Genomic DNA, 248586 nt, shown 5'->3' on the forward strand with positions numbered 1-248586 from the left:
TTCACTTACGTTTTAACAGGTCTGACGCTACTATGCGCCCCGGCTGTATCTAGGCTAACGGCTAACATGCTAACTATTATTTTTATGTCACTAGTCACTTGAAACAAATTTAGGATGATAGGAGACAGGTTGAAATAAACCGAAATTTCCCTTTAAAGGAAAAATCATTAGGTGTTGGGCTACTCTTGTGTGTGTAGTTGCACAGTTATGCTGCAAGCTTAACTTTACAGCAAGATGGCCTTCGAAATAAACATATTATAACGATCTATTGTAAAAAATTAACTAGTATAAATTAGTAACATTAGCTCTCGTGCCAAGAAGAAACAAAGTGGTGACAGAAGTGTATGAACAGTGATACAGTGGAGAGTATACTGGCCATTTACAGTATACCACCTATCAGCCAAAAAGCCATTGGAATATATAGGAATTTACCCACTTCCTCCTTAGTAACCTTTCCCTCTACCCATGGGTGTATTACCGAACAGGCCTACCGGGCCCAGGCCCAGAGCCAGAGCCTTTGCTTTAAGTCACCATTATTAACTTTGACTTTCTTGTCAAAGAGCCTAGTCATTCATGTCAGTAACATAAGATGTGTCTCAATTCAGGGGCTGCAGCCTTGGAAAGCTGCATTTGAAGACCGATTTTGTCACAGCGGTGCAACCAAGGTTATCCCATTTTGAAGGCTCCTTCAAATGTAGCTGAGAAATGTTGCCTTCTTTCCCAGAATTTTGAGGATGCAATAGATGAATCCTTGGTGGTCCAACCTATCTGAAGATGCATTGTGCACCCGTGACGATTGGGTTGTTTTCATTATGGCTGTAAAAACAATGGACATAGCAACTGTGACGTCTCCCATTGGTTTGTGGACTCAAGTTTTAAAGCCTTGAGGCATTTCTGCGGGCACCATCTTGTTTTTTTGGAGCCATAAGTGTCCATATCTGGATGAGAGGCTGGCGCCGTGGAGCAGTGAGAGGTGGATCTGACTGAGAAGCCAAATATGCTATCAGCAGACAGTCTGTCACTCAAAGCGTCCCACCCCAAATCATATGTAACTTTAAGCTTTAATAAAATGTAAACAGTTGAGTTACCAAAAATATTCACCCACTGTACAGTTGTCATGAAAGGAGGAATTAGTTATAGAGACCAAATCCAGGGGGAATTTTATGTATCCAGGCCCAGGTGCCCATTTTGTCATAATCCACCTAGGCCTCTACCGGGTAGTACACCCACCTCATTAACTACCACAACACTAATCTAGTAAAATATATGCAGAGTCCTCAAAAGTAAAAATAATAAATTACATGAACAATAGCAACTTAAATGTTATCAGCAACACATTAGGCTCAGGCTCTCAACATCCCCTCCATATGGAATTTCAAATGCTTCCATCAGGGCGGAGGTTTTGCCTCCCTAAATGTAGCACTAAACATTACAGATCGTCCTTTGTCCCGTCTGCTATCGTTTATCTTAACCAGCAGTGACCACTAATTGTCCATGATTTACCTCTGACAGTGTGTGATAGTGGTTTCTGTGTGTTATGTGTTATACTGTCTGTTTTTCTGTACTAATGAGTACTGTCTGTATCTCAAATTGCCCCTCAGGGATATAAAATTTTTACCTTACCTTACATTACCTTACCTTACCTTACCTTACCTTACCTTACCTTACCGCTCTGTACTGTACCATACCGTACCGAACCATACTGTACCTTACCTTCACTTACCTTACCTTACCTCACCATACCGTACCGTACTGTACCTTCACTTACCTTCACTTACCTTACCTTACCTTAACTCATGGTACCGTACCTTACCTTACCTTATCATACTGTGCCGTATCTTACCTTACCTTACCTTAGCTTACCGTACCATACCTTACTTTACCTTACCTTATTGTACTGTATCATACTGTACCATACCTTACCGTACTGCACTGTATCATACCATACCGTACAGTACTCTATCATATTTTACCGTACCGCACTGTACCGCACTGTACCGTACCTTACCTTACCTTACCTTGCCTTACCAGGCCAGAGTGCTGGAATAATGGCCAGCATTGTTTATAGTAAATTGGTTGCAGAGAAATACAGCATCACAAATCAACAGTCACAGCTATAATAAAACCTTGAAGGTCAAGAACAAACTTTGAAACTCAACTTTTCAGCCAGTGTGGACAAGAAGTCCTTAAAGTGCTTAAGAAAAATTTAAAAAGAGAAGAAATTTGAACAATAACTGGATATCTGTCGATGAAGCTCATATGATATAAACGTCCACAGCAGATCAACTTCTTTTTGTAATTTCCGTTTTACTGAAAATGTCCAGTTCATTATGTGGCATTCACTCAGAGATTCCGGATTACTTTCTTCAGAACTTTTCCTGTGTTTATTCACTGCAAAACAAATGTGGTGCACTGAGACGTTGTTGTGTTATGAAAGCAGGGAGTGAAGGGTAAAAACCTCACCTTGCTGCCCTGTTGTTGTCTTCCATAAATTAGACAATGTAGGGTTTTATAGTCGCTCCTCTCCTGTATGCTCTCTGCCTCGATGTTTATTACCCCTCCGGTATTGATATTAAAATGCAGGAGGGGCCTGATGCATTTTTCTGTCATCTCTCTTTCTGACTTTAATAATACTATAAAGCTTCCTGCTGTGGACAGAGCGAGAGAGAAGGGAAGGAGAGTGAGGGGGGGTGAATAAATTATGAAAAGGAGGTTAATATATGGTGTTGGTATATATCACATCCAAACTAAGCCAGATCTCCTTTCAGTTTTAAACATTCAGCCTTTAAAAGGCAGGAGTCAAGTAGGGTCAGATCCATCTTATTTTACTGCTCTGTTCCCTCCCCCTTCATGTGGACGCTCATCTGCTGATCTCCCAAACGTCTCATCTCACCATCAGTGTGCTGGGATGCTGTTTGTCCCAATGAGGCTGTCACTTTGCTGCACTGCCAGTCGGACAGTAATCAACCAAAACAAACCGGGAGCGTGTATTTCTGTCTGTTTCCAACCTGTTTACAATCAATATCTGTCCAGCTGTGTGACTGCGTGTCCTCCCATGTTGGTTTGTGTACCTGTTGTGTGTGTTTTCAATGACTTCAAGGAGAAGTATCTTTGATTTTTAGCAAATTGGGAGTCCTTGCAGTTCATCTGTGCACGGCAGATAGTGCAGGAGTGTGGACAGGAGGGAGGGAGGATCAATAACCTCCTACTATCAACTGCATTTAGGGCTTGATAATATGCTCCACTGCACTATTTTAATTTCAACACAAATCTGACCTTTACTTCTTCTCTTCTCTTCTGTTTCTGGTCTTTTATGCTCCGGTCTCCCCCCCTCCTCCTTCAGTGTTAGCATATAGCTTACAGGAAGTGAAGGTAATGACGTTGGAGACGATCCAACACTTGTCAGTCACTTTGTTTTCATTCACTCAGCTGACTCTGCTCCTGTCATTGAAAGTGGGAAGATTCACTCCACTCTGCTCCTGTCATTGAAAGTGGGAAGATTCACTCCTCGCTTTCCACGAGAAATCTTGAGTTATAAATGGCTTTGATAAGACTTTGTTTAATTATTGTTTGTTTAATCTTTTTTTTTTTTTTTTTAATGTCAATGGTAAAATACAGCACTTCAGCATGTAGGACATAGGCTTTGTATATGAAACGAGGGCTTTGTGGTTCCTCTGCCAGATCATTTTAAGCATCAAACATTTAATGCCCTGCATTCTGGTGAATTTTCATGAACTTATTTGTGCCTTTTTGTTAATGATGTCAAAAAATAAAAATCCTCTGCTACTGTCATGTTACTGCCACTTCTTCCAAGGGGGCTCGGGGCACAGATGCACCTGTTCTAAATATTAAGGGGAGCATGTCTCCTCTGTCCCCCCCAAAAATCTACACCTATGTAAGCATCCAGTGTCTCAGGTAGACAAAAATTAGCTGGCGGTCAACTTTAAATTGAGATGTACTCATGAGACAATGGGCCCCTGGGCACAGATATGCAGACAGGAGGAAGACACAGATTTTATGGTGGTTTTGTGGCTTTGTAGTCGTTAAGCATTTTTCTTGTGTTTTTTTTTGTGATTTTGCTCTTTTGGTTTTGTGTCGCGTTGTATTAATTTCATGTATCCCTGTGGTTGTTTTGCCCATTTTTGTAGTGAGTTTGCATCTCTTTGTGGTCTTTTTGAGTCTCTTCCTGGTCAGTACATGTTACTTTAAGTGACATTTTGCAGGTGAAGACCCATTTAGTAATCTGTCCATGTGTGTACTGTTTGTTGTGTCTTGGTTAGTCCTCTGAGATTTGTAATCCAAATGGAATTAAGTACACCCTTGAAAAAAAGGTTACCTTTGGGAAACTGTCAGACCCTCACCTTGAGGGCTCTGAAGGAAATCCTCCTCAGATCAAACTCTGACAGTAGAACAAACAACTGTTAATGGAAGTCTTTGAGAACCATGGTGGTGAGAAATACAGAGCCTAGTACTAACATTTTGCACATATGTTTAATGTGGGGTTTTTCCTGTGATTTTTTGTGTCATAGTTCTTGTTGTGCACTCATCAGTCTCATTCAGGCATTATTGGTTACAAGTTTCAGATCAATAGGTCCCACATTTCTCACATTTCTCTGTCACAAAGGAATGAGTCAAACTTAACATGCAAGTTTTGTTGAGCTTGATTTAAAAAAAAACAAAAAACATTTGTGCTCACAGTTAATAACTGAAGAGATTCAGAATTTACATTAAAAGAGGAGAACTATTTATATATTTGATTTTTACATAAAAACTATGTACACACATGCACCCATACAGTCATACTCCTACACACCACACATCACTTATATACAATTATGTATATATTTTAAATACCAGAACAGCTTTCACCCTGTGTGTTCTGCACTGGATGTGTGTAAGATCGTTGCTGCTCCAAGGCAGTCTACTTTTTCAGGATTTCATTCATTAATTTACTCTCCAGGCTTATGTAGGCTCATGCAGTGGGCAGCATGCAGGGTAACATCTTGGGCAGGTGCCAGTGAATCACGGGACTAAAATTAAACTGGATAATATATCTGAATTATGTCTTTGCTGTCCAGAGAAATTAAAGGAAAAAAAACCCTCCAGAGTTTGTCAGTGCATTTGATTTAGTAATACCACTGAAAATAATATAATAATAATACTGATGATGATGAAACTGGGAATTTTCTGTAATGTTTGTGACAAGTGCAGACTTTATAAACCTGCAGGGTGTCTTGAAAATAATAAGACTCCTCTCTCAGGTTATTTTTAAAACCTCCATCAGGTCTTTCATCAGGCAGGCTTGGCTGGACTGTTGCACGAGTTATTTGAGTCAAATGAGCCTATTACCGCCTCGTCTTAGCACGACAGGGTCAGGTTCAATCAGGGAATTGGAAAATATCATTTCTGACGGGAATAGATTTCGTTTGTTCAACCAATCTCTTCTACTAATTACCCAAATGGACAGGAGCTGTCAGGAGACAATAACTATTCCCTAATAGAATTTGCCCCACAAGTGCAATTTAATTTTCTCCTCCGTGCTCTCTCCTAAGGTTTCCCCCCTCGCTTTCTGCCTCTCTCCCTCTCTCTGTTCCTCTCCTGCTTTCGGACCAAATGCTTAGGGACACGGTGCCATCGCTACCTAATGTTGTTTTGTCAGTGGAAGCCGGGGAGATTGTGGACTGTTTCTGTGCGAGCTGCGGCTCATCCTGCTGAGAAAAACCCCCCTTCAGCGGCGGCATGGAGGAGAAGAGGAAGAGGAGGAGGAGGAGGAGACAGTCTGCCTCAGAATCACCGGCGAGCTGCGGTGATTAGGTAGGTCTGCACGGTGGTGTTATATATTCATCCTGCAAGCATGGAGGGGATTTACAGTTCTCTAAAGTATGCATCTGCTCTGAAGTAAAGTCGTTGAGATGTGATGCATTTTGTTTTTTATTGATCAAAACCGTCACGGTGGATTGTAAGTGCTGTTTTGCAGTCATTTGCACACAAAGTGAGTGTGCGGTGTGGAGTTGTCACCATTTGTAATGTGCATGTGCTCTTGTGCTGTTTGATTTTGTTTGTGTGTGTGTGTGGGTGGCTTATTGACCTCTGTATAACTGGAAATAATATCCAACATATTAATACATAAATCCTGTATTTACACACATAAAAAATAATAAATTAAACCCATTAAATATGTGATGTTTTGGCTCGTGATAAACCAGGCCTGCTGCACAGGCACAGTTAGATATGACAGCACAGGGTGACACACACACCTGTGTTATCAGCTTGCTCTCCCTGCACAGATGGATGTGTTTCTGTATTTCTGACTCCCTGCTCAGTAAGATGGATCTGTGAATCTCACATGTCAATGAACTCGTCCACTGAAATATTAGATCTAATTAGAGGTGGCTGGGTCAACAGCGGTGGCAAAGGAGTCGCCCTCTGTGTGAATTATTGCCCGAGAGCTGCTTCCTCCACAGCTTTTTTCCTCTCTCTTACAGTAGCACCTACACATGGACAAAGATCCGTCATTTCTCCTATCTCAGAGAGTGCATTATTATTCTAATCATTTCATCATTATTCTTGCTCTGCTTTCTCGTGTTTGAGTGCATTGTTTAAGGATAAAAAATGATTTGGTGTTTTGTTAAATCTGATTTATGCGTGAGGGCCTAGCAGTAAACAACTGGTTGGATTTTGTCAATATTAAAATATAGATTTTGCAGCCTAATTATTCATATATCACCTCATCTTTTAAATATTTTCAGTCATCTTGTGCAGTGTATTTTTCTTGATGGATCCAGATGTGCATTGTTTTGCAATTCGTTTTGTCAATCCCACTTTTTTTTTTTTTTTTTGGTGCCATCTCATTTAACGATGCAAAAAACGCCATTTAGTGTCCCACCAAACCAGATGTGCGGGCTCACATCTTTTCTCTTTCTGCATTTTGCATCCGTCAATTATTCTAATTGTGTTGCCCTTTGCTGACAGGTTAAGAGCATTTTTATCTGCATTGTTTTCCAGGGCAGCTAAAGGGGTCTCGATACCAACAATCAGAGTAATTGAATAGTTGAATAAATTGAATGATCTTGAGGGGAAAAGTGTATAATGAAAATAAAGTAAGACCAGATGACTCCTTTGCTGCACATGCACGCCATAGATGGATGGATGGATGGATGGATGGATGGATGGACACCTGGCCTGAGAGACTGCAGCTTTGAATCGCTTTGATAGAAAAAAAATATTCCAGTATTATCCCATGCCTGCTTTTTTAATCAGCTTGATGTGCGTTTTCATTTTACTAAATTACATTTGAAACATTAACCACACAAGGCGCACGGCTTATGGGATTGAGGGTCCCTCCAGTATATAAACGGTGTGCGACAATGGAATAAACAGTCCGATGGAAATATACGGGAACAGATATGAGGATAAATCAGCATAGTGTAGCAGCAAAGACAATGTGTCTTGTTTGAAATGGACACACGCAAAATCTCATTTATTTCCCCCAAAGCTGGAGGACACTCATTTGTGTCATTTGTGCACACACTTTCTGCACACTGCAGATTGTTCATTGATAATTGAATTCCAATTTCTTTAAATATATTCTTTAGTGGAAATATTTTTCCACACACAAAAAAAATTCCATACATTTTCTGGGGTTAACAATAAATGTAGAGCATCTTTTTTAAAAAAAATAATTATTATCGTCATTTTAATTATAATTGTGGCACAGAAATGTGTTGAATTGATAACATGATAATAATTATTGTATCAAATAAATTATTTAAAATTTATATAAATAAAATATTGATTTGTAAAATTAAAAAAAAAATTAGAAACCTAATTTCTAGTTCAAAATTAACTCTGGTTGCAGTTAAGCGTGTATCCAGATGTGTCTGTGCAGATGTGGTGTGACCTGCAGACGGACTCCCTGTTGATGAAAACTACCTGCGCCGCGTTTGGAGGCGGACCGGCGGGGGGAAAGCACCACTGTGTGCTTTTCTTTCCACGCTTGAAGTAAATTGGAAGCGAAGATTGAGTTCATCTAGCTTGAACTAGCGGCCCTCCGGGGGGAATATCTTATCCGGGAGAGCAGTCTCAGACGATGGGGTTTGAAATGAACAGTGTCAGGAGGACTGCGCCCAGACTCCTAATCCTACCTGTCACTGAGAGCTGAGAGACATCCAGCTGGATGGGCGCTGCTGCCACGCTGCCGGGAGAGTGTACACGGCTCAGGCAGGTGAAGGTGCTGTGGATTTGACTCAGACATGTGTCCAATAATAACACTTCTGTGTGTGGTTTCACTGTTGCTCCGAGTGAAACCTTTTCACTGTGAAATGATATTTAAACTGAGACAAGAGGGGAAAACGTGTGCACGAATATCCTTCTATTTTGTGGGAGATATTATTTCATGTTGCCTAGCCTATACATGCACCTTTCATATTTGCAACCACGTGCAATGACAAAAACTTGCATCTTGTCTAAAGCATCTTGTGCATGGGGAAGATATGTGCAGCAGTGAAACCTTTAAGGACAGCTCCCCTTTCTTTATGAATGCTCTTATTGTTAATTCCCAAAACAAAAGTGAGCTGTTCCTCGTTTTCCTGGCTGCATGGATGTCACCCCCACCCTCCTCCTCCTCCTCCTTCTCCGCCTTCTTACCAGAAGGAGCCCTGCTGGCCCGGGGCCCCTCCAGGAGCCACTGCAGTGAGCTATTTATGGTCTCCACAGGAACAAGGTCCCGCCTCTCCGGAGACATTTTCATATACCATGTTAGACGCCTCTCCTCCTCTCGCTTTCTCCTCCTCTGCTTGTACACCTATGGAGGATGCTTTCCGCCCCCGGGGGCCTCCTCTTCCTGCGCTCCCATTGGCCCCCGGTGAGCCTCTGCCGCGGTGACGTCAGGCCCCGCCGCCCCTGCAGCGCTGAATGGACCGAGCAGCCTGTCTGATTCACTCCAAAACAGCTCGGCACGGCACGGCACGGACATCATCCCGGGAATAGAGGCATAACAGGGATAGAGGCTTGACGGGGGGACAGCGAGGACAGAGAGCCTGCAGAGAGGAAGGAGAGAGGCCTCATCATCAGCAGCATCATACTTTTGTTTCTCTCCAGAAGACAGGACGGGGGAGTGCGCCCACCGTGTTGCGGGTGTATGTGCGTGCGTTTGTCTCCCGGTTTGGATCACGATGATGCAAAGTGCGGCGGTCCTACCGACAGAGAGTCCTGTAAAGAGTTTACCGGAGATTCTCGGAGTGCCACTGCAACGTAAGACATTTTTTACCCTCCTTTTTTTTTGGTGTCGATTATCAGTGTGGAAAGCGGCTGGCGGGTGCAACCTGTCCTGCAGGGTTTGGCTGTAAGGGAGAGGGGGGTTCAGTTACAGTAACTCGGCCGAGGATGAGGATGAAGAGAGGAGGCTGAACCTCTCTGTCTTAGACTGTCACGTACAGGCCAATGATGTGTCATGCTGCTTATATTTCAACGAGCATAGACGTCTTAAATAATACTAATTATTGGCCTCAGAGCCAAGCAGAGACCATCCCGCATGTCCATGAATCTTTGCAGCCTCGCCGGGCTCTGCAATAGGCTGCAACACTCACAGTGCAAAGGATGGCACTTAGGATGAAATAATAATTCTCTTATTTAAAAAAACAGCTTTTAATATTCCAGTTTGGCCTCAAACTTTGCTGCATCCTCTGTCAGGTTGCTGGGCTCACAGTGAGCCTTCAGAGGCAGCTGTTAATTTGTAAACGAGCCTGCATGGTCAAGAGATCAGACGCAGTTGTCATCACCCATCAGACAAACACACACTGACTTTGATTGACACGCATTACTGGGTCAAATCAACGCCTCATACGTTTTATTTAGTCGATTTCGCCTCTGATACAAGGCCTATATTTCTGTTTTTATGTTTTGCAATTAAGAATGATATAAATAATTCGTTTTGGCCACTATTTAACAGATATTCATCACAGTTATTCTGCAGCATCCCATTGTAGTTTCTACCTTTAAGCATCAAAGGCGAGAATTACCTTACATCTGTTCGTCCCGGCGTGTTAATCTGTCCCAGGCCCTTCATAATCTGATCGTGCAATCAAGATAGAAGTGCAATGGGATACATCTCTGCTCTGACCTAATTATTCAGAGGCGAGGTGCTCAAATGTACAGATGGACCTACTCTAATAGGCTAAAAACAAAAACAAAATTTGATAACACAGGGAGATAATTAATAGAGTGCTCCCTGGTTTCAAAACACTCATAATAAAATGTGTTGTAGCTCTGAATATTTAAGTTAATGGCCTCTAAATTACCGCAAAAATACAGAATAATTGTTTTATTTGTGGCACATTACTGTTCAGTGTAACAAAAATACAGGTGGTGCCATTTGGAGTCCCTCGCAGCCTGTTCAGCAAAGTATTTAAATGAAAAAAGAGACTGTATGTGCTCGGCTTATGCTCTTTAATTTTATAAATCGAGGCAGATTAAAAGATTGGATAAGGATCCTGCCACTCAGCCCCCTGCGGTACCAGCATTCATCCTGGATTTAAACCTGGATTATTCCAGGAATAAAAGCAACAGCGAATTTATCTAAACATTTATTCTACACCGTGGACAGAGTGCTCTGCTGACTCAGGGCAATTACACCCAAACTTTAACCTGCAGGCTATTAGTCTGGGATATAAAGTGTTTACCTCACGTTTAATTACCACAAATCATTCGACAATTGAAAGTATGAGAGGCTGCCAGAGTGCACTTATTCTTATATAGGGGAGGGGAGAGGAAAAAAAAAACCCTGTTAAAGCAGTTTGGAGTTCTCTGAAAATGTGTTTCACTTCTTGTGTGTGGGATGATGGAGGCGATGAGACTGGATGGTCGGAGTGAATTGAAGGAGTGGAGTGGTGGCAACTGATACTGAGATATGAAGACCTCCTGGACACACGAGGTTTACTCTCTCTCTCTCTCTCTCTCTCTCATACACACACACACACACACACACACACACACACACACACACACACACACACACACACACACAGGAGCTGGACAGTGGACCCTCTGCCAAGATCGTGCTGCTGTCCTTTCAGCACCACTTCTCTCGGTTTCGCTCAGCTTCATCCACCCACCACTTATCTCCAGATATTTAAAACGACTCTAATTTCTCCTCACATAAAAAACAAGATCAGTGCACCTCTTTCCAAATATATTTTTCTATTATCCATGTGCGACTTGACTCACTATCAAGGTGGGAAAAGGCCAGTGCAGCCGATGATCCTGTGTCTGTGTCTGTGCAGGAATGTTGCTCTATTTACTGTGTGCATCGCTTGGGCCGGATATTTTCTGCAACATGCATCCCTCCCTCCTCCCTCAGAAAAACGACACCTAATCAAAAATATTAATATGCTTTTTCCACTGATTTAAACATATTTAATTTTAGCCACAAATGCCTCAAATTAAAGCTGCAAAAATGCAAAAACACACATTTTAAATATATAAAACGCGTGTCCACATCCTGTGCAGGCTGCTCAGACCTCCATGTTGCATTAACCGGGAGCTTTGTGTGTTTCTTTGCAGACTGTGTGCTGTGATGAGATTAAGGCGGTTATTGTTAGATGATGTTTTGTCTCGACAGTAAACAGCCTCGCCGCCGCAGCCAGTGTGTGTGAGTGTGTGTGTTTATAGCTGCTGGGTGTTTTCTGACGTTTGCTCTGTCCATTTCTCCTCCATATTGATTTTTCATTATCGGATATCATGTGGATGTTTGACTAAGTGAAGCCGCGAGAGACAATTTAGTAAATATAAATGCACTGCCATTTACAGAATAATTAAAGATGATTAAAGGTTGTTTTTTAGATGATGGGAGGAGGCCTTTTTCATGATATAAATCTCTGTTAAATAATTATCTGTTAAAGGATGCCTTTAATTATGTGTAAAGACACTTAAATGTCTTTAAAATGGTAGCAGTATATTAATAGACTAAATTAAGGTATCTGGTTGTGAGGGTTCAGCTTTGAGAGGAAATGTGTATTTTGTTATAGTTACATATTTGACTGGTTCATGAATTAAATTTCTTTTTTTGTAATTTACTGTAGTAGTTAATCGATGCCGCTGCAGAATTATGTGAAGGAAGGTTAGATATTGTATGGTCCCTGTTTCTGTAGATGTGCACATGTGGTCTGCTGCTGCATCCCAGATGTGTTTTTCTCGTCTCGTCTTTTTGTGAATCTCGCCTTGACCCCAACATATAGCTCCTATAAAACCATCTAGAAAAATAACCAGGCTTCAGAGGTACAGAATTGTGTAACAAAATCAATAATGATGAAAAATAAATTAAGAAAATATCATTAAAAATAAGTATCTCTGCACTGCTGGGAAACAGCTCCGAGTTCAGCACCTTGGACAGTGACGGACACTTTTTACAAAGCGCTTTAAATACAAAGGTTAGCAGACAATTTTATTTATTTTTTCAAATATCATTATTATTATTATTATTATTATTATATTATTATTAAAGACAAAAAAAAAACCTAATTAATAACACGATATATAAGGATTAAAAATAAGAAAGCAGCGAGACAAAAGCGGGTCAAAAATATAATAAAAATAACATTCAAAAAACAAATAGGACCAAGATTTAAAAAAAAAAAATGCATCACAAGGTTATATGATCAACCTTGTGATGCATTTATTTTAAATTCTTGGTCCTTTTATTAATTAAAATTAAAATTACATCATCTAAATTAAAATATTAGACTGATAAAAGCTTTTGAAAATGCATCTTGTATCTTTGAATATCATATAATTTAATACAACTAATAATATAAATGTATCACTTGACATATTGTGAGGACTGAGCTGCAGGTTGGGACATGATGGAGGGAAAACTCACTTGTTTTAATGCGCAAATTCAGATTTAAATTCATGTAAGCGTTAATGAAACTGTTGTTATTTTACTGTTTAATAACGCGTGCATTAAAGCATTTATTTCTGTGGATATCATGGGTTGCTCACCTCTGTCTTTATTCACTGTCTCTGTGTGTGTTTTGTTGTTTCCCCCGCAGAGATCCCTCAGTGTGCCGGCTGTAGTCAGCACATCCTGGACAAGTTCATCCTGAAGGTGCTGGACAGACACTGGCACTCCAAGTGCCTCAAGTGCGCCGACTGTCAGACTCCGCTGGCGGACAAATGTTTCTCCCGGGCAGGAAGCGTCTACTGCAAAGAGGATTTTTTCAAGTCAGTGTCTTTTATTATTTGGCTTTGTTATTCACGTTTATATGTCTTCATAATTAAGCTAACGTTCAGCTCTCTGAAATAATTAGCTGGTGTCTTGGCCTGAACTGTGACCGGAAATACGACTAACGTCAACAAGATGAAATTCAGACAAGCTAACGTTAGCTTAGTTGCACCAACGGAAAGTTACATTTTGGTCATTTTTACCACTAATTAATATGACTGTATACCATATAACTGATTCTGAGGGAATAAGTCTTTAATTAATTTGTCTATATTTGATATTTACTTTTATATGACTTCATAATTAAGCTAAATAATTAGCTGGTTTCTTGACCTGAACTGTGACCGGAAATACGACTAACATCAACAGGATGAAATTCAAACAAGCTAACATTAGCTTAGTTGCACCGACGGAAAGTTACATTTTGGTCATTTTTACCAGTAACTAATGTGACTGTATACTGTGTAACTGAGGGAGATAAGTCTTTAATTAATTTGTCTATATTCGATATCTACAAAATAACCTACTGGTTTATATTTTATCTGGTATAAAATGAAACTAGCAATATTAGCTTAAATCGTTAGCCTACTTACGTGCTATTAGCATGTTAGCATTACCCCTTTAGCTTACATCTTTTTTTCTTTTCTTTTTTAGGAATTTAAACAGTTACCTTTTAAAAATTTTTTTTTTTAGAAAAGCATGCTTTATTATAATGAAAGAAGATATATTTTTAAATTGTTTTTACAGTAAGGTTTTATCTTTAAGTACATTTTATTATTTATTATAAAATTATAAACCATAATATCCAGCATTTTTTTTCAATATTTTGATATGGTATGGCATTAATCATAATTTTTCAAATAGTATTTATTTTTCCCCTTTTTATTAAAAATTATTTTCTAATCGTTAAAATGATTTTGTATTAAACAGCTATCATTTTCTGATATAAAATGATACCATTAGTAAGCTCAAGGCAACTCAGTGGACTATTTGCTGATTTATTTCAGAACTGAAAAATATGTTGATGCAGATAATATTCATATGTATTCATAATTTCCATTTTTACTGACCGTTTCGTACTGCTGACATAATGAGAGAAACAAAAATATCAGTACAAGAACTCAAAAACTCCTTTTCTGTTTCCGTTTTCACTCTCTCCTTTCTTTCTTTCTTTCTTTCTTTCTTTCTTTCTTTCTTTCTTTCTTTCTTTCTAACGATTGGATTTCTGAGGCATTACAGAAGAAAATTGAGTTTGACTTTTATCCAAAACAGGATCAGCAGATCCAAGCTTTTTACTAAATCATGTTTGAAAGGTTTTAATGCTCAAAGCTTGAATGAGACCTAAAGAGCTCTGGAGTCTTAACTGAGAGCTAACTGTATTAGCCGACCCCGGGGGACGGCAGGGAGACGTTTGCATGTTCCAACTGTGGCGAGGGACACGTGTGACTGGAGAACATGTACATACATAAACACAGAGATACACACATGTGTAAACGCACAGATTCAGTGGTGTATGCTTCCCGGTAGTGATTTGGAGGCTTCACCTTGCTCTTTTTTATTTCTGTGGGTTGGTTGTGTGATTTAAAGCCTCTCCTGAGTCAGTGTTTTATTGGTTCTCCTCAGGGTGTGTTTACTGTGAGCACCCCTCCTCCTCCTCCTCTTCCTCTTTTTCCTCTTCTTCCTCTTCCTTCACCTCCTCCTCCTCCTTAGCTTTCAGGACTTCATCTGCAAACACATAAACATGCAAACATGCACACACACACTCACACAGGCGTGCACACGCCACACAGTGCATTGATCGTCTCCATCCATCAACCTGCGGACAGGTCTATCGTTAACAGAAATGCAGTCCAGTGCTGATTTTTCTCTCCACAACAGCTGGAGCTTCTATTAATACAGACACTGTGCCATCATTCTTGGCTGCAGTTGAAGAAATATCTGTCTGGCATGTGAAATTTTAATCTAGGTTGGTCTCGCTATCTCCACCAGCCTGTAAAGTGGGCATAAATAGGAGAGGGATGTCAGTCTACCCTGCTGGTGTTTTGCATTTAATGTTCTAATGGCAGCTCTCTTCTTCATGTTTTCCTGCAGGCGTTTTGGAACAAAATGTGCATCATGCCAACAGGGGATCCCTCCGACGCAGGTTGTGCGGAAGGCGCAGGACTTTGTGTATCACCTGCACTGCTTCGCCTGTATCATGTGCAGCCGGCAACTGGCCACCGGGGACGAGTTTTACCTCATGGAGGATGGGAGGCTGGTGTGCAAGGTGGATTATGAGACTGCAAAACAAAACGGTAGGTTGGGATGCATCCAAAATATTAACATCAGCTAAAATCCAGTCAATTGAAAGGAAAAATACAGGCTGAAACTTTACTTAAAAAGATTTGTTTAAACGATTATGACTCATTTATATCCATACAGTCAGACACGGCCTGTGTGAGTCAGCCTTTACTAAATCAGAATCACAGCAGAGGATGTGACAGATGAAGCTATGTACATTGTGTAATGCAATGAAATGACTACTGACTGTGGATCTATGTTGTTTGTCGTCTGGGTGTGTATGCTGTCTCTTTCCCTCCCTCTCCTCTGAGATTTCCATGCATCTCTGATTGATTATGTAAAGTGAAGCTATGCTCTTATATGGTGGGGCCCCAATAACTACATTCCTCTGGCACTCAGGCTGTGTAGATTTATGTCCTCTGCTGTGGGAGTGGGACAGATGCACAAGGACAATAATACACTTCCATACATGACCATTCACTTCATTTAACGCGCATACACTCCACGCAAAGGCCGAGGGGCACCGGCTGTTAAGGCAACGTGATGAATGTAAGAAGAAGTCACTCACACTTGTAATGATGTTTTCAGATGATTCAGAGGCGGGGACCAAGCGACCGAGGACCACCATCACGGCCAAGCAGCTAGAGACCCTCAAAAGTGCCTACAAAAACTCGCCGAAGCCGGCACGCCACGTCAGAGAGCAGCTGTCCTCGGAGACGGGGCTGGACATGAGAGTAGTGCAGGTAGAGGATTTTGTCTATTGTCCATATTCCTGCAAAAGGCTCTCTGTTATCTGCAACGTCGACAAAAAGCAGTAGCAAAAAGACAACATCATGTCACTCTGATTATTTTTAATAATTATCACAAATGTGTTTGCCCCATACGACCTGACTACAAGTTGAGCTCCTTAGGTTGCTACTTAATGTTCATTATAAAAACAGATCATGTAAAACCAGTATACAAGCCTTTATTATCAGACTTTGGAGCTAAAAAGACTTCATTTTATTTAAAAGATGAACAAAGACACGATAAAACACATCTTAATGATATCTCAAACTTAATATTTTTTACTTTACTCTATGGTCAGCTTTAACATTTCTTTCAACGATATTTTCTTTTTCTGTTTATTTAATATTCAGTTGTGAATCTTTTTGCACCACTATTTTGAACAGTGTTTTTTGAAGTTTATTTAGATGAGAATCAGGAAATTATTTTAGAGGTGGTTAGGTATTCCACCATGTATTCCAATGTGTTCACAACTATTTTGTGTCAAACTAAATAGTTTTAAGATTTGAAGATCATAAAAATGTTGAATAATTCCAATTTAATGACAAAAAAAAATAATTCATGATGATTTTATCAGTTTTTATTTTCACTTAATGATCCAAGGTCAAGGTCGAAGCACATGGGGAGTTTGCGCCTTTTAAGTTGCAGCACCCAAACATTTTAAGTGTTGCCTTTCTATATTATTGTCCTTTTGACTTTTAAACTGGCCTTTGTTTTTCTATTGTGATGTGTATATGTTTTTTGCTATTTATTGATGGTACAGCACTGTACAACTCTTGTTGTTTTTAAAAGTGTTTTATAACTAAATTGGGATTGGACTGGATTTTGGATAACGATAATTGTTATTATCTGTGTCAGGTGTGGTTCCAGAACCGACGAGCAAAGGAAAAGCGCCTGAAGAAAGATGCAGGTCGACATCGCTGGACTCAGTTTTACAAAAGTGTTAAACGCAGCAGAGGAGGAACTAAAGTAGAGAAGGAAAGCTCGGCCGACGACGCAGGACTCAGTGACAGTGAACTCAGCTTCAGAGGTACGTGTTGTGTGGAAAACTTTAACTGAGTCCATATCTGTAATTACTAAAGAGAGAGATTCCTGAAAGGGAGTTGTCAGTCATGCTGTCGTGTTAATGGGATCAAGGGAGCCTACAAGCTGCTAAATGATACGGTGCAGCAGCACATGAATGTGTCTTTATGGCAATTCATTTGTTTTCTTGCATTGTTCGGTGCACGGTGTCAGGAAAATCCAAAATGGCATTCTCATTTCGCATTCCCCTCACACGTCCCCGCAGCCGCTGACGCATCCTCCTGTTTCCGTTTGTCGCCATGATGGAGCTTATTGCAAAAGAGAGAGGCTTCTTAGTGGGATGCAAACGACATTTTAGACATCCCTGTGTTATTTAATGTCCGCAAAACCCGTTTTGGGTAGTCATAAAAGTCTTCAAGCCACTTTTAAAAAGAAGGCCATTTTTATGAGAAATGAAAACATGGTGACAGAAACTCTATAAAGCATGTGAAGCTTTTAGTCAATTAGAGAGAAAGCGCTCTGGGGCATTGTTGTTATTGAAGCGGCTCGGGGGAGGGATTGATATGGAAACAAATATTTTGTGCTGCAGTAATTGCACACATACAGACCTCCTTTGTTCAAGAAGAAAGTGAAGCACATCCTTTCTCACCAACAAAACTCAAACGCTTGTCAGATACTTAGCAGTGGCTCAGCAGTCCACTTACTGTACCTGTGAAATTCACATAATGTTGCCACAATAAATCTTACTCATAAAAGCACTTAACTGTATTGAAATATAACAACTATATAATGCTCTTGCAGTCGACAGCTCTGTTGAAATGTTAAAGTTTTTACGCCCCTCATGCTAAGTGATGGTATCTCCACTACAGACGACCAGGTCCTGTCAGATCTCGGCCACACCAACGGGCTTTACGGGAGTGTCGGTGATGTGACCAACAGTGCAGTTCTGAACGGCGGCTTCTCTGTCGACGCAGCAGGACAACCCTACCACGACATCCGAGCAGGAAGCCCCTACGGTCTCCCTCAGTCGCCCTCCTCCATCGCCTCTCTGCCCGGCCACACCCCTCTCCTCAACAATCTGGGCTTCAGCATGGACAGTCTGGTGGCGCAGGGCGGGCCGGGCGGCGTGGGACAGGCTCTGAGGGCCATGGCAGGGGGCCCCACCTCAGACCTCTCCACAGGCAGCAGTACGGGATACCCCGACTTCCCCACCAGCCCTGCGTCATGGCTGGACGAGATGGACCATTCCCAGTTTTGAATCTAGAACACGACAGAAGATCGCTGTGGGGATAAAACAGACTCACAAGGCTTTTTACATTTCTTTCTTTCACCCTCTAAGACTGGTACGTTTTGTGACTTTGGGTGAAGAGGAGAAGGAAGAGAAGAAATGTGTGACTCCCTCAGCAGTCGTGACGGTGAGAAAACAACCGGGTCCAGATGTGTAGTCCGGACAAAAGCAGTGAAGAACACCTCCACACCGCTGAATGTTCAAAATCAACCCTGTATCATACAATTTTTGGTATCATCTGACTTTATTTTGTTCTTTCACTTTGAGAATGAGACTCTGTGGATTAATGCTCACAGGGGAGGTGATACTGTCGCCCCCAAAATAAACCATCCCTGTCTAACAGCTACAACAATAGGGCTACAATCTAGGTCAAAGTCCCTATGAGACCCAGGAGGCACCTGCATGCTTCTGATTCATGATGAGTAGGACTGCTGTCTGGCCATATCAAAGCCTTTTACATTGGCGATGCACTTTACTCTCCTCTTCTTTTTCTACACACATGGACAGGAATGCAGAGAGAGGACGAGAGAGAAAAAGAGGAGAGACATATGCACAAGGCAAAAACACAGTGTTTCATTGGGAGAGAAATTTACAAGAACAGTGGCACAAGTGTGAATTTTGAACCATGCTGATGTTTTTTAAATGTATTGCTGAAGCTTACAAGTTATTAGGAAGTAGATGGCCGTTGGTCTGTCTGTCCGTCTGTCCGTAGAAACCGATGTCTCCTCTGTTTGAATGAGGGCGAACTCTGTTTGCTACACAGCAGGTCTCTCTTCTATATTTATAGGTGCTTGACTTGTTCTTGTCTGTGTAAAAGCTGCCTGAGAACGGACGTCCGTCAGTATTAAATGATCTGTTTCTAGACTCGCCAGGCATCAAAGCTCAAGTGTTGGAGAACAGTCAAGAAGTTTAGGGTTCTGGAAAAATTTGACTCAAGTTAATATATCACACGTCTAAATTATTATTAATTTATTTTTTTGAATGCACAGATGTAAGACGAGCGGATGTCCATTAATAAGACATGCAGATTCCTTTGCAGATGTTATAAATTAGATGGTTATGCAACATTAATTTGACATTCGAAACACCAACAAGTATTAGCAGGAGTAAAAAGTCCCTTTGTGTTGGCTCCCCCTGTTTCCTCAGTCTGCTCCAGGCTTCTCTTGGTAATCTACTCAGTCCAACAGAGCTCTAGCTTTGCCTGCTATCAACCTACTTACTGACCCCAGATGTGTTGTCAATCTGTTCTCCCTCTGCCTGGCCTCCATGTCAGAGGGATTACCACAGAGCCCCCCACTATCACCCTACTGTTGCTTCAGTGCTGGCATGACTGCTGGGCTGATATGTTTCTTACAGTTCAGGCCACATCAGCTCCATCTTAAACCCCCCTCACACACACACACACAACAACTGACACAGGAGACTGATTCACAAAAAAGTCTCATGAAATACAAACTTTCTCTGAGCTGTAACGGCAAAAAATAGTTTGACTGACCTGTTGAGCATGTCAGAACCAGTAGCTATTCTATTAAAAACATCCTCATTCTTATTTCTGAAGAAAAGAAATCTTATATATGTGGTCACCTTTTCATGAAGAATTGCCAAGTCCTTTTTTTTTAACCAGAGCATCCTATAGAGTGGCGCAGGAATGAAGCCTAAAACCCGGAAATGACTTAGCATTTTTGCACTCCTGCTTTCTTCTCTTCTGTCTCGAAGCCAGTGGTTTTTCAAATGGGTTTTTGGTTAGTTGCCTAAAATAAGGTCTGTGGTTACAACAAGCTTAAGAGACTTTCACGTTTTGTTCTACGACATAAAATGCATCAGTAAATATCCCACTCTTGAATTCTGAAGCCTTTAGGTGTCCTAAAAAAAGGTGGCTGAATGAGACTAGAAAACGTCATCATGCGAAATGTGGTTTTAGAGCCTCGTTGTGGTGGTGACCTTAAGTCATGTGTCTACAATAGCTTTTGACTTCTGGCGATCGCATTTATGCTTCAAAACTCATAAAAGTGGTGTTGATTTGTTAAGATTATCTTGCTGAACAAAACGTGTAAGTCTTAAACTTTTGTTTGCCATAGAGGTTATTTTTTGCAATGATCCTGAATCCATTGGAAAAATACCATAGGCATTTTGATGACGGAATTAGGGCGACACTAACTTTCGTGTCGGCCTACTAAAAAAACAAAACATCATCCCTGCAGCACTCTATTTAAGAGCCAGAAAAACCAACAAACAGAAAGTAACACCATTAAGAAAATCGGGGTAACACTTTGGACTACAGCCTGCAGACTGCAGCATAATGATCGAGGAAATACATGATATCAATGAAATACTTATTGTATAGCTATACTGGGATTAAAACAACGGTACAGGGCAAGATGACAATAGGTTTGGGGATTAAAGGGGTTTGGAAAAAAAGAAGGTAACAGTGTTGATAGTTCAGTGACATTATGTTGCGGTATATTAATTTATTTTAAAAGTTATTGCTGTTTCTTGGGAACCAAACAACAGTTTTTCATGACCAAGCTAAGTCCTTTCTATACTCCACCCTAACTGCAAATTATTCCCAGTATTCTCCCCTTCTACATACCAGTAGATACCCAGTAAGTGTTTCACTGGTAGCCTACTTCATATCTATAAACTGTGAGATTTGCGGGCTGTAATCTGAAGTGTTCAGTCAATCATCCACAAACACATTATACCACTACAGTTTTGTTACGTCTGTGTTGCCTCAGAAGTTTGCATCTTAATTGTTGTAAATTTTGTACAGTTTGAAAACGTGTTGATCGTCTTGTTTCATGAGCGCTATTTATTATTATTGCCATGTGTCTTTGAAAAAGATGTAAAAGAGAGCACTGAATTTATTCATTTATGCCTTCTGTGTAATGGTATGAACCGTGTACAGTCAAATCTATATGAGGAAAATAAAGCTGAATTGTCTTTGGGTTATCTGCGAGTGCGTTTCTCTTTAACCGACCGGGCGGGCCTGCGGTGATGAATGTGAGAGTTAAGATTTTCAGCTAAACTTTGTTTTCGATATATCAAAAGAAAAATATGTGCTGTAGGTGTTTTTATTATTTTTGCCTTATCTAAACGCTCTTAGGGCGAGTTAACCCGCAAATTCATTTACCCATTGAGAGCATTTACCACACACTTAGGCCTCTATTCAATTGTGGAGATCCATTTAGTACCACCAGCAGACAGTGGTCAGTCAGTTAACAGTGATTGATGCTGCTTTCCTCTCTCGCTCTCGGGGTGGGGGGGGGTGACAAGAAAGATACATGAAGAGAGAGGGAGACTGAGAAAAAATAAAACAAGTGGGGAAACAGATGCCTCGCTGGCTTCACTGATCCTCTCAGTGCTAAAGAGACGCAGCAGCAGATTGCAGCGCTGCACTGTCAAATCTATCCTTAATCCCTGTGCTGTTAACTAATTGTAGAGTGCTTTGTGAAATATGGGAAAATACGCTTTGTGGTCAGGCAAAGAGGGAATATGGCCCATATGCCGGCAGTTAGCTTGTATGTCAATATGTCAAACTGCTAGAAAGACTCAGATGCAGGGCTGTAGCCAGGATTTTTAACCACTGAGGTCACAAGCACCATTTTCCTGAGGGCCATGATACACCAAGCCGACGGTCGGCCGTTAGTTGATGTCAGACTGACGGCATCTGTCACCCTAGTTTTTGTGTTCTGTCCAACACCATTGGCACTAGTCGGCCCTTGTTGGCTTTTTTTCGGCCGATTCAGCATGTTGAATCGGCGTCGGAGATGGTGGAGCCCGTCTGTGAATGAAATCACTCTGATTGGTTGTTCAGCTCAGCGCACAGAAGAGAAACAGAAGAGAAGCTAGCAAGCAACCACTAAAGTCAAGAGGGCGCGAGATCAAAACAAAATTGTTATATAAGGTACGACTCAGAAATGGTTTGTAACTGTTTGTGTTACTGTTCCCTGGTGCACAGTAAACATCCTTTATTCTTCCAACTGCAGGCTGTGTTGTTAATGTGCTAATTGGCTAACTAGCGTCTTGAATCCGAATCCTACCTAAAAGCAAACATTTCCTGCCTGGTAGCAGACATGGCCACAAGCAAAAACGAATAAAGTCGACGGTGAGGACCAGCTTTCGGGAGAGCGGTGGAAAGATGGATGGATGTATGTTGGATAAACTTTGTTCCTGGTCGTCAGGTATAACAAGTTGAAGGGATTAGTTCCTGAGGTTTGTGACGTATAAAACCCGACTATCTAATTCCGTGTTTTTGAGACTGTCATTGGTACTGCAGTTGCAAGGCGTAAATGCTCAGTCATGGTGTTGACGGCTTATTTCACTAATGTAATATGTTAATTTTCACGGGAGGGGCTCTTTCATATTTCACTTTAATTTGGGAAAAAAGTCAAACTGAGAGAATATTGAGTCTAAACAGAACTGAGAGTCTACAGGTGTGACTAAGAGCTCTGTGAGGCTGTACCTCCAGGCACAATGGTGCTTTGGGTTAAATGGAGATATGCTCACAATAACAATGGCAGCATGAAAATGTTAGTAGACATAGTTTACCATATTCACCATCAACTGGCAGATTTTAAAGCCAAAGTTTTGGACAAATCTAAATTCTAACCTGACGATGACACTAGATGAAAAGTTGAGAGATCACAAAGTTATTGCAGTTCATCCTGAGGGGAACATGAACATCTGTGCCAGATTTCACAGCAATCCATCAAATATAAAATCATTTAAAAAACACAATTGGCCAACTGGTGGAACAGGAGTTAAAACTATGAACTGCAATGTTACTGGTTTGCATCCAGCCGAGGGTCTTTGTAATGTATCATTCCCCGCCTTCTCTCCCCTCATTTCCTGCCATCTTTCTACTGTTGGCTTTTAAATAAAATATCCAACTAATAATTTAGTCATGTCATTAAAGCCCCTAAATTCCCCAAAACAATATGGATGACATGACTTAAGTGTTTCTGTTTGTAGCTTTGGCCCTGATCGTATATGTGCGTGTGACTGCTCGCTGTTTGCTATTGTTCTTAGTTGCTGCATTGCTAAAACCTCTCAGGTTACAGTGGATTTATTCCCTGTAACTACGGTGTTGGCTAACTATGTATAGAATTATAATGAAATTACACCACAGTGTACATCTGTATGAAGCTCATTTGTATGCAGCAATGTGCAGCACTTGTCTGAGAGCAGGCCAACCTAACCCAAACTTAAGTGTTATCGATTCCTTTGTGTTTTAGCTATTCCTGTTACATTATAAAAACAAAAAGCAAAGAGTCAGCCTGGTGGGAGTTTGCACGTTTGCATAAAACGCCACAAATTGAGCTGATTTTTATTTAAGCATTGATTGGCTGGGCTATGGGCATTAATGGATAGGCTCTAATAGTACGGCCTTACAAAGATAAAAAGCCACACAGACAGTTAGGATAATTTACACGCCACTTACAGCACTAGTATACAAATAAATCTGTGGAAACTCCACCACTGTTGCTTTTGCGAAGATGACAAACACAAGCACAAATGCCATTATCATCGATCGCAAGGCTTTTATTACAAACTTCCTGAAGGAAACAGTTTTTTTTCCGTCTGAAGCAAAAGGGAATAAATTAACATGCAAAATAGATAGGATTTGTTTTGGCCCGAAAGTCAATCTCGCAGCATCGAGACAGGGCATTTTTCTCCCCAAACGACTCCATCGGGCCCGCAGTGAACAATGATCCGCAGGATGACGGAGTGAGTCTTAAAGAGGGGCTGGAGTCAAACAGAGGCCTCTCAATGACACCCTCAAGGTTGTGAGCTCAATGCTGTTTTAATGTGAAACTGGGCCTTTTCCACTCAATGATTATCCTGCTGCACATATCAGATAGATGACAGGTAACCAAAGGAGGAAGGTTCACAACCCCGAGGAAACCATGATAAATACAGCAGTGATGATAATATGTCTGCTGTATTGAAGGCCGTGGTCTTTAGTGTAGTTCTCTAGTGGTTTTCATGTGTGTAAGTGACACAGAAGCTGTGAGAGAGTGTAACGAGACTCTTTACTGTTTGTCTGAAGGCTCCGGCCCTCGCTGTTGGTGGATACCAGAAACGCTTGTTCATCACCATAAACCATACACACACACACACACACACACACACACACACACACACACACACACACACACACACACACTCCTGGACACCAGTGAATGAGCCTCTGATATTAGTGGGAAGTGTTTCAGCAGCAGAGGGATTTCTGCTTACTGTTAGGTTCAAAGCAACGCTGTTCAGGGTGGGGGTGCTGCAGCGTGGAGAAGACGGGGGGGGGTAAAGAGTTGCATTAAGAGCTGGCCAAAGCAACGACATGGTATTGCTTTTACAGGAGAGAGGAAGGAGTGGAGAGGTAAAAGAAGAGAGAGAGAGAGCCTGCGTGCAGAATGACGGTGAGAGAAAGATGAAAAGGGGAGTGATGAGAGTGGTGAGGAGGAGAGATGGAGGAGTCCCTCTGGAGGAATTGTTTAAGAGGCGCACACACTTCCACAAATACATCACAGGTTCCTGACAATAAACACAGCCATTGAGAACAGGGCAAAAGTACTCTCACTCTGGTGTTTGAGTGAGTACGTCTACGTGCATATTAGCATCCTAGTAATGAGTCATATTCTGTTTTTTTAAATCATTTGCTGTTTACATGAAATGTGGTTATTCACATCCTGCACGCATCATTCTAACAGGTTTCTTATCATCCAATCTTGGAACCCATCAGCTATTGGTCTGACGATGATTTAGCCCCTGGGGGCAACAGGCAATATTTCAGGGGTTCCAGAGTAGCTAGTAGATATCCTGATAACGGATATCTGGGCCAAGACTTCATCTTTTGTGTGCTGGTCATTGTTTTCAGTCCAATTTGAGATGCAGGTGTTTTAGGTCCAGCCGACGGTTCAGCTAATCTCTATAAACAGATGTCTGCATATAAGTGCAGAGTCTGTGGGCAACGGGACAAGATTTTGGTATTTGAAGTGTAGTGTTTTATTTGTAGTCTGCTTGTAGTCGAAAAGCATTGACCAATCATGTTTGAATGAAGCAGCAACCTCCAGAGCTGAAAAATGAAGCCAATGCAAAGTGTCAAAAACTGCAGTTCCTTAAAAGGCCACTTGAGGCTGGCTCCCGAAGCCAGTAAATCTCCATAGACACAAATGTTAAAATGCCCAACTTTACAGCAGAAATAAACACCTTTAAAGCCTGGTACAAAAACAATTGTGGTCTTTAATAAATTCACCCATTCACAACAACTGTACGAGGGGGTGAGGCCCAAAGTTATGCATATTTATCAATGGGTGGGTTGCTTGAGTGATAGGCTGTCTGTGAGGAGTGGCTACAGTCTACAAGTAAGATCAACACCGTGCTCTTATGTCCATAAGAGTCCATTATTCTGTACAGTCTATGGTTTGAACGACAGGTAAACGGTCTGTGTGGAGAGGCAAATCACATTGGCAGATGCTACCGTCTGATGATGAGTTAGTTCTATATTAGCTTATTTTAAATTTGCATTCATATACAGATATCAGTTTATAGAGATTAGCCGAAATGACCAGTGCTCAGAAGGGGCTTGGCCTGGATATCCACTGGCTATGCTGGATTGGCCCCAGATATTGGCCCTAGCCCCCTGAGGCTTTACTGTCATCAGACTGATAGCTGATGGGTTCTGAGATTGCTCTCCATGCAACCAAAGCCTGCTCAAACGTGACTGGTCACTCGGAAAACACTTGGAATACAAACTGAACAAAATCTTGTCCCATTGCCTACAGATTCTGCACTCTCTGTTCAAAGAGATTACTTCATCTCCCTGCGTGTGTGTGTTGATTTCTTCACATCTTAACCACTCAAAGAGTTTACTCAACAGCTGAGAACAAACACATTTTGGTATCTGGGTGTCTCTTTTTTGATTTAGAGTCTCCATCCGATTACTAGTAGTGGACAACAAGAGTAACAAACAATTTATGATCTGCATCGCATTACTGAGGTCAGATTTCCCTTTATTTTAGCTTGTAGATCGTCATTACATTACATCATTTACCATCATATTTCTTCCTTTAATGACTAACTACTATGTAACTTGAGTTAAAACTAAACACCAGCTCCTCTTGTGTTTAATGCAGACGTAATTTGCTATGTTTGGACCATAAATAGGCTTTGTTAGATAAATGTGGCCCCACGTACAGACAGTAAGTGACAAAACATGTCAAGTCATCATCTCCGAATAAGACAATGAATTGAATATATACAAGAACACTATGCCTACTGTTCAACATGGACCTTGCACATTGGAAAGCTCCCCTGAATTTCCTTCAAAATTAACTGCATTAAAAAGTATAAAGTTGCACAAAATGAAAGCACTCAAGCAAAGTACCTGTACTTCAAAACTGTACTTCAGTTTACTACTTGAGAAAATGTAGTTTATTACTTTTCACCTCTGAAAAATGCATAAATATTCAGAGCGGCTGAGCATATTGGGCTGAGGGGGGGTGTGTGAGTCTGCGGTTTGGAGAGGGAGGAAGCTGCAGTGTCAAAAGTGAAAAGCTCAGAGGAAAATTGAAGCCCCATAATGGAAGCATAATGGGCTTAGTGTCAGAGTCTCGCAGACGAGCCGGGGGGGAAGCACGACTGCCGTCACCCTCTCTTACCTCTAGCCAGTATAACGGGGTTTAGGAAGCAACGAGGAGACAACAACGGGCCCCAAACAGGCTTTAGAGATACACCAACAGCCTAATGGCTGGATGTGGATGGAATTCATAACAACAAGATGGTCACTGTTCGTCTCTTTGTGGGATTGTAGCACATCGCATCTCAGACTCAGGCTGAATACTCAAAAGGTTTCCTCTCAAATCATGTAGGGTTCCTCCTCAAAATGCATGAGGGGAGAGGCAGAAAATTTCATTGAGGAAGGCTCTGTGGCTGGAGTTTGCAAAAGTGAATGATGATACTTTTGGGGGAAAAAAAAGTCCCGGCCCTCTTCTCCAGTGTGATTTGTGAAGTAGGGAAGGACAGGACATGGATGCAGATGCAAACATCACGTGGAAGCATTTTAATTCACCTCATGTAAAGCACGGCTCACTTGCATCTCAATTCACTACAGGCACTGTACAACAGCTGTCAAGACAAAAATTGAATTTGAAGTGGTGCCCCTGGTGATGACTACCAATGCCGTGTAGACCATCTACTGCTGTCATAGATCTGTGAGTGACGGACAGGCTGCAACCAGACATGTTGAGGCGGTTATCTAACGCCTTGTGTCGAGGCAGATTTCCACTTAAGTAAAACATTTGGGGGGGGTGAGGGCAGACGCCGAGGAAGGGAGTGTGTTAGAGAGTAAAGGATTAAGCTTTGTCCCCGCTGTTGTGTACAAAATATGCATTTGCGTCTTCGTGAAGCCGTAGTTAAGATCCAGGATCCAGATTTAGTGTATTCTTATCTGGTGGAGTGAGTGTGTGTGTGTTTGTGTTTGTGTGTGTGTGAGTGTGTGTGTGCTGAGGCAGAGAGAATGTGCTGATCGGAGGGGCTTGAGGATGAGTAAAGCAGATTTGGACTCAGACCATGTGTTGGTTATTTTTGGAGAACATCCAGATCTCTCCTATATGACATAATAGTACAAAGGCAGGTTGTAGAGTCCAGTGTTGTGTGTACAGTATGGTGTGTGTATGCTGTGTGGACGATGAAGACAGGCCAGTTGGGTGGGCTCTGGATTAAAGTTTCGGATTAAAACTTTAGTGTGCTGCGTGTCAGGACCGTTTGGAACAATAGTTCATTATACAGTAGTCAAAAATTTGACAACAAAATAAATGTGTGTATTGATGTATGTGCCGATGTACATGTACTTTAAAGATTATATCTACGCTTGTGTGCATTTGTCTGTATGTACTGTACATACAAACTTTTTTTCCATCACACTTTTTGGCTAGCCTAATCATGTTTTAAAGGTCTAGTGTGTAGGATTTAGTGGCATCTGGTGGCGAAGTAGCAGATTGCAGCCAACTGAAACTTCTCTGTCACGTGCCAAGCATGTAGGAGAATTATGCAAAAATGCAAATGGCCGTATCCAGAGCCAGTGGGTACATGTACATGCATGCTGATATTCTACTGGTATTCCAAATATGAAAATATTCTGAATTTGGTGTTATTCCGAAAGTAGCATTTTCCAATTAAGAATGTGGGATATTCTGGCATTATTTGGGTTTTAATAGCATTCTTTGGACATGTATAAAGTACATTCAGAATGTTTTTACCACAGTTTGCGACACACGTCATCATGCCTGTTTATGGTCAGCTCTGTGCATTGTCATGGATACACAAGCTGAGTTATCAACACTTTGCTGGGGTAGACATGTATGTCAAAAAGAAAATCCCACATTTCTGGTCAGAAGGAGAAACACACCTATTTTTAAACACTATGAAAGACTTTGATGTTGACAGGTTTATGTATATGTGAAAATATCGCAATACTGAACTTTTCAAGGAGGTGGTGGGAGGAATAAAAGTGGGAGGCTGTGTTCGTATGGTCAATCACGTCCACCAGTGATAGAAAACTTTAAAAAATCCTGGCACAAGTGACAGCTGTTCCACTTTTCCATATGTTGATGTGATAAAAAACAAGTCAGGGCATGATTATCAGGGTACACATGGCTGCAAGTAAACAGGAATATCAGTGGAATATTCATTTTCATGAGTCATGTAAATGGCAAGGCAGGAATATCGTCTTGAATATTGAATATTTTGTGTAAATGTAGTCAGTGTTTGGTTTGTTCGCCTGCTTTGTAGGGGATGTTTTATGTAATTTACCCATTTTGTAAAGCATTTAACCTCTAACACAAATGTTATTCTGATAAAAATTATCATAAAATATCTGTTCCCAAACTGTTTTTGCTTAAGAGGTACATCAATGATTGGCTCAGTTATTTTAATCTGTATGGATAATGTATGATTTAGGTTCACTGTGGTGCTCACTGAGGCGGGATGTGAGTTTAAGTTTTACTTGTAGGGAAATGTATTGTACCTAAAAATTAAGTGTGTTTTTTGCAAAGTTGACACATTTGTGAGTCACTTGTGGTCATTCAGAACGGACCAGCTATCCACTTTTGGACCGCGACCCACCAGTTGGGAACCACTGTGAGCATACCACACTATGACCTGATTATAAGTTATCTAATGAGCAGAGAACAAGTCAGAGGGAAAGTATTTGTTGAAGACTTTAATGAGATAAATGACAAATGTTTAAAGCATTCCTTGAATGTAGCAACTGAATCATGAACAGATGGTCAGAGAGAGCTGACCCAGACTAAAAGGCCTGGCTGATTGTCAGACCTGGGCAGTAGGAGTGGGTGATATGTATAAAATGTTCTATCACAGTATGTAGTTTCATATCGCTGTGACATGAATTTCGCAAATTTTATACCATTAGCAGATAAAATAAGTGAATGGGAATGTCTGTGTTTGGTTCCTCCAGTGACGTTAATACCTGACAGATCCAGATACTTCATCACAGTGATGCACAAATCCTGTTATTCCAGTATCACCAATAAGCTGATCTGCTCATTGATTTGCATCATTGCCTACAGTGTTGGAATACAACGAGAGATATTTAAAGGTAGAACTACCTCAGTACAGCACTCACAGTAACTGTCATATCACCCAACCCTACTGGGCTTATAAAGTCAATATACGGTATTTAATGATTTAAAATACATGCAGTGTGCTTCATTTCATGTGTCTCACCAAATGGAAGGGCTAACATTTACACCCTGTTGTTCCAAAGAGCTAAGCCAATGAAATTAAACTCACCTCATGTATTTGGAAACAATATCAAATAAAACTGTTGCAATCCTGGTCTACTAACTGCAGGGGATGAACACAGTCTCTTCAGGGATAAAGGAGGGATGATGAGGAGGATGGGCGAATAAGTGGAGCAGGGCTGAGACAAGGAAGGGGGGCGGGGACCGGGTGGTGTCAGGTGGACAATCTAGCCTTTCGGAGCCGTGTACTGACGCAGGAGAGAGGAGATGGCACTGGATTCAGTGACCTCCTCAGGGAGAGAGCCCTCCATGTCTTTGATGGACGGGTCGGCTCCGGCGTTCAGCAGGAGCTCCACGATGTCGGCAAACTCGCACGCCGATGCTACGGAAAGAAGAGTTCAAAATATAGGATGAGTGAGGGAGGAGAAAACTGAAAAGACAAGAAATAAAAGAAGTAAAGCACAAAAAGCAAACATTAATGCAAACATCCTGCAAGGCATTTAGCTTGTTAGCCGTGCTAGCAGCTATGTCGACCTCTCAGTGTGTTCGCCACTTTGGTCCAGACTGTATTTTGCGTCTATGATTGTTGCAGGTTTGAAAATAAATACCTCAACTGGTGTATATGAAGTTTACACACTTCAAAACGTTCGTCTGTCATTTAAGAGGTGTAACAGGTTTGATTGTCTCAGATTTTTTCACATCTGTCAGAAGTCTAGAGAGTTGTTTGACCAAGAAGCAGTGAAGAAAATGTGGCATAATCTGCAGGTCAGATAGCTACATCCACAACAATGGAGAGGAACAGGGCACACAGTATCATTTCATAACTCAGTTAGTCTACTTTCAACAGATCAGACAGTAATATTCAGATGGATGATGATGGGGAGGAGAATGTAAAAGAGAATGAGGACTGCACACAGACAGAGACAAAGAGAGAGCAACAGTGTGGAGATATGAGTTTCATAAATATTAATTGATTGATTGTGAACTATTAAATGAAGCGCCAACTACTTTGATAATCAATTAATTTGTTAAAATTTTTAAGAAAAAAAAAAGTTTAAATTCTCTGATTAGTCTCTGATTAGTATTTTCTGGGTTCTTTACTCGGTAAACTGAATATCTTTGGGTTGTGGACAAAACAAGATACTTGAGGGCATCGTCTTGGTTTTTGGGAACCACTGACTGACATTTTTCACCATTTTCCGACATTTTATAAACCAAACAACTAATCGATAACATAAGAAAAACAAAGAGAAAAAGGAGGAAATTAAACCAATAAATAAATTGTTAGTCGTAACCCTAATGGAGACCGAGAGGGAGGGCAGCCCAGCCCCCTCAGGTAGATGTGGTGCCAATTGCAAGATGTGGGCTGAAAGTGCTGACAGCCAGAGAGGTTTCTCCAGGGGAGAGAAGCAAGTGAGCAAATGTGTCGTTCCATGTTGTTTCGTATTGTAAATTTTGGCAAGGAATAATAAAACAAAAGTACAATGCATCAGACTCTGTGCAAGGTTTCTGAGCAAAACAATTTTTTGCAGAAAAAAAGAAAGAAAAAAGGCAGACAAAAAATACAGACTTATTAGAATGGCAAATCATCCCTTCAACATCCTAAAGAAAATAACAAACCTGCATCCACCACTTTGGTTGATGGCCAAATTACTACAAATCTAATGGTTTCCATCAGCCTCAGCTGTACTTTGATTTTAGTGCTAATTAGCAAATGTTAGCATGCTAACACCCTAAACCAACTGCTCTTCAATGATTTTCTGGCCAAGGACAAGTTAGCTTAAAGAGAGACAGAGCAGGGCCCCCCTACTACATATGTTGCACTAAACTCAGGTGCATATTAAACTGGGTGGATAGAGGCTGTCAGGCAGAGGGACATAAGTTGTAGTCTTGACCTGTAAATACCTACTAAACATCAGTATGTTAGCATTGTCATTGTGAGCATGTTATTATGCTGATGTTAGCATTTAGCTCAAAGCACCACAGTGCCTGTAAGAGCAGCCTCAAAGAGCTGTGAGTGTTCCTGTAGTCTTTGAGCCTCGAGGTGCAACCAGCAGAGGAGCTTTGTTATACTGTAATTAATTCTTATGTGGATAAATGTCATAATTGAGATCTGATTGATTTGATGGATCACTGCACCTCATGTCAGAGCGTTATGATGGCGTGAACCAGGTTTGAGTAAATATGGCTCATCCTTTTCCTCAGCGTACTGTAGTTTAGTCCAGTATGTACAGTAATGCAGTTAATGAAAAGCCCATCTGCAGGTCCAGCATTGACACTGGCCTGAACCTGTGGTTCTCTCAAACACTTCATTTCTGCCCCATTGGCAATTTGTGCCCCACTAAAAGGGTCTTCTCTCTCTGTTTAAGAGGGAGAGAGCGGGGGAGGCTTGCACTTTCTTAACCCAGTTAGCAGGTCCCTGCTTTCCCGATGCACCTCTGGCACCTCGCCCCCTCCCCATCCCCTCTCTCTTCCTCTCTTGTTCTGAGTGCTCTTCTCTGTCGGTGTCAATCGCCCGCTCCTCTTAAAGAGCAGACTCTGTGCTGCGCCATGATCGCTGATGTCAGCAGCCACAGTGATTGACAGCCAGGCCTTTTAACCTCCAGCACAGAGGTGGCTGGCGGGCTGGCTGGAGTGTGTGTGCATGAGATATGATGATACATCGGAATGCATGGGAGTGTGTAGGCAAGTGCGTGCTCAAGTTGTGTCTATGAATAGCATGAGGTGTGTGAGTATCAAACACTACAAGAATCACTTATCTTTAAGCCAAATCAGACTAACAAAGCTTGGCTTATTTTTCCAGCCATGCTTGCAGTCCTCCTCTTGTTGCTCTAAACAGTATTTTATTTAGCCAGAGGTGTGTGTGTGTGGCGCGTGGCGGGTGTCTCGCCTGGGCCTTGAGCTGTAAAAAGTGGCTGGCCCTCAGGGGAGCTGTAGAGGAGGAGAACAATTTATGGTGAGCAGTAAACCCTCAATTAATCACTTGCCAGCCACTGTGGCCCTGTGCAAAGAGAGGTGGGAATGAATTTTCATTCTCTGCTATTTGTCTCTTGGAGTTCATCGCTTATGTTTATTAGTCATCTTTTTATGCCCCATCCTCGGGGCTTCCTCTGCCGAGTGTGTTTGTGTGTGCAGGTCTCCGGTGGGTGATGCAACATGCCCACACCAACGCCACAAAGCTGGGGGACAGATGGTGCAGCCACACACACGCACACACTCAGAGGACAGGGGAAACGCCCCTCAGGGACATGTGTGTTGGGGCACGAGAGGGTCAGGGGAGTCTAAGGACCACTGCTGATTTCCTCTGGGAGGCTTGCTGATTATTACACACACACACACACACACACACACACACACACACACACACAACAAAACCAGACAGGCATCCACACATACATACCAAAGGATGCACACACATGCACCCACAGGATACAACCCAGAGGAATATAAGAAACTGGGTGAAAAACAACTGTGGAAAATAAAGATGAGGAATGGAGGCGAGAGCGTGGGAGGAAGAGGAGGGGAAAATGACAAATTTGAGACAAATGCTGGCAAAGTGCAAAAAACAAGCTGCTGTATATAAAGAGAGTGCGCACACACAAAACAAAATGATGTCAGTGTACAATAGATATGTAGAGTATCGTTCCAAAATGAGATGCTCACGATTTGCAAAACAGACACATAAACTCACAAAAAGCTTTATGGCAGAAAAATAAATTTAAAGTGCATATACAACATTTTGGACTGCATAGATTAACAAGAGAGAGGCCTTCTTACCATAATGTAGCGCTGTCTGTCCTTCATTATCCTGCAAGACAAAAACAACTCTTAATAATATCACACAGAACAAAATATACACTGCAAGCATTTGGTGTGAGATAAATTGTTTTGCTCAAACTACCCAAGAGTCAACAGGAAAACTTTGAGTTACCAGAATACCAATCACCTCCTACTTGTTGGCTGTCTGAGAACAAAAGGTGCCACGTTTTCATTGTACCAAAGGGGGATTATGAGACGATGAGATATTGATTTGAGAAACGCGTGACGTGACCTGCAAATCAAACTTTTCAACTTGCAGGTGACTTGTAGCACTAATCAACCAAAACCAATGAACTACTGAAACTCAGCATATTACAGTGGAAGTACCTTCAGCAGTTTGTATCCAAACACACACCGACCACCAATCCCAACTCTACATCTCAACCTATGTCAACAGCTCCCTGACATAGTCACAGCAGAAACTAGAGTCTTAGAGAGTCTTGAAGATTAAGGCTTTTATTACTCCATATTTTTGTTACTGTTAATAAACAAAAATGTACTACACTGTATTTGAGTAGTTTGGGCAGAATGGGAAAAACAGGAAAACCTGCCCTTACCTTGTGACTTTGGAGTGTTTATTCTTTATTAAATAACTACTTTTATTGTGCTACGCATTTGTAGCGGCCTTTCAACAAAAGAAAGTAAATATAGACAGTGTATAGCTTTATTTAAATGAACTGGAATGATTATAATTGTGTTAATATTGGACCTTAGACATAATTCCAGCAATTCCTGCAGCTGTTTCCAGCTGTTTATTCACACTTGTGTAGTTCTTTATGCCAAATGGGAGATAGTACAGTTGTCAGAGACCCCTGATGTGAGGGTTTAAGGTAAGGGGGTGTAGTATGTTGTAAAGCCCTCTGAGGCAAATTGTGATTTGTGATATTGGGCTGTATAAATAAAACTGAACTGAAACTAAATTAACTGAATATCTCAGACTCTAATAATAAAATCTAATAATAGTCTTAACAATATGATATGAATGCGGCATCTGTCTTTTTGACTTCCCTATAACTGAGTTCCAAGCACATGTGTTCCTACTGAGTGTGTACATCTTAAAAAAAGTCTCAAATATACAGTTTCATATCATTTTTTTTAAAAACACAGCTGTGCACTGTGGTTTTTTGCAAACGTTACTCAAATAGGAGAAAACTGCATTCATTAGGGATCATTTTTTTCGCTGTGGATTAATATACATTTGTAGCTCTAGTGAGCATTTACAGCAGCAGCACAGTGTTTGTGGGATTGACCCATTACACACTAACTACAGTGCTCATCGTAATGAAGAAAGATGCCACCCTGTGCAACAATGTTGCCCATTCAGCCTGTTTACACCTGGCATTGACACGTGTTTCTGTGATCTGATCGCAAGTGGAAAGCTGAGACACACTGCTGCTAAAACCTGCGCCTGTTATTCTTCTCCAGCTACCCACTTGTGCTCAGATTTTGTTACTGCTGTGTCACTTATGCTAGAAGGCAAAAGGACTCACAGTTAGTACACCCACACACTCACTAGCTTTGAACATGGGGCACCTGCTCTACTAGGGGAGCTACTGGGTGCCCCATTGATGTGTTTAATCATTTTTGGTCAACAATGGAGGTCTGTGGCACAGAGGAATAAGTGACGTCAGACTTTGGATAGACAGAAAATACTTGTTGGTAGAGAAAGTCATTGTGGTTTTGTTTTTTTCATGTGACTTGTAACAATAAGAAAAATAAAGAATATTTACAGCCTCATCTTTAAAATGAATTAACCATGGAGGCAGTGTGACCCTGACACACAACAGCTCAGGGAGTGTCAGAGGGTGACCAGAAAATCAGTGGTGGTGTCCTGCGCTCATGTGTGTGTGAGTGTGTGTGTCTTTTGAACAGTAAAAATGATACTTAGGATCAAGGGGTCAATGGTAGAGATATAATTCTTGTTAGAAGTGTGGATTGCGGACAGGGATGGGGAAATGTGTGTGTGTGTGTGTGTGTATATGTGTGCAGGTATAATAAGACACAATATATGACAGGCATCATCAACAGGAGATTCAGTTCTTAATCACTGTTCCAGCCTGCCTTTGCACCTCATAATGATGATGAATGGTCAAACTGTTGCCTCCAGTCTCAGAACAAGAGCAGTCGTTAAGTCAAGCACAATGGTCTCAAACGCTCAGAGACAGATTAAAAACCAGCAGATGCAGTGACATTTCCTTCTGCGCCGTAAAATGTCACTGCAGTGGAAATACCTCTAAATTACTAAAACTGTTATGGTGAAATTATTCATTAGTCTTTCCACCTTTGCCCTTCTCACAGCAGATCCTCTCGTGCACCTTCCCGTTTTTGGTTACTTCCATGTCCTTCCTCGACTCTCTTCCAATCCGTCCTCTTCTTCTTCTTCTTCTGACCCCTCTTCCTCCAAGCCACACCTCCCTCCTCGCTTTTCTTTCATTACCTCGCCCACCGTCACCTCTCTCATTCTCCAGTCACTCCTCTCTTTCCTCTTCTCTCCCCTTTCATTACCACTTCTACCTTTCTCTCTCCTCTCCGTTCAGTCTCCTCTTCAATCTTAATCCTTTTCCTTTCCTTCTTCGTCCCTTTCCTGTCTTCCCTCTCTAGCTGGGCCCAGTGCAGAGTGATCCTATTGTTGTGTGTCTCTCTCTCTCAGGGGCAGCACTTCGGGGACCTGCTGATTGGATTAGAGCTTTCTATTCCCTCTGGGTGGATCACAGAGCACAGATGCAAATCGCCACCAGCGTGGAAAGCGTGCCGTAGTTAACCCAAGACAACAATGCTGTCTGTCTGCGAGTCAAATCACAACCTGTGATGTATTGAGGACATTGTGTCTGTCTCTCCCAATGATAGTGATTCTTGAGAGAGAGACAGAGACAGAGAGAGAGAGAGGGCAGATTTGCATGTTACCATGTAGCAGATAACTTTATGTTTCAACAACACTGTGGTTAATGTGTGTTAGGTTTAGGCAGAAGAGGTTATGGTTGGGAAAAGATTATGTTTTGGCTTAAAGTACCCCATATATGGGACACAATCACGGCAGGAAAATCAGAGATGTCTAAGCAAAAAACAGATGCTTTTGGGCCACTATCCCCGCAGGAAAAACAGCTGTGTCCTAGTCCTAGCAGTGTCCCATTTTGGGCCACTATCCCCGCAGGAAAAGCAGTGATGTCTCTGTTAAAAAACCCCCCAAAGAACAACCACTTTTCATGTCACTATCTCAGGAGGAAAAGCAGCAATATCTCTGTAAAAAACAAACAAAAAAAACACAAACTGCTTTTCATGCCACTTTCTCAGGAGTAAAAGCAGCGATGTGTCTGTTAAAAAAACCAAACACTTTTCATGCCACTTTCTCAGGAGGAAAAGTAGTGATGTGTCTGTAAAAAACAACTGCTTTTCATGTCTAAGAGGCTACTGTAAAAATAGACACAAGTGGCTACAAAAAAACCATGTTTGGTGCCTAAAAAGCCGCTGGGGACACAGCAATGACTCCCTAAATCACAAAAAATGACTTGTATGAAACGTACAAATGTCACATATTTGTGGTCTGCAGTAAAGTACAATGGCAAAATTTTCCTCCGGCAACTGAGTTACATTTAGATATAGATGCATCAAAAAAAAAACACACTCAACTAGTTTTATTTTCATTTTACAGCATAGTGCACACACACACATACACACACACACACACACACACAAAAGGGGCACAACAGGGCAGTGACAGATGTTTAAAGCCGGGGCCAAGAGAAAGACCTTGATGCACATAAATACATACAGTTATAATTAAAGTGTAAGGGGTTTAAGCCCTAATCTGTAGCGAGCACTAATCTGCCATTCGGTGTTCAACAAGCACACACACACACACACCACACACACACACAAGTATGAATGACTATCTGAGAATTCACAAGCAAAAAATATGTCTTAAAGTGCAGTGAGACGGTACACTGAAAGAAATACAGATACACAGTGTGTTGCCTGTAGAAGTGCATGTTTGTGAGGAGATATTTTGCCAGTGTGTGTGTGGTGTACATGCTTCTTGCATGTTCATGTGAGGGGTCAGCGGCCTGTCCTCTCAGCGTTCCCTAATGCCCCTTCATCCAGGACGGAGGCTTGATGGAATCACAGGAAATTGGATTGTCTTCCATTTGCTTTGGAAGCAGCCTGGAAGAGACACTCCATCCCCTCTCCTCTCCATCCCACCACTCTCCCCCCAATACCTGCAGTTAGCTTCTGTAGCATTACCCCCCCTCACCACCACTGCTGCCCCATCTCTGGTGCACCCCTGTTCCCATCCCATTACAGAGGCATGTCGCACCGAACCCCTGCTTTTACATGTCATCCAAAGTTTCCCCTTGCGGTGCAGAAATGCTGGGCTGGATGTCAGCAGAGTGCTCAATAAAGCTCCTGCTTGCACAATACCAGCAGCAGCAGCAGCAGCAGCAGAGATCCAGCACTGTGTAGTGTATCACCCTAATGGGGTGGAGCAATATGCTTAGGAGCAGCATGTATAGGGATTGATCTATTAGTACAATTGCAGTTTTGCTGAATTTAAGTCACACCAATCTATCATTTCTACCACAAAAGCGATGTGAAGCAAGATGGATGAAAGATAAAGATAGCAAGTAAAGGATGTAGGAAGATACGCAGACATCAAAATAATACACTAACTAGTCCAAAATTGGTCCAATGAAAGATGATCCGTTTGTATACATTTGTGTCTTTTTCGGTCAGACTGTCCTGACAGAGCGTAGGACTGACCAGAGTCAGACTGAGGCCAACTGGGATCAAATAAAAAACGGTCTGTAACTCTGTTTATCTGCAGAGAACACACAAAGGGACTGTCACAGATGTTGTGTTCATTTCTGGAAAGTGGTTTAACTTGTTTTCCCCGTCAGTCTGCCTTCTCAGACGTTGGACGACGGGACGGGAATACTGCAAACGTTCATCCCAAGCTGTTTACACCAGCATTAAGTGGAGGGATCAAGGGCAAATCAGAGGCAGAAACTTAACTCAGTCAGGGATACAAGTAGGACACAGAGGTCCCTTGAGTCTATCTGTGCTTGGAAATAGGTTTCAGTCTGTCTGTGTTTCATTCTGTTTGTCTTTGTCCGAGTCAAAGGAGAGATTATGGGTAGAGGTTAAAGGTCTGTCAAATCCATCGCAATCTGTGGGGTCTGCTGCAGCATGTAAGACTGAAGAAAGCACGGTGTGTGTGTGTGTATGTGTGGTTTTCATGTTTCATACAATGCCAATCCAACTGCCAATGATCTTTGGTATGAGGTGGATGTGATCTGAAGGCCATGATTGGGGCCGCGTGACTGACAAGCCAACTGCAGGGGATGGCAAGCATGCCACTAGTGCTATGCGCAGAAGAAGAAGAAGGAGAAGAAGGAGAAGAAGGAGAAGAAGGAGAAGAAGGAGAAGAAGAAGAAGAAGAAGATGTACTTGGGGGTTCAGTGTCTTGCTCAAGGGCACCTCAACAGTGCTCAAGAGGTTAACTGGGCACCTCTCCACGCTCCATATGTGGTCCGTGTGGGGAACCTAAACTACCGACCCTCCGGTTCCCAAGTCAAGTCCCTATGGACTGAGCTACTGCTGCCCCTGAGCATCCCCTCTACGTTGAGCGCTTCATGGTTGCCATTTTTTTCCAGGTACCGAGAGTTGGAAACTACTCAACAGGTAAAATGCTGCTACCTCTTGTCACTGTAAATTTTTTACCTAGCCTTCCAGTCATAGTGGAGGGTCGGGACAAATACCATAAAGATCAACCATCACGTCGCTGAACAACAACAACAACAATGGAGGAGAAATTAATACCGAACCCACACAGACCGGTGGGTCCATTCTCTCTCCCTATGTGTTTCAGCCTTCCCTTCATCCAGAGCGAGGGTCACAGATACTTTACCATGTGTCAACAATTTTACTCTTGCAGACATTCTGTATCTTAGCACAGCAAATAAAGCATCTCGGCATATTGCAACTCCACCACCACAACAGCCCTAGCTACTGAAAGGATCTCTTTCCATAACACCATTTCCTTTTCTGCTGCAAAATCAAAGCCTGTTCTCGTTCTTATCTTTCCAATATCTATTAATAAGAACTGTGTCATTGTCAACAGTAACAATTATTTAAGTGGTATTCATTTTAAGATGGAGAACACATTATTGGCACACAATGACTTCAACACTGTCTTTCACTAACAAATGTTTTGTCTGGAAATAAAAATACAACTTAAAGGTGCTGGAATTTGCTATCAATAAATCATCGCCACAGTCATTTTGAGACATTAGTGTAATTACTGCAACCAAACAAAGACCTTAGCCAAGGTGACTGGCAGTCGTCTCGGCTTCGTCACAAAACAAGAGGGTTTTATTCTCCCAGAGTGAGCAGTGCAACACTTTCAGAGGCTGCGGAGTATCTGCAAAAGCTAAAGAAAATCACTTCCAATATGTTTCTCCAGAGGGGAAACCAAAGCTAATGCAGAGACGTCCTGAGCTGCAATTCCTCTAACGGCCACTAGCTGTAACTCACTACATCTATTTCTTTCTCACCATCATATCCTCTTTTTCCAGCTCTTCCTTCCTGTTTCTCTTTCAGCTCTTTTTCTCTGTCTCATCTTTCTGTGTCTCAGTAAACTTTCTCAGGGCTTTTCCTCCTCTCCTCCTTTCCCCCCCCCCCCCCCCCCCTACTGTCCCTGACAGCAACATTAAACAAGTGGGGAAAAATGGACAAGCAATTATGATTTATGATCAATGCATGCAGCAGCTGCTGACTTTTATAATGACAGTGGTTGGGAGGAGGGAGCGAGGGGATGAATGTGTGTGTGTGTGTGTGTGTGTGTGTGTGCCTTGATCAGTCTCCAGGGTGCGTGCGGGGAAGATGAGGGGTGAATCGATAGGCGACTGGGATCATTGGTATGCAGATTCCGGCAGATAGCATTATGATGAGCAGGTGCCATTAATCAGAAAGCAGAGCACAAATCTGAGTAAGATGGAGGAGAGGAAGACTTTCCCTCACCGGGTCCCATCTGTAACCAGAGCAGCTACTGTGGCACCAACATCACTGACCACACAGAACTTTAAGCAGTTTTTTAGAGGATTAATCACAGATTCTGTACACTTCTGCTATTTTACTAAACATACACTACCATGAGTTGTTTTAGTTTTGTTGCATGTAGTCATTTTGGATTTTCAGAATGGTACGAAAATCAGCTTGCAGTGACTTGTAACCTGCTTTACATAGGTATTCTATAACAGAGAACATTTACTGCAGCTTTATTTCAATGTTAAAGTTGTATTATTGTCACACAAATTTGGATTTGAAAATGTAAGGAAACAGCTATAGAACGGAGGCCTTACAATAAATGAGCTTTATACGACATTTAGAACATTAATCTCGCAGCAAACAACTATTTGCTATGCAGTGGAGTAACGGCGTCCTAAGCAGAGAATGAAATCACACTCCCTCTGTGTGTGTTGTAATCCAGGCCTCTCTGTTCGTTGTTGTGGTAGACGTGCAGGCATGTGAGTCCCTGCGTGTGTATTCCACTGGCTGGCTAATCGCTGCCGCTCTGCACTGTGTTCATCTAGCAGATACCGTTGATGTCCAGACCCATGGTGGCGGAGCAGCATTGTAGCTTAGGTGTCATGCCCATCCCATAGTTAACCCCTAATGTTAACACTTTAAGCTGTGTCAGCACTGTTGCTGCTGCTAGCAGCATTAGCTGCTAGCTACAGGCTGAGCCACCTTCATGTTGAGAGCCATGTGCAGACAATCCCAGCTCACTCTGAATCAGACATAACTCTGAATGTTGAGTACAGCTGATATTACTGACTTAAAATTATAAGGTATAAGAGGTATCTCTCAGTTGCCTTTGCCCAAGCTTGGAGCAGATTTTGCAGCTTTTGCAACATTACTGACTAGGCCTCCAATACTAATGAGATGGCAATCACCAACACCACCTTAACACACTTTGTAGATAAAAGAGATTCTCAGTTATTTACAGCTTGAAAAAAAATCCAATATACATTTAAAGGCTCTTCAAGAAAATTAGAAAAGATGTGGGGGGCTGTTCTTTGCCTATGTGGAGAAAATAACCTTTCCAGTTATCCCTAAATAATATCCTACTTAATTTTATCTACTTTTTAGCCATATCTTCACTCTTACCCTGACTTTAAGGGCGAGATTATTGTTTACTGTAATAAGTGATATATGATCAGGTTTCTCAGTACTGTATGTTTTTTTGTTTGTTTATTTGTGTTTTCCCTACTGTACTACTGTTACATTACACTGTCATTCACCTGTGCTTTAACATTACTACAGTTTGTCTGTAAAAAATTAATGAACAAAGTTTGTAAAAAAAAAAGAAAAATAATAATAATAATAAAGAAAACAAAAGCCAAATGCAAAAAAAATCACCAAATTCATGCAATACTTTTCATAATGTTGTTATGAATCTTGTTTTTCCCACCAAAAAAGCAGCTAATTCCCAAATCTCATTATATGCATCAGTAAGTTTACAAAGTTTGACTGAAACCTGCATTATGATAACATCATTTTGACAAAAGCAAAAGTAGGAAAAAATTCTATTGCGATATGCAACCCTGAAGATAGGGGATCAAGCTAAAAACATATGCTCTGCTATGCTTTGGAAAATACTAGCCGCTAATGTACATTGAATAATCATTGAAATTCCAAAATGCAGCATACTGTGTCTAAGTAAGTACTGTTTGTAAAGGCCGGTGAATGCAAGTAAGTTTGCCCTATGTTTGCTGTGTGTGTTCACTGTCAGATGTATGTTTGTGTGTGCACTGGGAAGGCCCCCAGTGTTAAAAGGATCTGCAGACCCGGGCCAGCCCTAATTGAATCTGGGTCTCCTCTCAGAGCAGGGAGAGGTAACCTTGCCACTCAGCGTGTGAGCACTGCCACCCACGGTCAAATTAGCCTGACGCCAAAACTCACTGCCCTTCACACCTCCTGGGAGTGTCCTTCAGGTGCCCGGGTGATCCCCCCCAGCCCCCTCTTCCCCCCTCACACCCATAGCTGCCATCAGCAACATCACAGTTTGGGGGGAAATCCTGAATGATTCACAGGTCCAGAGTTTGACAGGGGTCCCGCAGGATGCCAGGGATTATAGATATTTATTGTGTCACAGTTGTCAAGAGGCCTAAAAGTGTGACACACCTAATTTCAGCACAGGGTGTCCATCCTGAAACACCTCCTGTGGGTCTGGAGCAAAGGGAAATTAGAGTATCTGAGCTCGATCTGAGTGTAAAAGCTCCTTTAAAAGGCTGAACATACCTTTACCCACAATAGTCTGATTTTCTCTGCCACACCAGACAAAAGAAGGCTCTCTTTTTCTCCAAATCTCCATTCTCTCCAACCCCATTCTCTTCTTCCCCCTCTATACTACACCCCTCCCCATGTCGCTGGGCTTGCTTGTTCCCGTGGGACACCTTAGCCTCCATTAAAGCCATCAGAGAGGAGGATGAGGTTGAGACTGAGAATTAACATCGCCAGAGGCCCCGTCTGTCCTCCTGCGGCTCATCGATGATGTTTAAAAAGAAATATATGAAATAAATAAATACATAAAAGAGTGTAATATGAAAATCAATGGCCAGGCAGCGGGGGCTGCGGCTGAGGCATTTGGAGTGAGGGACTCATAAAGCTGAGTACTGCGGGAGACTGATGGAAGGCAAAACACTTACTTTGTTTATTCTCTCTCCTCACCCCCGTCCCCTCCCCTCGCTGTCTGTATCCAGCTCTCACTCTCTCACTCTCTCCCCCCCTCCTCTGTCTGAAATGGTCGAGGACAGCTTTAATGCTCCTGACAATTTATGTGGACGGTTAAGAACGATGGAAATCAAATAGTTGAGTGTAGGCAAGGCCCAGTGAGTGGCCAATAAGAAAGAAACAACAGCTGATGATGGCAAAGAGGACTGTTACCTGCTGGAATGGCTCTTTAGGCCGCACTATTACTGTCAAGTCGCTGGCTCTTTTCTGAGTGCTCATATTATAGATTCATAACTGTATCTATGTCCGATAGGCCCTTTTAACACAGCGCGGCAACAGCTTTCATTTCATCGAGTCGAGCTAATGTGCAGCAAGTACTAAATATGAATCCTATAAGAGCAGCTTACAGTGTGGCGTATAAAATGTCAAGTGGTGTGTGCGGTAGTTACGGTGCTTTTTATGCTGTGTGTTGTACGTTACCAAGGTGTGCTCTGATTCCTCTACTTTAACAGATGCGCACAGACACACACACACACACACACACACACACACACACACTTGAAAATGCAGGAGCAATAAATTACACTTGGTCCTATTATGAAGACGAAGCAAGGAATGGCTTTCTTAAATATCTGCATAATGTGTGCGCTAAGCTGTGGGAGTGTCTCAGAGTCCACTATTAATCTGTTGCAGAGACACAAGAGTGTGTGAAGGTGCTCACTGTAGCTCTGACACCCTGTCTGCATCTATGCTCAGCTCAATAGATACAATTTACATGCTCCAAGCTGTGGACACATGTAGATGAACATGCATGTACACATCCACACTGTAGTGTGTTGTTTTGCTTCTTCTCCGCTCGTCTCCAGGGTTGGGAAATACGGATAAAAATCCCTATCACAGTATTTTATGTTGTTGAGCAATCATGAATGGTAGATATATTCAATTTTTTTTGTTGAAAGATGTAAACTAATTGTTATCTGTAAATGTTTTTGTCTCTGAATTCAAAGGCATGTTTTTGCCCCATAAAGGTACAAGAGGGCATGTCACTCCAGCTGTATCTCATTAGATACCAATTCTGTACCTTTCTAGTTGGTACATTTTTGTCACTCAGGGTGCAGAAATGTTCTTTTAGAGGTAAAGAAAAGAAGGTATGAGAATGTACCAATTTTCAAGGGCTGGGTGATAAATGATAATGATAATTATCACAATAGAAGTTTCGATTGAATTTAAGAGACCAATGCAAATATGGTATGATACTGCCATAAAGTCGTCATGCTGATTGATTTGTAAGATGGTCAATAATGTCCTAATACACCCAGAGAGGTGAAAGGGACACATACCATGGTATAAACAGTACGAGTCCGTCTCATATCTTTGTTTACCTGCTCTATTTCTCCCTCCATCTTATTTTGTTCTCCATTTTTATCCCTTGAATACTCGATTTATTCCGTCTTCTTACTTTCCCACCTTGCTGCCTTCCCTTTCTTAAAGACCCTATATATTCTGGGGGATAGGTTGCACAATTACAAACACACGTACACACACAAACACACATGCGCACACACACAATTATGACGAATCTTGCTGGATATTTGTTATGACTGGCCTGACTGAGCCATTAGTTATAGGAGGCTGTGCTGGGAAAGGGGAGGGATACAAACGTGTAATAATGCCTCCACCATGGAATTTCAATCAACCCCCATGGTGTGTGTGTGTGTGTGTGTGTGTGTGTGTGTTTTGATCACACAAGTAGTTGACACCACAGTAGAGGACACAGATGAGACGGTTCAGTGTTCTTTGTTTGCTACAACAGCAGGCTGAGCTTGAATTCCCAAAGCCTTAAAATGCCAACAGTAGAGCTGCATAATATCCACAATAAAGACTGCAGTGTTTAATTTTTGCTGAATGTTGCAACTTCAATATGAGATGTCATAAATATTGATACAGGTTTACTATGCTTTTTCATGAAAAATGAGCATGAACAGATGCTAATGCTTACAATTTGTTCAGTTTGATTAAAATGGAATATTTTCTCTGACGTGCTACTTGATTTGTGAACCGCCGATTTGGCACAAACCAAGAATACCTTCTTTAGTGAAGCGGTCCGAAACACTTTTTCCTTTGAGAAAAAAGAACAGCCTTGTGCTATTTGGTAATTGCAGAGGTCCATATTTATACGGCAGTCTGATGATTTATACATTTTTTCCTTTCATTTAACATACAGTACATCTGCACTATTTTTATAGCAATGCTGGATTATCAAACAAGTTAGCGAGATACAATGGTTTTCATCAAGAGCAGGGCTAACCTGTGTACATGTTACCAAACTGTGAGTGATTTATGATGATTAATCTAACAGTGTACTGATGGAAAACAAATCTGCAAACTTTTTGATAACTAATTAATGGTTGAAATCTTAAATTAAAACAATGGTAGGTAATGGTAGCTAAGCAATAGGTAACTGGTAGGTAATTGGTAACTAACTGGCAGGTAATTGGTAACCAACTGGTAGGTAATCAGTAATTAACTGTAGGTAATTGACAACTTACTGGTGGGTAATTGGAAAGTAATTTGTAACTTACTAGTAGGTAACTGGTAGGTAATTGGTTACTAACTAGTAGGTTACTGATAGGTAATTTGTAACCAACTACTAGGTTACTGGTAGGTAATTTGTAACAAACTACTAGGTTACTGGTAGGTAACTGGTAACTTACTGGTAGGTAAGTGGTTACTAACTGCTAGGTTACTCATAGGTAATTTGTAACAAACTACTAGGTTACTGGTAGGTACCTGGTAATTTACTGGTAGGTAAGTGGTTACTAACTGCTAGGTTACTCATAGGTAATTTGTAACAAACTACTAGGTTACCGGTAGGTAACTGGTAACTTACCGGTAGGTAAGTGGTTACTAACTGCTAGGTTACTCATAGGTAATTTGTAACAAACTACTAGGTTACCGGTAGGTAACTGGTAACTTACTGGTAGGTAAGTGGTTACTAACTGCTAGGTTACTAATAGGTAATTTGTAACAAACTACTAGGTTACCGGTAGGTAACTGGTAACTTACTGGTAGGTAAGTGGTTACTAACTGCTAGGTTACTCATAGGTAATTTGTAACTAACTAGTAGGAAGGTAATTGGTGAGTAACTGGTAGGTAAATGGAAGGTATATGGCAACTAGTCCCTATATACAGACTCTACATTCAGTGAATGTAGAGTCTGTAGGCAAACCCCGGAGATCTTGCCTCCAGAAGAAGAGCGAAAGAGCCCTGGTTTCCAGTTGTAGGCTGTTTGTAGTCCGCGTGATATTGACCAATCACGTTTTAGCCGGCTGCAGTTGTTGCCAGGTTAAATGGTCCGTGCGGTGAACTAATGAGGCGGAACATAATTGGCGTCACTGCAAACTCTAAATCCATTGCAATGGTTCAGCATATTTACTTATATATAAACGGAAGTCGGAAACGGAAGTTCGCTTCCTCCGCCCAAATCAAACCGGAATGCCAAAAAATTGGGGGTCTGCCCCCAGAGGCTGTATCGCCGTCTGCCGGAAGTCAGATGCCGAATACAGCCAATGGGTTCCGAGAATGTATGGCAACTAACTGGTAAGTAATTGGTAAGTAACTGGTAGGTAATCCGTAATTGGTAGGTAACTGGAGGGTAATGGGAAACTAACTGGTGGGTTACTGGTAGGTAATTGGTAACTAACTGGTTGGTAATTAGTCATTAACTGGTGGGTAACTGGTAACTTACTGGTAGGTCACTGGTTGGTAATTGGTAACTAACTGGCAGGTAATTGGTAGGTCTGTCTGTATCAATGTCAATATCAGTATTTCAGAGTTTTGATCTTTTTTTCATATTTTAAACATAAACAAACATTGTGAGAAGGATCTTTTATATTTGGGTATTAAAGAACTGTGACTAAGATCTGTGTTGTGTGGGACGCTTTCACTTAAAAATTAAAAAATCAGAGCTCTCTAAGGAACAAACTATGTATTAAAGTCACTGTTCCTAGATTACCTTAAACAAACTATATCTGTGGCATTCTGTGCTGCAATGTCTTGTTACTTATCAGCCAAAATCTATGGCGATACTGACATTGCAATGACCTAATATCAGAGGATATATCAGTCTGGCCAATTTACTGGTCCAGCTTTAGAGAGTAACAACAGCTTATATGAAAATGTGACTGTTCACTAACATCGGAGGAAATATTCTTTTATATTATAAAGATTTCCCAAGTTCTGCACGGACGTCTCTCAGTATTATCAGTAAAGTTGAGGTGTTACATAATCATGAATTCACTGTTTTCCAATATGTAGATAGTCCAACAGTCTGAGTCCACCCAAACTACTCAAATCAGTATCAAATCAGTGGACCCATACCTTAAGATAGACTATCCCATTACGAATGAGTCACATACGTGCATGTGCAGAGCTCCCTCGCTGTATTTTACACAAAAGCAGACAAACACAAACTGTTGATTCCAGTAAAGAATACTTCTCTACCATCTGACTAAAATAATAAAACTGTGCATTTAAGAAACTTAAGAACATGTAAATTCAATAAGATAAGCCAGTCTGCCAGTCTTGAAGGCTCAACTCCTCCCACACACACATAAACAAACACACACACACAGATATCCCTGCAGGTTCTACATGCAGACTACGTGTATGGAACTTGTTGTGTGCTCTCTAGCCACCAATTGTAGGCCGCCCAGTCAGATATTTATTACTATTGATCTAGCTGGTCCTGGCTGGAGACTTTTGTTCTGCCGGCTCGAGGCTCTGACCTCAATTAAGTTATGAATTTCTATCTGATAGACTGGGAGCGCTTGGGGCCTGCCGTGGCCGTGCTACCACGCTGGATTAATTAGAATTAGCGGTGCTGCGAGTCGCCCTCCCCGCCTCATGGATCATGTTGTTTTAATACAAAGTAGAGGCGGAGGCGTGGGAGGGATGGAGTGAAGGGGACGGGAGCTTTGGGGGGAGGGGAGAGTGATGAGGAGAGGGGAAAGATGGAGACAGACGGAAAGGCAAAAAAAAAGCAAGCATGAGTTGAGTAAAAGGATGCGAGACACAGCCATGTCCTTAAAACCTGCGCTGCCTTTCCAACAATACTTTAGACTTTAACAATGTCTCCTTCCTGGCATTGTGTTTGTGTTGTGTTAACCTGCATCTCACCTGTCCTTCCTCTTTGTCCCCCTAATCCCACCTATGCTCCGTCACTTAACCTCCCAGTAATCTCCTCAAGTCAGACATTGTGTAAATCTACTCTGGACCATTCCTGACCTTTGTTGTAGGTCTGCAGCACCTCCGAACTAAAGCCCTGCCTTTCCGACTCCAGTTCACATGAATGGGCATATCCTCTCTATAAATGCATATTTCCATGGCAACCCTACAGCTTGTTGGGAGGGTAAGGGGAGGGTTTCAGGTGGGATTTCCACCTGTGGGTGTGGGATTACACCGTCTGGACAGAGAATGACCACAGGGAGAGTGGACACACACAAACACACGTCTAGACCAATGAAAGAACAAAATCCTCAAGTCTTAGTCACACAAAAGGAAACAATCACCAAATATCTGAGACTGCCCAAATTTGAATCAATTATCTTCACTGGAACAGTTCAGGATTTTGGGAAACACACTCATTTGCTTTCTTGTAGAAAATTAGATGAGAAGATCGATACCACTGTCACACCTGTATGGTAAATATGTAGCCGGTGCCAGCAGACAGTTAGCTTAGCTTAGCTTAGCACAAAGACTTGAAATGAAGGGAAACAGCTAGCCTACATCAACCAGCACCTCTAGAGATCCCTATACAGTATAACAATAATAATATGTTGTGTGTTTAATCCATATAAAAAAAACAAAGTGTAAAAATGATAATTCAGTGCTTTTTCTTGGCTGGGAGCCGAAACTTTGTGGAGTCTCTGCAGGTTGGCTGACACTTGGTTCCAGCCAAAAAATAGTCCGGCACAAAACCACCATTTGTCATTTTTACACTTTGGCTTGTCTATGGGTTGTGTTCGAATATAAGCTATATATTTTTAATCAATAAAATAGTTTATAGCCTTATTTTTTGAGGGTAGTAGAGAATCTTCCTGCAGGTGTAACTGTTTTCTGTTGATAGTGATCACATGAGGTATCCTTTCAAAAGAGAGCTTTCTGCTGTCACACGAGCACTGGTGCAATAACAGATCAACACAATTGTCAGTTTACTGAATGTAAAAAAATGTACCTGAGAAATCAGTTTGTTTTTAAGAAATCAGACGCTATTGTTTTTACTGCTTTTTTTTGCCATAATAGGAGAATTAATTTGATCTTAACACAAAGCAGCTGCTTTTGTTTAATCAAATGCAGTCTACTAAAGATTCAAAGTTTTTTCTTCTTATTGGAAATACCCTCACAAAAGTGCTCAAAAAATCTAAACATCTAAAATTGAATGAAAGCTGAAGAATCTGTAAAGAAGATCATGTGACCTGATTGAAAGCTCCAGAATAGCAAATAAATTGACATTGCAAATGGACTGCACTTGTATTGCGCCTTTCTTTCTAGTCTAGTCCGACCACTCAAAGCGCTTGTCACTCTACGAGTGACATTCACACAATGGTGACCAAGGCTACCACACAAGGTGCCACCTGCCACCTCAGTTTTTTTCTTTAACACACTCACACACCCATGGAACAGCCATCGGCTCGGCTTCAGTATTTTGCACAAGAAAGGGTAAGATTAGGTAAGATTATCCTAACAATAGGGCTGGGAAATATGTGGATACTATGATATGAGACTAGATATTGTCTCAGATTTGGATACAGTAACATTGTAATTCAATGCCAGCTTTCGCTACTCAGGAACAGACATATTTTGGTAATTACCAGTCTGATATCTCGCCTAATTTGTAATGACAATTATACTTCCCCTAGTTCAACAAAACCTTACCCTAATTAGTGATGAGTTTGTATTGTGGGATGTGTTTTCACTGCTGTTGTGATATGATGGAATGTCCTAAACTTAATCTGATGCCTCATTAATGCTCTTAAATACATTCTAGCACATATAATGTAAATCTAGGCCTTAATAATCTTAAACCTTAATTTCCATTATCACATTAAGTGAGGTTTTACTGTCATCTTTCCCACAGTTTGTGCTCCACTTTCTCTGGGTGTATTAGCTGAGGGAGCGGTGATACGGTGAGGGTGGGGAGGTGGAGGGGTGTTTAATGTACAGTACCAGCACCAAGGCCTGATCTACAACTGGCAGGTGGCAGAGCTGTGATCTGCGTATTCACACACACACACACACACACACACACACACACACACACACACACACACACAGCTACCTATTGTAGTCCCTTCCCGCCCTGATCCAGGATTAACTATCAAACGAGTCTTTAATGCAGGTTACCGGGGTTTGGGAACAATTCACTAAAACAATCAGTTGATTAATTTCAAACGATTTTCCTCCTCTGCCAAGCAAATAATAATACTTTTTGTTTGAACTCTGAAAGTCCCCCTCCCCTTTTTAATCAACAAATTAAGCATAAATCATGTTTGATCTTTATTTACTGGTTGCTCGGCAGTTGGTAGAGGTCAAGAGAGATTACTGGTTCGCTCTAATAGCCTGCAAACAACTCAAACATTCCTCTATTCCTCTCGTGCTCTTTGTTTCATGTGACAGGGGCTTTGGGCAAAAAGGACAGAAGCATAAAGCTGCTCTATCAAGTTTTTATCTTTCTCTAATGTAACAAACGTTCCTTTCCTGCCTTAATTCCTTTCCTCAATGACTTAACCCCAAGTGAAATAACAAAACAAAAGGATGTTCGAGCAAGTTCTAATGAGAGGCATATCGTTCTGTAAGCTTTACATAGTGAGATAATTTGGCATTGCGACAGAGTGGTATGATTTAGCTGACTATATTTTTCTCTCAGCCACCTCTTTGCCACCTCATAAATCTGCTACCAGTAACTCTGCTGCAGAGGTCCAGTGTCTTTAATATTCAGTCTTCTCCACGGCCGGCTCCGTCTAACACCTGGGAGACAGGCAGGTGAAAAGGTCCTGATGGCCTGAATGCATGAATCCAGGATATGTCTGCACTCTGACTGGCTAGAAAATGCACTCTTCTAAAACAATATTTCTGGTTTTCCTTCCTTTGCGTACATACTTGCTCAAAAAGGCACATTTATAAAGCAGAGCAGAACTTTGCAAAATTAAATACACCTCTAGATTGCCGTCATCCTCTCTCTGTTTGCTCCAATAATTCAGAATAATTAAGAAACATTGGATTATTTCCCTCTTTGTGTTTGTATACAAAAAGCAGTTTACTCAGACAAAAGTGCGAGGGACATAAATTAAAAGTCTACTGAAATTCAGCCATACATTATCACTACCTGGCTAAAGATTTATGTTTCCTACTTTGAGTGCTGAAAAATCTTGGCACATTGAGATATCAATTTATACTTCATTGATAGATACATGACTGTAAATACGCACCATCTTACAAAAGGACAAAAGCCTCCATCCATACATCAATCCTCCTCTGCTGTCATTATCTTGATATGGCTCTAAATCATTAGTGAAGTGTTTTCGTAGTTATCCCACTGTTAAGTCTTTTATGAACCATTCGCCACAAATCCACCCCCTCCCTGCGAGCATTCAAAACAAAAGGGGTCCACGCATGATCACAAAAGAGAAAGTCATTTGTGAAATGTCCTGATTATGTGGGGTTGTGCAACGTAAAACAATTTGCCTGATTACTTCCAATTGATTCGGCCTTACAGTTAAAGCCTCACTGTGCAGCCCGGTGAACTGCGCTGTGTCGTGCCGCTGGGCAGGGAAGAGGAGTAATTTCTCAGATGTGCAGCTGAGCCAGCTTACCGCCAAAGCTAAAGCCTCCTGGATGCTGCTAAAACCTCAGGGAGGCTAAACACTAGGCTAGCTACCAGCTAACTCTGTCTGTTAAAGCCCTGGGGGATTTGTCTGTGGCACAAAGTGAATTAAAGGTGACCTTCTGGAAGGGATGGAGAGAGAAAAGAGAAGGGCAATGGGGAAGCTGGAGATGTCACTATTTGCTTTGGGTTTGCATGTACATGTGTGCATGGCAGTATCACAAAGAATGAGAGGGCTTCTGTGACTTTCCTTTCATCCTCACCTTAAATCCATCTATGACACACTCAAACGCACATCTTCATATTCTGTAAATACAACATACAAGCCAAATGCTCCAAAATATCTTCATTAACTTCAAGGGCCACCTTAAAGAAAACAAGCAAAGCGAAGCATTTCAACTGAACGAATAAGTGCTATTAAAAAATACTTTGCACTGCATGAATAAACTTCTATTCTTCTACCACCTGTCCCTGATTCCTGCTCTCAGTTTCAGTAATTTATGCAATTACAGAGGTGGAATCTAATAACATAATAGAGATCCGCAGTCCCGCTCCTATTACAGGCATGTCGCTGTTCCACAAAGTATTTTCCCAAAGAGGGTGTCTATCATTGATCTTTTTGAGAAGCTGAATCACAGTACTGGTGTTTTCAATCCATATAAGGTCAAAACTCATGAGAGCTGTAGCTGTTAAACACTAAGAAAACAAATGCTTGTTAAAAATGGGAACAGAAATTGAAAAGTAAGACAGAAACTAGGATATAAAAGAGCCTGAACAGAAGTTGGGGTGGGACCACTGTGAGTCCCACACCGCATGACACACTTTCAATATAATGTGGAAGATGCTAACCTCCTGAAATTGATCTTAAAGATCCACATAAACACTCAGAGAAAGCTAATAAAGGTTCCTCATCATTCACCTCTTTTATTGCCATATGCTGCATAAAGGTGTGTATGTGTGAATCTACCATGAAAAACTGTCTTAACAAAATAGTCAGAGGGCACTGCAGTGGTGAATTTTATGCAGGGGAAGTGTCCTTTAATTTCTATGATCAAACAAAGGAGCTAAAATCAACTTAACTCTTTATTCAACTTTCAGGGTTCCTGCAGTCATGGAAAACCTGGAGAAGTCACATTTTCCAGGCCTGGAAAAATCATTCAAAGTTTTTAAAAAGTCATGGAATTGTGGTCGTGTGGAATTAAATTGTTACAGAAATCTTCAGTGATTATCTTCCACATAATGTAACATAACAGCTAATTTATTTTCTGAAACTTTCAATGTAACGTAGCTCTAATATGTGTTGATGTTAGACAACGTTTTGTCCATAATCACACACGTTTCTTTATTCTTTCCCCATGTTCTGGCTCTCCCTTAATGTATGCCAGCTCGATGAAATTATGTTTGAATAGAGTCTGAATCTGATATGTTGAACAAAGTTTTATAATTTTGTCCATGAAAATGTGTGGGAACCTTGAACACTCCTTTTTTGCGCAGGCAGTTAAGTGATGTGGTTTTGACCAACTTGAAATAAATCCTGAGTCTTCTTTGTTTGAGACAAGACCATCAAAAAGTGGTCTTGAGACAAAGTAGGCAGGACATTGGTTCAAAACACATATACCAGGTAAATAGTCGTAATACAGTTTGAAACAAGAGTGGCTCATTCGGCTTCCACTCATTTATTTACCAATTGATTATCACAGGAAACAGAGAGAAAAATTCTGCTCACCTGACAGTTGATGTCGGCTTTGTGCTGCAGTAGTACAGAAACTAGCTCCTTGTGTCCTCTGTCACAGGCCCAGTGCAGGAGAGCCCGACCCTGTGAACACAAACACACATTAGATGATTGACAGGAACCTGCACACTTTAAATGGCATGTACAAATGTTTGAGAGTGTGATGTAACATTTAACAATGCAGCAGTATTTAAATTACATTCATTGCAGGTAGTGTCATTTTGTCATTTGAGACGATGTGGATCAGCAAACCAACAAACAAAAGACAGATTCTCCTCCTCCTCTACCTCGTGCTCCTCAAAGTTAACTAAAAGTTCTTTGCTTTCAGACAAAATAAATTATGCACAAGCATTCAGAACTCAGAGCCTTTGGGTCCCAGTTCCATAATGACCTGCGGACAGGGTGACAAGATGTGTGTGTGTGTTTGTGTGTCCTTGCATGTGTGTGCAAAGAAGAGCAGTAAGGTGGTTCAAACACAGACCGAGGAGGGCTCACGGACAAATTGCAGTATCCTCCAAACAGTCTGTAAAGCTTGATTGATGGGACACTGTGCACAAAACAAGAGCAGCCCCTTGATCAGCAACCCCCTACTCTATCTGACACACACACACACACGCACACACACACGCACACACACACACGCACACGCACGCACGCACACACACACACACACACACACACACACACCACTCCTTAGGTCCAAGATCCTTGTTCTAATAAAACCATGCAAGCTCATTTTTCAGTGAGGCCAATTAGGCAAAGCAAACTCTCCAAGTTCAATTCTGTTGCTTAAATCATATTGATCACTGTGGCTGCATGTTAAAATGGATACTTATGAGCCAGGCCAGAATACCAATAAGTTTCTCTCTCTCCCTCTCCCTCCCTCACTGTCTCTTTTCTACTCTCTTCCAGGTGTTTGTGCTGCTGACTGCCGGCCACATTCTCACTGAAGACCTGAGTTTACTACCTCCAACGGGACACTGCACACATTAAGTGGGCTTTTTGGGGAGTTGCAGTGATTAATAAAACATTGAATGTGTCAAATAGAATAAGTGCGGCATTCAAAGTTGAGCACACACCATTAACAGAAACATTTAGAGTTTGGGCATTTAGAAGAGTCTCCTCTGATTAGGGCTGAAATAGTCTTATTTGGGAGGGTAAACCACAGGTAATAAATGTTAATCACGCTCTGCTCAAGTGGGCAGATCAGTAAAAAACACCATTCTCTTTGTCTGAAGAGGAGGACTAACTCCTGCTCACTGTGGAGGACAGAAGCACTGCTATATAAAAGGATTAGCAGTTGCTAGAAATGGTAAAATAGGAGACATCTCTAACCAGACACACACAGACATAACATGCACACTTGGTCATACATATGTCTTCTCCTATACCCTCTTCCAACTTAAATATGCTCTTTCCTCTGCCCTGATACACACTTTTTGTTCAGTTTTGCATGCTTACGGTGGCATGAAAACATTCGTATGCAGTGTAGGCAAGTATGAAAAAAAGTATGTATGTGTGTTGCACATCTGACAGATGAATAAATGCAGTAATATATTGATAAAACATTGTTAAAACAACATAAAACAAAGGAAAAAGTCATAATCTAATAAACATTTGCAATATCGAGATTACACTTAATCTTGAGAAGGGTCTTTACAGGTATGTAGATGTTGTCTGTTGGATTTTTACTAAAGACTACTCCACAATTCTGGTCAAAATAAACCTTTTCTAGACTCCTCTGTCTTGACCAAGAAAAATTTAGATACGGAACAGTCATGACGACATTGACAACATTCGAGGAGTCAGACTTTGATGTCAGTTCTGTTGGAGTTAATGGGGTGGGCACAGCAAATCACACTATAACTCATCGTATTTTTGTTGTTTCAAATTTGACTGAAAAATCCTTCCACCGCATTAAAAAACACACATTATGTGATGCTTACTGATGTTTTTTTTTTTAATCTAAATATGTACATTTGTTTTTCTTGCTAATGGTCTCCAAAGAGATCATGGCTCTGTCCAGCATTTACATTTCAGCCTCTGCTGGACAGAGACTAATAACAAGGAAAACAAACGTGCATATTTATAAGAAGACGTCAGTCGACATCACGTAATGCGTGATTTGTGAAGTAAAAACAACAAAGATATGATGGATTAAAGTATGATTTGCAGTGCCTGCCCCATTTGCTCCAACAGAACTGACACCAAAGTCTGGCCCCTTGAACGCTGTCACTGTCATTGTGACTGTTCCTTCTTTATATTTTCCTTGGTCTTGACTGCAGGTGAACTTGACCAACAAATGATGCACACTTATCCCGGCACTGCTTTGGAGTGGTATCCAATCTATGCTTAGTCTATGAGCTCGTAGGTGTAGTGTTATGTATGGTTTTTTTTTGCATATTTTTGTAATGCTGCTCATGACTATTTTATTGTATGTATTTTAGGTGTCAAATGTTCTGTTTGTAATGCTGTATATTACGTTTACCTCACTTGTATACGGTCTTGTGTTTTGCTAATGTTGCACACTGTGGTTTGTATTATTTCTACAGCCCTTAATGAACGATAATATAAATACCTCATCAATATTAGCCGATATTTGGCTTTAAAATGAACTATCTGAATCTGCCAACATGCTAATAATATTGGTCCATCATCCGAATTGGCTAATATCAGCTTTAAAATGAACCATCAGAATTGGCCAACATGCTTTTTCTTGTTTTGCACAATGAATGAATAGCACATACATTGAAAAGCACTGTGTTTCACGTCTCCATCTGCTGGTGGGCCATCATGATAAGAGTATGCATGCATTGTATGATGTTAACTCCACTACAGAAGAGACTTGATGATCACTTACATAAGTTGGGAAAAAGTGGATATCAATATCAATATTGGTTCCAAATAAGTTGTTACATATCGGCATATCGCTTATTGGCAAAAAATCCAATATCTTGCATCCTTTCTTTAAGGCATGCTTTGTGATATAGTGCAATAATAAACTTTGAATTGACCTGTCTTTAGAGGGTCACTGTATCCCACAGTTCAGGGATTTCTACCCTGCTACATTAGTTCATGTGGCAGTAAGGCACCTAGTTGTTGGTTTGTGGCAACAATGAACAAATAAAAAGTTAGATGTTTGAGAGTCAAATAATCTGGTGTCAGAGTAATTGTTCCTGATTTAAAAATGAACCGCATTCATATAAAAAGAGCAATCATAAATAGATAGGAATGGCTATAAAATGCATTTGAATGATTTTGGAAGAGTGATTATATGATATAACGTGATCAAAAAGAACCCAATAATGACAAATATGGTAAATAACTAAACTGACCAGCATCTCCTCAACTAAAGGAATGCAACACAAAACCACAAATGACATCTATCTTGCTTCAGAATTTTTAATCAACAGGTTTTACTTGAGGACAACACCTGTGCCTATGCTTATGGCAAGCAATAAACAAATAACGTATTCAATTTTTATCCTAACAATGCACGTCTTCCTGTCAGGTCTTTCAGCGGTGATTAAAACTCAAGTTAGAAACTGCATCCTTTTTAAGTCATCCTATATTTATATGAATTAAATGAAAGTATAATCATATAAGCATGTCCTAAACTGGTATCTGGCTTTGTTGGCATCTACTAGAAATACATAACACGGTGGATATTTGGCCACACACCTACAGAGTGAGTACCAGGACAGAGCCTCTTTCTGCCCCTCTCTCTCTGTCTTGAGGCTCGTCAGACTTCCTGCTGATGTGAAACTTCACCACTGCCCTCTGCTGTTCAGCCATCTGCGCTGCAGGAGTGCAAACAACAACAATGGCAATGGAGAGACAAAGCTTTCTTTGCCGAGGTCTCTCAACCATCTGGCCTCTGACTGGGAGCTCACCAGCCGACTGCCCGCTTATCTGAGAAGCGGCTGTGATGAAAGGGAGGCAGGGAGCGAGCCATTTGGCCGGGACGATAATGAATCGGGGACAGATGAATGGGTTTCAGGGTCAATCCAGAAAACAGCTATGGTAATAGCTGCTCGCACAATTTACTCATCTCCGCCTTAGGAGTGATTCCCATGTGTTTGTGGCTTCAGATCATTGAAACCATTATGTAACGATTGTAAAAAGAGCTGCATGAACCATCCCCCAGTGACCTGTATTTTCCATCATACACCGCTGATCATTTTCTCCTGCCCTCCTGCATAAAGGGTCAAAGCACAGGACGATAACCCCGCAACTGGTACAGTGCCTTGCTAAAGTGCACTTCAGCAGTGTGAATCCCTCCTGACATGGGGGTTTAACATGCCACATACCAATGCTATGTTATAAAGGTGTTGTCATGGTACAGTCATGTACAGTAGCGCTATTAATAGCAGCTCTCCTGTGCCATCAATACAGTTTCACTTGACATTGTTCCAGGTGCTGTGTTCTGCAGTTACCTCTTCATCTTTAATATTGACGTCCACTTTCTGGGAGATGATGGCCTTGCTGATGTGGTCGATGTTATTTTCTCTGCAGTAGTCAAAGATGTTTTTATCCTCTTCCCTGAGAGAGATACGGATACAGAAACAGAGAAAGAGAGAAAGGAGAAGACTCAGTCAACTTTAGTATTTTGAACCACCACTTTAGGATAAAGAATCAGATCCTTCACTTTGATTCCTGTGTTTTTACTTGTCCAGATTTTAAGATAAATGTCTAAGGTTTCATTTCAGGAGCCTCTGCACCAGGGATACTCAACTAGCTTAGCTCGGGGGGCCACTTTGCAAAATGACAAGAGACCAGGGGCCAGTTAATAAACAAATATTAACAATATGTATCAGAATATATAATAAATAAATTGCCTGTTTTTAAACCATTTGACATTTGTTGTCATTACTCATCTTTACCAAGAGACAACCCAGTCACAGGTCAGGTGTACGCAGGGGTGTTTCTAGAATTTGAGAATATTCAGGGCTTTGTCCAGACCTCTGTTTGGAGGGCAGAGGCATCATCCCATGGCACTTCTTTTGGGTACACAAGATGTGAATCAATAGAGCTTGTAAGTTGCGTGTTTCCGTTTCCGGTACATGGGCCTTAAAATTGATTTCTCATAATGTATTTCAATGGCTAGATGAAAATCATTTTCTGGTCCCGTTTGAATTGTGCCATGAATTTCACATATGTTGTTTGTTAATTTTTAATATATTTTTTCATGCAAAGAAGGCTACAATTTAACAGGAAGAAGTTTGATACTGTTAGGTTTTGTGTGAGAGCGCTTTGTGGACTACAGCTCGTCGCTGCTCTCGACGTGCATGATATACGTCACCATTCGCACTCGGAACATGGCTGTGTCTCTGGTACACTTCACCGCCTTCTTCTAAGGAGAGGACAAAAGCCTTAAGCGTGGCGAAAACCACTACAAGTCTGGACATGTGGAAACTTTCATCTACGTCAACATCTTGATCTGATGGCCCGGTAGATCGTGGGAGAAGACTCGGCAGCAGCACTGTGAGTTGAGAAGTGGAGGGAAAGTGTGATGACGTGACGTCACATAGGCGACATGTAGTCTTTCTCATTACGTTGTTTCCACAGCCTTTAACTGAGGAATCATACAATAAACTGTCAAACTCTTAACATGAAAAAATATTATTTAGACCCACACAAAACATTCGTGTAATCCAAGGCATTTAATGACTGGGACCAGAAAATAATAATTTTCTCTCCATTGACTCCCATTCATATTTTCCGAGCCTAGAGGTCCGATGGGGGTCTACCGGAAGGGGCGTGACTTACGAGCTCTATAGACTTTTATTGTGAATTAGAAAATGGTTGGCAGTTTAGCACTCAGGGAAAAAAATTGACACTGCATAGTATTTCGATATCTTACGTGACAATATTTTATCGATACATATATGCTATTAGAATTGATTGTTTTTATTATATAAATTATTAATATTTCAAATACAAATTAAACTTTTGGTAGCTTGCTAGAATAGCAAACTCAGTCCACTAGATACATTTTGCTGCAAGAAAAATGCTTGAAGTGACATGAACAGACTTAAAACTATCTTATTAGATAAAACAAATGTTTTCCTTTGCAGACTTAATTTGCAGTTGAAAAAGAGGTAATAAATCGCAATATATGTTATTGCAATACTCAGCATATCACGTGTAATGGTTAAAATTGTGATAATATTGTACCGTGATTTAAGGATCATGATAATATCGTATCATGATGCCTCTAATGATTCCCACTCCTGTTGACAGGCCACCTTACTGTGAACAGTTTTCATAGGAACTACTTTATGTGACAGTGTGTGTAGTCCATGAACCAGAATAACCGGGACACTGAGAGAATACGCCTTCTGTGATTTGTGTGAAGCGACTCTTTAACTGCCTTGTGTGTCAGTTTAAGTGCTTCATGTGTGAGGCGTGTGCACGTCCAGGAAAGCAAACACCACGCTACCACGCTACTAGATCATTTAGTCATCAAACACACAGATGTAACAGATAATACAAACACATAACTGCTCTCTGTCTCACACACAAGCAGCAGCCACACGTGCCACATCCCTCGGGAACACTGGCACACGCCACACACCCAGCCACACACACATCCTATCCCACCTCTGATTATATCTCTGTGTCTCTAATCACCTCCTGGCATTGGGGACAGGAGTGAGTGCTGGGGGGAGACAGGGTGCAGTGGTGGTGGTGGTGGTGGTGGGCTGTTGGGTGAAGGGGAGAGAAGGGGCGAAATCTCATTTAGAGCTTTACGCCTTCCCCTCCCCTCTTACCCAGTGCCGGCCATTCAGATTGATTGAATTTAGTGCTCTATTGTCTGACAGAAACCCCGCATGCCGGCCGCTTTACCACTCCCACGCAGTAAGTCAGTCATCCCCAAGGCCAAATCCCCCAGTTCCTGTCTCTGATGTCGGCTTGCTCTGCTGCACTGGGCCTCACAAATCCCACAGCACACACCTGGCTCCAGTCACACAGGAGACACCGCGGACTGTTGCCCCGTTAGGACTGAGGATGTTGTTCAGCTTTGTGTTGAGTGTCTGGCTTTGACACTGTCACAGTTAGATGTTGAGTTACTTACACAGCCAATCATGTGTAAGCATGAAGTTAGAGGTCTGGCTCTAGCCATGGGACGATACGAAAATTGAATGTCACGATTACCCTGGCCAAATAATTCTGATTCACGATATTATCCTGGTAATTATAAAAACGGGCTTGAAACTCTTAGAACAGCATTAAAACATACTAGAATCACTCTAAGAAAGAAATACTGTTATTGCATTAAACATGGAAAACATCTTTTTTTGTGAACATCCCTTTTAGTGAAAAACAAACAATCCAAAAAAGCCAGGCTTTCCAGCTATTTGAAATGACATCATATCTTTGTATATAAAATATGCAAATGCTTGATTAAGATCATTTGTATTTATTGAGGTTGGTGTGTATGCAGCCTATTTTTGCAGAGTTTCTGTCATTGTTGTTTGTCCAGCAGTCTCTTTGGGCGCTGCTGGACACGACTATCCAAACAATGGAAATTCATCACAATGAACTTATTGTGAGTGTGTTCTTTATTGCAATCCACGATCAAAAACACTCATTATATATTGTCCCTTTCCTATCTGGCAATGAACGTTCAAGCACAAAAGCACAAAACTGAAAAAGATAAACTTAGAACATAATCTCTCTTTGTTGTCCAAGATGGTATAAATTTGTCTACGGCTCACCAAAGACAAGAAACAACAACATAAAAAGCAGGCAAGCAGTAAAACAAACACATAGAAAGGGTTAATGTCAGTGTCTGTGGCTTAAATCTTATCAGCCCCTTGTGGAGAACTTCAGGGTTTTCCACAATGTTTTGCCTGAAATAAAAACCAGCCCCACTCACTATCATCAAACCATGTAATTAAAATTCTATGAAAAACAAACAAACAAAAAGTTTTAGGGAAAAAGAGTGGAGGGGCTACTGTACACAACATTGTGCTGGAATTTATTTAATGATTGAAGATTTTGTTTAGGTCATTGTGTACTAACTAAATTAATCACAAGCCAAGATGTGTAAGGACATGGGTTTAAAGCTGCAATGATTAATAAATTAATCAATTATCTGTCTATCGTCATATGAAAATGGCAATAACAATCAATCATTTCAAGCCCTTTTTTTAAAGAAAAGACATACACGTCAAAGGTTGCCTTCGTTCTACAATTGTAAACTGAATATCTTTGAGGTTTTGGACTGTTGGTCGGACAAAACAAGACATCATCTTGACTTTTGGAAAATTGTGATGGCCATCTTTCACCCTTTTCTTACATTGTAATCAAATTCATCAATTAACTGAGAAAAATTACTGAAACATTTATGAATTATTAAAATAAATGTTAATTGCAGCCCTCTCTGGACTCCTTGCCTCCTCCTTGTTTGTACACTCCCAAAAACCAATCAGAGACATTGTTGGACTTTGTTTTCTTTAAACTCTCAACTACAGCTGCAACGATAAGTCGATTAATCTTTAAGTTGACTGAAAGAAATATAATTGGCAACTATTTTTGCTAATTGCTTCAGTAATTTTTTAAGCAAAAATGTCAAACATTTGCTGGTTCCAGCTTCTTAAATGCTGATTTTCTTTGTCAGTTACGATATTAAATGGAGAGTCTTTAAGTTTTTGACTGCTGGCTGAACAAAAGAAGGAATCTGATGAGGTCACGTTGGGCTTTGGGAAATTGTGATGAGGATTTTTTCCACATTTTTTTTTGACATTTTAGAGGCGATTAATCGGCAGATTAATTCATACAAAAATAATTGTTAGCTGCAGCCCTACTCACAATCAATCAAATGGTTTTCTCAGGATTTCCAAAAGTCTTTATGCTGACTGACTTCTTTGAGGTTGAAGAGAAGGTGGTTGCATACTGTATAAAAAATGTGGTCATCTAACCTCCTTGCAGAAAATTGCAACGCAAATAGGAACAAAAAACTGTTGGCAGCATCACTAGCAGGCAATCTGTGATGTGGAAGTGCTCGATAGGCTTTGTATCTGTTTGATACAAAGAACAACTACTGAATCAGATCATTTTAGCATAGTTCCTCTGCCCCACTGCGACCCACTGCCCTCCAACATCCGCCCTCCCTCCATACACAGCTGGCTCAACTACAACTTCAAACTACCCCCAGAGCACGTAAACCATTCTGACTTCTAATCAACACACTTTATTGTTTACTGTGAGGATACACAAACAAAGTTTTGTCTGCCGTTTGTTCTTTAATGAACCTCTGCACTTCCCTTTCTTCAGCTTTTCATCTACACGCTTTATCTCTCCCGGCTCTCTCGTTCCTCCCCTCCCTCTTCCCGCCATCCCCTCATCAGCCCGTGATGAATTATGAATAACTCATTACACTTTTATCACTGCTGGGTTATGTATGAGCACATTCATTTACATACTCCTGATTACCGGAGCTATGTTTATTCATGAGTCTCCACACTGGGCCACACCCACTTCCTTGTCTGATGGCCATGGTGACCCCAAGTGTCCCTGATGTGTGGCCGCCATCCGTCTCCCCGGCAACTAATCAATAGGCCAGCTCATCAGTCTTTCGTCGATGGTCGGACAGGGCCGGCCTGACGGGCGCATGACACGTCCTCACACATATAAAGCACAAGCACACATCTAATGTAGTGCGAGGTTATATAATATGCACAATGAGCTCGCATGTGAACGTACACACACACAACCAACACCTGTGTTCAGTCCACACCACACTGAGAGCAACACACAAACACATACACACACAGGCTATAAACAAACAAATGATTAATGTGGGTCCTATAAACGACGTGACATCAGCAGCACCGCGCTGCATGCTGGGAAGGTCACGGGCTACTCTGTCATCACATAAGCTGGGAGTACCAGGGGTTTTGTGTGTGTTTGTGTACATCTGTGTGTGAGTGTGAGAGTGTTATGCACTCACATGTGTGTGTCCAGTCTGGTGTACTGGCAGATATGTCCTTCATCCATCAGGCTAAACTGGCCACAGTGGTGGAGAACACTCATCTACCTGGCCTGAGCTTCACTGATCAACACCACGGTCACACCATCCATCACACACACACGTGCAAACACACAGGCCTACACAAGCTGTCATCACAACCCTTATAGGACCCCGGTCGACGCTCTCAACATGGCTGAGCTCCACCCAAGTACGAGGAACAATGAAAACTCAGAAATAACTCAGCAGCGGCTTCCAGCAAAGTGTCCGGACAACAAAGCCTCCAGTGTTTATCAGAGTCCTTTTTCAAGGAGGGTGTGAGAATTACAAATGTAGCATTCAAAGCCTCTTCAATCACACACTGATCAGCTCAGTAGCCCAGGGATATTGCTAATCAATCCCGCTTTTGTCGATACACACTGCAACCACCTACACACACACACACACACACACACATATACACAGAGATCGAGATGAGCAATGCAATTAACTCTCTGTCTGGTTAACAGGTGCTTAGCTGTTTAATATGGAGTGTGTCTGCGTGTGTGTGTGAGGGAGAGGAAATTGAAATGCAGCAGAGCAGTGAGTGTGACAGTTCCAGCAGGTTATGCATGGATTCGGATGCAATCGCGTCGACGTATAGCGGTAAGTGTATGTTTGTGTGTGCACACGTGTGCATAGGTGTGTGTACGTGCCATGTTAATGACTTCCTCCATGCTGGTTTCCTCCTCCGAGCATCGTTGCTACTGGATATCACCGAGGGGAGCATCGTTCTGGGAAACCTGCTGTACCTGCCTCCCTCTCCTATACCCGGCACGTCTTCATCACCGCCCCCCCTCCCCCAAAGTACCCCCCGAATCGTAACGTAATTAAAAAGGGGAGACTCTGGCCGCCTCCTCCGAAGACCGTGCATACTAATCACATACAGCCATTTAGGAGGAAAACCTGCAGGATTCACACATCTCATTTTCATCTCCAAAAGAGCTCTTTTTTCATTGAAATGAAGATGAGGTTTTTAAGCTTGAGTAAGTCTGCCAGGCAGAAGTAAATGGAGAATATATTTCATTAACATAAATCAGAAGTGTATGACGTCTCCGGGCCCTGACTGCAGTTACGGTCTGTTGAATAGAATCAAATACAGCATCAGGACCACTGGTTAACAAAGCCAGACTTGGATCGCGTTGACCTAAGCATTAAATAAGTAGTGATTCACAACTGGAGGAAAAGGCTGAGTCTGTTCCAGCACTATCAAGAACTGGGAAATTGCATTTAGATGCTCTGGCCTCTGAGAACACAACCTACGAGAACACATACTTAAATAAAGAGTGCGTGTGATGTGTATGGAGAGAACAATGCACAATGTGTGTCAGTGAAATCCTATGAGATGCTTCCCTGCGTAATCAGTATAATAGGCAGTTTCTAATGTATGGTTGTCTGTGTGTGTGTGTGTGTGTGTTACTTCTGATACCTGATCATCTCTTCCTGGTATAGAGAGCTGACTGCTGCTCCTCCAAAGCCCGTTCGTCTTTCTGCTCCTCGTCTTTCCTGTCAAATAAAAGACAGCCACACATTAATGAACAACTTCACCTTAGATGCAGTTCAAACTAAAAATTACATTTTGAGCACTGTTAACAACTTACACCTTGTTCAGTGAAAGCTAGTATGAAACACCAGCCTAGTCTAGTTAGGCTTAGTTCTGCAGCCTATGTTTCTATACCATATGAACACAGGTAGTGACCTCATTGTTTTCTGTGCTCAGCGCAGTACAAAAGAGTTGGTTTCATCTATTCACTGAACCTACAGCTTTTCACCTATAGACTTTGCTAAGCTAAGCATAGACAAAGTTTAAAAGTCTCCAGGGCTTTAGACATGACCTCATAGGTAATAAATGTCCAACAATATGCACAAGACCAATATAAAATATATAGCGCCTTAATTTGTGACTCTTGTTAATCTTCTGTGTTTTACATTCAGTTCAGCCAAGGCTTTATTACCCGGCCTATTCTTCACTGACCAACCTCGGCTCACAAAAGAACCCGCACAAATCTGATTTCGGAAAATAGCGAGAGTGGGGGGAGAACATGACAAGCGAAGCAAAACAACTGTGCGTGCACTTTTGGGGACAACCTAATTCACTTCAGAAACTCAGAATATTCGCTGATGCACTGGCCCTGCTCCTCTGCAGTGTAATGTAATATAAAGCCAGTGTCTGCTCAACAATTGAGGCAGGAACAGAGGTCAAATTCTGGCTATTATTCTCTCCCTTGCTTCTCTGTCTATGCACTCCTACTTACACTATTTGACTGTGCTTCCAAAAGAATAGCAACTGCCACGCCGTGGTGCTTTGTTAACACTAATACAATCAGCTTCTTTTCAGAGGAGGGGGGCATTTGTGCGTTTGCTGGCCTGTCTGCTGGGCTCTCTCCTGGCATTGTGCAGATTTGGGGGCAGAGTCAGCGTGTATTGCCCCGCAGCACGGACGAGGAGAAAAGAATGTGTCAGGATTGGACGTGTGGTTGACAGTGATGCTATTAAAGGGACATAAATATGGACGGAGAGCAAAGAAAAGGGGGGTGAGGTAATAAAAGAGTGAGGAGGGTAAAGATTAATAGAGGAAAAGCAGGTAGCATAGAGGTGGAGAACAAAGGGAAAAGAGTAAAAAGGGCAGTAAGGAAGAGGTGAGGGTTATCAGAGGACGAGGAGGAAATGGAAAGAACAGTACAGTAGGTCATGTGACCGGCCTCTGAAGGCACACATAAATGTATTCTCTGGCTTTTCAATTCTCGAAAAAACAACCTAAATCCATCTCTCTGGGGCCGTGCTTGTAGAGCATTATGTGACTGTGAGTCATCCCCCTTGTTTGGAGAGTGTGCTACACTTCTAGAGGGAATCCACACACTGTTCAGATCTTTGCCTCTTGTGGACATGGCAGGCACATTCAGGTGTGACGCCTTCTGTTAAAGTGATGCCACACAAGCTATGGCATCATGTAGGCCCAAAACCATGGACAAGTTGGGTAACATTTTTTTCTGGTTAGTTTAAAAATACATCAATAGTAAACCATCAGAATCTCATATACTATCGCAGACTCTTCTTTGGATTCTTCTAGTGGCAGCCATTAAGGGAATCACTGTAACCTGCTTAAAGCCACCATCCCAACATGTCAGTCATGGGTAAAGTGTGGTGGTTACTCCATTTATTTATCTATTTATTTATTTTTTTTGAGGCAAAACCCCTTAATGTGTCAATGAACTACTAGACTAGACTAGACTACTTCCGCCTGTCTTGTTTAATTTTTACATTCACCTAACTCAGCACAAATTTATTTGTGAAAATCACGCCTGTTAAGTCTTTTTCCATGTTCAAAAAAATCATACTCTTCCTCACTAAGTAGACACTACAAAGTTGTTGTTGTAACTGAATGCTTCTGCTGGTGCCCCAAAGGACAGCCTGTCCATGGCAACACAACTCTCCTGACACAGTTGAGTGATATGACACAGGAGCGTGCACAGATGTAAACAGTCCTCCCTTATGTGACCAAACACGCAGGTACATCTTGACGACCATACTTTGACAGTTTCTTGAATTATTCATATCCCAAAATGTCAGCTATTGAGGAAGACAACATAACCTTCTCATGCATTTTTCATGCTACATGTGCAGAATAAAGAGCCACTGAAATGCCAGGGACAAAATGACACTGTGACACTGACCTCTACTGGCAACAAAACAGCACTACATCTGAAAAGGGCAGCGATGACATTGGATGTTTCTATATTTGTCATCATTTTCAGCTTACTGTGGAGCAGAGCCGAGTCAAAGACTTGTGTTTATCTGAAATGCCTCTAAAGGCTAATTTCAATAATGAAGGTAGGTGAATGCTGTTATCCAGTCATCAATGTATAATTTACTGAACAGTAGTAGGAGCGTTTCTCTGTTTGGATGAAATTGACCTTCAGCACAGTATCATCACAAGTGACAAATTCCACCAGCATCAACCTTTAAGCAGGACAAAATGTGCGCTGCAAACAAAATCTGTCTTTATTTCATCAAGTCTGCAACTAGTTCACCATCTGTGATGATTACATCATTCACTTCAGAAGGTTTTTATTAAACCTCCCTGCTCCTACCCCACTGAATCCACTATATAAGGATCAGAATGATGCAGTTGTATAGTACAGTACACTGTATACAGTATTCATAGTCAATATTGTTGTTGTGAATCAGCTTTGACCTCTCAGAAACGGTTCTTATTACCTTTGTACAGCCTTCAGGGTCTAACACATTGACACAGGAAATGTACTCCTGCATTGCCTGATCCGCGTCCATGTCTCCCAGCTGCTTCCAAGCTTGCCTGTAATGAGATCACATCTGTCACCACAATCATAAACTGACAGTTGTAAAAGGAAGGTGCGCCTTTGGCCTATAAAATGTAGTGTAATGTTTTATGAAGCTTTTCAGAGTGGGAATGAAATGCTTTAACAGAGAAGAAACTTTGATATGAACTGTCACTAAGGCAGAAAACAGATTTTAAGAATTAAAATGAACCCTTAACTGTTGATAGTTGTTCTATAATGTATATTACAGTGAATGTATATAGTGATTTTTTGGAGGGGGTGGTATGTGTGTGTGTGTGTGTGTGTGTGTGTGTGTGTGTGTGTGTGTCTGTGTGCGTGTGTCACTCTCACTGTCATACACACACACCCACACACTCTAAAATCCAGTGCCATTTCAACATCAATCAAAGGTCACTTATCATACATGTCTGTAGCATTTTAAATATGTTCAAACCATATTTTTTAGGCTACATACCATTTTCTCTGTCCTTCAAAGTCAAAGAAGCCAGGCTTTTGTGTATTGCACTTCCCCACTTTGGCCTGAAAAGAAAAAACAAGTCTGAGTTATTCAGCTGATCCAGTATCATCCAGATCTAAATACCTCAGATGCCAACAGGGAGGTGTCAGGGCCTACCTCGTCTGTCAACAATCAGTAATGACACAATGATGTGGGGAATTCAATGTATGTGGCTCTTATGTAAAACCACTTGGTTGTCAGTATGTGAGGGGTTAAATCTGGCCTACACGACCACAGTACCGTCTAATCCGACACTCACCTGTTTGTAGCGTGCATACAGGTACAGCAGCTGGTCCCTGCTGGCCGTCTGAACCAGATCCCGTACGCGGTCGGCTGCTGACTCAAACTCCCGCACCAGCTCATCTCCCTCCAGCCGGTCCCCCATTTCCATGGCGCTGCAGTCAAATTTACCCAAACCCAGGTCCGAGTCCGAGTCTGAGCCTGCTCCACCGAGAGGCTCCCCTGTGTCGGGCCGGGCTGGGTCTGTACCTGAGCCCGTCGCAGTGTCCGGAGAGGACGACGGCGACCCAGAAGCCATTGTTATTATTGTTTATAACGTTAGCGTACCGTCAGAGACGACGTGCGCCGTAGATCCGTGTGAAAATCGTTAAAGACGAACGGAGGGTAGCTGCCTTAAATATATTTGTTGCGTATTTCGGCGCTGATTTCGTTTTTTAATCCGTTATCGTTGAGAATCCATGACAGTCGGATTTGTTTCTACCGTTGGTCCGTCTCTGGTACGGTGACGTAAAAGCGTCGGCTAAACTCACTGCTAGCAAGAAAGGTTCCGGTTGCACACCTGTCAGTGCTCCGCCGCGGTGCTTATTTGGTAAGAGAAAACACGGTGGAAACAACGAAACAAACGACGAAAACACTTTAAAACTGTGGGTATATTTTTGTATATCTGTGTTTTTTATGGTAAGTAGCAAAGTTAACATGAAAAGAACATCTTTTGGGGCGTTTGTTGTGTATTGTGTGCATGGTAACCACTCGGTTAACCTGAAAACAACCACCGTTAATTAGCCAACCAACCGTTAAATTAAACCTAAAGTTAGCTTATTTAGCACCAATAGCTAACTATAGCTAATGTAGCTTGCAGTGGGAAAAGGGCAAAAGGGCTATTAAATTCTCCTCAAATATAGGACTATTTTTATTATACGTTAACACATACAGCTCAACTTTATTTATCAGGCACTTGTCATGCAAATAGCCCAGAGTGCTTCACATAGCAAAGTTGGAATGACAGACACACAATTAAAGGATAACACAACTTTTTATACTATAACTAAGTTTTGCAAGACTAGAAAATTACAAGAATAAGACACTAAAATATTAAAAAAGCAAACCAAACAATACAAAACAAACTAACAAAAAAAAGACAATTACAAGTCCATAGAATAAAAAGAAAGAAAATAAATCAAATAGAATAAAAATGAAGAGGAGGGAAAAAATAATGTAAAAACCAGAGGCTTAAACTTAAAAATCAAGACTGTAATGTTACTCCACATTAAAAAGCCAGATTAAATTGAATATCTAACATACAGATTTAAAAGTAAAATGAGTGACTTTTTAAAGACTTGGTCATCCTTTTTTAAATATACAGGGAAAAGAGTCAGACGTACTATATTAAAGGGATGGATGGACTGCAGTATTGAATATTTGGCAAAGCGACATTTTAGGATGATGAGGTTGGATATGTTATTATTACTAATTTATTTATTTGCCTACTTTCCTTCTCTTACTGATGTGTCCTGTTTTGTTCTTGTTTCACGCCTGTCTTCTACCCAGTTGTAATGCGTTTTCTTTTAATTGGTATTTATTTTCCTTTCTCTTATTCAGATGCATTCAGTGGGTATTGTGTGCTTTGGACATTTTCAAAATCAGACAGATTAAAAGATAGGTCTTTAATGTACTTTAAAAAATACCAGGAGACTTTGCCATTCTAATATCCAGAGGCAGTGAATTCCACAGTTTAGGGGCATTATAACAGAGAGCGCTCTTACCAGTAGGCTACTTTTTTGGGACACATGAGGAACATTTACAAGTAAAGTAGTGGAGGACCTTAGTGATCTGTCTGGAACATAAAGTCTCTGATGTATGGAGGGGCAAGGTCATTTAAAGCTTTCTAAACAAGTAAAAGAACTTTAAAATCACTTCTTAAAGATACAGGTAGCCAGTGTAGAGCCTTAAGCAGTGGGGCAATGTGATCTATTTTCTCTGTTTTAGTCAACACTGGCTGCTGCATTCTGGACTAACTATAGTTTTCATATTGACTTTTTGGCTAGTCCAGTGAAAAGGGAATTACAATAGTCTAAATGGCTGGTAATGTGAGTAAATTTGCATCTTTCTGGGTTAAAAAAAAGTCTGACTTTAGCAATGTTCCAAAGATGAATGGATGATTTGATGTAAGAATAAGTAAAGAAAGTAAATAAAATTTAAATCTGAGTCTAAAACCACTTCCAAGTTTGTAATATTAAAGGACTTAATGTCTTTTCTCCATCTAGAAAAAATCAAGTACACAGTCAGAGGATTTGTGAGAAGATTCCACAAAAGTTGGGACCCCTTCTCTCCTATATTAACTCTCTAACGTAAATAGACTATTACTTTATTCAGTACCTCTTTTTATCCCCTTGTCTTTATTTTTAGAATTTTATTTATTATTCATTCTCTTCTGTCAGTCAAGAAAGTGTGATTTGTGCCCACTAGGACACATGGGAAGGTGGGTGGGTGGGTGAGGGTAATTTCAGGGTGATTGGTGTGCAGTGTGTTTTCTGTTTCTATGTTTGTTTATGGGTTGAAATGATTAACATTCCAGAAATCTGTCAGACCTCTGTTTTGCAATCAATACCTGTACTGTCTAATACTTGCTGAGAAGTCTGTTTAATTAATGTACTTAAAAAAAGTTTGTAATAATAGTTTTAATATACTTGTTAAGCATGTACAGCTGACAACATGGTATTTTTTTGTTAGATAAAGTGTACGGCTTGGATTTTTACTTGTTAGTTATCAAAAGCTAAATGTTACTTGACAATCCCTCAATCTACAGCTTTATAAAATATGTAAAATTAATTTAAAATTTAATTGCCTCCGTTTTACGGCCAACTGCTCCTTAAATTACTTTTCTGTCAAGTTTTTCAAATTTCAGTCTTCAGGTCCTCTATTACAAGTAAGGCAACATGGAGTATTTTGTTGACACCTGTCATGATGCAAAAGCAGCAACTTCGACGCACTGATGCCAAAGTGCAATAGCACATTTTGTCCAGCAGATGCTGCTGTTGGCATAATGATGAAGTCTCACCTGCAACACACACTGAGCGCTTGTCCTAAACGCTTGTTGAAATTAACTGAAAAGTATATATTATATTTTAATAACACAAACACACAGAAAAGCCTATCAGACTTGTTCAGGATGCTTGTAATTTCATGCTCATTATCTCTTTCTTCTATTTGCCATAAATGTAGGGAACTTTGGAGCATGGACAGCATAATGAGATCCTTTTGAAGTGAGTAATGGTAGCCTATTATCTTCAAACTCTGCCTTCCAGAGAACAAAGGCTGCTGTGATAAACTGAGTTTAACGATAATTCACTGTCCCATCTCCAAATAAATTGCAGGAAAGCAGAAATAAGTAGAAGGAGAAAAAGTCTGCATACCCATAACTCTAATAGGGCTGTTAATCAAAACTGCTATCAGAAGAGAGACAAAGAGATGATGTCATGATTTTAAAAAACATTTTTGCTATCATTATGTCATCTCTAAGTGGAGTTTTTTTTTTTACTAGTGCTATAAGGTGGTTGGATGCAAAACACGGAAACTTCAGCGCATCACATCATATATTTCTGATATGAAGTTTAATTGTCTCCTCTCTTTCACAGCAGACACAACAATAGCAGCAACAAGCCTCTCAGAGAGGGGTCTGTGGTCTGGATTATCTGAGAGGTGAGGGCTTCCCCTGACCGCACTGCCAACTAGTTTTCACTGGAGGTCCCAACAACAGCCGGTGCCAGTGCGCGCTCTGCTGACGCAACCACGTCGCTGTGGCTCAACGCGATGGCGGACCGCAATGTCCCCAGACCTGCCCAGGGAGGGACGGAGCAAAGTCACTGACTGAGCCGCTCTCACCGGCTCCGCTACACTGACCACCTGTTAAAGAGAGGGCGCTGCCATTGCCGTCCCTCCCGTAAAATAGTATGTGGGACAAGATCTGCTCGGAGTGCACTGACCGGGACGACTCAGAAGTGGAGTGAAGAGGAGCGGAGTGCGCCGGGCTGACGCGCCGCATGTTGAGCCAGCAAGTTGACTGAAATAACAAAAGTCGCGTCGACGGGAGAGAAGGGGACAGCCGCTCTTGGATTTAACGGAGGTTTGAGGGGACAGTTGTTCCGGCAAAATGAAATTCGCGGAGCATCTTTCGTCCCACATCACTCCAGAGTGGAGGAAACAGTATCTCCAGTATGAGGTAAAGTGAAAATTCATCTTATATTAAATGCAAACACTTTGTAAATAAGGGCATAACCGAAACTCACAAAAATACATCCTTCTCTTTGAGGAAAGTGGAAGATAAGGGTCAATATTCACCATACAAAATGTAAAAGCTTTGTTAATAATTTGTTTTCAGTTTCAGTTTAGCTTGCTCCTGAGAGCAATAAACGACGGGAGAGATAAGGGATGTCCTATTGTTTATGGAGGGGAAAATTGACTGCGGGTGTTAAGAGCCTTCGGGAGCATTCATTGTTTATTATTGCTGTTTGCTGAGTTTAAACACCTAAAAATGAACAGAATTATCATTTTACTGAACACCTGAATGCCTCACAACAATCAACAAAACAATTTTTATTTATTTTAAGAAAACACAAGAGGAATATTTTGGAATATTCCATAAATAATTGATTTTTTAAGCTTTTTTGTAGGTTTATTTCTCACTTTTTTCTGCAAAACAAATAACCAATTATTTCAGTCACATATTTTTTGTGCCTTATCTTGATTTATTTTCTTAAAATTTGTTTATCAAATAACTGAAGGGTATAAATGAAAGTCGAAATGGCATTGATTGTCAATTACTTTGATTATTCTATACAATAAATGTACCTTCATTGTTCTTATTGTTCCTTTAATTAATTTATTTTTGCCACAATCTAAGTGAAGGCAAGAGAAATCTTCCCAGCATTAATTATGCATTGTCGTAAAATTGCAAATATTCTTCTTTAATTATTCCTTGTTTTTTGCCAGAGCTACATAGTATTTTCAATATATCACGATATTGTAACTATTAATGTTTTTGCACAATTAAACAGACGTCTCCATGAATCAACCTGCAGGACTTCATCTAACAGGATATTCTGTCTGCTTTCTGATGTCTGTGGATTTACAGAGACCTTTGTGTGCACATGTGGTCTTTGTTGGCTGGTGTACAGTACTTGAGAGTAGTATTTCATATTCACACCCCACTTCTTGCTGGCTTTACCTTAAGAGCTTTAGTGCAGACATGCAGTGACAGGACAGGCTGCTCAGTTCCATTTAGCTCTATGAATTATAGACAAAGACCCTGTTCTCTTCAACCTCAGCAGCCTTACATCCCAGACTCAACAGAAGCTCACTGCACTGGTTTATTTTGGGAACATGCCTTGAATGTAATAATTGAGTTGGATGATTGCTACAGCGAACATTTGGATCAGTCCAGCTGGACATGAGTGATATGGTGTCATCATCGTTTGATAAAAACATCTTCATATGTAGTAATTAAAGTGGAAGAAAATTAAAGAGATGTCAGATATGTAGTGGACACAATGAAAAGTGGACAACTGTGCTGTAGAATTTATTTTGGATTGATTATGAACATAGATGCACAGCCAATGTGGGGTCTTTGTACAGACTGACGCTCAGTGAGCCCAGATGCATGGCCATACCAGCCATTTTACACCTCCAGTCTTCAGCTCCGCACTCACTGACCTGAGATGGATGATGATAGATTTTCTCTGTCATCCACGCTTACTTTTGGTTTTAAGTTACATTAGATAAAATCATCTTGAATTGACATTAAGTTTTAATATTGTAGTAATATATCAGTCCAGTCCCAAAAAATGATTGCAGAGGATTGCGTGTTTTTTCACTGGAATTGTGCAAAGTCTTTTTTGATATACTGTATCAGAGGATATCTTCATCATTTTATTACTGCAGTACCTGATTTCCATGAGCATAAAAGATAGATTGACTTTATCAGTCTATATCTTGTACTTGTTATTCCTAATAGATTTAAATTGAAAGCAAATCAACAAATTTGGTGTGAAATCGACTGTAATCGACCGTTGGTATGTGATTCATATTGAGCTGAGATTTTTGTTTCTGTTTTCCTTTTTAAACGATTCCAAAAATCCAGATTGTACAAACATGTTGTTGTCACATGTGTTGCTATTGTTGAATTATGCAGAGCAACAAGGCCGGTCTACTATCCATACAGTTTGTATTCTTCCTCAAATCTGAATTATACATAGGGGTTTTCAGGCAGGATGGTTTTGCATGTGTTTGTGTTTCCGCGGCTGCCGTCAGTCTTTGTCTGACCTCTTTAAATGCCGCTACATCCTGAGTGGGTGGGATATGGAGAGATCAGGGAGAGAGCTCACACCAACAGATGATGGACATCTTATTCAAGGCTGTTATTCCTCCTGAAACAAGTCAAGTCAAGGACAAGCATGAAGTTATCTGCAGCAAGCAAAGTCAGTTGACTTTAGGGAAGTGGGTCACTGAGATAAAACAGACTATAAAATAAATCAATTTTAATGTCATTCTGAAAAATGCAAAGCTGCGATATGCTGCTGTGATGCAACAGAAGCAGTGTCAGTCCACGGGCTCAGTTCTGTGAAGGGAACATCACAGATACCTGGAGAAATTCAGATAAACGTTCAGGCATTACACACAGCAGGAGCCAGCAGTCCCTCGTGTATCTATTTGGCGTTATGAGTTGCAGTGGCCTCTGCAGCCAGCATAACTGCTGTATTCTTATACAGCTGTCCGTCTATTATATAAACATAGTGACACAATACAGGTCCTTTTTACCCTTGCAGTAAAATATGACACTGTCTGTGGCACATGCAGTATTCCAGCTGCCCACATCCAAATTGACTGTGGTCTGAAGTGATATTCTTGCCTTTGTGTGCTAGTTGGATTAATTAACCTGCTACCCAGTTTCCACTCTCCTCCTTTTTTTAGAGCGCGCTATTGTGTGGAAAGCTGTGTGCTGTCTATTTAGATTGGTCGGCCAGTTTCTATGCAGATGAGAAGGATGCGGCAAAGTGGCTGTTCCAGCAAATACAGGCTTTAGTTAGATGGACACTTCATTTTAACATGGAGGCATTGACAAGGCGACTGAGTGATAGAGTAATTAGGTGTCTGCTTCATCCTGTGGGATTGTAATTATAAACCTATATGCTAAACAGCTGTTTGGTATGGAGGTGTGCATGTCCAGCCAACTCAACAAAGGGCAGGGGATGTAGGTTGATAGATAGGGAGAGGATTTGCCGGTAAATGTAATAGTTATTAAGTGCAAACATTTTTAAAAAGCTGAGTTTACTTTCTGCTTTCAAGTTAATTTCTCTACATGCCCGAGGTTTTTTCCATGTAGAAGCAAACTTGCTTGTATTCAAGCGTGTAAAATGTGTGCAGACAATAATTAGGCGTGGCAACTGTTGAATTCAGATGTATGTTGTATAACTAATGTGTTTCGAACATTAGAGGTATAGGAGGAGTGAGAGCCAGAGATGCAGGTTTGTGAGTGGGCGAGAGAACAAGGCCACTTATGCATTTACCTCTGCAGTCTAATCACTTGTGTAAGCTTAGATGAGGAGGAGGAGGAGGAGGAGGAGGAGGAGGAGGAGAGTGCATGTGGAGACTCGCATTTACAATTCAAACTAGCAAAGTGACATTATGTTGACAAAAAGCAGGTGCTTGTCTGATTTCAGTGAGTGATTGCTGTTTGTTCAAAGGTGAAGCCTCGTCTCTAATTAATCGGCGTGATGTCGTTTAAACCAGCGCATTGAGCTCTGTGCTATGTGAGAGGTAATGGAAATGGTGCTTGAAATGTACGACATCACTCTCATCATCTGTATTTTGCGTAGTGAAGGTGTGATTTATCAGCATGTTCGACAATATGAACATTATGTATACAACAGGCATGGCATGGCAACTGCTGAGAGCCCCCCTTTCTATACCTCCCCTCCTTCCTTCCATCCTCACCTCATCGTTCCTCCCCCACTGGGAGGACATCTGGTCCCCGACCAGACCTGCCCTCTGCTCCCCCTCCTTCCACCCTCTCCTCCCATCCTCTCTACTCCTCCTTCTACATGCATGGATCCACTCAGACACAGAGCTAGGGATTCAAGTGATCCACCATTGGCTTTCTAGTTGAGGCTAAGATCTCTTCAGTCTAATAATGCACAGTGTGTGATCTCCTCAAGCACAGGGATGACAATCTAAAGCATCTTAGAGGAAGGATTTGACCGTGTGGCACTCAAAATATTTTGGTTAGTGTCCACTTAACGTGTCACTGCTATGACAGAATTGAACTCAGTTGACAGCAGCTTCAGTCGGACATGAAGTCTGGCACTTGTGTTATATGCACATTTGGTTACGTGAGTATGGATCATCATCACGTTAATGCATGGTCATTCAAACTGATGGTCCCATTAGGTTTGGCTTAGTTATTGTCCACAGGTTTCATTGCTGATTACTGCCAAGCCTGCAGGTTTATCCAGTTCCCTAAGGAGTCCTCCACCCCCTCTTCCCGTCACTGCCACATCACCATGGCAATGCCTCCCTGTCTGAATCTGAATGTCTATTTCCCACCTATTAGTCAGGGGGGCCCTTTTTGCTCACCAGAGATTAGCCAAGACCAGGCCCTGCTCCAATGGTGTGTGTGTGTGTGTATGTGTGTGTGCACAGTTGGTCTCCTGTGATCTTTATCAGACATAGCAGAGACAACATGCTACATACAAATGAAATGTTTACCCCTTTGATTAGACTCCAGTGTCGGAGTCTCATTGTGCATGTAATTCACAGAGGAACTTAACATCAACTATCCGGGTTGGTACTAATGCACAGCAGTTTCTGAGTGGTTTCCACCCACACACAGGATTACTCACACCAGTCTCTCCCTGTCATGTTGCAAAAGTAGAGGGTTGTATAGGAACCATGGACAGAGAGAGCCGCTTGATATGATCAGTAGATAAGACAGAAAAAAAACATGCAGGTTGTCAGATTTAAATGACAGAAGAGTTTTCTCCTTTAACTGTTGATTTCATTTACTGACAATGCTGAGTTCTACTATTACTTCATAAAACTTTATAAAGTTAAATAGATTTAACTTTTATTTTTGCTGGGGCAGTGCAGTTGTGAAGACAGTCAGGAAACAGGATTCAGTTCCAGTCTTTTGTCTGATTACCACTGATATGTTGAGATGAGCCAGCGTGCAATTATCTGTCAGTGTCCATTATCTTCAAGATCAATCGTATTGCAGAGAAACAGCCTCATTAACCACTGCAGCTATCACTCTTTCTCTCCTTCTCTCTCTCTCTTTCTCTCTTTCCCAATTTGATCTTTTAATTAGAGAAATGTACTCTGTCTATCAAACTTTGCACCGGTCAAATAACAATTTAATCCAATCTATAATGGTAGCTATCATCATTTTTTAGAATAATATGTTATTAACTTTTTAACACAAACTAAGAACCAGACAGCACAGCTATTTCCTAATCACGCAAGACATGCACAGGTTGTATTAATATACATGTAAATTACAATATATACATTTGTACATGCATTGATACCATGTTAAAGGAAAGGAAAAGCCATGACTCATTTGTGAAAACAAAGCGCCCTTTCTGCAGTAGGCCCACAAGATCACCAGGAAGATGATCAAGGAAGGGTTGCCAAATATTATAAAACAGGATGTCATTACCCTTTAACGTAGCACTCAGGTTTTCCATATGAAAAACCCTAAATGGGTTTCTGTACCATTGTGTGACTGAGGGAAGTTTCTCCTCGACCCACTGGAACAGAATGCATCACCTCGCTAGAAGCAGAAACTTACCCATTAAAGTCAGCTGTTCAGCAGATAGAGAGAAGCGCTCCGTAGGTAAATTCAGGAGAAACAAGCCTGCTTGTATGTTATTGTTTTATGGAAAATTGAGCTAAGCATTTTCCAGTACCTGGATATCAAGGCACATTGCCAGATACAACGATAATACGTTTCTACTTCTCTTTTTACCCATAACACAGAAGGTTAATGAGTTGTAAGCTGCACTCAAGTTTGTTAACCTTTTCTCTCCTTTCACGTGAAGCATCACCTACCATAGACACAGCTCTCCTGTTTACCTCTATTAATCTTAGTATCTCGATGTCAGTGAAATTTCCTTTTCTGTTTCTCTGATGCTCCATTATAACGTTGCCTCAAGTGATAAATGATTAGTAACCCAATAAAAAGGCAGCAGGAGAATTTAACAATGTATTCTGGCAACGCCTGCACTGCTGGGTAATAGCAATGCACGTATGAATGCCCAGAAACTAAAGCTAAGACTTGGCGTAGTTAAGACCAGGCTTAAGTTGGGTTGGTGCATCCAACGTGAAGTTCGTTCCAAGCTTAGTTTTAACAAAGACCAACTTAGCAGTTATGACCAGGCTTAGTTACCCAATTGGTGCAACCGGCTCCTGGGTATTAATTTTGTTTAGAAAGTGAAGTTTGTACTGTGGTCTGTGTAATTTTCGAAACTCTCTCTCTCTCTGAGTCTTGTCATGTAAATATTTTCTGAGCAGATTTAAAGGCATCTGACAGCACCATGGCATCAGGTTCCATCTCCAAAATCCTTTTCCCGTAACACCCGAGTTCATTGTGACATTACATTCTTTGTTGTTTATTGTAAAGTCATGTTGAGTCAGGCTTTCTTCTCTCCTTACTTGTCTCACTGTTTGCAGAGCAACAACACAACAGCACTCTCATTCACCCAAGCTAAACATCTTAAACTAAAAGGCACAACACAAAATGGGTGCAAATGGACAATTCTTTGTTGTTTACAGCAATCACACCAGATTTGGCAACCAAAATATTATCCTCTTGGGCCTATGTGTTCTCAGTTCTGTCAGATATTGCGAGCTCTATGTCTCAGTGTAACTGGAGTAACTTGGAGTAAATGAGACCATTCAAATGCCAGAGTCTGTCCGTTGTTCATTATGTTAACAGCTGTGTGGCGGCTGCTGTAATCTTCCCATATGGAGAGCAAGAGTTTAGTTAATGGCTCTCAAATGGCTTTAGAGGGTTTAAATGTGACTCTAAAAGCAGATGGCACTAATAATTGTGTAATACCTTATGGTGTATTGTAAGCTCTTTTTACTTGTGCTTGTGTATGTACTGTAAATACACTTTTTATTTGATCTGATGTGGAACAGACTCTAATCTTTTTAATGACTCCACAGTCACTCTCAATGTATACATTAATCCTCTGTATCTATGAATTCTATGGACTCTACTGACTTGACATATGCTAACATCCTGGCTGAAGTAAATCAGTGTACAAACCTGTATTTTGCGTTGCATGTGTCAGAGTCTGCAGACAGTGATTTTGTTTTCTTATTTCCAGGCGTTCAAGGATATGCTGTATGCTGCCCAGGACCAAGCCCCCTCCATAGAAGGTAAGGAGACCCCCTGTTTTGATAAACAAACACACACACAGCCACAGACATACACTTGTGTACCCACTGCCCCCTGTTAGGGGCCTGTTTGGGCATCCCCAGAATAACAGCCTTGCGTATGCTAAAAATAGGTGGAAATCATTGCTAATATGCTACCTCTCACTCCGCAGGGTATGACTCAACCAAACCAAGGCCAATTACTAAATCATCTTCCACCTTACTCACGTAGCTGTTTACCCTGCATGAAAAAGTGGACAGCACAAAAACATGCTGTGAAGTTGAGTTGAAAGTTTGCTTGAGTGAAAAGGTTTTTATGTTGCACACTTGCTTTGATTGAAAAGATGTTTCTTGATAAAGTAAACTCTCTGTGGATTAAAGCAGCAGTGTATTAGAAGTGGCAGACCAAAGCTGAGTTCAATGGCCAGTGCTGAGTGTTGCCACGCAGCAAAGATAAGGAAGGCCTCTGGCTATAATTAATCTTTGGCATTAGACTGCAAGTGATGAGTGATGAGGGAAAGAATGTGAACCATTTGCTTTTATTATAGATACCAGTTTGTGGAGGTAAACAACTTCCTTTGGTTGCAGGCTTGAGATGTACTTTATCACATTGTAACTTGCAGCTCTTTCTCTGTGACTGTTGGAGTGTGTCTGGGAAAAACGGACTTATCTTGAAATATGACTGCAAAAAAATGACCTCTGTGATGGGATGAGCTTGTGTGCTCATGGCCAAATTTGTGTATGTGTGTCTGTACTGATAGATTTTTCAGTGTTGTGCAACATGCCCGCTCACAGAGCTGCGACTCCCAGAGCTCAGTTCCAGCTGAGCGGTCTCGATATGGATTGGAGTATGATGTGATTCTGTCCATGAGCAACAAAGACGTAGCACACAGTCACAGTGTGTAGATGACAGAGCTCTGTGTGTGTGTGTGTGTGTGTGTGTGTGTGTGTGTGTGTGTGTGTGAGTTGGCTTCAGGCACAAAGACAGACATTTGTTGATTTTATTTTTGACAGCAGTAGGCGTGAAAGGAGACTCGAGGGATTTATTACGTAAAATATTCTATGAAATTTGATTTAAGTGAATATGTGTGCATGTTTGTGTTTTTGTTGGCATTGCTTGATTCTAGAAAGTACATTTAAAGGAACAGTGTGTACGGTTTTGAGGGGGATTAATGGCGTGTAGTGGTGAACATTGCAGATTGCAACCAGCTGAAACTTCTCCCGGGCAAATTTCCTTTAGTGTTTTTTAGGTTTTTACCAGGAGCCGACTTGTCCACAGAGTTCTCTTCCTCTTCAAGTCAAACAAATCAGGTGATTAAAACTGGTAAAAAAAAACACTAAATAAAGCAGTGTTTTTCTGATGTTGTCCGGCATGTTGGAGGAATCTTGGAATCTTGTCGCAGAGGGGCTGCTTACTACGGTAGCTGATGCAAAAACCCGATGGCCCCATCTAGAGCCAGTGTTTGGTTTGTCCATTCTGGTCTTCTTTAGAAACATGGTGCTGCGACATGGCGATCTCCGTGGATGAGGACCTGTTCCTTATGTAGATATAAACAGCTAAACACAAAGATTCTTATTTTTAGGTGATTATACACTGAAGAAAGATTTGATTTCTGCCAATATATCCCCTAAAATCAAGGGTGTCCAGACTTATTTTTATACATTACATTAGTTCCACCTGCGTAGTTCCTAGTTGGTTCATGTCTACAAACTGTATGATAGTTCTGCCATCGTGAAGTGATTTTGCTTGATTAACCAATATTGCGTGGTGGGCCACATATGGTTTGAACAACAAGCCACAGGCCGTTTAAATCTATCCGCAGGCCATGATCGGCCCCGGAGCTGCACTTTGGACATGCCTGCCTTAAATCCTGCACTCTAGACCTTTAACTCTACTATTGAAGACACATCTTGTTCGGTGATAACATATGAGCTGCGTTTCTCCTCTGAGCGCTGTCTCCAGAGGCTGTTAGCCATGCCAGGTGAGCTCAACGTAGATGATAAATGGTTTCCTGTCTCGGGTCTGAGCTGTACCCATGGGTCACTGCTCTGCCTCTGTCAGCTTGTCGCAAGATAGGTGCGGCTGTCTTATGAACAGAGACGGGATCAATCAATCAGTGGAAAATCCTTCTGTGTCATTCATCTGGTATCGTTGTGACGTTTCAACGGTCCCCACTCAATCAAATTGATTTGTTTGCTTTTCACACTTTTTTTTCCACACTCCAAAACACTGAAGCAGGCAAGTGCAAAGACAGGAGTACAAGCAGTGGCATTTGTTCTGTAAGAGGGAGCAGATCCTTGAATTCATCAGACAGTTATCTGTTCCTTTTGGTGTTTTTATGGCAAAGAGAAAGGCCGTAATGAAAACAGCAGTAGAAGCAGACAAACAGCTTTATTGAGCACTGTCCAGTCCTCTCCCCTGCGGCTGAGAATGTGTTGACTTTTCATATGAGAAATGAGATTAGCAGGTGTTATAAACTTCAAGCTTACTGCAGCATTTTCTCTTCACCTCCACCAAAGCCAATCTGTCAAATCTGATGGAATTTAAATTGGGGCAGAACGATATTGGAAAAATGGACTCCTCCTATATAGCTTTTTTTTTTTTTTACCTCCTACCTCAGTGGGCAAAGCGCTTTGCAATTTGCCTCTCATTCTCACACACTTGCAGACCAGTGGAGGCAGAGCTGCTGCACAAAGTGCTGAATCATCACAAGCAATTTTGGCTTGGTTTTGCTCAAGGACACTTTGAGATGTAGACACGAGGAGGAGCCGGGATTGAACCACCAACACTGAGATTAATGAACCACCGGATCATCTCCTGTTGTTTCACACCATCTATTTACAAAATCATACAAAGAGCAGCTTTGTTTACAGTTCGGTTTTTTGACCATTTTTTTTCTTGTATCAACAAAAACAAAAAGCTGATTTATTTTGGGCGGATGATGGTCAGAAGTTGGAGTGGTTATTTAAGACTGAGGTTTTTAAGACTGCAAATTTCATTTTCAAAGCCTGGAATAGAAGGCATTCCTTGCTCTTTAAGCAAGATATATCAATGGATAGGGATGTCCCGATCCAGCTTTTTCACTTCCGATCCGATACCGATATTACAGCCTTGAGTTTTGGCCGATATCGATACCGATCCGATCCAAGCACGTATTATACATATTCACTTAACACATTCACTTACTCTCAAGCAATATTACCCTAACAAGAACAACTACTTAATCGGGTTAGTTAGAATGATCCACAACAGCTGGTATGAGAAACTGACCTGTTTATTGTTAACAGGATTAAATAAATGAACTTTAAACTTGAACTTTAGCTGGTTTGCTCTGGCTGCTTTGGCCCCTTAATAAATAGAAAATAAATCAACACAAGAAATCTTTAAAATGTCTAACATTGAAATTAAAATAGCAGCAAGACTCCACACACTTGTGCTTTGGCCCCCTAATAAATAAAAAATAGATTACCACCACAAGACATTGTTGACATTTAACAAACAATGCAGCCTTTCCTTTTCAGTTATTTTAGTAGTGTCAGTGCCAGCCTGGTGCACAGGCACACAATATTGTACAACTGTTTAAACAAGCAATAGTCCATCCATGGCTCCAATTTCACTAATTGTGCCCAAAACAATGCCATCAGTGCTCTTTACTTAAACAGTGAGAGTGTAAACCAAATAAAAATATCACTCTCAAAAAACCAGAGCAGAAAAGAAATAGTCAGTTAACTAAGTTGACCACTACTCTTCCTACCCTCCCTGTGTGTCTGCCGTCTACATGCTGGCCTGGTGGATTAATAGTAAGAGCTGGAGCGGTTCACTGGAATAGACTGCTTGAATCGCGGAGCGCTGGGCTGGCCGGAAAACCTGGATCGGACTCTGTGAAAAACTGGATCTGAGTTCTTGGATCTGCATTTTTCCATGCAGTCCGATCCGATGCCAATGCACGTTTTTTGCTAATATCGGCGGCCGATACGGATCGGGACATCCCTATCAATGGATTAGATTAGGGTTCACTGTCCTAATCATGAGGACTGTTGTGTTTACGTTGTACTATTATACTAGCCTGGAAATCCAGACCCAAATCTAGAAAGATTTAGGGTCTGGCCATGAGTAATGAAAATGGCCCAACTCGAGGGGTGGCACCAAGAATGCATTTGTAAATATCACTGCATGCAATTGGATAAAACTACGACCAATCAGAACAATACACAGGGTGACGTATACGCTTAGCTACCAGTGCCGTCTATTCAAGGGCTCTGTTAGCTACCAGGCTGGTAGCTAACAGAGCCAGCGGAGCTGACTGGTAGATTAGACTCTTGCCATATCTGGTCGGCAAAACAGCAAAAACGTCCTTCTTGCAAAGGAAAGATTCAAGCGCCGTCTTCTGTTCCTCTTCTAGAGAAAAAGCCAAGTCTAATTTGTTCATTGTGGCGGCCAAAGCCGTTTCAAACAACTGGTGTTCATCCGTAGCCATCTTGCATTGTTTACTGACTGATTCCAGACTTCGTTGTCGCAGCATTGTCGTCATCTGTTTAGCTCGCCTATATCAGATACACCGATGTGATTGGTGCAGCTCGGTTTCGTGGGCATAGGTAATGAGCATCATTACTGATTGCCAGAGTGACTCGCTGAGCAAATTCAAATTGTGCTCTCGCAAGAACTCTGGATTTCCAGGGTACTATTGTACATTTGTATTATTGTACATCTGTATTAGTGTACATCTGTTTTGTATCTTGGTTGATTTTGAGATAATGTGTCTTATAAGCCCATAAGAGCTGGGCTTCTTTGAAGCATGACACTTAAATAAAGAAATCAAATCAAATCAAAATGTACACTCATTTTAAAGTTGAGTGCAGAAATCCATATTCAAAACTTGTTAGTTTGTTTCTTTCTTGTGTTGTATGGCATATCATATTCACTGTCACATAAGACAGCTTGAAAGCAGCAAAATGTTTTGCATTTTGCTAGATTCAGTTCTGCCCACAAAACTGGCTGTGCTCCTGAAAACGGTTGTGTACAAAGACAAAAAAGGGACTAATTTTCAGCAGAGGGGGTTTTCATTATTAAACAGACAACATTTTACTGAAGCAACAACATTGTTTATTTTTGCTGTTTTAATAAGCAATGGTGAATATTTTGCCTTAAGATAAAATTTGGTAATTGCTGGCCTCCATGCCCCACCCTCGCAGCTGGGCCCCAAAAAGCTTATCCCTTTTGCCTCCCTAATGGGCGACCCTTGCTAGATTATTTATGATAAAATAGTTTTCTGTGGATCGTCCAATTGATTAATGAATTGATTGTTTCAGCTCAGAAATCAGTAACCAAAGTTAATAAAATGCACTTCATTATCTTTTTGAAATCAAAAACAGACTATAAATAGACTAATCTTTAAAAAACACTCTCCTGTGAAGTTTATGTCACATGCACATGCATATATTGTGAAACAATATATTTATAAATCAGTTCGCTGAGTGGAAGTCTAATTATGAGGATTTGATTCAAGGGTGCTCCTCTCTCTCTCTCTCTGTCGCTCCCTCTGTCTGCTTCCTCATTCATTACAAAAAGCAGCAGTTTTGGTATTCAGAGGATGTTTCCCTTGCCTGAGGGAGACAGTTTACTGGGTTATAACTACTTGCTCTCCCACTCTGCTCTCTCATTCAACACCCTGCAGTACCTGATAGAGCTGTGCAGTAGACAGACATGACACTGAACAGGCAGCACTTAAAAGCCGCTGTCAGGGCCTCTGCGTATCGTTGTCAGGTTGTGAGACTGTCACTACACGTGGCCAACAACGTAAAAAAAACATGTTAAGTTTATGTTTTGATCTTTCCGTAAGTGCATGATTGTCTTTCATGTACTGTTATGCTCTGCAGTGTTTGTGTGTTTTTTGTTTAAACAGACTTATGCACATTAGCACCTCCTCTAGAGCCTCTGTAGGAACATAGTACCACAGAAAATGCAATTCGTTCAGCCCCATTTTACTCTAATTAATCAGTCAGTTTCAACAAGATGAATGTACAGTAATTAAGAGAGCTTGTTGCAAACAGACACAAAAACACACGCACATTATGGTGGCTCTGCTGCTGCATGTGACCCTTCACCCATCGTTAAGATCCTTTGTTCTCATCCCCTCTGTCCCTCCATTGGTTCCTGTATAATTGTAATTAAAACACGCCTGTCCCTGTACTGTGGAGAGAGCCAGTGGATAACAACAGAGAGAACAGCTGGTTGGATCTCTGGTTCCCCTTGTTCCAACCATTAAAATGAGTTATGCCACAATTTAATTCAATTAGTCTGCAGAATCTGAGAACAATGGCCCCGGATAATAAACACGCAGCTTAAACAGTAATCTCTCTGTGTTTGCTTGTTACACTATTTCCAGCAATGTTCATATGCTGCACAGGCCATACATGCCTGCACTTATATTATGAAGCATTTGTCTAACCCTGCAGAGAGGAGGAGGTTTCACACTGCTGGTCATTCAGTTGCTATCTCATTCATTCATTTATTCATTCATTCATTCATTCATTCATTGTGTCCTTCATTATGCTACTCTCTAAATGGGCAGTCTACTACTGTGATGGTATCTGTGCTGGGCTGGAATAAGGGGGAGGTGAGGGAAGATGGCAGTGATGGCACTGGGTGTAAGGGTGGGGCTCCTGCATAGTACTGTGAAAACACACACACACACACACACACACATACACACACAGACACACACACACACACACACACACACACACTGTCCAAGGAAGGGAATGGGGTGCTGCGTTATTGACTTACAGCTCAGGGGACCAGAGAATGGATTTTCCTCTGAGTCACAGGGTCTAGATGTCAGAGATGAATGAATCAGAAAAAAAAAAAAAAAAAAAGACAAAAAAACAACTATAATGAACAGATTATTTCTCATCCATTGCATTAATCATTTACTTTTCTATCTGATATAGTAAAGCTCCTTTAGTAAATGTGCACCTCATTTTCACTTCTGTCTTGTGGCTTGTCTGTCAGTTGCCTTATCCCTTTAGGGCTTTTCATGTTTTATGCAGTCAAATCAATAACGGTATAAAAGCAGCGGTGTGAAAAGAGGATGCTTGCAGTACTTCTTTGTGTGGCGATGATTTGGTCTACTATTTCCTTCAAAAAGAGATGTGATAGTATTCACCAAAAACTCCAGTAGCCTCCCAGTTATCTTTTTTATTGTATTAAATATGATGTCCACTTTTAATTAAGGGGTCCGAACCTATCCCTTTAAAGAGCAAGATAAGGATGTGAGTGAACATGTAAACTTTGAACCTTGTAAGATGTTTAAACGTGACTGATTCAGGGTCCTTGATTTCAGAATGTGTTTCGTCATGTGCCATCATCACAGCCATGTCTCATTCGTCTCAGAGACCGACAAACTCATTATACAGCACACTGAGGTTGGAAATATGTTGAAACTACTAAGAGGGGTGTTTAAGTATGAGTGCTTGAGTGTGTTTAAGTGCACATACGTGTACATGGCTGTATGCATGTGCATGTGTGCAAGTTTGTCTGTGTCTGGGCTGTTGAGGATGCAGACTTGACATTATACATACTGTTGATGTGCTTAAATGCATCCTGGTGTGTCTGGCTCGGGGCCTAGCCATTCGCAGGCCAGACCGTGTTTGTGTTTAAGTGGTGCAGGGTTGTTGGGCTACTATCAGAGTGGGAAGAGAGGACAGTGCATGTAAAATCTTCAAAGAGCAATATAAAACCACCACTCAAACTTTACAGCTATAAGATCGAGGCGAAACAAATACAGTAGAGTGAAATAAAATCGAACATGATGAATACCTCTCCACAGAGCCAGATGGATGTATGGATGGATGAAATTAATGTCTCACTCCATTTCTCATTGAATCAGAACAAGGCAACTACAAAGCCAGATGTTCATTTCTCCATCCCAGACACCTGCACCATCACAGCTGCCTGGTCTCTGCCATGCAGCCTGTGAGGCTTTTGTTCCCACGCTTCCTCCGGACATTGTCTGCCTCTCATTCGGCTCGTCACGGCTTGGAGTACTGGATAATAACCAGAACAGTAAACCTGCTCACTGTTGCACCACGTTTAAGCTCTGCACACCTCTTACCACTTCTAATGAACATTTTCGTGTCTGTGTGTGAGCCATCGTACCTGATCTGCTTAATGAAAGCAGAAACACAGCTACTGATCACCTCCATTACACCTTTTAGCCAGCACCTATTCTGCTATTTTCTATTGTTGTCCATGCTGCTTGCTCGCCTGCCATTTTGTCTGCAGTTGACGAACATGATGAGGGGTTAGTTGAAGGCTGCTAGCCTGTGTAATACACTGCTGATTATTATTCTGCTGGCGTATATGATGGAACAGCAGCTGTTATTACTGTTGTTGGTCCCCCTTGGAGTTTGTCCTCGCTCCCCGGCGTGGAATAGCATTCTGATTTCTGTAATTTTCTTGCTGTGGCATGTTGGCAATTGAAGTTTTTTTTTTTTTTTATTCATGCAGTCTTTCAAGAAACTTGTTTTTTTTCCTTTTCTGTATTCTAAATGTTGCTGTTTAACTTGCCTTTGGTCCAAGCCACTGGATTTGTTTGTTGCTTTCATGTGAATCCTGTCTGTGTGATTTCTTTGTGTTTCTTAACAAGTTTAAAGTCATTTATTGTCAAATGTAAAGCAATTACAAGAGTGGTCGTTGCCACTGAAAGACTTGGGTCATAGACTGCCTCCAACAATGCAATAAAACATGCGCTCTTAATCATAATCATAATTATAATACAATCACACAAGTAGAACAAATAGAGTATGTAGATATAATGATATAAAGTAGTACAAGTTAAAATAAAGGATAAAATATAACAAATAAAATATGAAGTTAAGTGATATAAATTGGTAGTTGCTTGAATAGACAGATTGTAACAGGAATTTAGTGTAGTAAAATGTATATGCATAAAAAGAGTGTAAATAACTGTACAAGCACTTTAGTTTTATAGTAAACAAGTGAATGATAAACAAGAATAAATATGCTGTCCACACTAGAATACTGTATCAATTATGATCAACCGTGGAAGCCTCTCTAGAGTAGATAAATAAATGAATACGTGCATGTATACACTGAGTCCCCCCGGCTACAGCAGCTCAAGGATACATGCATAACAGACCCCCGGGCAGCCACTCTAAGAAACATATATGACTCCATGTGTGGTTAGACGGACAGGCAGATGCTGGCAGCGTGGCAGGAGGTCAGGCATCCACTCAGAAGGTGAGAGATGGATGGAAGGGAGACAGATGGAAAAGCAGACAGACAGGTAGACATGCAGGAGGGTTCAGCAGGACAGTAGTGTGGCAGCCAGGGTCTCCCACCAGCCTGCATTATTGATGGGCTCTTTGACAAGCTGCTGCTGCTGCTCGCTTCCATGCGCTAATTGTGGGTTTGTGGGGGTTGGTTCTTTTTTTGTTCTTAATCTTGGTGCTACCTAGAAAGTAGACGTAGAAGGAATCCAAGCCAAACTAAATCAAATGGAGCAACAATAACTATGTTTACATGCACACTTATATTCCAGTATTATTCTTAATGTGACAATATTCCGAATTTGATATGAGTGATGTAACAGCAGTCCATTTGGATATTCTGAATTTTGCCTTTTGCACTTTGGGATATGCCGATATTATTCCTGTCAGGAACATTCTTTTCATTCTCTGAACTGGATTTTTTTTTTTTTACGCAGTTTGTGACACACGACCTCTTGTCATTTACGGTCAGCTCTGCAAGTTGTCATGGATGCACTGTACACAAACCTACTAGCCAACAGTCTGAGCAAGGCTGTGGTATGCAAGCCCAAAAGAAAAGCCCAAATTTCTGGTCGGAAGGAGAAACCCACCCACTTTTAAACATTATGAAACACTTGGATATCAACAAGTTTTTGGAAATGTACAAATATTGGAGCACTGACCTTTTCAGGAGGGTGGTTAAGGGAATGAAAGAGGGAGGCTGTGTTTGCACTGTTGATCGACTTTTCTCTTTATTAAAGTGATAAATTTCATGTTAGGACACATTAATCGAAATTTGCACAGTTTCATGTAAACTGGAGTGTAAGTGGAATATTCATTTGTATTATCCATGTAAAATGCTTAGAAGGAGTGTTGTCTTTTGTGGAACAAGGGCAAAAAATGGACTATTTTGAGCATGTAAACGTTGTGACTGAAACACAAAGCTGTCAGTGCGTATGAAGGATCTAATGACCCAGTCTTTCAGAGCTCTATGAACAAGACAAATTCTATTGATGCTGCTTTTAGACAAAACCTTATTTATCATCTATAAAAATTTTATGAGGCTGTTTCTCAGTGCCTGTTTCTCTGCTTCATTACATCAATATTTCCAGGCGAAATGAAGACACCTGAGGCTCTTTATCCAGTGTAGATTATTAGCCCACAATAGACTGCCATGACATCAAGGTCTTTTCACAATTATAAGAGTTATAAAACAGGACTTTTTACAGAATGGGTCTCTCTTCACCCAAGTAGATATAGCTTCCAGAGTGGATTCAAACCAGCCTTGATCCCACAGAGCAGTAGAAGAGGGAGGTGTCAGTGGATTGTGAGATTGGTCCTTTGATGGGGCTTCTAAGGGTATTAGTGCAGAGATGCAGGGGGGTCAGGGTCAATACAAACCTAGGATCGCTTTCCCAAGGTCAGGGACTAATCGAACTGAGGTAATGAACGATGGAAAAGGTGATAGGTAATTGGATGAAGACAGGGATGGAGAAAGATGGCCAGCACTCTTTGCTTTTATGTTTGGTGTGATAATTTTAAAAGACTAAAGTGAAGGAAAGAGGTTGGAAAACAATTATAAATGGATTGAATGGGATTGTCAATGACCAGTCTGGAACAGAAAGAAATAGAAACATAGAGCAAGAGTGATCCTTCAGGCAGCAGACAGACAAACAGACTGAGTGGGAGGTCCCTGGGCTCATCTCCAATGCATGTTGCCCTGCATTAGCACTACAGCCATCCCGCAAGAGAAAGACAGAGAGAGAAAGAGAACCTTGATAGATGAAAGTCTTCTATCCATCCATCTATCCATCCATTATTCATTGGTGAATTAGATCTCGCCTGAATGAAGTAGAGGAAAAAGGAGGAGGAGGAGGAGAGGGGGAGAGAGGAAAAGGTATAGGGCTGGTGTAGAGGAGGAGGCATCTGGATTGCAACTGTAGCAGTGTTAGGAAAGGGTGAGTAGTTCAGATGAGGATGTGGCTCCAGCAGGGATGGTATTTTTAGATTTGGGGCATTGTATAGTCTGAGTCTGAGAGGATAAAATTTCCACTGCTACAAATGTGGTTTTGGCAAAATGGGGTGAAGGGGTTTGAGGTGTAGCGTAAAGAAGGCAAAAAAAAAAGAGCAGAGTTTGTAGGGGCAGGGCTTCAAGTATTGGAGAACTGATGATGAGGTGTTTGTATGTTTTGGGAAGGGGATGGATCAGAATCTTTCAGGTTGTCGATTCTGAATCCCACTTGTCATGACTGTGCTTCTCTACCCCTGTGCACTAGGGATGAGCATTTTATGTCATTTCAATAGCTGAGTATTATTATTTGTGTATATCTGTGCTTTGCCTCTGTGTTTTGTTGTTTTATATGTCATATGTTATATGTCATGTCCACACTCCTGCAAATGAATTGCCCCACTGGGGACCAAAAATAAATAAAGTTCTAAAGTTCTTTGCATTACTTTGGAAAAAATTTAAACACTCTAACACACCAAGCTGGAGGTCAGTCGCTGGTCAGTGCTGGGCTGTTTTTTGGCTTATTTAGCTTGTTAATCTGATGTTGGAGATGGCGCAGCCCATTGATGAGGAAAGTGAGGAAAGTAAACAAACGGCTAAAGTCAAGAGGGTGTGAGATCAAAATAAAGTTTTTGTATTTGGTAAATTTATTTTTAGCCATTAAGCTCTTTATCAGAAATGGTTTGTAATTGTTATTGTTCAGTAGTGCACAGTAAATATTTGTTGTTTCAACATCAGGTTGTGTTGTTAATGTGCTAACTGGCTAACTAGCATCTTGAATCCATTCCGTCCGTCTTTCGGTTTCCCCTTCTTAATTATGGAAACAGACCACAGCCACCTGCTGCTATGAAAAGTTATTTCCTCTAACCCAGGTGCAGGACATACATGCTAACTGGTCGTTTGCTGTAGTCTTTGCTGTATTTGGGTGCAACTTTATAGCTGAGATACAAGAGACATAAGGCACTGAAAAAGTCGTTCTTTGATGTCAGTTTAGTATGTCTGAGTGTTAACGTAAGACTAGGATCCAAAATGAACACCCAGGCAATAAAGCATGTAGGGGTTAAAGTTAGCTTTCCTTTCTGCACTGCGCTTTAGACTGTATAGATTAGCTATGATATGCAAGTATAATGTTACATCACTTACAGTGCACATTCATTTTGTTATTTTTGTCGAAATATTTCCAAACATCACTCTCATGCCTGGTCCCCATCGTGTTTGTAACGTCAGTTCAAGTATCTGAGTGAAAACGTTGAATGTTATGTGAGGATCTATCATTTTTGCTATAGGGATGTGTGCTGATATTCAAAGATAACAGTTACATCACTGCATCCCGTCAAAAAATTGAAGCTTTTACATCAAACAGGGTCAATTTACGTTTATATTTATTACATATTACAAAGCAAAAAAAAAAAACTGTGATTACACATTGAACAAATACTGATGTCCAAACAGAATACTCAAGTATTCTGCCAATTCCTAAAGTGCAGGTCTGTTCCAGCCTTAGCAATGATCTCCTGATCTCTGTTCCTTATGAACATGCTGTCACTGGAATGGGGATGGCAGGAACATGCTGTGGTCGCTACATCTTCAAAGACAGACAGAAGCTTTACACTTACGTCGAAGATAAACACTAAGGAGTTTTCTCAGACGCCAAGCCTTCACTCCAATGACAATACAATCTTATAAAGGTTAAATAAACAGAAAACATAAATCATATGATCTGGCTGTTTGCCAGGTACACAACTGGAGATCATATACATAGAGCACCAGCAGTAATCTAAACAATCTCAAGCATGGGAGGCATGTGAATGTAATGAGCTCTGACTCTGTTGATTAGAAATCAGCTGTCGACGTCTCGGGGGTTTGGTATATTTGTCTAGCATAAGCAGGGCTTCCAAACCTTAATCTAACCTCTGTTATTAGACAAGTTATTGTTTTTAATCGACGACGAGAAGCCTAATCAACAGGTCTGGCTCTCTGCCAGCAGATCAGCCAGGCTCTGCTGTGTGTAACCAATCAGTCATAGCTGACCGCATGGCATTTATTTAGCAAGGATTCACATGAGGCTGCTGTGAGGGATTAATCTGAATAGTTTTCTGTATCGACTGCATTGCCTGGCTGAAATTGGGAAAAAAAAGTGAGCAGTGAATTGCAATTTGCAAATTTGGATGTCATGTGCACTCACACGGCATCTGTCCTGTATTCAAAGATATCAGCAGTCTGAGTAAGAGAAAACACGAAGCAGGGGGTGATGATGGATGGATAGAGAGAAGAATAGAGACATGTGACCTTGTCTCTGCTGTGTGTGTGTTTTAATGTTTTTATCTTCTCACACTGCTGCTCTCTGCTGCACTTGCATACTGTAGACACACATACACACACAACACATGGATGCATGCAGCGACAGTCACACACAGGCACACACAGGCACATAAGGAGCTGTGTGCTACAGGGGGTGTGGGTGTGATTGGGAGCTATAGGTGATGACAGCGTGGCCATATGCTGATTTATTTCTGTTTTTTTGGCACTGCATTTAGAGTGCAACCAATAAAATCACTACACAGTGTCCACATTCTGCTGCAACCTTTAGTTTTTATGTAAATGTTGTGGGGAAATGATAAAACCCTTCACACTCTACAAAAGCTTGATCACGTTAACACAATTAGTGTGTCACTTTCTGCTCTTAGATTTTCAATTGTGATACCAGAAGTAGTTCTCTTGTGTTTTTAACAAGTCAAATATTTGGTAAGAATTTGTGTGTACTTTTCAATGGGCATTTGCATGTTCGAGTGATACATGATGGCTGTATGTGGGTGGGTTTGTACTGTATGTGTTAATGGGCAGGCAGGACGTTGTAGAAGACACAGTGTCCTTCACTGTACCAGTGTGCTGCATCGTCTCTCTGGAGAACCGGCCAGAACCTGTCCCAGATTGGCTCAGAGGCATGAAAACGTGGTGAAGGGTACCGATCATATGAAGCTCATATGAGACTGTCTCCTCTTCTCTATATTGCTGTATTGACTCTCAGCTGATTGTCAACACAATCACAGGTTTCAGCACTACCGCTGGCAGCAGAGGGATCTATTACAGAACTGATATTTGATGGAAACATTTCTCCAGCAGCAGAGACTTTAAATTGAGTCTTGCCCCATGGGGGTCAGTGCCAGTGTGCATGATATGCATGCATATGTGTGTGTGTGTGTGTGTGTGTGTGTGTGTGTGTGTGTGTGTATAGGTGGTGGGTTACAGAAGTGGCAAATATTTTGTTTGCTGCAGTCTCCCTATATTTCATCCTCTACTGTTCTGCCCACGGGCAAAATCAGAGAGACACCCTCAGAGAAAGACAAAGAAGTGGACAGGCAGACAGAAGGGCATTGAGAACTGAGAATGACTGATAAAATGAGAGAGGAAGCATGAAGGAAAAAAAGAGAGGTGACATTGGTGGTAATTGGAGGAAAGGAAGCTAAAGCCTCAGGGGGCCTCCTTTTCCAAACGTTACTATTACGAATAAAAGATGTGTGAAAAGAAAAAAACTAGAGGCAGAACAGACACGAGAGACTGACTGAAGCTCTTTCATTTGCTTATTCAATAAATTTGGATTCAAAGCACATTTAAGAGCTTTTCAAAGACGGCAGTAATAACTCCTCGTAATCTAAATTTAATACATTTGAGGTCAGGGGTTTGTTCTTCAGGGGGTCCAGATATAATTTCTCCTCTTATTTACACTATATTCTTCCTTCTAATCCAGAGACAGGCGGAGCAAGAGACATCAATAATTCACAGCTATTGTTCCCTCCCGGTCAGCCCGTCTGTTTTTATATTAAATGATGAATTATTAAAAGTGTGTGCGATTGGAAATATGGCAAAGCTCCCTCCTGATGCTCATGAGCGCTCAAAAACTGTCCTGTCATGCAGTGGGAGCCACATGAGTGCCAAAAACAGGTAGATGCTTAAGTGGAAGATCGATTAAAGTGGCATGAGAGCATTTAAGGGTTGTATAGTACATTAAAAACAAGTTGGGAGATTAGATACTGAGAGACAACTCCCAACTCCAACTGTCTCTCTCACACACTCATTTAATGTCTTAAGGCCTCTACACATGATCAGCTGTAAAACCGCTTTGCGCTGGCTGTCCCATTGTTTGTCTATGGAGAGGGCGGCAACGCCTTACAAAGTGGCACCGCTACCCTTGGCGTCGCGCACCGCTCGGATTTTCCACCCGAGCGCTGCGCTCAGAGTTGAAATTATTTTAACTTTGACCGTGCCGCTGCGCCACACCTGGTGGTGAGTGAAGCACATTGTTCTTATCATGTGAAGGCTGCTTTAGGCTTTCTAGCACTGAGCTTAAAGTCCAGCAAAAGCAAAACTGGTGAAGTCTTTCTAAACACATTATTCTGCACATCTTTGGAAATATACAAAGTAATGTGAAAAGACTGGTACCAGACTTTTCTATTTGTTTTAACGCTTGTCTTAACCCACTTAATCATTATATCGACATTATTGATGATAATGGATCAAAAATCTCATTGTGTTAATATTTTCTGAAAAAACAGACAAACCAAAAAAAACCAAAACAAAATAATAGCCATCCCCACAACTTTGTCACATTAGAGCAGGTATTGGGTCAGAAATATTATATTTGATTTTGTCTCCCAGTCCTAGCATTGATGACTTGCTTGAGAAGATTCAACAATATCGAAATATATATTGTGTATCAAGATATAGCCTAAAAATATCATGATATTATTTTCAGGACATATCGCCCAGCCCTAACTGGAGCCATACTTATAACCCCTCCCATACACTACATAAAAACTAACAAGAGAAATCATAGCATCAGTGTTGTGTCGTTCACCCTGTGTGAGCGGCAAGTTTGCTATGTTCTACAAGCTCTCCTAGCTCTTTCAGTCTCATAAATACATAAAGAAACAACTCTCTTAAATGCCACAATCGTATAAACAAAAACAAAATAGCCAACACAAATGTACCAAATGTAGTCTTTCAGCTCAAATCAGCTACCCGGCCTGCAGGGAGTTACTGCTTACTGCTAAGGGTGTGTGCTTTGTGTTAGCTGCTGTTAGCTGCTGAACGAGAGTCTGTCACCGTGAAGCGGCACTCGTTCTTTGGCTCAGGGTGTGTGCTGTGCTACTGTAGACTGTGTGATACTGGATTAGCTGCTAACATAAGTCTGTCGCTTCATAGCAGCTCGTTCTTCAGCTCAGCACCTTCAACGGACTTTTATTTACTTGACAATTTTTAATTATTCAAATTTGGCTGTGTGGTTAATAAGACATTTTTCTGTGCTGTGACACAATCAAGACATATGTCTTTTGCCTTACCCGGACTCTAAAGTCACCATGTCAGGACTGTTAGTGTTTATCAGTCTTAACAAGTCCTCTTAACCATCCCTGCTACCACACACTGGCCTCAGGGAATATACATATTTCATATCCTCCTCAACATGTGACTTATGCATTCATGATGTACATTAATGATAACTCATGACCTCAGTGTGGCAGGATTGACTCAATGCTGGAGTATATTTACTGGATATTTGTGTGTGACGGTATGCTTTCTGACTTCCTGTCATGACTGCCATCTTAAGAAGTGTCCTCTTGACTTATAACCAGCTATACTATAGCAGAGAGACGCTCCATAGTGGCTGTTCAGCAGAAACAACAGTTTGTCTCTATTTTGCATTTCGTCCTCAGGGCAAACTGCACGGCTTCTTCTTGACAAGTGCCATCTGATAATTAGGCCTCATAATCACCCTATTAGTATGCAGCTCAATTGAGCAGAGAACAGCTTATTGTTCCCCTGGCATGAGCAGCAGCCAGTTGTAAGAGGATTATTGTAAATTTGTTGTTATGGGCTTTATGAGAATGAATCATATGTGTAATGACTTAAATTGCTGCACCGTTAATCTCAGAAGCATTTATTTTTAATGTAGCCAGGAATCTGGACTGCAACATTACAGCAGCTGTGATAAAGCCTCGATTAGGATGCAAGGTAATATTTTTGAAAGCAGGGAATCATTGGCAAGAAGGGAGTGGCACCACTTTAGGATTGTGACCTTATTTTCTGTACCTTTATGTGGACGCATAAAGCCAGGCTGAACTTTCTCCGTCACAGTTACCATGGCACTGAAGAAAGAGACCAGGGCCTTGTTTTGTTCCTGTGACTTTCAGGACCCAAACACAATAACCGTAGAACATGTAGAACTAAAGGCTGAGGGGCTAGGTTGAATTTTAAGACTGTCTTGGAAAGCACACTGATACCTCTTAAAAACACAAACAAACAGGGCAAAGGAACTAAAATTACCATGACCATTACCATGGTCAGAATGTACTTTCCAGGGCTCCTACCTGAGTCCCTGTACATCGTAGGATAATGTCATATACTATATTGTGTGTGCATTGTCTAGGCACTGGACAATATTGAAAAAAAATCATCAAAACTTTGCAATTTGTCGGTGGCTTAGTGGATAGCGCAGGTGCCCCATGTAATTTGGCTTCGTCCTTGCCCGCAGTGGCCTGGGTTCGATTCCAGGTGGTGGCCCTTTGCTGCATGTCGCTCCCTCTCTCTCTCTCTCTCTCTCTCTCTCTCTCTCTCTCTCTCTCTCTCTCTCTCTCTCTCTCTCTCTCCCTCCCTGTTTTGCACTTAGCTGTCCTATCAATTAAAGGCAAAACGCCCAAAAAATAATCTTAAAAAAAAATTGCAATTCATATTACTATCCCACAATCATCAAACTATTTTTTAACCTCTTAAAATAGCACTAAAACATACTGTATTCACTATAACTTACATTTTGTTAAGAAGCAAATATTATTATTGCATCACAGATAGGATACACTTTTTTTTTTAGTGAACATCCCTTTTAGTGAAAAGCAAACAAACAATCTTTCAAAGGCAGGTTTTTCAAATGGCGTTATGTCTTTAGATATGAAATATGCCAGTGCTTGATTCAGATGTTTTGCATTTTATTGTGGTTGGTGTGTATCTAGCCTGCTTTTGTAGAGTCTCTTTTGTTGTTGGTTGCCCCACAGTCTCTTTGGGTTAGGGTTTGGTATTGTTGTTTTTTTCCTTCAATACTGGTGCCAAAATGATACTTTTAAACTGTTACCTTCATGATTTAAATTTTGATGTTTTTCATTTTGATGAGTTATTTTAGGGGCTTGGAGTTAAAAAAGTCAAACTTTTGTGTACTTGACATGTTTTCAAAGCCTCATTGTAGTGGTGTTCATTTTCAAGTAACACTTGCACACTTTATCCCAGTCACAAAAGTTTGATGATGAGTTGGATGTTTCAGCCCTACTTGGTCAAAATGTTTTCATTTTGATGTGACGAACATCCAAAGAGGATTGAAATGTTGTCTTAGCTAAACTTTGGTGGCATAGAGTAAGTGTGCAGGCATTACTTTTTTCATTGACGCTGTTTTTTATAGCCTTGGACCTATGTGATGTGCATACAAGGCTATACATGACAATACAAGTAAAGCAAAACATTTTCTGTGAAAATAGAGTGGCAATCAGACTTTAAATGTCTATGTGCGTTTCTGTTGTGCTTTTCATTCTTAGTGTGAAGTTGTTTTGCTTTAGTCATACTTTCTTTGTGACTAGAAGTGTGTATAGTGTGTGTGTGTGTTTATGTTTGTGTGTACAACCCAGGACAAAAAGAAGCAGGTGAGATCTTCAAGGGTCGATTTGTCTGCCCTGAAAAATACCATCCAGATACTGTTTGCTGCAGGGCTTTAGGAGGCTCAGTCAGTATGGTTCATTCGCTGACACACACACACACACACACACACACACACTACTCTGAAACCACAGAGATCCCCGGCTCTGATTTGGTGGTCTGTTTGTACTGAGGCCAGATGAAGGGGATGGATGGGAATTCAGAGCCCCAGTGCTCGTTGGTGGTTGACAGACAGTGGCTGCCTCTCCTCTACATGCTGCTCTTTAAACTCAGCTGGTATCTACCCCATGCTGATGAGTGACACACAAAGACTCTCACACATACCCACACACACAAATGCCACTCACAACGGACGCTCTTCAGTTTGTATGTCACCGTAGATATTGTACCCAGCATGCTCGCAAACAAACAACATTCCCCATATGCTTCCTAAACACCCCCCAAAACAATCTATGTCTATACTTGTGAGGACCCTCATTGACATTATGCATCCCTCTAGATTCTTACTGTAACATTAACCATCTACTTCACATCTTTAACCATCTACTTCACAAAAATGTCCCACTCCCAACATCTGAGCTCCAATAACAAAACACACTTGTCAGCCTAAACTCTTTTCTAATAGCTTGATAACTGCAGCCAGTTAATTGTGGGAGAGTTCATCAATATCCAGATGATGCTTGTTACATCTCCATAGGTTGAAAGCAAGCCAGCTGAAATGAAAAACTGCAAATCCTCATCATTAATAATTAAGATTTATATTAAAGCAGGCAAAATTTAGCCCCGTGCTTTTTAATGGCTCATGATTGGTAACTGAAACAATGAATGAATGAATGAATTGGTACTTCCTGCCCATGTAAATCATTTTAATGATGCGACTTTCAAGCACCAAGGTCAGTGTGCTCCTAATCTGATTGAGTCAGGAAATTGCTCCTAATCTAATAATATCAAGTATTGGATTCCTTCCTCCCTGCCTGGATGGCAAAGGTAGAATGGGCAGTGTGATGGCTCATTCATAAGTTAGAGTTACAGTGTTACAATGAGGAAATGGACACAGGAGCACCAATGGGAAAGCTGAGCTGCAGAATTGCTTTCAACTTTAACCCATATTCGCTTTACCTGCGACAATATCATATTTTTTGTTGGTAGCTCTTCTGTGATACTGAATTTAATGCTCATTGAGAATATTCCCCAAGCTTAGTTTCAGATAATCATCACAATAGTAAGAAAACTAATGAGAGTTGTTCTAGAACCAATATTGGAAATGCTTCTGATACTGCCTAAAATGCTGGATCGGGTATCAGAGAGTATGTGAGTCTTTGCACTGATCTAATAACATGTAATTTACTGATAAACTTCGGAGCAGTTTCAGACCCAGATTAAACTGCAGTTTTCCCGGAAATCAATTAATCTTCACTACTCTAAAACAGCAACCTACACAGCAAGTTGCACAACCACTGGCAACTACTGTTTTAGAGTGGTTAAGAAATATTGATTCTTGGTTAATAGTGTTCGTCATTGGCAAACTGTTAAATTGGATAATAAAAAACAGGCATGTATTCTCTGTATGTGTTTGTTAATGTTTTAATGTGGCATACAAGGACAGCAATCATTTCACTTCCATACAGGGTTAGTAGTATGCAGCTGTTAACACATATTTTTTAATGCAGTGGTATTGATCGGTACTCAATATTGGCTGACACACGTTCAGGAATTGAAACATCTCTAAAACCAACCACTGCTCACTACTTAGCTAGGTTTGGATAAATATTAGGCTCATCTTAGGGTTGAATACAATATTGCCATGTCAGTGGTACTCTGAAGCTTTAGCGAACAGCTAAGATGTCAAGTACATGTGTGACACTAATGTGCTGATTCATAGGAATGTATGTGGAGTCTGGGTTTAACAAGACATAATTAAAAATCCAAGAATACTTTTTAATTATTCTTTAATCTTTCTTTTAATCCCTGCTTTCTTTTTCGTATTTTGATTTCATTTTTCATCCTCACTCTTTGATCCTACCTCTGATAGCGCCTTTTTACACTCTTTGAAACCTGAAGCTGAAATGGCTTTACCTCCTTTTTTATTCGCTTTCTTTTCCCCTGTCATGCTACCTTCTCACCTTTTTATTCCCTCTCTACCACCTAGTTGATCGTCTCTGCTTCTATTCCTACATCACTTCTCCCTCGTTTGTCCTTTTTCATCCGTCATCATCTCCCTCCTTTACATCCTTCCACATACTGTATAATGTACATGTTATGGAAAGTTATTATATTCAGAAAGATAGACTGAGTGGATCCCTGTAAATTCTGACATAATATTGGTCGGTGCTGTTTATAGGATGCCTTATAATGTCAGCTCTGCCTGACTGCAGAGCTTCCAGACACTGCAAAATGTATTCTCCCTCTCTGAGGAAAATGCCTTGTTTCATGTCTGCTAATCTGCCAGCATCTAAATATCTGCCACATTACAGAAATATGTGTGTGTGTTTGTGTGTGTGTGTGTGTGTGTGTGACTGTGGCAGTGTGTTCTTCTAAATGTTTTCCTCCTTACATTTCAGTTCATTTTGTCCTCAAAGTGAAGCTGTTTAGTGTGACTCTTATCGAGAGGTTGCAGCTGCTGTTGTGAGAATACCACGGCAGCCTGGAGGGACACCTTCACACAATGCACACACACACACACACACACACACCTTGGTTTACCCACACCAAGCTGACTAAGGCACACGCCCCCAAACAAGCATGGATAATAGCATGTTATATTTACCGGCAAGATGATATGGCTAAGGGATTCTCTTGAGAATGAAAGAGCATCTCACTAATTGTTCGCAAATTAGGTTACATACTGCTGAAGGCATATTTTGTGGGCATGTGCTATTCATACAGCTCTACCAACTATGCCACTTTTGTTTTTGTATCTATCATGAGATCAACAATGTTGTAGTAGTGATCAATATTGTCGTTCATGCAGGATAATGACTGCGTACAACTAACATTAACATAAGAAGGCAACACCTGACGTTTTAAAAGTCAGATGTTGCCTCTGCATTCGAGAAGGAGAGCTGTAGCATACTGCATACAATTAGCATGCAAAATAGCAGTATTGCACAAGTGTTGATATACAATGACGTATCTCAGGCAACATACTTATTCTCATGCGCGATGATGTATTTCCAGCTATGGCAACCTCCATGCTGTTGGTTTGCTGGGTATAACGTTACCTCTCTGACCCCCTCTGTTAATGGCGTGGCCACCCTGTAGGTTAATGGATGCTGAATCTCCTCCACGTCTACAGTGCGGCCTCACTGCGTCTGCCATGGGTACAGTAGTGGAGCCTTGGCTCTTATTCAGCTTAGATTAATGGCCCCAGCTTGGACTATTGACACAACACTTATCTTGTTTTTATGAGTGCAGCAGCTTCTATCTATAAACCTTAGAGCCACACGTGTGCGCAGACACACGCATGAGCACACACACAGACACTGACCTTGCTGTGGCTCTTACACGTACAGTTCAGTTACAGCTATAAATGCCGTTTACTATTTGTAACACAATTGATGTTTCTAGCTCAGTCCTAATGGCTCTGAGCTTAAGGTAATGTGAAGGGCTGAGCTGGCCTTTTAGACAGTGCACCCACAATACTATCTGAGGAGCAGACTGCAGAGAGACGGACAATGATATTTGATGCTCTGGAGATGGAAGGTTTACATCTACGTTCCTCCCTTTCTTTAAAACAGCCTAGCAATGTAGTTGATCTGTTGGTCGGACGGGTTGCATTTTTCAACTCACATTACACATGTACACATATTATCAGTTTTCTGTGTAAATAAAACAAGGGAATATGTGTACAACATTCATTTTCATTAGGTTTTCTAAGTCAAAGAGAAAATCTGCTAAGCCTGCCTGCGTGTCCCTAATGTTATTATAACAGGATATTTACCCTCGGTAACAGACGTGTTGCTCGGTTGGGAAGCAGTGGCACTCGTGGGTAGAGTGTCAGATACATGGCATTCCTAGAATTTCAGCCCATGTTGTGTAGAAAGATGTTCAGCATATTGTTGGTGTTTTAACCTTTACATGAAATGATAATTTTACAGACATTACAGCAGCACTGTTGTCACCTTTCTTCCTGAAACGAAGCCATGCTTTTGGCCGTTTCTTCCTCTCCACCATGACTCTTTCTTGTTGCAAGTTTCAGGCAGTGTAGATGCATGAGTTTGATGTTATTGAATATTTTGCATTGTGCAACTGTAAGACAGAAACATGCCAGCATCGATAATAGGAATTGCTAAGCCCGGAGGCAAATAATTCTAAAGGATCGGGCAATTTGGAAATGGTTCGCGACTAGAATTGCTTTTCGATTCCCATCCCTATTTATGCTCTCTAAATATAGGTCTCTAAGTAACTACTTTTCCTGAAAATGTAAATGTAAACTTATTCCCAAATGACCAATTACAATTATATGATTATTCATTACCAATGCACCATTTTCTTCAAGAACCATTGAACAACTCAATTATATCACCAATACAAAATACAGTTATACAGGCAGAACTTTTATTTTTTAATTAAAACCTTTTTTCCCTGTTTTTAGTTGTATGTGGACTCCTTTTCTTGCTTCTCCTTTTTACTCTTCCCCAAACCAAGGAAGTGGCTGGCCCCTTTCCAGACAGAAGACATCCTCTTTTTCTCTGGAGCCTTCTCCGTAGAAACTTTGACCTCTTTCAGGAGTTCAGGTGTCTGTAAAGCAGGGAGGGACTCCTCATAATGCTCCTGCATGTGGACCTCGCCCTTCGGCTTATCCATGAGTTGTGGTGTTTCTGTGTGGCATGCCTCTTCCTTAGCGTCTGTTGAGGTCTGTTTGTGGTGTTTGGCTTTCAGGTCCTCCGGCTCCCTGTGGAAGGACTTCTCCCTCTCAGAAGCATCTTGTTGCAGGAGCTTGATTTCCTGCTCCATTTTTGTTGGAGGGCATCTTTTTCAGCCCTCAGCCTCTGGATCTGCTCCTGGTACTCCGACACCCTTTCAACATGAGATTTGACAGTTGCTGCTGAGTGGTGTCAGAATGGTGTTGTTTTTGGTCCTTGAGCTCAGTTGCAAACCTTTGGTGAATCTCCCGACGTGAAACTCTCAGTGTCTCGAGCTCACTCCTAGTTTCCTTCACCAACAGCTCTTCCTGGCTCTTCTGATGAGCCAACTTCATTTTTGTTTTCCAGTTTTCCAGTTCTTGACCAAGTTTTATCCTCAGTGTTTGCTCTTTGAAAAACGTACTAGCTCCTTCTTCACAGAAAAGATCGCACTGTTGCTGTGACCAGGTCCTCACTCTGTAGAGCTCGTTGGTCAAATATTCCACCTGGTTCCAGAGAGTCTCATTTTGATTCACCTCCAACTCCAGCTGGGTGGCGAAGTCAGTGATTGTTTGCTCCAGAAAGATGAGCTGTGATGAGGTAGCTTCTTGCAACCTTTTGACTTCAGACTGCTGCTCCTCTATCATTGTGAGATCCTCATTCTCTGTCCAGCTGAAAATGCTGAAAAACAGCTGCCTGGCCCAGTTATAGGTGTCAAGGGTAGTTTGAGTCAGGCTCAAAGTCATATTGAGTGTGAAGAGAAAATCACAGTAGTATGTCGCCTGTTGAAAGGTCTAAAATGAAATGAACTGGCTTTGAATTATTTTTTTTGAGAATTGTTTGTGTGTTGACTTTCACAGTTGCTAAGTTCGGAAGTTCAGTTTTTTTTGCATGTTTACATTCAGTTTACATGGACCTTCTCTCAGGTCTCATTAGAGCTCAAATCTGGCAACCCCCACTGTCAGGCTTTTTTTTTTCAGGAAATAAACACGAGTGCAGTGAATCACTGTTTTTATTTGTAGTTATTACATTTCAGTCTCCAGATTGGGGTGCTGGATGGGTCAAACAATCAAAGGACTTTCCCCCAAGAGACTGGTAATTGGAGCTGTGTGACACAAAGTAAACTTTGAGTTATTTTAAGGCACATCATCACCATAGGTCTTTTCCTAGACCTAACCTACGTAACTTAACTTGCCTAAACAATGCTTTATCCAGTTCTCTTTAGGTGCTGTACGCATGCTCGGTGTTACTCTTGTGCCTTTTCTGTGTCAGCTTTCAAGAGCGTGGCGGCAGGTTGCGTCTGAGTTTCTTCTCCATATTTATCACAGACTGATATATTTATGAAAGAAGGGGAAAGATGTTTGTCAGCTGTGATTGGTGGGTCTGCGTCACATGACATGCAGTGCGCGCTGCTGCATTCCAAAAGTTGAACTCTGCTTATCTTAGGGCGCAGCCATCGCGACCTGAAAAAAAAGGCGCTCAGGAACAACAGCATTGCCCTGGGGTTTGAGCAGCACAAAAAAAACGCGGCATGTGTATGGTTCCGTATACATCCATGTTCCAAACCTAATCTATATAACTTATCTTACCTAAACCTAACCCATTTAACTTTACTTACCTACAATTACAAAAATCTAACCTACGTAACTTTACTTAACTAAACCTGAGGTAGGTAATTTTTATTATTTGATTATTACCTCAACTTACCTACATAACTTAATTTACCCAAACCTAACCTAACCTACGTAACTTTACTTCAGTACGTACTGACTGCCCCTGACTTTTCCGCTAGCACCACCGCGACTTTCACGTTTCAGGTTTTAGGTGAAATGCCTCAGCAACTATTGGATAGAGTGTCATTGATCATGTTTCCCTCAGGATGAGTTACAATAACTTAGGTGATCCCTTAGCAGTTCATCCAGCACCATCATGAAGTCAAAATTCAATGTCCAGTACTTAAGTTTATGACCAAAAACCTGCAGCACTAATGACATTCCCACCATCCATCAGCTACACTTTGTGTTTAGTGCTACACAGCAAATTTTAGCATGTTATGCCTGGGTCAGACGTCCTTTCAAGCGTGAGAAAGAAACAATTGTAGAGAAAGACACCAGCTTGTTAAATACAGTTACAGAGAAAGTTTACCGAGCACTGTGTATTGGTAATGTTTGTATTGTTATGCAGCTTTGCAGCAGATCAGAGGGAATGAGAATAAGCGGATGAGATGTCCCTGTAGGCTTCGCTTCCTCTGTACCTGGAGGATCAAACACAAAGAGTGAACCAAACATCACAGGAGCCGTCAGCCACAGTTAGGCTAACAGATTGCCTTGCCCAAACTTATGTCTGTCAAAGTAAGGTGGGTGATGTGTGTTTGTGTGTGTGTGTCTGTGTGTGTAAGAGAGAGACACAGTGAGAGAGGAGAAGAATTGGTGCGATACAAACTATCACACCTATACCACATGCAGCCATATCAGTCAGTGCTGAGGCGCCTCTGTTGGCTGGTGCATAGTAGGACGCACACACACACCCGCACTGGGTGCAACCAGCAAATATGCTGGGCAATAATATGCTCCAATAGAGCTGTGTTTTCATCTGTCAGATCCAGATAGCTTACGATGCAAGCTGCTGAGTCCCACCAGACCAAAGTGGAAATATTCCAATATCTTACTGTGTTTTTAAAAATTGAATATGTTCGATGTCATGCTGTTTTACACTTCACAGCTTAGAGATCATGTTTTTCCGCAGGGATAGGTTAGTTTAAATGATACCCGCCACAGTTTGAAGGAGAAATGGTGAAACGTAGATTGAGGCAGATATGAAGAGCAGAAAAAGTCCTTTGTATCCTCTAAGAAAATGAAGTTTGAAGGTTTAATATTACCTCTCAATATACTGTGGCAACAGAAATGATTGGATTTAGGAGAACAGTAACTGCTTTATGGAGTACCTTATTGAGAGCCAAATGAACAAACAGAAAACAAAGTTCACTAATTGAATTTCTGTGTAATGTAGTTAAGTTGTTAAATTAACTAGCCCAGAGCAGGTATTTATAACAGCAGTATTAAGAAACAAGTAAACACATACTTGCTGTAATTTCCTCTGTCGGCTCAGGTAGATAATGAAATGCAATGTGCTGAAGGCTATCAGGTGGGTTTTAAACTTCTACATCCACAGATGGTACCCGGACAATCGGGCATTTACTGAGCTGGTTGGCCGTGATAATAGCTCCCCGCTGAACAGCAGCTGCTTGACATCAGTCATGATTGGCTAAGGTGGGAGTTGATGCTCATGATTGGTTGATGGTGGTTAGATACAGGCTGCTGATGCTAACCGCCTGGTTGCCTGGATACAGCCATCCCTCACTGTGTTAGTGGCCTTGGCAAAGTGACGGACAGCATAAGTGCTCTGCAGAGGAATTTGTCAATCTGTTGATTCTGCTGAGAATCTCTTTATCTGTCTTTGTAATGGATCTGTATCGTTCTCTGGGCGACTGCATCTCTTCATCTCTCTTGTTCTCATTCTTTCTTTTTCTCTTTATCACTAAATGACTTTAATAACACCAGTTTCCTATAATACATATGTTTTTTTATGTGTTAGTGTTGAAACCTGAGGATTGTGGTGTGCTTCTGTCACTATCACTTTAATCCAGAGCAGGATATCTTGTGAAATAGAAGTCTGGTATGGATATTCATGGTTCTCAGAGCATGATTCCTAAACAGACAGTTCACCACCAAAATCAAAAATGCAGATCTTTCCTCTGAGCTGTAGTGCTATTTATCAGTCTAGACTGTTTTGGTGTGAGTTGCTCAGTGTTAGAGATATCAGCTGTAGAGATGTCTGCCTTCTCTCCAATATAATGGAACTGGATACCATTCAGCTTGTGACAGATGTAAACATTGATGGCGTCCTCCTCAGCTAAGCTGTAACGTTAGATTGCTTAGGTGAGCCGCAGTATCAAACTATAAGTTAGATTATTATTGTTGCTATTTGTCCTCTTGTGCTTTCATGAGCACGAGCCTGTTTTCTACGAGTGTAGTGTTGGGCACGTGTTATTAGTAACTAGTGTTATTGGTAACATGTTACAGTGATAATATTACTTTTTCAAATAATGAGTAGTGTAATGAAATTATAATAAAATTTCAGTAATAATATTAAATTACTCCATAACCAAATAACTCATTACCTAACCGTTGTAGTCACCCTACTACTGACTTGAAATACAACAAGTAATCACATCAGTGGATTAATTTTTGTAATCGTTGCATTGCGCATGCACGTCACAAAGAAGAAACCTAGCTTGGGAGAAGGAAATGCTTCAGTTGCTGTAAATATTTCTGTTACTTTGATTTTGTTGGGAGGAAAGATGATAAGCACATCATTGCTCCAGGTAGTGGTGCTAAGACTATTGCACTGCGAAAAACACAACACATAATAAACTGCATTTTTTTATTCAACAGCACTGGGGGTGATACGTTTGGCAGGTGTAGTTCGGTAGATAGTAAATAGTTCATACATGAAATTGCTCATAACAAGGTCTGTGGATTATCTTAAATAACTGAGACATGATTTCTAGAAAGAGACATTGCGGTTGAGTTTTTCAAATATATTTTTTTGGGTGTTGTGAGCCGAGCGCAATCTCACTCACACCAAACCACTCTAGAGTAATAAATAGCACTACAGGTAAAAGGAAAAAAATCTGTATTTTTGATTTTGGGGTTAGTCTTCCCTTTATGGTTTTGTCACCTCCATGACCTTTGGTGTGGTGCCACCATCATCCGAATTTCCAGTAAATGTGCTGTAAACATTCATGGTTCTCAGAGATGGGGCTTAATTTGCACCAATGACCAATATATAATATATAATCCCACATGCGTAATACATTACCATTTTATCTCTTCTGTTGGTTAAGACCAAAAGCAGTCAGGTAGAAAGAGTATACTCTCATTGGGCCGGCAGCCACTAACTGCACTATGTGGTTCCTCCGTCAGTACTGCATGCACTGGCCACACTCCAAACTCTTGGCCCAGCAGACCGCCTGCTAATTTGTTTCTCTTGGTGGACAGACACAAGACTGCAGAACTGCACATTCTCCTTGACACTTGTGGTCTGTTTGTGTGTGTGTCTGTGCATAATAGAAGTATTGACGGTTAGTTGGAGATGGCTCGCTTTGGTCTCCGTGGGAGCTTGGCCACTGACTGCTGCCATCCCCTGAGCGTTTCTGCTGTTGATTCATATTTCAGGCATGGTGCACACACATATGCACAAAACTACACACAGTATTTTGCTTTGAGAAACATAAGATAGCCTTTTAACCTTTGCAGCCATTTCTATTACTGAGAGAAGAGAACAGGCGGGAGGAGAATGTGAAAGCGAGATAAAGACATGAAAAGAGAGAATACAGAGAAGTAGGCATTTGAGAATAACGGTGGTAAACAGACAGAGAAGATGGAGATTTATGTCAGAGCTCTGCAGTCATTTATCTGTGGACACACAAAGTAGATTAACTCATTAAACTTAATGTGCTCAGTGGTCAGTTGAGTGGCCAGCGGAGCATAAACAGTCCTACAGATGCTGTCCACAACTGGACTGTAGTTAAATAGGACCATTACTATGTCCCCTAACCTACTTTATCACCTGCTGTGAGTTAGATGTGTGCAGTTCACATCAGCAGAAGCATTGAGGATCCATGTGTATTTCTATCTATGAGATTATTTGAAGTGACCTCGCCGACCTGCGCAGCAATGTACTCTTTACAGACATGACTAAATGACTTCCCGTCATCTCCCAGTGTCGACACCACCTCTGGTACCTCAGCCCCTCCCTCTGTGATTATCTCTCAAGGCCGGTGACATGCTCCCGTTGAACCCTTGCCTCAGTTGCCTTGACAACTGTTCTCACACTGGGCGGGGTACCTCTCACTTTCCCAGTGATGGTGCGATAAGTGCTACAATTATGTAAATTCTGTCCAACCAAAGTGTTTTTGCAGATTAAACATAGCTAGCTGAAAAGCTCTCGGCCCGGTGCTTTCAGCTCTTAAGTTTTGTAGTTAACAATCCAGCCTGCATTGTTGCATCACCGCACGCCTCTGAGTCTATCCTTTGTTCATCCTGTCTCTCTTTCGTATCATTTTTGGAGAAAGGAGAAAGATGGAAACAGGGAAACTCAATCTAAGCAGATAAATGGATAGATGGAGTATTAGATACAAAGTTAGATCAGCACTTTGATATGAAGAGACGTATCTGAATATACAGTTATATACAAAGGAATATATAAAGAGATGAAGACCATAGCCGTGTCCAGAATCATTCCTGTCATAATTTCCTGTCATCACTGACAGTTGTAAAGTTGTATCGATATTTTTCAAGGTGTTGTATCAAAGTTAGAAATTGCAGTATCATGATAACTGTACTATATAGTGACTGTATTTCTCACTGAGAATTGGGAGACTCAGATAAAATGACGAGGGGAAATGTGGTGCACAAGGTAGATCATAGTGAGTAATCTTGGAAACAGCCTATATTAGTTTTATTTAACTACAGTGGCTATTTTGAGGTGTACAGTCATAATTCTAGATGCTACTTCATGATATTAGTTATGTATTCTAGTGTAATCCAAGTTTTAGCTTGTAAAAATCTAAAACATTGGCTAAGAGCAGACAGCAGAACTATGTGACTGTTTAAAGGTAACACAGTAAGGTAGGCGCCCAATTTTACTACACTGATAATAGAAACTGTACTACCTCTTCAACCTCTGGAAATGAATGAGGTCTATCTTTTATATATTTTACTTTTTTTTCCCTGAACACTGACCTAATGAGTTCTGTTTTAATGTTTACTGTTGATGATGTTCTTTAAATCTGTATTGCTATGATGTCTTGTTATGTCTGCACAACAAATGTACCCCTGGGTACAAATAAAGAGACCTTGAACCTTGAACCTTAATCATGCCCCAGCCCATAAAGCTAATCTAGCTGCTACTGTATGCTAAGCAATTTGGGTTCATGTTTTGTTGTGCAGATTTATCTTAGATATGAGACATTTCTTCTGTCGACTTTCATTTGTCACGCAAAACTTTAGATGTACTTGCAGCATATTGCCTAATCCTTGTTGGAGCGACAAGTTTCTTGAAGTTATTCATGCGTGTATTTTATTCACCAGTCACCCTCTGCTCTTTAATATCATCTGTTTACAACCAAACTGTGTTGTTTCCACAATCCTGTTAGCGGCACTTTAGTTATGGCTGTCCGTGCATGTGTGCATTTTGAGAGGACTCTTGTTCTCGCTTTCAATAACAACCCCGTCCCTAAGAGACAGATTCTCAGGGGCTGCCACAGTTACTCCAGCACTGTTGCAGCAGAGTTTGTCTTTGGCACGAGCTCTCCTGCTGTTATGGGACTTAAAGTGTCTCCCTGGAGAGCTCAGGCTTGGATCCTGGCATGTCCGTGTGTTGCCATTTTTCTCCCTGTTGTCTCTGTAGCTTTACCACTTTCTGAATCAACTTTTAATGATCTTTACCGTTAGCTGTCTTCTGCAGTCTCCCCTCTTTGTAAAGGTAGTTAAGTGCAAAGGATAATATAGCTTTTTCAAAACACCTTTGATTCTCCTACAATATAAAGACAAAGGAGCTTACTCAAAATTACAAGTGATGCTCATGTGAAAATTTACCTTTCACTCCTCATCAAAAACAATCCCACTGTGGAAATTGTCCCACCATCTGCTGGTTCGACCGGCCTTATCCAAAACGGTCGCCTCTGTCAGACTTTAATTGCGTACACTGAGGTGGAGCAAATAACATTGCTTCAAGTGGAAAGTAGTCATTAGACCAAACAGTGCTAACAAAACATAAACAAACTACTAGTTTGCCATTGTTGTTATTGTTTCTGAAACATACTCATGACACAAGCAACAATGGCCATGTGGGAACTGAGGAGATGACATCATGTTTTCCCCAAATGCTCCATTTTACATGTCCACACTGGTACAAAGTAATCGGAAATTTGAAAAATCGGCACTTTAGAAGGCTTTTCAACTCTGTTTGTGCGTGGACGCGAGGCAAAAACAGAGAGAAAAATATCCTTTTCCATAAATCTTGGATGAAAACACATTATAAAACATGTTAGAGAACTTTGTTGTCATTGAAGGGTAATATATTAGAAATGGAATTGCTGACACAGTTGAGAGTTGGAGAGTTTCTGTCTTTGTATGTGTGTGAAGATGTGTATGTACTCCCAGAGGCAGATGTTGCTTGTGTAGATGAAATGAAATGGGGACTGAACATTAGAGATGATTGTTCTCCGCAGGGTGTGAAGCTGCAGCTAAGACCACAAAGCCGATGCCACCTGCGGAGCTCTGCTACCTCAGCAGTGGTGTTTTTAAAGACAGTCGATGCTTTAATATTGTTGAGTGTGAAAATGCCCCCACCCTCCCTCCCGTTTTATTGACTCAGCAGCTTTCTGGCAAACTGGTCTGAAGGTCACTCTCCAGTTTTGGTTGTTATTTTTCCTGATTGCTAACTCCCTTGTATTTAACATAACTACCATGTAGGCTGTGTGTGAACAACTGTTAGTAATTATTGGATGACAAATGCACTTTAAATATTGCAGTGACCCACATCTAAATTATAGAGTTGAAGAATACTCAAGTCTGACAAAGAGCAGGGAGGAAGAGATGGTGATATTTGCTTTTTCTGTTTGTGTTTGTGTCCTAGAACGCATGTCTCTCTGCATTAATGTGTGTATTTTTGTATGTGCGTGCCTTGTTTAGAAAATGTCTTTACATCCTCAAGAGCCCTTGGACAGATCGAGTTGGAGTGTCCCCTGATGACCCAGTACAGAGCAAAATGATTACAACCATTCATACACACACACACACACACACACACACACACACACATACACACACATACATTATTGCGGATATAAACTCACAAAAAATGTGTGAAAATTCAGCTCTACCAGTGCATAAAGGTTTCAGGAACCATGTTTGTTGTTGTATGCATGTGTTTGTATGCACATAGTAGATGCTTGGTTGAAAGCGCTCTTTTGAACTTCGGGGCAGCGTGTGTCTTTTGTTGTCCCTCTGTCTGTCGCCCACTCTCTCTAAACCCCCTCTCAATCACCCAGCACCCATCCTCTTCCACCTCATCTCCCATCCTCCAACCACAGCTACAGGCTCTTTCATCTACCCTCTGTTGGATGAGGAAGGAGTGTGTTTGTGTGTATTGTGTCTGTGTCTGTGTGTGTTTGTGTAGGTCCTCCCAGTAAGTGTACAACGGCACAAATACCAACATCCCATCAGTGGCAATTTGACCTTTCACCCTGTGTGTTGTTGCCATTCATTGTGTGACTGGCCCATCATGTTCACATTAGCAGTCTCAACACCGGAGACGAGTGCTGCTGTTGCTGCTGTTGCTGCTTATAAATAGGAGATGCACGCACACACACACACACACACACACACACACACACACACACACACACACACACACACACCGTGACGTGCTCTGTAATAGAGTAAGATCAATTTTGCTCCTGGTGTCCTTCTAACTGGCTTTGGAATGACATTAGAATACTAATAACCACGATATCAGCCGCAGAGGTCCAAGCTGGTAAAGGTCACTATAGACAGGGCACTGCGGGAGCTCGAGGTGTGTCACACAAAACACATTTGTTGTCATTCACTAATAAGTGCATAGAAATGTTCTTACTTACAAAGTAAGCACATAGAATAGAATTACCTTCAGATTCATGACATGTGCGCACTGGCTGATTTCGTTCCTACAACAGTGCACATGTTAGTGAATCAGAATCATTCTAAATTGACAGGCACTTGCCGTTATCTTTAACCAGCATGCTGTGATGCCCCCATTTCATTTGTGCGTAAAACATTTGTATGTACAGTTTACGCACAGATTTCATCACCTGCAGTTTGTGAATGAGGCCCAGTGTCCTGGAATACATATGAGGCCTTCCTGCAAGTTTCTATTTACAAAGTAAAGAAGGCAGATTTTGTGTTGAGAATGAATTTTTCATTGATTAATTGATTAGGTGAGCGACAGAAGAATGATTGCCAACTCCTCTGACGAATCGAATATTTGCTTAAGTAATTCATCAGGCAAAGAAATGCCAAACACTGGCTCGTTGTAACTTTTTGAAGAGAGGATTTGCTACTTTCCTCTGTTAAATATCACTGTGAATTGAATAAAATGCTATGAAACTATTGGTCAGACAAAAAGGTTTGGTGGACTTTTTCTTGGGCTCTTAATACCTTTGTTTGGCATTTTACCACTATTTTCTGATGTTATATGAACTAATCTATTTATAAAAATCACCAGATGACTTGATAATGAAAGTAATAATTTATAGCAGTCCAAGAATGCTTATGAGATGGGTCCAATGCTAAACATTTATAAATTATTGAGATGAACGAGAGGACTTTGCTTTTTTTCATCTTCTGGTCATGTGCATAATTAGACGTGAAATCAGCCTAAAGATTTCCTTGTTAAGGATTTTCCAGAGGGACAAACAGGACATAATAGGATTCTCTACATTGACATCTAACTGTATCCATGGTAATGCAATGAGGCACCCATTACAGGGCCAGTGCATTCAGTAATGTACACACGCATACGTACTGCACACAAAGCACACATACAACATACACACAGTGTCTCATTAGGACTTACAAAGGGAGGGGCTAAGCCCTTCTCCTCCATGAGCTGAGCGGAGGAAAAATGAGATGAGAGGTGGATGGAGACACAAGGAGAGCATGTCACTTCAAAAACAAAGCACTGTAGGGATTTGCTGTGATTGTACATAAAAGAGATGCTTTTAGTTGTAGATACACGGGAAAGTAGATTGTGCAGCTACTTCATTTGATAGTTAATAATGTATTCTGTGACTGTAGAATCTCAGAGGTCATTTAAAGGGGGATTTTCCTTCATCTTACCTTTTATTTGGTTGATAAATCTACTTCAATCTCCAGCTTTGTTTTGTGTATCTCATCATTGTATCGCCCTTCTCCCAGCAGGCGCCTTGTTTGTCACTTGTTCTGTTTTCTGGCCTCTATCCATCTCCCACTGGCCCCGAGACCAAAGTCCACTCAGCTGTAATCACTCCTCTTTAGCCTGCCAGCCCACACAGGACCTTTGCACTGTCACTGCTGCTGTTGATACAGGGGAAGGATCACATTAGTTTGGGCTCCTTTGCAGGACGGTTCATAGACAGACCAGACAGACAGCTGAGGGAAGTGTTATGTAGGAAACGTCTGGTAAGGAGACTAATATAATTCAGACTGAACTTACCCTCAGATAAAGTTACAAGTGCTTATTGCCTGAAGTCTGTGTTTGCCTGAAGCACCATACAGGCAAAGATGTTGAATTGGATTAAAGTTTCCTGGCTGTGACACAGGAGCTGGGTGTGTGAACATTTACACATTAACTGTGGTGTGTGTGTCTATGAGGACTGTGTCTTTTTGATAAAGCTGTGACGCTTTAGAGTTTACTACGAAGTCCTGTTCATCATGTTGGGACACTGGGAGAGCCTTCACAGAACTGCTGTTTGAATACATTCAGGAGCTGCGGGTACAAAGACACACTTGAAGCTTTTGACAGGCTCAGATGTGCACAACATGTTGCACAATCAGACACGCCTGATGAGTGGCTCAAAGCAAATGCAGTCACCACTGTAGCGTTTCTCTGTAAAATATTAACAGACATTTGCCCTGAAGCAGACTATTAACCTTCCTAATGGCACTGAAGTAAAGAATAATGTTAGATAATGTAATATAAACTTTATTAACCCCACACTGGGTAATTCACTTGTTACAGCAGCACAAAGGTCTAGAACAAAAGAAAAAAGTGATTGAGCATTAAATGAAAATGTAACGAGATAAAAAACGTGACAAAAATACAAATCAGATCAAATAAAAATACAGTAATATAAAAGCTGCACATTCTACTGTATTCACCTTTCACTTAAACAGATTTATACATCCAGAAGAACATACTGTCTGCTCCAGTGCTCCAGTAAATTTCTATCCATTAATCGTCAAAACGGTTTCTTAGCATGTCTAAAAAAATGAATAAAATACTTTGATGATACTGATTTTACATGTAAAGCTGTTGCTTGTAGATTTGCCACCTTATATCACCTCTTTATTGGACTGGGACCTTATCATAATCTCTCCAGTGATTCTCTCCAGCCCTCTGAGATAGCACTGAACTTGGAAGATCAGGTTTTCATTTTTATGATCTCTACACATGGAACGCCCTACAGAGTACTTCAAAAATCAGATCATTAGTATCCATTGGACAGTTGAAATCCCCAATAACCAACCATTTCAATCCAATCTGCAGTTGCTTTTAAATTCATTCTTTCATTCATTTCCTGTAAATGCTTATCCTGTTAGGGGTAAGGGGTGTGCTGGAGCCTATCCCAGCAGAAACAAGGCGGGAGGCGGGATACACCGTGGGCAGGCTATCACAGGGCTGACACACAGAGACAAACAACCATTCACACTCACATTCATGGTTGTCACAGTGGTGCAGTGGTTAGCATTATCGCCTCACAGCAAGAGGGTTCCTGGTTCCAACCCAGGGTGAGGGGGTTTGAACCTTGGTGTGGGGGAGCCCTTCTGTGTGGAGTTTGTATGTTCTCCCTGTGTCAGCGTGGGTTTTCTCCAGGTACTCCAGCTTCCTCCCACAATCCAAAGACATGCAGGTTAATTGGTGACCCTGAATTGTCCGTAGGTGTGCTTTCTCGCTGATCCGCCGAGATAAGGCCCAAAAAAGATTGAATGAAAATCCATCATCAGGACTGATGGAAATGTATAGATAAAAGTTACATTTAGGTTCACTTATGTGCTGTTCAAGTTAAAGTGCAGGGCAAGAAAGAGCAGGCAGTAATTCATGTTTCTTATGTGTCTTTTTTTCCTTTTTTGAGTGACATTGTAAAATGCCACTAGTAATGTTACACTGCTTACAGTACAGTGGGTAGAACAGTGGCTCTAACACTGACAAAAAGTACACTTTCTGTAGAAACTATGTGCTAACTATGTGATTAATTAAGTGTAATTAATTACCTCCACTCTTGTGTGTGATAACCAGCTAAAAGGATCATTTTACAAAGGTCAGATTCTGTGCAGCAGGGTTGATACCTGTAGATCCAGCACATCCATCACAATAAAGGTGTTTGTGTTGAGCACAGCTCTGCTCTGTGGCATTTTAAGGTCCTCAAAGGACAGTTGAAGCTTGCTGTAATGAATAAGCCATCAGCTCGGCTGGGGCTCCCAGCCGCCACAAGGGCCTTCACTGTCACATCCATCATGTACTGGGGGGCTGCTCGGCACAAAGGGAGGACCGCTTATCCAAAGGAGTGGGGTACAGTTGTGTGTCCACAAAGGGGACGTTTTGTCTGAAGGTCTTAGGTGATTAGCTTAGGTGATTGCAACAATGTGTGACGTGTTTTTGCTACTTACTAAATATGAATTTAGGAACAACATCTGAAGAAGACTCAGGGGAGGAGAGGTGAGGGAAATATGGGAACAGCAATGTCAGTAGGAGGTGAAGAGATGGTGGTGTAGGGGTGAGAGCGAGAGGTTGTCCTGGTCCAGAGGGGTTTGAGAGACACAAAGAGCTGCAACTCCCAGAGGACTCTCCTCCATCAGCCCACCCTGCTTTTATTACTGGCCTGATTAAACTCACCCGCCAGCCAGTAATGTAGCTATAATATATGATCTCTCTGCCTCCCCCACCCACCCACACACACACACACACACACACACACACACAAGCTTCTCACAGGTATTCTTAGATCCGTATGGACACACCCCTGTGGTTTGTCACATGACTAGCTTCCATGGTAACAGAGACAAAGACTTATTAGCATATTTGATAACTACTGTATATTTGTCTCTGTATTTGCTCTGAACAAATGTGGTGTATTTTTCAACCATTTAACCTGTGGCGGTGAAAAATAATATCTCACCATATTCATATAGAAGGTGCATTCTTACAGTGTTGGAGGGTCCAGTCAATATTTGTGAAGATCAGCTCTAAAAATAGAGTCCCCTGAGTCTGATGTGTTGAGTCTTCAGAGGTTATTTTATGGTGTTTTCTTTAACAGATTAAGTGTTTGTTGCACTTTTAACATCTTAATTAAGTTAGTAGCTTTATAAAGCTTTTGTATGGCAATATTTAGTCAGCTGATGCAAACAATATCTAATATTGTGTTTCCTTTTCACACATCTGTGATGTTTCCGAAAGCAGAGCCAGAGATTCAGGCCAAACGGGAAAGCGAGGAGTTTTTTATACACACACGCTCCCAGTGGGGCCTTCAATATAAAAGGGTTTTCATGTTACTGTGCCAATGAGCGCCTGGAGTGTTGACTCCGCTATGTTAAGGGTCGGTGTTACCCCAAAGGTTAGATTATTGCCAAACTCGCTCCCTGTCTGTGGATGTCTAGACAGGGGAACTGAGTCCTTTATCAGCTCTTTCAGAGGTGCTTTTGAGCAAAGTATTTCATTCCCCCAACTGGTTGTGCTGGCAGCCCAGTCTCCAGAACAAAATGCTGGCATTGTATGTTTCTGCAAACCACGAATACATAACCTTTGCATGCATATCAACAATTCTATAGTGACTTAATATATAAGCTGAATTTGTCATCAGGAGGTGGAGGGAACCTCTGTGAGATGCTTGTAGAGCTGCAGGCCACTGTTCATGACCAACAAACAACAAAACTAGTTGTGTTTTGCTGTTTCCAGTGGCTTTTTAGGCTCCAGGCATGGGTGTTTTGTTGTGACCCATCAATGGGGATAGTGCCATGAAAGGCAGTTGTTTTTTTACCAAGACGTTGCTTCATTTCCTGTTAGGATTTTACCCCAAACTCAGGTATTTTCAGCCAAAACATGATCTTTTCCTAACCATACCCAGGTAGTTTTTGTGCCTAAACCTGAAGACATTTTAACCACAGTGTTGTGTGTGTTGAGCTGTGGCTCAGAGGTAGAGTGGGTCGTCCACTAATTGCAAGATAGGCGTTTCGATCCCTGGCTCCTCTAGCATCCTTGGGCAAGATACTGAACCCCAAATTGCACTGGGTGGCTGTTCCATCAGTGTGTGACTGTGTATGAGTGTTTACTGAGTAGCAGGTGGCACCTTGTATGGTAGCCTTTGCCACCAATGTGCGACTGTGTGTGTGAATGGATGAATGAGACATGTAGTGTAAAAAGCACTTTTGAGTAGTCGGCAGACTAGAAAAGCGCTATACAAGTGCATTTCATTTACCAGTTAATGCTTAATGCTAAATGTTCAAGTTTCAGCGTATCTGCTATGTAATGACGTGCAAATGTTTCTTACATAAACCATATTATTAAGATGGAGGACATAACAGCTCCCCAAAAGTGAAGCCAAAACATCTGGAATGCCCCCTGGTGGCTGGCTGCAGTATAGATCATAAATCCAGCCCCCTTGACGTTAGCAGATATGACATGGGCAGAAAAAAAAGATCATAGTACATATCACATAATTTTTTCTCAAAAATGGTTTCTGTCAGTTTAGGTAGTTCTTGTCACGCTGATGTGAGTTCAAGTGATTGTTTTTCTGATAAGTTTAGTTTTAATAAGTTATTGATACTATAAAAGGGGGTTTGACATCATGACTGACAGCTGTGTGTGCAGTTTGTATGGCCACGATCAGTGACGCTGCTCGCAATTGGTCGGACAGGCGTATGCATTGGAACTCAATACTATGGAGATCACTACTGCACAGACTCTGACTCGAAATGATGTCACCAGCGCATGATGGCAGTGGCCATATCCAGGATATTTTGGCTTCATTGTTCATTGGGAGTAAGTTGAGATGTGTTGTCCATCTTTATGTACAGTCTATGGTAATGTATAACTGTTTGCAGAAACATATAATGTCAACATTTCTTCTGGTGATTAGTTTGGTACTATAGATCACGGATGTATGAATGTATGTACCTCCACCGTAAAGACACATCATACACGCTTAATGGCGCTTGTCTTGAGAAATGACAATGTGCTGCACAGAGAGCAGCTCTGTTAACTTTTCTGGTTAGATGCTTTAAAGTGGATGTAAACATAATGCTCCATCTACGACAACAGCCCTCTCCCTTGATGCTTTTTATGTACATGCATTCAGCTTAATTTGTGTTCTGGGAAACTAGGCCTGCAGTATTGTTTTATTTGGCCATCTATCATGGACTGGTACTTTTTCAGTCTCATTTCCCAGTCAGTTGGTGTGTACTGCTCTTTTCCTCTGCTCAGTGAGATGTGCAGCGCAGCCTAATCAGAGATCAGCGTATTGATTTCTAGGCACACAGAAAAAGGGCTGTTGCTTGCCATGCAATACAAAGGTACTGAGTAGGCCTAATCAACACCTATTGATTATTTTACGCTGACCGCTTCCTTCTGGTGTGCAGTTTTCTGTTCAGCGTGCCTGGTATGAAATGTGTGTGAGTGTTTCCCTCCGTTGTTCTGTCGCTGTAGAGATAATGTGCTGTCACTGAGCATTTGTCTTAACACAGAGTTAAATTGGAAATAAATGAGTAACTGTGAGGCTACATTTGATCAAATAATCAACACAGACGCACTCAATCATGTTTTTATCATAGAGCCACGTCCAGACATGAGTGCATGCACAAACGGAAAAGAACACCTGCTCATTCGCATGCATGCACACAGTCACATAGTGATGTGAAAGCAATTGGCTGCAGGAGAGGAGAGGCCAACTCCCGGAGTTGGTTGCTAATGGCTACAGGATCCAGGGGAGCGGGGAGAGATGTCGATAATGACAATGTCACTCCCAGCCAACCAGCTTTCAAAAATGGGACAGGACACACACACTTATTCACACACATGCAAGTCTGTTGGTGCATTTGTAGTGCATGCAGCCACACACACACACACACGTGCACACACACACACACACACACACACACACACACACACCTAGACGCTGAAATGGAAGAGCAATTTTCTTCCAACCAGGTGGCTGTGTTATTATAGCCGTCAAAAAGCTACTCTCCTCCAGAGGGCCATTTTGGCTCCGGGTCCAATGTTTGAATAAAGGATTTTCTTTCCTATTTTAACTGCAGGTATTTTAATCAACATATGGTTTCCCTAAATATTCATTCAAATCTAAATTTCAAGGTCAACTTGCAGTTAACTCTGTTTGACCAAACAAGAAACTGAACAATTTTTTTTTGTCAATCACTGCTTTTGTCTTTAGCTTTTACACATGTTGACGCCACCTTTTATTGGTTGTATTAGTCGGGGGAGTCTGCCCTTTTCATCAAGTCTGCCCTGGTCCTCCAGTGTGTTATGGGTGCTTTCATTGTGAGACAGTTAATTTCCTTATTCCATCCATCAGCCATGTCTGGCAAAGACAGCAAGCATCAGTCAATGTTCTACATCTTTTTCTTTGTTCTTTCAACAATCTTTAATTTTGTCACTGCAAAAGGAACAGTGTGTAAGATTTAGGGAGATTAAGTGGCATCTAGCGGTGAGGATTGCAGATTGCAACCAGCTGAAACTGAAAGATTTTAGAAGGAGATACATTTTCTGCAGAGGTCTCTTCCTCTCCAAAACAAACGGACCAAGTCATTTAAACTGGTAAAAACACTGAGTTTCACCAAAGAAGAATCTGTGCTTTTCTGACATTTGCTATTTGCAAAAGGGGCTTGTAACTAAGGTGGCTAATGCGAAAACTTGAATGACCCTATCTAGAGCCATTGTTTGGTTTATTTATTCTGGGCTACTGTAGAAACATGGCGCAAGCGGCTCAGTCTGTTGTAAAATTCTTCACTTATTATTTCCAGTCTTATTGTAACATTTTATCACTCAGATTGACCAGAGAACTCCTCTGCCTTGCGGCATGTTGTGTGTTTCCAGTGTAACAGCAGGCCAACGGAGCAGGCCAAGATTACAATGGAGCTGATGGAGATGATGTAAGATCATGCAAAACCTACAGGACAGCGACTCTGTTTTGCTGTTCAGATTGTTTGCTTGTTCAAACTTTAATATTGAATGCCGAGTAAACTACACATAAACAGAGAAATGAAGATGAATGAAATATTAATGTTTTCAAATGTAAAGTGGGTGTAGCATTGCTCCATCATCTTTGTAAGGTGCTGAAAAGTAAACCAGAAGTGAACATGAAACATTAAAAGAAGGATAACCCACAATATTCTTTGTTCCTTTCAAAAATGGGACATAATTTGATTTTTACAACCCCTCCCTCTGACAGAAAATTACTGTGCAATGCAGCTGCAAGCAGGACCCTGATGGTTTCATCTGTGGCCTCCCAGTACAGACATGGCCCTGATATTTTCCGTATGAATGCAGTGAGACTAGGATGCCGCCCTTATTCCTTCCACTTGGTTGCATATAGATCAACTGAACAGGCTCAGTGAAGAGGAAAGATGGAGAGGGAGAAAGGTGAAAGAGGAAGTAAACATGCATTCTGCCTCCAAAAAAGGCTAAGGATGAAGTGATGAGGAGACAACAAAGGTGGCAAAAAGAAAAAGAGTCACTAAAGCATACAGTCCAGTCCTCCCTCCCTCTCCAGCAGAGCGGTAAAAAGAGACATCAGCAGCACAGCAAAGCATTCCTAATGCTCCCTTTTCTCCACAGACTAGATGATGATTAATATCAATCATGTTTGGGTAACGCTGAGAGCAGAACATAAACCTTATTGTTATCTTAATGAGCCATGACCATGTAGACCAGCCCTGACTAATGGGGTTAAGCTGTTAGGGACAATCCTAAGAAGAGACTGGAGAATGTATGTGTACAGGGTTCATACTATTTTATTCAGTTTTCTCTGCTTCAGTAGGAGACACTGTGGAGAGAAAACACTGTGGAGCAAGATTAAATTAAGAAACTGATTGTTGAAAGCTGTAGTTTTTGTAGTTCCCCCAGTAAGCCTCTTATCACTCTCTGTAATGCACCACAAACTATCTTGATCTGTATTTAGTGCTCATTGGGACTCATGGAGGAAGCAATATATAAACTAAATTCCTCTTAGTTTTTTTTTTTTTTTTTTTGTATCCACCATTTGTTCTTATTTTGTTAGTATCCATTGATTTCTGGGATTCAGCAATGTTTTCTCATTTTTGATATTCTCTTAGGTAGGAGATTTTTTTGTGTTTGAGAGCACTGTTACTGAGATTAAATTAAACAAACACATCTTTTTTTTTCATTAATTCTTTTTTTTTAGATTAATATGTGTTTTAGAATTTCTTTAATGATTGGATAATTAAATTTGTGCACTAAAGAAATACTTTATCCCAGATAAGACTTTTAAAACCTTTTTTTTTTTTTTTTATGCTTTTGTTTTCATGTGATTATCTTTTAATGTCAGTCACTGTGCGTTCCTCTGCTGACACAGCTCTTACNAAACAAACACATCTTTTTTTTTCATTAATTCTTTTTTTTTTTTAGATTAATATGTGTTTTAGAATTTCTTTAATGATTGGATAATTAAATGTGTGCACTAAAGAAATACTTTATCCCAGATAAGACTTTTAAAACCCTTTTTTTTTTTATGCTTTTGTTTTCATGTGATTATCTTTTAGTGTCAGTCACTGTGCGTTCCTCTGCTGACACAGCTCTTACAGTATCACACCTGTACTGACACTCATGTCAGTGTTAGGGGGGCGCTGCCTATGTGAATAACCAACAATTGGCCATGTGCTTCCAGTTTGTGATCAAGTGGGATTCATGAAGAATTAAGAACGTTTGGTGCATCTGGTGTATATCTGTTATTTTTTCTCTTAATAGAAAATAAGAGAAAATGTAAGAGAAATTTAAGGGACTGTCGCTGAGGCCCAGAAAGTCGAAGATTAGAGTTACGTCCAAAATTGCATACTACATACTTAATATGTGTACTATCGTTTAACACAGTTATGTGAATAACCAGTAGTATGGATCTTTTCTGACAAACTAAGCTGTTACGACGTCACTTCCAGAAGGACTCCTTACTGGTTGGAGACACGTAACCATGGTAACTGATGCCAACTGATGCCAACCAATGCCAACCTGAGCTCTACCAGCAACTTAAAATTTAAAAAAAAAAATTACACCTAGCAAAGTGAGATGTTATACTTACAATTAAATTAAAGCGTTATTGGTGTTACAGAGCTGTCTTGGTCGCTGCCTGCCTTTGTTTGTATGAACCTTTTCACCTACCACATTGCAATGTGAGATATTTATGCTGGCGATGCGTCCAGTGTTTGCATATTATAATGTTTCACTGGAAATAGTATCCAGTTCACTTATGAAAAGTTAATATAGTGCTGTTTTACTGCACTATATAGTATCTTGTTAGTATGGAATTCAGATGCAATGAAGGACTTGCATCCTCACCTCATTCAAGACTGTGGTAAAGTAGTTTATAAAACCACTCAATGCAGTAAAGGATACATGCATCCAGAAACAGTCTCACACACTAACCCATAGTCACACAAGAAGACAATTTCCCCCTCAGGCACTGGGCATGTGCTGTGAATTCACACTATGCTGATGAGACCTGGTGTCCTCCACCCCTCGCCCAGCCACCAGCCTCCCTCAGGTCTCCCTCGTCCTCCCTACTCCTCTTTCTCTTGTGCTCCTCATCTCCTTCCTACACTCTCTCCTTCATCTTGCACACCTCCCCTAATTTATTAATTAGATTTTGCCCCATAAAACTTCATTTTTCCAGCTCAGTGAATCGGTGAATAATTTTCCAAAAGCAGCCTGGTATGTTGCCTCCCCAAGCTCTGAGCTGCCATATTGTCCAGTCACAGTCATAGCAGGCTCATACATATGCAATGTGTGCACTATGAAGTTGTTATAGTGCCCTCCTAGTGTTTGTAGGAATAAATCTAACCTCTGGTATGTAAAGAACCTAGAAAAACCTACACTAACCATGCTTCATGCGGCTTCATGAGAGTTTAAGGAAAGTTTCTGATGTCAAACAGAGGTTTTCCATATGCATGCGACCTTTGAAATCAGTATGCTTGATTTATGCTCACTGTGCAGACAGATGTGCATTAGCTGGGTCAACGTCTCATCCACCTACCCTGGGAATCAAAAACTGGTGCTATAATGGCACTGTATGAAAACCAAAAGAAATAAACATCATCAACATTTAGTGATTTTCTAAACCTTATTGACGGCATCCTAAAGTGCAGGCAGGAGATGTTTTAGAGGAGATGACTATCAAGATGGTGACAGCCTCTAATCTATAAACACATGGATGTACTTCAAGTGTAGTGCACTTGAAGCTTCAAGTACCCAGAGTAAGATGATGCTTCTCTGATAATGGAGGAAACCCAAGTAAAAACACATGAACTTGCACAACACACACATACACATTTTGTGGTTGCATAGTATATCATGGTGGGAAGTAACTGAGTGGCCTGCTGTGCCTGATGTGTGTATGTGTTTGTCTGTCATGCTGTTCCCTATGTCTGACATATATACTACAACTACGTTTCAGTGTGTTTCAGAGTATAGATTTGTGTTTGGTGTTACAATGAGGGTTTAAAGTGCAGGTAAAGCAAAAATAAATATGTGTAATGAGTTTGTCACACCACAGAAAAATATGTTATTAAGCACCCAGAAAAATTTGAATGCTTAAAAAAGTTGCAAGGTATATAAAATTCCGTTTTAAAATCATGAAAAAATCGTCAGTATTCTTTGTTCTGAGACACTGGGGCGTGTCCACTGAATGCTCAGAAGCCACGCCCACTCCTGGGAAGGTGTAGCCTCTTTTAATTGTAGCACTACAATGGATGCTCCATCTAGCAGCTTTATTGGACTTTTGCAAGCATAACATGTTTGAGCCACTGGAGCCAGAATGAAAGTACACGTTGGGTTCTGAGACAAAGGAACATGCGGGCCGGATTGCAGGTGCTGGATGATGAATACAGTAAAATAAAATGAGAATAATAGTACTTTATTTTAATGTTATGATGTTCTAATCCTCTGACTGCTGACTTTGTGTTGGCTCTCACTTCTGTGCCAGCTGGAGTATTAAAGCTGCCCCAATAAGCTGCATTTGTAACATGCATGTTAAACTGTGGAGATGTGCTGCTCTAAATGATCAGAATAAGCAAAGGAAATCATTTAAATTGTATTTTCTGAATTACCGTAGCTTTTTTAAAATCTAATTTTAGGAGCTTTCGTTGCACCCTTTATGACTCTGCTTGTTTCATGGGCCCGTGATCTTTGTGTTTATGCGAGGTTTTGTTCTATGTTGTTACATAAGCGTGGAAGTGTCACATGGCTGAAGATAGATTGCCATTAATCTTTGCATGTAAATTATTAATTAACAATCGATACAGTGTTTTTGAGAATGGATTCAGTGTCACAAAACATAATACTGCCTTACTCAATTGTGACGATATTTTCTTACACACATAATTAATTCTGCAGTGGCTGGATGTCCTGTCCCGTTCATTGACATCAGTTGTTGTATACCTTTTATATTTTTTACATGACAGCAAAGAACAGAGCCTTGTAGATAGTTGAAAATTTAAACCTCAGAAATGATTGTCTGCTGTGGATATACTGAATGTAATGTGGGGAAAACAATACCCAAAGTCCAGTCACGAATATATAACAGATACACACATTAGCCTACGTGATTAGTTAAAAAGTATGACTCTGACTCTCAGTGGAGTCATCTGATACTTACCTTACAGGCTCCACAGTGGCTGTTCTCAATGAACCTCCATGAAATCAGACCTGATCTCTCAAGATTAGATTTGCTTCAGTTAATGTTTAATAAGGGATCCATGCAGTGCGTGAGTTTGCATACTGAGACACTGATACTCGTCCTCATCCTCTATTGGACTGCTGCCACAGAAATAAAGTCTGGATTATCCTAGCCATTATAGTGTGTTTAGGAACATGATATTGACAGTAAGTATCATGTTAAAAAGCTAGCATTGATGTGGCTTGGAATGAGAAATGTAACACATGCTAATCAAAACAGTGTTTGTTCAGACTAGATGGTGCAGCTCAGACAACTGGTTTATTATACAATATGCTTCTTTTTAGTTTATAATATCCCCACTGACAGAAAATATTCTGGATCTCATAGGGCTTAAGATGTCTGACAAAGTTTGAGAGACGCGACTGGAGCTGAAAAGTTCAGGCGAACATTTTCCCCCGATGAGATGAATCAGACAGCTTTTAATTCACGCTGTTATCAGCTTGCCTTTTCCTCTGGGCTCTATCTACCTATAGAGAGATGCAGGGAGTCAGCGAGACTCACAGAGAGACTATTCTGATCTTCAAGGCCCTGCGTGGTGCTGGGAAGAGACGGAGAGAGAGGTCTGGGCTAAACTTTGCCTCACTCTGACTGGCAGAGATAACACTTCACAGCAGCAGCTTTGTAAAATAAGAAGAGGCTGGAAAGGAAGGGAGGGAGAAGTGAGGAGCAGGAGTGATTAACTTTCCCATCAGCCCCCTGGTCAATAACACTACTTTCTGTTGACTTCCTGTTTGTCTGATTGGAAGAATCTGTGGCCTACTTCTCTTCTCTGTCCAGTTCCACCTCATCTAACTTCTTCCCTCGTCTCCCTTATTCCCATTCAACCTCCTCTGTGCTGTCGACCATGCCCATTTAGCCCTCCACTAAACTCCAAATCCAGTCACCACAATGGTTTTTGTTCCTGTGGTGTGCTGCCCCAAATGTATGTGTCTCTGTTCTGCAGTCAGTTAGGGTGTGTACATGTGGGCTTTTAAGGAATACAGGAACTATCAGAGCTTTAATGCAAACATGCTGAGAAAAAGCAACAGTAACTGACAGGGCAGATTTTACACATTAAAAGGCCTGTCATACATTTTTAATCAGTTAAGTGGGCATGCACACATCAACAAACACACACTTTTTTTCTTGTTTTTTTCCTGGTTTATAGGAAATACTATGGACATGACAATTAGCCTGTGAAACAACAAACATGACCCACTTCATGTGGTTCTCAAGAACTTTGCCCATTAGCGTACTTCCATCAGCCCGCTGCTTCCATGACATCCATGTCTTGTTTAAGGACTCACTTTGAAAAGTGGTCTGTGTCCTTTATACCCACTTATTAGTTACTTTTATTTAGATGTAATTTAGATGTAAGTAGTTCCTGTTTATGGACAACAAAAGCTCAAACCACTTTTTTGTCATGCTTAAATTTGTTGGACACACACACACACACACACACACACACACACACACACACACACACACACACACCATGAGCTGAAATATCCACGCCAACTCCACTTTTTTTGTTTGTTTTTTTACAACATAGGTGTTTGTGTCCCAATAAGTAATGACCGTGAGCCAACATGCACAATACCAGGACCCAAAAACCGAAGCAGATGAATTGAAATCGGCCACTTTACATTTTGAATTAACACCTGTGCTTTTCCTACTGGAACATGTCAAAATGTTGTCTGTGAAAAAGGTGTTGTGGCAGTTCAACTGGATGAATGAAACTGAATGGGTTGAGGCAGTTTATTGTAGTTTGAAGAAGTGGAGCTGAAGGCTTGAATGAAATGATGGCTGAGGTGGGCAGGGATGAGAACGAGGCTGGAGGTGGCGGGTTATTGTTGAGGCTGGCGTGGTGAACCTGAGACACAGAACAGAGTGTGAATTTATGTCTAAAAGTACAAAAAGACAAAGTGTCAAAAACCTTGAAGTTGGCCTTGATGTCTGTACCACAGAGGAGACAAACTGAACAATCTGGCAGTCTGGATGTCTGAGCCGGGGTTTTATACTGCAGTGGCTTGATTTTAGATGAGGTTCAGGTGTGCAGTTTCAGCAGCTGGAGGATACGCAGGAGGAGGGAACCAGAAGGCCACGCCCAGCAAACACAGAGACAGACTGAAAACAAACATGAGCCAAAACTCTAACTAAAGGCCTTTTACAACTCATTTGTTGTTTGATTTTAACCCAATCAACAGAATAAATGTTAACATTGTATATTTCTGCAAACCATATGTGTTACATTTGCGTGTTATCAGATAGGTTGGAACTTTACATTTCAGTAACACTGTGGTTAATTTGTGGTCGAGTTTAGGCACAAAAACCACTTGGTTGTGGTTAGGAAAAGATCGTGTTTTGGCTTAGGGGTCTACAGCGTAGCAGGTGTCTCACCTAGGTATAACATATGATATGTAAGAAACATACAAGTATGAAGTTTCCTGATTTGCAGAAACATACAATTCCAACATTTTTTTCTGGCGACCAGACTGGTGATTTCAGTTACCTCCAGCCAAGTATTTAAAGCACCACACCAGTACTTTATTTTACTGCATTTTCAAAACATGCTGCACTGTTTTCCCATTGGCTGGGAATATTAGATCCTTTCAATCAGAAAAATCACATCTTATAACATAACAACATGACGTATATGACACAATAGTGCACAGTGACAATGACTCGTCTTAGTAATATACTTGTTTAACTACATTTCTAATTCTCATACTTCATATCATGTAGTCAGTTTACTGAGCCAGAGCTGTGTCCTGTTTACTCTCTATTTATTTTGAATTAGTGGCATAATTTTTTACATTTATGTTCAAGCATCTTCTCTCCAATTAGTAATAGTTATGTTGACTGTCTTGTTCCGTGGCCATTAATTTACAATTGCTTCCATTCAGAAATTGATATACAGTACACTGCAGTAATCAAGTCTGTCATATGCAGTAGGATTACAGTAGTCCCACCTAACAAAGAAGCATTTTGACTGTGTTCTTCACTCAGTGACACCGTTTTTGGAGCTGTATCTATTTTTCTTACATTCCTACTTTACATTTTTCCTCTCTAACATTGCTTCTCTCTCATATTTTTCCATCTATGTCGCTCTTTTTTCTTTTTCTCCCTCTGTATGAATCTCCTATACGTACCATTCCTCAGTGTTTTTGGGCATTGTGTGTTTTCCGTCTGGTCCCCAGCATCATCTCACACCCCATCTGGCCTCTTGATTTTACTCTATCCCTCTCATGATGTATTGACTTGGCTGCCCATCACATGTGCCTCACACTCTCTCCCTCTTTGTCCCCCTCACACACACATACACAAGACAGAGATATTAACACTTCTGAGAATGTGTTGAATATGTGATTCTCTTCATCATATAATTTTCACCACTCTGTGTGTGTGTAGTTTGTCTTTCGGAGCTGCTTAGCTTGCAGTCTGGCAGTATAAATATAACACAATGGATTGGGAGCTACAGTAGTTCCTCATCCTGCCTCCGGTTGTCCCCGGCTGGCAGTCTAGCCCAGTGAGTGTGCATTCTTAATGCTCCCCTGGCCTCGATGAGAGAGATGATTGGTAGAATTAATTGTGGCTGGAGGGCCGAATGGGAATAAGTGAAAAAAAAAAAGGCGAGATGGAGGAATGGATCGGGGGGGTTATCTGGCTGGTTATACTGTTGTGTTTCCTTCCTTAAAGCCTGGCACTAGAGGATGTTGAAGTTGTTTTTATGCACTCACACACTTTTGTCTCTCTAGATTAATATTAGCCCAATCCTATTGTCTTTTATGGCTCAGTTTGTCTTTCTCTTCGTTTGTGATTTACACCTGTGCGCTTGGAGGGAAGAGATAAGCGAGGCTAATACAGCCACAATCATAATGTAATGGTCTCCTCAGCTCCCCCGACTGTAATGCTATCAGAACATAGTTTATATCCTGCAGTGAGGTGTCATTAAATGAGACAAATGGAGCTTGAAAATGGGGACATAGAATTTGTGTGTGTCTATGAGTGTGTGGGCTTGTTTCTACTTGTGTGAGCCTGTTTGTTTTGGAGGATGGTGAAGAGATAGATGCTGTGTCCTCTCCCCTCTCTCCAGGCTCCAGTGTAATGACAGCTCATAACTGAGCTCCCAGCAAAGAGGAAACCATTGCTCTTATCGGTGCCTTTCCACATTTCATGTCCCTCCCAATTTGAGGGCAACAGATTTTCAGCATGAAACAGGTGGTAGAGTGGAAGAATAATGCAATAAAAGTAATACAACTTCCAAAAATCTAAAAGCAGTCCTGGGCTGTGAGGGATGTGATACAGAGTGGCTTATACATGTGTTTGTGTTGCTCTCACTGTCAACAAATTGGAGGGCCGCCTTGAAGGATTTATGTGCTGCTTTTATGGGGTCGCGTCATAGAATGCCTGTATGGGAATATAAGAAGCTGGGGGTTGGGTCTCTATGTGTGTGTGCGTGTATGAAGGGTTTCGGGGGGTTAGAGTAGTGGGGTTCTGGGGAAGCTGTCTCATCATTTATTTATACAATCTACAGAAGAAGGGGTTAGCGGAGAGAGGGGGGCTGCCTTCTGCAAGCCGCCCTGGGAATACTGTAGGTCAAGAGTTGTTTTTCTAGCTACCAGCACAATTCTTTGTCTGAAAAAGTGAAGCCAATGAATGAGCGCACTCTGCTGCACTGGATCTTCTCTTCTCATAGCGTGTTGTACTCAAATATGTCTCATTATACTGAAAACAAAAAACCCCTTGGTACCCTTGATGCTCTGCTGTTGAGGCACCTGCATCTCCTGCTTGTTTAAACAGTCTAGTGATTCAGATGTTGATGATGAAGGTGTTAAAATGAGGAGGATTGATTGACACAATATTATTCATCAGCAATTAATTTACTGAGATGCAAATATTTTGATACTAGTTTTAAAAATGCTCTGTTTTATATTAGTGTAAGTTAGATACCAATTGTTTTTCATTTGTGTTTTTTATATGTCATTATTAAGTAATCTGCTAATTATTAAATGAAGCATAGTTTAATCTGTAAACTGTCTAAATTAAAAATTATGTCATGTTATTTTGTGTGGTCAACATTCAAGAAACTGAAAGTAATGAATTTATTAGAATACAAAATGGACAATATCGGTAAATTCCCATGCTTGTGTAATTATGATTGATCAAATAATTGATTTATAAACTACTTTGAGGGATAGAGAACAAAATGTAGGCCTCACTGCTGTTGGCTCTGACTTAGTTTTGAAGGTTCTGTTTGTAACTAACAGAGAATCCTTGTTTCCAGCAACCCGGGGGTTCACAGCGGGTTGGTGCCCATCACAGCACTGGTTGTAATCCATGTAACAGCAGCAACAGAAGTTTACTGATCTGGTGGGGAGTCAGGGCAGTTGAGAGGGCAATTTGGGATCAGAGCCCTGGCGCTTGGGTATTTCGTCTTACTCTGGCTGAAATCGAGTTGCTACAGGGCGCTAAGTAAAGGTCTGTCTCGGCCGGGCCACCACTGTAGTTTGTATGTAACAGAAACACAGCATGTGTGGTGGGTGCCGTTTGTTGACATTAACGGGCTCCATTTCTTAGCTACTTAGCTACAAATGATTTTTACACTGATACATTTGAAAGTGTTCAGATTAGTATGGGTAGTGACTGCTGTGGTAGTGGGCAGATCACAGGTTGCACTGAATGAAAGAATGCTTGTGGTGAGTGGCTGCAAGCAAAATCATACAAACTGTCTTTTTTTCTCTAACCTGGGGTACAAAAGGGATCGAATGCAGGTATTGTTTGATTAAAAAAGTTGTGATGCTACTTGGTACTGGGCTATTTCCATCTATTCCTTTAAGGTATTGAGCACCAATATCCAGCCCCAGTTTGAAGTCGTTAAATGTTCCTAAATCTAATTAAACCTCATATTGATTTTTCAGTAGTTTCAGATAAATTAGATCCTCAATGCATAGTAGTTATGTCGCCTTGAGGCAAGTGCAGTTTTTCAGCTGCTGTTAACTCTCAGCCCTGGTTGGTCAGTTATATAAACATTATAGCTACGAAATGTCCTCTCAAATACTGTAACCTCAGGACTATGTAGTTCTCTGGAGGCAGAGGGGAATAGTGATTATTGTTGACACTTGAAGTGTCAGTGCTGAAGTACTGTTCAAAACACACACACACACACACACACACACACACACACACACACACACACACACACACAAAGCACAGGCATATATCACTACACAGCCCTACAGGGACAGAACCATTATTTCCTACCGAGGTGCTCCATCATCATCTCTTTGGCTTGGCCTTACACACACACACACACACACACACACACACACAACTCTGTTTAAGGTCTGGAGTTTATTTGCAGATGAAGGGAACATTATTTCTACCCTTATCCGGGGTGTCAGGGGAACCAGGACTGCTGACGACCTTGTAACATGTCTGGATGAGAGGGTCGACGGGTCTTCTGTGCTCCCTGGTGTCTGTATGTTAGCAAAGAGGCAGTGATCCCTCTGGAGACATGAGTCCAAGACCTAGAGGAGGCCACTGACAGTGGAGTTGCTCATCTTGGCAAATAACAGAGAGAGTTAACATCTTGGCATGGGATTTTATCAGAGAAACAATGGTGTTGGATTGTAAAACAAGTGTAAGAAAGTCAACAAAATTATGACTGTGGACATTTTTTTTTTCACATTTGCAATTGTATTCTTTTGGGTTAACTTATTTAGGAAAGTGCTTAAATTTTTCTATCCTGTCGATCTGCTTAAGCTCTTGTTTCCTATGAAGTCTAAACTTTCATCTACCTTCACATCCCCCTGATGAACGCTGTTGGACTCTAGAAGCCATCTCTATAATCATCCACCCTGACTTGTGATAATGAGAACCCATACTGTGTAGCTGAAAGAGAAGCTGTCAAGATTTACATGAACATGGACACCACAGATTAAATTAAAGATACAGTGAATGTCATCATAGCCTCATGAATTCAGAATGTTTTTGTAATTAGGTTTTGATGGATTTACACTGTAGTACGGCTCATGTTAGGAGGCAGGTGAACAGTTGAGACAATGTAATTATGAGATGTTAATGATGCTTATTTATGCTGAAGTTGGTTGAAGGTAAAGCGTGTGGCAGGTTGAGGGGAGACAGATGACAGAATATTTTCAGCAGAGAGTCTGTTGGTGAAGCCTCAGTAAAACAGCTGTGAGGATGAACTGGCTCTGACTGTGGCCTTTGTTCCTACACTTCACACACCTCGCACACATAAATACATGAACAAAAAAAATCTGTGCATGTGCTGATATGTGGAAATGCACATACACACCCCCACTGATGTGTTCAGTTGTGCATGAGGTCAGCGGGAAACAAAGAGATGGGGGTGCAAGGTCATTTCATCACCCCCTCTGTACCTGCAAAGTACCTTCACATCTACACTTTGATCCACCAACACACTCGCTCTGTTAGTCAGCATCCATGTAAGAAGGAAGGTGATTTCACAAAATATATACACATGTATTCTTCTGGAACATCTCTTTAAATGACAGTCTATGATGGCATTAAAAAACAGAGATATTACCTAATCAAATTTAATTTTTCATCATGAAATTACAGGTATTTTTGTTGACATTTTCCTGTTCATTCCTGTAGGGCTGCGACTACCGATAATTTTCATTATCAGTTAATTTGCCAATTATTTTCATAATAAATTCATTCATTATTTTCACCAGGACAAAGTGAAAATGCCCTGTGTAATTATTTAAGGGAGTCTTTAAATGGTGTGCTTTATCCATTCTTTCATTAATTAATTAATTAATTAATTATTCATTAATTTCTTGGACACATGAAAAATATTTTAAACCTCATGTTTCATGTGCAGGAAACGTCCCACAGGTGTTTAATAACCCACAGTTCCCAACTCGTCTTTTCCCCCCTGTTGCTCTGCGTCTCTGTCCCTTCAGTGCTCTTTCCTACAAAGTGTTCATTAGCTGTGTAACCTTTTACTTTGAATTACAGTGCAGCTCAGTCTGCTGCTTGCCTGCAGGTCTAACTAAAGGAGCATGTTGGACCATTAGTCATCCTGTCATGGCGCACTGACTGTCCAGGCTCTCAGTCATTCAGCTAACCTGCTAGCCGGCTGATCGGTCAGCAATTCAAGCATGCATCCCTCTATCCAAACAGTCATCCATCCGCTCGTCTGCAGCAGGCAGCCTGTCAGCTGGCAGCTGCTGAGGTGGCTGAGCTCTGCATCGGTGTAGGGCTGAAGGAGTTGTGACTGCAGCTCAACTGTGCAATTGTGTAGACGTGCGAGGCAGATTTGTGACCATCTGCTTCATTTTCTGTCTCTGTCTGTCTTTATTGTCTGTATACATTTGTTTCACTTCCTTTTTTGGCAGCCTCATCTTCTCCTCCTCCTTTCATCTCTCATTCTTATCCTCGTCTTCTCTTGCCCTCTTTATTGAGTGGATTTGTCGGGGGCTCTGGCATGCAATTACCTATTCAATATGGTACGGCAATATCTGTCGTATATGTTTTTCCTCTCGTTTACTTAAACTCTTGTCTCTCCTCACCACTGAATCTGCATCACCATTATTGCACTACAGGAACTCTGTTTCCTTGTTCTCTGTCTCTCAGTCTCCATAAAAGTCTCTGCTAATGCTAAGTGGAAGTTTGTTCTTGTTTTTAAACTACTACTGTAATGCAGTCCCATTTTCCAGTTGTTATCATTACCATAATGATCTTGTTTTGGATGTTGTAATGAGCACTCCTTTGATACACTCATAGAAGTTGGCCAAGGATATTCATTAGGTCTCATACATCTGCTGTAGGAAGTTTTCCTCTCCTATACTCCTTAGGATTTGTCCGTCCCCTACAGAATGTGGTTTAATTAACTTATAATTGATTATCTTATTGGATGTGGAGGCAGTTTCTCATTTATTTTCCTTGTAAAGCTGTTGGACTTTAAAGCTGCTGTTGAACATTTTTTCACCTTTTCATCACAGGCTTGAACGCCCCTGCTGCAAACATGCGTGAATGCTTGTGTGTGAATAGAGCAGTGATATTGACAGGCTGCAGCCTGGGGCGTCTCTTTCTTATTACTGTGTTGAATAGAAAGTCTCTCCATCTACCAGTTGCAGCCAAAGCTCACTTTATATAATAACAAATGTTTATGATGCAGTGTCAGCATTGGATCTGACACTGTATCTGCTTTATCCAGTAGAACCCACATCTCTCTTTATTCTGCCTGGAATAAAAATCTTCGTTTGACATTTAGATAGCGATGACACATCAGGTCTGAATGATGAGAAGGTCAACTGTATATGGAAAGAACATGTGAGGCACAGTGTGGATGAATTATTGTTTGATATTGGATGGATAAAAGTGATGGAAAAATACCAGACCGGGTTGTCTCAGTTTGTTGCTGCTGTGGCCTAACGTAAGTTTAAGATCCAAACCAGTGAAGAGCCACTGACATGAATTCACATGTTTAGTATATAAGTGTGAACATGACACAGAAATTTATTGAGTGTGTGTGGGGTATGTGGACTACTTGGGCTTGGCAGGTATCTGGCAGCCCTGAAGAAAATGTTGGCATGGTTAATTTCTGCAAACCATGAATATGTTCCATTGATTCATACGTAGTATATCAGCGTCTCTTGAGTGACATAACGTATATAAGTTGACTTTGTCATTGGGAGGTAGAGGTGGTGGTGGATGGCTTTTCTGGCCAGGATTGTGACCCAAAAAGGTGTTGTCTTTTACTGAGACATCACTGCTTCTCAGGCCAAAACATGTTTTTTTGTAACCATAACCATGTGGGTTTTGGGCCTAAACCGAACCACACGTTAACCACAGCATTACAAATCTAACATATCCGCAGTGTGCAGAAACATACAATGCCAACATTCTTTCTGATGACTGGGTTGTAACTGGCCAAAGGCAGCATATTAAACACTGTCAGGTGTCAGGTAGCCTGCTGTGAATGATGCAGAGGATTATTTGAGACGGAGCATCAATGCTGATTGAATTGGCTGGTTCTGAAAAAGACGTGCAGGGTTTAGTCAGACTGAAGAGAGACGGAAGGAAGCTGTTGATCGAATTGTAACACCAGATTAATGTCTGTTGGCTTCGGTTCAGACAAACCCACAGGAACATACCTACAGAGATATGTGTTTGGAGGGCTGGCCAAGTTGGACACATAGCAGGTCATAAAACATTGACACCAAAAAAGCAACTGTGTATCACCCTAGTCTGCTCTAGTGATTGCTGACACTGTGTAATCTGATCGCAGGCAACATCATTCAAAGTTATGAGATTTGTTTTTGGTGGTGAAATGTTATTAGTTTTATTTTATGTTTATGTATTTAAACACTGAAATACTTTGGCTCCTTCACTCACACACCATGATGACTATTGACAATCAAGCTGTTTAGCTTCCCATCTTTCCCGTATTGTGATGTTGTCTCACCTAATATCACTGAACCTGGTGTATAATCGCATGGAGAAATCCACCAGGTACATGTGGGTAATTTTGGTGTCTATAACCTCATCTCTTCTGCTATGGACCTCCAGTATCTCTTCAGCTGTATGTTCACTGTTCTTGTTACCATCCTCAAGAGAAAGTTTTAGCATGGCTTCATCTTCTTAGGGCCTTCTCACCACCATATAAACTTTGTTTGTCATTGCTTATTAGCTACAAGCTGTTAGCATGTGTAACTGTATAAGTGGGAGCAACTTAATCAAAAACTCTTCCGTGGGTCAACATAATAAAACTGCGTCAGCGCTTTATATATTTGTACACTTGTGTCCTTCAGCAAGCAGCTAATCGATATCTTTTTGTCTTCTTGCTGTTTCTCCAGTCACAGATGAAGACACAGTGAAGAGATACTACGCTAAGTTTGAGGAGAGGTTTTTCCAGACCTGCGAGAAGGAGCTCCTGAAAATCAACACATTCTATTCAGGTATTTATTCACTTCAGTTACATCAATATTTGATGCTGATCATCTGTACCACTATGAAGCCATTTCACCCTGATTTAAAAAATATACTGACAATTAAATCCTGGATCTCAGTTTATATTAACTTAACTTATCATTGCTTTGACAATTTTACACTTGTATGAACCATGATATAGGTATCAGCTGCCATCATTTATCATCATTCTAGATGCTGCAAAATGTTTTGTGCACATTTTACTCTCTACTGAGCTGCCCGTTTCAGTGTTGAATGACATCGTATCTAATTTTGGTCATTTGGTTGAAGCTGCCAGTGGAGGTCATGTTTAGGCGGGCAGCCTGTGCCTGTGTGTATTTCAGGGAGCAAGGGAGTATGTGTGTCTCATGTAACGTGAGATGGAAGCCATAATATATTCTGGTTCTAGAAGACTGCCCACTGGTCTCAAACTTCAGCTCGGGGGGAAGCGGGAGATATCTTAGGACGGAGAGTGCTTCCTCCAGAGGCTGTTTGTGAAACGACAGGTCAGCTGAGGGCCAAGGTTGACTGGCAAGATAGTTCCAGCTCATAATGATGGGACATAAATGGCAGATTGATGGCGAGAGTAGTGAACAAACAAGATATGAATCATTGCCAGTCTTGTTAGCAGAAGGTTGATTTACTGAAGCACTGAAGAAACTTTGATCCTCAAATGTTTTTTCCTCTAACAACAGTGCACGTCCTGGTTACTGACTTATTCTAGAAGCTTGCTGCTGTTGCTGTAGAGGCCACGTCCTGTTAACTCGTCTTTTATTGCCCTTATCCATTATCTGCTGCAGATAAAGACAACATAGTTGCTCTGTTCAGGACAGAGCAGTGTGTGTGTAGATTTGTGTTTATTAATGTACAGTACATGTCAACTATTAAAACTTCTCACATGAAGACATATGTTATTTATGTTATTACAAATATGTTTTACAATATTGTCATTCATTACCTGTTCATCGGTCCCCTCAGGAGGAATCATAGTTGTTGACAAATACATTAAGAAACACTCATATGTGTTTATTATCAGGGGTGTAATGATCACTTTCGGGCTAGCTGATTGGAAAGTGTAGTGAGCTAAGCTACCAGTTACTGTACATCAAAATGAAGTTTCACTACATACACCCTGAGAATTGTAGCAAGCTAAGCTACAAGAAAATGGCAAAAGCAGCTTGATACTTGCAAAGCTACTTGTATTTTTTTTATTTTATGTCAAATCAGGGTTATCTTATTGATGAGAAAAAATGACAACCAGACAAATAAGCAGACCAAAACATGTTCAGTTGAACTATTTATTATAAAATAACAGACTTAAATTACATTTTTGAAGGCTTTGTGACATTTGAACATGTCGTCCAATAACATGACATCATCAGTCAGCCTACTGGTTTCTCTCTCCTCTTCCTACTTAATGCATCTCTCTGTCTTGGCCTCTTTCAGTAGGCTGTCTGGCTCTGCCAGTAATTCAGAAACCCAATTCCAAAAGATATTTTTCAGTCAATAAAACCAAAATAAATAAAAGACAGTTATATAAACAATAAAAATAACAGACCTAAATTAAAAGTTTTCTTTTCCGGGAGACACTAGAACATGAACATGTCCTGCAAATTACATGTGACATCAGTATGTCACTCTCTCCTCTCTACTCTCTTCCTGCTTAATACTGTTCCCTGTCCCTCTGGCTCTTTTCTTGGCCCCTGTTGTGTCTGTTTCTCTAGTGTTCACTGTAAATCCACTACATATGTACAGTCTATGGGCAAGACACGTAAAAGATGCGTCAAGAAGTGCAATGTAGCCAATCAGAGGCAGAGTAGGGCGGGTCTTGCCAAGAACAGCCAACAGCTAAGCAGCAGACAGAATAAACTGAAGGATTAGTATGTGATGTCATACGGAAGTGCTTCCCTCATCTATATGCCTTGGCGTCAGTCACATTACTTATCATCAGTTCTATTGTCGTTACTTTTATCCAGACCTCCGCAGAAAAAACCTCGGCTGCACTTCAGAGCTTTTCTTGGAAAAAAGAGCTTGTAGCTTTTGTGGACACTACCACGCTACTCAGTCATTTAATTAACTTGGCTACTGAAAAGCTTTTTGACTCAGAAAGTAGTGACGTTACCACCTCACTACTGAGAAATGCAGTTAAATTTGTAACGTCGCTACTTGAATGCTAGGCTGCAATATTAAAATGCATATTGATTATCTCCATAGCCTATACTATTACATATTTCTGTATCATGATGTTGTTGAATTTTATATCTGGCCGACATTATTCAAGTAACATTTTAATATTACAATTTATAATAAGTTTATGGGGTTTTGTGTTTTGTGTGTGTGTTTTCTGTCAGCAATTTGGAAAAATGAAAACATCACGTCCGTATTGCAATGAATTGTGGGTAATTAAACTAGTGTAGTATAGCAATGTAGTCTGCTGAAGTCTGCACCCCAAGGGGACTCTCTTAAGTCCACAGAAAGTCCACTTGAGGCCCCTTGTAAACTGAATGAATTGTGGATTTGGACAGCCCTAAGCACTCCCGGACTTCCTGTGAACGTGCCCGCGAAGTCCGCGAGTCTGCAAGTGTGGTAAAGTGCGGACATTTGCGGACAGCCTATGTCACCATTTCTGTCACCATTTCTGTCCAAGCACACCTCCTTGCAAAACATTCAAAAAGTGCTAGCAGCCTAGTGCCAGGCAGAAAATGGCAAGCTGACGAGAAAATGACGATGAGGATATTTATTCCCTTTGCAAGTATAAATCAGCAGTGTGGGAATAATTTGGATTTCAGAGTAAAGATCAGTCAACAGACAAAGCAAATGACATATGCAAACAAAACTGGCCAGGTGCCTGAAAAGAAACATGATGTTGACCCCTGTGCTCGTGCTGGTATTAACGTGTGAGATGTATAGACTGCAAAAATAATGGACGTAGCTACTGCAACATCACCCAGTGGTTTATGGATGTTTTGAAGTCTCAAGTTCGGCATTTTTGGCCCTTGCATCCTATTTTGGAACCAGAAGTGATCATATTTGGGCAAGAGGCTGGTGCTGTGGAAGAGGGAAGGGTAGATCTGACTGAGAAGCTGAGGACACAATGAGGACAGCCTGTCACTCAAAGTGGCCCGCCCTTAATTATGCATAACTTTAAGCCTTAATAAAATATAAATGGGTGACTTTTATAAAAAAGTACCCCCTTTAGAGCTGTCATGAAGAGAGAAATTAGTTATAGAGACCAAAACTATTTCTGTACCAGGTTGTAAACATGTTTATTTCCACTGGTAAGTTGGGCATCTCAACACGGGGGTCTGTGGGGATTCAGAGAACTGCAGTTTTTGGCATTTTCACATTGGCTTCATTTTTTCAGGCCCACAGGCTGCTGCTTGGTCAGATGCCTGCACTATAGTGAACAACAGAATGTGTACTTTTTATGATAAAGAATAGATTGTTGTTGTTTTTTTGTTTTGTTTTTTTATTTAAATGTCTGGAAGAGCTCAGTAGTAAAACGGTCAAATCATATATTGCTTTTTTGTGAGTTGATATAAACTGATTGTGTTAAACAGGCATATGATATCATCTTATATCAATCACAGGCCCCTGAATTGAATCAAAATCCTGTCGTTGCAGACTTTGTGATATCAGCAAATATCGTTGTCCAAAGAATCCATATAATATTAACTCTTACCCTTAACTACATTATTTGGGTAGATGAGGGTCTGCTAACAGGGTCAAATAGCTTTCTTTTGCTAATGAAACATCAAAATAGTCCTCAGAGTTGTGAGGTGTTTTATTTTGTTTCTGTATACGTTAGTGTCTTTCTATATGTATAAAAACAGAACAAGAATTAGAACAAAACCAACACTTAGTTGTCATTTCTGATGTTGTCAGTGCCACATGTGACTTGTGCAAGTCTGTTGACAGCAGAGTCACATCATATCAGTATTACAGCCAGTGAGTCACCATCTCTTCAGCAGATATAAGCTGTGAGGTTGGTTAAATGTTGTGTATGAAAACATCATCTTCTTCTTCCTGCTCTCAGGCATCTTGTTTATCCTCCACACACAGGAGGAAATTTGTGTCCGACAGGCAGCTTTATCTGATGCCAGTTACCGTGTGTATAGTGTGTAGTAGTTTGAAAAACCTGGATAGGTTGTGAGAGAGGGAGAGCGGTGGATAGATGGAGATAAATCGTGTGCTGACTTTACATAAGACACTTGCCTCCACATAGCTCTTTCCCTCTGTATCTCCCTGTGAAAGGGGTCCTTGACCTCTCAAAGCCATTCTGCTGCATTGCGCTGAAATCCAGCTTGTTGGACAACACTTTCGTCTTGATGGGTGAAACACACATCAAAGACATTTTTGCAGACTGCTGTTTATCGGAATATCCTTTCATCCTGAAAGCTGAGGAAGAACAACAGGCTCCTTAAATTTCCCCACTAAACCCACACCAGTGGAAACCTAAGCTACCAACACCTGTCTGTTTAAGGTCCATTAGCCCCACTCACACGAACTGTTCATCCATGTCCTCTGTTGTGAAGTGCCTCCTCAGATTTAATCCAAATCTACTTGTGGCAGTCGGGCAGGGTCTTGACTTTTGTCATGCCGCCTGCTGTTGTCAAGCGTTCATCCAAGCATTGCTGTGACAGCCTGCACGAGTCAAGTAGAGGGATTACTGTGAATTTAGATGTCAAAGAAGCGTTCCTCTGTGGAAGGTGGTGTGATATCTGGAGAATGTGTGGGTGTGTTGAAGCAACAAAGTGTGAAAGTCACCAGCGAGCCCTCCACATCATCACTGCTGCTTTTCCCAGTTTAGAACAGAGGAGCAGCGTTTGGAGCCTCAGCTCCCCAGACTGAGAGGCTGCCACTATGCTTCAAACCAAATCATATTTGGTGTGTTATCAGACCGCTGTCACAAACAGCACAGCAAGGAGATATCAGTATTCTTATTATGACTCCAGATCTATTTATTTAATGGTTTCCACACCAGCTGGAAGAACTGCAAGTCACTGAAGGAGTGGGCATGACTTGCAAGTTTCAGAAAACAAGTAAACACAAGCTTTGAGCCAAAGCCACTTAACTAGTATGAATATAACCTAAAAATAAATCATGACATTGGCCAGCTCAAAGCCATGGTGCATTCAGGTAATTTGAGGTAAGTCCACAGATTGATGGGTTAATGCAGTCAGCAACTCCATCATATTTTTTCACTAGACTTCACAAAAACTTCCTATCTGTACTTCTGTTTTTAGCACATCATACATAAGAATAGAAGGAAAAGGAGAATGGGAGAGAGTAAAGGGTCAAGAAAAGACAAGGGTTTCATTGTTCAGTGACTGAACCTGTTATGACTGAAGAAGCAGTACTAAAATGAGGGATAATCTTTGTTGGAAAAGCAGGTAGAAGTGCACGAGAAATTAATGAAATGCGGGTTACTGCCCAGGCCCTGTGTGGTTCCTTCCCCCTCTCTCTCTGGGTATATTAACCTATCTCTGACCCACATAATGGTTTCTCCCTCTGCAGCATTTACATGTCAGCTCAGCCTAATAGTCTCCATGCCTCCGCTTCCTGGAACAGACAGCAGGAGAGGAGAGCAGAGGAGACGGGCTGTATAAAAGATTTTTTCTTTCAGCTGTCACTTTCTCTGTAATTGCTCGTTTTTGAGACCTGTCCTCTACCGAGATCGCTGGGGTCAAGCTGAAGCAGCTAGTTGACGTCACTTACCTGCATTTTGTCAGGCAAAAACCAGACTAAAGGGCACTTCTTTCCTCCCTCAGGGATGATGGTTAGATGACCAGAACAGGTTTAACAGAGTGAGGAACTGTTAGCTTAACAGAATTCACTCTGTTTTCTAATGCAGTTTGATAATATTAATTCACAACCCTCATTTTTGTTATGCTCTCATGTTCATGTCCCCTAAAATGTTCATCCATCACTTTACTGACTTGTATCTGTGCAGAGTTTGTCACAAGAGAGGTGTTTTCACGTTCCTCTACTGAAGGGGGCGATGTCTGTGCACGTCCCTTAAATTTGAGATTCAAAACGTATGCTCAGTAAGCTAGATTAGGTACATCACTAATACGAAAGCCCATTTTCTACTATGGGAAACACATATCGTCTGGGAAACAGACACACAACACCAGCAAAGAAACCTGAAACCTCCAGCGCAGAGCAGACTTGTCAGCACAGAGACAGAGTTTACAGAGAGTTTGCATGAGTAAAAGTTTTGACAGCAAACATGGTAGCATTTGAGGTCTTTAGATGCATACCAGACCCTGGAGTTTCCTTCCACTGTCTACCAAAAATGCCATTGTAGCAGATATCATTGTATGTTTCACAAACACTACTGCAGTGTCAGCCAATACCAGTTAGCCTACAAGCTAACAAACAATATAAATAAAGGATGCTAACAACACTAAGCCATTCTGATATGACTATTAGTCGCAGATTTTGGTGCACAACAGACTCCTCATCTGACTGAGGCTAAAACACGTATGACTGAGTCTCTCTAATGTTTCCTCTAATGCTAACGCTAGCCATCTTGATACGCCCTGCACTGTCACTGGTCAACCCTAGCACACAAGGTGCTGCAGAAAGCGAAAGTGAAACCTACCACAAGCAAATGTCTTACTGAGAGAGAAAGAATAAATCTGCTTCTAGCACCTTTTCAGAATTTATGTGGAAAAGCCATGTTAAACAAAATATTAGTTTTTAGTATAAGTATTACTTTAAAAAATGTCCCTCCCAGGCAGTAAAATTTAAATGAATTGAAATAATCAAAACCAACAACACAATTACAACAGTACCTACCAAGTAGGAACAGTGAATTCAGCTGTTCATCGCAACTTCCAAGTGGGGGGACAAATAAAATGTGTGAATGTGGTGCATTGTAAGCACCACAATAATAAGCAACATTAAGCCATAGGAAAATCTGAAACCTCTTTTAATTATATGTTATTGTCTTCCTCCTGTAGAAAAGCTTGCTGAAGCCCAGAGACGTTCTGCCACACTCCAGAATGAGCTGCAGTCTTCTCTGGACGCTCAGCGCGAGAGCAACGCTCCACCCGGCCTGCGGAGGCGCAAGACAATGTTCCACCTGTCGCAGGAAGAGCGCTGCAAACACCACAACATCAAGGACCTGAAGTTAGCCTTCAGCGAGTTCTACCTCAGCCTCATCCTGCTCCAAAACTACCAGGTATCATTACGTACACTCACGCATTCTCAGACACACCTGAATTAAAAGACTGAGTCAAGGTTGAAAAGTTTTATTGTAGAAATATGGAAGAAAGCAATCTTTACAATCACTAACATTTTCATATAAATAAATCTGTCTTCATATTTCCTGCAGCAGTTTGTTTGGAATAAATAAACCTGCCAATCTGTTTGTCTTGTATATAACAGTTGTTTCCTCATTGCCGTCCGCAGAACCTGAACTTCACTGGTTTCCGTAAAATCCTGAAGAAACATGACAAGATCCTGGATACTCCTCGTGGGGCCGATTGGCGTGTGGCTCATGTGGAGGTGGCGCCTTTCTACACCTGCAAGAAGATCACACAGCTCATCTCCGAGACAGAGGTGCCTGCTTATGCTGAAACACACACATCCTCACTACAACAATATGATAAAACAATTGTTGTTTGTTTGTTGTTTGTGTGTGTGTGCATAGGCCATCGTCACCACAGAGCTGGAGGGTGGAGATCGTCAGAAGGCCATGAAGAGGTTGAGAGTTCCTCCACTGGGGGCAGCTCAGGTCAGAAGTACAGCCTGTTGTACTGGAAATCAATCAGTGATATGAGAGATATGACAGTCTTATTATATCAACCATTTTTTTTATCTTTAGTATGTGATTGATTTATTGATATATTGTCAGAGTAGGCAGGGAGGCTGTAAACTAAAACAAAATAACTTTAAACTAAGATACAATGAAAACTAGATAAGTTCACATAGTAGAGTGTAGATCCTCGCCCGACAGCTGCTTGGGCCAAACGCAGCTGCTCTAGATAATTCTTATCATTTCAGCAGTGGTGCCACAGTGCATTCCAGGAGCGTGCCAGAAACGGCCCATAAACTAATGAAAATACATGCTTAGACTATTTTTGACGGAGTCACGCCGCGTTGCACAGAGCAGATCAATTTCTCCTGCTAATAGGCACCGTATGTGAAATATTGATACAGGTAATTAGGATTATAAAGGTATTTTTCTTAAAACTAAAACACAGCCACAAATCTTTGATCCATGTCACCTATAACTTGACTTTTAATGGTATTAATTGACTGTGGGCTACAGCACAACAAAGTAGGAAATAACAACAATAAACAAATAAGAAAAAACACTTTGAAGTAGGCTACACTGCCTGCTTACTTACTTGTGGAAGAACCACAAATTTCAAGGTAAAATTGCCAAATCATCCAAATCTGCAAGTTTGCAAAATTGGGCAGGCAAAACGCTATGCTTCTAAAATGCTCCTGGTGTGGTATGATGCCATACGCTGGGCAGAACAAAACTGGAGAGCTGTGCAGATAACAAAAACAGGGACTAATTCATCTAATATTGTTTCTAACTTTAGTGGATCACAACCATAGACTGTATGATCACAACATGTCAGGTATGAAATTAATCTGCAGACGCCCCAGTTCAAATGAAACCAAACTTTTTAATGGATGTCAGTTTTTGAGGCATGACGAAGGCTAAAATGTCGCACACAAAATATGAGGTTGATTGGTCCAGTAGTTTGCCAGATTAGCTGCAGACAGATGGATACACACACTTAACACACACACACACACACACACACAACCACATGATTCCCTCTAGGCTAACGCCTTGCAGAGATAATAAATGTGTGTCATATTTTCACTCTCACAAGGCATCTTCCCCTCTACAGTATTAAATTACCTGAATACAAATTTGTTGCGCGTGCCCAGCAAGAATAATGTTTGCATTCATCTTACTGTAATATTGGTGTGAAGCTGTTATGCTGGTGGTGAATAAAGGTTAAAAACAAAAGGTGATAGGTTTGTTATGGGAGAAATGGAGAAAGGGAGGAAGATGGGAAGAGACAAAGAGAGAGAAACCATGAGAGCCTTTAGTATTGATTTTATAAGTGTCTTTCCATTGTTGAACAGGATATCTTTCAGAAATAATCGAGGCTAGTGGCACTTTACCCCCCTACGTTATATCTACTGATATTAATGCATTAATTAATGTCTGACTTGAATTGCGATATGTGTCTATTGATCTCTCCATTTCCCCTGCAGCCATGTGTCTAATAAATATATTTAGGCAGATAAAAGGAGTCAGAGCTTTATACAGAGACACATTTGATTCAGAAGTTGTTGAATGATTGGAATATACATATACAGCATCTGTGAGGTTGTTTACATGTACAGTACAGTGGTTAGGTATCTTATAAATTACTATTATGATCATTATGAATTAACAATGTTTTTCTGCATCCCTCTATGCCGGTTCAGCCTGCTTTGGCCTGGACAACCTTTCGTGTGGGTCTCTACTGCGGCTTCTTTATCATTCTTGCCATCGCCTTCATTCTCTCTGGTAAGTCACACAAACATCTAGATTCATATATTTTTCATATCCTGTTGACTCCTGCACGATTTGTAATGTGTCACGGTGAGATAACGGGCAGTTTTGGTGGACTGTTTAAGATTAATAGGGAGACCTATTGACAGGTTTTATGGTTGTTTTCCCTTCAGATGTGTTATCAAGCAGACAGTTGAGGGTTTTTTATCTTTAGGTGCTGTGTTCATCCGCTTCGAGAACATCTGGCCGCTGGTGCGAATCTATCGAGGCGGTTTCCTGTTGATCCAGTTCCTCTTCCTGTTGGGCATCAACACTTATGGATGGAGACAGGCCGGAGTCAACCATGTCCTCATCTTTGAGATCAATCCCCGAAATAACCTTTCACACCAACACCTGTTTGAGGTCAGAATGGGGGAACAAATGAAAACTACCAAAGAAAATAAACTTTATCTCTGTATGAAAAACAACATTTTCTGATTTATATGAGTGATCATACAAAATGTAGAAGGAATGAATGGGGTTGTTTAGTCATCAGGGTAATCCACATTCAAGGAATACATTACTGTTTATGTCATTCAGCAGAAACAGCACATACCTAATGTCCACATGGATTTATTTACACTCTGAAATAACAAAACACAACCTAATTTGCACAGAATTATTCAGATCGCCTAGTTAATTGTGATAATGTGTCAAAATTGCTTTCTTTTAATGCCAGTCTCTTCTGTTTCTCCCCTGTGTGCTGCAGATTGCTGGTTTCCTGGGTGTGTTATGGTGTCTCAGCATCCTGTCCTGTCTCTACTCAGAGTACACCTACCTCCCCATGCAGGTCAACCCGCTCATCCTTTATGGCTTCATGGTGCTTTTCCTCATTAACCCCTTCAAGACCTGCTACTACAAATCACGTTTCTGGCTCCTCAAGCTGCTGGTCAGTCCGCTCATTTATTTATTGGAACATTTCTTTTTACATCTCTGCTACTTTATTTTGAAAGAATTACAATTATGATGTTTGAACTTTGGTGGCACCAATCATACTGTCTTTGAACAACTGAAATTTCGAACTGGATAAATGAGCCAAACAGTCAAGGTTCATCGATACACAAAGATAAGACAGCTGCTGAGACAGCAGTAGCTAAAGCTTTAGAGGACTAACACAACAAAATGAACCAAATGCAAATAAGATGAGATGATGTGAGATACCTGTTCAGAATGTGGGCTGAGGATTAAATATGATCCAGGTTTAATGTATAGTTATAATCTGTAGTCATTTGTTTTAAAGACAATAGTGGTTATTTTTATGTCCGCAAAATTGCAGAGCATGTGTACTTTAAGACAAAAAAACAAAGCAGAAGTTTACCCTGACTCTATTTTACTCTGCCCGTGCCAGTTCACCTTCTGGGCGCTGCTGAGGTGCCCTGAGCAACACACCAAACCCCCAAAACTGCTCCAGGGATGCCCTACTATGGCTGACCCTGTGCTATGAGCTCTCTAAAATACGTGTGTGCTGTGTGTGTAGTATCTAGGAGGGACATGTAAAGAAATGCATTTCAGTTTCCTTGTATTGATTCCCTGGTGTTAATCTCCTTTTGGTAAAATAAATAGCATCTTTCTTTTTCTTTTCTGATCTTAAACAAAATCATATTTCCAAACTTAAATCCACAAAATACTGTCAGAAAACATCCTATAATTATGCAGATGTATGGTGTTCCAAAGAAATAAGTATCGCCATCAGTTTTTGTGTCATATAATACAAAACTGTATTTGACCTTTTGGCAGAATCTCATACAAACTTTCTGCCACAGAAGTGAAGAGTCATAGACAGTCACAGTCATCTTAAGTTAAAGTGACTGGAGATATGCTTTTAAATGTAAAGGCAGAGTGAGTAGGATTTGTGCTTATGATTTGGCACCTGGTTGCCAGTGGTGGGTAGAGTACTGAAAATTGATACTCATGTCCTAGTGTAATGCGTTATTAGAGTTCCACCCTAACACCCTGCGCACTGTTGTTGACTGAGGTCTAAACACCACTGCCGACAAAAGATTGATGCCCAGAAAATACAGGCAGAGGGCAGAGTCTCTGCAGAAACATACACAGCCTAACTCTTCTAGTGAGTCACAAGTGATGATTGAGAGGGAATATTTTTGTATTAGTCTGTATATATTTTTAAGGAGGATCCTGCTCATTCGGCCTTTAATATGTGGGATGACAGGTTACTGAAATGTGGTCACTGAGGCCCAGGAAAACAATCAAAGATGGGTTTGTGGGAGCTACTTGTCTCTATTGCTAATTGGAAGCTAGGGTATTGTGCGGCAGACTCAATTTGAATTTGTGTGTGTGTGTGTGTGTGTGTGTGTGTGTGTGTGTATATCTGTATTTCACACAATGAATGCATGTACAATTCAGATATCCATCTCAAGCCTCATGTTTACAAAACCCTCCTATGTGACTCTTCTTTGTCTATGCCAAGCTACAGGGCTGCACGCGTGAGGGTGTGTGAGTGAGTGTGTGTGTGTGTGTGTGTGGGGAGGGGGTTGTAGCGAGACAGAGGGCAGAGGGTTGAGGGATAATAGAATGCAGCCTCGTCCCAGGGGAGGTGGAGGTTGTGACTGTGCAATCATTACAGGCATAGATCTATCAGTATGCTGATGCCCTGAGCTCCTCTGTCCCTCCTCCTCTTCCTTGTCTTCCTCATCCTCCTCCTCCCTGCCTCTCCCCCAGCAGCAGCAGACCCCCCTCCTCATATTCGTGTCCTTTCCTTCACAGCTCCCCACAGGCCTCAGCAACACTCCCTCTGCCCTCCTCCACTGATGTGGCTCCATAATCAGCCTCAGTCTTGATTGGTCCTCAGTAATCGTAACAACCTGCGCAGAATAAGAGCTGATATTAACTGTTCTTCATGGTTGTCATACATATTGCCTCGTGGAATAAGCAATAAGTGATTAAGGATGTTTCAGGAGAAATTGTAGTTTTATTGGAACAAACAGTCTGTTGTCTCCGTGCCAGATGTGCTAATTACCTCTGACAATAAACAGCAGACAGAGGACAAATATTTCATCATAGGACAAACTGCAGAGCCAGCACCTGGATTACTAGTGTTTGCTCAAGAAATGAAAACCTAACCACATCTCTGCAGGGGGCTTAGCCTTGAGACGTCCGGACAGATAGTGGGGGTTTAGGTGAGATGGCCACTTGATCAATACAGACTTTGATTGGCAGGTTAAGAGAAATATGCAGTGAGCTGGTATGTGTAAAAGAAAAAGATCAATATTCTTTGACATTTTCGGTGGCAGTAGAGTGTGTGTGTGTGTGTGTGTGTGTGTGTGTGTGTGTGTGGGGTTTGTCTGAAAGTGTACATGGAGAGAGTTGTACAGTCACTCCTGAATGTCAGATGTGGCCGGGGGGGTAAATGGAAAGAGTCGAGCAGCATTGGATCATTTTACAAAGCGCGGTCAATAACTGAACTCCTGCCAAAAGTCATATCCTAAATAACATGCCCATAGAAGCCAAAGCACGCTACAAAACGCTGCCAGCCACTTCATGTGTTTGTGTCGTACAGCAGCGAGCAGTGCCACACAAAATACACAGATACATACACACAGACACAAAGCGTGACTCATTAGGTTGTCCTGTGGTGTGCTGATAAGGTAGTCTAGAGGCTCAATCCCTTTGTGTGTTACAGATCATTAATAGAGGTTGCTCCCTGCTTTGCACTTCTCTACTGATGAACTGCGACAATTACACACTAATTAATTGTTGACTAATTCAGTCCCAGTGTTGAAAGCACATACAAACAATCAGAATGTACTGTAGCAGTGAGGTCGGCCAACATTTTTCTATAAATGAGGAATTGGTATGTTTTTTGTTGCTTTTCCAAACTCTTCCCAATTTACACTAATGAATGTTCCAGTTCACGTTGAACTCATTAAGTTGTAAATATTCTGAAAAATTAAGAGATAAACTCTTTTCGTCTGTGTCCAGTTTCGCGTCTTCACAGCACCGTTTCACCGGGTGGAGTTCGCAGACTTCTGGCTGGCCGATCAGCTCAACTCTCTGGTGGTTGTTCTGATGGACCTGGAGTATCTCATCTGCTACTACATCTTTGAGCTGCAGTGGAGCAACAGTAAGGGCCTGCTGCCCAAGTTTAAAGGTGAGACATGAATCCATGGTTAGAATGGCTTAATCTTTAACTTTGTGTCCTCTGTACTTCTGTCTGTGAACAGACCCTGAAGGATGAGAAGGTGAATAGAAAAAAAAAATGAAAAAAACCCCCCAGAATACTTGAAAATACAACACTTTTGTAAGTGAGCTAAAAGCGTTGGATTCCTGAGCATACTTTTCATTTTATGAAACATTGAAGAGAATGTTTTGGTTTCAGCCTCTAATCATCAAAGTCTTTCTAGACTCACTGTTTCTCCAACATTCCCTTAGGAGTAATAATTGTATATAATATATACGTGCAGTCCTGAGGGAATCGTTGTCTTTTGTTTACTTTTTACTGGAAGAATGGACTTTGCTGTATTCACATGTTGTATACGTAGAAACATCAGCTGTATGCAGAGTTCATGACTATTCTCAGGGGATTTTTGAAAAGAAAATTTAAGGAAAATATACTAACTGTGAGTAAACACAGATGGGGCCTGTGAAAAAACAAACATACAATAAACTCGGCCTGTCACCATAACTTCTTTCGGTGGATGATATATTGGCCCAGAAATAATCACAAAAAATGATATTATTGTCATTTTAAGACCATTTTATGGCACTGACATAATGATAATACTATAATAATGCAAGTACACCTTTTGAAAGAGCAGTGAAGTTTTAATTGTTAAGAATATTCAGACATTGGAATAGGAATGTTGAATATATATATATATATATATATATATATATATATATATATATATATTCTAAACTATATATATATATATATATATATATATATATTCTAAACAAATCAAACCTAAATCAATATGTGTTTGTGTATTGAGGAGCTGAGCATTATACACGGTGAAACTCAAAGAGAGACACAGAGACCAGGCGTGATGACTGAAGCAGCGTGACCAGAAATGATAGCATTTTTTTCCTGTTCAGTGTTGTAACGTCTTGCATCCAAGTCTTACAGTGGTCAGGAAAGCCCTGATGTTTATTCTGGCATCATGTTGGCTAAAATGTCAGTGTCATCCTTAAGTAAACAATAGGGCTGCAACAAACAATTATTTTAATTTTTTTAATTTATCTGCCACTTATTTTCTCGATAAATCGATACGTTTTTTGGTGTGTAAAATGTCAGAAAAAATGATAAAACATGTTTCCCAAAGCCCAAGATGACGTCCTAACTAATCAGAGAATTTTGACTTTTTTTTCTTCTTAAAAAAAACTACTAAAACCAATTAATTATTGTATTATTAATTAGTTAGGGAATAATTTGATAGTTAACAACTAATTGATGAACCGTTGCAGCTCTAGTAAACAAACAGTAATGTAAACACAAGGCTAATATTGTACAACATATAGACATGACCTCAATCGTTTTTGCTGACCTTGATAAGTCAATAACATAATTGTTATGACAGGCCTACAGTAAACTGCAATGCTTAAATAAAAACAAAAAAAATCCTTGAATGCACTACACATTACAGATTGATGGTTTATGTATTTGAATATAAGTTATTTTTAATAGTTGTGTTCATACTACATTGCGTCATAATGTGCAGATAAAGAGCAAAACCTTTTGGTTGTAAATGTTTTAGACTAAGTTGACTCTGTGCCAGACAGTTGAGCTGCACTGTCAGGAGATGTGATGTGAATAAGATTTTAATTGCTGTCCGTCCACCCCACCAACAGTGACACTTCGGCCTCCACGCAGCCAATTAACATGGAGCTAATGGATCGGAAATGTTTGGCCGCACAGAGGTCGCCATGTGACTCTCATAATGATTAGCTTCTCTAAGTGAAGGAGAGTGTTGTGAGGACAATGTGTTGGAGAAAAGACAGAGAACAAGAACAGGAGATTATAACGTAATCATGCACTTATTATTGTTTTTATTTTATTCCAGACCCTGGTGACCATGTATGCCACAGCTACTCGTACGGTCTGCGTGCCATCATCCAATGTCTGCCCGCCTGGTTTCGCTTCATCCAATGCCTGAGGCGTTACCGTGACACCAAGAGGGCCTTCCCTCACCTGGTGAACGCTGGGAAGTATTCTACCACCTTCTTTGTCGTCACCTTCGCTGCTCTCTATGCCACACACAGAGGTAAGACACCGGACAGACACATTTATATCTACACTCCGATATTTATTTAATGTGTCATACACTCCAGGTTTTGATCTGAGCTGACAATGCTGTAAAATCCAGCTCAGAATCACAGAGGAGCCCAGAAGAGCATCAATATTTGTGTGCAGCTGTTATAGGAGCATGTCAACAGCACACAGGCTTTTTGAGCCTTTGAATTGAGTCGTGTGTGCTGAGAAAGCAGAGGTGACCTTGAGTGCAAATGCTAGAAGTTGGCCTTGGTTTTCTCGTCAGTGCCTGGAGCTTTATAATGGAAATGGGAAAGGTTTGTCAAACACAGCCACGGATAAACAAGGTTCTGCTCTCACAATATGGCATTCAATATGTGGGCATGAAGCCAGCGAGGAAGAAGAGACAGAGCAGAGGAAAGAAAACATCGCAAAATAGAAAAACAGAGAGAAAGAAAGAGAAATACTCCCATTTGGGATCCATCAGGAACAAAATTGGAAGGCAAATAGAGAGTGGCTAACATTAAAAGTCAAGTCACTCTCCCTCTGACAGCTTCACAATTAGCCTGCAATTATTCTCATTCAGAAGCCATATCACAAAGGAGTTCATGTTCAAAGACACAGCGCCCAGGCAATAAAAGCGTCCCTTCAGCTTGCATCCTTTGTATTTCAGTTCTCCATCACAGATATTTGTCCACACGGCTCGTTTGAAAGCAGATGCCAGTTTATGTATTTATATTTGCCAGCAAAATGCCAGCTATGAAACCTCATCTTCAACCTTTCAAACCGCTAAATGTTATTTCCCAGCTTGTCTTTTATTCTTTTCCGATATAAATTCAAATCAATACGCTTGCTTCCTAAACTGACCGCCAGTGATATGATACTGAATGAACCAGGAAGAGACAGAGACAGACAGACAGATGGAAAGACTTCTTTTTTTTTTCCTTCTACAGCTCAGTAGGAGAGGCGTCCATTAAACCATATCCTCCTTCCTCCTCTGGTCTGAAGCCTGTAGACTAATGGCCTCCCTTCATGTGTTATTCTGTATGAAGCTGTCTTTCATCCTGCACGATAATGGAGGCTGAGACCAATCACTGGTTAAGCGAGGGAACAGGGTGGGAACACATAAGGATATAGGGAATAGATGGTTGAGGAAATTGCCTGTTCTAAAGATATTTGATGTTTCTGCTGCAGAAATTATTGTTCTGGTAAATATTAAAGCCTTTGATGAACAAATATGGACACCAATGTCTGAATATCCTGCATCCAAATATGGAAATGATGAGTAAACAGCCTCTGAACCAACACAAGTACAAACAACAGGTAACACAAAAAGCCTCTACCACTGATACTTTGTGTAGCCTCCGTGAAGGCAGGACAGATGCTGCCCAGTTTGCCTGCATTACCCAGCATCTGCCAGAACAGACAGCAGGGTGATGTCGTGTTCACTCGGCTGGGTCCGGCTGTAAAAGGTGGCTGGAGTGTCAGTAGCTGTCTGGCAGAGCTCCCAGTGTCTGTAGGTGGATGTGTCACCTTCATTGCTAACCTGATCACAGCCCTGATGACTGTGTGACCTCACCGTCACATCGCCTCATTCATTCCTGGAAGTGTGCACATTCAGCTCCGGGAAAGAGAAATACTTAAACCCTAAATGCAACATATAAATCTTGTGCTTCTCTGTTGAGGACTGAGTAATGATCAGTGTAAACTTGTAAAACGATGAGGTACATTCTCCTCTCTGGTGCACATGTGGCAAACTACCATGCAGTTTCTGGTGAAAATTCAGGGAAAGGATTGGGATTCAGGGGGTTGAATTACTTTTGATGCGGTGCAGCGAACGAAGCGGATTTCTCCCCTCAGAGAAACGTCGGTGTGATGAAGTGATTGGACACTGTCATGAAACTGTAATCTCAGCAGATGCTCAGAGGCCTGTAACCAGAGATGATGGAGGATTTCCTGGTTGGTTTAGGCAGAATTCCCAAACCCTGTAAGAGACCATGCGAGGCCTGATGATAGAGCAGATACTTTACTCGGGATCAATACAGGCTCAGCTTTATGTACACTGGCTTGAGACTTATGGCTGTTTTAGATGCAGGGGAGTTACATGCCTAATGCTAATTTAAACCCGTGGGATTTGTCTCTTGGACAGGCAAAGAAAGGAGAACAGGATGATGCATGGTGTGCAAGAATAGCGTAAGCCTCTGATAGACAAAGAAGTGTTTGGCAGGGGGAAATAACAAAGTGCACAGGGTAAACCGCAGGAAGGAGTTAAAGTATCTCAGGGTCTGGTTCACAAGTGAGGGTAAAATGAAGCGTGAGATGGATAGGCAGTTTGCTGCGGCATCAGCAGTGGCGCAGGCATTGTACAGGACTGTTGGTGAAGAGGGAGCTGAGCCTGAAGGAAGAACTCTCAATTTACCAGTTTATCAATGTTCTGACCCTCACCTGTGGCCATGAGCTGTGGGTGGTGACCGAAAGAATGAGATCGCTGATACAAGCGGCCAAATTAATTTTCTCCGCAGGGCGGCTGGGCTCAGCCAGAGCGATAAGGTGAGGAGCTCAGACATCAGGAGGGAGCTCGAAGGAGAGCTGCCGCTTTGAAAGGTGCCAATTGAGGTGGTTCAGGCATCTGATCAGGATGCCTCCTGGGCGCCTTACATTAGAGGGTTTCGAACATGTCCATATGGTAGGAGGCCTTGGGGTAGACCCAGAACACACTGGAGAGATTATATATGTCATCTAGCCTGGGAATGCCTCGGGATCCCCCAGGAGGAGCTGGAAGACATTGCTGGAGAGAGGGATGTCTGGAGCACCTTACTTAGCTTGCTGTCTCTGCGACCTGGCTCCGGATAAGTAGATGAAAATAGATGGAGATCATGAATGACAAAAATACAGAGATGTTGTCCTGCACAGGTGGTTTTAAAGACATCCATCCATCTGTGACATCAACATCAAAAACTCCACAAACCAACTAAAATAACCAGGACCAAAGAGGAACATTAGTCCTGCTGGTCTCTGTGAGAGACTGACTGTGGTGGTGAGGGGCAAAAATAAATGGAGTCAAGCTGCAGTGAAGGATCAGAAAATTTAGAGCTGATGGAGCACAGAGGGGGAGGTATAAATGAAAGGTTAGCTGGAGAGCGGAATAAAGTAAGTGAGAAAACAAGAGAGGTGAGGAAGATCGACATGAAAGAGACGGTGAGTCACGGATTGGATAGATGTCAAAACACAATTAATGATAGGAAAGAGGAGAGGAGAGGAGAGGAGAGGAGAGGAGAGGAGAGGAGAGGAGAGGAGAGTGTATAATTACCAGCCCGCGGCTGAACACATGTCTGCTGGACTCTGCAGGAATAGAGATGAGCCCACAGCTGACAGCTTTTATAACTTCATTTCATGTCCTGACCCCTCGTTCATTATCAGGAGAGGAATTGCTGCACACACACACTCAGTCAAACACACACCTTAGTCAAAGAAGATAAGACACGGCTCCGGTTCAAATTTCTCTCTGCCAGTTTGAACTCTAATTCACCCCTGCTGAGGCCACACAGACTCCTGCTACAGTTAATATATTTACATCAGGAGTCAGACACCATGGATTTAACCATGCGATGAAGGAGCAACCTCTGTATGTGAACAATGGGGCCTTATGCAACAAATGTTTTTGTACTCTTATAAAGCTCTTTTACTTTTCTCTGATTTTTAATGTCCAAGAAAGACTCCCCAAATCTTTAACTGCACTAACTTGTCGTACATCCCCTGTTTCAGCCTGTTAAACAGCACCTGTTCATGGGGAGGAGAGTGTTATGGCCTGTAAACTGTGCCAGAGTGCCATTTCTTGTCTCACACATTACACAGGTCAAATCACAACACTATTTTGACTGATTTATTCTCACTTAACAAATTTAACAAAACAAATCTCAAGTCTAAATATGGTTACACTTAACTTTAAGTCCCTCCATCAATTATTAAGTTTCTCTTAGTTCTGTATTTTATTTGGTTCAATTTTCGACCATGTTTTAAGGTATACTATGAAGGATGTTTGGTTACTGTTTATAAACCCGCTCACCTGTGAAAGTGAAAGTGAAAGTTAAAGCCGAACCCAGATTCACCTCACTATATCTGCGTTTGTTCAGTGCTGTGTTTCTTGGATGCCTGCTGCTTACGGTCAGGCTCCTGGTCGCTACCTTTTTACAAAGCCCCGACCTCACCTGAGCGCTGTGTGGGTACATGTCCATGAACATCTCAAACACAGAAATAAGAAGAAAATACGGGCAGAGGGCAGAGTGTCTGCAGATAAATACACAGCCACACACTTCTAGTGAGTCATACGTGTTGATTCAGAGGGATTACCTCTGAGTCTATGCATTTTTTAAGGAAAATCCTGTGTGGTCTTTAAATTACACATTCAGATTAAGGCATTATGGTTCCAAAGTCAAGAGAGAATGTGGAGGGAATCAGACAGTCTGGGTGTAACTGATACAACAGTTCATGAATTTTGTTTGTACCAGGGTGCAGGGTTCGTAATTACTTTGTTGATGGACTGGGTTGCCATAGCAACAGATGAGAAATCAATCTTAATAGCCGGGACTGATTGTTCCTGTTGAACTTGTTTCCATCAGTGGGAACTTCGCCTGTTGCATAAAATGAGCCTGTGGACAACAACAGAACCGTGTGTGTGTGTGTGTGTGTGTGTGTGTGTGTCAGATTACTCTCAACTGAGTGTGTGTGACAGGAGTCAGTGACCACTGTTAACCCTTACTGAGCATCCGATCAATGTATATCTCAGCATGCTTAACCTTTTAATGGTCCAGTGGCTAACCAGCCTGGTGGGAAACACATCAGCCCTAACAGAAACCGAAGGTTTAAATACTTCAACACTTTACAAGCCGAGGAAATCACATCAGTGGATATTCTCCAGTGAAAAGACTCTATTGTCCAGGACTGAGTTTAATCTACGGCTGGGAAATCTCAGAGTGGCCGTAGGGACTATACTTCCACCCCATCGCTCAGCTCAAGGAGCACACAGCACAATGGATGCAGCAGTTAACAGAGCAGCACAGCAGTAACTCTCCGTTAGAAATGTCCCCTCTCTGCTCCCCGGCGTCTCTTTGGCTGGTAGCGGGAAGAAGCGGTGACTATGACAAATGGGAGTGAGCTCGGTATCTGTCTGGTGGCTGCTGTCTCTGTCTGTGTGAGTCACTGTGTTAGGCCACTGGGTGCTGATTTATGTATCAACGCCCACTGAGGAACATGCAGATCACTTCCACAGTGATCCTACACACGCACACACACACACACACACACACACACACACACACACACACACACTGCTGAGCATGACTAATCACACGCTGACATGACACAGTACATCAAACAACTGTAAACTAACTTGGAGCTTGTTAAATACTCATCAGCTGTGGGCAGACCAACAAATAATTATTATTATTATTCCAGCCAACATGCTCTAAACACAGTCTGTCTCTGTAATAATTTGTCAACAAACAATTTAACCTTTTTATGCTGAAGTGCAGTGAACGACATGCTAGGTTGAACAGTAAAGGCGTAAAAAGTTACACTATGTGGAAACCAGCCAATCTCTAATTAATTGTACAGATAGTGTGTAAGATTTAGGGGCATCTATTAAGGGAAATGTTAGATATATTTAGTGTATAATCACTTGAAAATAAGAATCATTGTGTTTTTGTAACCTTATAAAGAGCAGTTTATATCTATATACAGAGTGGGTCCTCTTCCTGTTGATCTACAGTAGCCCAGAACAGACAAACCAAACACTCGCGTTTTCACATCAGCCACAGTAGCTCTCCTACGTTCCTGGTACACAGAAGTTTCAGTTCTGCAGCCTCTCCTCTAGATGCCACTAAATCCTACATACTTGAACACAAATGTAAAGGAAAAAAATCTGCTCATGCAGCTGCAGTGAAAAAAGTTCATACCTATAGGAGAAGCACAAACATTTACTCAGCCAGTAAAGTACTATGTTTTTGTTTGGCCGGACATGCTGTATGGTACAGGCTGTTACTGACCTTTAATCATTAATCTCTAATGTGCATGCTTTCACAGCACTGGGACACGACAAGCAAAACAAACCCCTAGTGCAGTACAATGTACATGTCACACAGGTTAAATCATAAGAATACCTGTCATTGAAACCAATGTTAAGTACACTGATGTAAATCTCTCTGCATATTATGGCTGTCTCTCCTTTGTTGATGGTTGACACAGGTTTAGACACACACATATGTGCTCATACAAAACAATAGTTTAACAGTTTAATCCAAAACAGCCTTACCTCAGAAGAATACACACTGTAAATGTCTTGTTGGACACTGAGTATTTATGAGGTTGAATCAACATGAAAGAAATACACGACACAGTTACTGTATGAAACTATGGTAATAACCTCTCCCCCATAAAGATAGAGCAGGAGTATTTGTACAGAGCCCCTTCATAATGCCAAAACAAGATTGTATGTTTAATTATTCAGTAAGTGAACAAGCTGCAACACAGTGTTCAGTTTGATGTTTGGTCATCTTCCATTCAGTGGAAAATGTTATAATCTAAGTGCAAATTAAACTTTGAACTAAATAGTATCCACAGGGCAGCTATTAATCACTGCTAGTGTATTCATGACAGAAGGACTCCCTCTAGTGGTCACAGTGTTGTTGTAAAAGTTGCACTGAGTGATGTTCTGTAAAGGGCAATTAAAAACCTAAACACTGGTCCTGTCATGTCAAGTCTTTGAATAGATTTTGGAAAAAAAAATCTTTAAACAGTGTTGTCTGCAATCAGTTGTGTTTGTGTGTTTATTCCAGAGCAAGGACACACGGACGCCGACATGTTCTTCTACCTGCTGATCGTGTTCTCCACTATCAGCTCCCTGTACACACTGATCTGGGATCTGCGCATGGACTGGGGTCTGTTTGACCGTGGAGCCGGAGAAAACACCTTCCTCAGAGAAGAAATTGTTTACCCACACAAGGTAGAGTGTGAAAGGGATCTCATGTACATCACACACACACACACACACACGCACAGACACAGTTACCCTAACTCTGTCTCCTCTGCGTTCAGGCCTATTACTACTGTGCCATCATAGAGGATGTGATCCTGCGTTTTGCCTGGACGATCCAGATCTCTCTGACCACGATGACAAAGATTCACTCTGTGGGCGACATTGTAGCCACCGTGCTGGCTCCCCTCGAGGTCTTCAGGTGGGTCTCAGTTACATGAAATCTTTTGTTATACACACACAGCGCTCTTCCAAGCCACTCATCCCTCTGAGCCCTCCACACTAATTTCTAAAACACTTTCACCCCTTGCGTCAGATTCATCCTACTCACCCTATTACTCACCCTCTGTCTCTCTGCAGGCGTTTTGTGTGGAACTTCTTCCGTCTAGAAAACGAGCACCTTAATAACTGTGGTGAGTTTCGTGCTGTGAGGGACATCTCGGTGGCACCGCTCAATGCTGATGACCAGACGCTGCTGGAGCAGATGATGGACCAGGATGACGGTGTCCGGAACCGCTCAGGCAAGAAGACCTGGAAGAGGTCCTACAGCCTGTCGCTCCGACGCCCCCTACTGTCCTCCTCACAGTAAGCAAAAACATGGACACATGACATCGGGCTCATCCACTCATAGAGTTTGAGTTTAGTTTGTTTTATAAACTCCAAGGAGGTGAAAAAAAGTAAAAGTACAAACACGGTAGACAAATAATCTGCTGATATCAAACATGTTAAAGATATTTTACATTTCTTATCTTTGTTGTCTTCATGTCCTCAAGAAAAACAACACTACAATAACTACATACAAGGTGCTAAAAAAACCCTTTTTGTTTCGGTGTAGTTTCCTGAATATATTTATAAAATACAAAAAATACAATACATGAACTTTGGGATAAAATGATGAAGTCTTAGACTTATCTCCATTGTTGTACCTGTTGTTTAAACAGTCCACTACCTATTTATGATCCTGAAGCCAGACATTTTGTATCTGATTTCAAGAAATATAGAAAAAAAAGATCCTGAACCTTAACTGTATTTTTACTTTACACTTGCTTTTACATGTTGGCAAAATGGAGATTAACCTAACCCATGTGCAAACATAAAACCTACCTCTGCACTGGACCATATATACTTACCTTTATACTAACATGCAGTGCTTTGATTTGTTCAAATATTAGTCTTAAATTTGGTTAAAAATGTTCTTGAAATGCATTCAATTTAAGTATCTGGGGCCGGTTGCACAAAACACCTTGAGTTAAGATTTTCCTTGAAGTCCTAGTTAAGGTTTCCTTAAAACAAAATCACTTGCACAAAATATTCTTAAGTCTTTGCCTTAAAGTTTCCTTAAAAAGTTCACGTAAGTATTTTTGGTTTTCTCCTTGTTTTGGTCACCCCTAGACTGTTGCACAAAAGACCTTAGCAACCAAAGCAGGGTAAAAACAACGCTTAAGGTACCTCTGACCTTATCTTAACTGCAACATGACCGAGTTTATGGTGATAAATGAAAAAAACGAACACACCCGGAGAAGAGTGTTCTGCGAACAGGAGAACCCAATGGATAAGCTTTTGACTTTACACTCTAGATTTGACTGAATTAATTTTCGATGCAGTTTCTTCCCACAATCATTTTCTGTTTTCTAGTATTTGGGAATCAAATTTACTTTGTAGGACGTGCTTTGTATGATTGTATTCCTCCAGAGGTATAATGGTGTGAGACAATAACAGCCATTACAAGTCCAAGCAAACAAACAAACAGTCTCCATGAAAACTTTTACTGCTGTAAAATCTCTTTCAGCGCAGTAAATGAGTTAACGTTTTTCCTTAACAAAGGAAACCTTTTAAGGGATTCTGTGCAACTGTGTAAGTCCCTCAGCTATTTATTAATTAAGCCTTAAGAATCATACTTAAGAAGAAAACTGTCTTGTGCAACCGGTACCTGATACCTGATACCCTGCAAACAACAAACAGTGTACACATATTACACTATGCTAACGGTGTGGCTCCATGTGTAAGACACCTAAATGAAATCACGCCACAAAAGACAAAGGTTGTGTGACCTGGTTTAAGATGCAGCTGCTAGTGAGTTAAACAGTACAACTTAAAACAACATTAACACATCTGTTGAAATGATCATATGAAATGAAATGCCAGAGAATAACAAGATTTTTTTTTTTTCAATCCCCTTCTAGATCGAAAAAGGACACAAAGGTGCTAATTGAAGACACGGATGATGAGGCCTTCAGCTGAGTCCACAACGTCAGCACGTGCACACACACGAACACACCCACACAGACATACTATACTTAGAAGGACCTCATTTACTAACACTCAACCTCAACCCTTCTCCCCTTGTAGTGATAGAGTAGTGACCCTTCCCCTCAGTCTAAACCTCTAACGCAGTGTGGACCTCAGACTGTCCTCACTTTGGACAATTTACCTCATCTTTACATCCCTGTGAGTATATTTGGTCTTTATAAGTATAGAAAACACACACACTGTAACGTAGAAACACACGTAAAGATAAACCTGCTGAAGCACAAACATGGTGTAATATTGCTACAGTTGAGGAGAGAGCTAACGCCACACAGACAAGCAGACTGATGGACAGACGTCACGGGAAATCTTCTGCACACAAGTGGAAACACAGACCACACTGCCCTGGGATTATTCTCTTCCTTTTTTGAAGGACTTTTTTTAGTATATGTTGTTTACTTTGAGATATCTGTGTTTCTTTAGATCTGTCTTTACTTTTCCTGGATTTATTTCGGAGACGCTGCCTAGATGACTGTTTACACGCCTTTTTAACTACACTAGGATCAACAGGGAGAAGACAAGCCAATCAAAAGACTGAGTATTAATCAATAGAAACCTGAGGAAGGACTCAACACACATCACAGCATATCAAAAACAAATCAACTGGTTTTAACTCGTTGATTCTTTTTTATACTCCATCTTTTTTTCTTTCGGGTTGAGTTGTAATTACGTCCATGTACAATCACATCCTGGAGGCACTTGCAGGAAAAGTGCATTTAATACACAAAACATGAAAAAAAACCTGATTATAAACAAAAAGGGATGTTTTGATTCAAACATTTCTAATCTGTGAAGTTGCTTTGTAATATATTTAATATATTTTGATGTGCATTATGACTCTACTGTAGTTGTTAAGTACTTCTACATGTGTTGTTTATACTAGTGAGACTAGTTTGAGCATCTACACAATGATTGTTAATGTATTTTATAATGTTTGGAATGTTTTTCTCGGTTAGACTCGTGCCATGTTTTTAATAAGCTCATAGTTAAAGCTCGATTTATCCCCGACCTCAAATTAGTGCAAAACAGACCTGTGAATCATCATGTCACGACTTCTTAAAGTGCCCTATTAGCTACAGTTCATGTGTGCATCACTGTTTTTTGCATTAACTACCAAAGCTTTGTTTTTATGAATATGTCCATCCAGCTTTTTTAAAGATTGGAGTGTTCTTTCACAAACGTAAATAACTGTTTTAGCAGGTAGGTTCTGTCTTGTTGGAAATCCCAGTAATATGAGTAGAAGTACGTCAAGAGTGATGTGATGCACCGCTTTAAATGCTCAGTTGAATTGTTGGTGAGTCAAAGTGTAGTTGCCAGTGGTTCTCAACCTGGGAGGTGTAGGGGGGTCAAAATTGAATAAACCTGACTAATGAAGGTTACAGTCACCAAACATAAGAGCTCTGATGCTACAAGACATTCAAGATCCACATCCACAACATGTAAAGTAGAGGGTGGGCCAGTGTTTGACAGGGAAGGAAATCAAACATGTTGCAACAGACCAGATCACAATGTTTGTTTTCCTCTGGGTAGAAAACACCTGTGCTACAAATATAAAATGAAACGATGCCATGCAACCACTGGCTCAATTGGTTCATTTTTAGCAATCTAAAAAAGTCCCACGAAAAAACGTTCAAGTATACACTTTATTTGGAGTATTTTCACCACTGTATCAGACAGCCCTTTCCAACAAGGATCTGAATCCATTATTTTCAAGCCACCAGACTCCATTGTCAAACACAGTATTTTTGCTGTTGTACTTTTACTTACATGGGTGCTGCTGGTCTACCACTCCCTCGATCAGTCAGTTTGTAAGGTAAGGTGGAGAAAATGTTCCAAATATAGCATACACTTAAACTGCTATTGATGTTTTCAGGTGTCTAAAATCAGTTTTGCTGCAGGCCCCCATCCACAACGGTACTTTACTTAACTTCTGTGCTGGTATTTTGGGTTCATCAAAGATGCTAGCAAAGCAACACAGTACATAAAATAAGCACAGCAGAAATGCATGTTACATTCACGTCTGAAAATGACATAAGAAATACAAGTTTGGCGATTTCACATATCTCCACAGCTGAAATCAACTGCCAGTAGTCTACCCAGAAGGCACTGCTGTTAGCAACACAGTAATTCGGTCTGTAGCTGCAACCACAAACTCGCAGCCATGCGTTCATGCAACTGACTTTGGCTTATGACCAATCTTTCCCCAAAATCTTGGGCAAGGCGCATAACCTTTAAATCCATTATAAAGTTACGCACCTTTTTGCGATAGGCCACTCCCATAGCCACGCCCCATTTTAGCCAACTAACACGAACAAAAACACACACATACACTTGACCTTTGTGCCAAATTTCAGTCTCCTAGGGCAAAAACATGGCTGCCAAAGGGTGGGGGAATTTTTGTGAACTGACCGACAGAGTGAGCTACAGAGCTGCTGGTCTCAACTGAAAACATAAAAAGGCTCATTCTGCTTTCATGTTTACTGTCAATACAGCAGGAGAGCCTTTGTGTCAATCACGTTTACGATAATGTTATTGCAATGAAATTCAGACTGGCTCATTTTGCCACCATTTTTCCCAGTGTGAGCAATTTGTTTGCCTTCTCTAAGTCGGGTATCACAGAAAAAAGTTTGAGAACCACTGGTACACTGCGAAAGACTTCATATGGTCACCAGACGCCCTGACAAGAGCTCAGTGTTGCCAGATTGGGCAGTTTTATACCAATCTGAGCTACTTTTTTTTATAAGTGTGCAGATAAAAATGTTCCATTTGTGTGGTTTCCTCCAACAAAAAGTTATGCTTTAACCCAACAAACCAGCCTCTTTTGATTTGGCTTCACCTAATTATACTCATAAAACAGAACGCCCATGAATGGAAAATCTCATCCAACATCTGAAATAAAAAATTGGGTTCATTTCACATGATGATTGGACGACTCTTATTGAGTTACTTGGTGGCAATCAAAGCTGGCAACACTGCAAAAGCTCTCTGACCACATTCAGCGTTCCTGTCACCAGATATGTGTTGTTTGTTTGACTGTAGCGTTCAGTGTTGCCTCGTTCATTTCAGCACTTTTAAAAGAAAATGATTTCAAGTGTTGTGATTTGTGAGATCAAATGTAATCGACTAAACTTAGAAAAGGAAAGTTAGTATCAACCAGGAAAAATGTGCTGTATATGTGGCATCCACTATCAGCCCCCTCTGCCCGTTTCCAAACACTTTAAGAACAGTTGGTTATAACTTTTAAAATGCGTCTCTGCTGCTGTTAAAGGGCCCCCTGGCTTTCAGAGACAAGATGCTAATTTTAACGCTGGTTTGTGTGTTTCACTTTCTCTTCCTGTTTGACCCCTTCACTCTGCTCCACTGTTCTTCCCTGTGGCTACATTGCGTCGCCACCAGCCAGTCATGAGACGAAGCCCAGAGAGCTTCAAGACATGTGTTACAGAGAGTCCAGTTTCTTCTGCTTCTGTTTTTTCCCGTAGTGGCTAAAAGACTGAAAAGCTTCTGTGTGCAATGATCTTAATGTGAACTAGAAAGCTGGAAAAAAATGTGTAAGTATAGAAGATGGGTAGCTTCCTGATCCATTTAAACACACTGGACACATACCATAACTGCATACAGGCTTAAAACATGACACACACACACACACACACATGCACACACACATAAATACACACACAGCCCACATTGCCTCTCTCTCTTGTGTCAGAGAGCACAACTCTACAGCAGATAGTTTTGTAAAAAGGCTCTGTTGTCTTGCCTGCATGCTGCTTTAGTTTTACATTGTACATAGGTCTTAATTTATTTGACATAATGTGTATATTAGCAATCATTGTAGCAGCTGTGACAATGATTGATTTCATACGTCGCCATTTTTGCTCCAGACAAGCAGTATTTTTTAGGCGATGAGGAGCTTTTTGTTCTTGGTCGCGATCCTGCACTTCATGTGTAAATCTGTTGACAATGTGTTTGTATAAAAATAGAAAAAAATCCATAGAACTGGAGAATGTGATTGGTCGTATCTTGTTGGTGATTCCTTTATATTTCAAGGCTTTGCGTCCAGGGCTCGTGGAGGAGGTGCGAGGGGCAGGTTACCGTGTCCTGAAGCTGTGATACTGTCTGTACATTTGTGAATGTGCATGAAAATATTGTGGATCTGTTGTTTGTAAACTGCCCTGCGGACAGAAGCACTTTGACATACTGTAGGGCGCAGGAACAGAGAGATACCCACACCATGACAAAATACTGTTAAACTGATCCCAGATCTGCCTGAGCTCCTCTTGAATTATCTCTTAAACAGATCCAGGATCTTTTTTTGGAGCATTTTTGAGATGCCTCTCTGTGAGGAAAAACAAGTGTTCCACTGACCAGTGTCTGTTCACAGTATGTGTAACCCGGCGACAAAAACAAAAACAGGGTTACTTTGTACAGTTTGTGTTTGATGAGACGATCCTCCACCCTGACATCCCATTTTTCTCATGGGTGATTTTGTTTCCACTGCTTGCTGAAACCCCCATGATGTTAAAGTGCTTGATATGTGTCCACCCCTCCCTGTCCCTCGCTCGGTGTTGTTCGTACCCTCTCTCTAATCTAGCTGAACGTGGTAGTACCTGTAGTTTGGTAGATGGATGTTCTACTTTGATAAGATAAAAAAAAGATAATAGAATAAAATACATTGTGGCTAAATGTGATTTTAAGAGACATAAAGAAAGGAAAATGTCTTACAGTTTGAACCATCCTCCCCCGAGTCCCTTTTACAGAGTAGTTTGTACATGTCGAGTGTATAACACCGTTCTATGATGGTTTTCCTGATGGTATTTGTATTTCTGTATACACTTTGGTGATCCTGTCATATCTGGGTTTTATAAACCACGATTATTTTTAAATCTCGCTCTGCCTCTTGCCTCTTTATTTCTCTTTTCACTTTTGAATCATTCTAATGTTTTAGTTTCTCAAGTTTTAGGTCTCGTCGACGTCCCTGACCTTCGTGTTGCTGAGTGAGTATCTCCCCTCTGTGTGGCTCTGATGCAGATCTGTGAATATGAGTACACGTACATTAACACGTACAGCCTGTTACATCTCACAGTTGTTTGCTGTGGTTGTCGGGGTGTTTCTGTTTCTTCTTCTAATTGCTTCATGTTTATTCTTAATGTCTGTGCAGTATTTTGCAGTGCACTTCGAAGCAGATTAGTTAGTCAATAACCCCCATAACCTTTACAGGGGTTCAACTTTGCCCATTCAGAGAGCCAGTATATTGTTGAGGGCCACACACAAAAAGTGCACACATAAAACAAAATATCTTTTCCATCTTGCTTCCACATTAAACTGCCAAGCTGTCCCCCAAGCTTGCTAACTTTAGGTAACACTTGCAAAGTGCCACCAGTTGCCATGCAACCAGAGGCTTTCTATAAGTTGTCATTCCTAACCTGACAGAAGCTTGCTTTGTGTACACAGTTTGACGAAGTAGCAGAGTAGAGTATTAAATGTTAGTTACGGAAAGTGAAAATATTGAAATGGACCAAAGATGATTAAAATATGATTCATGCAATTAATATCATGTTCAAAATCTGAACAAAATGTTTCAGAGGGCTGCCATCAGTCTGCAATACTATATATTATTAATTTTTTAATTATTATTATTATTTACAATGACTTCTTTTTTTTTTACTAATTTTTATGACATACTATATTATGACTTTTCACTTCTTGATGGTATACTATACTATGACTGTTTTCCACTCATTTTCATGACATACTATACTATGATTTTTTTTTTTACATATTTTTATGACATACTATACTATGACTTTTCTGACACAGTTTTACAACATACTATACTATGACTTATTTTCACTAATTTTTATGACATACTATACTATGACTTTTTTTCACTCACTTTTACGACATCACTTTGTTATGACATAGTATACTATGATGGGTTTTTTTCAACTCATTTTTATGACATACTATACTATGACTGTTTTTGACATATTTTTATGACATACTATACTATGACTTTTGTAGAGATTTTTTATGACATACTACTATGACTCTTTTCACTTATTTTTACAACATACTATACTATGACTTTTTTTGACACATTTGTACGACATACTATAATATGACTTTTTTCACTTCTTGATGACTTACTACTACTATGACTATTTTTGACATATTTTTATGACATACTATACTATGACTCTTTTCACTTCTTTATGACATACTATACTATGACTTTTTTTACTCATTTTCATGACATGCTATACTGTGACTTTTTTGACATATTTTTATTACATAATATATTATGACGTATTTTTTCACTCATTTTTATGACATACTATACTATGACTTTTTTTTTGTTTTCATTTTTATGAAATAGTAAACTATGACTTTTTTCATCACTCATTTTTATGACATACTACACTTTGACGTTTTTGACATATTTTTATGACATACTATACTATGACTATTTTCCACTAATTTTTATGACATACTATACAACGACTTTTTTTTTTTACTCATTTTTATGACATCCTGTACTATCACTTTTTTCACACATGTTTATGACTCATTTTTATGACATCCTGTACTATCACTTTTTTCACACATGTTTATGACATACTATACTATGACTTTTTTCTCACATGTTCATGACATACTATACTATGACTTTTTTCTCACATGTTTATGACATACTATATTATGACTTTTTTTTTTTTTTAACATTTTTTGTTATGTACTATTTTATGACGTTTTTCACTCTTTTTTATGACATACTATACTATGACTTTTTTTTTTACTCATTTTGAACGACATACTGTAATATGACTTTTTTCACTTCTTGATGACATACTACCCTATGACTTTGTTTTCCACTCATTTTTATGACATACTATACTATGACTTATTTTCACTCATTTTTATGACATACTATACTATGACTATTTTTGACATATTTTTATGACATACTATACTATGACTTTTTTGACATATTTTTATGACATACTATACGATGACTTTTGTTGAGATTTTTTATGACATACTACTATGTCTCTCTTTACTTATTTTTACAACATACTATACTATGACTTTTTTTCACTTCTTGATGACTTACTACTACTATGACTGTTTTCCACTACTTTTTATGACATACTATACTATGACTTTTTTTCACTTCGTTATGACATACTATACTATGTTTTTTTCCACTCATTTTTATGACATACTACACTATGACTTTTTTGACATATTTTTATGACATACTATACTATGACTTTTGTTGAGATTTTTTATGACATACTATACTATGACTATTTTTGACATTTTTATGACATACTATAATATGACTTTTTTGAGATTTTTTATGACATACTATACTATGACTTATTCTCACTAATTTTTATGACATACTATACTATGACTTTTTTTCACTCATTTTTACAACATACTATACTATGACTTTGTTTTCCACGCATTTTTATGACATACTATACTTTGACCTATTTTCAATAATTTGTATGACATACTACTATGACTTTTTTGACACATTTTTACGACATACTATACTATGACTTATTTTCACATCTTGATGGCATATTATAAGATGACTTCTTTGAGATTTTTTCATGACATACTATACTCTGACATATTTTCACTAATTTTTATGACACACTATACGATAACTTTTTTTTTTTACTTTGTTATGACATAGTATACTATGATGTTTTTTTCCCACTCATTTTTATGACATACTATACTATGACTGTTTTTGACATATTTTTATGACATACTGTACTATGACTTTTGTAGAGATTTTTTATGACATACTGCTATGACTCTTTTCACTTATTTTTACAACATACTATACTATGACTTTTTTGACACATTTGTACAACATACTATACTATGACTTTTTTTTCACTTCTTGATGACTTACTACTACTATGACTGTTTTCCACTCATTTTTATGACATACTATACTATGACTATTTTTGACATATTTTTATGACATACTATACTATGACTTTTTTTACTCATTTTTATGACATACTATACTATGACTTTTTTTACTAATTTTTATGACATACTATACTATGACTTTTTTTACTCATTTTTATGACATACTATACTGTGACTATTTTGACATATTTTTATTACATAATATATTATGACGTATTTTTTCACTAATTTTTATGACATACTATACTATGACTTTTTTTGAGATTTTTTGACATACTATACAATGACTTTTTTTCACTTTGTTATGACATAGTATACTATGATGTATTTTTTTCACTCATTTTTATGACAAACTATACTATGACTGTTTTTGACATATTTTTATGACATACTATACTATGACTTTTGTTGAGATTTTTTGACATACTATACGATGACTTTTTTTCACTTTGTTATGACATATAAAAGTCAAAAAAGTCATAGTATGTCATAAAATGAGTGAAAATAAGACATAGTACAGTATATCATAAGAAAAAAGTCATAGTATAGTATGCCATAAAAATTTGTGAAAATAAGTCATAGTGTAGTATGTTGTAAAAATGTCTTATTTTCACTCATTTTTATGACATACTATACTATGACTTTTGTTGAGATTTTTATGACATACTGCTATGACTCTTTTTACTTATTTTTACAACATACTATACTATGACTTTTGTTGAGATTTTTATGACATACTGCTATGACTCTTTTTACTTATTTTTACAACATACTATACTATGACTTTTTTCACTTCTTGATGACTTACTACTACTATGACTGTTTTCCACAAATTTTTATGACATACTATACTATGACTTTTTTTCACTTCGTTATGACATACTATACTATGATGTTTTTTCCACTCATTTTTATGACATACTATACCATGACTTTTTTTGAGATTTTTTATGACATACTATACTATGACTTTTTTTGAGATTTTTTATGACATACTATACTATGACTTTTTTGACATATTTTTATGACATACTATACTATGATGTTTTTTCCACTCATTTTTATGACATACTATACCATGACTTTTTTTGAGATTTTTTATGACATACTATACTGTGACTTTTGTTGAGATTTTTTATGACATACTATACTATGACTTTTTTGAGATTTTTTATGACATACTATACTATGATGTATTTTTTCAGTCATTTTATAACATACTATACTATGACTTTTTTGAGATTTTTTATGACATACTATACTATGACTTTTTTGAGATTTTTTATGACATACTATACTATGACTTTTTTTCACTCATTTTTGACATACTATACTCTGACATATTTTCACTAATTTCTATGACATATTATACTATGACTATTGTTGACATATCTTTATGACATACTATACCATGACTTGTTGAGATTTTTTATGACACACTATACTATGACTTTTTTGTCACATTTTTACGACATACTATACTATGAGTATTTTTGACATATTTTTATGACACACTATACGATGACTTTTTTTTTTTCACTTTGTTATGACATAGTATACTATGATGTTTTTTTCCCACTCATTTTTATGACATACTATACTATGACATTTTTTTTTACTAATTTTTATCACATCTTGTACTATGACTTGTTTCTCTCATGTTCGTGACATACTATACTGACTTTTTTCTCTAATGTTTATGACATACTATGACTTTTTTTTACATACTATTTTATGACGTTTTTCACTCTTTTTTATGACATACTATACTATGACTTTTTGTTTACTCATTTTTAACGACATACTGTAATATGACTTTTTTCACTTCTTGATGACATACTACACTATGACTTTTCTGACACATTTTTACAACATACTATACTATGACTTATTTTTTTACTAATTTTTATGACATACTATACTATGACTTTTTTTCACTCATTTTTACAACATACTATACTATGACTTTGTTTTCCACGCATTTTTATGACATACTATACTATGACTTATTTTCACTAATTTTTATGATGAACTATACTGACTTTTTTTCTCTCATATTTATGACATACTATACTATGACTTTTTTCAGTCATTTTTACAACATACTGCTATGATTTTGTTTGACACATTTTTACGACATACTATACTGACTTTTTTTTGACATATTTTTATGACATACTATACAATGACTTTTTGTTTCACTTCGTTATGACATACTATACTGTTGTTTTTTTCACTCATTTTTATGACATACTATACTATGACTTTTTTTTTACTTTTCTTATGACATTCTATACTATGACTTTTTTAAAATCATTTTTATGACATACTATACTTACTTTTTTCACACATTTTTATGACTTTTATGACTTTTACTATGACTTTTTTCTGTCATTTTTATACTGACTGTTTTACTCATTTTTATGACATACTATACTATGACTTTTTTTTTTTTTACATTTTTTGTTATATACTATACTATGACGTTTTTCACTCTTTTTTATGACATACTTACCATGACGTTTTTTCCCCACTCAGTTTTATGACATCCTGTACTGTCACTTTTTTTCCACACGTTTATGACATACTATACTATGACTTTTTTCTCTCATCTCTCATGTTTATGACATACTATATTATGACTTGTTTTTGACATTTCTTATGACATACTATACTATGACTTTTCTTTACTCATTGTTAACAACATAATATACTATGACTTTTTTTTACTCATTTTTATGACATACTGTACTGTGACTTTTTTCACTTCTTGATGACATACTATACTATGACTTTGTTTTCCACTCATTTTTATGACATACTATGACTTTTTTTTTTTACACATTTTTTGACAAACTATTTTTATCCCATAATATGCTAAGACATTTTTGTGACGTTTTCACAACCACTCAAGGTGTTTCTGAGGGTAATCATTGGTTCACAATGCCCTTGCAGAAGCAATGCTTTAGGTAGATGTACAGCCTGGTGGTAAAAAGTGGCATTGCATGTCCTGACAAGATTTAGGTTTTGAGGAGGTTGAGAACTCTGTCCAAAAAACAGCTTGAGGAACTCATCCAAAAGCACCAGCAGCAATTACGGATTCTATGTCTTTTTTTTTCCCATTCGTGACTGAGTCTGACGCCGTTATGTTCAGTGTGCCAGTACAGATGAATGAATCATCCTGAAAAGCCTGAAAATCTCACTTCTTGGCAGAGAGGCAGCACCCACTAAATCAAAGGAGAACACATTCTAACTTTGAGACAAGTCATCAGACGAACCCTCTTAAGAGAAAAACAAGTGTGTCCATATGATTGAGACTGCTCTTGACCCTGGAAAGAGAAGTTAAAACACTCACCGCAGGGTCAATTAGTGGCTGTTCTAGAAAAAAACCAAAGATATTCAGTTTACAATATGAAAGGGAAAAACAAACAAATCCTGACATTTAAGGAGCTCCAACCAGGAAATTAATTGTATTCTGTTTTAAAAGTAAATGAAATTAGATTATTAAAATAGTAACAGAATAATTATCTGCCCATCAACTAATTAATTGCTTCAGTCTTTATTGATACTGTGTCAAAGATGTGTTGTTTCAACTCTATGATCAATTTTAAAGCTCTAGTTTCTGTTTTGTTAAACAAACAAACAACCTGCCAGTCAACATCTAAGAAGGTCACAACTAGGTTGTTTATTTTATGATAACTGATACAGGATAAATGTTATACATTCTATTTTAACACTGATATTTTGCTTTTATTTTCAATGTCAGTATGCAAAAAAAAGACAATACAAAGTAAACATTTAGTATCATGAATATGATACATAATTTGACTGCTTCCTCCATATTAAACCAATTAATTTTAAGGACTCCTTGTTGCCTTGGTGATAACTTGTTTAGCTACAACACAAAAAAGGGAAAAAATACAAAAAAAAAACAAAAAAAACCCAAAATGCAAAACATCGAGAGTTGGCTGACAGCAAACACTGTAAAGAACCACGTGATCTTAAGATGTATCAATCAACTCGTGTAGATGCATATATAAAAATACAGGATCCCTGTTATATATATATATATATGCACATACAGTAATAATGCAATTACTAGAGTTGTAGAGCCTGTACTGGGCATACAAACAGACAAAATGAAGAGCAGGATACACATACATACACACGTTTACCATTATCTCTCCATATAAACACACATAAACCAACCAACCAACCAACAAACAGAAGGCTCTCTGGCTTTAGAAGCTAAAAACTACACTTGACTTAAAAAAAAGAAAAGAAAAAGAAAAAAGAAACAGACATTCACATTTCTGAAACAAATTTCATGATCTCATAACGTCTCGCCTGATCAACCTTCTCCATGTCCATTTAGTGCCATTAGAGAAGCTAGAAATGATGATGATGATTCTGAGGATGACGAGCTCCTTTTGTGCCATCGTGTCCGACTCGTCCCATCAATAAGGACCGAGCTCACTCTCACTGATTACTTCACCGTCTGTGTTGGTCCTTTTTCTCCACGCCATCACTCCTCTCACTGTGCACTCATTCACTGACTCACTGTCCACCGCTGTAAACAGTCCAGAGTCTGCACTGTGGTTCTTCATCCATCAGTGAAAGTGAATGAGTGAACGTGTCGTGGAGGAAGGTGGAGAAGTGGGACTGCAGCTGTTTATGTCTGTGTTTAGTGTATGAATGTCCTGTACGTCCATGCATTAACCTGTGTGTGTGTGTACTGTATGTCCATCTGTATGCAGACCTCTACGGGGAGGCTGGCGCTTTGCTACCGCTGTAATGAACTTGGTATCTGTTCACCGCTTGCCCTTTCACCTCAGTCGACAAGCAAGTAGTCTTGCAGGGGATCATGTCCTCTTCCTCCTCGCCCATTAGCCAGTTCTGCACCGAGCGTTCAGCCGAGGCCGAAACGTGATTGGCCAGCCAGCCCTGGTGCCACTTGTCAAAGCGTTCGTGCTGGCTCGCTGCCACTCTGTGCTGTGACTGTGGAGTAGGAGGAAGAACTGTCAGACACCAAACAGGATTTAACAGGCAGAAAATGTACAAGCAAGGTTTGATTTTCCCGACACACATTGACACCGAGATTCTCCACATTACATCTCACACTCTCAAAACATGCCACAATCGGAAACCAGTGTCTGATATTAAATCTCCAGCCTACCTTCCTGGCTTTGACCAGCGCTCCTCTGCGGTACATGTAATCCTCAGAGTTCATGACAAACACCATCTTGTGGGTGTTGAGTTTAAATCGACAGTCCAGACTACCGGCGTTCTCCACGCCCAGCTGGCGGTGCCACTCTCTCCTGCAGCGCATTGCCTCCACCTGCCGCACCTGCCAGCGACGGAAACGACGCAGGTTCCTACAAGAAGAAACTCATTTATTAGACCCTCACATGCTGACTGGATTACAGTATTTGTATGACATATTTTGAGGACAAATCAATGACCCTTTTAATTTTTTTTACCTTCGCCAAAAGGGTCATATTTTTGGTTCGATATGTATGTTTGTCAGCAGGACTAAGGAAAATCTGCTGGCCTGATCTGCATGAAACTTTGTGGAAGTGTGTAGCATTGGCCAAGAAGAACCCACTTAATTTCAGAATCGCAGGGAGGATACACAAATTATTTTTTACTTTCTTTAAAAATTGCAAGATAGGACATTTGGCCTTGACTGGTTAAATAAATGCCAAACACCTTAAAATCCAGTAGATAGAAGTTAAGTTCAATATATCGTTGACATAGGATGACTTCATATCGCAATCCACACTCACGGGTACCAGTAATCCTCTGGGGTAGCCTACACATGTAGCTGCTCAAATTTCACACATAAAGCAGTCATTATGGAGCACTCAGGGACAACACTTTTTCCACAAACTAACGTGTGGCTATAGAAACATAAATACACACATGATATGCAACTAATTATACTCTTAAACACATCCATATGTGAGTGATTTGCAATAAACTCTACCAGAGATGTTAAAGACAAATTAGATATTTTCAATTTAGAAGTACGTAATAAATACACACAGCTGAGATGATGAGGCTGCAGAGAGGCAAAACCAGATTTTGACATAATTCTAATAGTTTTGAAAATATATTCACACACACTGTATACAGTGGTTGTGCTTGTAGATTTGCTTAACATAAAAGACTTGACTGTTGGCCTTGAGGGAGATCTGCGCTCAATTCATGAATGTTGTCTGAGAATTTCAAAATTGTAACAAAACGATTGGTTTCAAAACATCTTGTCAAAGGACTGCAGTTAAAAATTAGCCAGCTGGCTAACACTGGCACATTTCCAGAAATGTTGATTAACGTGCATTGTCCTTAAATATAAAATAAAGTTAAGCCAAGTATTTTTCAAACTAAGCCTCGACATTTTCAAATCAGGACAAAGACTTAATATGTTGGCATTTCTACACTGAAGTGCAAGGTCTCGCAGCCTGTGGGTGATACTCTGACTGCATTGTTAACAGAGGTCCTTCATTCAGGGACGTAAATATAGACAGTGCAGGCAGTGCAGTTGCACTGGGGCCCGTGGGGTGGAGGGGCCCGATTGCCACTTGGAAATACGCCTGTATACAAAGAAGAGCTCACGTTAAATCAAAAATGCTGCAGTGCTATATATGACCTCAAAAAGGCAAATCCATCTCTAAGATGGTTTTCTGTTTTTGTAAAATAGTATCAATCTGTAACAAATTACATGCTTATTCTAAATTAACTATGATAAAACTATAAAAACTATTTAGTTAAACTAATAATTTCCTATTTTCTTTTGTAGTTTTTGTCATATACAGAAATGTAATGATGATTGCTGGATGATATGTATGTTGATGTCCAATACTAAGTCTCTGTTAAATCATGTAATGAGATGATGCGATTTACAGTAACTAGTTGCAAAATCTCTCAAGCGTGACAATCTGGGCACATCTGCAACATTATATAACATAAAAGCGGCAGTAAAACACACTGTTGGTTAAATATATATACACACCTAAAACTCTGTGTGTGTGTGTGTGTGTATGTGTGTGTGTGTGTGTGTTTGTGCTTCATGACTAGTAACTAGGGCACACTGGGGCCCATCATCACTATCTTACGCCACTGCCTTCATTATTTTGTTAAAATAAAAATAAAAAAGTATGTAGACAAACAGTAAATATTACATAGAGTTTCTTTAACAGCCTACTTCCTCTATTGCACAAATATATCTAAAGCAGATGTTTTATCAGCAACAGAAGACCTGTACAATCTATGGTAATCAAATACCTCTCAGCAAAACATTTTACCCTGAAGGTTTGTATACGTAGTTTTTGTTTGTGTGAAAAACCAGTGGGAAAGCAGAAAGAGGTCCACAAAGATTTGTTGAAAGTGCACGGACTGAGTGAACACAAGCTGATCTTGCTATATTATATATACAAGACGAGTGGCGTTAAGATTTGTATCTGTACAGCTTAAAATGAGAAGTGGTGTGGTGAAGTCTAAATCTAAAGAAAATGTTGAACTGTTGTACCTGGGAAGAAATACAGGCTTGAAGAAATAGCCCTCTGCTTGAGAACACAGACTGGACTCAGTTCCTACAAACTGCTCCATGTAGCTTGACAGGCACTGAAAGAAAAGACAGCAAAGGTCCAATAAGATTAATAAATTCATATCTATTTATTTCAAAGTGTCTGTGTCAGTCTGTTTGTAAGTGTGTTTACCTGTACATCTAACGGGTCATCAGCCTGGGCCTCCTCAGTGTCCAGCAGCTCAATAGTCATCGTCACATGACCTTTGTTTTGGAGAAACATCACCTGAAGACACAAAGAAACATCAGTGAATCACTAAAAATCAGCTTACAACAGCTGAATAAAACCAGGAGATTAAAGTTAAAATCTCTACAGAAGGCTTTGGTGCCAGAGTAAGGTGCTCTGATTATATGTAACTGAATTTAAAGAGACCATGTTCATCTCGCTGTAGTATAACTGGCTGTGTATCAGCAGTGTCACTTCTATGTCTAAATGACTGTAACTACCTTCGCCCACAGCCCACTGCATTAAAGCTGGGGAAAGCGGTTTAAGAATTGCCGCTATGTAACGGCATCAGGATCATAATCATAATCGCAATGACTGAAATGACTGACTGGTGCTTGTACAGGTTATTGTACAAGGTGGGAGACGTTTAAGACAGAGATGAGAGCTGCAGGAGGAGTGTGTATTTTCCAACTCTGGCTTTTTTCTCCCCTCTTCCAGAAAACTGCCTACCCCAGTTATCAACATCAGATAAATTAAGACAGCCTAAAAGCCTATCCTTTAGTGTTCACACTGTCCTCTAAAATTACTGAACAGGTATAAACAGCATATTTCCACTGCAGCCAAAATGGAGGATGATGACAGAAAACATTTTCTCTTCCTCAAACAACAGCAGAGTGTCAAGGCCACATAGGTAATCCACTTCTACATTCACCAAGGACGCTGTGCTCACCTTGAAGCAGTTCTCCTCAGCCATGACTCTCTCAGCTTTCCACTGGTAGCTGGTCTCCCAGGCTGCTCTGACACACTGCGAAGACAGGTTTCCCCCCGCTGCTCCCCTCTTCCTCTCAGCCAGGTACAGGTCCACCACCTGCAGACACACCTCGTCGCTCACCAGGTGCTGCAGCTGAGGTCAAACAAAAGTGGGGATTACAATAGGACACTGTTAAATGTTTTCACCGACTCAGCATTTAGAGGTGAAGTGAAAAAAATCAATTCTTGGATGCATCCCAGTTCTTTCTTGAAAGAATATGTCTGGATGCAGAGAAGTCAATAATTGGAAAATTAAAACCTCAACCTTATAATGACCTGTTACAATTTTGTGAGACTGGGCTGTATGTTTCTTACCAATAACCAATTTGATGGTGAAAGGTAACTGATATAAACACATGCATCCTGTTTACATTCTAAGCTAGACTAAGCAAGGCCTGCACCCAGATTTTCATACTAACATGCTTTTTAGGACGCTAAAACAGTATGTGAGATTTGTTAATTTGCCGCCAACCTTAGCATGAAGCCATTGGTACGTGGATTGCAAACTATTCCCATGAAATATAACGGTATGAAAACACTGGACACAGCACTGGCATAAATATCCCATAATGCAATTCAATAGCAATGACAACGTTCATAACCGACAAAAACAGACAGCGACTGAGGCAGCTCTGTAATGTCAGTAACTTTTCGATTTAATAAAGACATAAAGAAAAAAAAAAACTCAAGAATTTTATTGAGCTTGCTGTTAGGTGTCGCAGTCACCGATAGAGCAGAAATTGGCACTGGTTGCCATGGTTATGCATCTCTAACTGGCAAGGAGGATCTCAGGAAGAGATGTAGTAATTACAGCTAAGTGCTTCCGAAAAAGATACTTCTAGATATCACACAAAAAATATGTTGAACAAAAGTACTAGGCTGGGGTGTTAGCAGTACGGAAGTATTTAGAACTCTGTAAAGTCTGATTTTCAATAACATAAAAAACATAGACGCTCATCTTTCTATTAAACTGATGTGGAAATGCTGTATTGAGACGATTGTAGTGCACAGCACCCACCACCAGAGGTCAGTCTCTACTGCCAGAACATAGTAGAGTGGTGGGGATAACGTTATAGAACTAGTAAACATTGATGAATAGATAAATAAAATGTCTCTCCCTCTGTTTGTGAGTATTGCCACATCTAACTTTATCTTGAGATTACTTTTTCGAACTACAAAAACAGTTTAGTCGCCACATGATCTTATTCAACACATCATCTCTGATTAGTCCACTGACATGTCGGTGTCCCTAAACAAGTGCCATTTGTTCCTCCAGCGAGAAGGGCACTTAAATCCTATCTCTGTTTATTATGCTATGGGCCATAAGTATTTAAGCCCAGCAAGACTTATCTAAGTAGGCTAATTGCATATAAGAAACACAACACTGTAGGCTAGACAATGGTATACAGGATACAACGTCTTTGATCACAAGTAGCTGGTAAAAGAAATCAATTCACTGCCCCAGCATAATTTTTAACTGGCAAAAATAACAAATTGCCTTTTTGTATCACATATACATTTGTTTCAGTACATTTCATTGAGATAATAAGGTATTACAATATGTTGAATACAAACTTAAAATAGAGGACAGAGCAAAATTTCAAGCAGGTGACTTTAATATGATAATATGGTTTCAGTATGTGACTAAGCTCCCTGTGGTAAGCAGTGATGCAGTGTGTATGTGTATGTCTAAAGCTTTTATTGTGAAAGGTAAGAACAGAAAGAGTGAAGCTGTAATGTGCCGCTGTTGAAAATGTGGGAATCAATTAAGGGTTTTGGTTTAGACTACAAAGCCTCCACGTTATCATTTTATTACCCTCATAAGTGTGGGTGCAACTCATAACTCTCAGCTACACATTAGGCTAATGGAAGCTAGCAGCAGACCAGTGGCAAATGATACTTTAGCAGATAAGTTGATGTCCCGTACTGTAAGCAGTGCCACAGAGCTAGGAGCATTTGAGACGATAAACTCACGGCACTGTTTAGCCGCACATAAAAACACATGTGTGTGTGTGTGTGTGTGTGTGTGTGTGTGTGTGTCTTGAAACTCCGACACTGACAGGAGAGGAGCAGCAGTGACGCGTACACCAAAATAACACCAAAACGCAGTCTACACTCTCAGCATAGTTTTTCATTACATGACTGTTGTGGTGCCTGTCACACTTTGGTACAGTGTGACAGGTAGCCCTCGTACATTTACTTGCCGAAAGGAAAATCTACCTGCATTTGGCGCTTGGTGGGTGTAAATTTTGGACCCTGTATGAAGGTATGAAAAATGAAAACACCCAAGCCTCAGTAGTACACATATTGAGTACATAGTGTGTGATTCAGGACGCCCATCTGTTACTACTTGCGTTAATAAAGGACAATAGAAGGAAAAATTAATCATGCATAGAAATAAAAAAATTCTAATGCATCGATAATCATTTCATAGTCATATCGTAGCCCTCTGAATTGGAATCAAATCACCCCACCCCTATCTGTATGACAGTAAACTTTCATTACCTGCCGAATGATGTTGTGGATGACCTTGTCGATGGTGAAGCCGATGTAGGCGTGGATGGTGAACATCTCTCTCAGTGTGTCTTCATACTGTGTGGAGTCCAGGTTGCCATCCAGCAGGCTGCGCACCATATCCAGGAAGGCCGGGTAGTACTCCTCTAACTCCACCTCACCTGTGGAAGACAGGGATGTCACGTGTTACAACAGCAGAGTGTGGATATGTTCAGACAGGAAGACTTAGACAGGAGTTAGACACCCTGTCTTCACCTCTGATGTGAATAAAATAATAAAGTTCAAATGCAGTTCAATCAAATGCAGCACTTAAAATGGAGGTCAGTGTGGATTTTAGAAAGAAAATCAATCAGCAACTATTTTATTAACAGTTCAAAGGCATTTTTCAAGATAACATACCACATGTTTGATGGTTCCTGGTTTTCAAATGTTATAATTCACTGATTTCTTTCAGTAAAGTACATTTAATTTCTCTAGGTTTAAGACTGTTGGTTGGACTAGACCCTTAATGATGTCACCTTTTGCTCAACAATATTGTGATGGCATTTTCCAGTTTTATGATGCTGCACAGACCACAAGATTAATTTTACATACTTTAACATTAAGAATAGAGTTTGTGTTATAAAAAAGCCAAAGCGGTTGTTTATGACAGCTTGTTTATCTGGAGCTGAATGGGTTATAATAAACAAATGTTCCAAGATGGATCAGGCTTTATACAACAAACTAGAGATGGAACATCATTATTATAATGACCAAAATTATCAAGCTTTTCATTATTATCATTTGACTGTTAAAATGTGCTGAAAATGTTAGAAAAGTACTGATACACGCTTAAATAATTTAATTAAGTTTGATATTGAAAACCACAAACATAAGCAACACGATCAAACTTTTGTTTGCATTAATATTAAAATTATAACGTTGCCAACATCTTATGTAAACATATGAAAACCCTATCAAATGTGCATTAATTAATGATAAAAATAGCCTGTCTTTGAAATGCTGACTCAAGTGTCTGCACCATTATTGCTGAGGACAGGGGACCAGTAGCATCGCTCAGTTTGCCTGCTGCATGCCCACTCTGTAAACAATACAATAGCAATACAAGCCCATATTGCATGCTGCACCTGCGTGTGGGAGACTGTTGCTAACATTGGTCGATGCTGGACGATATTCTTTAAAGCGCAATAATCAAACACAACTTTAATGATAATTGAAATTGTGAACATCAGGAATTTTACCGCAGTTTATCAATACCTACAGCATACTAATGAATCTCTAAATGCAAAAATGCAATGAGTGGCCTTGATACTTACCAAAAGTAAATATTATGCTACACCAGATTAACTAAGACACACAGTACTACACTAGGCATATTACCAGGAAGTCAAATAACACACTGAGTAGTTACTATTTTGTTTCTTTTGTCAAACTTAAAACTTCACTTCAAATGCTGCAAGGTCAAAGAAAAGAATAAAAACTGTCTTTTTACACATCTGGAATAATTTTCAACAAGCCTTCCCATTTGTCATGAAGTGTGACTATGACTCACTCGACACTGTGGATCTTGAATAATTTAGGTGAACATCAGAAACAGATTTAAATGCTCTCTGTGATTCAGTGGTCATTACAAGTAATTAACTTATCTCCCCGGTGGGGTAATACATATATTACAAGTCCTGATCATGGTTCAGGGTTCTAAAACAAAACACAACCTCCTGCACTGATCTTATTTGTCCATGCTGAGTCAGATATGACTCAAACCAACTCAAATTAAATACTTTATTTGAACCATTCTAAGATTTGTGTAACCAACCAGTGGTTGAACTTACTGGGCTGTTTGAGGCGGAGCTCCATGGCGAGGTCACATGCTTTTTCTCTCCTTCCCTCGGCCAAAAGCAGCCTCTCCCTGCTTTGCTCAGCTCGGTGCTCCAGTAGCTGCCGCTCCGCCTGTCGGTAAACCCGCAGCAGCCGCGTACAGAGGGTCTGGTGCAGCCGCAAGAAGAAATACCAGTTGTTGTTGACGAAGAAAAGGTTGTAGACACCGTCCAGCTCCTTCTGGTGCTCCGCTTCAGGGTCACGCAGGTCCACCTTCTCCCCGGCCGCACCTGAACCCGTCTCCATGGGCGTAGATCCAGGGGTGGATGTGGCAGTCCCTGCAGGTTGGCTCATGCTACTGGAGGTGGTGGAGGCCTCTGTGTCTGCAGGTTGGGATGGGCTGCAGCGCCTCCGCCTGGACTCACCATTGAGCTGCTGCTGGGGTTGGGACTGGGTCTGGGGCTGTGACTGGGCAGGCTGGGGTTGAGACTGATTACCTGTAGCTGCTGCTGCTGCTGCTGCTGCTCCTGGTGCATTATTAGAATTACCATTCCCTCCTCCAACTCCTCCACCTCCTCCTCCTACTACTGCTGTTGCTGCTGTTCCACCTCCTACTGCTCTCTCTCCCCCCTCCTCAGGCTCAACCTCCTCATCCGTCCAGTCTTCGGTATCGCTGAGCTCGCCACGGCGGGAGAAGAACAGGTCGGGGACAAAGTGCTGAATGATGCGCTTGATGTGGTCCTTGTCGTCTTTGTGGATGGTGGGCTGACGTTTGACATGGTAGATGATGAGCGAGGCAGCGTCCTCCAGGATCTGTTTGTCTTCGTATGTAAACACCATGTGAGGCTCGCTGGTAGTGGCCGCACCGGAGCCGTTACGGCCTTGCTGGCCAACTCCGCCCTCTTCTGTGCTTTGCTCCTGGCGCTGAGAAACAGAAAAACAGATGAATGCAGGCAATTTCAGAAAAAACACACTGTGACTGATAATGGGTTTCAATGAGTTTCATTAATCTCAGAGAATTTAATCTTCCTATATAAAATTCAAGGGGAAAATATTATCAATTCCGTTGCAACTACAAAGTTTTCTCTGAGAGCAGAACCACACAAAGGGTGTAAAGAAAACAATGTGCAAGGAAATGACAAAACAATCTCAATTTAAGGTACATTTACTTGCTTGTTCTACAACTTTCCATCATATCATACAATACTCATCAGCAGGTTGAGATGTCAGTTGAGATTATTAATACCAACTCCTGTTTCCGAGGCCAAGACTGAACCGTAAAGCTCAACAATACAAGGAAACCATAAAATAAGAGAAAAGATAGATTTGCCGGGAGAATGTGCGCACCTTTAAGGAAACTCTGACTCATGCGAACATTTTGGAGACAGGGTAAAGTGGCGATGCAGATGCTGATGCAGTGAATTGGAGCCAGATTGTAGTAATCAAATGTGAGAGCAATCAGTGCACATATGATGTCTCTCACACAATAAATTTTGCCTCATATCACATGGTATTTATGGGTGTTATCAAAAATATCCAGTCCAGCCATTTTATTTGTGCCAGTCAGCCACAACTTTTCTATAAGCATCTAAAAGTTGTAAAATTTGAAGGCCATCTCAAATCTCACATTGGATTCTGCTTATTATTTCAGCAGTGATGTCTCGCTATCAAATTGCCACCCTCAGAGCACAGAGCAGAGGGCCAGACTGTATGCTGCCCACACTTATGGTCAGCTGTGGAGCACACCGCAGCTTTTGAATACACACATCATATAGGCCTAGCATTACATAATTGCAAAACAGAGCATCAACAGCTGTGCAATGTGCATGTACCACCAAGTATGATTTTCGTTGTTGTTTGTAAAATTGCTGCAGTAAACACAACTGTGCGCACAGAGCGCACTGGTGACACTGCCATGGCTGCCACACACACTCCGCCTTTTCCAGTCACCTTATGTACATCTTCACCACCTGCACATATAGAATGTGTAAATTATCAAAGTCTGGAGAAGAGGCCAGTGACTGCTTTTCACGCATCATTACACTCCATATTCTCATTATGAGTCCTACTCATAATGCAGGCCAAGATCGCCATAACAAACTTAAATTAATACATAAACTGTGTTCATCTATCAAACATTGATTTTCAAATGATATCCCAAGGTGGGGATATCACTGATTATTGCGACCATTTTTAAAAGGTGTGGAGCAATCAGTTTGCAGATTGCTGTAAACATATAAATACGGCTGTGACACTCGGGCATTCCCATGATTCACCGTAAAGAGCGACTCATTAGCTGGCTCATTTCTATGCATCAGAAAGTGCTTTGCGTTGACCATTTATGGCCGAGTGTGGGCGTGTAGAGGGTGGGATATCAGGCTGATCCATGTGCGGACTATTCAAAGTTGATTTGGGAAGTATAAAAGGAAATTGCGCACTGGCAGGCATATGCACAGTTTTATAAATAAGAATATGTTTTGTAAATGAGAGCCCATGCCATAATTTTTCCACATATTCCCAAGTTTGGATCAGGTTAAGTTCTCAACAATTTTCTGGTGTTACAGTGTTCTACTTCCACATAAATTACTGAATGGTTAAGCTTTCACTTTAACTGCGCTTGATGGTCTGCTACTGTGTCTCCAGAGTAAGCTCTGCCACTGTGAGAGTGTGGAGCTCTGAACCATTGGCTCTCTGAGTGGCTATTAACAAACTGACCCTGGTGTCACAAATGTCTTTTACTTTGCTGAAAAGACTTAAGTTGACTTTAGCTTGTAATAAATGTTTTCAAATCAGGTTTGGGTTGGGCTTGGACACAAACTATGTGGGTTCATGTAGGGTCGGGCTGATTTTTTGGGCCCATTCAAAACTCAATTCAATCAGTATCAATTCACCCAATCGTCACAAATTAATGACCACCAAAATGAGGTAATTTGTTTTGTTTGGTTGGCTCTGGGTTTGAATGCATTTTTTGAAATGTGAAGGAGGTTAAATAACCCATTAACAATTTAAGATATAATGAACAATTCTAATTGCCAACAACCTCCAGCATGACTCTACAAGTTTGCCTAAAAAATTACACATAAATGTAAGTTGACACATTTGCACCTTATTATCATCATCTCTGAAAAGTGTTCAGAGTTGGGAGCTGGGAAAAAGGTTTTTACCTCGTCGTAGACGCTCTCGATCTCATTGAGCAGACTCTTCGACCGCAGGGCTTTCATGTCGTTCTGTTTGAAATTGACTCCTTGGTGGTCGAGGGACTTCAGGTAAGCCTTCTCGTACTGCTCCCTCCAAATCTTGTTGAAACCCTGCTGGGCCTCTCTCCACTCCTCCTCCTTGGCTTTCAACCTGCAATGGAAGACACAACTTAAGTGTAAATACAAAACACAGCTAATATGCTACATTAGCATGTCTTCACTCGAATTTGTTGTTCACGTTAATTAAAAGGGTAAAAATATCTGTCGGAGGGAACATGGAGGTCTTAGGTGCACTCTTAATGTGAAAGTCTGCCACATTGTAAAACCCACATTTCAACCTGCGTACTTACAAAACAAGTACTTTTTAAAAAAACGTCTGTTGGTATCGTTTACAATTGATACAACAGGCAAGCATACTCTCAGCAAATCAACATTTCTATCATACTGTCTCTTAGTTAAACCTCCCTGCTGGTCAGTGTCAGAAATTAGCAAGGGCCACGGGCCATTTGGCCCGCAATTTATCCAAGAATGCCCCCAAAAGCCATGTTCCGGGGGCCAAAATTGCCCCCAAGTTTTCGAAACAACTATATGTATTTATATTTTTAACAGTATTACAATCTGACATTAGTAGTATAATTAGTATGAGAAGTATAATTTTATTTTCTTTAAATTAATTTACCGTCACGTCTACAACTCATTTTCCAGACATAATCAACGAGATTGCACTGATTACGTGAGAGTAATCTGACAGAGAAGGGGAGGGGGCTTTGCTGTACCATAAGTATAAATTAACCATTTCTTGGGTGATCTGTGTCTACACAATGACAAATTAATGAAAAATTAAGGTAGAATGAATGTTAAAGTTTAAATTAACTTACTTCCAGGATTGCATCTAAGGAATTTATAGTAATTTGGCCTTTTTAACAGTAAAAGTAACTGTAATGTGGTGAAACATTAGTACTGCTATCAGTAGATTAATGGTTAAATCATCACATTTAAACTGGTTGAATTATAGGAAATCTGAGTTATATTTTGCAACCATAACTTTATGTAACCCATTATTTATTTCATTTATAGTGGTTTCTACTGAAGAGTGAAGACACTATCTTAGTTGGTTTTGCTTTTCATGTGCTTATTGTTAGAACATAATTACAATTTTTTGATGGCCCCCAAACATTTTGAAAATGCCCCCATTTTTTAGACCGTGGGGGCCAAAATTGCCCCCAAAATATTTTGTTAATTTCATACCCTGCTGCTGGTAATGTAAATTAAATGTGCTGTCTAACTGCAAGCAACAATCTCCTTTCCATATTCACAATGTTGATACACAAGAAAATTAGAGCATTCCATCAATATGTCTAATTGACCGTAATAGTGATGCATGCAAATCAAAATCATAAAAACAAGAACTCAGCCACTTAATTTCTTACATTAACCATTTTACTACTGATGAAATGTGAAATAAAAAGACATTCCTGACCTCTTGAGCACCACAGGCACAGCAGTAGCAGGACTCCTCTTCAGTCCCTCAATGATCTCAGGGGCTTTGTCGCCATAGATACGATACACGGCACGACGCTGGATGACCTCAGAGGTGCCGCCCAGGCAGTCGTCTAATCTGAATCGGTCCTGGTCCTCTGGGGAAAGGCGGGAGAGCTTCTTCTGGACACTCTCTAGCACTCTGATGGTGGCCAGGTTTGTCTCCAGAACCACGTCCAACTATAAGTAGAGAGATATGGACACAGAGGCTTAAGAAGACAGCCACCAACTACAATTTATTTATTTATTTAATTAATTTAATTCAACTGTATTGCAGACACAGGGGTCCATATCAGTATGAAATTAAAATAAATGCAGGTATCACTGCAGTTCACAAGTCCACAGTGATTAAAAAACATACAGACTTTTGTTCCCGTGTTTTTAAAAACAAGGCAATTGTGTCACTCTGTGTGGGCTTATTAGAGCTACTATGATTACATTTTATAATCAGTTTATCAATGCATAAATTTGTATAAAAATTCCTCAACACAGCCTGAAGGCTGGGAACATTACAAGTCACAAACATATGACTTGCACTTGTCCATCTTGGGTGCTTGAGCAAGATTCATTTTTGCGCTACTATAACTCTACCACAAGTGAGCTGTGTACAGTGGAGTTCATAGGGCTCCAAAAATGGTTGTTTTAACAGCATTTGTACACATACAAAACTTACAAGTCAGCATATTGACATAGAGTTTACAACACTGGCACTGCACATCATCATCTCTGATGATGTCACCCAAATATCCGCTTTTGTTCACCACATTCAGCGCTCAGCCTGCCACAAGCAGTCAACAGAAAATTGTGCTCCTGATCCTTGCTGACTTTAGCAATTATGATAACACTCTGTTTAGAATTAAACTTAACCTTTAAACTTTAAACTTAATATTACACTTTGTCATAGCTTAAGGAGACTCTGAGCAGTTGTAATCCAGCACTATAAGAGGACAGGACATACTGTATGTGTTAAAGCTTATTACACAAAAAGATAAAAACATACATTGTGTAAGTTGTTTATACAAACCTCCCTGCGCTACAGGAAGCGTAAACAGAATCCCTGTTAGGATTACGCACCTCAAATCTTTCATCCTCGCAGCGATGCAGCTGCTCCTCATAAGGAGTCTTCTTCGAGCTGACGAAGGTGGAGTCCTCTGACCAAGAGGGAAATGACACCCAGGTGTCGTTCAACACCTACGCACATATAGACACAAATGTAAAAACATCAATGGGAAAACTCTTCATATAGCATAACAGTTCACAATGATACACTGTTTGAGCATTTCTATCATTAATTTGCTTTGCAAATGTTTTGTAAGGATGGAAAAGCATTCAGCAGCCCTCAAGGATACACACAATGCATCATGGTGAGTAACACTGAACATAAACAGTAACTTTGTTTACAAAAAAACTCAGCACGTCACCTTTGAGCAATGCACTGATCTACTGACAGCTGTTTAGAAAAATGAAAGTGGGTGTACCTCCTTGCATAGGGCAGTGCGCCCGCTGCATTTAGGCTGCTGGTAGGTCTTGGGCAGTGCTCTGTAGCTGGACCCCAGGCGCTTGCAGGAGGCATAATCCACCTCCCTGCCCCCTCCCCCCTCCATGTAGCGATCCGACAGCCCTGACACAGCATGAGAGAGCTCTTTGTCCCCCAGAAATGACTTGAACTGTGTGTACAGTTCGGGAAACTTCCTGGAAGGAGATGGATGAAAGCATGAATGACAGATAAATCAGGAGGAGAACAGCTGAGTGCTCCCTCAGAATAGTAAAAGGTAATGTGAATAAGACTCTGCATTATGTCACATTAGTTTATTTCTTTTGGCACAGTAAGGTTCATAACTGATAAGATCAAATCAGTAACTTTAATAGCATATACCTATTACCGCAGTAATACCAGTATACCTCTTAAACAACACCAGACATTGGCATCTACACTTTCTGTTGGCTCCCTGCAGCTACTGTATCCATTTTTCTGATTGCATCCAGCCATTTCACACATTTATTAGCTCAACTTTCCATCCACTCACCCCAGGAAAGGAGTGACTAGCTGTAGCAGCTCCGCTCCTGAAACTACTTCCTGGTTAAACAAGGCGATGCAGCGCAGGAAGTTCTCATACACCTCCTGGCTTTTAAACAGGCGACGCACCTGAATGATGTGTGTGTGTTGACAGGGAAGTTAGACCAGTTAATAAAAAAAGATATAAAAAAAACTGTAGCAGTGGGTCAAATGAACAGTATGAATGAAGGAAGTGGGAAATCCAGCATCACTGCCATGGAAACTGAGTCCTCACCTTATCAAAGAAGGAGAATTCTCTTAAGACTCCGTGTTTGCCAACCGAAGCAAAGGACTGATCTTTGGTACAGGAATACTTCATTTTTTTCTAAACAAAAAAAGAAATCAACACTTAATAATTTTACATTTATATTAGTTATTGAAGTTGAAGCTTTTGAACTCTTGCTTTAGGAACAAAACAAAGGGTGGAACAAGGACATGTGTACATACTGTACATTGGTGCATTGCCTGAGGCGCTTATTCTAAATTGAGAGTTTACCTTGAGCAGTGGGGACATGTGCTGCAGTAGGATGGGCCTGGGCCTCTTTTTGTTTTGTTTGGTTATCGTGTCCTCTTCCTCCGGCCTTTTCAACTGCTCTTTCCCTCCTGTCAGTGAGCTCCCTGTGAACTACAGAAGATGAAGCACACGGGAAAAGTGTCACAAAGTGTCAGAAAATTGCGAAAAAGCCCAATCAAGAATTTTTACAATTTCCTAGAGCCCAAATTGACATACTTTTGTGCAGCCAACAGCCCTTTCATTTACTTCAGCAAATATTCACATTTGTGAAGCAAAAGCCAGGGATATTTTGGCATTTTTGCCTGAAAAATGACTTAAACTTGATTAATTAATTATCAGAATAGTTGCAAATGAATGTTCTGTTGATTGACTAATCTACTAATCTTCAAAATTGTTTCAGCTTTTCTTTGGACTTGCACTTCCAATTATGGCATTCAAAGAATGTTTGACAGGCCACTGACTGTGTAACTATGTAACAACCTTTTTGATTTTTATTATGCATTTTGAACCTGCAACATTATATATCTCTCTGCTGCTTTACTGACCAATGATCTCTTGGCATCAGGTAAGAATTGTCCGAACTCAGCCAGCAGGTCTTCCTGCCCCTTGAAAAGACTGGCAACTTTCGAAAACACTTCATCTTCTGTCATCCCACTGCTGCCTCGGCTGCCTCGACTCTCCTTCACCTCCAGCTGCTCCTTCTGAGGGGTGGCACAGGGAAAGTGGTGATCAGAGGCGAGGAACCAAACTTAATTTTAAAACTTTCAATTCTTTGGCCTGGCTGCACACGATAGTCAGTCTTGATGCAGGAGACAGAAACTGCCCTCCAAGGAACTCACTGCTCTAAGAATTTGCTACTGGACAAAAACAATTCCAACTATGACCTTTATTTTCTTGTTTAGTTCTTATTTAAAATACCATAAAGCCATTTAGAAAGGACACAGATTCTCACTAGAATAACAGTGCTAGGAGACCTCTGCTTTGTTAAATACCAACGAGAACAGTAAAATCTTTGAGGTGGAAAGAGAGGTTGCAAAAAAACAACACCTCAGTAACTGATGAAAACCTACATTGCCTACATTTTTCCATAACATCCAACTAAAAAGCAACTTAAATCACTCATTTTTTTTGTCCACAGTACCTGATATGTATGAAGAATCTCTAGGAAGGCTCTGTAAATTTCTGGGTGATCCAGGAAACGATTTTTAATCTTGTTCACATAGCTGATGGCACTGTCAAACTCTACGGGGCTCGTCTCTGAGGCAGGCGGGGACACAGACGAGGTGGTCGCCTGATTTTGGCTCTCTCTGCTTGCCAGGGGAAGAGAAAGCCTGCTGGGAGGCTCTGGAGGTCCTGCTGGGGTTGAGGAAGAGAGGGGCTCTAATGGGGCCGCCTTGACATCACTGGTCTGGGCAGGTCCAGCTTCAACATTGGCGGCAGAGGCACTACCTGAGGTTGCGGTCACTGCAGAGGTGGTAACACTCTTCCCCTGCTGGCCTGGGGATACCTGGGCAGATGAAGAAGAAGGAGGAAGTTGAGCTGCATGGATAGAGGTACATTCAATAAAGTAACTTAAGTTGGATGCTTAAAATAAGATTAGGGGAAAAATATCTGACTGTGAATGCCAGGCCAGATGGTGATTAAACAATGTTAATGCTAAAAAATGTCAACACTTTTACCATACTTGTCTCAGGGGCTGTGTTAAAAATGACTCCATTATTCATTCATTTACTACTCCATAAATAATTAGCTCCAGAGTGAGCAGTAAATTGCATTGTCACAAATTCTTTGAGGTAGAACAGGATGGAAATGAAGAAAAACTGCAACTCTCGGTAACGAAAACAATTCTATAAATGGTATCTTTTCACACTTGTAAAATTTGACACATTGCATTGTGGGATTGTTAGCAGGAAGTATTGTACATGCCATGGTCCCTTTTTCCTTTGCATTGTGAAAATTCTTTAGGGCTTTACATTGTGCATATATCTGAAACTCAAATAAAATGGCTGATTGTAAATATAGTACACTAAAAGGGGGAGGGTAATGTGGTTTGGATTTCAGATACAGCAAGTGTTCCCTTGAAGTCACAATTAAGAAGTTATACAAAATATTTTCTAATGTTATTTAACAACATTGTGCATCTTTTGTGCCTATATTATATCGGTATTGTCTCACTTATATTGAGTGACTAATTCTAAAATCAACACAGCCATCAGTAACAGTTTTGATGCAAATCTCAAGTAAAACTCTGCATGTGTGTATGACACACACCTCCGCTGTTCCTCAGGTTGCCCAAACAAATTCCTTAGTCAAGCCATCCAAACAAGAAAATCTCTCACAGAGGAAAACAACATTGGCATTTGGTTCTTGACATTAAAACCAAGTTTTTTTTTACACAGACAGGAATGCTTTTTAGGCAGCAAAGGTATATTAAAATCCTTCATTTAGTCTGGCATGTTGGTCTGCCTCAGAGTGACTGCAGAACATTCTTTTCTGTGACTATTTTCATCTTCAAAAGCACCTTAAAGTCCGCTGGACTTACTGCATGTGAAAGTGACGAACCTGAAACTGGTCTCTGCATTCTTTATGATTTTTTTTTTTCTGTAAGCCAAAGCTGAAAATTCAATAAACTATGAAGCACACCAAATGTGAACTGAATTGAAACTGAATCCGAGCTGAAGCAAACATCTGAACAGTTTTGAGTCACAGTGCATCAAAACATTAAGAACTTTTACTGATTTTTTAAATATCAAAATGTAGACAATATATCTAAAATATCTACCAAATTGCCTAGGAGAGACACCCACCCATTGCAGTGCATTTTTATACACATGACATACACTTTGTTTCCTGCTTATTAGGTACTTCTGTAGTGAATCCCACATTCATTAAGTAGTAATGTTCATTGGGGCCTTATGTGTGGTGTTAGTGTGGGTTTTCACTGGGTTCTCCAGCTTCCTCCCACAGTCCAAAGACATATAGGTTGGGTTAATTGTTGACTCTAAATTGCCTGTAGGTGTGAATGTGAGCGTGATATTTGTCTGCCTCTGTGGTTGTCTGTCTCTTATGTGTCAGACCTATGATAAACTGGCAACCTGTCCAGGATGTACCCCGCCTTTGCCCAATGTCAACTGGGATCGGTTCCAGCACCCCCATCACCCTGAAAAGGACAAGCTGGTACAGATGGATGGATGTTTTAAATAAGTATTGATTCAACCTTATGATACATAAACTGGCAACTGAGTGTATGTGCACAATTCAGGATGGCAGATTTTGGATCTTTCCAAACATTGGGATCTTGACTGAATTTAAAACAGTGCGCACAATTGAAATTCAGCACAGAAGAAGCAGACCTGTTTCCTCTTAAGAATTTAAAAGTTCATACCATACCTTTCAGCACAGCATGAGTTTGTAATGATGCATCTGCTGAAAGTTTCATCGTTTTGAGAATAAATAAAGTACTAGTTTTGAGAATGTATCAACTTTAGCTGCAAAGCGTCTCACCTGTGTGGAGAATGGAGATTGGAGGAAAGCCACCCCATTCTTGGGGACCTCTATCCGATACCCCGGTGGCAGGAAGGCATTGAAGCCCAAAACTAGGTCTGGGTGTCCATGGAAGAGCTGCGACACACGGTTTATCACCCCTGGCGTGTCGATGCTGTTCAAGAGAACGGTCAGATAGACACAGTTTTGTGGTGTGAATGACAGAGGCAAAAAATAAAGTAGCTTCCTCTCATATGCTGCATGACGACAACCAACTTCTAACCAAAATGAGTGCTGCAGCTTAGTCTAAAAAGAAACACATAATATCTCATCCCACGACTAAATTTCAAGACAATATAAACTGGAGTAGGGTGCTATGTGCAATTTCTTTCTTATTGATAAATGCCTTACATTTTGAAACATAATTGAAATCTACATACAAGCTCTATGATTCAGTATCTCAAGAGACTGTATGACGGAATACAATAACTTCTTGCCCAAATACCTCTGTGACTTGAACTCTTTCATGATGTCGAGAAACTTGTTGTATATGCCAGGATCATTTGCAAAACGAATTTTGACTTGGTCCAGATATGACAAGGCATCTTCAACCTGAACACAGAGAGAAAAACAAAACTCATTAATGCAGAACAAAGTGCAATCGGTCCCATCTGGACCTGTGGAGAAGCTTTTTTAACGAACATCCTGTTTGTGCTGTTGATGAAGGAGGATCTCACAGGGATGTCAATCCAGCTCTTTCACGTGTCTAACAGGACAATGGCTTGTGTCGTATTGATAATTGTACATATTGACAAGTACTACTATCATATAGCACTGACAAAGCGAGATATCTGCATTCCTCAATGCTATATGTGGATGTTTTTCACATGAAGTTATATAAATAGGTCATGTTTGCTTTCTTCATTGTCAGCTGAAGTGCTGTATCAACAAATGCACTAGTTAGCTGTACAAGCTGTACAAGTAACCGCTAAATAAATAAATAAATAAATGGACGAATACATGAAACACCGAGCAGCTTTTGTTCAGTGGACCCCAGCTTTCTTTATACATAACATCCCAGCTAGGTTAGGTTACGATAAAAAAAAAATGCGTTCACACAAAGCGCTGTCACAAACACTGCACATCTAAAGAGGGTTGTTTAAGCTAACGTTAGCCAACAGCCAGTCAACTGACGATAATAACTCCACGAACACTTACAACACCTACCCACATACGAATTTATACAATACGTTTAGTCACAGCTGGTCCCTAGCCAGCAGCATCGTGTTGGCACAAACAGCATGATAATATCCAACTACTGCGATAACAAAGAAATGTGTAATGAAGCTGCTAATCAACTGAAATAGCCGTTCTTGGCTAGCCTGGCTGACGTCCTCCACTTTGTTCAGGGTGGCTGAAAAAACGAACAAGGAGGAACTTCCCACAACCGAGGTTTGAGTTAACGTTTGCTCACAGTGGCTGTTATTGACATCGTAAATAAGAAACTACCGCTAACTGTGCCACTCGACTGTCACTCAGACATTCATTAATGAAATACAGCTTCTACGTCTAACCTTAAATGTCAATGTTCGGCTGTTTAGCAATGAATTACTTTTAATAGGCCAGCGAGCTAACTAACGTTAGCCAGCCGTTGCTTTCACTACTCTCGACGTTAGAGGAGAAAGAGAAAAGCCTCAAATCCAGTGCAATGATCCGACGAACAAAATGGTTCTGACTCTGAGGGACTTTTCCCTTGTCGTGTCCGTTGTCTTCTTACCTTCAGCTTCTGGAAGTGCTGCTGCTGCACTTGCTTTTGTGTTATAACGTAAGGCTTGTCTTGAATTTGGTTTATTTGCTTCGCGGTGCTGTGCGCCTGAATCTTCGCCATTATCCCGGCGACGGGAGGCTCGGGAGCCTCTACCACAACTTGAGAGGGAAGCTTCGGTGTTACCTCCAGTTGTTGGCTAGCCGACAAACCTTCCTCTCGGTCGGGAAGCCAGCCTGCCAGCGAGCAACCCTACTTTGCCTAGCTGGACAGTCTCGGCACACACAGCGCAAAGGGACGGAAAATCCAGCAGAGTGGAGGGTGATGACAGACAAGCTGCTACTCGCTGCGACTTTGATTAAACATCACCATCGAAATAAACAAGCTGAGGCGAGAAGCGACGGAAAATAAGCTAAGGGACAATGGTTGCCGTTTATCGTATTTAAAATAACTATCGCCTGTCTCTTTAAATTCGGCGGCAGCGGTCTGTCTTGGCGTCCGGAAGCCAGAGTAGGAGTGAAAAATTGAAAAAAAGAGGAGTGAAAAATTGAACTGCGCAGCCGCAACGATGGGAGGAGCTGAGTTCACAAGAATCAGATTGCTCCACTCCCCCTTCACTGCTACAAAGGAACAATGTTACTCCATGCAAAACGATAGCTTCAGACTTCTTCACCGTGCCCGTAACTACAAAAATCAACGATGGGACAGAGCACCGGCTGTGAGACAGATCAATACCGGGCTAATGATAGATATCTGCAGCTCATTCAGTGTGTGCATGCGAGCAGAGTGCAGCACTGATCCAGCTCGTTCAATACAGGACCAAGAGGCAGTTACCAACAACTTTATTGTGTTTTTTCAGTGCATTTCAAGGAAAACAGGAGCAAATATTCGGATTTAAAATGATTTATTAGTGACTGACTTTTACATGGTAACATAAACAAAACATAAAGAGGATTACTGCGCATGAGAAACAGAAAAACAGAAGTGTGCATTCTCTAACTATTGTAGCACAGTCATTCTGCCACTGAAAGGTGCTGTAAGAAGTGGTGCTTAACCTTTGTTGTGTAAAGGACATCTATATTGAAACAGTACAGCATGGACTCCCATCCCATTTTATAAGATTTCACTTCAGGGACCTTCATCTGAAATAAAATTTGTTTTAAGTTATGATCAAGACCAAAATTCTGCAGTTTTCCCACCAGAATTGTCAACTCATTATACTCTGTTTCTAGTCAACTCAAACTCATTTGAGTAGGTGGATTCAAAAGTTTGGCCCCCAACAATTAGTTGTCAGCTACATTTGAGAAGATAACCATACAGGAAGTGAAACCCATGATCAGAATAGTCACTCTTATTCACTTTGAGCTCACTTCTGTAGTGAATTAAACTGAGAAAATAATCTTCCCCTTTTTCTGGGGACCCCCTGGAAATCCCTCAAGGACTGCAAATTGAGAACCACTGCTGTGAAGGATCTCCTTTGTATTTTCTAGTGATGAGGTGTCTCCTAAGAGGCTTTGGCAGCAAGCTTCCATCTCTGCTGCCACTGTTGAAAAGACAGTCCTCCTTTAGTGACTTCAGGCAGGACATGCTGGGCTGGCTGATCCCACCTATATGTATACACACACAAAAGAAAAAGTTCACCAGGAAACCAGACTCTAAAATGCTGACTGAAGGTATAAACCCAAATAACACAATACATTAATGTCTACAACAAAACTCTACATGAAAGTAGCAAAGGTTGAAGCTACAGTTAACGAACGATGAAGGAAAACAACCAGGGTCCTCCTTATATATTTTTGAGCATAACTTAAATTTTACTCAGCTCAGGCTGGTGCGAAATGTTTAATTAGAGTATTCTGATGTACAAATATCTCATAATGACAAATACGTGCAAAATCCCATCAATAAACTGATGTTCAATTCAATGTACTGTTTCTGTTATTCCCTTGAACAGACAGTTAAACTTTAAAGCAAAATCAATGTACACATATCATCCATTGCATTGTTAAACTGCACACATTTAATGCAATTACAGTATCAAAGTTAAACCAGGAAGATGTTTTTAGGAAACTAAGGATGTTTAGATAAGATGGTTCGAGTGATAACTTCTCACATTCACTTTCATTTTCACTTGCAGGTGTGGCTTTGTTAATATGTTTAGACAGCAGATTTGTAGAGCTGTGTCAAGGTGGCTCATCCCCAGATCTCAGCAATGAAGCTGGTTTGTAAATGAAATTTTTAAAGGAAACTACACACCATAAAAGTGCTAACTGTGGTGCATCTATTGTTTTACTATAGGTAATCTACTTCAGAAATGTGCCTCACCAGTAGGAGATGGCAGTTTTGACTTGTGCCCCATAAGATAGGCCTTGGGCGCTACGTTGGGTGAGGCCTCTGACTCTCGGTACCAGAGCCTCCAGAAGCTTCTGATCCTCCTCCCTGACTCTGGACAGCAGAGCTAACAGGCACAGTGGAGACAAACAATAGTTTAGTTTGTACTGATGTGTAAAATGATTCTTAAAACATATTTTTGTTCAGGGAAAATAAATTCATATACAATATCTGCACAAACAGTTTCATGCAGCATGTTAAAAACTTCGCTCATGAAATCTCTTGATTACCTTTTTGATCAGGTGCATGCAGTAACTCTGCCTCCTTCTGTGTTTTCTGCACAGTGGCAGAGTGCAGTTGCAGCAACTGACGGAGAAAACGCAACTCAAGCTGTTGGGAGCGCGCCTGGGAACACAACTCCTCTGGAGCCTGAAATGTAAGAAGGACAAAAAATTTGTTTGATTTAAAGTCAGAGAAAAAAGTAAAAGGCGAAGAAATTCCATTACATGAAACGCATTCTGGGCACCCAGTAGCTCAGTGGTTAGAGCAGGTGCCCCACGTATATAGGCAATGTCATCCCCCCCCCCTCTCCTCCTTTCACGCTTAAGTTTATCCTTTCAAATAAAGACAAAAAGAAAAAACTACCCATCATGTGTTTGTAAGATTCCCGGATATCCTCAAAAAGCTGCCTATAAGGTACAAAACTGACAGTGTAGTGCCTTTGTGCAGTAAAACTGATTTTTCTGGAAAATATTTTTATCAGATCTGCTGGTGAGAGGACTGTGGGGTCAAGCAATGGCATTGACAGCATGTTGGCAGTCAGCTTGCAAATCAAAACCACTCTGGGGATGAGCCATTTAAGGAGCAATGTGAACTTTAGGAGCTGCTAGCACAACTTTTATAAGAATGCAGTGAGTGTCCAAAGACAAACTTCAGATGCTAAGTCACGCATCAATGGTCTGCCAGTCTGACAACACAATGTTATGGTCTTTTGTACAGTAATTCAACACTTTGTAATACTGTTTAGAAAGTTTAAAATTAATATAAATGATAATCTCTTCATATATTTTAGCATTTAAAAAAGAGAAACAATTTTATCCTGCACTATTCCACAGGTTTAACAATTACAAGATTATAGCTAATACTTACTGAATTGTCTTTTAAAAGAATCATCAACTATTAACTTGACTTAACCCTTGTACTGACAAGCATATATAGTGTTGCTCTGAGCAAGAAGACAAAGAAGAATGAGATGTCATTAATGACTGATGCATCAAATGCCTGGACTCACCCTGTACAGTGGGAATGCCAGGCTCTGACACAAGCTGGTGAAGGTCGGGGACTTCAAGCGATGGATGGACAACCATGATGCAGGGATTCTTTGCACTCTGAAACAACAGAAAATGTAAATTTACTGAAGTTTACCCCTTTGGGTATCAGGCAACTTGTGCTTACCCTTCAACAGTCCTACGGTCCAGGGCAGGAAGTGAGACCATTCCCAACTGTCTGGCCTCCTTAGAGATGGAGTTCCTTTGACTGCTGGCTGCAGCGGTGACAACTTCAAAGTGTGGCGCCAGTTTGGCCCGGACGAATTCCTGCAACTGAAAAAAGGCAGAGGCATATAAATCCTTAAGAGACATTTAAAAATTTGCTTTTAGTGTGGAAAAAGTTTTTTTTTTATCTGAAAGAGGCCAAAACATTTCTTTCACCACAGAGTTAAGGAAGTCTTATAAATAATCTCTCTACTTAAGGGTCATAGATAGAGAACTTCCGCACCTCTGTGTGCAGACGCATCAGCTCTGTCTTGGCTGTGGAGTTCCCCTTAATCAGACCTCTGATATGCTCCTGTCTGAGATCCTGGTGAAACACAACAACAGAATATGTGGAATTATATATATTGGAGAAATACTGACACCTCTGTGTTTTAAAGGTGTGGCAAATTAAGATGTTATCTACAGGCAGTTAAGAGCACACTTAACCACATCCTCTTGACTACACTGTCCTAAATAATCACCAATATTTTCTGAAACATCTCGGAAATGCTTGATCCAAGAGTAACACGAGCAAAGGTAATGAGAGGTCTCATATTGTCAATTCACTCTCACCACTAGTTGCCTAAAGTCAAGGATGCTCTGCCACTGGCTGCGGAGGTTCCTAAGTGCCTCCTGTCGGCTTCTGGCGTGCTGATCAAGTTGGATACACCGATCTCTGATATGATCCCTGACTGCAGCCTGCATCACACACTGAAGTTCCACCTCTAGAGCTGACCTAACAACAACAGAGAGAAAACAAAGTAAATGCTTTGTAACAAGTGCTTCATTTGTCCATATCACAACAGTCTCTAATTTGACTGTTCGCAACTAATTTATTGCAAATGCAGACATAAAAAAAAAAGCAAAACAAAGTAAGAAAACATGCAAAGAATAAGACTAAATTGAGAAAAAAGGAAAAATACACTGTTAGACATTGCTTGACAATAATGAGCTCCTACTGCAAAATCATTCTGTGCCTTTTCCTGACGTTTGTTGTCCAAAATTCCATCACCAAAACATTATTCTTGGGATAATACATTTTTTATGACTTGTGGGAACCTCAGCAACAAACTCTATATTGAGTGTGCTTACAGTGCCAAGCTGTCATTGTGGAGCTCATCTGCAATGCCAGACACCTCCTGCTCAGCCTCCTTCTTGCGGGCCTGAAGCTGGTTTTGAAGCTCCTGAACTCTGGAGCGGGTCTGGGCCAGTTCCACCAAACTTTGTGCTACCTCTTCCCAAGCATCCTAGAACAACAAACAAGTGCATTTCCACATATAAAAATATATTTTCATCACAAATGCAGGGAAACACACAAACATGTTTTCTCCACTGTGAAACTTCCTTAATATTACTTTGCAGTGTATGATATGTGTGTTTGTGTTTAGCACCTCTAAGAGGCTCTTAACTGATGGCAACTCATTATCCTCTTCTGCTGACATGTCCAGTAGGTGATTGCTTTCGTAGCGGAACCTGCAATTAAAATGCTATATTATTGCATTGAAAACTTAGGCATTTTTTTAATAGTCTTTAAGGAAGAGAGAACATTATAATAGAGTTTACCGTAGAGCTGTTACATCCCGTGTCACATCCAGAGAGGCAAGTTTCTCTTCTAGTTCCTTCTGCTCTCTGGATGCTAAATATTCCACCGCTGAGAGAACTTGGTTTGGAGGATAATTACCCAACAGGTTCTAAAGACATAACAGGCATCATATTAATTCAAATTGAAAATTAACAGTGTATAAGTACCAAAATATTTAGTGAAATCTGATTAAAATACACCTACCTCTACAGCACTCAGCCAGTACTGAAACACAGCAGTCCTTTGTTCACGACTCATACTGAGGAGAAACAGAGAGAAGCGATGAATTCAACAAAGTGAAGCTGACAATATAATAAAAGACAGTTTTTTTGAATACTTGATTTCTGTATACACTGCAGTCCTTACTGTTTGGCTGCAGAGTGCGATGTTTTCAGTTCACTCTCTTGTAAAGACTGATAGAAGTGGACCCTGTCGTCACACAGCTCTCTCACTTCACGCTAACAGAGAAAAATAAAAGAAATGAGATGACTTCCTTTCGTCAGCAACTGATATATTACAGGCATCTTGGTCTACGTTACAGATTTGTGAGAATAAATGTGGATCCAAATGAGTAATTTCTTAAAAGACATGTAGATTTCCAGTGATGTTTTCAAACAGCTGGCAAAAGAACATCAAATCAGTGTGTCTCCACCAGTTGGAGTACTGTGAGCTTACCCTGAAGATGGCATAACTAGATACATACTGAAAAGACCAGCAATGTACTGCTGTTTCCCACCTGAGATGGAATTGTGTGTTCCAAATGATTCACTCGTTCATTGCTCCCTGTGTGATACGCTATATACAGTAGTTTACGAGTGGGCTGTGAATTGAGATTTCTGATACCTGCAGATCATTGCACTGAGGGGTTGTTAGCAGAAAGTAGTGTACCTGCCACAGACACTCCTTCTTTCATTCAATGTGCACATTTTTGAGGGCACTATACAGATAAATTCCGCACACAACTTTGACACTGAAATGAAATCATCAATAAAGTAATCATCATAAAGAAATCATCAATAAAGTAAATAGTAAATATAGTGCACTATATATGAAAGAGGGAATGATTTTGAACACAACCACTGTGTAGCATTTTTGTCAGCTGCCCTATTTACTCTTAATTTTTCTGACTGAAACATGTACCCACAGATAGCAGCAACGTGCCAACACTTGTGTCAGATAAAGTGCACTCTCAACTCTACTCATAACAGATTTAGGCAGCTCTTACCAGGACCTGTGCCTCTGCTGCTACTTTAGAGTTGAGGTTGTCACCATCACTGCTACTGGAGGGCTTGTTATCAAACAGCACTTCAATCTCAGCTTTCCTGCAAAACAGAATACAGTTCATACTTATGTACAACATGATTAATGCAGGTGTGTAAATGATCCCTCTTCATTCATTTTTATGTTACCACAACTTCCAATGTTCTGCCTTACTTTGCCATTTGTTCCAGTGCCTGGCAGTGCCAACTGATCTTTTGTGTGTCATCAGACAGCACCTTGCGGCCCAAAAGGCAGCATTGCCTGAAGGCCTGTAAAAGCAGTTCTCTTTGCCGGCTGTCCTCCACCTGGGCCCAGGTGTGGCTGATGGACTGCTCTGTTAGTAAACAGTAGAAAACACTGTTGTGGGAGATCACTTAAAATGTTGTTTAAGGATGGAAGCAAAGCAAACAGCAGCAATGAGCTGGCTTTCTGCCTTCTGTGATGTGGTCTGATCAGATACCAAGGCCTTACAGCATGTGATGGACTAACCTTGTGTAGCCAGTTGTTCCTCTGTTCCACTGATCTGAGAGTCCAGGTGACTGATCTCAGTTCTCAGCTGCTCAATCTTCTTCTGAAGCTCTCTCTGCTTAGCAGTCTCACTCTGGCCCTCAACCTGCTTCAACTGAACATGCAAAAACACCAGCAGACAAAAAGCACATTTCAGTTTATCTGCAGCTTTGTTACAAAAATTAAAAAATCCACACTGTGTATCATCAGTGTGATCAAGTACTAAAACAAGCAGGTATATCAAGAAATAGAAACGAATCACAAAGAAGCAAAACAAGACATAGCCTACCTCTTTGTCTTGAAGAACTTTGTACCTTAAAGATCATAATGTCAAGGAAATTACTGGAAAAATGCAAAACACAGAGTGGTCATAGTGGCTGAGAAAATTCAGCGTACACTGAGTGAAACATAGTATAGAAGGAGGGCATATTTAAAATCATTTTTGAGGTCATTATAAGACAGCTAAGAAGACAATTGACAGAAAACAGAGAGAGAAAGTGGAAATAGGTCGCAGCATACAGGTCTTGCAAGGTTTTGAACAGGGACATTCAGGACTCCCCAAGAAAGCACCCATATCAATGACAGGAGTACACCACTCAGATTGGTGGCAGAGAGACTGTACAATGACCAAACATAAACATACAAACAGCATCAAGTCTTGAGCAAGATACAGACTCTTCTGCCAAAGTGACTTTTCAGTGACATTTACAAAAGTAACCAAATGACCAAAATGTACACATGAAGTTGGCATGGCCACTGTAAAGACACTGGTAGCTTTACAATCCTCAATCAGGGCCAGAAAGGATACCACTGAAGATTGCCACGTATGATCCTCACATTCCTAGAAAGATAGGGAACTCGTCAGTAAGCTGTCATTAGTTATTTGCTTATAAAATAGTATACAGAAGGTGAGACTACAGTTTATTTTGGAGATAAAGCTATTTTTCGGATGCCATGATATTCTGTCTTCTTTCTTCAATAGTGTCTGAGTTAGCTCTGGAATGGCATGCAAGAAATCAACATTACCACAAACATAGTGTTTGAGGGGTTACAGAACATGAAGGCAGTGTTAATACTAACCTCTGTTGAAAAACGTGTTGAATGATGTACTTCCATATTGACTTCCCTGTTCCAATACAGAGCCTAGAAAAGCAAATAAACAGCATTACGTTTGTTCAACGCTGCAAATTAAACATCAATTGAAAGGAGCTCAAAGATCGGTTTAGCAAATGTAAAGCTGATACCCACGTTTTAAAATAGCTGTCATTTGGCAGGCTGTCCGGGGGCAGATTGAACTCCTCTGTCGCCCAACGTTTTAGCTCCTGCACAAGATTTCTGTCCGCCATCCTGACAGACGACAGAAAGTAAACAACTTCTAGCGAGCTAGCTAACGTTAGCTAGCACCTCCAGCAGACTGTCGTTAATAGTCTTTTCAGCTAGCGTAACGTTAGTTAGCTTGAGTCGTGGACCACATTTGATTTATCATAGTCCTTGAGCTTACTCTTCTCGTTTGGAAGGTGCAACTTTACTTTACAACAGCTAACTTGCTAATATCAATGCTTTTTTTTTCTCTGAACTACTCAAACTTTCAACTTCCCGCCCGTTCACAGTATATCCGGTCAAGCAGTTTGGGGACGGCGAAAGCATGACCCGCCCTACTCTCCCTCTGATTGGCTAGTACTCGTTACCTTCGTGGGTTGGATTGGTTAGGTTTATACAAGAGGCGTGACGTTGGTTAAGGTAAGCCAATCAGAGGTAGCAAAAAGTAGAGTAGGGCGGGTCAACGTAAATTCGCTTTCCGGTTAGCATATCCGTTGAAGCAGCGCCGCCTCTGGTTGTAGACTGTTGTTGTCATGGATACAGAATATTTTGGATGTGATTTAATTAATAGGAAAATCCCACATAATTAAAGAAAATATGTAATGTACATAGAATTATATAATTGGAAAGTTGATTCAACTTCATCCATTTTTTAATATTTATTTATTCAGTGCTCTCTGGTTACATCCTTGGTATTTTTTGTTTTGTTTTCTTTTGTTAGTATGCACTGTTCCATTGGCATAAATGAGTACAAAATGGTAAATCCACCACATATTCAGTAAACAGTCAATAACACTGCATGATAATGAATTAAAGAAGTTTCAAAATCACCAGTCAAAAAGAATACCATTTATCGTTCAGATCAGCTGCATAAACATTAAACAATCATGCTTTTTTAATTGTCATTTTGAGATGCACCATTACAAAATTTAATCTAGTAACAAAAGTGCAACCAAACCAAATTAAGCCCAAAATACATGGTAGTGGTATTTGTTATGGCAAAAAGGAAACATACACTGGTTGTTCAGTTCCATCGTCTTTATTTCTTCCTTTACTACAAAGAGTCAACTATGTAGTATGTCTTGATGCACAGCATTAGACTTTCTGTCCACAGGAGCAAAACTGCATTATTTCAGCCAACCACTCTCAACCTTAGTACTCTAAGGATCACAGTAAACATGGTGAACATACTGTAAAGGCCTTAATGGGTGATTATGTTTTGTTTTTATGTTTTAGTCACAATATGTAAAGGCATTTTCTCCATTGAGGATTTCACTGCAGCGTTAAATAAATAAGACCTGAGTTAAACAAAAACTAAAAATGCTCTCTCCACAACACAATATTTTTAAGTAAGGCCCATGATTTTGTGTTGCAAATACAAAACAAATGGAAATCAATCCACTTCGATTTTTTTTTTGTTGAATAAAAAAAATGTTATATTCATAACAAGAGCACAGACTTCAAAAATAATTTCCCAAACACTTGTTGGCATGAATGGAAAACATGCTCAGTTGTTCTCGCTGCCATTTCCTCTGTGGAAAAAAAAAGTCACAAGTTGCCTTAGGTTGTACTGTATGTCCTTAGCACCATGGTGATGAGCTATCCAGTGATGACACCAGGATCCACTCAAAATAAAGTTTTAGACTTCTAATAGTTCCTTACAGTTACCGTATCCTGGTGAAGAGATTTAAAACTGATACAGATTCCTGAAACAAAATATAAAGAAACCTGATTAATTATTTTGAAGTTATGAAGGAGTCTGTGAGTGCTCTTCACAAAAAGTGTTTTCTCACCTTAGTCGACCTTGTTTTACTGAATACGTTCCAGAAGCGTAGAGTCTCATCTCCAGCACCCGTCACAATCGCTTCACCATCTGGGGACATGGCCTAATATTCCAAAAAAAAAACCAAAAACACCTTTATGAACCTGCCAGATGTTCCGGCAAATATGGCCAGCTGTTGCATTAACATGACATGCAGCAAGATCACGATCTCATCAGAATAAACACACACACACTGACCAGGTAGAGCACTCTGTAGGAGTGTCCTGTGAGTTTGGCAACCTGAGTGAGAGCTGGATATTTCCACACCAAGATCTGGTTCTGAGAGTATCCATGAGTGCTCACCTGGAGAAAGAGGCAATATAGAAATTCAATGGAGGCTTTGTGTAATTCACTATAAATGAATTGGTAACATTTAGACACATTTATATGTTATTACTGCAAACTAACAAGACCATCTTCTCAGTGTCGGTCTTGATGATTGACAACAGTACTGGTCTCAACAATGCATATTTTGCGTTTTGTGCCAAAGAGGAAACATTTCTTCCTGTCGAAACAGGTACACTGTCCAAAGTATATCATGACAAAATATGGAAAACAACATAATAACATATGCTCTGTCTCCTAAGAGGTTTATTTAAAAGAAAAACACTTTAATTGACGACAGTACTCCATATGTTCTTAAGTGAACTCTCATCCAAGAGGCTTCTTCAGTTCTGGATGAGAGGTGAAATGTCTTCCAGAGACTCAGGCAAGTCCAGTCATAAGATTAGTATGACCTGGATGACTGAAAATCTTCACCAACATAGTCCATATGTTGTCTTAATTTTGAGAAACATTGGCACAAGATAAAAGACTAGCTATTACAACCATGGTTTATCAAATTAAAATTAAAAAATATATTTTAGAACGAACATGGATATAACAACTCTTCACCTGCAAAATGACCATTTCAAAATCAATTAGGCATTACATGTTACTTACAATTTCTGAAGAAAATAGTTTTTCTTGCATGCCTCCACGGAAAATGGCGAACATATTGATTTACTGATTGACTGGAGACCATATTTAACAACAGCAAAATTATATTGAAACATCAGATTACAGACTCACACAATACGTTTGGTATAATCCAAGTTTCTATATCCAGTTGTTTGCTCAGTACTTCTCAAACTTGCATTTTTGCTAAAAAAACAACAACCTTAGTCTGAAGAAAGCATAGATAAGTTTCACTTCCAATAGTAATGTTTTAGGGAAAATGCAGGTGTTTAGGAAGCACTGAGCGTACAACTGGATAATGAGACTTGGATTATACTGCAGAAGTTGTGTGAGAGTTTGTAAACGGATGATTTGATATAGTTTTGCTGTTGTTAAACTTGGTCCCCAGTCAATCAGTACATCATTATGTTTGCCAATTTCCGTGGAGGTATTTGAGAAAAACAAAGTTTTCTCAGGAATTCAAGGTAACGCAGCATGACTAATTTATTTACAAATGGCTATTTTGTGAGTGAAGTATTCCTTCAATCCCCTTGGACTTGTTTGCTGGTTGAATTACAGCAGCAGTCAGTTCAGGAACAGGCAGAGACTGTCTACTGTCACTACTGTCTGCAAACTCATATAAATTAAGTACAAAAACAGCTTTTTAAGGCATTAATGTGATGTTTAAAAAAGCAGTCATGTAACACCTTATTGTCAATGCAAGTGTGACCTTTATCACAATTGTCTCTTTAGAATTTTATACAATAGTCAGCAAATCAACCATGTAAAGTGTGTATCTGGAGTCACTTACCAGCTCATTAGCATGTTTGGACCAGGCCAGGTTGCAGACCTGAGAGCCGGTGTCCATACACTGCAGCGGCTGTGAGGTCAGGGTGTTCCAAAATCGGATGCAGCGGTCAGCAGTGCCGCCTCCAGAGGCCAGCAGGCCGTGCTGGTGGGGGGACCAGGCAATGGCTTTCACTGCAGCCAGGTGATCTGTGTATGTCTGCACTGGGCTCAGCGAGGAGTGGTTCCAGACCAGCAACTGAGATGACAAATAACAGCCACATCAATAAACACAATGAATAAATACACAAACATGGACACATGTTCACTAACAACAACAACTGTACCTTGTTGTCGTTGCCACCAGAAGCGAGCAGCTGATGGTCAGTGCTCCACTTTAAGCCACACACTTCCTGTCTGTGTCCCTGCAGCCGTCTCTCTGACTGGAGTGGAGGGGTCCGCACATCTCTTTGAAGAATCATACGATCACGGCTTCCCGAAGACAATTGGTCTGCGTTCCATGCTAATGCTCCTGCAGACAGAGGAAAGCTTAATTAATGCTCGGTCACACTCCTAACATTTGACTAAAATGCATAATTGCTGTCAGGAGACGATTAGCGAGAATTTCAAACATTAATTACGCTTTCTAGTTTGTTGGCTTTCAGTTCATTTGTTTTTATTGTAACCTTAGCGGTCTTGTTAAGTCAATTTATGACCCATTTTCAGAGTTCAAATACTGCAAATGTTCTCACCAACTCTGGCTGTGTGTCCCTCCAGGGCAAAGAGTTTCTTCCCAGCACCAGCGTCCCAGATCTGAACATAGCCTTTGTGTGTCCCCACTGCCACTAGGTTACCCTAAAACATGAAGAATCCTTTCATTAGGGAAAACTAACTCTACCAAAAGTTCACCTTGACAGTGTTCTGAAGGTAGTAAGCTGTGTGTACTTACCCTTTCGGACCACCCAACTGACGTGACTGAGTCTCCCTCCACCGATAAATCACACAACCTTGTTACCTGAGGAAAGGACAATTCAGATATCAACGGTTTGGCACAGTAATGAATGCTGCCATGAAACACAAGAGTATTTTTACAAATATACAAACACAGAAAACAATTCAGTTCATGCTCTAAAATCAGTTGTGTAAACACTCTGTAGTACCTGGCTGGTGCAGGCACTCCACAGGTAAACACATGTACCCAGCCCGACACTGAGCACGTTGAGAGACGACCAGTCCACCAAGTTGAGGTAAAAGTCATCCTGCAGCTCGGGAGCATCCAGGACTTTAAAAGGGATCTTTGAGATCTTGCGAGTTGGCTTTCTTGGTGAACGCAGTAATTTTTGACTGCAACAAGAAAAGTTGGACATTGTGAAACTCTAATGTCAAATTTTACAGTTTATTTGTTTGCAGTGCGATAAACAAGAGATTTAAAAAAAAATTGTTAAAAATGGTGCTCCTACCTTTTGTTGCTGACAGGCGATAGAGAGTAGGGGGAGATGTTGGTGCTATCATCTGGTGACAACCTCTTGACATTAAGTGAATACTGCAAAGAACACACAAGCAGAAACCATCATATTCTCTACAAGTTCATTAAAATAACATAAAACCCACTGAATGGTGGAATTTTACTCTTTTATGTTGTTTTTTTTACTCCAACTCAAGACTTCTAGAGCATACTGTGTGCATAATGTGTCTGTTCTGGCACTGTGCGAACAATGCGTTATATAATTCAATACATAAAGAGGAAGAGATGAAATGTTCTTACATTGAAGAGACTTCTCTTCTCTGGGGTTGATGGCTGTAGACGCCTGTCCTCTGTCTGAGGGTCCTGGATCTTTTCTATTCCTGCTCCCAGCAGCTCATTCTTCAGCAAAGCAGAGTAGGCCAGCCCATCTGCTGCATGACACAAAAACATAAGTTAAAGGTGATCCATGCAGGATTTCTCTAAAAAACATTGCATAGTTTCATACAGAAGCAATCGCTCTCAATCATCACTTAAAATTCACTAGAAGTGTGTGATGGTGTATCTTTCTGTAGAGACTCTGCCCTCTGCCTGTATTTTCTTATTTTGCTGTGTTCAGGACGTTTCTGGGCATGTACCCCAACAGAGCGTTGGTGAGGACCAGACTTAATAAAAAGGTAGCAACCAGGTGCCAGACCATAAGCAGCAGGCATCCAAGCAAATGCTACTACTGAGAATATCTCAGACACAGCGCCAGAAAAACGCAAATACAGCGAGGCGAACAGCCAAGCAGACAAATCTCGTTCCAAGATGAGAGTGAATTTGGTGTTTGCTTCACTTTCACTTTAGCTGCCGAGCACTGAAGGACAGGACGAAGAGAGGTGCAGAGTTGGCCTGTTTTCTGTTGCACAGGGAAGTATCGGTGATTAGCTTACTTAGCTTGCTAAATTGATAGCTTTTCCATTTAAACAAATGTAATGTTCCTAGAGTGGTACCTTGCAGTTCACATACAAGTGGTGTAGGGAGGAGGAGCTGAGTTTCTAGTTCTCTAATTCTAGGAAGAGGCCACAAATTATCCCCTCAGTGACCACTCTTGAGGGAAATGAAATAGAGGTGGTTCACGAGTATAAATACCTGGGTGTCTTGACTCCCTCACTTTCAAGCCGCGTATAGAGAAACTTGTGAAGAAGCTGAGGATAAAACTGGGTTTTTACTTTCGAAATAAGCTATGTTTTTCTTTTAATACAAAAAAGCGACTTGTTGCTGCTACCTTTTTACCAGTGTTGGATTATGGAGATCTTTTATATATGAATGCTTCTGCTAAATGTCTTCATATGGTTGACACTGTCTATCACGCTTCTCTAAGGTTCATTACTAATTATAAACCATTGACACACCACTGTGAGTTATACTCTCGGGTTGGATGGGCTGCTCTGGCCACCCGAAGGCTCAGTCATTGGTATACTTTTATATATAAGGCATTACTTGGTCTACTGCCTTCCTACATTTGTTCCTTAATTGCACAGAGAAGTGCTGGTCCTTACTCCTTTCATTCTCAAGACTACTTGTTGCTTTCTGTTCCATATGCCCGTACTGAATTGGGTAAAAAGGCTTTTGTCTACTCTGCACCTTTAGCATGGAATATGTTGCAAAATGACTGGAAACTAACAGGGTTAATTTTGTTTCAAGCACCTTTAAATCCAAACTGAGAATACTTGAGGCCGACTCCACTACATGTACTTGTTTTTCGTAATCATATTCTTTCTTTTATTTGTTTGTGTTTTATCTGTGTAATTTGTAACTGTGTTTTGTACTTGCTGCTGCCTATCTTGGCCAGGTCTCCCTTAAAAAAGAGGTTGTTAATCTCAATGGGATCTTCCTGGTTAAATAAAGATTAAATAAAAAAAAAAAGTTTGAATGTTGTGTTTACTAACAGTAACCCACAATCCCTGCAAAGCATTTTTGTATAACACAAGCACAAAACTACAGTCCTGGATGCACATGAGCAAGTAGAAAGATAAGCAAAATCAGCTTTACAATATTTATTTACCTTTGATGTTATCAGAAGTGGCATCTTTTGTTTTTCTGTTCTGACTTGGCGACTTCTCATTTTCCTAAAAACCACAGACACTGCCATTAATTTGAGATACAAACTTTTCTCAGGCATAACATTCATACAGTGATCAACTTCACCCAAACACACTGTAAACTTAAAGCTTTTGTTAGGCATTACACACATGAATATCACTTTTCTCTATCAGAAGCACAGACACACTCCTCAACACATGTACCCACAAACTGATCATACATTGATCCTGTGGAAGTTGATACTCCAGTTTGCCCCCGCTCTGGTTGGAATAAATCTGTCTCCAAGTTTACTGGGTGAAGACAGCGGGGAGCTGGGGGGCGTCCGACCGCGTGGACTCTGCGTCAGTTTCTGCAAAACAAACAAATTATTATCAACAATACCTCAAGTTGTGTGTTGATGTACAACATTTGCATTATTAAAGATCACAAATAAACAGAGGGACTCACAATAGGGCTCAAGTTGTCATTTTGAATGTTGATTTGGCGGAGGAGGCGGTGTTCATATTCTGGATCCATCTTAACCTAAAGTCCTGATCCCACAGCCACAGGCTGGGACGTTGGAGATCTGTCCAACACACAAAACATGAACTCAACAGTTACATTGAAATGCTGTTTTTTGTTTTGATTTAGTGCTTGTATTCTGGAAGGCTTCCAGTGATGCAAGGTTAGGAAGTTAGCCAAAATGTTTTTTAGCTAGTATCCTGAAAATATTGATTGAAACAGGGTCATTCCTGTTTTCCAGGGTCCTGTGTCTGTTAATATTAACTAACATTGTCAGAGACTGGTAAGGGCTAGCTCCGCAATTCAAATTACAAATGGAGATGAATGTTTCAAAGTATAATTGATAAAAATCAACTCAGCCTCTGTGGAGGTGTCAATGTACAAGTCAAGAAAACTGTCCTGCCCACAATTTGAGGGTGTGGATTTCAAGGAGACTATCAGTAGGTTTTTAACTGTAGGTGGGTGATTTTAACATATTGATTTACAAATACACAAAATGAACCCTTGACCATGGGCAAAAACATTGCTGAGAGCATAAAACCCTTTGAAAGGCCCCTAATGTGTCATATTAGGAGGGTATTGAGCTGAGGAACATGGGACCCTGGGACCACAGACACGCCCATTTAAACCTGAAAAACCAGAAAGTAAGGTAGTTTGGGGATTATGACACTGTATAGCATGTTGTTAACAGAAAATAAAAAACCTTTGACATATCTCACAGCACCCTGCTTCCTTAAATACACCATAATCATTTGGATTAAATAAATAACAGCACGCATATATTCAGTGAAAATTAATCCTAACACTCAGTTGATGCTACATTTGGAGGAAGTACATGTTAGCTCCTGTAACTTTACGACACGAGTAACTCTCAGCCAGTTCAAAGCAACGATTGGCATTTTTAAGAGCCTTGTTCGTAGTTCAATATCATTATATTGAGTTTATTAGAGTCATGTTTGTACTGAAGAGGGGAAGCTAGGTAATGATAACTAGCGCTAGCTACTTTAGCTAATGGCTAATCCAAGTATATCTGAGATAGACAGCATACATACGACAGCGAGCCAGTCCCTGAAGATCACCTCACAAATGCCAAACAGGACCGACAGTTCACGGAGGTATCAGATGAACAGAGGAGATATATTTAAAGTTATTCACTCTCAGATGTGTAATGTAATTCACTTTAGCCCGTGCTGCATTGTGGGAGCTCTGACACCCTGTGACGTATGACTTTCAAATCAAAACACGGAAGTGCAACGTTTGTAGTCACTGGGAGTTTTACAGCGAGCTACTGTGAGGTATTTAAAGTATTACAAAACAATAGTTCAGTCTGTCCTGAACTGTGCTACCGCACATACAATAGAAACAACATATCTAACAGTAAAAGTCTTCAGATACACAGATTTATCTAATCAAATGTGTGCAACAATAAAATACAAGTAAGTCAACTTCATTAAAATACAACGAAGCTCTGAAGTAGCTAGATCAAACCAAGAAAACGATAAATATAATACAAGTCTTTGTAGTTAACATGGATCAAAGTGGAAAACTGTATAAGTTGAATTCATTTAAATATACTGTATGTTATTGTGTTACTGAGTGTCTTGTCATGTCTAAGTACTAACCATAGAGGGCGTGCTGGTTCTATTTTCAAACTCTCCACACCCTGCTAGAGGCAGGAGTGCACTGACTGCTGCAGGCTCTACTGTACTTTTCCCAAGTCCTGAACAGGGGTGTAAATATGGACAGTGGAGACAGTTTGGTTGCACTGAGGGCCCGTGAGATGAGGGGCCCATAGAGAGAGTGGGCCCTCCAGCAATGTGTTGGGTGGAGAGTGGGCCCTTATGAGGGATTGCCAACTTGGAAATATGCCTGTGTTCTCTCAGTAAATTAAAAACAGTGCCATTTTCTGTGTATCATTCTATATACACCAATCTTTATTTGTGGTAAACAGTCAATACCAGTGGGTCGCAGTAAAAAGTGGGTCGCGGGTCCATTCTGTATGGACCACAGGTGACGCAAACGTGTCAAGTATGTAAATAACCGATTTTATTTTTAAGTACAGTGAATTTCTAGCACAGAGCTTCATTTTGAAGTGGTGTTTCCTGCTGTAGAGTGAGTGACTAACGGACAGCTATTTGTCAGAGACATCAACTACTAAAATTGTTAAATTAAATTAACAATTTCTTGTTTTCTTTGGTATTTTTGTCATATACAGATATGCAGGGATGATTGTTGGGTGATATGTACACTGATGTCATCTAATGTGAAGGGTGATCATGTGACGAGACAATATGTGCACAATGGCATGCACTAGGGCCCGTTGCTACTACGTTACACCACTGGTCCGAAACCAGCTTAGGCTTGCATAATTTTTTAAAAATGAATTTATTTTAACAATTGCTGGTCTTGTCTTGCACTCACATCCTCACCTGCAGTCTGACAAAAATACATTTATCTTATGGTACAGTCAAAACCTGGGCCTTGAAAAGGTGGATTGCTGTGTGAATTCAGGACGTTAATAACAATATTGATGTAAGAATAGATAAACATGATGAGATGAGATAAAGTTTATTGATCCGATGCAGGGTAATACAAGTGTAGTAACAAAAGTAGTGATTAATTTGAGTACTGTACCTAAGTACAATTTTGACATAGGCCTACTTGAACTTTACTTAAGTATTTTACTTCAACTTCATGTCAGAGGGAAATATACTTTTTACTCCTAGTAGTTACTTTTTACAGTACAAAACATGATACGCTTACATGATATGATGTCACTACTGTATGACCCAGCAGAATACTGGCTCCACATTGACAAACTATAACTTCGAAATGCTCTTGCATGCATTTTTCAGTGATAAAAACAGAATAATATAATGTTCTATGATAATATAACACTATGAAAGGATCTATTTTGCATTATACTTTCACTTTGGATACTCTGAGTACATTATTACTGATACTACTTCTCTACTTTTACTTAAGTTTCATTCTGAATTCAGACTTTTTACTTGTAATAGAGTATTTTTAAACCATGGTATTTTTACTTTTACTGAAGTAAAGGCCATGAGTACTTCTTCCATCACTGCTAATATGATACAACACCCAAAGGAGAGATTCTCCTTCCACTTCATTAGACCATCTAGTCCAGTACTGAACATGTTTAGTGTAGTGTAGTTTATCGTAATGTAATGCCTTGCTTAAGGACACGTCAGTAGGGTGGATGCCTCTCGTCTGTGGGATTAAATACTGTATTCACTCCACTGAACAGTTTCGGGCTTGATATTCGTTCAGAATACCAGTAAAGCAGAGAACAGTGAAAACACGACTGTTCTGAGAAAAAAAAATGCAGATGCGGACTTGTGATGAAATATTTGCTAATCTAATCAGGCGTGAAGCCTGGTTTTGGTTCACAACAGGTCAGATGTATTTTTAGATCTCATGGCTTGTGTGCCCTTCCTCCTATTTCAGATTATACTGTAACAGGATTATGAATTCATAGTGTGTGTGTTTGTGTGTGATGAATGATAAGAGTTTGTTTACATGTTTAGTTCTCATCCAAAAACACTGAGTGTCCTCCTCTGTCACCGCCCTTATTCTATACAATAACATTATCTCTGCGTGCGCTGCTAATGAGCATGTAGCTGCAACAAAAGACTGAGCACCGTGTCTTTAATGCTGACAAGTGTAGTGATAATAATCACACACAGAGGGCCCCCTGTGAACTTCACTGTGTGTTTTCTGGTGAGTGAGCCTATAGAAATGTAACCACATCAGACACACAACATAGTTCTACAAGTGTGAAGGAAGCACCCCCTCCTTCTCTCTCCCTGTCTGCCTATCTGTCTCTCTCACAGACACACCCACACAACACTGGCGCCAACAAGCAAATCCCCCGTCCACCCCTTAACTGACCTCTAATTATGTCATGCGAAAAAGCTGTGTCCCATTGAAAAGCTCTCTTAATCAAACCCAATTAATTCCGCTATTTTCCCTTATTGTCCTTTGCAAGGAACGCGTCTCTCCAATAAGACTGTTAACTCCAGCCGTGGCCCTTTCAGATCTACTGGGGTGCAGGAGCGAAATAATAGACTGCACAATTAATCAATTAGTCATTAGGGACTCGGTTGTTGTTAATGAACACAGTAACTGTTTAGTCGAGGTGAGTAAGGGCTTCCTCAAATTTGCCTGTCTTCCTGTTTGCAATTTAGTCAACAACCTTTAATTGTGAAGATGGACATCTACAAAGGAAAACATGAACGTGTGCAACTGCTAGAATGGATCACCTTCACACTGATAATGCTGAGAAACATACACTTTATAATACTTTTGCTCTGTTCCTATTATGACTAGGCAACCTGTATTTTCTTCACTTATTTGCAGAGCTGTTTTTAGGTTTTTGGGGCTACTGTAGTCCAAGTTAAATCTCAGGTCTTTATAAGCAAACTGCAGGTCAAGTTTAAGTCTCTCAGAATAACGGACTAACATAAAAAAATCTTATTTGCTCACATTTTAATTACTTTCAACATTTAAATTGTAGAAGAAAACTTCTTTGAAGTGGATTTCCTGCTGCTCAAGTCACAAAATATGGACCATTATAAAAACACAGCATTTGGATAAAGCTGTGTTAATAGTGTTTCTTTTCATAGCTGAACTCAGAGGTGTGGACTTGAGTCACATGACTTGGACACGAGTCAGACTTAAGTCTTCACTTGGACCTGAGTCTTTTGACTTGGAAATACTTGATACCTTTCCCAAAGCTCAAAGATTAAAAAATATGTTATTTAAAAAAAGTGCCATAAATTAAAACAAATTAATTAATTGACTTAATTTCCTCATCAGCTGAAGTGAACGCTATTCAGTCCCAGCAATTCGACACATTACTCAATGATTAATAATAAGTATGCAAAACATGCAGGTTGAATATTACAGATGGAGACGAAACAACTTCCATTAAACTAGTTTTAACAAGTAAATACAAAATTTAAAAAGCATTCATGATTTTATTACATTTAGTATTTTATTGTTCTGTTGTTAAAATGGCATTACATTCGATGAGGAGCTCATTATGTCTTGTTCAGAACTTGAAACTCAAACTTTGGGATTTGGAACTTGACTCAGGACTTGCCTGTCTTGTACTGGTACTTGACTTGGGAATTAAGACTCTGATTTGTGACAATGACTTGGCTCCACCTCTGCTGATACCTGGTTGTTTCAATTATGCTATGCAATGCATGTTATACATATTTTCACTCACATTTTTTTGGTTTGTTTTGGTCAAGTTTTTAAATTCTCAAGTCTCAGGTCAAGTGTCTAGTCTGTGCTGACTGAGGCCATGGGCCAAATGGGACACAGTCACTCAAAAGCTGCAGGTATAGCGGGGTATGGCGACTTTGCATCAGTGATATTAACAGTACCACATATATTGTGTGTCCACAAGGTCAAGAATGAATCTCCATGCTTCAGTCTCTTTCCTGACATAAGTCTGACTCAAGTCCAGTATGTCTGCTTCTATGTATTTGCTTCTACTTGCAGGTGAACACCTTGTGAGGGAACAGGGTTTTTATTGGTTATGTTTCATCAATGATGACTTCACCATTGTGTGAAGGGGCAGACTGATGCTGAGACTCATCGGCCAGTACCAGGTCAGGAGGATTAAAGGCTGTGTTCCTGTGTCTTAACACTACAAGACTCAGGATTTTTGCCATCTTGTGATTTATTTATTGTTTGACATTAAGCAGTATGTGGACAAATTGATTTTCAGTACAGTCATGATGTTCAGATAAGATTAGGTTATGTTTGGGATGTAATGCTGTTACAAAACTAATGCATCAGCAAAGAGCATTATAGTCTTTCTCACACATTTTTACCCTCATTCTTTTGGCACTTCCTGTCCAAATGTTAAATAATTTTAGAAAACAGATACATGTTTTTAAGAAGTTCAGGGAATCAGCAAAAGGCAGGATAGAGAGTAACTTTCAAAAACAGTCGCAAAAATCTTACGTGGCTCACATCTGAATAATTTTGAGATTGTGCAGTGTAGAAAATAACTCCCCACCAGAACCTTTTTTCTTCCATGTTGATCTGCTGCTGCTCTTTTTCCCATGCTTTTCTTTGAGCCACTCACTCCGCCTAAACGCATGCCTACCCCGGGCCCCTAACTGTGGCTACAGCCCCGACCCGGCCCCAGCTGAGCAGTGCCAAGCTGTCCAGCAGTTAGTTAGTGTCTGTTCAGGCCCGGCTCGGCTCGGCCCAGCCCGGGTACTAATCCTCGGGCTGTCAGAGGACCCCGCTCTGAACTCATCCTGCAACACAGGAAAACGCTCTAATTGGGGGATTTTCTACATCATTAACTCTGATGAGCAGCCATCCCTCCCTCCCTCCCTCCCTCCTCTCCACTCTTACTCCCTCTGTCTCTCCCTCGTTCTCTCTCACTCCCACACTTTTCTCCTGCTTAATCTCTTTCTTAATGTTTTTCTTCTTCTTCTCTCTGACTCTGCCTTCCTCACATTCTCTGTCTGTCTCCTTTCATCCTTTCTTGTCCTTTTTCATTTACTCAGCGTAATGTTTGTTCATCAGATGTGATCTGATAAACAAAAATTAACATGTCAAAGTAGTGAAAGTGCAACAAGTCTTGTTACACTTGATATAGAGTAAAATACAATTTGTTTGATTCCTGAAATTTGAGCTCAAACATGATTTTTCTCCCACAGATCATTTCCTGTCACATGATTCACAACTGCTTTTGCCTTTGCCTCATACCGACAACCAGTCTGTGCCTCCCACATGTTACCATTACATTTGAGTCACAGAGCCAAGCATCTTATTCTCTGAAAAAGGAAATACCTTGTAATTTCTGGAAACCCCAGGCCATTCAACAGAACTTACTATTTCCATTCTCAAAGACTTCTCAAAACATCTGGGTGAAAAAATATTCTGATTGCTGCAGGATAAAAAAAAGATTTTTAAACCAGCTTTCCAAGCTGCAATAGCCAGAGATGACATACGACCTTGTCTTTCCCAAACAGAAAAAAATAACACATTCTTTCATATAAAATAAATAATGAAAATTTGATAAAAAATGAATAAATCATCTTTTCGTGCAACTGATGGAGGTTTTTTTTTTTTTCATCCAGATGGTTTAAAAAGTCTTTGAGGATGCTTGAGATGCCTTCAGAACAGCTGTTAGTGGTATTAAATGATCTTCTGGGTTTATTAAAGTTCAACAAATACTTTTTATTTTGGGAAATTCACTTGCTCAGCTCTGTGACTTTATGTAATAGCAATTCATGAGCAAGTTTAACCAACAAGACACGTCAGGACATATAGAGAAAAGAACATTTCCCTGTAACATCCACCGGCCTATCCATATGGCCCTTATAGTGAGGTCCATCCATCTGTCCAAGAAAGTGATTCACACGCTGAGGAGGCCAGCTAGCACGGCGGCACCGGTCCCTCTGTGAACATGTGTTGCAGCGGCTGAGCCTGCCGGCCTGCCTGCCTGCCTGGGGGCAATTAGGGAGTCGGGCCCTGCGGTCAGAGGCCCCCCTGGGAAGCCCTGATTGATTGGAGTCTCATCTTCCTAACAGGCTGGCACGTTGCCACCAAACCATGGAACAGCAGAGAGGATTGGGAGGGGTAAAAAAAAAAAAAAAAGAGAGCAAGAAAGAGCTTTTATATGACACAGAAAGAGACGGGGCACAAGTGTTAGAGGAAAAGAAAGAAAAACGTCTCTGCCCATGTATGTCAGATGATAACGATTATGCTGTAGTAATCTCGGACTGCTCTTTAGACTTACTGGGGTAAAAAAAATACAGTGTGGGAATGAGTGCACAGGTCAACATGAAAGCACCGCAGTGAGAAAGAAGAACAGATTCTATCAAACTATATTTATTTTCAGTAGATCTTCATTCTTTTTTTCAGCATATGGACATCAATGATCCAGACAAAATCAAAAAGAAAGAAAACAATGATACCACTAGGACAGATATGACTAAGACATGTAAGAAACAAAACAGGAAAACATCCTGAACATTTTCACAATAAAAAAAACAAACTAAAACTGTCAAACTTCTAGTGCATTTTTGTCCATTATCTAACCTTTGGCTTGCTCTTGCTCCAAAATCACATTTACAGTATTTAGCATCCTAAAAAAGCTCTTAATGTGCAAGGTAATCCTCTATGGTGTGAGGTCCTGGCATCGTCCAATTGGGAGTCTAAACATCACTAACCAACAACATTTAAAAAACTAGATGAGGACAAACGACGAGCAGCAGATGAAAAACGTTTTTCTCTCGCTGAGCAGTACAACAATGGGTTTTAAAATGAACCAAGGATACACTTGGATTACTAAGTTGTTCTTGCTGCTGTAGTCAGTGTGGATGTATGACCTGCTATCAACACAGCTTTCACATATTGAAATGAAATATTACAACCAAACAATAGGTAGTTATGGGGGGAAATTTGTCTCCTTTTTAAAAAAATATATATAAAAAATAAAAAGGAGTCTGGAATTGCACTTTAAGATGAAGGATTTTCTCTCCCTCTTCTTCCATAACATAGTCAAAATGCCTAAAATGTCTCAATACCAAATACAAATCTATTTACCGCTCATATAAAACACGTTGTGGTTAGGTTTGATCTCTACATTTAAGACAATTAGAGCTTGACTCTGCAACAGATGGGAAAAGACCAATATTGTGTCTCTAATGACCATAGCAGCTACAATCCATGTTTCTCCTTTGATTGAGACAGAAAAAAAACCTTCCATGACAAAGTGGTTACAAGGGCCTATTTAGTGCAGCCTGAGACCGTCCCCCCTGCCCCTCCAATTTCAGACAAAGAGGATACACTTGGATCAATTGTGCCGAACAAAGACTAAACTATGTGGGGTGACGCATCACACAGGGCTCTTTCTGCTGCCCTGCACGTACACGCAGCCACCCAACACTGAGCTGCCAACAGGTTTTCTCCTCCAACAGCCACTCAAGCAAAAAGAGGGTTACTCCGCTCTTTAGCTGGTATTCCTTTCTTTAATGTGTCCTTCATTCTTTAAAGCATCTCAGCAAAAATCTGAAAAAAGGTGTGCAGGATTATTTTTGGTATATTCTCAGCCGTGGTCCACTTAGAAGGTGCCATCGTATCTCTGACTCTAGTACACGTTCCCACCAAACAATTATCTATTTTACAGCACAGATGAGGGATTCTCCTCTCCCTGTTTATTAAAAACCACAACAGTAGGCCTCGTCTTCCTCCAGTCAAACCAGGTTATCTCAAATATCTAAACTGGGCAGCCAGTATGGCAACATATAAACCACACTATTATTAGGGGTTTAGCTGAAAGCCAGTTACATGTCTTTTTATAAGTCGACAGATTAGTGAGACAGTGAGGCGTTTAAGAGTCACAGTCAGAGATGCTGCCTTGATTTTTCACAAGCTGCTCTCACATTAAACCGAGACTTTCATTCACAAAGTCCTCGGAGACTCTGATTAGCTGACCCATGAAAATGTGACAATTGGATTAATTAGTAAAAACACAAACTTGGTGGAAAAAAAACGGGATAAAGGAAAGAACGAACAGCTGAGTGTAGGATGTTTTGTCTGACATGAGTTTTAACAAAGGGACATAATGTTCAAAGTAAATTTGTCAGGGCTCCTACGCAGTATGGAAAAGTATAGAATTTGATTTTAGAAATTTCCAGTTCTGGATAAGTAAGGCTACACAATACGCAGAAACAATCATATTGCAATTATTGTGACAGATATTGTGATTGCGATATGAGTCGCGATTTTAGTGGAAATGGTAATTTTTGTATTTCCTTTATACTGGAAAAAGAAAGATATAAAAATGATGATGATGTGATTTTTTCTGGGGTCTGTAAACAAGCATGTTCCCTTACATCTGGAATATGATTTGTTGGCTCAAACATCTCTGTCGAACCACAACGCTTCAGTTATAATAGTGTGTTCTGTCACACTTGACCTTAAATTGCAAATTAAATTTTGATGAAACTGGTAAATTGTGCAGGCCTAATAAGTATGGAAAAAGAAAAGGGGGTGTAAGAAAGTATTTGCTTTTCCAGACTATTGCCCCTAAAATATAAAAGTCAGAATTAAAAAAATAAATAAATTGAAATTGTGTTTTTCATGGTGTTGGGAGCAGGTAGCCAGCACAGCCAAAAGTTGTGACAGAGTGCAGGCCAGAATGAGCTTGATGTTGTCCAAAGCAAGGTTAGAAGGTTAGAAACAGCTCTGCCCCGAGCAAAGGTCCAGTGTGTAAGATTTAAGGGCATATATATTTAAAGAAAAGAAATATAGTGTAATAAGTATGTTTTCTTAAGTACAAAATTACCTGAGAATAGGAATTGTCGTGTTTTTATTTCCTTGAAATGAGCCGTTTATATCTAAATAGGGAGTGGGATCATTTGCATCACCCTATTTCTACAGTAGCCCAAAAGTGACAAACCAAACACTGGCTCTTGTTAGGGCCATTCACATTTTTGTTTTGGCCACTCTATTTAACAGCCCACTCGCAAAAAGGGCATTGGAAAAACATTGATATATTTTTTTTAACGTGAAAATGTTTTAGTCAGTGATTTTCCCGGTTAAATTACCAGGTCCATTTGTTTTGGAGAGAAAGAGACCTCCGTGGATAATTTGGCTCCTGGTAAAAACCTCCTTAATGTCTAGATCTTTAGTTTTCAGAGCCAAACAGCACAGGAGAAACATTGATTTGTTGTGTGAAACTGCTTAATTCAGCGATTTTACAAATTTTAATTTGTTTTGAAGAAGAAGAGACCTCTGCAGATAGTTCAGCTCCCTGTAAAAACCTTCTGAACAATGAACATTCTAACCAGGAGAAGTTTCAGCTGGTTGCAATCTGCAATCCTCACTGCTAGATGCCACTAAATCATCCTTAAACTTACACACTGGACCTTTAGTTACACAATAAAAATATAGCTATTTGTGTTCAGATGTCAAATATAGTTTGATAAATCCACCGTCTGGAAATAAGAGTCTGGAAAAGTGTGGAATTTTGAAATGGAAAATGTGTAGGAACTCTGGTTTGTGATGACCAAAAACCAACCTGTATCACTGGACAAGCTGTTCATTAATATAGATGGAACTATGCATTTATCCAAAGGGAAGTGTGCCTGTAAAGATGCTATGGTTTGTTAGAAAAAAGTAGTTGTCAAGCAAAGAAATTTCCTTGTTTCCAGCATGCAGTTGTCACCCCGAAGACATTTACTTTAACGCCACCCAAAGCAATGCTAAACACTTTTAGACTGGAGGGAGAACGGACATCTGGTAATTGGTGGTTCAAAATGAACATTATAACAAGACTGTAGAGTTCACTTGTCTGCTTCATGTCCTTGAGATGAGGAAAAATAAAAAAGAAGGTCCAAAGAAAGTCCTAAAATCCTCAGTTTTTACAATTCAAAAATCCATTTCCTTTCCTCTGTGAGTATCAGACAACTCACTGCCATATTTTCCAACATTTTACTCAATGCCTGAGCCCCAAGAATCAGCTTCAATATCTCCCTTTCCCAGTGTCGTCCACATGGACTGCCAGGTTTGTTAGTCACATGGGTTGCCAGGTCTTGTCCATAGACTGGATGTGTTCCTTGGCTTTCATTCTCAGAGCAGCAATACTCGAACTGCGCTGGTCCACGTCCTCCAGGGGGTATTTATCAGGGTACGGCGCCGTGCACTGGTAAGGAGGAGGTGCCATACTCTGCATCCCCTGGCCCATGGATGGATGAGGGTGAGAGTGAGGATGAGGAGGATGAGGAGTGGAGTTGAGGAAGCTGTGGCTGGGGTAGCTGGGCTGGAGGCCCTGAGCTGGACCCATGAAGCCCGGGATGCTGTGGACCGGTGTGGCACTGGACAGAGGAGAGGACAGCCAGGGGTCCAAGGGGAGGGAGTTTGTCATCGGACCCATACTGGTGTGAACTGGTGCTGGGCGGTTGAAGGACAGCATGGGCGAGTCGTGGAGCTTCATGGTGCTGGCATCCATTTTTTCCTGCCGACGCCATTTAGCTCTGCGGTTCTGGAACCAGACCTGCGGGACGAAAACAAGTTATCATTAAGTGTACCTGAATATGACAGACACAAACAATATTTTCCACAGCGATCCCACTCAAAACATATTTTTAAATGAATCTGTTGTTTGGTGGTCAGTGTGCAAATGTTTCTATCAACACGTCATGTGCGTATAGTCAACACATTCTCACTCCAACCTCGTCACATTTTGACGTTTGGTCAAGGACTTTCCACGTCCAGTTACGACACCGTAAGTCAATGCCCAAGTGCCGGATTTTGACGACTGCGGCGGAGATCGGGCTCGTATAATTATACTCCTTCAAGTATGTGGTTATCGATCATGAATTCTAAATGTAATTTCAAAATATTTGGAAAAAGAAACATCTACTTAAACATTAATGGTCACAGAAACATCATTCAAACTTAAGTTATTTCTACCTACAAGGCCTAAATATTCTTACCCTAAAAGCACATTTCTTGAAGAGTTGAGATTTAATGCAGTGGTGCCCATGAAATTTTCAGTGGGGTAGCCAGATGGGACCACTGAAAATCTTGGAGTGGCACACCAAAACCAAAAGCCATAACTGAATTTTAGGATTAGGGCCTGTGTCCACTAGCATTTTTTCTGAGTGCCTATATCTTTTTCAGTTGTTTCCACTGAGGAGAGACTGTATGTGACTAAATTTTGCCCCCCTAGAGGAAAAGTGATTTGCCCAGCATTATTTTTCAGAGCACTCTTACTTCTTTGTGCTCCATATTTAGGTCACATGATATCTGAATCATCTCTATGACAACTGAGCAAACTTCAGCTGCTGATGAAGGCCACGAGATGCAACTAAAATCCCCAGACTGAACTAAACTTCAACTCCTCACTGCTGAATCCCGTTGCCTCTTGCCAACCTTTGAGGTGTCAATTTATCTTAAGCCCTTCTGTTCTCTCAAAGAAGCCACCATCCTCTTTAAAGACTGCATATTTTTGTCCTCACAGCACTAGTTAGGCTTCCATCCACATGTAGCACAAGTTTTAATGTCAGAAAATCCCCCAAAGAAAATGCCTACATATGTGCTTTTTCAGGAGGTGTACAGTAGCAGTGGGTGGCGCTAATTCTTCAGTCAGGTGCCACTGCAGAAAAGGGCATAACGAGATGCATAATTAGAAGAGTGGCAATCAATCAATCAGGAGAACAATGGATGTATAATAATAGAGAGCACGCTGGGAAATTAAAATAGAGTTTAGAGCAACTAATGTTACAGGTAGGTGCTCTTGGAAGAGTTCTGGTAACAGCGATGTGTGCATACATAAGCATGTTAAAAGCCTCCAGAGACAATGGCTCAACTTTTGTCAATGCACCAACTTTTCCACCACTCCTAAACATAAAAAAATATTTGCAATAATTCAAGTTTCCTATACAGTTTATGGTGTTTCTACTCAGATATATTATGTGCAAATTGCAAATGTACATGTAAACAGGTGGATGAAAACACACCCACTGTGACGTTGACACTGTGTGTTGCAACACTTGGACACAAACATCCTGCTTGCGTAACTATCTAGTACAATCTCCTCACCTGAATACTTGACGAGCCAAATCCCTGAAAGCTTGGCGTGTTTCTGCTGTGCACCTCAGCATTTGGAAAAACACCAATTTAACTCTTTTGTTACCTGCCAGCTTGTGATGTCACAGTGTGATTATTCTACTGCTGTGATGTTGAAAAATTAAATCAAACCTGAATACTACACATGCTGAGTCAAAGGATTTCTGTGACATTACAACTATAGACTTGAGGGGATTTTGTGTACCTGAACTCGGACTTCTGGGAGGTTGACCTTCATGGCGAGCTCCTCACGGCTGTACACGTCCGGGTAGTGGGACTTCTCAAAGGCACGCTCCAGCTCATGCAGCTGATAGGTGGTGAAGGTGGTGCGGTTGCGTCTGTGCTTCTTCTTGGGCTGATCGTCCTTACCAGGCTCTGGAGACTTGCCTTCATCACTGTCTATGCTCTTCCTCAGTTCATTCAGCTCCTCGTCACACTTGTTTGTGAACAAGCTGGTATCTGTTCAGCGAATGAGAAAAAATGAATCGGGAGTTTTTATATTTATGTTAATCAAAACAACGTATGAACTGAAATTCAGAAAAAGAACAAAAGCAAAGTGGTAAGCTGTAATGAAGTATGTCGTGCCCACTTTCCAGTAGAGCAGACATTAGTTTGACACATGCAACAATAGGCTACTGTAGGTCAGTGAAGCAAGCAATCCCCTGAACTTCAATGAAGCTCGAAAACATTCCTAATCGGATTTAGAAGAGTTGTTTCCAGTGTTGATCTTCTCCAAAGGTAAACTGTCCCCAAAAAGATGTTTGGAAACAAGACTGTTCCCTTTCTTTTTATGGACTCAACTTAATGCTGACAGTGGACGGCAAAAAAACCAGCTTAGTTAATCCTCACTTTATGATTAAAGCATTAGCCACAAAAAAACCCTAACATATCCACGTCCTGTCAACATTTGTCACGACCAGCTACTGACAAGTTACTGTTTACTGACACTAGAAGATTTTAACAACTGTCTCTCTTTATAATCCTCAGAGACAAACAACTTCCCCTTAGTCATCCTCTCAGTTATTCTTCCTGTCCCTTGTTCCTAAACTTACATCATGTTTTTGTGTATCAGTTTCAACAACAGAGAAGAACAGAGAGCATTACTCAGAGAACAATTAAGTCTTTAACCCTGTCATTTGACTGTATTCGTCTAACCAGCAAATTGAATTAAATGAAGTACAAAGATGATGATGTGGCAATCAGATCAGTTACTCTTGTAAAGATGCTCCAAACCTCAATCAGGCACCGTACATCATTAAGTTGTGTTGGATACGTATTCAGTTACAGAAAGTAGGTTAAATTAACCTTTAATTACTCTACTGGTGATAGTAATTTGGCATAAAATAGAAAGAAACAATTATTTTGTCCTCATATCGCCCACATATGCCAATGGAATAATTCAGGATTTAGCATGAAACAGTAAATCTACAGTAAATCTCTTTTTGTCTGTCAGTATAATCAAAATAGACTTTATAAATTAACTTCTACAGTATATAGTTAGACAAAACAACTTAACCTGATGTTTCGGTACAAGCTGTTTTTTTTCTGGAGAATTCAGTTGTCTTCTTCAGTGGATGGAATTTACTCATTGAGTGGACTTTAAAGGATGAGTATGTAGGATTTAGTGGCCTCTAGTGGTGAGGATACAGAACTGAAACTTCTCCCATGTGTCAAACGTACTATGGTGGCCGATGTGAAAATGCGAATGACCCTATCTAAAGCCAGTATTTGATTTGTTCGTTCTTGAACAACAAAGTGACAACCTCCAAGGCTGAAAAATGAAGCCAATGCGGAAGTGCCAAGAACTACAGTTCTTTGAACGGCTGCTTGAGGCTGGCTCCAAAACAGAGTCAATCTCCATAGACACCTATGTTAAAATGCCCAACTTTAGTGTAGAAATAAACATGTTTACAGCCTGGTACAGAAAATGGTTTTGGTCTCTAGAGCTAATTTCAACATTCATGACAACTGTAGAGGGTGTGAATTTTTTTGTAACTCAACAGTTTACATTTTATAACGTTACGGTGACAGGCTGTCTGCCGATAGTGTCCTTGGCTTCCCAGTCAGATCCACCACTCTTTCCTCCAGAGCACCACCCTCTTGCCCAAATATGGTCACTTCTTGCTCCAAACAAACCAAGATGGTGAGGGCCGAAATGCCAAGGCTTCAAAATGGCAGTCCACAAACCAATAGGTGACATCACGGTAGGTACGTCCATTACGAACAGTCTATGAAACAACATTGTGAGTAGAGAGGCCCCACTGTGTATGTGATATAAAAGTCTGTCATTTTAAGGTAACAGTAACTTAAGAATTGTTATTTAGGTGATTATGAACTAATGAAAACAAATTATAGACCATTTCTGCCAATGGATGCCCCTAAATCGTACAATATCAGATTTTTCTGGCCCCTTGAGGGCAGTGGAAACAAGTTGTGAACACAACCTCGACATATCATTACCGTTTAAGTTAATATGTTGAACTTGTAAACTCACAGCTGTTTATTTACACATCCAGCCGTTACAGAGCAACATGATCATTTATTAGGAGTTATCTTACTGATACTGACTCTCCTTTTAGCTCTGTTTTTGGTCCCCACCAACTCCTGAGGGACATATTTGGCTCTTTAGCTGCTAAATGCCATGCTATTTTTTACCAGTTAGTCACTAACTGTGTCTATCTAACATTTGGTACTGTGCATGTTGTGTACAGTGGGTTTTCAGAGCTTTTTTACTGTAAACAGCAGCCTGCTACAGCCAAAAGACAACATTATGAGAGTGGTAACATTGATCCAGAGCGTTACATTTACGGAAACTTGCTGTAAAGCTCATAAAGCTTGAGGGGAGCTGCAGATTCAGGTAATAAGTTCTTCACTATAAGGACCATAAACCCCTTTACATTCTCACATTGTTTCCACATTGTCGTTGGATATATTCTTAGTTTGATTACAATGTGTTTAATTACATTTTTTTAATGTCAAATGAGAATCAAGAATGAACCTTCATGCTTAACTTCTACTGGTTGGAATGTTAACCTTCCTGATTATAATAGTTTGTATTTGACGTTTTCTTAGCATAACTGTTCGATACATGTTGACGACTTCACCGTCCACCTGTCACTGCTTCAGTAAAACAACCGACAGTATACGCATGTAAATGTGAGCATGTTTCTGTGACTGAGCTGTGTTGATGGAGATAAAGGAGGGGGGGTCATTGTGGTCTTTCAACTGGCAAACGGGAGCAGAGGCAGAAGCAAAGCAGGATTTTTAGGGACTTCATTTATCCACCTCTCATTAAGCAGCCATGACAAAGGCCAGGCTCTGACAAAGGCAGAGGTCAGGACTGGTTCAGTGACCAGCTCTTGGCCTGTCAGCCCATCACAGCCACTGGTCTGAAGGCTGCCCACTGTTTATCAGCCAGCAGAACATCTCAGCTCAGAGAGGAGGGGGCCGACTGACACCAGACACAGAAAAGTTGCTCATTCAGGGGGAACTGGGCTGACTTCACAGGATAGTTACACACAAAAGAGTGATGTCACTGGAGTTGACGTACGTTATTCAAGAAAAACAAGTGTCCACAAAGATTTATCGGCTGAATTCGGACAACATACACAAGATATATCCATCTCCAGTTCATCGAAAATACATTTTTGTGTCTCTACCACCAAATCACCAACCACCTGCCAGATCCTGCATGTGAAAATAGCTTCAGATTAAAAACGTGATGAATTTGATTCTGAGACAGAACGATAACAATAACACCCGAATGAACGACTGTACAATCTAATCTGCACAGAAGAGAAGATTAGGGGAATTCCACAAGGGGATGGGATTGGGTTTGGGGACATAAACCCCCTACACCATCTTGTCCTGTGATTTATCTCTCAATCTCAGCCCACACAGTTCACACAGTTAATGCATCAGGCTCCACATGGCAACAGTGATTCGGACTTTACATGTGAATGCTTTTAAATGGATGCAGAAACGCTGCACCAACACATATGATCCAGTGGTACCTAACTCTCATTCATACAGGTCAGAGTAATTAATTATCAGCTGCTGTCAAACAGGATGTGATCCAAAAATGATGCTCCATTTTTGATGAATTAATTTTTTAAAATTGCCATTGCAGATTTTAAATTAATAGGACTACAGTGCAGATTTGTCAACATGCAAACATTATATCAATTCATGCATGTTTTGTAGCTGTTTTTGTTTTAGAAAGATCTCCTTTTGAGTGGCTAATTGCAGGGATAGATTACTGAACATGCCAACCAGGCACAGGCCCAGGGGCCCTAACTGTAAGTGGGCCCTCACTTCCAAAATGTCAAAGAGATTCAAAATGGCCACAAAGACATGCATAGGAACTGCAAAAAGACACAAAATAACTACAAAAAGGGACAAAACAACCACAAGGAGACAAAAAAATGAACAAAAAAGACACTAAATTACCTAAAAAAAACACAAAACGACCACAAAGAGAAATAAAATCACCAAAAGACACCAAATTACCTAAAAAAACAAAACAAAATGACTACAAAGAAACACAAAATCACCAAAAAGACACCAAATTACCTTAAAAATGACTACAATGAGAAACAAAAATCTCCAAAAACACACCAAATTACCTAAAAAACCCACAAAATGTCTACATAGAAACACAAATCACCAAAAAAGACACCAAATTACCTGAAAAAAAAACACAAAACGACTACAGACACAAAATCACCAAAAAGACACCAAATTACCTTAAAAACCACAAAACGACTACAATGAGACACATAACCACCAAAAAAGACACAAAATTACCTTAAAAAAGACAAAACCACTACAAAGAGACAAAAAAAATCACCAAAAAGATGCAATATAACTACAAAGAGATGCAAAAAAACTAGAGGCCTTTTGCATATCTGTGCCCAGGGGCCAATTGTCTGATAATCCGTCCATGGTTATTTGTGTCAGAAACAGTTTTTTAAGCTATAAGCTTTAGCAATATGTCTTGTCAGTGCGTGCTCTGTGTTATACATGCTGTTTGATATGCTTCCTTTCTTATCTCATGGAGATGTTGACAGTATAAACTCATGTTTAGGCTTTAACCTTTTATGACATCACAGGTTGATTCTGGCCCCTACATAAGTTTGAACCAGGAAAGACTGACTCTGTGGTGGTGGTCAGAAAACTTTATAGTCAGCGGTCAAAGTAAGATTTATTATGTTTGCTCACAGGCATCAATATCCTAAACTTCACTGCAGCAAAATCAATTCTATCTAATCCAATTTAAATCTCTGTAACACTGAACTCAGACCTCATACTTATCCAGCCTTCCCTGAGCAGAGGTGCTGCTGTTTGATCAATATCTTTGACCGTCTCATATGCTTTGAGGCGAAAGATCAGATGATTCATAAACTTTATCCTCAATAACTGAAGGTTCTCAACCAACATAAAGTTAAAACCAGGTGGTGTGAAACTCTTCAAAGTGATACTACTGCAGAAAGCGTTGTCAGGATGGAGACCATCAGCAGCAGCCTGACTCACCGTGGTACTGCTGCTGCTGCTGCTCTGTGCTGCTGTTCCTCAGAGAGGAAAGGTGCCCGCTGTAGGTCGGGTGTGATGAGGGCTCCTGCTGCCTCCCAGGCTCTGCCAGGCCATCTATGTCCACTTTATGGGGTCGTGGGGCCCCAGCAGGGCTGAGCAGGGGGTCCTGGTCTTTACTGAAGCCCAGGATGACATCAATGCTGTGGACGCGGCCCCCCACAGCGACGCCCCCACCTTTCCCCAATTCATGGAAGTTGCTGGGCGAGAAGCAGCTGTCGTCCACCATGCTCATGGTATCCAGTGATAAATGCATTCGAGCGTCTGGGCACTGCAATCAGAGGAAAGGGGTTTAAGTGAAGGACTGAAGGTACAGGAGTGGGGCAGAGATCACCTGGTTACCTTAGATGACTCTTTGTCCATCCATCTAAACCCGCTTATCCTCCGCAGAGTCCGGGGGGGCGAGAGTCTATCCCTTAGACTCTGAGAGCTACTGTACATACTGAAGAGTGTGCTGATGGATACTAATGACACAAATTACCTCTTAATCCATACTTTTAACTTTATTTTTACGCATGATCAGTACTAATGACCGTACAATGTTGATTATCACAAGGAATTAATGCATTTTTAAAAAAAAAAATCATATTAAATTTCTGCATTTATATGAAACTAATAAACATTTCTCATGAAAACCAAACCCAGAGTCGATACTGTGTGCAGTAGTGGAAAGTAACTAAGTACATTTACTCAAGTACTTGCTTGAGTATTTAAGATTTGCTATTCTATACTTCTACTCCACTACATATAGGAAGCCAATATTGTATTTTTACTCAAATACATTTATTTTACAATGTTAGTTACTAGTTATTTTGCAGATTCAGATTAGCAATACAAATATAAACTAATCAACTGTGATGTATTATATGGATCAAGATAAAAAATCAATGATCTCTTGGTGAAATTCACAGCCTATATAGCAAAGAATAGCTCCACTGTTATCAGCTGCAGAATTAGAGTGACGTTAATCAATCATTTCAATTCATTATTGGCCCAATATGGCCTATATAATATTCTAAAAGGGCCATTCTGCACAATGGGTACTTTTATTTCTTATGTTTTCAGTACATTTTAATTCTATTTTTTTGTACTTTTACATGAGTAAGATTCTGAATGCAGGACTTTTACTTGGAAAAAGTATTTCTACACTACTCTATTACTACGTCTACCCACGTAAAAGATCAGAATACTTCTTCCACCAGTGTCTGCATGTAACCCAAAGTCTGTCTACTGAAATAAAAAAGGCTTTCTTAGACATATCAATAACACATATCTCATCATTTTACTCTTATATAATGTGTTACTTTCCACCACTTTACGCACTCATAACAAAGGTTAGTCTTACTGGTGTCAGTGTAATGTATGGTTAGTGTTAGTTGTAACTGTAGCAAAGGATCCAAATCTTTAAAGAGCAACAAATGTTGCATGAAAAGCACGAATGTGATGTCTGCAGTTATGGACTGCTTCTATTAAGCACTTCATTCATGGCATATAATGTTATTGCATGTTACTGAGGAACAAATGAGGTTTATGTGCTCAAAAAAATGGACGAAATAGAGCCTTTTGGCCAAATCTGGGACGTCACACTGTGGTTAATTAAAATATACTTGAGTAAAGTGAATTGACTGAGTTGCAGGTGGAAGTGATGTGTGCAAAACTGTGTTCTGCCGTGCAATAGAAATAATCAGATGTGAATAAGAGCAGATTTCAGTTACTCACACATAGAGGAGCAGGAGTATTGACAGAACAGCACCAGCATGTGTTTGTTCAGTGCATCCTGAGATTTACCTACTGAGCACACCACTATCTTTTCAACCCACACATCTCCAGATTCATGACGACACCACAGTTGAAGTTCAGTGTCAGTGAAAAGTGTGACAGCCATAAAATGAGCCAGTGGTCGAACCTACCTTCTGGAAGTACTTATGTTGAACTGTTAAAGTTGCTGATGCCAGTGCTCCACCTGTTCCTCTCAGCAGCTCACCCTCCAACTTCACTCTTCCCAGATCCGCAATGTGCACCGCTCACAGTCACTCAGCCGGCTCTGCTTACCTTGCATCTCTCTGAATAATTTCTCTGTGTGGTAAACAGTCCTGACAGAAACACTCCAGTGAAGTGCAACTGAATAAAGCCACAAAGAAGAAGTGCAAAGAGCGTTCAGCAGCTGAGTTCAGACGCCATGCGCTCCAGCTCAGAGAGGAGAGTGCAGGAGGAGAAAGACAGAGAGGGAGAGGTGGACAAAGCTGAGGGGGCGTAGGAGGTGAAACGAGGGGATTAGGAGAGGGTTATTAATTGGAATCCTTCCCCTGTAAGAGTGATTGGCAGCTGGTTTCTGCTCAAGTAATTGTTTTAAATGTCATTTCCATTCACCCCACAGCAGGAGGCCCAGGCTAATGAAGCCTGGACAAGACTTTCTTTCATAGATTTATTGTTTTAAAGACAAAAGACCCACTGAAAGTTTTCACTAGCACACCCAGCCCCCCATTATGTGCAACTACATGAAAAAAAGGAACTTTGAAATGATAACACACAAGGTAAAATGACTATCAGCATAGAGACTGATGCTGACCTATCAATTTACAATAGAACAAATATTCTATTGTAAATTAAAGAGGTGTCAGTTATACATACTGACATTAATATTCCACCAACACAATATTTTTGTTTCATTTATCAAAACTGTAAAGGACTTAGCTAAGTAAGACTGTCTTCTGTGACTTTTCCCTTATGTGATCAGTCTTGGTTCAAACTCCATCTAATCTGAAATGCTGGTACAAGGAAAAATGAATTTATTTTAAAAAAACTTAAGTTTTAATAACACTAGTGATCAAAAAATAAAGTATGAGCAAAATATAGCAACTCATTTTTCCAATATTTAAACCTATTTTTGAATATTTAAAAAAAAATAAAATTAAAAAAATAAAATAAAAATGTCCTCACACAATTTCAATCCTTAAAAAACATTGATAATTTTGAGTTGTACAGTCATTAGCTGTTTTAAAATAAAGTTCAGGTTAAATGATAATTACCTCCAATAACAATACTTTCATAGGTTGATTTTGAAAGAAACAATACAGTAACATCAGCTTTTCATTGTTTGTGGGGAGCAACTGATGAAAACTAACAAACCTACGTTCTTATTCTGTGTACTTACTCTGCAGGTACTTCTTTTATTATAACAACGACAATTTATTCAATTTGGTGACAATCAACATAATGTTTCTAAGTTTATTATTATCTTATATTCTGATAAATATTAGAATACTTAAGTTTGTGCACATTATGAGCGAGACACTGTGAGATTTATTTTGTATTTAGCAGACTAGTCTCGCTCACCAGACCTTTCTCAAGAAAAGAAAGGTCTGGCTGCGCCGACTCTCACTTTAAGATTGGAGAAAAAAACGCCCCGGCTTTTTTTAAATTTTTTTCAACCAATCACAATCGTTCTGGGTGGTGCCACAGCAACGGTGCACTTTCAAAAATATTGCCGGGGGGGGAACAGGTTTTGGTGTAACACGCCCACAAAAATATCGCCTACAGGACGCGAACCATGGCAGAAAAATGGCTACATCCCCGCAAGATCAAGCACCGCAAAAGTTAGTAAAGGACGTGTAGAAAACTGCTACACAACTGGAGGTGGTAGGGCGGGATTTCAGCGGGTGGCTCGATCCGCCCAATGAGAGGCTGATCTATGCAGCGAACTTCCGCCCACTCAGACTATTAGTAGACTAATTCTCTTAAAAATTAGAAATGTAAAAATAAACTTAAACAAGTAGTGATTTTCTATACATGTGTTTAGCTGAAACCATTTTACAGAAGAAATGTTCTACGTGTAGGAATCATTTTCTTTCTACCGAACCACACCTGCCAACCATATCACCACACATTAGGACGCATCATCTACTGCTAGCTCACCAACAACACCACTGACCCAGCTAAATGCTGCAGCTCAGCCGAGGAGGACGCCATATCCTATGTTTAAATCTCACACTGTCACAAGCATAAGCCTCTCGTCCATGAGTAGATGCACACTTCCTTCTGAACAGCGATACGGTTGGTAGGTGTAGTTTGTTGGAAAGCAAATAGTTCCTACATGAAACTGCTCACAACAAGCTCTGTGGATTATCTTGAGTAAGCGGGTCATGATTTTTGGAAAGAGACATTGCTGTTGAGGTTTTCAAATATATTTTTTGGTGCTTTGAGCACCACAAGCTGAGTGCCATCTAGTTCCATTATATTTGAGAGAAGGCAGACATCTCTACAGCTGACATCTCCAACACTCAGCAGCTCACACTAAAACAATCTAGACTGATAAATAGCACTGCAGGGAAGAGGAAAAATATGCATTTTTGATATTGGGGTGAACTGTCCCTTTAAAGGCCTTTACTGGGAGGCTTTTTAACACGTCCCTTTTAAAGCTGCTGTGAGCTGCTTTTGACAGTTATGATGTGATTACAGTAAACAGACTCCTCAAGGTTGTGATGCTTGAAGTTGACTGCAAACAAAAGCTTTGCTGCTGCTTCATTATCATCATGTACTTAAATGTTGTTTGTTTGTGTACTTGAGTTCAAAAGTGTCTTAGCAGCTTTAAAGCAGTGGAGTTGGCCCCGGCTTAATATCACAGAAAATCGGCCAAGACTCTAAAGTCGTAAAGAGATTACCTGTGACCTCAAACATATCTCAGGATAAGATAGAGAAACATGGATTTAACAGCTGATTCAGTTTCAGTCTTTACTACTGGGAGAATGTGCACGTGACATTGGTCATGGGTGAAGTGGAGATTTTAAATGACAAATTATCAGAACTAAAATGTAAAGTGGGTTCTTCAGATCAGGCAATTTATAATTACGAAATTACTAATCTTGTTGTCTCTCACTCTTCAATTAAATTTACCCCTTAATGAACTGTACGTGTCGACCTTTAACTCAGTTAAAAATCACATTTATGTACTGTGCTGGTTTGGAAGGAGGTGGCAGGGCTGGATGGCAGACATAGAAAGTACAGGACTGTGTCACCAGAACTCCAGGTTTGTGTACAGAGTCCCATCTGTGGCAGCCCAATTGCCAGAAAAAAATGTTGGCATTGCACCTACAAACGACTGATACGTTACATTTGTACATTTCATAGGAATCATATCAACATTTCCAAAGTGTTGTAGTTCTGACTGCATGTATATAAGCTTACTTTGTTATCAGGAATTGAGAGGTTGGTGGATAGTGCAATAACTAGGCGAGATGGCTGCCAAGCTGTCGTCCACTGCAGACCAAAACTGTGACCAACAACAACACTGGTTGTTTTTTGTAGCGAGACAACAGTGAACTTTTCAGCAGCGATTGTGCCACCAAAAAAATTCTCTTTTAGCAAGACTTCAGCTGTATTCCCAGTGGCGATTGTGCCACCCAAAAGTGGTTGTTTTTTGGCAAGACTTCAGTGGTATTTCCAGCTGTGATTGAGGCACCAAAAGCGGCTATATTAAGCCAAAACATGACCTTTTTCTAACCATAATCAAATGTTTTTTGAGCCTAAATGTAACCACATGTTAACCACAGCATTGCTGAAGTGCTACATGATAACATACAGATGTTACATATCCATGGTTTGCATAAACACACGATGCAAACATATATTCTGGCAAATGGGCTGTCTGTGGTTAGGTTTAGGTTTAACAGAAGCACTTTGGTTTAGGTTAGGGAAAGATTGTGATTTTTATAACGTCAATGAAAAAGGGGGCTGCTTCAGTTTTAACAGTGACTTTAATTGTTATGAAGTGAAACAAAATTGCAAAACGAGCAACATCATTCAGATAAAAAATATTCATAATCCACATGTTTTTTTCTCTTCTCTGCTGATAGATACAGTATATACTGCCAATGAGGTACCGCAGCAACTGCTGAATTCTTAAAACTCTTCATTACCCCTGTCCTGCTAGTGGGACAGACAGTACAACCTCACAAATCGACCAAAACTTTATTTTAAACTCTGGTTTAAATCCAAAAGCTTGCGCAGATACCAGATTTAAAAATTTAGAATAATAAAAATATTAATTAAAAATTTAGATTAAAGATTTGAAATGATGCACAAGACATCTGGAATATTTTTCACCTAATGTAATGGTGCCTTCATAAAAACAACATTGATTCCATATACATACTTTATTAGCTTGATGACTAGACGTTAAGTGATTTATTAACCTGACTGTAACGTGTGTGTAAACATTCTTTTACTTGACAACTCATTGGTGTAGTTCAAACTGTGAATAAAAGTGGACAGCAGACAGTGATAGTCATAAAATCCAGGCAACATTTGGGTCAAACTGTGGCTCTAACAGACAAAGAAAAGTCTCATCATGATTTCAAATTTCAGTCTAACCAGTCTGTTTGCAAAATGACTCTCACAAGCTTACGGAGTAATGATAGTCTAGGGTGCTCGTTTATCCCCTCATGATTTTGTTAATACATTTTTGTCCTTCCACTGTTATCCTAATTGCGCATAAATTGGTTAAGAAGGAGCAGTGCTGTTATCAAGCTGCTTAGTTTTATCAGATGACAATGTAAGTCCCCCTGATCCTATTAGAGGTAAAAGCAGCTAACGTGTAAATGCGCAGTGTCAGCTTACTGGGGGAAGTGGAGAGAGATGGCGGGGGGTCAGAGAGGGACGGAGGGAGGGGGAGAAAAATGGTGATGGTGGTGGTGTGACGGGTAGGGTAAATTCATATGATTCTCTGTAACGCAAAGGCACACAGTATGGTCTGACTGCAGCTGTGGCACGGCGTTCCTGTCATGCACGACAGGAACGCCCACGTAGATCATTGGTTTGCGTAGGAACGCCTATTAGCTTTTGACATCCATTTTTTTTGCCCAGTATCTTTACTGACTGCTGTATTGTCCTGTTTGTGAACTCAGCGGCCATGCATTCAGTTGTAAATGCGATTTAACTCACTTTGTGTCAGATTCTTAAATCGTTTTATCCTCATTTGGGACTTTAATGAAACAAATTGGGCAAACTAACAATTGCTTAGTGTTATATTAACATAAGGAATTTGTTCTGAGTCAATCTTAGCTTGCTAGTTAGCTTCTTAATGCTAAACATGTAATGCTAGTAGTGTTGACATGAACTGTAAATTTGCTAGCAGGGCTTTAACCCCCCCAAAGGGTGATTCATTTCATCAAAACCAAGCTCATGTAATGAAGTGCACTGAACAGTATCCACCAGCAGAAAACTACCTGTGACAGGCCATTTCTGCTCCACATGCAAAAATGCAGTCCTGTGAGCACGGGGCTATGACTAGCACGAGCTAGACCCCGCCCCATGTGCTCACGCTTGCTTGTCAAGTTGACTTTGAGATTTTGAAGGCAGGGATTAAATAGACAGTGACTGACAGGGCAGGAATATAAGATATAGTGTTTAAGGCAGGGCCCTGTTCGGTCCTGAAAGTTACTCAGTGGCGCATGAAGCCATAAAAGTTCAACTTCTGATTCAGAGAACACAGCAGTCTACAACCTCCTCTCGTACTTGGAGAGAGTGCTGTTGGAAGAATATAATTAGATCATTTACTACACCACAAATTAAGAGCATATACTTATCTATAGCAGAGCCATGTTGGAGAAGATGCGGGGCAATACATGTGGATAATACCCATGTATTTTGGCTCTGTCCTAAAATGTACAGTTTTGGGTAAATGCTCAGTTATTATTAACATTTTTGGCCATGATATACCTCAGTCATACATGGTATTGTACTTTGGCAATATGACAGGAGGAATTGTGTTAGAAATGAAAGGCTGAAAATTGTGTATGAAACATATGATATGGAACTATTAACCCACAGGATAAGGACTCAAGAAGAGCGATGTTGAAAGAAATGGGAGAAATAGACAATGATTGCAAGTGTTTAAGTTCTTCCACTCTGCCCCTGCATTATTGGGCCCATAGAACAAGTGCACTAGAAATTTCCACCAGCCAATGGCTAAGTTAAAAATCCAGTAGAAATGTGTGATCAATCTTGTTGGTAAATAAGTGTGCACTATTGTTTTTGCATTGTGAGAAGTCGGTCAGTCACCTTGTCACGCAAGCACCTCTAATGTCAGACTTTGACCAAGAGACAGACGGCTGCTCTTAACCTTATTTATCTAACTGAATTACAGCTGACCCCCCAGCTTTCACACTGTACACACAGCGGCAGCATGTTTAGATTCACCCGCTCTGTCAAATCAACTGAAATTCACTGCAAACAGCAACAGATCTGTTCTTGTTGTATGATGACAAATTACTTTATTTACAGTATATTAATTTTGCCTCTGCGCAGTTTGCTCTTCACAGTTTTGATATAATAATTTTGAGCATAATGTGAGCCTCCCCAACGAGTTTAGGTTGCTGTACTTGAAATATCTGGTTCAAACTGTTTCAGTTTGAGTATGTGTCCACAGGAACAGTTACATGATGATGAGGACTGTCAGCGTGACAAACACGCATATGAGAAAATGTCAAACTTTGAAATGCCAGCAATAAAAGCAGACAGTGGCAGAGACGATTATGTGAAAAGCTCCTTTGCTGTACCTGGTCTGAGATGTACTTTCACACCTGGACATGTATGACCTGTGTTGTGAACTCCTCAGTGTTAAAACACAAGCCATGATGCATGTGTGCTGTGCTAAGCCTAGCCTACTTACGTGCCGCACAGTATGTTCTGGGCTAAACATGCTTCACACAGATCTAAGGGCATTTTTAGTAGGAGGAGAACCTTCTGACTTCCTGATCAGACTATTGATCCAAATGACATTATGTTTACACCTTTCAACTACTGACCTCAGTTAAACTAACAAACTGTGGAGACCAGGAACAAAATTTAGTGATACCAGAAACATTATAGATTTGCATTTTTTTTTTCTTTCTTTAGTTTATTTGAAAGGGACAATGCACATTCATAAACATTGCGTACAAAAAAAACACACATGTAAATGCACTCGAATTAGCTTCAAAAGCTAGTTTTCATCGATTGTCCCTTTGCCAGTTTGTACAAGGCAACCTTTAAAAAGAACAACAATGGGATAAAATATTGTACCACATAGGGTAGACACAAACACATACTACTGTCTGTAAATACATACATAATAAATACACATTTGGACTACAACAAGGTGATGTGTGTCCACGTTAATAATACACATTTGGACAACAATTCACATCGGACAACAATATCACCATCAGTGCTCACATCTTTGGGTGTCTACAAGCCAGTTCTTAACATTTGCTTGGAATGAGTGATATGATGGAGATTCTCTGATCGATTGTGGCAATGTGTTCCATTGATGTGATGCTTTGAATGAGAATACAGCCTGGCTGAAAGTGGTGTTCTTTAACGGGATTATGCAATCTTTTTTTGTCGCACCTGGCGTAGTTCTAATAGCAGAGGATTTGAATTTAATAAAACTGGATAGTGGAGGAGGAGCTGAGCCCTGCATGATCTTGTATACCTGACAGATGTTTTTGTATGTAATTAGGTTGTCCCAGCTCAAAAGTTTATACTTTTTCAGGATATGGCAATGGTGATGTCTAAAGGGTTTTTTGTCTAGTGTTTTAAGTGCTTGTTTGTAAAGTGATTCCAAAGGTTTTAGAGCAGTGGAATGAGCATTAGACCAACTTATCAGACAGTAGGTGATGTGCGAAATGATCATAGAAAAAAAGTATACTTTGGCTGCTTCGGTTGACAGGGAGTCTCTGATAGACCTAAAGTTTGATAAACTGAACTTTATTTTATTACTGACTTTCTTTATGTGTGTTTTGAAGCTGAGAGTTGAGTCAATGTGTACTCCTAAATATTTGTGTTCTGTGACAACTTGTAGCCTCTCACCAGTGATAAAAATGTCTGGTTCTATGTTTGTTTTGTTATTTTTGGAGAAAAGCATACAAACAGTTTTTGAGAGATTTAGCTGTAGACAGCATTGGTTCAGCCAGGATGTTATTCTTACCATAGCATCAGTCAACTTGGACGCAACGTCCCCTACCGTCTCCCCATGACCAAAGATGACCGTGTCATCAGCGTACATTAGGATGTCACACGAATCACACATAGAGGGGAGATCATTAATGTACTTGCTGAACAGGAGTGGACCTAACACGGAGCCCTGCGGAACGCCAGTTGATAACTGCAGGAAGTTGGAGCTACTGTTGTCAATTTTGACAAGCTGAGATCGAGACGATAAGTACGATTTAATCAGGTTAAATCGTACTTCTGGAAGCACGCATTATTATTCTGCTGTAGGAGAAAAAATGCTCTGGGTTGTTCACAGCGATGGTGCTCTTGCAAAATAGTGTCGGGGGTGAAGATGCTTTGGTGGAACGTTTGCATGTGCATGGGGAGGTGAGCACTGTCATGAAAATGGCAAAATCCCTGCAAAAGAAAATGCCACAACTTAACATTCACTGATTAAAAGACAGAAATAATTAGATAACTGATGCCTTAAAGGTGAAACTTAGCTTCCTCTGGAGGAGCTCACTGGACGTGCTAAAACCAGAGGTGATTTGCTGGCTGTAAGCGGCTCTTGCAGAACATTATGACACAATTTTACAGAAGCTTGTGGGTGGTGGAACAGATCGGTACATTGGTAAAGTCATTGTCACTGGCGCATGCTGCTCCCAGGGTAAAGAGGTGTGGCAAATCATTTCCAAGGTGTGTTGACAAGTTGTTGTATTAGTTGTAAATCTTTATAACGGTTCACAGAAAGAACAAAGCAGGCATGCCTTGTAGAATGATCTAAATCTTCATCAAAACTTGTTTTCAGCGTGTAGGTTGTTTGGAGGCTGTTGCTGTTGTTTCCTGGAACTGGGGGATTTTGAAAACGGTGACGCATGTAGCTGAAGGTGGCGGGATGTCCGCCTTAACAGTCAGCCAACTGCAGGTTTATGGCCACAGTCTACAGTCTACAGTCTACATCCGGTGAATCAGACTACTTTCCTTCTGATTCAAAGACTCATGATCTCAAATTGTTGAGTAGACCAGTCAGTCTGGTTGAAAAGGGACAGTGAGATTCTTCTTGATGGGTTGGTTTCTGCAGCAGAGGAAGGCAGCTCTCCAGGGACGAACAGATGCTCAGATGATTCAGTTTTCTTGGAAGAGCATCTTATGTCTAATACCAATTAGCTCATATTAGCTGCTTTTCTTTGACCTAAGACCTTTTGAAGTGACCACGATCTACTTAAATCTAACCAAGATAAGCCTCATTAGGTTGGTTCACCATCCCTTTTCAAACTGCTGCATGTCTAGAAACTGTCAAGTGCTGCCTTGGCTCCACTATGAGTCGCACAAAGGCCCCTAAAACAGCCTTCACTGTGCAGTCTCGAAGTAGTCGTAGAACAGTTACACTTTGTTTTTGCTCTGTAATCCAGCAAATTAGATGTGGGAAAAAAACAGTGATTATGGGGTTAAAGGGATGACTCTAAGCTTTGATTTAAGGCTATTTACATACAAATTTAATCAGTTGACTGCAATAATTATCTGCTCAACTGTTTCTTCAGCAGGTGTGTCATTTCATCATGACTTTATGGATGAAAGAGCATAACAAAAGTTGATTCTTGGTGCAGTATTTACATTTGGAGTCTATTGATGAGGCTGTAAATCCTTGAAAGGCATCTGAGACAACAAACAAGCAAAAACTGACGGGGGCTACAGTACAGGCAGAGCTCCATCAGGAAAGAGCATCTACTGATGTCCATAGATCATTCAGCCATAGCATTTACCACCATCTGTTAAACACAAGGGCTTTAAAGGGATAGTTCAGATCTGTTGGAGTGGGGTTGTATGAGGTTCTTACCCATAGTAAATGTATTACATACAGTAGATGGCAGTCGGCATGTCTCCCGTTTGGAGAAGCAGGCAGGAGCCTGAAACTAAAACAAAGCAATGTACTGCTACAGCAACAAAACATATTTTAACTACCTAAAATATTCATTATCAGTTACAGAGTACACTGTATTGAGAATATTTTCATCGGTTAACCTTATTATCAGACAGTGATTTCCGATGGGGAACTGAAGCAGTTACATCACTCTCTTCAAGGCCACCAGTCTGCATTCAGTAAAACAGCCATTTAACATTGCTGAGCACTGGAGCTGCTGAAGCTGCTCATCTACCGCTACCTTCATCAGTTATTTTGTCCATGCTATTGTGAGACTTTGATATCTTAAAGGATTGGTTTGGTTCACCAAAGTCACACAATAACACAAACAACCTAACCAATCTAGGCAGGAGTGGACCAGCAATTCCCGTGTTCAGCGAGCATAGATGAGCAGGATGGTGCAAGATGTGCAGCGGCTCTCTGCTCTCCAGTTTGGTGCCTCGCTATCCTCTTCCTTCCCTGGAAGTGGTTGCTAACACCCTCTACCTCAGTAGAGACTTGGCCATCATCAAAGACTATACACACCCAGGGTACCATCTGTTTGATTCACAGCCCTCTGGAAAGCCCTACAGATCATTCAGAACCTGGACTCAAACACAGCTTTTTCCCCACAAAATAGCAATAACGACTTTGAACAAATTCCAATACACTTTTTTTTTACTACACTTTATGTGCAATATTCACAGTTGTACTATGTATAGTTTTTATTTTACCTACACTTATTTATTGTCTATTGTTTATTAGTGTGAGGTAGAATGTATTGAGGATGTGGTTTTAACTGCTGGAATCTCACAGGAGTAGCACCCCTAATTTTTTTTGTGTTTTTTAATGATAGAATGACAGTGAAGGACATTCTGATTCTGAGATGGGGAACTGAAAATGTTCCTCCCCTTTGGAACGGGCTGTCTGACTGAAAATTAAAGCGGAAAAAAAATACTCTCAATTTAGCCCACACTTAAATTGTGATAGATTTTTTTGGTGGAACCTTTTTTTAGGTAGCCAAAATACATTTTGCTGCTGCCCCACAGCAATACATTGCTTAGCTTTCGTGTGGGTAAGCCGGCCTGCTTCTACCAACTGGGGGTGTGCTGACCGAATATATTGACAAATGATAAGTACCTCATACAAGCCCACTTAAAAAAATCCAAAGTATCTCTTTAAGAGGATCTTAATTGGTCCAGTTTAAATAAAAAACACTGCACTACATGTTAACATCCTAAATTAAACCTAAAAGTCACTTTAAAATCATAGAAAGCACACTTCAGAGGACATAAGACCCTCTGAAAAAGTATCTTGAGAACTCACACATTCATTTATGGGCAGTTTGTGCTGATATTCCTGCATCAGTGCTTTAAAAACACACTGACAAACAGCAAGGAAATAACCACTGATATTTAGGAAAAAAAATCTTTCAGTCAATAACATAACTCATCTACCATCGAAGACAGCAATTCATTTATTATTATTTTCTTCTCTTTTTTTTTTTTTTTACATTTGGTTCCTCTATAAATCCGTGTCCAGAAAATTGCAGCTCATCCCATTGGAGAGCTTCAGGAAAACACACAGAGCAGATTGAACAAATCGTGGAAGACCCTCCGCTTGCACTGTACTATAACAAGAGAGGAAGGATCAAGCCTCAATTTGGGGTCCGTCTCCTGGGACAGAGACAAATACCAGGCTTACGTAGACTTAAATCAAATGACATCTTTAATTTGGTGTGGTGACGTGACAACAGTCCAAAAAAAGAGGCTTCATTTTGTGATGACTTTTGAAGTGAAAATGTATTTGTCTCATCAGAGAGATGAACATTTATTGCATTTCTATTAAAACCAGCTGACAATCGCATGCAGTGAAACAAGTGGTACATTAATAAATAGAGTATGTTACCATATATGTAATATAATGATGTGAAGTCCAAAGATAATGAAAGCAGAATACATTTTGTACCTGCAAAAATCCCAAGAGGACGGTGGATAACACAAAGTCACTCTTATAATCTCACAATCCTTGTACAGAGGGAGGACAAAGTAGTGATAAATAAATGCTGTATGTTCCATTGATTTAGTCTGAGGAAATAAATTAAATTTGAATGAACTGAATCAAAGTCCGCCCAAAGTATGATGACTGGTAGATGCGATGAAAGAAATACAGCCCAGTCGGCAGAGGAAAATTTTGGCATTGCACATCTCTGCAAATAATGGATACGTAACATTTGTATGTTTCATATGTATCATCAACAGTTTCTAAAGTGACATAGTATAAGAGCTGACTTTGTCATCGGGAGGGCGAGATGCCTGCTAAGCTGCAGACCACTGTTCTGGCAAGTTATCGCTGCGTTTCCAGGAACTTTTTAGGCTCCAAATGGGGGTGTTTTTTATTGAACCATTGCTGTGTTTCCAGCAGGGACAGTGCCATGAAAAGCAGTTGTTTTTAACCAAGAAATTACTGTAATTACCAGAAATTACTGGTAATTACTTAACAAAGTAATTTTTGGGCCTAAACTTAGGGCAACAAAAAAGTTAATCTTAAGTGCGTCGGTACAATGGACAACCAAGAAAGGACGGCAGGTGAGATACCTGCACGCTGATGCAACTGGGCTGGACAGCAACAAAAAAGGTTGACAGGCTAGGATCAATGCAAAAAATGTCAATTTATTTAGGACATCCATGCACAAAATAATGGTGCTCAAATTGCAAAAAATAATTAAAGCATGAATAAAAACAGCAGCAAACGTTTCAGTCCTTGACTATCATCAGTGCAGTGCAGTGTTAACTTTTTTTTTTTTTTTTTAAATAATTTTTTGCACTTTGAGCACAGTTCTTTTCGGGCACAGATGTCCTTAATAAATTTACTTTTTTTTGCATTGATCTCAGCCTGCAAACCTTTTTTGTGGCCGTCCAGCTCAGTTGCGTGTTGTGCGGGCATCTCCTCCGCTGTCCGTTCTTGGTTGTGCCTAAACTTAACCAGACGTTAACCAAGGCGCTATTGAAGTGAAAAGAAACATAGGGTTTTAACATCTGCTACATAATAATGTAAAAATGTATTGTATCCATCGTGTACAGAAACGTATAAATCCAACATTTATTCTGGTGACTAGGTAACAAAATAGTGTGAGATTTGGTTTCTAAAAAACAAATTCACAATGGTAAATTCCAAAGTTTTTCTCTGAAGTCAAAAAGCTCATTAACAGAGTATCTGCTGCAAATAAACCTGCCAGTATTGCCTGCACACACAGTGTTTTAAAGTATGCATTAAGTGAAATTCTTCTGTTATAACAAACCAGCAACAGCATTAAATATTTTTCACTCTAAGCCCTGAGTCAATGGCATATTGTTGAGCATTAATACCAAGAAACAGATTTGGATGATCTGTGATTAAATCCAGGATAAACATCTTTCCTCTTTCTCCATCTCTCTGCTTCCCATACGTTTAATCTCTGCCTGTTGTTTCTCCCAAACATTAAATATGAATAAACTATTTATGCCAAACTGTACATCTTTGAACACACAGATGGACAGACACTGAATCCCAGCTGCTCTTATCGGACTGACTGAACTGACAATCACACATAATTTATCATTCAGGAGATTCAAACATGATGTTTTTCCCCGAGACATTATGGTGCCGTACTGCCACTAACCATCGGCTTTGGATACTTGTTAACTGCAGTAATGCATTGTTGGTTCTTGTCATTGAATTGGATCTAGTATGGGTCTACGAACAACGTGTAAACAGACTTCACAGATATTGGCTGTGCATTGTCCTGTGGTGAGATCCAACTGAAATGACATTTAGTCATTCCTTTTCATAGTATAAAATAATGTTCATGTATATTTTTAAGTTTATTATTAATATGCTATATCGTAATAAATTAGATTATATATATATTGTAATAATTTGGATGCTTTCCTTTCCACACTAGTGGATTGTGGAAATGATAGACCAGCAACTCCCGTGTTCTGCAAAGTAAAATTCTTGTTTTTGTCAGAGGGGTCTGGTGGCTTTGAGATAACTGCTTCAGTTGCCTTTCGGAAAGAGCTGTTTGACAGCAAGGTAAAGCTGGGAAAATGTTTTAAATATAGCATGCACTAGCCTGGTTCCAGACCATAGACCCCGCCCACTCAACTGAGTAGGCTTGCATCTCTGGTCTGGCATACTGCAATGAATTTGCGATTTATCTCGTCCAAAAGATGGACGGACCAATGAACGCTGGGGGTGGGGGCAGGTCTAGCAATTAGCCAATCAGCGCCACGCTGA

At 40.4% G+C, this 248586-nt stretch overlaps 7 protein-coding genes across 11 annotated transcripts; 2 read left to right on the forward strand and 5 right to left on the reverse strand.

The window, feature by feature from the left end:
* The first annotated feature begins 8912 nt into the window (after positions 1–8912).
* lhx4 (LIM homeobox 4) lies at positions 8913–21545 on the forward strand. Its single transcript, XM_050055629.1, has 6 exons — positions 8913–9252; positions 13047–13218; positions 15311–15513; positions 16088–16242; positions 17144–17315; positions 18178–21545. The coding sequence occupies exons 1-6, from the start codon at positions 9174–9176 to the stop codon at positions 18564–18566; spliced, it is 1170 nt and encodes a 389-aa protein (XP_049911586.1). The 5' UTR covers positions 8913–9173; the 3' UTR covers positions 18567–21545.
* Positions 21546–29801: 8256 nt separating this feature from the next.
* On the reverse strand, positions 29802–70110 carry acbd6 (acyl-CoA binding domain containing 6). The gene is made up of 8 exons (XM_050054276.1): positions 69609–70110; positions 69308–69372; positions 68753–68849; positions 65964–66040; positions 58956–59061; positions 54514–54603; positions 34133–34163; positions 29802–30737 (listed from the first exon to the last, which is right to left on the reverse strand). The coding sequence occupies exons 1-8, from the start codon at positions 69885–69887 to the stop codon at positions 30583–30585; spliced, it is 900 nt and encodes a 299-aa protein (XP_049910233.1). The 5' UTR covers positions 69888–70110; the 3' UTR covers positions 29802–30582.
* A 3123-nt stretch (positions 70111–73233) lies between these two features.
* xpr1a (xenotropic and polytropic retrovirus receptor 1a) lies at positions 73234–168566 on the forward strand. The gene is made up of 15 exons (XM_050054275.1): positions 73234–73808; positions 80974–81025; positions 138449–138550; positions 145529–145749; positions 145980–146129; positions 146221–146304; positions 148029–148110; positions 148310–148497; positions 148844–149023; positions 152074–152242; positions 154155–154355; positions 161176–161342; positions 161435–161574; positions 161733–161957; positions 163556–168566. The coding sequence occupies exons 1-15, from the start codon at positions 73740–73742 to the stop codon at positions 163611–163613; spliced, it is 2088 nt and encodes a 695-aa protein (XP_049910232.1). The 5' UTR covers positions 73234–73739; the 3' UTR covers positions 163614–168566.
* A 6731-nt stretch (positions 168567–175297) lies between these two features.
* Positions 175298–197599, reverse strand: sin3b (SIN3 transcription regulator family member B). Of its 2 annotated transcripts, none has more exons than XM_050054465.1 (19): positions 197095–197599; positions 195823–195929; positions 195339–195492; positions 192976–193341; positions 192380–192535; positions 191817–191945; positions 191556–191645; positions 191292–191410; positions 190743–190956; positions 190339–190455; positions 189206–189444; positions 187693–187876; positions 184543–185452; positions 182702–182871; positions 180117–180290; positions 179354–179446; positions 179164–179258; positions 176812–177010; positions 175298–176633 (listed from the first exon to the last, which is right to left on the reverse strand). In XM_050054465.1, the coding sequence occupies exons 1-19, from the start codon at positions 197203–197205 to the stop codon at positions 176397–176399; spliced, it is 3864 nt and encodes a 1287-aa protein (XP_049910422.1). In that variant the 5' UTR covers positions 197206–197599; the 3' UTR covers positions 175298–176396. The 2 variants fall into 2 exon arrangements, with proteins under 2 accessions (XP_049910422.1, XP_049910423.1); XM_050054466.1 differs by lacking the exon at positions 197095–197599 and adding an exon at positions 196545–196711.
* Positions 197600–197692: 93 nt separating this feature from the next.
* On the reverse strand, positions 197693–205933 carry haus5 (HAUS augmin-like complex, subunit 5). The gene is made up of 19 exons (XM_050054467.1): positions 205543–205933; positions 205375–205437; positions 205103–205135; positions 204584–204608; positions 204277–204409; positions 203962–204121; positions 203753–203849; positions 202894–202985; positions 202732–202786; positions 202509–202636; positions 202337–202418; positions 202038–202192; positions 201519–201681; positions 201190–201270; positions 200869–201014; positions 200705–200801; positions 199704–199842; positions 199408–199540; positions 197693–198689 (listed from the first exon to the last, which is right to left on the reverse strand). The coding sequence occupies exons 1-19, from the start codon at positions 205638–205640 to the stop codon at positions 198587–198589; spliced, it is 1983 nt and encodes a 660-aa protein (XP_049910424.1). The 5' UTR covers positions 205641–205933; the 3' UTR covers positions 197693–198586.
* Positions 205934–206634: 701 nt separating this feature from the next.
* LOC126397063 (fizzy-related protein homolog) lies at positions 206635–214425 on the reverse strand. Of its 4 annotated transcripts, XM_050055540.1 has the most exons (15): positions 214262–214425; positions 213156–213273; positions 212929–213057; positions 212671–212734; positions 210924–211054; positions 210619–210701; positions 210319–210502; positions 210108–210173; positions 209911–210013; positions 209506–209690; positions 209184–209417; positions 207635–207739; positions 207408–207500; positions 207277–207320; positions 206635–207146 (listed from the first exon to the last, which is right to left on the reverse strand). In XM_050055540.1, the coding sequence occupies exons 2-14, from the start codon at positions 213222–213224 to the stop codon at positions 207279–207281; spliced, it is 1488 nt and encodes a 495-aa protein (XP_049911497.1). In that variant the 5' UTR covers positions 213225–213273; positions 214262–214425; the 3' UTR covers positions 206635–207146; positions 207277–207278. The 4 variants fall into 4 exon arrangements, with proteins under 4 accessions (XP_049911497.1, XP_049911498.1, XP_049911495.1 ...); XM_050055541.1 differs by having other exon boundaries at positions 206635–207320; positions 210924–211051; XM_050055538.1 differs by having other exon boundaries at positions 206635–207320.
* A 5926-nt stretch (positions 214426–220351) lies between these two features.
* rx1 (retinal homeobox gene 1) lies at positions 220352–234659 on the reverse strand. The gene is made up of 4 exons (XM_050055714.1): positions 234347–234659; positions 232380–232707; positions 227053–227306; positions 220352–225270 (listed from the first exon to the last, which is right to left on the reverse strand). Exons 2-4 carry the CDS (start codon positions 232690–232692, stop codon positions 224791–224793), a joined length of 1047 nt encoding a protein of 348 aa, XP_049911671.1. The 5' UTR covers positions 232693–232707; positions 234347–234659; the 3' UTR covers positions 220352–224790.
* Positions 234660–248586: the final 13927 nt, after the last annotated feature.

This window comes from Epinephelus moara, chromosome 10 (genome assembly GCF_006386435.1).
Source record: "Epinephelus moara isolate mb chromosome 10, YSFRI_EMoa_1.0, whole genome shotgun sequence".
In the NCBI taxonomy this organism is placed as follows: Eukaryota; Metazoa; Chordata; class Actinopteri; order Perciformes; family Serranidae; genus Epinephelus; species Epinephelus moara.

Bases quoted from the DNA above. Each gene is read 5' to 3' on its own strand.
- xpr1a (XM_050054275.1), top strand. From the start codon at position 73,740: ATGAAATTCGCGGAGCATCTTTCGTCCCACATCACTCCAGAGTGGAGG. The intron at 149,024-152,073 runs GTCAGTCCGCTC...GTCTGTGTCCAG, and splicing joins TCTGGCTCCTCAAGCTGCTG to TTTCGCGTCTTCACAGCACC. The intron at 152,243-154,154 runs GTGAGACATGAA...ATTTTATTCCAG, and splicing joins CCTGCTGCCCAAGTTTAAAG to ACCCTGGTGACCATGTATGC.
- acbd6 (XM_050054276.1), bottom strand. From the start codon at position 69,887: ATGGCTTCTGGGTCGCCGTCGTCCTCTCCGGACACTGCGACGGGCTCA. The intron at 69,373-69,608 runs GTGAGTGTCGGA...TTTTCTTTTCAG, and splicing joins TGTATGCACGCTACAAACAG to GCCAAAGTGGGGAAGTGCAA. The intron at 30,738-34,132 runs GTAAGAAGGCCT...TTCTTTCCGTAG, and splicing joins ACAGACAGCGCTACATTATG to CATCGGCGTGCGAGTTTGCC.
- rx1 (XM_050055714.1), bottom strand. From the start codon at position 232,692: ATGCATTTATCACTGGATACCATGAGCATGGTGGACGACAGCTGCTTC. The intron at 227,307-232,379 runs GTGAGTCAGGCT...TTCGCTGAACAG, and splicing joins GCAGCAGCAGCAGTACCACG to ATACCAGCTTGTTCACAAAC. The intron at 225,271-227,052 runs GTACACAAAATC...TTCGTCCCGCAG, and splicing joins TCCCAGAAGTCCGAGTTCAG to GTCTGGTTCCAGAACCGCAG.
- sin3b (XM_050054465.1), bottom strand. From the start codon at position 197,205: ATGGCGAAGATTCAGGCGCACAGCACCGCGAAGCAAATAAACCAAATT. The intron at 195,930-197,094 runs GTAAGAAGACAA...CTCTGTGTTCAG, and splicing joins AGCACTTCCAGAAGCTGAAG to GTTGAAGATGCCTTGTCATA. The intron at 195,493-195,822 runs GTATTTGGGCAA...TCTCTTGAACAG, and splicing joins AAAGAGTTCAAGTCACAGAG to CATCGACACGCCAGGGGTGA.
- lhx4 (XM_050055629.1), top strand. From the start codon at position 9,174: ATGATGCAAAGTGCGGCGGTCCTACCGACAGAGAGTCCTGTAAAGAGT. The intron at 13,219-15,310 runs GTCAGTGTCTTT...GTTTTCCTGCAG, and splicing joins TGCAAAGAGGATTTTTTCAA to GCGTTTTGGAACAAAATGTG. The intron at 16,243-17,143 runs GTAGAGGATTTT...TATCTGTGTCAG, and splicing joins TGGACATGAGAGTAGTGCAG to GTGTGGTTCCAGAACCGACG.
- LOC126397063 (XM_050055540.1), bottom strand. From the start codon at position 213,224: ATGGATCCAGAATATGAACACCGCCTCCTCCGCCAAATCAACATTCAA. The intron at 212,735-212,928 runs GTATGATCAGTT...TGTGGTTTTTAG, and splicing joins TCAACTTCCACAGGATCAAT to GAAAATGAGAAGTCGCCAAG. The intron at 207,501-207,634 runs GTCAGTGTGTGT...TTGGAATATTAG, and splicing joins CCTACAGAGTGCTCTACCTG to GCCATGTCCCCAGATGGTGA.
- haus5 (XM_050054467.1), bottom strand. From the start codon at position 205,640: ATGGCGGACAGAAATCTTGTGCAGGAGCTAAAACGTTGGGCGACAGAG. The intron at 205,136-205,374 runs GTTAGTATTAAC...CTATCTTTCTAG, and splicing joins CAACACGTTTTTCAACAGAG to GAATGTGAGGATCATACGTG. The intron at 204,609-205,102 runs GTATCCTTTCTG...ATGATCTTTAAG, and splicing joins ATACGTGGCAATCTTCAGTG to GTACAAAGTTCTTCAAGACA.